This window comes from Lissotriton vulgaris, chromosome 5 (assembly GCF_964263255.1).
Source record: "Lissotriton vulgaris chromosome 5, aLisVul1.2, whole genome shotgun sequence".
NCBI classification, from domain to species: Eukaryota; Metazoa; Chordata; class Amphibia; order Caudata; family Salamandridae; genus Lissotriton; species Lissotriton vulgaris.
In genome coordinates, this window is record NC_141693.1 from 791,505,302 (window position 1) to 791,793,659 (window position 288,358).

Here is a 288,358-nt window from a genome sequence, read left to right on the forward strand (position 1 = left end):
GACGATAACAAAAGAGAACGGGAAGTTGTCAACGGTCACTCACTATAAGCCTACCGCTAAAAACAATCTACTGCGGTTTGAAAGTTTTCATCCCAGACCACTACGTGAAAACCTGCCCTACGGCCAATATCTGCGCATCCGCAGAAACTGCAGCAAACTTGACGACTACAAGAGACAGGCCCAAGATCTCACCACTAAACTACAGAATCGGGGATACCCGAAGAAGATTCTACACAAAAGCCAAAAACGAGCTCGAAACCAGCCGAGAGCCGTACTTTTGGAGATTCAAACCAAAGAAACGGAAGAGACCCCGTTGACCTGTGTCACTACATATAACACCATCTCCAATGAGGTAACCAGAATAATAGGGAAACATTGGAGCATACTGAACACAGGGAACCTGAGATGGGACAAACCCCTGTTCTCGTACAGAAAGGCGCGAAGTATCAAAGACACAGTAGTCAACACCAGACCTAAGAAAGAGACGAGAGAGCAAGAAACAGTACTCAACACATGGGGTCTACCAAAAGTGACAGGCCACTATAAATGTGGTAGCTGCAGCGTATGCCCCTTCACCTACAACACCAAGACCCTACAGCTGGAACCCAACAAGACCTGGACCATCAGAGGGCAAACGAACTGTAACAGCGAGAACGTTGTTTATAGAGTGACATTTCCCTGTAACCTACATTATGTAGGCATGACCAGCAGAAAGGTCAAAATACGCATTGGAGAGCACAGGAGTAACATCTGTTGCAAGAAAGCCAACACCAAACTCACTGAGCACTACTTGTCGAGTGGGCATACACCGGACGATCTGCAGTGGACCGTTATCAAACAGGTTAAACCAGGAGCTAATCTGAACCAACGCCTGTTCGAGAAGGAACAGAGGTGGGTGTACAGGCTTTCAACTCACAAAACTGGTTTGAATGACAATATCCCTTGGAACACAGTGATGGGATGATCGTTCTCACGAGCAAACCTAACGTCCAATGACAGTACCATATGTTTCTAACACTTTGAACCATGCAGATCTTTTTACCGCAGTACCAGCCAAGCGGTCATGCAGCTTTATCCCATTCCACAAGCTGTACCAATCGACATGATTGATTACTAAATATCGGCGTCCCTTGTAAACACCTGACATTCCGCCATTCCTGTTCTGTCAAAATGACCTCTTTTTGTACCCACTTGCATGAATTTGCAATCTCAATCTTAACATTATTTCCTTCCACGTTTCTGAGTCCGAAAGCGTGGCCACCATGGTTACTATACCGCTACACGTCACGCCCTTGCAGTCACATGATCGGAACTAAAAGCTGGTTCCACCCCTCCAGTGCATTCTGATTGGCTCCTTCGGGGGTCACAAATTGCGCCACGCCCAACCAGGAAATACCAATCAGTTTACTTATCGGCATCACCTATGCAACAGATCATTCCACGGGGCATCCCGAGCAGTAACCAAGTAGGTTTACCACCAGACGATCGAAAGCCGCAAGCAAGTACAAACTTCGCGGACTTGGGTACAACGCGGTTTGTCCGCACCGCACCCAAGTATTACTTCCCTGTGTATTCCACACGGGCATAATTCTGATCTGCGTCTGCCTGTGTTCCTAAACGTTCCCAGGTGACGGACTCTTGCCGTCTTGGAAGTTCCGATGCCCATGAAGCGATAGTTACCGCCTCAAGTGTAAGCATTGCATGCATTAGGATTTCTTACTAAACCACCTGAGCGATGTTAGTATCACACGCCTACCAACTTGCGATTCGAATGCTTACCGGCCATTTAGAATCCCAGTGTTAAATGCTCACTAGCATTCCGCTTCGCAGCACAATAGCGATCACTCCTCATCCCCTTTCCCACTTGCTTAAACAAACCCTGTGCCTCGCTGGACCTACACCTTACCACGGCGCTAGGATTTTACTTACTTAAGCACGCTCCGGTAACCAACACTGGAGCACTTTCCCAATCGGATTAGATGATATTCTAATACGATCTTAGAATATAGGTAGTCACCTTACGGGGGTGACGTCACTCAGCACTGTAAATGTTAAGTGTATGCCCTTGTTTTGTCTTCCCTAGTACGTAATCCCAACCCCGTTTCCCTTTTCTTTCTTACAGGTTTTTTCCTGAATGAGGAAAAGACACACCCTTTTACACTAGATCACAAATTTGTGGTCTTTAAATTGAACGAGGGCCGGACGCACCTTAGCGTGTGCGTACCACCCCGTCCAATCCTCACGGTCCTGACGAAAACCATAGAATCTTTTTAATGGTTGAAACATGTAGACCGTATTATTATTTTCATTGTAATATTCCCATAGCACACTTCGCTATTTTTAAACGTATTACACTTTTTGAGACACCAAAGCCTTCCTAATTAGGCACGGTTGACACACTGGTTTTATAGGGGTTCATGCACTCAGGAATAAAGTCTTGAAGTGAGTAGTACTGGCCCCTTTTTAACACACTCCACTGTAATTTTATGCACATATAAAAGAAAAAAGAAACCCGCTCTACTGTAGTCAGGTGTCGCAGAACACCCTATGGGCACTCGGCCTATAGGGTGAGACCCCGATGATGAAGCATGTCACCAACTAGGTTGGTGAGTGAGGGGTCTTCTCAAAGGACATGCACTGTCCGGTAACGGGTCGGGGCACACTGTGCTAACCTCAGCTTTCAGCTGTATAAGCAGAGATTTTTCTGCTTTCTTTCCCATAGGGGGTACTCCTCCTTTGTTGTTATCATTAATCCCGTGGACCAGGAGTTCCCACCTCACATAGCTTGTGTAACTTCCCTAACTCTCTATTTTGTTATATATGTCCTGTGGAACCCCCTGAGCAGGTCTAGAGGAGAAAAATATTTCTTACCTGCCCCCTTTATACATTTTGAACAGTTGCTCCATTAATTTCTAGATCCTCGCTTCTACGAGGCACAAAATGGCTGCCAACACTTCCTGGTTTCTAATGTTGACAACCACATTACAGCCAATCAGCATTCAGCGCGTGACAGGACGGTGCACTTAATATCAGCGAAAGATGGGTGGATCCACTGAGGCCATAGATATATATGTACTTTTAATTGTCATTTTCTCAGGAACTACTGAACAAATTTACACCATATAAGCAAAAGGCACGAGTTTGAACCAAGGACTACAACTTTGCCAAATTTGTTGTAATTCCGTTCAGCCGCGATGAACAGTACCTATGGAAAATTGCATGGGGAAAACATGTTTTGGGACCCCATTTTTTCTCAGCCCCCACTTCACGAATTACCCCAAGACTTTCAGGATAGGAGCGGACTGGAGAGCCCCACCAGTTTGGAAAATTTGGCAAAGATTCGTCAACCGGCACCAAAGTTATTCCAAATAGAATGTTGCAGATTTCCTATGGAAAATAGGTCCTAACTATAACTACAGTAGGTATATATATATATATATATATATATATATATAAATATAAATATATGGTTTGTTTATTTTCCTGCAGGTTTCCCCACCTACTCATTTCGGACTGCTAGGAGTCCCTGTTCATGGTTTACAAATATATATATATGTGTGAAGAAGATTTGTCAAACAATGGCAAAGAAATTGGTAAAAGAAAAAACTCTTTTTTAATAGAAATTAGGTCGTAACGATAACTACCTACTGCCAACTGCCAGTAGGTAATGCGTATATATATATATATATATATATATATATATATTACCTACTGGCGGTCGCCAGTAGGTAGTTATAGTTAGGATTTTTTTCAATGTTAAATCTCAAAATTCTATTTGGAATAACTTTGGCACCGGTTGACGAATCTGCCTGAAAATGGCCTCGTCGAGCTCCGGTCCTTCCTTGAAAGTTTGGGGGGGATTCGTCAAGCAGGGGCCGAGATAAAAGGGGGGTCCCAAAACGCGTTTTCCCCATGTTAATTTCCATAGGGCGGTCGATTTCACTTTTAGCCCGAACGGCTGAATGGATTTACACCAAACTTGGCAAAATTGTAGGGACTGGTAGCCCGATGTGCCTTTGCTATGTCTCAAGATATGTGCTCCAGTGGATTTTGAGTAATTTAGGTTCAAAAAAATATATATATCTATAGCAGCGCACCGGTGCGCGCACCGGAGAGCGCTCCAGGCGCGACACGGGAGGTGCGCATGAAAAGCTGATTGGCTCTCGGGTGTCTGTAAACATTCCAAACAGTCCAGAGCGGTCGCCATCTTGTGTCTCGGTAAAATCGAGACATAAGAGGCGGCTAAAACAAAGTGGGAACTGACCATAAGGCGTCAGGGATAGACCCCTTTGACCCCTAGGTTTGATGTGGGGGCTATAAAAGGGCCCCGCGGGGCATTTAAAATATTTTTTTTTTTTTTTCGTTTTGCGCGGGGGAAGCGCACGGTGCGCGCACCAGGTAGCGCACCGGGGAGCGTAAAATGAGGGAAAAAGATGACAGAGTTTTCAAAAAAATGAAGTTTTTATTTAGAAATTGGAGGTAGTTCTAAAAAGAACTTTTTTTTTTTCTTCTTTTTGTTGTTTTATATTTTTTTTGTGTTTTTTGAACTTTTTGAACTTTTTTTGGCTTTTCAAAACAGTTTTATATTTTTTTTTGTATTTTTTAGGGGGAGAAACAAAAAAAGGGAATTGAAACTGGCTCAACTGGAGCAAAAAAACAAAAAACCCAAAAAATTATTTCTTTTTGGGGCACTTGTGATTATCACCTGCAAGGACGATGAGCTTAATACTTTGTTCCCCATAGGAGATAAGCTTGCCACAAGCAGTACAAGTAATTTTAAAATCAGCAAATCTCGGCTGAATGCAAGGCATCACCTCAGATGTTTCTGGTTGCGAGGAAGTGGGTTGGTTTCTTTGGGAGGGGGTCCTTGATGACTGGGGGAGGTTACTGGCCAGTTCCCGGAACTCTGCTCGAGAGTAGTTGTTTGGATGCTTTCTTGTCATGTGCCGAATCATGGTATAGTTACCAAAAGAATATTTCTTGTTTGGGTTGCCCCGTGAAAGTTCATCATTGCAGATGAGGCAAGTCACCTTGGGAGCATTCACCTTTTTTTTCCCCTCTGGAATTGAAAAAAACTGCCAAATAATGTGTGGTTTGGGTTTATAAGGTGTATTTTCTTCTGGCAGCCATCTTCTTCTCCCCTCCTCCTCTTCCTCTTCCTCCTCCTCCTGTTCTTGACCACCAATATAATTTGGAGCTGGTCCTCTTGGTGGTGGTGGTGGTGGTGGTGGGGCAGATGCACCAGCTGATGCTACTAATGAAGCCATTATTTAGAGCAAAAAAGTAGAGAGAGCAACAAACAGGTCTTCCTCAGTCAAAGGACAAAGTCAGAATAAGGAAAAAAGGTGGGGTCTTTCATCATTTAGAAAAAAAAACTGTCCTGAACCAATGAGAAGTGTTATTTTCAGGTCACAAGACCAGGGGCTTCATCATTATGAAACTAAAACTGTTATGAACCAATGAAAAGTGTTATTTTCTGCTCACATGACCCGACGCGCTTACGCTACGCACCCGGGGGCGCGGCCCGGGTCGCGCAGCGTAAGCGCGCCGGAAGTTTACGTTGTGCGATCGTATTCGCTCGAGTACTTCCGGGTGCGCTTACGCCGTGCGTATCACGCGGTCGCGGCTACGCGATACGTCACGATCATGTTTTCGTTTGCGATGTTGACGCTTACGAGACGCTCCCCGGAGCGCGCCCGGGGGCGCTTTTCAGAAATACGCTTTTCGGGGCGCACTCCGGGGCGCGCTCCGGGAGCGCTCCCCCCAAAAATTAAAAAATGGGATAATTGTAGAGACAGATAGCCCTATTCTGAAGTGGTTTGTAAAAAAATTAACTTTATAAAAATATGTATTGTGCTACATTGGGCTTAATATATGTTAGAGCCAAAATGTAGCCCAAATGTAGCCCAAAGTAGCCCAATGTAGCCCAAAGATGGCCACCAGAGATCAAAAATTGTAAATGTAGCCCAAATTTCAACTAGATGTAGCCCAACTGTAGCCCAATGACAGAATGTACCAGAGTGTTAAAAAGAACAACTAGAGTGCTAACAGTCTTATTTATAAAGTGAAACTTATAGTTAGGAATTAGCATTAAAAAAACCTTTGAAATTCACTGAAAAAAACCATAGGTTTCACACCAGTTATAGTTAGGAATTAGCATTTAAAAAACCTATTAAATTCACTGAAAAAACCATAGGTTTCACACCAGTTATAGTTAGCTGGAAATTTTACTGATATAAAACCATTGAAATTCCCACGTTATAGTTAGTCGGACTCACTATAACTTGCGCGTGCAATGCACTGCTGATGACATCACATATTACATCACTCATGACATGGTCAGTGACATCACTCATGACATCACTGATGACACCATCCTTGTGACACAGTGACAGACCTCCTCTCAGTGTAAAGTAACCCTTGAGACACATATTCAAAAATAGAAACTGAAATTTTTAAAAAATGGACATACCTATACCAGTCACAACAAGCACTTCCACTATCTATATACACATCCACTCATTCACCAACAGTTCTATATAGTCACTCATACATATACTCACTCATCATATGAAGAGATACACCTATACATCCTGTTACACACCGACATTCATCCAAAAGTTACTCACACACATAATCACACGTGCAAATAAACTATTGAACAACCATTTATTTGAATATAGAGTTATACACACACTTCCACCTTACTTCTATTGAAAATTACACATATTTATTCTCTTAAACAATCACTTATAGAAACACATACTTATTTAAACAGGAAATCTTACAATCTCTTACTCTCACATATACTCACTTATATACATCAATATTCATATATACTAGATTAAAACATATGTAGTTACTGATAAAGACACTAGTGAGACAGTCATTCACTCACTAACAAACACATATAGACACTCATCCACCCATACAGTCCTGTACATATGCTGTCTTCAAAACACATACAAACAAAGAGTCAGTCACTCATGCATCTATGTGCTAAGTAATACCTCCACCAAACCATATAGACACTCATACTGATACTAATAAAAATATCAAATAACCCATATACATACGCATGTAGCTACTTATCAACACATGTAGCCACTTATACACAAAGTGAAACACTAATATATGTATTTAAATATTTAAACATAACTCACTAATATTTATTTTTCAGAAAGACACATATTCACTGGATGGTGTCATCAGTGATGTCATGAGTGATGTCACTGACCATGTCATGAGTGATGTAATATGTGATGTCATCAGCAGTGCATTGCACGCGCAAGTTATAGTGAGTCCGACTAACTATAACGTGGGAATTTCAATGGTTTTATATCAGTAAAATTTCCAGCTAACTATAACTGGTGTGAAACCTATGGTTTTTTCAGTGAATATATATATATATATATATATGTAGGTAATGCGTATATATATATATATATATATATATATATATATATATATATATATATATATATATATATATATATATATATATATATATATATATATATATATATTACCTACTGGCGGTCGCCAGTAGGTAGTTATAGTTAGGATAATTTTCAATGTTAAATCTCAACATTCTATTTTGAATAACTTTGGCGCCGGTTGACGAATCTGCCTGAAATTTTCAGGAAAATGGTCTCATGGCGGTCCGGTCCTTCCCTGAAAGTTTGGGGGGGATTCGTCAAGCGGGGGCCGAGATAAAAGGGGGGTCCCAAAACGCGTTTTCCCCATGTTAATTTCCATAGGGCGGTCGATTTCACTTTTAGCCCGAACGGCTGAATGGATTTCCACCAAACTTGGCAAAATTGTAGGGACTGGTAGCCCGATGTGCCTTTGCTATGTCTCAAGATATGTGCTCCAGTGGATTTTGAGTAATTTAGGTTCAAAAAAATATATATATCTATAGGCGCTCTCCCGTGCGCGCACCCGTGAGCGCTCCCGGCGCGACACGCGACTTGCGCGCAGGAAGCTGATTGGCTCTCAGTTGTCTGTAAACATTCTAAACAGTCCGGAGCGGCCGCCATCTTGTGTCTCGGTAAAATCGAGACACAAGGGGTTTGAAAAAAAAAGGGGCAAATGACCATAAGGGGGAAGAGTAGACCCCCTCTGACCCCCTAGGTTTGATGTAGGGACTAAAATAGGGTCCTGCAGGGCATTAAAATTTTTTTTTCGTTTTGCGCGGGGGAAGCGCATGGTACGCGCACCGGCGAAGCACGGGGAAAATCCAGGATTATATTTATGAAGGCCTTGCGCTGTTAGTTTTGCGCTTCCTGTGCGTCAATTTTTGTGACGCACCAGCGGTGTAAAAAAATGCGCATTGTTATGCAATATTTAAAAAGTGACGCATCTATCTAGATGCGTCACTTTTTAAATATAGTGCAACGAGGTACATTTTATTACACTGCTGGTGTTATGCGTCACTTTTCTGTGCGCACTCCTTATGACATTCCAGATGTGTCATATTTAATGTATGACGAATCATGTTGCAGATACAATATGGCGCAGAGTTTTAAAAAGTGACCCATGTACCTAGATGCGTCACTTTTTAAAAATAGCGTCAGGTATAATGCATGCAGAGGGGGTGTTCTCCCGCAAAAAGCTTTGTAATAGCGACGCAGTGAAATCTTTCAGATTTCACTGCGTCAGTTTTAGGATGCTGTTGCGTCAAAATCTTGTGCCTGCTTTACAGCAGGTGTTAGACTGAGGCAAGACCTTTCATATGCTGCTTTCCCCATTTGAAAGGACACATTACTGGAGTTGCGTCACTTTTGTGACGCACTCCAGCAATGCGTTACTTGGAATGTCATAAGGAGTGCGCACAGAAAAGTGACGCATTGCACCAGTAGTGTAAAAAAATGTGCCGCGTTGCGTTATATTTAAAAAGTGAGGTATCTAGGTAGATGGGTCACTTTTTAAAATCAAGCGCCACATTATATCTGCGTGAGGTATAATGCATGCAGAGGGGGTGTTCTCCCACTAAAAGCTTTGTAATAGCGACGCAGTGAAATGTTTGAGATTTCACTGCGTCACTTTTAGGATGCTGTTGCATCCTTTAAATATAGTGCAACGAGGCACATTTTATTACACTGCTGGTGTGATGCGTCACTTTTCTGTCCACAGTCCTTATGACATTCCAGATGTGTCATATTTAATGTATGACGAATCATGTTGCAAGGAGCTACAGATACGTCAGTATTTCTGACATATGTGTAAACATAAAAGTGATGCGAGGCCGGCGCAAAATTTTGACGCAATAGCATCCTAAAAGTGACGCAGGGAAATCTCATAGATTTCAGTACGTTGTTATTACCAAGCTTTTTGCGCGGGATTGCCCCTCTGCATACAATATACCTGATGCAGATACAATATGGCGCAGAGTTTTAAAAAGTGACCCATGTACCTAGATGCGTCACTTTTTAAAAAATAGTGTCAGGTATAATGCATGCAGAGGGGGTGTTCCTTGCAAAAAGCTTGGTAATAATGACGCAGTGCGTCACTTTTAGGATGCAGTTGCGCCAAAATCTTGCGCCTGCTTCACAGCAAACCTTTCACATGGTGCTTTTTCCATGTGAAAGGACACATTACTGGAGTTGCGTCACTTTTGTGACGCACTCCTGCAATGCGTTACTTTTGTGTTTACAGATATGTCAGAAATACTCCAGTTTATTCACTGTGTCATAACTTTCTTTTCTAACACTCACCTTCTTTCATTCCTCCTACTTCACTTCCTTTCACCTCTCATACCTTTCTGTTCTTTCTTACTCATTCTCCTTTCAATTATCAATGCACTATATTTCACTTACTCTTCATTTTTTAAGATTATAGCTCTTTGATGAGAATTGGAGGTAGTTCTGAAAAGAACTTTTGGTTTTCTTCTTTTAACTGAAGAGGAACAAAAACAGGGAATAGAAACTGCTCAACAGGAGCAAAAAGAAAAGAAAAAAATTAGGGGTGGGAAGGGCAGTGATGGTTCTCTAATGCCCGAACCATGAGCTGGACACTTTGCTCCCCATAGGTGAGGAGTTGATTGCAGTATCTGCATCTGACGAGCCCATGGTTGAATGCAGGTTGGATGTTGGCTACCTGCCCCTGAGATTGGTCTCTTCCAGAAGAAGTTGCTCCTCCTGTTGATGTAGAGGCCCCATCTCTGGGAACCTCCTGTGCCAGAGCCCTGACACTTTCCCGGGCAAAATTCTGGGGGTGCCTCCTCTCCACATGTCGGATCATCGTAAAGTTCCCAAAAGAGTATTTTTTTTGGGGGTTACCCCGTGACAGGACCTGTTTGCAGATCCTGCACTCTACTTTTGGTGCATTCACCTTCTTCTGGCCTTCTGGAAACTTAAAAAATTTCCAAATGAAATGTTCCTTCACCTTTGGGGTAGGAGGCTCTTCATCAATGAAGTCATCTTCACTGCTGGATGGTCTGGCAGCCATGATGAATCCAGGAATATGGAGCAGCAAAAAAGGCAGGTCTTTCAGTCACAAAAGTGAAAGAAGAAGTGAAGGAAATGGGTGGGGATTTCATTCATTGTAAAAAAAAACTGTTAGCAACCAATGAAAAGTGTTATTTGAGGGTCACATGACCCGACGCGTTTACGCTGCGCGCTCCGGAGCACTTCCGGGTGCGTTTACGCAGCGCGATCGTAGGCGCTTCCGGGGCGCAAACGTGGCGCGATCGTAGGCGCTTTTCCGTGCGTTTATGCGCCGCGCACGTATGCGCTTCCGAGGGCACTTACGTTGCGCGCCGAAGTGACGTCATCAATCTTTTATAGAAATGCATAATCATTTTCCATATTAAAAAAAACTAATTTTATTTGTATGGTACGAAATGTTTTGCATTATTATTAACTTTTCATTCATATTTTTTTTTCACGAACGACAGTTGCGCTCTGGGTGCGCTTTCAGATGAGCTCTCGGAGAAGCTTACAGGAGAGCTTAGCTGAAAGCTTCCCGGAGCGCGCACCCAGAGCGCAAAAGAAAAAAATTATAAGAAAAAATGAATACTTAAAAAAAAACAGCAAATTGTAAAAAAAAAAAAGGTTAGAAACTCGATATACAAAGGAATTAGCATTTAAAAAACCTATGAAATTCACTGAAAAAACCATAGGTTTCACACCAGTTATAGTTAGGAATTAGCATTTAAAAAACCTATGAAATTCACTGAAAAAACCATAGGTTTCACACCAGTTATAGTTAGGAATTAGCATTTAAAAAACCTATTAAATTCACTGAAAAAACCATAGGTTTCACACCAGTTATAGTTAGCTGGAAATTTTACTGATATAAAACCATTGAAATTCCCACGTTATAGTTAGTCGGACTCACTATAACTTGCGCGTGCAATGCACTGCTGATGACATCACATATTACATCACTCATGACATGGTCAGTGACATCACTCATGACATCACTGATGACACCATCCTTGTGACACAGTGACAGACCTCCTTTCAGTGTAATGTAACCCATGAAACACATATTCAAAAATAGAAACTAATATTTTCAAAAAAGTGGATATACCCATACCAGTTACAACAACCAATTCAGTAATATCACCATCTAATACACATCCACTCATGTGTATGTATATGGGTTATTAGATATTTTTATTAGTATCAGTATGAGTGTCTATATGGTTTGGTGGGGGTATTACTTAGCACATAGATGCATGAGTGACTGACTCTTTGTTTGTATGTGTTTTGAAGACAACATATGTACAGGACTGTATGGGTGGATGAGTGTCTATATGTGTTTGTTAGTGAGTGAATGACTGTCTCACTAGTGTCTTTATCAGTAACTACATATGTTTTAATCTAGTATATATGAATATTGATGTATATAAGTGAGTATATGTGAGAGTAAGAGATTGTAAGAGTTCCTGTTTAAATAAGTATGTGTTTCTATAAGTGATTGTTTAAGAGAATAAATATGTGTAATTTTAAATAGAAGTAAGGTGGAAGTGTGTGTATAACTCTATATTCAAATAAATGGATGTCCAATAGTTTATTTGCACGTGTGAATATGTGTGTGAGTAACTTTTGGATGAATGTCGGTGTGTAACAGGATGTATAGGTGTATCACTTCATATGATGAGTGAGTATATGTATGAGTGACTATATAGAACTATTGGTGAATGAGTGGATGTGTATATAGATAGTGGAATTACTGAATTGCTTGTTGTAACTGATATAGGTATCTCCATTTTTTAAAAATTTCAGTTTCTATTTTTGAATATGTGTCTCAAGGGTTACATTATAGTGAAAGGAGGTCTGTCACTATGTCACAAGGATGGTGTCATTAGTGATGTCACTGACCATGTCATGAGTGATGTAATATGTGATGTCATCAGCAGTGCATTGCACGCGCAAGTTATAGTGAGTCCGACTAACTATAACGTGGGAATTTCAATGGTTTTATATCAGTAAAATTTCCAGCTAACTATAACTGGTGTGAAACCTATGGTTTTTTCAGTGAATTTAATAGGTTTTTTAAATGCTAATTCCTAACTATAACTCAACGTCTGTTTGCACCCGACATCGCCTGGTTCCAATCTGGTTCCATGGTAGTCACTGGCTAGTGACTTTGAACATTGTCCCCTCTGCTTTCAGGTCTTCACATCTTCAGATCCACCCTTGGATCCACCGGAACTCTTCACATCAAGCCGCCTGCAGCATCTTCAGCTCCAAGCACCATCGACCAGCGTGACGAAACCCAACACTACTTCGACCCTGTGCACCCGCTTCCTGTGGGTGAGGTAACTCAGCTCCGCTGGTGTTCCTACACTGGTACACATCTCAAGGGCCTGTGTCTTAAGTTTCAGCGTTCTAGGTCTCTCGGAAGGTTCCGAACTATCTAACTTTGTACTTTTTATGCACCATAGACTTTACATTGGAAAGTGCGTGCACTTTAGACACTGCACCTGAGTCCCGCGGGCCTTTCCCGACTTAATCATTGTTAGTCTTGAATAGCTCCAGCGATTCCCAAGGCCCTAGGCCTGTTCCCTTTCTGATTGGTATCTCTTATACCACTTTCTTAGTATATGGTTTAGGTGGCCCCTAGGGCTCATCCATATTGTGCAACTTTTGTGTATTTTAAACTGTCTTGTGATTTAACGCTTGTGCTTCTGTGCTCATAAAGAGTCCAGGGGATTTTATAGTTAGTAAATCAATATATATTTTCAATATATATCTGTGTGGTGTCCTTTCATTTGGTATTCAAGGGGGTTGTGTATGGTAATACAGCTGGCTTCACATGCCTTTCAGAGTTTAGCCTAAGACTGCTTTGTCCACGTTACCACTAGGATAACTGGTCTACAAGGTTGAATTACAACCAATCATCATAAGGGTTGCTTGGCATGGTACAAAGTGATCACTAGAATTAGTGAGCATTATATACCAGGCCAACTTCTCACACAGTGAAATCTACAAGATTTCACTGCGCCACTTCTAAGACGCCACTGCATCAAAACCTTACGCCTGCTTGACGCAGGCATAAAAAGCAACACAGCACAATAGGAATAGGCATTCCTGAGCATTGCTGGAGTTGCATCGTGCTTGCAACACGACTCCAGCAATGCGTTACCTTTACAGCAACTGATGCATGATGCATCTGTCAATCCTTGCGCCATGGTGCACCACATTGTAAATACAACGCACCCATGGTGGCACAAGGTTTTTTTTTGAGTGACGCAAGTAAACTAACGCATCTCTGCTATAACGCAGAAATGCGTCAGTTTCTTGTAAATCTGCCCCCATGTGTTTATTCACTTCCTCATTGTTAGGTCACCAAGCTGCTTCCAAATGCGACTTTGATGATTTACAATTACCAAATAGCAATTCTTTATTAACGGACTAGCTATTTGTTATTTGCAAAATAAAGAATTTTGGGCCCGATGTAGGTAATAGTGAAATACCGAATTCTAAATGCTGAATTTTACCGATTTGGTATTTAGAAATCGGTATTTCAGATGTAGGTAAGAATTCGGAAAAAAATACAGAATTCTTAATATTCGTTATTACCGAATCGGTAATTGAGATTCGGTTATAACGAATACCTACCCATTCATTCCTATGGGCTTGGAGGCCCATAGGAATGAATGTGAAGACATCCGGTATTTCCGATTCGGTATTACTGAATCGGTAATACCAGGAGGTATTTCAAGGGTGTAAGGGTGTCTGAAGGACACCCTGTTGCACCCCTGAAATGTGTGCACATTTTGCACACATGTATGCCCTAAGGGCATGGATGTGTGCCACATGGCACATAAAAAAGCAAGAAAGTGCTTTTTTAAGGGAATTCAGTAATTACCACCAAATTGAAGTTGGTGGTAATTACCGATTCCTGAAGGCCCAAAAGCACTCTTTTATCTGCTTTCTACATTGCATTTAAGGAATCGGTATTACCGATTCCTTAAATGCAAGGCCAATTAGGAATCGGTATTAAGGAATCGGTATTTACCAATTCCTTAATACCGACTCCTTCCCTACATCACAAATGCCTAAAAAGCGGTCGGTAACAGTGAAATTTACCGAATTTCACCGTTACCGACCGGTATTTGGGCCAACTACAACGGGCCCTATAATCCTAGTGAAGAGCTAAAAGAGGAGCCATTTGCTAATTACCATTCGGGTACAATCGTAGTTTGTAAATTTTGATTTGAAATCTTAGTGCTTCTGGCCCTAGATGTTTTCAGGCATGTCTTCCAGTGACAACATGGCAAATTTCTGGTCATCCATTGATTTCAGAACATGAATCAGGTGTATAAATAATCCAGAAAAGCACTGAAATATGATATAAAATGTATTCTTAAGTTTGCCTTTTCAAAGCATTTTTGTTCTTGTATTTGAAACTCATTTGAAAATGAAATTGTACGAGGCAGGGGGATTGCTGGGTGTTTTGAATATGAGGGTTCGTTTATAATATAAAGCTGCCCCCTCCATTTCATCTTTTCTATCTCTTGATATCTTTATGTAGTCCTTTCCTGTATTTCCAATTGCCTAAAATGAATATTCTTCACTTAAGCCATGAATTAGACTATTTTAGTTTGTCTAATTTTTAGGTGCTCTTTTGAGATATTGGGCCTAATTATGATGTTGGGCAGATCGGCACCAACAGGCCGTCAGTGGCGATCTGTCTGACATCCGAAGCTGCGGTCTGACCACTGCATAATGAAGCGGTGTGTCAGAGGGTAGCAACCTGAGGTACCGCCTGACACCTCAGACAGGCTCAAGGAGCCTGTTGGGGTGTTCATCGAACCGTAATCCTTACAATGGAGATGGTGCCTGCAGAAGCACCGCTATAGGGATTACGACGTATCTTTCCCTCTGCTTTTACATGGTGGGCTGACTGCCATGTAAAGGAAGATGGAAAGAGATTTTGGACCCCAGCAGGACCTCCGTCTTCGGTGGGCCTCCACTATGGGACCAGGGTTGCCCCATGTGGTGCCCGCCCAAACTTTCGTGCACCATATGCCATGCACCACATGTGACTTGTGGAGGGTAGAACTGCCTACTACATGCGGGGCAGTTCCATTCCTTGGGCTATGGTGGTCGGTTGCTCCTATGACCGCCATTGTAATCAGACCCTATGATAACCTTTATTCACAAATAAGTCAAATTCCAAGTTAGTAGATGAATGAAATGAACTGATTTTTGCCAAGGTAAGATTATTTCTTATTACATTTAATATAGACAATGTCCAAATTCATGTCACATAGTACTCCTCATAATTTAAAAATAGTATGGGGTTTGAATATTAGATTGTTGTGCAAATAACATATCACCCCTTAGGTGTCCACAAGACTCACATATTTACATTCATTGCAGAGAACCTTCATAGAACACCTTTTCATTTTGATTTATGTGGATTCCAAATTAAATTGCTGTTAATGTATGCTCATCCATCATCATTGGCTAGTGATAGCAGATAATAAAGCATGCCATTTTGTTTGTGTGCTGTACATGTTCAAAGACAAGTATAAAGTCAATGAGTAATAGGAGATGGAGCTGAACTGTAGGTGGTTAGTAAATTGTAATGTAGTAATCTTTAAAGAAGTGGGTCTTCAACTCTTTTCTGAGTTGGATCAGCATTGGGGCTGTGGTGGTGGATACAGGGATGTTATTACAGATCCTAGGTGTATAGATGTAAAAGGCCTGCTGTCTTATTTTTTTTATTTTTTCACTTTTAATGTCGAGTCTGATGGTGTAATGACTACAGGTATGCCGCGATTCACCAGTGACAGTGAGCTTGTTTGCAAGAGAAGCGGGATGATGGTTGTGATAGCTTTGTAAATGAAGCAGTTGTTTTTGAAGATGGTGTGGGGTAGTAAGGGGAGCTAATGGAGTTACATCAGGGTTTGACTGGTGCGATTACATTTTTTCAGACTTTGAATGAGAAGTGCTGCAGCTTGTAGGAGTGCATCAAAGGAGTGGCAACTTGAAGTCTGAGAGGCCACAGAGGAGGGCATTACCACAATTCAGATGCACGAGTATGAGAGCTTGAACAGCAGTTCTGAAAGTGCTTTCTGGAATAAATAGTTTGACTTTCTTTAAAAGAAAGAGCAGGCACCAGGTCTTTGTTTCTTTCGCAGTGTGTTCCTTGAGTGTGAGATTGGTGTTCATGGTAAATCCAATTGACTGTGTTTTCAGTGAAAGTTGTGGTTTGAAGCTATCAAGGTTAATGGCATTGAGAAAGGTTTATACTTTGTCTTCAATATTGTTTGTGTCAATTAATAGGAATTCAGTTTGGGTTTGGCTGAACTTTATCATGTTGGTGGACATCCAGGTCTGAACGATTTGCAAGCAGTGGTCGAGGAGGTGGATTGCTGAAGCAGGAAAGACTTTCAAGTAGATCTGTGTATCATTGGCATATTAGTGAATATTGATGCTCTTATCTATGATGGAGCAACAAGTGGCTCTATGTATAGGTTGAAGATAACAGGAGACATCATGGGGACCTGAGAGGCTTGACCAGTGATAGGGATCTTTTATGAACTGGACATGCCCATGTGATAAAACTGGTTTTGGTTGGAAAGGTACTGCTTTTTATGTTTTTGCACTTCTTTGGTCTTCCACTTCAAATTTTGGATATTTTTTAATGTGGAAATGTGGTCAAATTCACAAAGTCTCAATGCCGGTCTTCTGTCTGGAGAATCCAGTTTCTGATTGTTCTGGTATACTTTGGAACTCCAGACTACATTCTAGAAGATAGGAACTTCAAAAATATAACATTTACTAAAATGAATTTGCCCCAAAGTACCACTACATGCAATTCAAACCTTGACCCTCACAAATGGAGCAGTGTTTATTAAGCCTTCTGCTGGCCTAAGAATGGTGGTACAAAAGGGGTTGGTGATGGACGGAACTTCTGAATCAATCAGACACTCACACCCAGTCAAGAGATCTGGGTTTAATCCATCACCATTCTTTAGCCCACTCTGCCACCCCAGTTCAGACATGGCTATATGCAAATAAGTCTGACCCTGTGCCTCATGGGAACAGTGCAGCCCGAACTGCCAAGCCATGTCTTCCCTGGACCGGAAAAAAGCTTCCGAGGACCGGTTTCTGGCATTCCAGCCTTCTTCAGCCCGGCTTGCTTCAATCCAGTGGCAAAGTGAGCAAGGGACTGCCACACTTATGGCGGTCAAAAGCGGTACAAAAGGGGTTGGTGATGGACGGAGCTTCTGAATCAATCAGACACTCACACCCAGTCAAGAGATCTGGGTTTAATCCATCACCGTTCTTTAGCCCACTCTGCCACCCTAGTTCAGACATGAGTCACAGGGTCAGACTGATTTGCATATAGCCATGTCAAAATGGTGGGGTGAGCAGCGGTTTGTCCATAGGACATATGTTTTCACTGTGATGAAAAATGACAAGTTAACAAGTGTATATGCACTTGAGCATTTTCTTCATATGAATCCACATGCATTTCAAATGCATTCACAAAACCTTTTCCAAAATACCCCTGAAAAACTGATACCGGTGCAGGATTCCAGGGCTAACCCAGAAAACCTTTGTGAAATTGAGAAATAGTTGTAACTCTGCATCCATGTGATGAAGTGAACCTGATTGTGCAGATTTTTTATTTGTTTCACAATGAACTCCCATGAGTTTAATGTGTTCTCTGAAGCCTTTTATTTTCTCTTACTACAGCTGTCACTGTCCCCAGTCAATCGATTAATAGTGCATGAAGTTCTCAAAATTACACGTCAGCACCTGCGTTTCACACCAACTGGACCTGAGCAGGTACCAGAATACAAGCATTCTATCGATTGCATAAAGCCATGTTAAGTGGATTAACGCTGCCTTGATAATTGGGCCCGGTCATGCTAATCTTTGCGGGAAAGGGGTGTGCAGTGGGTGTTGCGTTGGGAGTTCCACCGCAACACCCATTGAAGTCGACGCTGCCACCTATTATCAAGATTGGCGATAATTGGTGGCAGCGCAAAACTTAAGACCAGACAAATCCTGGACTTAAGGTGGCGAAACAATGAGAAATGCTTTATTTCTCTTAGTTTTTGCTTTTTCCATGTGTTCTACTTTGGGTAGCACACATGGAAAAAACAAAAAGGCATGGTTTGTTCATGTACAGGAAGGTGTCCCTTCCTGTGCATGAACAAACCGTTTTTCAAAATGGCATTTTGCAACTTCCATGTGTGCTGCACGAAGTACAAAAGGTCATTTTAGGTTTGTTTATGTGCAGGAAGGAACTCCTTCCTTCACATAAATAAACCTCCCTGCTCACAGACACCCTTGCATTCTGGTGCAAGGGTGCCTGCGCTGGTGCTAAGTTGTGTAACTTAGCGCCATCGCAGGGGAAAATGCCAGGCTGCAACATATCCTTGTTAATATGGTGCAGCCTCGCGTTTCCAAAGTGGCGGAGAGAGGCGTTAAGTTAAGACAGCTAACGCCTCTCTCCGCCACTTCTTTGGTAATATGCCCCAGTAATTGTAAAAAAAAAATCTTTTTACTGGATAGATTTTTTAATGAACTTGTAATAATAATTATGCTATTTATTAATAAAATAATTAATACAAATATTTCTGTATAGTTTTGTTATATTAAATGATATAAATGATGTTAGCACATTTAAAGAACATATATTTAATTTATTTGTGTTTAACAAATGAGTATTTTTTAAATCTGTTTGAACCATTGGTTACCAGAATACTCATCACTAATAATTCCACTTGAAATTCACAAGACTTTTGCCAGAAGTGAAATATACTTCTTCACATACATGTCAAAATCTATCATAGAAAGGACATTCGGTTTATTGAAGTCAAAATTATTTGTCTCAATCAGTCCGGTGTATGGCCGCTGTGCAGTCCACAAGTGGTCAGCAAGATGACTGTTGTGTGTACAGTGCTACACATTGTTCTTTGTGAAGCTTGATGAAGAGTGTGAAAAAGTCAATGATGAAGAATCACTATAAGTTTCATTGCATGTTCGGTCTGTTATACAGAAGGGACGTAGGAGGGATGCTTACATTGTAAATATTTGTTTTGTAAAAAATACCTAATTTTAAATTAAAATTTTACACCTTTCATTTTGCATTTTTCAAACACTTTTGCAAATATTTATCTATGATAATAAAGACTTGTTTAAAAACTAATAATGATTCAGTACTTTAATTGATATGAATAAAATGAATGCCCAAATGTCTGTATTTTTACTATGGCAAATGGTGTCCCCTTGATGATAGACTACATGTCTTTGTCTATGGCTGCCCGGCAAATCCTCTTCTTATATGAACTCTGCAGAGTTTAAAGGAAACGAATTGCGAGAGACCGTGCGTAATTTATTTTTTACATTTTTGGCGTGATTCAAAGACCCTACGTGACTCCCGCCGAAAATATTTTTAAAAAGTTTCTGGGGGCCCCGGGGGTCTCTGTGAGACCCCCTCAGCAGGCTCAGAGGGTCAGCGTATTTCTACCTTGCCCCCTTTTCTTAATTGTTAATGTTTTTCAACCTTTTTCCTTGTGACTCGGTTCAACCGAGTCATAAGATGGCTGCCAAGACCTCCTGGTTGGAACAGTTGGCAGCCAATCTGATTGCAGGCTCGAGATCGGGACTGTTCGCGGATCCTTCACATCGATATATGGATATCTGAGAAATGTTTACATTTCTCAGGAACCACTGAAAGGATTTACATAATTTAACAAAAAGAGTGCTTTCCGAACGAAGAGCTACCTTTTTGCCAAATTTGGTGTAATTCTGTTCAGCAGTTCAGGGTGTGCCGTGTCTGAAATGTTTCCTATGGAAATTAACATGAAGAAAACACATTTTCGGAGCCCCCTTTTTCTTGGATCCCACTTGACGAACCACCCCAAAACTTTAAACACAAAAGCTGAAATGGGGGGCCATTAGTTTTGGATTCTTTCACAAATATTCTGCAAATGGCACCAAAGATATTGGCAAAAGAAAAAACAATTTTGAATAGAAACAAGGTCCTAACTATAATTACCTACTGGCAACCGCCAGTAGGTAATATATATATAGATAGACAAATCCGTGCTACGTGCCTCTGATAAAGGAGGTAATATGGTGATTTGGCCAAGGGATGTGTATTTACAGGAATCTAACAGTCAACTAAATGACCAACAGGGGTACTGTAAGATCAGCAAAAGAGAATATGAGGGGTTGAGAGAAGCATTTTATAAAGATCTGAAAGGCTGGCGAGAGAATAACCTAATCAGTAAAGAAGAATTTTACTTTCTACACATCAAACATCAACGATTCCAAATTTTGTACCGTCTACCGAAGGTATACAAGGGCAATGTCTGTCCTCCTGGAAGACAAATCTTATCAGCTTTCGGGTGTTTTCTTGAAAATGTATCAAAATACGTAGATTACTTCGTACAATCCTATGTATGTGACCTACCCTCACATATACAGGATAGTACTGATTTCTTGAGACACATCTTCGATATACAGTGGGAACCAGCCTTTCAGATGGTTTTGACTGGATGTAAACTTATTGTACATCAGCATACGTCATAAAGATGGTTCCAATGCCAGACGTCATTTTTTTAAAACAAGACCTATCCAACATATGAAACATAATGAGATGCTTGTTGGTATGATTCTGGGGCATTTGAATAGCAATGAATTCTTATTCAACAGTGAGATCTTTTAACAGCTACAGGGGTCTCCAATGGGTACCTGCTTCACCCTCAGCTAAGTGAATTTACACATGGGATGGTGGGAGGAGCAGGTGCTCCATAACACAGAAAGACATGACTGGTCACCAAATATCGTTATTTGCCTGAGGTATATTGATGACCTCTTCATATTTTGGAGAGGAGACACAACATCAGTTGAGGAATTTGTGTAGGTAATTAATGTGAATGATCTCAATTTGTCTTATGTCTGTTGCATCAGCAACAAATGCATTGACTTTCTTGATATAAGGTTGGAAATGATTAGGGGCAGACTTACAAATAGAGTATATAGAAAAACTCAGGTAACCCAACCTTACACGCCACCGGCTCACACCCAGGTGCTCTTAAAAGGAGCGTTCCCTATGGGGCATTGCTAAGAGAATCTGCAGGACCAAAGAGACATTCACAGCAACTGAAAAAGAGAGGACTATGAGATTAAGAGCAAGGGGCTATGATGATATTACCCTGAACCAAGCTAAAGATAAGGTTAAAACTAAATCAAGGAATGACCTGCTATTCAACACGTAGTCCACTCCGAAGTCACAGAAGATAGGGAGACCTACAGCAGATACAGTTAGCAATCTGACCGAGCCATGTAGATTCATCAAAACTTTCAACATAGCACATAATCAAATAAGAAAAATCTTGCACAGACACTGTCACTTGTAAATAGGAGTGGAGATGGAAGATAGACCTGCTACAACCTATAGGAGAGCGACATCTATCAGAGACAGCATAGTTAAAAATCAGATGCTGGAGAGAACCATCTAGCTTAAACCAGTCAGAGGGTTAAAACAATGTAGTAAATGTAAGGCGTGTATGCAGGGTAATAATGCCACAATTGTGAACACAGATTTAGAAGAAAGGATAACCATGAACAAATCCTTAAATTGCAAATCTGCATTTGTAGTATATGTTTTAATTTGCCCCTGTGAAAAGAAGTATGTAGGCAGCACCATACTACAAGTGCATAAAAGAGTATTGCAACACCTTCGGGCAATCAAGAATGTAGATGAATATTCCCCTGTGGCTAGGTATTTCAAACAACACCATGATTGTAATCCCATTCATTTACGTTACACAGTGATTGATCTAATAGAGAAATCAAAAAGAGGTGGTGACAGAGAAAAGGCAAACAGACAGCTGGAGTGTAGATACATCCTCAGATTGAATACATGGAACCAGTTGATCTTAACGTTGATGAAGAGATGTATACCTACTTGTAAGGACAGTAATATTGCAACCTGCTTATATTTTCGTCATTTTATGTGTTTTTAATCTTAACAGTTACGAGGTCAGGGAGAGATTGTAATATAGATAGTAGAACACAATTTAACATGTGGTTAAACTCACATATATTTTATGTATCTTCTATTTTACTGGGCCTGGTCTGAAGTCATTGTCTTATATGATTCTGGATTCCAGTTCAATGAGTACCAAGCAAAAAACGTGGAGCTATCTTCCATTTTATATTTTGCTTATTTATTTTGTTATATTTCACTTTCATTATTAATATGTTTTCTGCTTTTTTGGATTTTGCAAAAATATGCGTATTCCTTTGTGGTAGAGCCATATTATTGAATTGTAGGTACATATTTTGTCTATGATATGTCTGGTACTATGTGTACAAAACAAACAGGAGTAGTATACCACTGTGACAGAATACTAATACACCCAATGGGGTAAGATAGATTCTACAGGTATTGGATGACAGTCATCCAGTTGCAGATGTATAATATCAAAGCCAAGGACCCTTAGTGCGCCCGGGTAACTGCCCAATGGGGCATAAGACACATCCTATGTTCCAGGTCACCTACTATTCCCAATGCCGAATGGAGTTTTGAAACTTAATAATGGCAGCTATTTTCACTGACATGTCATAATAATCACATTATCAGAACAATCTTAGAATTGTATGGCATCCTTAATTAGTATGACTAAGATAATAATGTTTAAGAAAAAAATTGCCTTTGTATTGTATGGCATTTGAGGGTGACTCAACACAATGTGTTTCAACTTTATTTGGAATTTTTCTGGTTTGCTCACTCGCTGTAAACATCTGTTTTTCCATTTTCTCTGACCTAGCAACTGATGTTATAAGATGGCCGCCACTGTAAGCTGAACAGTTAATGCATTTGTGCAGACATCCCCTTCTCTATGTTCACTTACTACCTGTTTATTAGTTACCCTCTAACTGTGCATCAACATCGTAACAAACGATTTGTGCCGAAATGCGTAGCCGCTTTTTATCGATTTGTTTACTTGATGGAATAAAACTACATTTTGAATATCGCAAGCCCTGTTGAGTGCCATTCCTCCCTGGTAGATTTTGTGGGTCAGAATTCTCCAGCATACACACACATATATATGTATGTGTGTGTTCCTTTGTGGATTGATATGACATATCTGAGACCCACATTTGCAGAAATTTGCACAGACTGCTTAATTTGCACAGATGGTTACATTTTGCACAAATGTCTGCTTACATATTAAGATTTTAGTATTTTATGTATTAGGGTCCTACTATTTTTTCCACAATGATTTTTGGAACTTGAATCACACATTATCTTAAATGTTGGTACATATTTATATATTTGTATTTATTTGCATTTAGCCACTCTCCAATGACAAGCATTTATGCTGTTTGAAAATATTAATGTTACAATTACTATGTAATCTCATGAAAGCTAAGTAATGATTCGGAGTACAAACAAAGTATTTCCTCTATGTTTATGGTGGTGGTCATGTGACCCACAGAGGGGGTGTGACACCTAGCATCTTAAAAACAATGGCAGACGCTGTATTTTTCATGTGATCAAAGGCACAGCTTGCTCGAAACGCGCCAACAGAGGGAAAGGTTGAAGAAATAAAACATCTACCTGCCTGAGCTGCTGGGTCCGTTTCTCTCATTTCACCAGTGTGGAAGTAGTGAGAATTTGAGAGTTTGCTTTTTCGAGATGTGTATATATATATATATTTATTATATATATTCATTGAAAAAAACAAAGGTTTCAGGGACGTTATAGTTAGAAATTAGCATTTAAAAAACCTTAGAGAATCACTGAAAAAAAAACCCAGGTTTCAGGGACGTTATAGTTAGTTGGACATTTCACTCGTACAAAACCAAAGAAATTGGGCCATTATAGTTAGTTGACTAACTATAAGTCGCGCCTCCACGATTCACTGCTGATGATGTCACATATTACATCACTCATGACATGGTCAGTGACATCACTGATGACATCTCAAATTACATCACTGATGTCAACATCCACATGATAATCTGATGCACCTTCCCACACCTTAAAATAGCTTTTGATATACCCACTCTAAAATACAGACTTCCATTTTCGAAACCATACACACACCAATACCAGTTAGTACATACCCGCCCAATGCTTCCAAGGTCTACACACACATCCACTCATTCACCCATACACTCAATCATATAGGCGGTCACTAATCAATACAGCACTATAATTTGCACTCATACACCTTTACAGACACTCACACACTGTTTCTCATCCATAGAGTTACCGGCACACCCATTTACTCAGTCATGCAATGAATCAATCACACACCCATTTACTCACCTATATAGTTATACACACACCGCCTCACTTATTCATACCGATACTAACACATACTTACTCTCTTATACAATCACTCATACAAGCACACACTCATCCAAACAGCCACTCTCACTGACTCTCACATATAGTCATTTATATGATCCAACTCTCACATACACTGCCTTTTTAAATTACTCGAACATGTACCATTCACTCACCAAGGCACACAATCACACACTCACCCACCCATACAGCCCTTTCCAGATACACTCTTGAGCCCATACACCCAGTGAATCAATCATTAACACATCTATGCACAGTCACACAACCCCACCCCTCCACACAGACACTCAGGCACCCATTCAGATTCTCAGACAGCAAATCAATAACCCATATAGACACTTATGTAGCTACTCACCAACCAATGAAGCCACTTACACACCAACTGACAGAATGATACAGACATTCACACAGTTTAGTCACTAACCCATGCATTCAGTAACACACGTTTCATCACTCACTTATATAGTCAGTTACGCATCTACTAAATCATCCATTCGGACACTTATACACCCACTCATTCTTCAACACACCTTTGCATATATAGGTATGCAGCGTTTAGAACGCATGCATTACAACGGAATACCTTTACAACGCGGTCGTAACAACGAAAGTTGTTACCACGCATTGCACTGGGGGGCGCTCAAGGATCGTAAATGATTTAATTTACTATCCCAACACCTTCCCTACTATCCACGGGGACTGGTGTTGGAATAGTAAATTAAATTGTTCAATTTTGCGCCCCCCCAGCGCAATGCGTGGTAACAACTTTCGTTGTTACGAACGCGTTGTAAAGGTACGCGTTGTAAATGTATGCGTTCTAACGTCATACATCCGCATATATATATATATATATATATATATATATATATATATATATATTACCTACTGGCGGTCGCCAGTAGGTAGTTATAGTTAGGATAATTTTCAATGTTAAATCTCAACATTCTATTTTGAATAACTTTGGCGCCGGTTGACGAATCTGCCTGAAATTTTCAGGAAAATGGTCTCATGGCGGTCCGGTCCTTCCCTGAAAGTTTGGGGGGGATTCGTCAAGCGGGGGCCGAGATAAAAGGGGGGTCCCAAAACGCGTTTTCCCCATGTTAATTTCCATAGGGCGGTCGATTTCACTTTTAGCTCGAACGGCTGAATGGATTTCCACCAAACTTGGCAAAATTGTAGGGACTGGTAGCCCGATGTGCCTTTGCTATGTCTCAAGATATGTGCTTCAGTGGATTTTGAGAAATTAACGTTCAAAAAAATATATATATCTATAGGCGCTCTCCGGTGCGCGCACCGGTGAGCGCTCCCGGCGCGACACGCGACTTGCGCGCAGAAAGCTGATTGGCTCTCAGTTGTCTGTAAACATTCTAAACAGTCCGGAGCGGCCGCCATCTTGTCTATCGGTAAAATCTAGTCATAAGAGGTGGCAAAAACAAAGGGTGGAATTGACCATAAGGGGGCAGGGTAGACCCCCCCTGACCCCCTAGGTTTGATATGGGGGCCATTAAAGGGCCCCGCGGGGCCTCAAATTTTTTTTTTTTTTTTTCGATTTTCGCGGGGGAAGCGCCTGGTGCGCGCACCGGGGAGCGTATCGAGGAGGGTACTATGGAAAAATAATCACTTCAAAAATTGTATGTTTATGAATTGTTTTTTTTTTTATTTTTTTATTTTATGTAAGTACCTACATGTAGGTACTAATGAAGAGACTTAAATTTAATGTTCACCATCTTCTTTGTAGACATCTTGCATGTTGTTATTGTATTTTTTGTGGTATATGGAATTCATAATATAGTCTGTCTGGAAAGGAGAAACAGATCTTTTAAGCACTCCCTGAGAATTTCTAGGGGATCATGAGTAGTCTATCCTGTTCACTTATGAAAATGAGGTGTAAAATATTCATATGAGATAATATAGTGGGAGAAAGGTAGTAACTATGAGTAAACTTACTATGTAACAGAAAAATAGTTGAACAGTATACTATAAGTCTCACTTTATATTTTAAACATTTTTGGTAATACTTCATGAATTACATATAAAAAAGAATATTGTCTGAAACAATTGAAATTATTAAAGATAAATTTATTCCTCTGATTCTTTTTCATAATTTAATAAAATTTCTAACATAATATTGTCCGGAATTTCCTCATAATTATATGTACATGATTCAATTTCTTCCAAACATTCTATAAACTGTTCATCCAAAGAGTCATCCATGAAATCAACTTCTTTTTTTTCATCTTCTGGTTTTTCCACCTTTACTTTGATAGAAGTATCATTTGCCTTATTTTCTCCTTCCATTTTCTTTCTGAAAATTGCATATAAATTAACTATATTAGTAGAGCTAGTATACCAGAGAAGCCTAACTCAATCCATAACTATTACAGAGAAGTCTATCTCTATCTCTAACTATTAAAGAGGGATAGCATATCACTAACAGAATATTTTTTAAGAAATAAACTTAACGTGTACAATATACTTCCATAATTAGAAGTTACCTTAGAGAAATTAGTTGAAGTTGTCAGTGAAATTTGTTTTCAAGTGTACTTCAGGAAGCAGTAGTCAAAATGGCTGTGTTTCCCTCTCTTCTTTTATATATATTGTTGTACTTAACCAATCAAACGTCAGGAAATAATCGTAGAAAATGAGAGATACTTTTTAATTGGTTGTAAATTCTAACATTACAAGTGTGTTTTTGTCATGTAATTTACCTCAGGATATTTAGACAGGCCTGTAGCCTAAATGTCTCAATGGAATTTCACCAAATTTGGGCAAATGGTAGGGACTGCTATGTAGTAGGGCGTATTCTATATTTGATGAAAGTGTCTCCATTGGGTTTTCCGTAAATTACTTTCCCACCTTTTTTTAACGAGCGCTTAGGGGTGCGCGCTCCTTTACGCGCACTGGCAGCGTTACGGGAGTCCTCCATTTTGTGTTTCGGAACAATCGAGACACAAGATGGAGGGTAAACAATGTTCGGAATGGATAGAAGGGGGAACTGTAGAGACTTCTTGACCCTCTAGGTTTTCTGAGGGGGGCTTAGGAGGCTCATAAACGTTAAAAAAAAAAAAAAAATTCTTTAATTTTTCGCGGGGGTAGCGCCTGGTGCGCGCACCTTTAAGCGTACCCGAAAGCGTACTTTGGTGAAAAATAGTGAAAAAAGTTAGAAAAAAATAAACGCTTTGAATGATCAGAGTTAGGGTAGCTCTGAAAAGAGCTTTTGGGTTCTGTGGTTGATTTAGGTACCTACAAGTAGGTTCCAATACACATTCTTAAATTCAGGAGGAATATTCTATTCCCCTCATCTGAGAAGTGCACTCCATCTCCTCTGTAGATGTCTTGCATGTTGTAACGCAAGTTATTATTGTATAATGAACCCATTCCATAGTCTCTCATGTAAGCAGAAACAGATTTATTTACATGTTTCCGTGCTTTCTCAAATTGTGGACCAAATTGGTTGGACCAGTTCCATTTCTGTCTTTGGCATATATTGGAATATACCAAGGCAGTGTGGGGAAAAAGTATCATCAATTGATGAAAGGTGTCCTTTAATAGCATTTCCAGACCTACCCCAGTTAATGTGCCTAGATCGTTTCCACCACAGTGCACAATTATAAGGTCAGGTTCTGGCAGATGCAAAAAGGTTTTCACCAATGGTATCAATTGGTGACATTTTAATCCTCTGTGGCCAATCCACTTGATTTCCACATTTGATAAATCAAGGTTATGAAAATTTCTGCTAGCTGCATACCTTTGAGCCCAGTGGATGTAGCTATGTCCAATAACCCAAACAGAGTACATGATGTGAGAAGGTTCTGGTCCAGTCAGATGAAGTGTGGGAATGAAATGGCAGTTGGAACAGTAGGAGTTCACAAAAAAATAATTGTGGAGTTTCTGTGCTCTTGAATCACTAGCAATGATTGGTGGATTCAGATAGTTGAAAACTGAAAGTTAGGGTGTATGGTTATGTTGTGTGAAAGAAGCAATTTGAATGGTTTAAAAAAAGTCACCAAAAGCAAAAATACCCTGTATAGGCTGCTGTATTGACAGGTCAAACATCCTTGCTGAGTTAATTTGCAACATTGTAAGATAAACTTTTGAACCTTAGAGTTCAGTTAGGAGGGAGTTGCTATGGTAACAGATAGAAAGGTTTGAGAGGGGGATGGGTGTTGGTTTGAAAATAGTGAGGGAAGAGTTTTCATTGGTTGAATTAAGGCATATGTGTACAAAGATAGAGATTTTCTATGCCAGTCTTGGTTTCAGTGTATTGAGAGCACACCTTCTCCTCTGCTAAAGAAAAATTGGTGTGTGTGTCTGACACTGTTTTCAATCTCCAAAAGCATTTCTAAAGGTAAGTAATGATTCATTTAATTTAGATAGAGATTTATTTTCTCTATGGAGAATATTTGGAAGCAGATAGTTATGTTTTAGAAGTGAAATTGTATGTTAGTATATAAGTCCTGCGCAGTGTTTTTTACATGTTATTTAAAAATCGATTTTGGGTGCAAATGAATGGTATTTTTATTTGGCCTTTTTTATGATTGCCATGTGCAGTTGATGCATGACTTTAAACATGGGTAATAAGTGATGCACTGGTGGCGCCAGGCTTTTATAAATGAGGCCCTGACTTTGTTTGATGATATTGAGTGGTTGTAGTTAGGTTCTGTGCAGTGTTTCTTACATGTTATTGAAAAATCGATTTTTGGGTGCAATTGATTGGTATATGTATTTGGCCCTTATTTATGAATGCCATGTGCAGCTGATGCATGACTTTAAACATGGGTAATAAGTGACGCACTGGTGGCGCAAGGCTTTCATAAATAAGGCCCTGACTTTGTTTGATGATATTGAGTGGTTGTACTTAGGTTCTGTGCAGTGTTCCTTACATGTTATTCAAAAATCGATTTTTGGGTGCAATTGATTGGTATATGTATTTGGCCCTTATTTATGATTGCCATGTGAAACTGATGCATGATTTTAAACATGGGTAATAAGTGACGCACTGGTGGCGCAAGGCTTTCATAAATAAGGCCCTGACTTTGTTTGATGATATTGATTGGTTGTACTTAGGTTCTGCGCCGTGTTTCTTACATGTTATTGAAAAATCGATTTTTGGGTGCAATTGATTAGTATATGTATTTTGCCCTAATTTATGATTGCCATGTGCAACTGATGCATGACTTTAAACATGGGTAATAAGTGACGCACTGGTGGCGCAAGGCTTTCATAAATAAGGCCTGACTTTGTTTGATGATATTGAGTGGTTGTACTTAGGTTCTGTGCAGTGTTCCTTACATGTTATTCAAAAATCGATTTTTGGGTGCAATTGATTGGTATATGTATTTGGCCCTTATTTATGATTGCCATGTGCAGCTGATGCATGACTTTAAACATGGGTAATAAGTGACGCACTGGTGGCGCAAGGCTTTCATAAATAAGGCTCTGACTTTGTTTGATGATATTGATTGGTTGTACATAGGTTCTGTGCAGTGTTCCTTACATGTTATTCAAAAATCGATTTTTGGGTGCAATTGATTGGTATATGTATTTGGCCCTTATTTATGATTGCCATGTGCAACTGATGCATGACTTTAAACATGGGTAATAAGTGACGCACTGGTGGCGCAAGGCTTTCATAAATAAGGCCTGACTTTGTTTGATGATATTGAGTGGTTGTACTTAGGTTCTGTGCAGTGTTCCTTACATGTTATTCAAAAATCGATTTTTGGGTGCAATTGATTGGTATATGTATTTGGCCCTTATTTATGATTGCCATGTGCAGCTGATGCATGACTTTAAACATGGGTAATAAGTGACGCACTGGTGGCGCAAGGCTTTCATAAATAAGGCTCTGACTTTGTTTGATGATATTGATTGGTTGTACATAGGTTCTGTGCAGTGTTCCTTACATGTTATTCAAAAATCGATTTTTGGGTGCAATTGATTGGTATATGTATTTGGCCCTTATTTATGATTGCCATGTGCAACTGATGCATGACTTTAAACATGGGTAATAAGTGACGCACTGGTGGCGCAAGGCTTTCATAAATAAGGCCTGACTTTGTTTGATGATATTGAGTGGTTGTACTTAGGTTCTGTGCAGTGTTCCTTACATGTTATTCAAAAATCGATTTTTGGGTGCAATTGATTGGTATATGTATTTGGCCCTTATTTATGATTGCCATGTGAAACTGATGCATGATTTTAAACATGGGTAATAAGTGACGCACTGGTGGCGCAAGGCTTTCATAAATAAGGCCTGACTTTGTTTGATGATATTGAGTGGTTGTACTTAGGTTCTGCGCAGTGTTTCTTACATGTTATTCAAAAATCGATTTTTGGGTGCAATTGATTGGTATATGTATTTGGCCCTTATTTATGATTGCCATGTGCAACTGATGCATGACTTTAAACATGGGTAATAAGTGACGCACTGGTGGCGCAAGGCTTTCATAAATAAGGCCTGACTTTGTTTGATGATATTGAGTGGTTGTACTTAGGTTCTGTGCAGTGTTCCTTACATGTTATTCAAAAATCGATTTTTGGGTGCAATTGATTGGTATATGTATTTGGCCCTTATTTATGATTGCCATGTGCAGCTGATGCATGACTTTAAACATGGGTAATAAGTGACGCACTGGTGGCGCAAGGCTTTCATAAATAAGGCTCTGACTTTGTTTGATGATATTGAGTGGTTGTACTTAGGTTCTGTGCAGTGTTCCTTACATGTTATTCAAAAATCGATTTTTGGGTGCAATTGATTGGTATATGTATTTGGCCCTTATTTATGATTGCCATGTGCAACTGATGCATGACTTTAAACATGGGTAATAAGTGACGCACTGGTGGCGCAAGGCTTTCATAAATAAGGCTCTGACTTTGTTTGATGATATTGATTGGTTGTACATAGGTTCTGCACAGTGTTTCTTACATGTTATTCAAAAATCGATTTTTGGGTGCAATTGATTGGTATATGTATTTGGCCCTTATTTATGATTGCCATGTGCAGCTGATGCATGACTTTAAACATGGGTAATAAGTGACGCACTGGTGGCGCAAGGCTTTCATAAATAAGGCCTGACTTTGTTTGATGATATTGAGTGGTTGTACTTAGGTTCTGTGCAGTGTTCCTTACATGTTATTCAAAAATCGATTTTTGGGTGCAATTGATTGGTATATGTATTTGGCCCTTATTTATGATTGCCATGTGAAACTGATGCATGATTTTAAACATGGGTAATAAGTGACGCACTGGTGGCGCAAGGCTTTCATAAATAAGGCCCTGACTTTGTTTGATGATATTGATTGGTTGTACTTAGGTTCTGCGCCGTGTTTCTTACATGTTATTGAAAAATCGATTTTTGGGTGCAATTGATTGGTATATGTATTTTGCCCTAATTTATGATTGCCATGTGCAACTGATGCATGACTTTAAACATGGGTAATAAGTGACGCACTGGTGGCGCAAGGCTTTCATAAATAAGGCCCTGACTTTGTTTGATGATATTGAGTGGTTGTACTTAGGTTCAGCGCCGTGTTTCTTACATGTTATTGAAAAATCGATTTTTGGGTGCAATTGATTGGTATATGTATTTGGCCCTTATTTATGATTGCCATGTGCAACTGATGCATGATTTTAAACATGGGTAATAAGTGACCCACTGGTGGCGCAAGGCTTTCATAAATAAGGCCCTGACTTTGTTTGATGATATTGAGTGGTTGTACTTAGGTTCTGCGCCGTGTTTCTTACATGTTATTGAAAAATCGATTTTTGGGTGCAATTGATTGGTATATGTATTTGGCCCTTATTTATGATTGCCATGTGCAGCTGATGCATGACTTTAAACATGGGTAATAAGTGACGCACTGGTGGCGCAAGGCTTTCATAAATAAGGCCCTGACTTTGTTTGATGATATTGATTGGTTGTACATAGGTTCTGCGCCGTGTTTCTTACATGTTATTGAAAAATCGATTTTTGGGTGCAATTGATTGGTATATGTATTTGGCCCTTATTTATGATTGCCATGTGCAACTGATGCATGACTTTAAACATGGGTAATAAGTGACACACTGGTGGCGCAAGGCTTTCATAAATAAGGCCCTGACTTTGTTTGATGATATTGATTGGTTGTACATAGGTTCTGCACAGTGTTTCTTACATGTTATTCAAAAATCGATTTTTGGGTGCAATTGATTGGTATATGTATTTGGCCCTTATTTATGATTGCCATGTGCAGCCGATGCAAAACTTTAAACATGGGTAATAAGTGACGCACTGGTGGCGCAAGGCCTTTATAAATCAGACCCTGACTTTGTTTGATGATATTGAGTGGTTGTACTTAGGTTTTGCGCAGTGTTTCTTACATGTTATTGAAAAATCGATTTTTGGGTGCAATTGATTGGTATTTGCATTTGGCCCTTATTTATGAATGCCATGTGCAGCTGATGCTTGACTTTAAACATGGGTAATAAGTGACGCACTGGTGGCGCAAGGCCTTTAAAAATAAAGCCATGTGTTGCTATTGTATAAACTTAAATATGTTGCAATTTATTGTTTATATTGTTTGCTTTTTAACATTACTTTGTTGTTTGCTAATAGTGGTCTTTCATGTGTTTTTTTAACAGAACAACAGATTCAAATCAACTTCTGAAAAGGAAGCAAAAATGCCTTCAAGGCAAAGAAATATCAAAAATACCATACGGAAAAGGAGAACATCAACAACAGAGTTTATGGAATCCTCTTCAACAACTACTTCAAAAAACACCAGAAAAGCTTCTGGTAAGCCAATTAAGTCTTTTCTTCGCAACATATGTCGTAGGAAAAAAAATGAAATTGCTAATGTGAATATACAGAAAAAGTCAACAAATCTAAAAAGGAAAGAGAAGCCCACAAAAAATGTTTCCATTGGACCAGGAGAGAAGAGAATGGTTAGCAATAGAAGGGTAAATGTTTTTAGGGACATTCGTAGGCGAATGTTTCGCAATAGGGTAGTTTTAAATTTGCTAAAAAATGAAAAGAAAAGTAAACTAAAAGCTGCTTTTTACAAGAAAAAGAAAAGTGTAGAAAAGATTGTTGATCAGGCTTTTGAAGTTAAGAAAAAATTATTTATTTTAATAATCAATAGAATTAGGATACTTAATAAGGCAATGGATGTTTTCAAATCGAACAGTAGATGGAAAAGAATTATTAATCGGAGTAATTTTTGTGAAGTATTTTCTGGTGAATGGATGCATAGTTCAAGTTCTGAGCCTTTTTTTAATGAGGAGAGTTACTTTCAGGAAAATGATTTGGTGCATGCAGTTGACACCAGTGGTCGTGCATATGAGGTGAAAGATAGTTGTGTGATGGAAAAAGAGAAACTTGTATCTAGAGATGCAGAAGAGGTCTTAGCTGATGAAGTTTTAGGGAGACGTACTAAGGGTCCAGTGTACACATGGAAATGCAGTAGTATTTGTAGTGTGCGACAGGAATCAATTGATTTGCTTCGAAATTTCTTACGTACATATAGTAAAAAAAGTCTCAAACAAAAAATGAAGATCCTGCAAGAGTTAGATCCTTGCAGAGTGAGAGAAAGCACAGGTTTGCAAGGGCATTCACTAGCATGTCTTTCTAGAAAAGTTTGTCGGAGTGTTTTTCATCATTTTAGGATGTTAGCAGTGCATCATAATAACGTAAGGAAATTAGTGAGGAAGTTGTATTATGCAAAAAGTCCTGCACTTAAGCTTAAACAGTTAAATAGTGCTCTTTTGCATGGATCTGAAGTGGATGTGAAGACTATTTGTGAAGAAATTGAGTTTTGTTATTTTGGGAACAAAGAGGACAGTGTAGAAATAGATATAGTAATGGATGGTAATGCAGAAGATAATGGACAAATTTCAAGTATTGAAAAGTTTGATGAGGAAATTATCAAGTTTAAGGTGAAATCAAGTGAGAGGCCTAATGTAACTTGTGTGTGTTGTCGACGGACTCATTATAAAATTCAGACTAGGTTAGTTGATTTATATGCAAAAAGTGAATTGGAAAATAATAGTGAATGGGAGGATTTTGTAAGTTATTTGTTGGTGGAGAATTCTTTTGATTTGAGTTTGGATCAGCGTATTTGCACTTATTGTTTGAAAAAATTAAATGAAAATAGAATGCCTGCAAGAGCAGTTTATAATAATCTTCAGTTGATAGATATTCCTTCTGAATTGATGGATCTAAATACTTATGAATCTATTTTGATTCAATGTGTCCATCCTTTTCAGGCTATTGTTCGCATGGAGCCTAAGACAGGGAAATTGCCTCCATCAGATTTACTGAGAGGATTAAAGGGAAGAGTTGTTTATTTGCCTCTAGATGTAAAGAAAAATATTAATACAATTGGTGTAGAAAGAGTAGAAGAAGATCCTTTAGTTATTCTAGTTAATGGGGTTCCAACAAAGAGTAAGAAAATTTGGCAAGATTTAGTGGATGTTAAAAAAGTCAAGAAGGCAACGTTGTATTTAGTTAAAAACAATGAGTACTACAAACATGTAAGTGTTGGAGTAGAGGAAACAGCTACAGAAGAAGATAGTGATTCTTCAGTTGGTCAAATTGAAAAAGTTGATGTGTCTAGAACTGAAGAAATATATGAACATTATACTGTTCATCCTTTGCATTCCAAAGAAGTAATGGGAAATGCAATTGACTTGTTTCAAATGAAGGCAGCAAAAGGAAGTCCCATTAGTGTATGGGAAGAAAGTTTGGAAGCTCGTTGTTTTCCACAATTATTTCCAACAGGTTGTGGTGGACGATATGATGATCGACCAGTTCAAATTCCTGCAGCTGAATACCGGACTCTAAGATTATATGCAGAAGATCCAAGGTTTCGTCAATGCATTCCATATTTATTTCATCTACTGTTTGAAAGTGATTTGTCTGGGCTTTCTTATGCAGTTAATCATATATTAAAAAGTGGACCTCATTTGCAAAATGTATGTGCAAGGGACTTTATGGAGAAAGTTAATCTGCAAGACAGTATTTTGGAATCTCAGCTAATCAATCTCATGGCATGTCAACGTGGAACCAACGAGTATTGGTTTCGTCGTCATGGAGAATTGAAATGTATGCTAAGAAACTTAGGAACTCCTACATGGTTCCTCACTCTTAGCTGTGCTGAGTATGCCTGGGACGATTTACTTCAATTTCTACGAGAGGCAAATGAAAACATACCAAATATAGAATTGAAAACACCAGGAGAACTGTGTTCTTTAGATCCAGTGAATGTTTGCAGATATTTTAATCATAGATTTGAAGCTATGATGTCTTTTATTACCAACAAAAAAAATCCTCCCCTTGGAGAGGTTTTGGATTTCTTTTGGAGGAAGGAATATCAAGCGAGAGGTGCTCCTCATATACATATGTTGTTGTGGATTAAAGATGCACCCAAATTTGGATCAGATTCAGATGAAACAGTGATGAGTTTCATTGAAGAGTATTCAACATGTGCTGTTCCAAAATCTACTGAAGAAAACAATTTAAGGCAACAAGTTTTACGTTTTCAATCTCATCGTTGTGGAAAGTACTGTCGTCGAAAATTTAAAAACAAGGAAAAGTACTACACGAAATGTCGTTTTGCATTTCCTCGACCAGTGATTTCTAAAGGAAGAGTAAATAATTTGATGTCATCTCTACGACATACTGTGACGAGAAAATCTCCCAAAAACACATATAATTTGAAAAGAAATGAAGAATCTAAGTACATCAACGATTACAACCCAGTGATTTTGTCCATGTGGAATGCTAACATGGATATTCAGTTCGTTGCTGACAACTCTATTGCTGTGGCTCGATATGTGACATCTTACATCACCAAAAAAGAAAAGACAGAACTGAAGGAAATGTGGGAGGACATTTCACATGAAAAGAGTCTAAGCAAGAAATTATACAGTTTCAGTCTGAAGATGTTGTCGCATCGAGAAATTGGAGCATATGAATGTTCTGATCGGTTATCATCAGCAAGTCTCTATGCCAAATCAAGAACAATCATTTGGGTGAGTCTTGGTCTTGCTGCAACACGAAACCGAGTTTTGAAATCTGTACAAGAAATTGAATATTTGGCGGAAAAAGAACCAAACAGTACAGATATTTTGAAGACAAATATGTTGGATACATACTATCCAAATAGAAGTACTCACCTTGAGAACACATGTTTGTATGAAGTTCTTCAAAACTACAGTTATAAGAGGAACATCACAGAAGATATCAATAATGGAAAATATGCACTCATTGGCTATGAAGGATGTCTAGTGAAGCAGAAAAAAGGCCATTTGATTAATCATCGAAAATTGAGTTGTGAAGTTCCAGACAAAAGAGAATTTTACTATTTAGCTCTTTTGCAACTCTTTAAGCCATGGCGTACAGAAGAGGAACTACTTGGAGATTTTCTCTGTTATGAAGACTCTTTTAATGCAACTAAGGATACCATAGAATGTCCTATTTTTCTAAATTATCTGCAAATGTTGAATGAAGAAATGGAGCAAGAAACCACAATTGCTGAAGAGATAGCTAGAAACAGTTCTCAAGATAGTCAGAGTTCTACTTCATTGAGCCAGGATCCACTAGGAGGACCAATTATCCAAAATGAAGCTGCCACTGCCATGGATGAGGTGGAAAGAGCTATGGAACAAGCTCAAGAGGATGGAGTTAACTTAGAAGATTTGGTAACGCAACTAAACATTGAGCAGAAAAAGATATATGATGAAGTCACAGAGCAGATTGAACATGGATTCAGACATGAGAAAAAAGAGTGCTCATGTATATTATTTGACCCTGTCCGACTGTATGTAAGTGGAGAAGCGGGGACAGGAAAAAGTTTTCTAATTAAAGCCGTTGCAAGTTATCTGCAGAAAAGGACTGATTCACCACTGTCTTGTGTTGTAACTGCTCCAACTGGTCTGGCAGCACATAACATTAAAGGGATTACTCTACATCGTTTATTGATGCTGCCAGTTGAACATGATAATAAATTGCATTACAACAAGCTATCTGGAGATGCGTGTTCTGAAGTTTCAAGAGTCTTGAAGAAAATGAAACTTCTTATCATAGATGAAGTAAGCATGGTCTCAAATCTAATGCTTGCTTTTGTGCATTTGAGAATGCAAGAAATTCTTAAAACAGACTATGATGTGTTATTTGGAGGAAAACACATTATTGTTTTTGGAGATCTATTGCAGTTGACTCCAGTAAAAGGACAACCAGTGTTTAAAATGCTCACGCATGAAGATACCAGGAAGTCCCTTGGAAGCATTGGAAATGTTAATATATGGCTAAATTTTAAATATGCTGAACTGCTTCAAAATATGCGACAGGCCAAGGATGAAGATTATAAAAATATTCTACAAGATGTAAGAATTGGAAAAATGACTGAGAAAGGGAAAAAAGCTTTGCATAGTCGATTAATTTCAAATTTGTATGCAAATGAAAACATTCTTCCAGAGAATATTTTTAAAAAAATGACTGAGAAGAAATCTGGGATATGTTTGATGCCAACTCTGCAAGAATGTTCCATCTTCAATCAAAAAATGTTAGACTTAGAAAATGAAGAGATTGTGAAACTGGAAGCAATAGATAAAATAGAGCATATGGGTGCAACAATTGTTTTGTCAGAAAATTTGAAAACTAAATTGCATTCATTGGAGAAAAGTATTTCAAAAACAGCTGGTTTTGAAAAGACTCTGAATGTGTGTTTAAATTGTCGTATCATTTTGAGAAGGAATTTAAATGTTGAAAGCGGTCTGGTAAATGGAGCAATGGGTTATGTTGTTGATTTTGTGAATTACAGAAATAGAGATGGAATTGAATTTTTAAAAATAAAATTTGATGGCATTGAACAAGTACAACAAATAAGTCGTTGTTCTGCTAGATTTTTACTTGTAAAAGACTTATATGTTCGCCGAAAACAGTTTCCTGTTTGTTTGGCGTATGCGGTGACAATTCATAAATCTCAAGGTTTAAGTGTAGATAGTGCATTGGTGAACATTGGAAGATCTGTGTTTAAAGAGGGTATGGCATATGTGGCATTATCTCGAGTCAGAACTTTATCAGGATTGTACTTGATTGCGTGTGATGAGACAAAGATTTCTGCCGATCTAGATTGTGTTAAAGAATACAATAGGTTAAGAAGAGAGTATGCTCCACATTTGCCTCAATATCCTCTGTTTGAAAAACGTGTGGTAGGCCGAAAAAGAAGAAATGAGGATAATTGTAGTGAGGTAGTTGCAAAAAGACAAAAAGTAGAGAAAACTGTAATTGAAAACAGGAAGAAAAAGAATTGTGGAGAAAATGTTGTTGGATTTCAGTTTGAAAACAGTTCTGGTGTCAACTGCTATGCTAATGTAGTGGTTAATGTTGTTTTTTTTCTTAAAAGTTTACAAGAACAGATTGTTGAAAATCGGGATCAAAGATTGTGTGGTTTATTGAATTCTGTGTTTCAGAAATGTAGCAGTGTTACAGCACAAATAGAAAGTGTAACAGAAATTCGAAATATTTTAGATTTGTGTTCTGGTCAAGATAAATTTTCACAGAACATTCAGCAGGATTGTCAGGAATTTTTAATGTATATGTTTGGTGTTTTGGAAGATGAAGGTGTAGATGTAGATAATCTTTTCAGTCTTTCTTATCAATGGCAGCATGACTGCCACAATTGTAGTTTATCAAGTACTACTACAATAGACACTGAAAGATTTATATATTTGACTTTACCAGACTGTAAATCAGTGTCTTTTAAAAATCTAGTTAAAGCAGCAGATCATAATATGGTGTGTACCCAATGTAACTGTACAATGCTGTCCACATTATTTATACAAAGGTATGGGCAGTATATTATTTTAGTTTTCCAACGATGTAGACCTGATGGAACTAAATTGACAACTTCTATCAAAAATTTTGTGGCTTCTCAGTTATCAATTTCTGGAAGGACCTTTACAACTGAAGCTATTATTTATCATGATGGATCTTCGACCACCTCAGGACATTATACATGCTACTTAAAATCTGAAAATGGATGGAGTTACTGCAATGATTCTCATTTAACTTATAAACAACGTTTGCCTTATGACTCTACAAATTCTTATCTAGTGTTTTTAAAACCAAAGTTTTAGTAAAGGGAATTGGCCTTTGAAGACGGGAATAGTTAATAAAAGTTAGTTAGTTAGTTAGTTAATCTAATATTTGAAATTATTTATCTCATGTAGATACTTTAAGTGGATCTCAAAGTAAAAAATACTGATATATCTGACACAAATTGGCTGTGAGGAAAATGTAAGATATGATGTTGTTAGAAGTTGATGAAATCGAAGTTATAGAGCACAGCAGACTTTTTTTCACCAAAAGGACCTTCACTATCTGCAATCTCATGTAGATACTTTAAGTGGATCTCAAAGTAAAAAATACTGATATATCTGACACAAATTGGCCGTGAGGAAAGTGTAACATATGATGTTGTTAGATCTTTTTTCATAGGAAGTCGATGAAATGGAAGTTATAGAGCACAGCAGACTTTTTTCCACCAAAAGGACCTTCACTATCTGCAATTTGGTCTCACGGAAAAGTAAGTGAATCAAAGATTAGTGTACTTATATGAGATGTATGTTTGAATGGGTTTTTTTAAACACAATCTTTTAGATTGTGTTTTTTTTTTCCCGCTGTTATATGATGAAGACTTTGATCTCACTAATTTAAGTGAAATTCAATATATTCTGAGAACAGCAAAAATAAATAATGTAACATATTGTAGAAGTTATTGTGTAGTTTGCATTGTGTAATTTATATTGTGTTCACATTGTCTTATACTCATTTTCTTTTTCACCCTTATTTACCTCTCTTTACTAATTTACACTCTTTTTTCATCGCTGTTTCTTTAGTGCACTTCATTCACAACTTCTTAATCTAATAGGAACTGTCTGCATTTCCTCTGTTCCTTCCACCACTTTTTATCTTTTTCATATTCTCACAGTACCACTGCTTTAGTTTCCTAACCCTCTCTTTCTTTTTCTCCTTTTTTTTTCTTTCGCATCCATTGTACTGTAGTTCACTTAGTTCTTCCTTTTGTCTTTCTGTGTACTTACTCTCTCACTCCTGTTTTATCCATCGTTCTATACTAACTTCATTCCTTTCATCCCTTCACTCTGTTACTTTACTTCACTCACTCTCAATCATCTTCTATTCCTCTTTTTTATTTATAGTTTCTCAATCAGACTTCTCTCCTTTTCACTCATTTTTCTTTTATTTTCTTATCTTTACTGATTTTGATTTGATATCTTACATTCTTTTAGTATCTTATTTACCTTTAGGAATTTGTTCTCTTTCTATTTCTTTTTCCTTTTTTTTTCTCTTTCTACATTACTTTCTTTCTGTTTTTGTATCCTTCACTATTGCATCATTTCTTAGTAAACTTTTGTAGATTTTTAAACCTCATGAACTGTTGTTTCTATTTTATTATATATTTTTAAGAAATTATAACGTGTTTTTTCTTTTATCTTTCATAGATACAAGTTTGCATTGATTATATGGTAAGTGTGTTTACAAAATCTTTTTTGTTATCACCTTTTGTTTTATTTTCACTATTTTTCTGTCACCCTACCGCACCCCTATTTCCTTACTTTGCTTCCCTCACTTATTCTTTTGTTCCATGTTTACTTCCGACCACATTCAATTTCTTTCAGTACTTCTGCCTATGCACACTCCTTCACTTACCTTTTTTACTGGTTCACTTAGTCCCTTTGTGACAGTCCTTCTTTTACTCTCTCTCTTGTTTGTCTCTATTACTCCCCATGTGTTACCCTTATTCACTTACATGTACCCTCTTTCACCCCTTTTTACTTATATTCACTGATATTTACTTTCCCTCAATCACTGCTATTCTTTTCCTCTGATTCCGTCACTACCTGACATTCCCATACTTAACTGTCCTTCTTTTTACTTTCAACATCCATTTACAATCTCCCTTAACCTCTGCTTTAGTCTTCTTCCTATTTCTTCTTTCTTTTGCTCCCTTATTCATTTTTCTTTTCTCAGTTACTTCCTTTTACACTTTTTATCTGTCTTACTATCTATTACACAGTCCCTCCTTCATTTTTTTTTCTTTTTTTTTGTTAGTGCGCTGACGGTACGCGCACCGGTGCGCGCACCGAAAGCGAAATATAAAAAAAAATATTTTAAATTAAAAATATTATCTCAATATACATTATAGTGTTCATTTTTACAAAAACATACTTTAGCAATTCACTAAAAAACACATAGGTATGAGTCTATATAAAAAGTTAGGAATTAGCATTAAAAAAACCTATGAAATTCACTGAAAAAACCAAAGGTTTCACACCAGTTATAGTTAGGAATTAGCATTTAAAAAACCTATGAAATTCACTGAAAAAACCATAGGTTTCACACCAGTTATAGTTAGGAATTAGCATTTAAAAAACCTATTAAATTCACTGAAAAAACCATAGGTTTCACACCAGTTATAGTTAGCTGGAAATTTTACTGATATAAAACCATTGAAATTCCCACGTTATAGTTAGTCGGACTCACTATAACTTGCGCGTGCAATGCACTGCTGATGACATCACATATTACATCACTCATGACATGGTCAGTGACATCACTCATGACACCATCCTTGTGACATAGTGACAGACCTCCTTTCACTATAATGTAACCCTTGAGACACATATTCAAAAATAGAAACTGAAATTTTTAAAAAAATGGAGATACCTATATCAGTTACAACAAGCAATTCAGTAATTCCACTATCTATATACACATCCACTCATTCACCAATAGTTTTATATAGTCACTCATACATATACTCACTCATCATATGAAGTGATACACCTATACATCCTGTTACACACCGACATTCATCCAAAAGTTACTCACACACATATTCACACGTGCAGATAAACTATTGGACATCCATTTATTTGAATATAGAGTTATACACACACTTCCACCTTACTTCTATTTAAAATTACACATATTTATTCTCTTAAACAATCACTTATAGAAACACATACTTATTTAAACAGGAACTCTTACAATCTCTTACTCTCACATATACTCACTTATATACATCAATATTCATATATACTAGATTAAAACATATGTAGTTACTGATAAAGACACTAGTGAGACAGTCATTCACTCACTAACAAACACATATAGACACTCATCCACCCATACAGTCCTGTACATATGCTGTCTTCAAAACATAGAAACAGAGAGTCAGTCACTCATGCATCTATGTGCTAAGTAATACCCCCACCAAACCATATAGACACTCATACTGATACTAAGAGAAACATCTAATAACCCATATACATACGCATGTAGCTACTTACCAACACATGTAGCCACTTATACACAAAGTAAAACACTAATATATATATTTAAATATTTAAACATTACTCACTAATATTTACTTTTTCAGAAAGGCACATATTCACTGGATGGTGTCATCAGTGATGTCATGAGTGATGTCACTGACCATGTCATGAGTGATGTAATATGTGATGTCATCAGCAGTGCATTGCACGCGCAAGTTATAGTGAGTCCGACTAACTATAACGTGGGAATTTCAATGGTTTTATATCAGTAAAATTTCCAGCTAACTATAACTGGTGTGAAACCTATGGTTTTTTCAGTGAATTTAATAGGTTTTTTAAATGCTAATTCCTAACTATAACTGGTGTGAAACCTATGGTTTTTTCAGTGAATATATATATATATATATATATATATATATATATATGTATATATAGATATATATATATATATATATAAAAGAGTTGCCCCTAGCTGGGATGCACTTACAGGTAGGAATTAATGCCAACTTTTTGCATGTGAATGGCGGCAGCGACCCACTTGGGTTCTACTAAACCACCAGTCCCAGAAAGCTTTGGTTCAGGTGTTACACCTGTGTATAATTACTGTGGGTATTTACTGGTGCGTGCAGCTTGCCGTCAAGTCACATGGTCTGCCACTGAAGAGGGCATTGGCCCGAAACGTGTCTGGCAGGAAAAGTACTTTGTTCGCGGCTCGTGCCCTTGCATTGGCAATAATTCCTACCTGTAAGTGCCAACTCTTTCTTATATATATATATATAGCCTACTGGCGGTCGCCAGTAGGTAGTTATAGTTAGGATTTTTTTCAATGTTAAATCTCAAAATTCTATTTGGAATAACTTTGGCGCCGGTTGACGAATCTGCCTGAAAATTTCCTCAAAATGGCCTCTTCGAGCTCCGGTCCTTCTCTGAAAGTTTGGGGGGGATTCGTCAAGCGGGGGCCGAGATAAAAGGGGGGTCCCAAAACGCGTTTTCCCCATGTTAATTTCCATAGGGCGGTCGACCTCACTTTTAGCCCGAACGGCTGAATGGATTTCCACCAAACTTGGCAAAATTGCAGGGACTGGTAGCCCGATGTGCCTTTGCTATGTCTCAAGATATGTGCTCCAGTGGATTTTGAGTAATTTAGGTTCAAAAAAATATATATATCTATAGGCGTGCCCCGGTACACGCACCGGGGAGCGCATCGGGTGTGCAACGCGACTTGCGCACGGAAAGCTGATTGGCTCACGGGTGTCAGTAAACATTCGAAACAGTCCGGAGCGGCCGCCATCTTGTGTCTCGGTAGGATCGAGACAACAAGAGGTGACATAAAAAAAAGGGAGAAATGACTATAAGGGGGCAGGGTACACCCCCCGCCGACCCCCTAGGTTTGATGTGGGGGGTAAAATAGGGTCCCGCGGGGCATTTAAAAAAAAAAACGATTTATGCGGGGGGAGCGCCCGGTACGCGCACCGGGAAGCGCACCGGGGAGTGAAGCATGGGGAAAATCCAGGGCCTTATTTATGAAGGCCTTGCGACAGTTTTGCGCCGCCTGTGCGTCACTTTTTGTGACGCACCAGCGGTGTACAAAATGCGCCTCGTTGCGCTATATTTAAAAAGTGACGCATCTAGGTAGATGGGTCACTTTTTAAAACCCTGCGCCACATTATACCTGCGTCAGGTATAATGTATTCAGAGGGGGCGTTCCCCCGCAAAAAGCCTCGTAATAGTGACGCAGTGAAATCTATGAGATTTCACTGCGTCACTTTTAGGACGCTGTTGCATCAAAATCTTGCGCCTGCCTCACAGCAGGCATAAGACTGACGCAAGACCTTTCACATGGGGCTTTCCCCATGTGAAAGGACGCATTACTGGAGTTGCGTCACTTTTGTGACACACTCCAGCAAAGCGTCACTTTTGTGCTTACAGATACGTCAGAAATACTGACGTATCTGTAACTCCTTGCGACATGATTCGTCATACATTAAATATGACACATCTGTAATGTCATAAGGAGTGCGCACAGAAAAGTGACGCATCGCTGTTTTCACGCAGCGATGCGTCACTTTTCAGAAATGAGGCCCCCAGTTTATTCACTGTGTCACCTCTACGACCCTTTCTTGTGTCAATACGTCCCTTTTGCATACAGTACACCTGAGGTAGGAATAATATGGCGCAGGGGGTAACAAAGTGACGTAACTACCTAGATGCGTCACTTTGTAAATATGACTGAATAATGTGCATTTTTTACAGCACTGGTGCGTCACAAAAAGTGACGCATCAGTGGCGTTAAAGTGACGCATGGCCTCATAAACGAGTCCTTCAGTCTTCTACTCATGCGTCATTTTAAATTTATGACGTTTTTTTTGTTGGAAGTTCTTTTAGATACGTTAGTATTTCAGACGTATCTGTAAGCGCAAAAGTGATGCATTGCTGGAGTGTGTCCCAAAAATGAAGCTACTCCAGCAATGCATCCTTTCACATGGGGCCAAGCCCCATGTGAAAGGGCCTGCACGCCTGCTGTGAAACAGGCGTAATATTTGGAAGCAACAGCGTCATAAAAGGGACGCCGTGATATGTCATAGATTTCACTGCGTCACTTTTACGACCCTTTCTTGCGTCAATACATCCCTTTTGCTTACATTACACCTGACGTAGGAATAATGTGGCGCATGGGCTTACAAAGTGACGCATCTACCTAGATGCGCCACTTTGTAAATATGAATAAATAAGGTGCATTTTTGACTGGACTGATGCGTCACAAAAAGTGACGCTCTGGTGGTGTTAAGGTGACGCATGGCTTCATAAATGAGGCCTTCAGCCTTCAACTCCAGCAATGCATCTTTTCTTACCCTTCCACACCCCGTTCCTTTTCAACATTTTTTTTGAATATTAACATTCCCCATATTCACTCTTCTTCTCCTTACTTTCCTTCCCAACACTCACCTTCTTTCAGTCCCCCTACTTCACTTCCTTTCTCCTCTCATACCTTTCTGTTCTTTCTTACTCATTTTCTTTTCCATTATCAATGCACTCCACTTCACTTACTCTTTTTCATTTTTTAAAGAATATAGCTCTTTGATGAGAATTGGAGGTAGTTCTGAAAAGAACTTTTTGTTTTCTTCTTTTTTCAAAACAGGAACAAAAACAGGGAATGGAAACTGCTCAACAGGAGCAAAAAAACAAAAAAAATTAGGGGTGGAAAGGGCAGTGATGGTTCTCCAATGCTCGAACCATGAGCTGGACACTTTGCTCCCCAAAGGTAAGGAGTTGATTGCAGTATCTGCATCTCAGGACACCATGGTTAAAAGCAGGTTGAATATTTGGCACGAGCTCCTGCGATTGCACTGTCCCAGAAGTAGTTGCTCCTTCGGTGGATGTAGAGGCCCCATCACTGGGAACCTCTTGTGCCAGAGCCCTGACACTTTCCCGGGCAAAATTCTGGAGGTGCTTCCTCTCCTCATGCCGGATCATCGTAAAGTTCCCAAATGAGTATTTTTTTGGGGGGTCACCCCGTGACAGGACCTGTTTGCAGATCCTGCACTCCACTTTTGGAGCATTCACCTTTTTTTGGTTAGGTGGTATTTTAAAAAATTTCCAAATAAAATGTTCCTTCACCTTTGGTTGAGGAGGCTCTTCATTGATGAATTCAGGTTCTTCATCACTGCTGATTCTCTGGCAGCCATGGTAAACCAAGAAAGATCCAGGAGCAAAAAACAGGTCTTTCAGTCACAAAAGTGAAAGAAGAAGTGAAGGAAATGGGTGGGGATTTCATTCTTTGTAAAAAAAAATGTAAGCAACCAATGAAAAGTGTTATTTTAGGGTCACATGACTTGACGCGCTGACGCAGCACGCACTGGAGTGCTTCCGGGTGCGCACACGCGGTGCGAACGTAGGCGCTTCCGGGGTGCATACGCGGCGCAAACGTAGGCGCTTCCGGGGCGCATACGCGGCGCGAACGTAGGCGCTTCCGGGGCGCATACGCGGCGTGAACGTAGGCGCTTCCGGGGGCGCTTACGTTGCGCGCCGAAGTGACGTCTTCATAGTTTTACGGAAATGCAAAATCATTTTCATTTCCTTATTAGAAAAAACTGCTTTTATTTGTATGGTACGAAATGTTTTGCGTTATTATTAACTTTTCATTCATATTTTTTTCACGAACGAAAGTAGCGCTCTGGGTGCGCTTTACCGGAGAGCTTACCGGAGCGCGCACCCAGAGCGCCCCAGGAAAAAATGATTAAAAAAAAAAACTTACAAATTAATACTTACACAAAACAGCAAATTGTAAAAAAAAAAATAGGTTAGAAACTTGATATAGAAAGGAATTAGCATTTAAAAACCTATGAAATTCACTGAAAAAACCATAGGTTTCACACCAGTTATAGTTAGCTGGAAATTTTACTGACATAAAACCATTGAAATTCCCACGTTATAGTTAGTTGGACTCACTATAACTTGCGCGTCTGCAATGCACTGCTGATGACGTCACATATTACATCACTCATGACATGGTCAGTGACATCACTCATGACATCACTGATGACACCATCCTTGTGACAGAGTGAGAGACCTCCTTTAAGTGTAATGTAAGCCTTGAAACACATATTCAAAAATAGTATTTAACATTTTCAAAAAAATGGAGATACCCATACCAGTTACAACAAACAATTCAGTAATTCCACCATCTATATACACATCCACTCATTCACCAACAGTTCTATATAGTCACTCATACATATACTCACTCATTATATGTAGTATTACACCTATACATCCTGTTACACTTCGACAGTCATCCAAAAGTTACTCACACACATATTCACACATGCAAAAAACTATTGAACATCCATTTATTTGCATATACAGCAATACACACAATACCACTTTACTTCTAAGAAAACTTACACATATTTACTCTTTTAAACAATCACTTATAGAAACACATACTTATTTAAACAGGAACTCTTACAATCTCTCACTCTCACATATACTCACTTATAAAAATCAATACTCACATATACTAGATTAAAACATATGTCGTTACTGAAAAAGACAATAGTAAAACAGTTGTTTACTCACTAACATACACATATACACACTCATCCATCCATATAGTTTTGTACATATGCTGTCTTCAAAACACATACAAACAGTGAGTCAGTCACCAACCGATACAGCCACTTATACACAAAGTGAAACCCTGATACATACATTTCAATATTTAAAATGTACTTGCTAATATATGTATTCACTAAGATACACTTAATAAGGTAGTTAACCAATCAATTCTTATATTAACAAACATCCATTTACACACTTATTTAACCATTTATTCTTCCATCGTCCTTTACAAATACATATATAAAACATATATGTTTTTCAGAAAGACACACATTCACTTGATGGTGTCATCAGTGATGTCATGAGTGATGTCACTGACCATGTCATGAGTGATGTAATATGTGACGTCATCAGCAGTGCATTGCAGGCGCGCAAGTTATAGTGAGTCCAACTAACTATAACGCGGGAATTTCAATGGTTTTATGTCTGTAAAATTTCCAGCTAACTATAACTGGTGCGAAACCTATGGTTTTTTCAATGAATATATATATATATATATGAATAAACAAATTGTCCTGTCGCTGCGGGAGCGCCGTCCAGTGGGTACCAGCATTGCGACCAGGACAGTGTCTCAGATTAATTCCATACAAAGAAATGAAGTCGCTGCACACTTCTTGGTTTTCATGCAGTTATTTTATTCCAAACGTGACACAAAACTCCCTATATATATATAGTTAGGGTGACATGATGAAAGCACTCCCAAAGAAGTTACAGGATTACGAGGAAACTATCAAACAGAAAAAACAGCGGAAATTCCTCAGGGATAAACGTGACTACGCTGAGGGGCGCATACTGACATATGCCAAAAGATACAACTGGGCACAAAGAAATTTGAGAGCAAACTGGCCAGATAAGAGAACTGCAACTGTGTCTACTGGATCAAGCTCAGACGCCAGCACGGATTCCGAGGATCTAGGAGCCAGAATCCCTTTAGGGTCGCGACTTCTGACATTCTACCACAAATTTCAGAATTTCAGATATTGAAGCAGAACAAGGAGCAGACCTTACCCAACGGACCCCAGACAAGGGGACAAACAAAAGCGAAACGCCCAAAAATAGGAAAAGGAAAAAGGACGCGGGACAGTGGAAGACAACGACAATTAAAAAGACAACATAAACAAACAAATATGGGCAATTTTTCAAAACTGTTGTAAATCTTTCAAAGCGCATCTTATCTGAGGAAGAAATTTCCATACTTCAAATGGGATTGTCCTTTTGCCCAAGTACTGTTCTGAATTACACCGATACGAGAATCGATTTATTCTTGTTCATTCGTAAACTCAAGTTGATGAAAATATATGAGACACGATCAAAATCAAAACCGTCTGATACCAAAACTGCAGACACATGTGGCATGAACCTTCAAGTAAGTGATATGGAACTATTGAAAGAAATGTACGAACTGGAAATTGGAGATTCCAATGAAAGAAGCAACCATGTTGTTCTGAGAACTTGTGGCATCATGAACAAACAGGTGCAACACAGTGGTCTAAAGCTGAAAACAAAGTACAACCCCAATGTACCCTATGATAACATAGAAGCATATAACACAACGGTCATTTCTAACCTCAAGAAAGCCAGAAGCAAGTTTAAAAATTCGAAAAGGAAAAATCTTACAATTGAACAAAGAAATCCATTGAAAAGCCTGGAGGAGGATAATACAATTTTTATTAAGCCCTCCGATAAGGGGGGCAATGTTGTCCTAATGTATTATGAGAACTACAAACAGGAGGCAATGAGACAATTAATGGATCCAATTTGTTATGAATTAATAGATTGGGAAACATACAGGAAAACCATTAAAGACTATCATTCACTATTAGGGGGATGGCATCATGAAGGTTTATTGGATACTGATGAGTACAAATTCTTGAAAAAGGATCAACCACGCAACCCCTGTATTTATTTTCTTCCTAAGCTGCATAAGGACCCCACTACACCACCAGGGCGTCCCATAGTATCATCAAATGGGGGACTGTTAGAAAATACTTCTATTTTTCTGGACTTATATCTTGCTGAGTATGTTAGTAATTTAAACTCATATTGCAAAGATAGCTCTGATTTTTTGAAAATGCTGCATAGTGTACAATGGGAAAAAGGGTAGTTAATGATCAGTATGGACATATGTTCATTGTACACATGCATTGACCAAAGAAAAGGTATAGACACTACCTGAGGAGCAGACATTGATCACTGGAACCACAATCTGATGTTAGAAACCATGATGCTTTACTGTCTACAGGAGAACATTTTCCTTTTTGAGAAATCAGTGTACCGTCAGCAGTCTGGGACCGCGATGGGAACCTGTTTTGCCCCCAGCCTAGCGAATTTATTCCTAGTCTGGTGGGAGGAACAACAAGTGTGGTCACAGGAATCGGAGATGTACACTGACCACATTATAATGTGGGTCAGGTACATCGACGATTTATTCCTGATATGGAATGGTCCCAAACTACTGACCGGAGAATACATTAAACACCTGGGGGTCAATGACCTAAATCTACGTTTCACTCATACCATCAGTGATAACTATTGTGAATTCCTGGACATAGCGGTAGAGGTTAGAGACAATAACATCACAACTTGCCTGTTTCGCAAATCCACGGCAGGTAATGCCGTCCTGCACTCAGCTAGTCAGCATCCGATACCACTCATTAACAGCATACCATACGTCGAGCTCCTGAGGGCTCGCCGGAATTGTAGCACAGACATGGACTACCAAAAAGAGAAGGAAACAATGCTGAAAAGGTTCAAACAAAGGGGATACCCTGATAAGACAATTGAAATAGCCCAAAAAAAGATAAAAGATCTCACACGAAGACGCCCTTTTCAAGAAATCATCCAGTATGATGAGAAAAGAGGCATTGAGTAGGAATAAGGAATCCAATGCACCACGTATGATAACCCACTACAGTAGGGGGGCAAAGGCACTGGAGAGAATTATGAAAACACACTGGAACCTATTGGTAACTGATCGCATCATAGGAACCCAAGTAGGTCCAAGACCGAAAATAACTTACCGTAAGGCAAGATCTTTGAGAGACAAATTAGTGCACAGCTATCCCATTTATCCCAAACAGAGAAACTGGTTAAGCAAATCTAAGGGCTTTACCACTTGCGGGATGTGCAAAGCTGACCGTAATGGAAAAAACTGCAAGGAATACGTAACTGGCATTGGACAAAAAAGGCCAATAAAACGGGTTATGCATTGCAAGTGACTTCACTGTCTACGTACTGGAGTGCCCGTGTGGCCTCCGGTACGTAGGCAGTACTAAACACCAACTGAAGGTCAGAATATTCCAACACCTACGTGCCATAACTAACAAGGATTCAAATTATCCTATGGCGCGACACTATGCAGAAAATCACAACAGTAACAATGTGAGTTTAAGATTTTGGGGCATAGATAGGATCCCGAAACACATACGGGGTGGAGACCGCGTAGTAAGATTGAGAGTTCTCGAGTCCAGATATATCGTGGACCTAGAAACCAAAATCCCGAAGGGGCTGAACTGTGGGGAGGAATTATCCACACACATAGGTATCTGAACTACATCATGCAATCCGGCAGCCCCATGCTATGAATGAGTCAGTCAGGCTATTGCCAGAATTTTTTATTCACCCACATTTTTAAAGAGTCTAGCCAGGTTATTCACTGAAAGAGATATTGTTATTGATGAATAGGTGCCGACGAGTAATTGTCGTTATATTATCCAGTGGGAAGTGAGTTCCTCTCCCCACCGGAGATATCTCAGAAATTCCTGTGCTTATCTCACAATTTCATTTTATTTTAGACTAATTCACATATGTTAAAAATCAGTACAACAGCTAGACACTCACCTCACTTCCCTTGCACCATTCCCTCATCCATCACTACATGCACGTAAAACCCAAACTTGCCCCCCTTACATACAACGTTGACCTATACACAAAAGAGTGATGCACAAATGTGTTGGGAAGGAGTTCCGTACCAAATACAAAAGTTAAGTATTTGTGAAAGTGGTAGATCAGTAATCACAAAAGGTGGCAATGAAATGTTCTTTTTATAGAATACCGTTATTTTGATTATGTCAGGAATGTTGATTCAGTCCAATATGCAAATACGAGAGCACTCGATTATATCTCGATTATATCTGTTTAAGTATTCATGCGGAATTCTGCTACACAGAAACTAAAATAGAATTTGACTGTTAAGTGCGATGTAAATTGGAGAACTAGATTACCCATGACACACCACTGGGGTACGAATGCGATGACTCGTACAAACTAAGATTGCATCACAATATCAGCAAAAATGGCGTTGTATGAATACACGAAATTCCTTTATATGTATTGCGTATAAATTAAGTATGCAATGACATGAATTGTATACACAATAACTAATGACACAAATGTTAAATCATAGTATTTTCTTTATGTCTATGTAAATGAAAAAAGGAAGGACTTATATACTTGTGGAATCAAAATGGGGGCCACTTGATAAAGACTATACGCCAAAACGCATCGTCTTTGGTTGTTTAGTGCACAATAAAAAACTTTTTTGTGCTGGACTTACCTGGTGTGCCGTCTTTTTCTGGGAACCGGATCACGGAGGTGAACGGAAACAGCGAAATATATATATATATATAACTTCTCCTCTGCCCGTCCTCTATCCAGCTCGTTGCACGTGTAGACAATGTTGTGCATTTATTTTATAGGATGCTGCGATCTGAGTATTAAAACATCTTGTTGTTTGATTAATCTTGCACATTACAGATCTCATCCTAATGAAACGATGTTGTGCTCATTTCCATATTTATTATATTTGCAATATAAGGTCATGGTTTTAACATATATATATATTTATATATTTATGATATATATTTTTGTATTCATTAACTTATTGTGATGCTGTTCATGACCTTGTGTACAGAATGTATATTGTATATAGTACACTATTGTGAAGTCGTATCTTCATGGAGCACATTGCACTTTTTTAATCGTTTACATCATTTGCTATTTGCACAATTGGATTTATCCAGTCATCTTTGTTAACATTATGTGTAGCACATTGCACTTTTTACATCGTTTACATCGTTTGCAATTTGCACAATTGGATTTATCCAGGTATCTTTGTTTACATTACGTATATGTATATGAATTACATTATGCACTTTACTGATACATTTGTCACCGGAGCGACAGGTGATCAGCCAGGGATTATCCCGAGATGTGGTTGTAAATATGAAGTCTGTTGTCAGTATCCATTGTTAGGTGCAACATGTGACCACAGACTCACCAATTGGAATGTATCCCCACTTAACACTAGCACTTTAAATATTGCCTTTCCCTAGCGTGCGTCATGTGATCAAGGCCTCTGTGTAGGCCGAAACGTCATGCTGTGTGCCGCTTCCTTGAGGGTACATTAAAACGAAAATTGCTCACTGCACCTGAGGTCTCCGTCTTCTTTCCTGCGCAGCGGTTCCTGCACTGGGCTCCGGGCGAGAGGTTGCTGAGGATTGTTCTATATATATATATATATATATATAGTTAGTTAGGGTGACATTTCACTTGTACAAAACAAGGGAAATTCAGCCGTTATAACTCGTGCCCCCGCAATGCACTGCTGATGACGTTACATATTGCATCACTCATGACATGGTCAGTGACATCACTGATGACATCATCCAGTGACTGAGAGCTTCTAAAAAGTTAATGAATGATAAATATATATAAATATATACGCCACGGTGTATTCGAACAATGAGTGGGTGTATGAGTGTCTGTATGAATGAATTACTGGGTGTGTGACTAACTGCATAAGTGAGTGATTAAACGTGTCTAGGTGAATGAATGGTTGAGTGACTAATCTTTGTGAATGTGTGTATCAGTCTGTAAGTTGGTGTGTAAGTGTCTGTATGGATTAGTGAGTAGGTATATGAGTGTCTATAAGGGTTATTGATTAGTTATCGGAGTGCCTGTATGGGTGCCTGAGTGTCTGTAGGATGGGTGAAGGTGTGTGTGATTCCCTGCATGGATATATGAGTGGGTGAATCTCTGGGTGTATGGGTTCATGAGTGAATCTGTGAAGTACTGTATGGGCAAGTGAGTGTGTGTATTGCTTTGTCGATGAGTGAATGGATGCCTCAGTGGTATATGGGTGAGTAACTACATATGTGAAAGGCAGTATATGTGTGTTGGAGTATATAAGTGACTGTATATGTGAGGGAGTGATTGTAAGAGTAGCTGTATGGGTGAGTGTGTGCTTTTGTCAGCAACTTCAAGGAGAGTAAGTATTTTTTAGTATCTGTATGAGTAGTGAGTGTGTGTTTTACTGTATGGGTGAGTAAGTGGCTGTGTGATTGAGTGTTTGGGTGTGTGAGTAGGTGTGTGAGTAGCTCAATCGGTGACTGATGGTGTATGAGTGGCTGTATGGATATATGAGTAGATATATCTGAAACTATATTAGTGAGTGTATGGGTGCCTGTGGGGATGTGTATGTAGACCCATGAATCAGTAAGTGGCCATCTACATACTGTTATTGGTGTGTCAATGGTTTCAAGAATGGCAGTCTGAATTTTGGAGTGTGTGTATGATAGGTTATATTGGGGTGTGAGTAGGTACATCAGAGGCTATGTGGATGATGACATCAGTGATGTCATTTGAGATGTCATGAGTGATGTCATATGTGACCTCATCAGCAGTGCATTGCAGAGGAGCAAGTTATAGAATGGCTGAATTTCTCTGGTTTTGAAAGTGTGAAATGTCAGTCTAACTGTAACGTTCCTGAAACCTGTGTTTTTTTCAATGAATTTCTAAGGTTTTTAAAATGTTAATTTTTAACAATGTCTACATAGGTAAGATGTGCACAACGAGGAAGACAGAATAGGAAAGAAGGAAGAGAAGTGAAGAAAGAGGCAAGAGAAGTACAGAAATAGGAAGAAAGGTACAGAAAGAAGCAAGAGAAGTACAGAAAGAAGCAACAGAGGTGCAGAAAGAAGCCTACTTAGACCGTACCTTTCTACAGAATCATACAAATTAGCCTAATCACTAATCCTTCTCCCAAGGTGTCTTAAAACACACTTTCCTCTTAAAGGTTCACTATTCATCGACTGCTCAGAAGGTTAGGAGAACCAAATGTAAAACACCAATCCAAAACATATCACTGTTGTGAGTCTCACCAAATTTCTGAAGGTATGCATGCGTGCATCTGTGCTTTAACCTAGTGACATGTTACATAAAAAGAAACATACAAATTCTTGAATACCTTTGTTTCAAACAGCATACTCTGTAAATTTGGGTACAAAAAAGGTGTATGTACTTCTTTCTACTCATAATACAGGGCACATTGGTATTCAATTGTATATTTGAGGGGTTCTATACACCTACATACGTAAGACATGTCTGCCTGTCCAACCAAATGACAGAGCAGAACTGAGAAGATTTGAACACCTATAGGAGGAGCTATCTCTTTTTAAACTGCCATCTTCGGATGCATAACACATGTGAGAATACATGTACAAGTAGACATACCTCAGTCACGAGTGCACACAGACCTTTAAACTTGACAGCTTGCACTGGCCATTTGAGTACAGAAATAGGCAAGACAAGTACAGAAAGAGACAAGAGAGGCTTAGAGAGAGGGAAGAGGGGTGCAGAAAAAGGAAAAAGGGGTGGAGAAAGAAGTAAGGGAAGTGCAGAAAGAGGCACGAGAAGTGCAGATAGGGACAAGAGAGGTGCAGAAAGAAGAAGGAGAGGTGGAGAAAGAGAGAAGAGGTTTACAGAAAGAGGTAAGAGATGTACAGAAAAAGGCAAGAAAGGTGCAGCAAGAAACAAAAGAAGTACAGAAAGAAGGAGCAAAGGTATGGAAAGAGGCAAGAGGGGTGCAGAAAGAAGCAAGAGAGGTGCAGAAAGAAGCAAAAGAAGTGTAGAAAAAAGCAACAGAGGTGCAGAAAGAGGTATGAGGGGTAGAGAAAGAGGCAAGAGAAGTACAGAAAAAAGCAACAGAGATGCTTAAAGGGAGAAGAGGGGTGGAGCAAAAGACAAGATTGGTGCAGAAAGAAAATTAGTAAAGAAAGAAGAAAAGGGGGTGCAGAAAAAGGCAAGAGGGGTGCTGAAAGAGGCAAAAGGGGTGCAAAAAGAAGCAAGAGGTACAGAAAGAAACAAAATGAAGTACTAAATGAAGGAACAGAGGTGCAGAATGTGGCAAATGCAGTGCAGAGAAAGGCAGAAGGGGTGCAGAAAGACCGAAGAGTGGTGCCGAAAGAAGCAAGAGAGGTGCAGAAACCAGCAGCAGAGATGCAGAAAGAATCAAGAGGAGTGCAGAAAGAACAAACAGAGGTACAGAAAGAGGCAAGGGGGTGCAAAAAGAGGGAAGAGGGGTACAGAAAGAAGCACAAGGTGTGCAGAAAGAGGCAAGAGATTTGTGGAAGGAAATAAAAGAAGTGCAGACAGTAGGAACAGAGGTGCAGAAAGAGGCAAGGGGGGTGCAGAAATAGGAAAGAGAGGTGGAGAAAGAGGCAAGAGGGGTGCAGAAAGAGGCAAGAGGTGCATAAAGAAACAAAAGAAGTGCAGAAAGAAGGAATAGAGGTGCAGAAAGAAACAAAATAAGTGCAGAAAGAAGGAATAGAGGTGCAGAAAGTGGCAAGAGGGGTATTGAAAGAGGAGAGAGGGGTGCAAAAGAGGCACAAGGGATGCAAAAAAGGCAAGAGGTTACAGAAAGAAGCAAGGGAGATGCAGAAAGAAGCAACAGAGGTGCAGAAAGAGGGAAGAGGGATAGAGAAAGAGGCAGGAGTAGTGCAGAAAGAAGCAACAGTGATGCAGGAAGGGATAAGAGGGGTGGAAAAAGAGGTGAGAGGAGTGCAGAAAGAAGCAACAGTATAGAAAGAAACAAAAGAAGTGTGGAAAGAAACAAGAGAGGTACAGAAAGAAGCAAAAGAAGTGTAGAAAAAGCAACAGAGGTCCAGAAGGAGGTATGGGGTGGAGAAAGAGGCAAGAGAAGTGCAGAAAGAAGGAACAGAGACGCTTAAGGGGGAAGAGGGGTAGAGAAAGAGGGAAGAGGGGTATGAATGAGGCACAAGGCATGCAGACTGAAGCAAAAGAGGTGTAGAAAGAAGCAACAGAGGTACAGAAAGAGCAAAGAGGCGTGGGGATATGGCAAGAGAAGATCAGAAGGAAGCAACAGAGATGAAGAAAGGGGAAGGGGTGGAGAAAGAGGCAAGAGGGGTACAGAAAAAAGCAACAGAGATGAAGAAAAAATAAAAGAAGAGCAGAAAGAAGGAACAGAGGTGGAGAAAGAGGCTGGAGGGGTAAAGAAGAAGGGAAGATGATTGCAGAAAGAGGAACGAGCACGAGGGGTGCAAAATTAGCAAGAGAGGTGTAGAAAGAAGCAAGAGAAGTGCAGGAGAAGCAACAGAGGTGCCGAAAGAGTGCAGAGGTGTGGAGAAAGGGGCATGAGACATGCAGAAAGAATCAACAGAAATACAGAAAGGGTGAAGAGCTGTGGGGAAAGAGGCAAGAGTGGTACAGAAAGAAGCAAGAGGTGCAGAAAGAGGCATGAGAAGTGCAGAAAGAATCAATAGAAATGCAGAAAGGGTGAAGAGCTGTGGAGAAAGAGGCAAAAGTGGTACAGAAAGAAGCAAGAGAGTTGCAGGAAGAAATGAAAGAAGTGCAGAAAGAAGGAACAGAGGTGCAAAAAGAGGGAAGAGGGGTGCAGAAAGAGTGAAGAGGGGTAAAGAAATGGGTACGAGGGGTGCAAAAGAAGCAAGAGAGGTACAGAAAGAAGCAAGAGAAATGCAGAAAGAAGCAAAGAGGTACAGAGAGAGGGAAGAGGGGTTGAGATAGAGGCAAGAGAAGTGCTGAAAAAATCAACAAAGGCGTAGAAAGAAACAAAAGAAGTACAGAAAGATGGAACAGAGGTGCAGAAAGAGGCACAAGGGGTGCAGAAAGAAGCCATGAGTATAATATTACTTGCATACAGCCTTTGTCCATCCTCTCTACCCACTAATATATGCATACACAACTGTTTTCCCCTCTGCATAGCACTAACAAGTACAAAATGCCATTTTCCTTCCTACATAATAGAAAAATGCAGATAGCTATATTCTCTGAACTTTAAAAAGGATAATGAGTGTAAGATCAATATTTCTTCTCTGTGTTCACGTACATGTGCATAAGACCACTGTACTAGTCTGCATGGGATTAACGTGTGCATAAACACTCACCCATCCACATAAAAAAACACAAAATCTTCCTACATCAAACATATTAATTTCACACTAACACACATGCAAAGCACTTAGAAAGTTACTTAACACTAAACAATGTATTTTTCAACCACACAAATCAAACACAAAGAAAATAACACATACCATCAAATGATGGTTCCTGGTTGGTATGAATAGAAGTTCCTTTAATGTGGGAAGAGAGCCCCGAGATAGGAAATGTTCTCCAATGCCTTGGTAATAGTGATTGGAGCTATACAAATGCAAAATAACATAACTGAGTTCTTTTTGCATTAACATAGATTCTTGTCCTACTTCCTGGTCTTTGTGGAGAGGGGTCGTAAATAGCTGCTTCCGCCTTTTTGTACTTCTCTGGTAGGCATGCCACCTGGAGACTGTCTTGCTGGACAGAGTGGCATTGCAGACAAATGCAGGTCTAGAATGCGGCCTGGCCTGGAAATATGTAAGGAGAACTGACCTAAATAGGTTTCTAGGAAGGATACCTGGAATACATATCTTGCGTCTGTAAAATCAGTAGAAAGATGGGAGTGCAATATCTATTATTGTTGGTTGTTGTGGTCTCTCCTACAAAGGAGGGGTACTATGTGGAACACTCAGCATTTCAACACAGTCAGAGGTTGGTGTCACACTGACAGTCAGCTCCTCAGAGGCGAGGGAACATCACCTGGAGCCCGATCTGAAAGAGTAATTATTGGACTGGTCTTGGTGCCATGACATTTTGCCTGGGAGCAAGGGAAGGAGGCGCCAACACTGCAAGAGATGCTGTTCATGTAAGTGACTGCTGTAATTGACCATGGTGTTGGGTCCATCTGACAGAGGCTTAGTAAGCAAAAGCGCTAAAATAATTGCAGTACTTCTGGACCAGGCAGTGCGATCTCTGTCACTTATCCCAGTCATAGGTACCAAGGGTGCCTGTTGATGGCCCCTGTTCCCCACAATTAGACTGTGGGACTGCAGCACTGCAGCACTGCCAAAGTGTGCTATTGGTTCGGTACCAGTCCGGAACACCACGTGACCAGAAAGGTGCCTACTGGGTGCCTCGTGAAGAATCGAGGTATGCGCATTGAGGCACTGAGTGCCGAGTATCCCTCTTGGAACCATCATCTGCAGGCATGTGGCCATCGAGCTCAAGAAGTTCCCACTACTCACCAGTGTGTTGGAATGAGTCACACTATGAGTGAAATACACACTAAAGTCTTGGGGTGAGCTGCACCATGAGTCAGGTACCCACAGGAATGTTAGAGGGAGTCAGGACCCACAGCCAGCTGGTCGGAAGGGGGTGACTGACAAAAGCCTCTGCTCCTGCCATGACCCTCCAAGTGAGACATTTCACGGCCGGCCACCGCTAAAAGTCTCTGGAGGACTGACAGGTGCTGCCTAGTCTCTCCCTGTAACCGATGTTGCAGGAGTGGGCTGAATTGACTCCAGAGCCTGAATCTCTCCACTACCTCCTGAGAAGCCTGAGAATGGTCGCCTCAGTACCATTGAGAGTCAATTGAACCGCAGAAATGGTTTTGCTTGGCCCAGCCTGCAGAGCAATGGTAAGACAGGTCCTGGGACAGCAATGGCTACAGGATTCACGCCCACGGCCAATAGCCCCTATCTACCCTGTGGCCACCGGGGCAAGGTCTGGTAGTCAGTCTGCCAAAACTGATTTATTTGGAAAGATGTTGCATAACATCTCATGCAATCACATGACAAGGTCTATCTTTAAAATGATACCTTTAGTTATCTGGGTGGTGTGATGACAAGCACCCCCTCCGTAAGGCTAATTCCACACCACAATATCTCTTGTCTTTCTCTTTACAATTTGAAGGCTACCCATGGACAGAGCATTTCTCAGTAGAAAATGTCAGTGCACAATCCCTGTCGTATGCAGAGTGATATACCTGCTTGTGCCTGAGTCATACATTCAAGGAGTCAAAGCTATAGTACATTTTAGTAATAGCTCTGTCTTGGATGCCTTTCCCTACTTTTCATGCCGTAGTCATTGTCCTTTTCAAAGAATTCAGGGCCTCATTCATGAAAAGTGATGCATACCTGGAGGAAACTAGCTATGCAACACTTTTCAGTGCGCCCTCGCGAAACATGACACAACGGCGGTGCAAAAGTGTCACAAGGGGCTCATAAATAAACCCCTCAATGTGGTTCTCAAAGGAAGCTATGTACATCCTGTTAAAATTCCTAAGGCGTATCTGACTGCCTAGTTTAAAAACGTTCATATTGTCCTTCCCTATCCTCAATGTGACACTGAAGTGCACATAAGGCCTTTCTCTCTAAACAGTGTGGCACTGGCATGTGCCCAGAGCAACTCTCCCTCCTCAGAGTGGCACTGAAGTGTGCACAAGGCTCTTGTCCCTGCTCATTGTGGCACTGATATGTACACAGGGCACTTCTCCCTCCTCTATTTATCACTGATAAATGCACAAGGCCCTTGTCCCTGCTCAGTGTGGCACTGAGGCATGCACAATGCCGGTCCATCATCCTCAGTCGTTCTGGACCAGTAGAGGTTCTTTGGCCACAATGGCAAAAACTGTGTAAAGGTCAAAGAAAGACTTGAGGTAGAAAATGGAGAGCATAACACATATCCTACACTAAGGGTGACTGGAATAATGCAGCAGGAAAGGGCCAAATTATGTGGCACAGTTGAGTAACTTATGCAGCAAGAAAAGGCGAATAATGCATCATTATGCTGCACATTTTGTAATAATATTATTTCATGGTTTCATCTTTTTTTAACTTGCCAACATTATGTGGGCATTCATTGCAGCCCGTTAGAATACCAGTTTAACATCCACACAAAGCAATGTGCAACAGAAAGGTGATCAGTCCAGCTTTCCAAAGGGCCTTTCACTTTGCAGCAAAATGGTTAATCACTTTTCTTTAACTTTTGAAACATTTGAGCTAGAAACGTCTGGCCCTTACTCAAGCTATAAAACACCCCCAGACTTTCAAACACCCACACATGCCAACGGGCAATCTTTATTGTTATCAATATTATTAGCAACCTGTATTTCACTCAGCAACCCAGAAGGGTTTCCCGGCGCAAACTTGCAGGGCTACAGACACCCTGTTACTACACAGTGGAGAGAGGACATATCACCGGGATCTCCCGCCACTTTAGTATCAAGAGCCAGCATGTTCGTGTTTATCTCCTTAACAATATCAAGTTCAACTTGCGTACTCCTAGCGCGCCATCTTAAAGTCTCTTATATACAAACTCACGTTGGGCGCCATGTTTAAACAGGTTAGTAAATATTACAAACTTAAAAAAACACTGCTATCTGTCCCAAATCACCATCAAAAGGCAAGGAGCCTGTTCTTCCCAGGCACTGGATATACAGTACCAAATGTCTGAGTCTGAAAGGAGGGACACACATCTCTTGTATTTCAAAAGTAAATCTCTGCCCACCCTCCAGCCCGCCTGGTAATCAATAAGAATTTGGGGTGGCAAAAGATACACCCCTAATATACAGCTGGAGAAGTCCTTATCTCTTGGTAGGCCACATAAGAGTTCTGACTGCAACAAGGACCTAAAACAGTGTACACCCCTACAATGCAATGGTTCAGCCTCCACCCATGCTTGACCTGCTGGCTTACAACTGGAAATTAGATCTGAAGAGTGTTTACTATCTACAGCAGCCTGTGCCCCCAGAGTATTGCTTTCTGAGCAAAAGAACGGAAAGGTGCAGCTTGCTGGCAGCTAAACTGATAACACCCTCAATTACTTCACTATAATGCAAAATTTACAAAATCAAGTAGTTAAACAATTCGCTCGCTGCCTCTTCTGCAAATTAAGTACAGAAGAAATATCCAGAGAGAAGAAACAGACTTCTGTCACCCATTTTAGATTCCTTGCCCAGTTATCCCACACAGAAAACCAATATTCTTATATGGAGGCCTGAGTCAGTTCCTCAGTTCCCCACAAAGTTGTTCTGGGATATTCATCGTACTAATTACATTTACATTCAGAAATTCCCTGTGATTCATGTTTGCAACAAGCATTTCTCTGCTAGAAAAACACATCATTGTTTGTTAATATATATATTTTTTTTTTATTCAGCAAATATAGCCATAAAAAAGCTACAATACAGTGTATAGTTAAAATGCAAAATATACAAACAGTGCAACCATAAAAACTTTGTGAGACACAATAAATTCCTATCAAAATATACAATAGGTGCTGTACCACTCTATAAAATAGCTCTTAAATAAAAGCCAAATTAAGAAAAAGGTCACATATACGCTAAATATACATATCTACATGCATACAGAGCTCAAGATGTCCTCGAAAGGTGGGTAAACCCGTATTTATACCCCATGATCCATTTTAAATTATATTACCAATTAAATCAACGACTCCTGTGTTGCAATTCAAAATCTTCCTATTGCACATGTCACATTTAAAAATCTCATATTTATCAATAGACTAAGAGCTTGATCCCTGCTATCAATTTTATAGTTAATAAAAAAGGTTTTAAGAATGATTTCTGTTCTTCAAGGAATCACAAACAGTCCAATAAAATGTGTGGGCCACTGCATTTTACTTGTAAACCACATGTACGCAGACTCTTATTATGCGTCATTGCAATTGTTATCTTTCTATCTGTGTTGCATGGATCCAGGCCAACACTGAATCTAAATATTGTATTTTTAAGCTTAGGGTTAGGCATGGCCTTGCTATAGGGGAACATATGATTGTTGGTCCACTCGTTTATCAAAAACTTGGTGGACGATTTGCTCCCCAAGTATTGTAAATCTTCTTCTCGAGCCTTAGTATTGATAATAACACGTAGCACCTGCTTAGGAATCTGCTGCCCTTTTCCATTGATTTGGCTCTAAGGACAGTTTTACAGACAACTTATTTAACTTATGTCTAACTTGGGAAACCCAATTAAATTCACTTTCCTCCATTTGTCTTTTACAAAAGTTTGATATTTTGGGGGTCTCTTCTCTGTTCTGTCTCTGCCAGAAGTTCAATGTTGCTTGCATTTCCTTGCAATTCCAGGCTGTAATTTGACATTCTACTCTCACCGCCTATATCCACATTGATGGAGGGGGAGCAAGGAGCTGTTTCACACATTTACCCTCCTCTAAATTCCAATCTGATTTACCACTCAAGAGTAAAATCTCTGCACCATATTCGAATTGTGGGTGGACCATTGCATTAAAAGATGATAGAATATGCCACAAGGAAGGGCCTCCATACTTCTGTTTAAATTGTTTAAGGCCCCATACTGAGGAGAGAGCCTTTGATTTCAATGACTGTATGTGATCCCTCCAGTTTAACTTGCTATCAAACCACATCCCCAAGTATTTATATTTATCCACTACTTCGACTCTGTCCTCTCCCAGTTGCCAGTAAAAAGAGCTCTTTTTTCCCCACCACCATTATTTTAGTCTTTTCTAGATTGCCCGTGATGCGTTTCTTTGAACAATATTCGTGAAACATGTCTAATTTTTCTTGCAAAAACTGCTCTGTCATGTCTGTTATCACTAGATCGTCGGCGTATAGCAGACATGATATATGGTTCCTCCCATCTTAGGGCTTAACCCACTAGCCTTGCTCAATATGTTTGGTAAATCGGAAAGGAACAAAGAGAATACCAGTGGGGCCAAGACACAGCCCTGATGCAACCCATTCTTTATCTGAATTTTCTTAGATAAAGTTCCAAGGGTATCCAAAATTACCCTGGCCCAATTCAGTGAGTGCATTTCCTGAATTATTGAGCGTACTGTTTTATTGATTCCAAGCTTTGCCAGCATATCCCACAGTAGACTATAATCTACTAAATCTTTTTTTTTAAATTCTTTTTATTGAAGTTGTGTTCAGGTTTTATGCAGCATAGATCAAGGAATACTGACAATCGCAGCAAAATAAATATTTACATTTGATTTCAACTTAACAAAACGTCACACCAATTTACTCAAAATAACATCCCCAGATTTGATAGAATTTTCTAATGCCCCCAACTCTTTGAGCATATAACAGTTCGCTTTTCCTAACCCTTTTCATTTTTTTCCAGCCATTCCTGTAGCGTCGGGATATAGGTTGAACGCCAATTCTGCAATAATAAAGATCTAGCCACAGCCATTATAATATATATCAATTTTGCCAGGTGACTTGAAAATGTACAATCAGGATCATAACCAAATAATAACATTGTTGCATTGCATGGGACTGATAACATACAACAAGTTTTTAAAAAACCAATAATTTCTTCCCAGAAATGCTTAATTTTGGGACAAAATACTATAATGTGTGACCAATTGGCTTGTTCGCAATTACATTGTCTGAAACAGAACGCAGATGCATTATTATACATTTTAGCAATTATTACTGGTGTACGATATAATAGCCACTTGCTAAAATACAGCATCCGGCGCCAATTGGCACCACGTAGTACACAGAAATTAAACTGATTAATAGTTTTCCATATTTCCGGTGACAAAATTAAATTTTCCTGAGTGTACCATTTACGGATTGCTTTAGCAGTCAACTCTACCTCCCGACTTTGAATTAGACACTGTTTCCATGCTCCGAGTTTCTTCTCCGAATTATTAACAAACAGATCTAAAACAAGAGTGGAAGTATAATTCGAAATGATACCGGGATCTAATTGTGCCAACATAGGATGAATTAAATTAGAATAGGAGCCCATTAGCAAAAAATTGCCAACAATTTGACCTGACTTCTCGTTAACAGAGAGCCAAGTCCCGCTGACCAAAAAGTCTGCTAATGTTCTGAACCCGGCCCGGTCCCAATTTTCTATAACAATGGGATCGATTTTAATCTTTAAAAAGGAAAACACTCCAATTAAAGGAGTTAGTAAATGAAAGGGTGGAAGTGAATATCTCTTAATCAGTGCATTACGGCGTTTAAAAAACCAATTTTGAATTTTATACCGCACAAATTTGGGAAATTTCAGAACGAACAAAGGGGATGGAATTTGAATTTCTGAACATATCAGATCAAAGAAAAAATTTATAAAACAACTAGTAGCTGCATTCCTGTTTTTAAATCTCTCTAGATACTGTGCAAAATAAGCAAAGTAATAATCTTTCAAATTTGGAAAGGAAAGACCTCCATAATCAGTTTCTGCAGTTAATGTCCGTATATCTAGTCTGGGTGTTTTTTTTGCCCAAATGAATTTGGAAAACATAGATTCTATTTTGGAGAAAAAAGTACCTGGCAAATAGACTGGAATTGAAGCGAACAAAAAATTAAAAAGAGGAAGGATTGACATTTTAATTAAATTGATGCGGCAAAGAATAGTCAAAGGCAAAGGGTCCCATCGAGCAAACATAGATTGAACTTTTTTTATTAATGGTATGAAATTAAGTGTATATAAATCCAAGATATTGGAAGAGAACCAAATTCCCAGATATCTTTTCGGTTTTGAATTAATACAACCTTGTAAATCTTTGTGAAGAACTGGGTCTGCACCCCCACATACCAATATTTCTGTCTTTTTTTTATTAATCCGGTAACCTCCTAAAGATTCGAACTCTTCGAAAATTTGAAAAATATGGGTCTGTGATTCCAAATCCGGTTTAATAAGTAACATGATATCATCTGCGTAGAGTTTGATTTTGGCCATGGAGGTAACTGGAGATTTAATCTGAAAACAATTCCTGATAGCAATAGTTAATGGTTCGATAAAGAAAGCGAAAAGAATAGGTGATAAAGGGCAGCCTTGCCTAGTGCCACGTTGTACTGAAATTAGGCCTGCTAATGATTTATTAATAATTAAGTTTGCTCTAGCACCAACATATAAATTCTTTATCAAATTGATGATGCGTTGAGAGATGGCAAACTTAGATAAAATAAAGAAAAGAGTGTCCCATACCACCAAATCAAAAGCTTTTTCTGCATCTAAAAGTAATACCAAGGCCTGCATCCCAAGTGCTTCAAAATAAAAAGTGTGTGTTAGTAAATAATTGTCTATCTATTATAAAACCATTTTGATCTGGATGAATCAAGTCCGCCGCATGATCATTAAGGCGGAGTGAAAGCATCTTAGTAGTTATTTTATAATCGGAATTTAATAAAGTAATTGGCCTATATGAGTTTGGGTCTTTGGATTCTTTCCCTTTTTTTAAGAAACTAATGACTGTACCTTCATGGAAGGATTCTGGGACTTGCCCTCCTTCCAGCATTGAGTTCAACAATAACAAAAATAAATCGCTGAAGGAGTTAAAAAAAACTTTAAAGAATTCTGAGGGGAAGCCGTCGGGACCACAAGCCTTGCCTAGTGGAAGGTTTTTAACAACTTCTTCCAATTCTGTTTTAGAAAAAGGTCTTTGCATATGCCTCTGATCTTCGAAGGGTAGACTTGGAATTTCATGTTGGTCTAAAAACTCTGATAATCGAAAATATTATTTACAGAGTAAATACTCTCGTAATGTTTAAGCATGATATTATTTATTTCAGCCTGATCAAATATATCGGAATGAGTGAGAGGGTCTTTTAAGGAATGAATCAAATTTGAAGCCGCCTGTTCTTTTACTTGCCAGGCTAGAAATTTCCCTGTAAAGTTACTCTCTTTGTACACTTTTTGTGATTGTTTCTGAAACACCAATTCACTTTGCTCATAATAATGAGCGCTAAGTGCTTGTTTAGCTTCCGTCAATTGAAATAAAACTGCATAATTAAGTTGTTTTGAGATTAAAATTTTTGTACTTCTTCGTGCAATTAATTCTGCTTCATGTCGCTTAGGATGGGGTTGAAACTGATATCCTTTAATGTGAATGGTCTGAATAACGCTAGAAAAATGCGTGCAATAGAGTCCTGGATTAGAACTGAAAATCCTACAGTGATCATGTTACAGGAGACTCACATAGCTGTCGCCAAAAAAGAGGATTTTAAAATGTTTAAATCCTGGGCTTCTTTTCGGGGGTTTTCGTGCGCCACGGATTCACAACGAGGCGTTGCTTTACTTATAAATAAAAATTTAGAGATTGAAATAGTCCAGACTGAAAATGATTCTTCAGGTCGTTGGTGTTGGGTTTCATGTAAAGTTAAAAATCATAACTCCTTGATTACCTTTGTTTGCTTTTATGCCCCTATAGAGGATAATCCCCAGATTTACGATGCTCTGTTTCAATCTCTTCTATTGGTTGGTGGAGATATCATTATAGGTGGCGATTTTAATATACTCATGAACCCTAATATAGACTCCACATCATCTCTTAAGAGGCAGTCTAACCCTAGATCTCTTAAGACTATTCTAAATTACATATCTTTATTTGGTCTATGTGACCCGTGGCGTGTGAGAAACCCTCTGAAAATGGAGTATACCTGCTGGTCAGGAAGGTATAAATCCTCATCTCGTATAGACTTCTTTTTAACATCTAGACAGCTTAAATTCAGTTCACAGAGATTTTACCACAATGGCTTTTCAGACCATGCTATGATAGTGATTAATTTTGACTATGCGGAGACTACTAAGGTTTCGAAAAGATGGATGTTTAATAAAATGTATCTACAGGATTTGAACTGGATATCAGTAGTAAAGGTGGAGATAGCAGAGTACATTAACCGAAATATAGGCACAGCCCCTCTTCATATTATTTGGGACTCGTTAAAGGCTTTTTTACGGGGGGTTTTCATTAGCAAAGATGCGGCTGAGTGGTGTGTTGTGAAAAAGAAAAGGAACTCCTTGCTTCGAAAAATTCAGGATTTAACATTAAGCTATCAACATCAACCAAATTATAATCTACTAAATCGAAGGTGGCTCTGAAGTCAACAAAACAGTGGAACAGATTGCCTCGCACTTAAATAGGCTTTTTTGCCATTGACCATAGACTAAGGCAATGGTCTATTGATGAGTAGCCCTCTTTGAACCAGCCTTGCTCTAACGGTATCAAATTGTCGTCTCCTCTGCCCAGGTCTTCAATACACCTAACAATATATTGGAGAATACTTCCCTCCCACATCCAACAGACTTATAAGGCGATAATTCTGAGGTAGTGTGGCATCCTCCTTTTTATAAATTGGTCTGACAATGGCCTCCTTCCAACTTTCTGGGAAAATACCAGAAGTTAAAATATTTTGGAAGGTCACATTTAGAAAGCCTGCCCACCAGTCAATGCTATTTTTTAATATATTTGGTGGTAGGTTATGTGGCCCTGCAGCTTTGGTTAGTTTAAAAGATCAGATGGTTTCTTTTATATTTTGAAAGGAGAAGTACAGCTTTTTTTTCCACATTCTTTGACCTTATTTCAAAGGTCTGCTCTATCTTCTTACCATTGTACAAATTACTCAAATAGTTACCCAATCATCTTCTCCAACCAAGCAACTCATTTCTCCCTGTATGTTTCCCTCTCTTACATATCGCCAGAATAATCTTATATTATTCGTATTTATCACTTCTAACTTTGTTTGTCAATTTTTAGACATATATTCTATTTTCCTTTCCCTCAGCTTATTTTTATACACAAGTTGTGCTACTCAGAGGTTTTCCATTGTTTCCTTATCCTGTCTTTTTCCTACCTATCTTTCCCATTTTTGTACCCTCAATTTTAGGTTCCTACACTCATTATTAAAGTTTAAACCAAACATTTATTTCCTCTTTTTTCATGAGTGCGGGCAGTGATTTTACATGTATCCTTAAGCAATTTACCACCGGCTCAATTACCTGGTCATACCATATTAGGGTTTTCTCTCTTTTCTCCAGATTGCAAAAGGACGTATAATCGATCATCAGGTCATTGATCAATAACAGACTGTCTTCGGTTATACGGGTGGTTATGCGTCTAGGTTGATCTATCTGTAGAAGGACCACTCTTTCTCTTTCTGACTGTTGTCCTATTCCAATTAATAGTTGTAGGGGCCAGTGGTCACTGTCTTTACTCTGCAGTACCTCAAATCCTTCTACTTCCTTGAAAAAGTCCAAGCATTTATAAAACATAATCAATTGGGCCTATACGAAAGGTCCTCTTTGCAGGGCGGTCGGTGTTACCCAGTCCATTGGCACTAAATAGCCCTATGGAACTAAGAAACTTTGTATGAGATTTGTCTTGTACAAAGCTACCTGCTCCAGCAAAGATTGCTGGAGGTACCTGTACCATGTTTAATAGATCCTTAAACATTTTGTCGCTAGCGGAAGGGTCCAATTTATGATTAAAATCTCCTAGGGGCATTATCAGTTATGATGCTTTTGTTGTACAAATGAGTCCCAGGTCTTCTTCTTGCAATCCCAGTTGCTCTTCATAGTCTGTTGTTGCTCTTGGCTGAGTATATATATTTTGATTACTATTTTGTGTCTTCTTGCCCTGGGGCCACTATAGAGCTCTACTTTGCTAGCTAATGTCCACCTACATTTCACTTTTAACTTGGTTCGGGGACCTCACACAACCAGGACTCCTGAAAACACATTATTTCATAATTACCCAGCATTTCTCTACAGGTGTCTCGGGTTAGCTGTCTCTTATATCCCCTTATATTCCATGACAATATCCGTAGGCTGTGCGAGAACCCCATTATCTAATCCAGGTCACTCAACCCTTCCATCCCATTATCATCCCAACTTATTAAAGAGTCAAATAGTGGTTCAAATCAATTAGTCGACTCTGGGCCCTTTACGGTATTTGCTATTGTTACTTTTATCCTTTCGGTATTTTTATTAGTACAAATTCTTCTATGCTGGGCTCCTAGTATATCATAATGTATTTGCTCCGGGTGTAGTCCTGTGTGGCAGGTGGGGGCCTCAGAATTCCTGGGGTTACTCCCTTCTATATCCAACTCACCATTATGTACTAGTCTTATCCCCTCCTTTTCCAATTCTCCCTCTGCCCTTACCACCATCTGCTTTACACATACGGAATAGAAGAGGACCTTATCACCTCATTTCCTACCAAATTAGTTACAAAGACTATTTGCCTTATATCATCAGGTGCAACCTCACCCAATGTAGGACATTTACCCAATATTTATAATAGGTTTGAGCGATTTAGGGGTTTCATTTTCCTGCCCCCCTACCCTTCGCTCCCATGGTTCCATAAACACCCATAGGCTATCTCTGTTATAACACTTCCTTTTGTTCCTGCCGACTGTAGGTGCTATCTCCGGCCATGGGCAGACTCTCATCCGAGATTGATCTGAAGAGCGCTCTCCCCTTATTCTTATGCCGGACGACTCCCACCCTTCTGCTACCTATTACTTCCTTTTTTCTCTGTACTAAAAGCCCTTGGGGTTGCACACTTCCAGATGAGGTATTCATCCCCTTCAGGGTTCTTATATCTTTCCTATTTAAATTCCCCCTAGTTCCCTCTTAACTTCTAGTTCCGTCTATCAATCGCCTCTCTAAATCTAGTGCCACCATGTACTGCCCTTGCCTCCGACTTTGTTTTAAACCCCTTTTCTTTTTCAATGTTTCTGCGGATTCCTTCCAATCTTATGCTCAGGTATATATCTCTTAATTCTCCCAAAGGGCCTCCTCTTTATTACAAGCATTGGGCATTTTGAGATATATATACCGTCTGGGGATTTTCATAATTTTTATAAGCAAATTTATGGCTTGCAAGCATTCAGAGATGTACCTGAGCATCTGGTATAGAAAATGCATGCACACATCATCACAGGACAGAGATGGGTAAAATGCTGGCAAAAAAACGTAACTCATACAGCCAAAGAATGCAAGAGGCTTTGAGAAAAGGTGTTAACTTGCACATATCCTTACTCTCTAATATGCCAATCACCTTAATTTAGAAGTGTTCAGTTTCCACACAGCCTGCACTAAACATGTTCCCAAGTTCATGGACACATAATCGATTAGACATTTTTTCTTTGGACTATAGTACAGTGCAGTAGTCAACAAATTATAATGTAAAATCGTCCACAAATACATGCTGCTATGCAACCTCTGAATACCTACAGATACTATAGCAAGAGAGTGGTCATAGCTAGGGGAGCCTGAGAGAGTGTTTAGTGTCAATACCCGAAATCGAAGTGGCGCACAACAGGAGTCCAGGAAGTAAAGCGTTGTCACCCCTGCATGATTTCGAAGAAAGTTCCTGCTGCAGGATAGATCTTTCAGGATGTGGGTCGATCAATACAGGCCCGTAGGAGCGAAAATATCAGCCTTCATGGAGTAATTCTCACCCCTGAACACTGGCTGTCATTCCTTTCCGGAGCAAGGCCTGTTGCTGGGCAAAATATTGAAGCCACGCCCTATATCTACGTAAGCCTCCCCAGGCTCTGGAACTTAGAAAAGTAGCAATTTGCAGATTTCAAGAGTACTGTCTGAAGCTAGTGCAGAGTTATCGAGATGAAATCATAAGACACTGCGCAGGTGCCAGATGGGAACTTTACAGGCTACAAATATATACTTCTTAGATACTTTCGTCTCGTGCAGATGCTATAAGAACTAATTTCCCATTGTTTTCCACAATAAATAAAATAAAAACACCACTCACGTTTATACAGGAAAAACTTTACACGTGTGAGCTCCTTGATTCTTGGGGGCTGGTGCACTATGCAATCATGTTGCTCAGCAGAGCCTGCATAACACAACGTAGAACAAACAGAAGACCTGCACAGCCTCTCATTACTTTTTTTCACACATTTTCCAAACTCAATGCAATAATTTATTTTGTAATTACATGCAGTCTGATTGACAACTTCCAAATCTTAGAGCCAAAATCGTGCTTGTCAGAGCTGATTAGACTGCCACTCAGATTGTTCCTACTTGACCAGTGAATAGTAGCGGCTATCTCAGGAAAGAATTAGGGAATAGTGTAACTCGGTACAGATCGGGCTATGTTGTGCAAACACCGTCGCGACTGAGATAGCTGCCTTTAGTCTCATTTTGCAAAACAGCTCCTACCTTTCTCCCGATCTCAGAAAAGTTCACTGGCTGTTCTTTTCACTTGACTTGGCAGTCTTATTGAACAGAAGCGCGAAGATGTCTGGTATGCAGGGCCGGACTGGGAACCAAAACCGGCCCTTGAAAAGTGCCCCCCCCCCCTCACTCGGGGGTTGGAGATTCCGCCAAGCTCTTTCCCGGGGCCGGTTTTCGGCCGATTTTGTTGCAGGGCCTACATTTTCAAAGCAAAAACTTTTCAAGGAAACAATTGTTTTATTTGTAAACTTAGTTCAAAATATTTGGGGGAGGGGGTCAGTGAAGGTGTTAAGAGCCCTGTGCTGGAGTAAATTGTAATATATGTGTGACACTGGGAAGAAAAGACAATGGCCACCAGAGGGCGGTGTTCAGGGTCAATCTGATCAGCCGGAGCACTTTCAGTTTCAGCATGAGTTGGATTAGATCAGCCAAGGCACTGCGAGAGTTAAATGCTTTTTGGGCCCTGGGGCTCCCACAGGGACCCCTTGAGCAGGCCTAGAGGGTCATGGTGTTTCTACCCTGCCCCCTTTTCTCCATTTTAATACTTTTTTCACCTTTTCTCTGGTTACTCAGTTCAACCAAGTCAAACGATTGCTGCCAACACTGCCTGGTTAGAATTGTTGACAGCCAATCAGATATCGGGCTCAATATCGGAGAGTTCAGCCAATCAGATCTCACAATCCTGAAATATCAATATCTGTAAATATTTGAATTTCTCATAAACTACTGTACAGATTTACACAATTTTAAAAAAGGTCGCTTTCGGAACCAAGAGCTACCTTTTTGCCAAAGTTGGTGGAATTCCGTTCAGCAGTTCGGGCTGTAGCCCGTCCCAAAACTTCATATGGAAATCAACATGGGGAAAACGTGTTTTGGGACTCCCCTTTTTTCTCGACCCCTGCTTGACGAATCACCTGAAACTTTTAAGACAGGAGCTGGCAGGAGCACCCCATTCGTTTTGAAACGTTTGTGGACATTCGTCGAACAGCGCAAAAGATATTGGCAAATAAAAAAATGCTATTCCTATGGAAACTAAATCCTAACTATAACTATCTACTGGGGACTGCCAGTAGGTAAAATATATATATATATATATATATTCAATGAAAAAACCATTGGTTGTAGGCCATATATAGTTAGGGATTTGCATTTAGAAAACCTTATTTTACTCGCATAAAACCATTGAAATTCCATATATAGTTATAAGCGCTAACTATATATCGCGCACCCGCAATCCACTGCTGATGATGTCACATATTACATCATTCATGACATGGTTAGTGACATCACTGATGACATCACTGATGACATCTCAAATGACATCACTGATGACATCACTGATTACAACATCCAGTGACTGTATGTTTCTGTAAAGTTAAAACATGTTTTACATATTGAAGAATGAGTGCATGTATAAGTGTCTGGATGAAGGATTTACTAGGTGCATGACTGACTGATTGAGTGAGTGATTAAATGTGTCTCACTGAGTGCATGGGTTAGTGACTAAACTGTTTTAATTTGTGCATCATTATATCTGTTGTTCTACAAACTGCTGCATATGTTGATCAGTAGCTATATGAGTAACTGTATGGGTTATTGATTGGTTCTCCAAGTATTTGTATGGGAAACTGAGTGTGTGTGTATGGGTGGCTGGGAGGTGTGTGACTCTGTACATAGATGTGTGAGTAGTTGATTCACTATATGTATAGATTCAAAACTGCATGTGGAAACAGCTGTATGGGCGGTTGACTGTGCATGAGTGTATTAGTGAGTGAATGGATATCTCAGTGCTACATGTCAAATTAAGTACATATGTAAAACACAGTACATGTGAGAGTTGACATCTATAAATAACTGTGCATAAGAGCTAGTGAATGTGTGAGTGGCTGTATGGATCATTGTGAACATGTATCAGAGATTGTATAAGAGAGTAAAGTAAATATGTGTTAGTATATGTTTGAATAAGTAAGGTGTGTATAACTGTATAGTTGAGAAAATGGAGGTGTGATTAATTTTTGGCATAACTGACTAGGTGTGTGAGTAACTCCATGGATGAGTGACTGTCTGTTTACACTGATTGTATCTAAGGTTATATTAGAGTCTGAAGAGGTTCATGGTATTATCACATGAATGATATCATCAGTGATGTGATCAGTCATGTCAAATGAGATGTTATCAGTGATGTCATCAGTGATGTCATTTGAGATGTCATCAGTGATGTCATCAGTGATGTCACTAACCATGTCATGAATGATGTAATATGTGACATCATCAGCAGTGGATTGCGGGTGCGCGATATATAGTTAGCGCTTATAACTATATATGGAATTTCAATGGTTTTATGCGAGTAAAATAAGGTTTTCTAAATGCAAATCCCTAACTATATATGGCCTACAACCAATGGTTTTTTCATTGAATTTTCAAGGTTTTGTAAATGCAAATTCCTAACTATATATGGAGTATAACCTATGGTTTTTTCTGTGAATTTCAATGGTTTTTTAATAGCAAATATCAAAAGCTGTCAAATGTCAAGTACGTGATAGGTAAAAACGTTTTCGTGTTTATGCACGCTGATGTGCTTTGAACGCTGCCCCCCCCCCACTCCCCTCTTTTCTCTTAGTAGTACTCTCTCTTTGCAGATAGTGAACGGTAGTTAACTCAGACCTTTACCCCTGTTGTAATCCGTCGTACCTGCTTGTCTCTCCATTTGATTGATTATTATCCAAGCATTTACTGTTTTACAATTGGTTCTCTTTGGATCATTCTCTATTTACAAACAAGCACAAAGTCGCAATACTCTGTTTAGTCTTTGCAGATAGTGAAAAATCGTGTAAAAAAATAAAAGTAATCGAGCAAAATCAGTAGACCACTAATTCGATCTCTTTTTGACCTCGGTAAAATACAAACATTAGGAATAACCCTTCATGAGAAATACGAAAATAGTGAAATGAACTGAGCTCCACACCATGAGGGCTGCAAAACAGCTCGACTCCGCCACCCACACCGCCCAAAATAACGGCAAACCCTATGCAAATATTATAAATATACACAACACACCAGCAAAGAAACAGAGTAAAACATTTTATAAAATAACTATTTACATAACTATTTTATACTTTTTATTGCCCGATCCGGCTAGCTCAATCGATCGAGCATGAAACTCATGCACTGATAACAAGCGTTGAGAGTTTGTAGAATGATGGCTTCAGATTTTCCACATACGGTGTAGTGGCGCGAACTGGCAGGGGGCGTTTGGATTCTACCCCTTCTCCAAATAAGATTTTCATACGTGAATGTTCGTTCATGCTTTTTGTCCCTGACTTGCTTCCATGTCACTGCCTTACATAAATGGCATAAGTCCTGGTTGTAGAGTGCCATACTTCAGAGTTCTAAGCAGCTCTTGTAACACTGTTTAAACCTTATTTGCACCTGCTGCAGCTTCACTATTCAAAGTAAGTGGGGTCCATTTGTGGACCTGACTGCATTGGAAAACAATGTGATACGGTGCCTCCCTAAACCGCTTGACGGAGGCCCCCGAGGGGCGGTGAGATGGCGCGGACTGAGAGGGGGCGCTTGGCTCCTGCCCCCTCCCCAAGTCGTGTTGCCCTGGTGAGGCCTGAGATCGCCCCCGGCATAGGCGGCCGGCTCCCGGGGTCCGGCGGAATTTTTTCCCTTTTGAAGAATCTTTCATTCTGGACCTTGTCCCACAATCCGTTTCACCTGAAGACACGCTGTCGTAGGGCGCCCCTTTACCGTTTTAGTTGCCATTCCGCCCGCTTTTGGTACTCTGTGCCTCTTCCGCCATTCAGCTGTTTACCGCTCGCTCTTGCGACTACAACGTCTCGCTCACCATGTAGTTGAGTTGCTCCCGCTCTTAAGATTTGACCGAACTTTTTGGACTGCTGAAAGCGGTTGTATTCCGACCGCTGGTTGGTGGAGACATTTTGACTATATTCTGCAACTGCATTGTCGCGTAATGCGTCATATGACACGACGCGTTAGCGCACCCGGAAGTGCTCCGGTGCGCAAGGCGCAGCTTCCCGGAAACGATCCAGAGCGCGCCGCGCAGCGCGTAACGTAAGCATAACAGGTCATGTGACTTGTTAATAAAACTTTTCATTGGTTCATTTTACTTTTCTTTTCCTAATTATGTAAGACTAGGTCATGTGACCTAAAAATAACACTTTTCATTGGATTAAAACATTTTTTTTCCCCAAACGATGAAAGCCCCACCTTGTTTCTGGATGTTTCAGACTGAAGCTGGCGTCACCATGAGAGCACCACCATCTCGTAGCTCCGTCGTGGCCATTCCGCAAGCAATCATGGCAGCCGCTCCCCACCGGAAGCCTGCGGGAGTCGAGGGCCCCCAAGACTTTTGTACAATCTTCAAGGCTGAGGGGACGCTTTCGAGAATGGAACCCAAGCCCTGGCAGACAAGCGTCCGAGTTCCAAGGTGTCCCAGGGCCATTTTACTGGACCAGGCCCAAATCCGAAGAGCCGGCCGCCATTTTAAGAGTCCTGTGGCAGCCGCCTATCGCTGCACCGCAAGAGTGGGAGCAACTCAACTACATGGTGAGCGAGACGCTGTAGCCGTAAGAGCGGGCGCTAAACAGCTGAACGGCGGAAAAGGCACAGTGTAGCAAAAGCGGGCGGAATGGCGACTGAAACGATAAAGGGGCGCCCCACTACAGCAGACAAGCCTCCGCCATGTGCTTCAAAACTGCATATGTATCTCGTGATATCAAGGTTGGGCAACCAGTACAGAACAAGCAGTTACGAGTCCCATTTACACCGGCGCCATTTTGGGCGCGGCCGGGCAGGTCCAGGATCTACTGAAACATAAAAAATTAGGCTGACGTCTCTGAAGCAGTTGACGAACAGCAGGACATAGCAAATAAACATGAACTCTCTAAAGCTGTTAACTCACTGCAGGACAAAACAAGTGAACCTGAAACCTCTGGAATAATTGTCGCTCAAAAGAACAACACACAAAACTCTGTAGAGCCTGAAGAAAAAAAAACAGAAGGGAACTGTAGTTTCAGACACACTTAACACTAATGACTAAACAAAGATATCGTCTGTTTATAAAGCAGTTATCATCTTGACAGAATTGACAAAGAAGTGTACAGACACCAATGCATCAGCATTCTCGGAGATAACATCTTAAGGAACAAAGAAAGACCTGTTCACTCTTGACACCCCAGGTGCTGTGTATATTGCACTATAGTGCTGCATCGAGAAAACGGACAACCCTATTGATGTGGATTTTTCATTATTGATTATTGTAAAGAAATTGCGACTCCCCCCTTTAGCAGATTAGCTAAATGTTTGCGTAATTTAGGCATAAAAGTTATATTATTGTTGATGTTGTTGTTATCGTTATAGTTCTGGTTAATTTCAAAAAATGGTTAAATATATTTACAGTTTTTGTTGCGTTCGTTATATTTAAATGTTAATAAAGTTTTAAAATGTAACTGTCTTGGAGTACTATATTTTTTTTAAAAATCGGGTGAATGGGGCCTTGAATCGGGTTATTGTCATGTGTGGGCTTTGCAAGTGTACTGCTACAAGATCGGACATTTCAAACTCAAATGCACATTCTTTTTCTTACCTTTCCGAAGCATGGAGCGCAATAGCAGGCAGAGAAAGGGTGATGCACGTGTTGAACACTGCCTGGCCTGCAAATTGCTGGCAGTGCCCCCCCGCCCGCTCCTGAAAGAGGGCACACACACACCGCCGCCCCGAGTACTTCACAAATCTTTAAAAGACCATGCGCTTGTTCAATGGGAAGTGGATAACATGGCTAAGAGCATTTGCTGGATAATGCATGAATATCGCTGACTTTTCAACGATATTCATGCATTGCGGCCGTTTTTTATCGCATTTGCGATAAACCTTGCTAATAGCAAGGTTTATGTGCGATAAAATTCGCCGATGTGCGGCGATAATTTTTGTCTCTAAACAAGTTAGAGACAAAAATTACCGCTAGTTGTTGGTAATATGCCCCCGGGTTTTTCCTTGCAGGAATCGGGAAGCGAAAGACTAGCACTGAAATCAGTAGTCTCACGCCTGAATCGGGAGGGTTGGCATGTCTGGATACTCTACAGCTGGGGCCATAAACTACATCCGCAGGGCTAGGTGATAGCCTAGGTCCGGCCTGGACAATCGGACGCAGAGGAAGAGGAGTGTCAGAGGGTGCGGTAGTGAATAGGGTGAAAGGGAGGTGTCGAGCGGGCACAGGGTGTGATTCTCAGAGAAGAGCAGCGCAGATGGGGAAGTATATGGCCCATGCATGAGAGAGAGAGCGGGGGTGACCATTGCGTGGGGGAGATGCGTGCGGGGGTGGGGAGCCATGCTGAGAATTGGCGGCGTGCAGAGAGTGGCCCTGGTCAAGGCATCTAAAATGGCTGCCGTGCACGACAAAATTGTGGCATTGGACAAAACGCAAGATGGCGCAGACAATGTTTATCAATAAGGATTCATTTATAACAAAATATTTACTCGCAGTGACAAAATGGTGGTCAACACTTCCTGATTTCCATCGAATCGAACGTTAACAAACGTCACGCAGCAAAAAAAAAAAAAAAAAAAAGCTCACGCACAGAGCAGTTTTTAACCGTATTATCCAATGGAAGGTGGATAACACGGCTAAGAGCATTTGCTGGATAATGCATGAATATCGCTGACTTTTCAACGATATTCATGCATTGTGGCCGATGTGCGGCGATAATTTTTGTCTCTAAACAATTAAAACGAAGCACAAAATGGCGAATTCCCGTTTCGCTACCAGTTTGCGGCCCAGTTCGCGGCCCGTGAAGCGCTTCTACCGTGAAAAATCATTTTTTTTTTCTTTTCCCCACGGGACCCTTTAATAACCCCAACAACATTCCTAGGGGGTCAAGAGGGGGATACCTTGCCCCCTTTCATTAAATTCCCCTTTCGTTTTTCACCTCTTCTTCTCTCTCGATCCTACCGAGAGACAAGATGGCGGCCGCTCCGGACTGTCACGCAGCAAAAAAAAAAAAAGCTCACGCACAGCCGCTGGAAGAGATGTATCAACATATATCAGCCTCCTCAGCCACCCTCAGGAAACATAGGGGATTAGGATACGTCTCCCGCACCCCCTTATACCTAGTAATTTAATTAACGAAGCACAAAATGGCGAATTCCCGTTTCGCTACCAGTTTGCGGCCCAGTTCGCGGCCCGTGAAGCGCTTCTACCGTGAAAAATCATTTTTTTTTCTTTTCCCCACGGGACCCTTTAATAACCCCAACAACATTCCTAGGGGGTCAAGAGGGGGATACCTTGCCCCCTTTCATTAAATTCCCCTTTCATTTTTCACCTCTTCTCTCTCGATCCTACCGAGAGACAAGATGGCGGCCGCTCCGGACTGTTTAGAATGTTGACAGACACCGGAGAGCCAATCAGCTTTCTGCGCGCAAAGTTCCGAAACGCGAAAAGTAAGCGGACCGGATCGCTGCCCGGAGCGCTGTTACAGATATATATCTTGATTTAAACGTTAATTTCTTAAAATCCACTGAAGCACATATATTGAGACCTAGCAAAGGCACATCGGGCTAACAGTCCCTACAATTTTGCCAAGTTTCGTGCAAATCCATTCAGCCGTTCGAGCTAAAAGTGAGTCCAACCGCCCTATGGAAAACTCAATGTAAAAAACGCGTTTTGGGACCCCCCTTTTTTCTCAGCCCCCCCTTGACGAAACCCCACCAAATTTTCAGGGGCTGCTCAGAAACAAAATGTGCCATTTTCCTGAAAATTTCAGCCGATTCCGTCCACAAACGCCAAAGTTATTAGACATAGAATTTTCAGAAATCCCATAGGGAATTAATCCTAACTATATATACCTACTGGCGATAGCCAGTAGGTAATATATATATATATATATATATATATATATATATATATATATATATATATATATATATATATATATATATATATATATATATATATATATATATATATATATATATATATATATATATATATGTATTCATATATACATATATATATATATAATATACACAGAAAACACCCACCGGAGGGTGAGAATAATAGGATGAAGAGACTACGAATTTCATAATGCTTAGAGTGCTTTTCACCAGAGGAAGTCACACCCACCAGAGGGCTTCACACCAGAGGAAGTTTAAAAGTGGTATGGACTTCTACCTTCACCCCTTTGCCTGTCAGCATGTAATGCCCGTGATCAAGGAACAAGAAGTTCCGAAACGCGTAGGGCTATGAAATGAAGTGAGATGCTGCCTGAAGATCAACGAAATAAAGGACGGTGTAAAGAATAAACTGAATCCTGCTGTCTCCTTTGGCGCGTTCTCCAGCAGGGGCAACTCTAAATGGTGTATAATTAACTACCGGTCCGGTCGTGAGAACTGCGACGCCACGGAAAACAATAAAGGTGGACTGCCTGTGCAAAGAGACCCAACTCACACACAATAAGCAGAAGGAACAGTTTGGCGATATGACAATCTGCGGCGGACACTTTACAGCTCACTGGAGAGCTTTTAATCAGCAGAAATGAAATGGATGCAAACACGGCAAACACCCACCGGAGGGTGAGAATAATAGGATGAAGAGACTACGAATTCCATAATGCTTAGAGTGCTTTCCACCAGAGGAAGTCACACCCACCAGAGGGATTCACACCAGAGGAAGTTTAAAAGCGGTATGGACTTCTACCTTCACCCCTTTGCCTGTCAGCATGTAATGCCCGTGATCAAGGAACAAGAAGTTCCAAAATGCGTAGGGCTATGAAATGAAGTAAGATGCTGCCTGCAGATCAGCGGAATAAAGGACGATGTAAAGAATAAAACTGAATCCTGCTGTCTCCTTTAGCGCGTTCTCGAGCAGGGGCAACTCTTAATGGTGTATTATTTAATGGCCAGTACGGTCGTGAGAACTCAGACGCCACGGAAAACAATAAAGGTGGACTGCCTGTGCAAAGCGACCCAACTCACACACAATAGGCAGAAGGAACAGTTTGGCGATATGACAATCTGCGGCAGACACCTTACAGCTCACTGGAGAACTTTTAATCGGCAGAAATTAAATGGATGCAAACACGTCAAACACCCACCAGAGGGTGAGAATAATAGGATGAAGAGACTACGAATGCCATAATGCTTAGAGTGCTTTCCACCAGAGGAAGTCACACACACCAGAGGGCTTCACACCAGGGGAAGTTTTAAAGCAGTATGGACTTCTGCCTTCACCCCTTTGCCTGTCAGCATGTAATGCCCGTGATCAAGGAACAAGAAGTTACGAAACGCATATGGCTATGAAATGAAGTAAGATGCTGCCTGCAGATCAGCAGAATAAAGGACAATGTAAAGAATAAAACTGAATCCTGCTGTCTCCTTTGGCGCGTTCTCGAGCAGGGGCAACTCTAAATGGTATAATATATATATATATGTGGGGGCCGTTAAGTGCCATATTCTTGATGCCTCAGGAAATTGTTTCTCAGCCCTCCAGCGCTGGTGCGTCGCAATTAAAGGACTGAATTGTGTGCCGGGAACCCACTGGAGGGCTGAGAAACAATTTCCAGAGGCATCAAGAATATGGCACTTAACGGACCCCACCGAAGGAGTATATTGGACTGCAGCCCCCAGCATGCCTCACCAGGGAGAGCATGCAGTTTGGTTTAAAAGTGCAGCTGCAGTCAATTCTGTCACGTGCTGCCCAGGACCCCATGAAGAAGAAGCAAGTCAGCTTCGAAACGCGTTGGGGGATGTATGAAAACCGGACCAAATTGGCAGTTCCTTGAAATAAATAGTGTTGTTACACTGCACCAGCGGAGTGGCGTCCTTGTGTTCAGGGGCATTTGAAATAATGTTGTACGCTGCGGCCTCAGCCGCGGAGGATGCACCACCCGGCAGGACCTCCTACAACGGGACTGAATGGCGGGGCTTTCCCTGCCTGTATTCAGCGCTGGTGCGTCGCAATTAAAGGACTGAATTTTGTGCCGGGAACCCACTGGAGGGCTGAGAAACAATTTCCAGAGGCATCAAGAATATGGCACTTAACGGACCCCACCGAAGGAGTATATCGGACTGCAGCCCCCAGTATGGCTCACCAGGGAGAGCATGCAGTTTGGTTTAAACGTGCAGCTGCAGTCAATTCCGTCACGTGCTGCCCAGGACCCCATGAAGAAGAAGCAAGTCAGCTTCGAAACGCGTCGGGGGATGTATGAAAACCGGACCAAATTGGCAGTTCCTTGAAATAAATAGTGTTGTTACACTGCACCAGTGGAGTGGCGTCCTTGTGTTCAGGGGCATTTGGAATAATATATATATATATATATATATATATATATATATATATATATATATATATATATATATATATATATATATATATATATATATATATATATATATATTACCTACTGGCAGTCGCCAGTAGGTATATATAGTTAGGATTTTTTCCCTATGGGATTTTTGAAAATTCTATGTCTAATAACTTTGGCGTTTATGGACGGAATCGGCTGAAATTTTCAGGAAAATGGCACATTTTGTTTCTGAGCGGCCTCTGAAAATTTGGGGGGGGTTTGGCAAGGGGGGGCCGAGAAAAAAGGGGGGTCCCAAAACGCGTTTTTCCCATGTTAATTTCCATAGGGCGGTTGGCCTCACTTTTAGCCCGAACGGCTGAATGGATTTGCACGAAACTTGGCAAAATTGTAGGGACTGGTAGCCCGATGTGCCTTTGCTAGGTCTCAATATATGTGCTCCAGTGGATTTTGAGAAATTAACGTTTAAAATAAGATATATATCTGTAACAGCGCTCCGGGTAGCGTTCCGGTTCGCGTACTTTTCGCGTAACGGAACTTTGCGATGCGAAGCTGATTGGCTCTTCGGTGTCTGTCAACATTCTAAACAGTCCGGTGCGGCCGCCATCTTGTCGCTCGGTAGGATCGAGAGACAAGAGGAGACCAAAACAAAGGGGGAAATTACCATAGGGGGCATAGTAGATCCTCGTTGACCCCCTAGGTTTTATGTGGAGGTTGTAAAAGGTCCCAGCAGGGCAAAAAAATAAAAAAAAAAAAATTTTTGCGTGGTGAGCGCCTATTACGGGAACCGGAAAGCGTTCTGGGCAGCGTACTATAAGGATAATAGAATGATAGACTTTTCTAATACTGTATGTTAATTGTTTGTTGTTTTTGTTGTTTTTTTTTGTTTTCTTTATTTTTAAAGTATTTTTTTTATTTTGATTGTGTTTCGTAATTCATTAAACTTTCTAACATTTCAGTGTCAGAAATTTCAAAATTGAATATAGGGTGTAACATGTTCTCATTTTGAAGCAGGTTATCCACTGCTTCAACACATTGTAGTAGTTCCTGGTCTCTACTTTGATCCATGAAATCATCAATTTTTTCTTGGCTGCTCTCCTCCAGTACAATTGTAAATTTAACTTGTTGCTCGCCTTCCATTTTGCCTGAAATTATGATTAAAAACATATATATTAGTAGAGATAGGGCACTGTTGGGATTAATTTTAGATAGGCAGTTTTTATCAGTGAATTTTTCTTTTGGCAGTGTATAGTATCAGAGTGGAAATAGGACTATAAAAAAACGTATGTAATTTAACCAAGAGAAGTCTAACTCCATTCATAACTATAACAGAGAAGTCTATCTAAATCCATAACTACTACAGAGGGATAGTATATATCTATGAGAAAAAGTCTACCATATTAAGTTATAGTGCACAATATACTTCAGTTTTAAAAATAACAACTTACCTTCACAAACAAGTTGAAGTGTTTGGTAGCTATTCAAATGTGATGGACAATAAGAAGTAGTAGTCAAAATTGCTGTGTTTTCTTCTCTTCCTTTATATATATTCAGGTATATAACCAATCAAATGTCAGGTAATATAAGTAGAAAATGAAAGTAAGATTTTCATTGGTTGTCAATTCCAACACTTCAGATGTGTTTTGTGAAGTAATTTACCGCACGGTATTTAGAGAGGTCTACAGGCTTAATGGCTAAATGGAATTTCAATCAAATTTGTGAAAATGAAAGGGATTGTTATGTAGTATAAGCTAATCTATATTTGGTGAGAGTGTCTCCAGTCGTTTTTCTGTTAATTACTTTCCCACCTTTTTTTTTGGACAGCTTCCCGGGAAGCGGTCCGGTCCGCGAACTAGGAGCGTAACGGGAGTCCACCATTTTGTGTTTCGGTCGAATTAAGATATAAAATGGAGGGTAAATAATGTTCAGAATGGGTAGAAGGGGGCACGGTACAAGTATTTTGATCCCCTAGGTTTTCTGAGGGTGGCTGAGGAGGACCATATGTGCGGAGAAAAAACATTTTATTTGAAATTTTGCGCGGTTAGCTTCCAGTTCGCGTACCGGGTAGCGCTCTTTGAGCGTAGTTTGTTGAAAATTACAGAAAAAAGTTAGAGAAAAATAATAATTGTGAGTGATCAGATGAAGGTTAGCTTAATGTTCTACTTTTTATACTTATGATATACATTTAGAAATGTGAGGTAGATATGGAGAAACTGAGGCTTCTATAAGTGTCAAGTTAATGCTTACAGTGCTGCATTTCTGGGTACTGTTTTTTTTTAAAAAACTGAATAGACCTCACCTTAAAGAAACCTCTTGAAAGGACATATCTTATTTGTATCCTGAAAGAATCATTTAAAATGTTAGACACAATTTTATGATGGCTTTACATCTTTTTTGCGCTGCTATTGCATCACTATTGTGAGACATCAGCAGTGCAAAAGATGCACCATGTTCCAAAATAGGCCTCACTTCATCAGCATCAAGATACTGTTTGTTTAAAATATATATCTTTAAGATTGTGTAGGGGACGTATAGCAGCAGAGGCTTCTGTAAATGTCAAAGTTATTGAAAAACTGTTTCTTCTTGAACCTTTTCCCTTGTCTTTTCACATTTTTAAATACATGTTTTAATATTTTTGAAATGTTTCATCTCTCTTTTACAGATTGAAAGTATGAAAAAATATTTGAAAAAATTAACAATAATTATAAGGTAAATGTTTTCTACTCTTTTAACCCGCAATCCACTCCTGATGATGTCACTGACTATGTCATGAATGATGTAATAAGTGGACATGACTTACTTCATTGGTAGGCCTTCACATGTATTAATGCATACACTGCTGCACTTCTGCGTACTGTTTCATATGCTGAACTACATCTGCACTATGAGATACCTAAGCAAAGGCAACACAGGTGATGTGATTGTGAAATGAGCAAAAGTAACTCCACGTTTTTCAAATTACATTACTTGTGTTTTCTAAGTTTACGAATGACATTGTGCAGATGAACTTTAGGTCTGTCTATGGACACAGAAGAGGTCTGGCCGTTGTTCAAGAGTGAAGTAGACATGTTTTACTTCAATGGTAGGCCTTCACATGTATTATCTCCTCTGTATTCTTCAACAAGCATAAATTTGATATGCAACCCTGAGTAGGCCTCACCGTAAACAAACTTTTGGAGAGGACACACCTTATCGTCATCCTGAATCAATCATTTAATCTATCACATTTAACATCTACTAGTTCTACTGCTTCATTTCTTTAATCCTTACTTTCCTGCGTTTGCTACTTTCCTTATTCCTTTCTCTATTACTTAATTATTCTACTCCTTCCAGTATTTTTCTCAGTCCCTCTCTTCTCATACTTCTTCATTATTATTCACTCATTCTGTCTCTATTAATGTTACTGTTTCTGAATGATCTCAAAAAAATTTGAAAACAAGAACAGTAGGTATAAGGATAGGAAACAGACATTTATGTTACAAGAAAGACAGCTATAGGAAGTAAACAAAACATACTGTTACTCGCAATCCACTGCTGATGATGTCACTGACCATGTCAAGAATGATGTAATATGTGACATGATCAGCAGTGGATTGCGAGTAACAGTATCTTTTCTTTACTCCCTATAGCTGTCTTTCTTGTAATATAACTGTCTGTTTCCTTTCCTTATACTTACTGTTCTTTTTTTTTAAAAAAATGTATGGGTTCGTTCCTGGTTCGCGTACCGGAGTGCGAACTGGGAGCGAACTAAAAGAAATAGAGGTTGGCAGAGTTTCAAAAATTCTACCAATTTTTTTTATAATGGGGAGGTAGTTCTGAAAAGAACTTTTTTTTTGGTTTTTGTTGTTTTAAATTTTTTTAATTATTTTTCTGAACATTTTTTATATTTTTTTGTTTTTTTCTGAACATTTTGTAATTTTTTTGTTTTTTGGGGGGGAGGGGGGAAACAAAAATGATTCATTGAAGAGGGCTCAACAGGAGCAACGAAAAAAAGAAGAATTTATTTCTTGGGGCGTTTCGGGCAAACATGATTTTTGATAGCTTTTATTATAAGTGTAATGCTACTTTCTCGGTAGCATATCAATTGGTTGCACCACACACACACTTGTTTTACTTCCCCCATGTCCATTTGAATATTCGGGATGACCTCCCTCGCCTCTGGTCCCGATACTTCTGGGACGACAGATCTTCTCGCCATTGCCGGGGGATTTTGCTGCTCATCACGAATTTGGGCAGCACTATAATTATTTGGGTGCCACCTACTCATGTGCCTGTGCATCGTATAATTTCCAAAACTATATTTTTTGTCCGTCCCCCTTGAAAGTCGATCGTTGCAAATACGGCAAAAGACATATCTAGCATTGACTTTCTTTTGCCCTGCTGGAAATTTAAAAAATTGCCAGATGAAGTTTTCCTTTCTGTTGTACCTCCTGGGCTCCTCTGGCAAATATTCAGGTTCTTCCTCCTCTTCTTCCTCTTCTTCAAAGATTGGTTGAGCAGGTGGTCCTTTCTTCCCATGAGGAGGTGGAGGTGGTGGTGGGGGAACACTAGCAGAAGCAACAATTGAAGCCATCTCTCTAGAATGTAAAAGGGTCTTTCTCTCACCAAGATGAAAGTCAGAGTGAGGAAAGAAGGAGGGGTTTTCATCATTTGGGAAAAGCAAAAGTTCTAAACCAATGAAAAGTGTTAATTTTAGATCACATGACCTAGTATTACATCATTAGGAAACCAAAAGTGAAATGAACCAATGAAAAGTGTTATTACCAAGTCACATGACCTGCTGTGTTTACGTTTCGCGCTTTGCTCCGCTTTCCGGTCCGCTTCCGGGTCCGCTAACTTGGCGCGTCCAATGACGTATTACGCGACAACGCAAAACGTCATGCTAACGTAACAGTTATGCTAAAGGAACGTTTACCGGTTCGCGGACCGAGCCGCGGCTTTAAATTGAGCTAACGGGAAGCTGACCGGTTCGCGGACTGGGAGCGAAACAAAAAAATATTTTTTAAAAAAATGTATAAAAAACATATAAAATATATTTTAAGATTTAAAGAATACATTTTACAGCTACAGATATTAGCTTTCAAAAAACCATTGAAATTTAATGAAAAAACCATAGGTTATAGAGAATATATAGTTAGGAATTAGCATTTACAAAACCTTGAAAATTCAGTGAAAAAACCATAGGTTATAGACCATATATAGTTAGGGATTAGCATTTACAAAACCTTATTTTACTCGCATTGAAATTCCATATATAGTTAGTTGCACTAACTATATATCGCGCACCCGCAATCCACTGCTGATGATGTCACATATTACATCATTCATGACATGGTCAGTGACATCACTGGTGACATCACTGATGACATCTCAAATGACATCACTGAGGACATCACTGATGACAACATCCAGTGACTGTATGTTTCTGTAAAGTTAAAATATGTCTTACATATTGAAGAATGAGTGGATGTATAAGTGTCTGGATGAAGGATTTAGTAGGTGCATGACTGATGTGTTGATCAGTAGCTATATGAGTAACTATATGGGTTATTGATTGGTTGCCCAAGTATTTGTATGGGAGACTGAGTGTGTGTGTGGGTGGCTGGGAGGTGTGTGACTGTGCATAGATGTGTGAGCAGTTGATTCACTAGATGTATGGGTTCAAAAGTGCATGTGGAAACAGCTGTATGGGCGGTTGATTGTGTGCATGAGTGTATTGGTGAGTGAATGGATATCTCAGTGCTACATGTCAAAGTAAGTACATATGTAAAACACAGTACATGTGAGAGTTGACATATATAAATAACTGTGCATAAGAGCCAGTGAATGTGTGAGTGGCTGTATGGATCATTGTGAACTTGTATCAGGGATTGTATAAGAGAGTAAATGTGTGTTAGTATATGTTTGAATAAGTAAGGTGTGTATAACTGTATAGTTGAGGAAATGGAGGTGTGATTGATTCTTTGCATGACTGACTAGGTGTGTGAGTAACTCCATGGATGAGTGACAGTCTGTGAGTGTCTGTTTACACTGATTGTATCTAAGGTTATATTAGAGTCTGAAGAGGTTCATCGTATTATCACATGAATGATATCATCAGTGATGTGATCAGTAATGTCAAATGAGATGTCATCAGTGATGTAATTTAAGATGTCATCAGTGATGTAATTTGAGATGCCATCAGTGATGTCATCAGTGATGTCACTGACAATGTCATGAATGATGTAATATGTGACATCATCAGCAGTGGATTGCGGGTGCGCGATATATAGTTAGTGCAACTAACTATATATGGAATTTCAATGGTTTTATGCGAGTAAAATAAGGTTTTGTAAATGCTAATCCCTAACTATATATGGTCTATAACCTATGGTTTTTTCACTGAATATATATATATATATATACTGATCACCCAATCCAAGAACCCTCGAACTCCAACATCCACCGGAGCGCTTCAAGGTGAGGAAAGAGGAGCTGACCCAAAGAATGCAGTGAGCAAATTACTTTTTATTCGCGGAAGCTCGCCCTGCCAGTATGATATATATATATATATATATATATATATATCTTGCTTCTCCACACGCCACAGGCGGGGCACTTCCTGGTCGGGTGCAGTAAACGCGGTGGCGTACCGCGATATAAATCCCAGCTCCAAACTTCCCTCAAATCCTTTAGGAAAGAAAAGCACTCGCGAGGATTCTTTAGCTCAACAGCAGTTTATTCAGGACAAACGCGTTTCGGATTTACATCCTTCGTCAGTGTCGTAAGTTCTAAACAAAAATACTGGCGGCCATATTTTATTAAAACATCACATGTCACGTGTCTAGGGGTAATAGAGGACGGACTTGGCGTCATCATAATAATATGAGCGCCATTTTAACACGGTAAAATGCCGGTCAACAACTGTTTCTTTACACAACAGAACCCACAAGATTTGTCGGTTAGAGAATTCATTTGTCATGCATTTCAACATATAACAAAATCATCAATAAAAAAGAATATTCATTTCACTCAATTAAGCCGTGGATCGGCAATGCAGCCTTAATTAAAAGACTGCTTGAGTCCTATATACCCCACATGTAATTATGCCGTGTATCGGCTAGAGCGACATGTTGACAAGTGACACATTTGCAGACAGTATCTCAAGGTCATTTTCAGATTTCATGATATTTCATTTATTCAAATGGATGGCCAATTCTTCCCCACTGTTTAACCCTTTTGGAATCTTGGTTCCCATGTCTATAATGTAGCGTGACTCCAGCCTCCTGAGTTTAAGTAGACGGTCTCCCCCTCTAATGTTAGTTGGTAGATAATCCAAACAATAATATTGCAACAGGTCCCTGTTGCTATTATGTTTGATGGAGAAGTGTCGTGCTACAGGATAGCTGAAATCTTTATTTTTTATGGCTCTCATGTGTTCCAATATCCGAAGTTTAACCATATTGATGGTGCTCCCCACGTACTTCAATCCGCAAGGACACACAAGACAATATACTGCATAGCTGGTTTGGCAGGTCATGAATTTGTTAATCTGTTTGTCTTGCCTCATGCCCTCTACCTTGTATGTTCTGACTCTTTTACTAGCTATGCAGGCCTTGCACTTCCCGCATGGAAAGAATCCTTTCATTTCCTTGAGGGTTTTTTGGGGTTTGGTTTGAGACTTCTCTAGGTGACTGGAAACCAGGGCATCTTTCAAGGAACGAGCCTTTCTAAAGGTTATGAGGGGATGGATAGGAATGTCTGGGGCAATAACGGCATCTGTTTTCAATATGTGCCAGTTTTTCCTCAGAATGTTCCTTATCGTGTTGGACTCCTTGGAGAAAGTGGTGATCATCCTAAATTTCCCTGTGTCTTTAGTAATCTTTTCTTTGGTATTTAACAAATCTTCTCTTTTTAAATCCTGAACTTTTCTGCGTGTGTTCTCTAGTAGTGTAGCGCTGTATCCTCTTGCCTGGAAGCGGTCTATACTTCCTTTCAAAGCTGTATTGTAGCTGACCTCGCTCGAACAATTCCTTTTTAACCTCAAAAATTCCCCATAGGGGATACTATCTTTTAGTTTCTGAGGATGACCGCTGTCCGCGTGTAGAACACTGTTCCCAGCGGTGGGTTTTCTATATAAGGAGGTATTCATCAACCCATCTTGGATATATACTTTTAGGTCAAGGTAGCTGACTTCAGTGGTACTGATCTCCCCCGAGAAGTGAAGATTAACATCATTGTTATTCAGAATTCCTATGTACTCCTCGGCCTCTGCTGTAGATCCCTCCCAGATTAAAAACAGATCATCAATGTATCTGTGCCAGACCACTATCTTGTTGGTCCATTCCTGATTCACCCTAGACCAGGCTACCTGCTCCTCCCACCAGCCCACGAACAAGTTCGCGTAGCTGGGGGCGAAGCAGGTACCCATCGCGGTCCCGGATGTCTGTCTAAACAGATCCCCATTGAATGTGAATATGTTGTTGCATAAACAGAATTCAATTAATTCCAACAACATGGAATTGTGGATGGCAAATCTCAAAGATTTCTTATCTAGGAAGTATTTAATGGCTGATAGACCTGCCATATGATTAATACTAGTGTACAGACTCGTGATATCAAGTACCATCATGCAATAGGTTGGTTGCCACTTGATTTTTTCGATATGACAGATAAAATCAGTGGTGTCTCTTATGTAGGACTTCAATTTAACTACCATGTCAAACAGAAAGTGGTCGAGGAATTTAGAGAGATTTTCAGTCAGGCTCCCCAAAGAGGACACTATGGGTCTGCCCGGTGGTTCTTTCTCATTTTTATGAATTTTAGGTAGATGGTAAAAGGTGGGTAAGGTGGGCTCAGGAGTGTTTAAAAACAGATATTCATCCCCATCTAGCATCTGTTTATCGTGCCACAATTTAATCAAAGCATGAAATTTCCGAATACTATCTTGATAGGTCGATAGTGTACACATTTCATAACAATCAGAGTTTTTTAATTGTTTGTATGCCTCCTCTTCATAGTACTTCCGAGTCATGAGGACTATATTTCCTCCCTTGTCTGAAGGTTTATATATAATGTTTTTATCCTCTTTCAGACTTTTCAATGCCTTTTTTTGTTCCTTATTCAGGTTTTCGTTTTTGTAGTTCTTGGTCATGCTAGATGTCATCCTCAATTTCATGAGGTCCTTCGTGACCGCCTCTGTAAAGGTGTCGATGGCATCATGTGGCATTATAGGATAAAACTGGGAGGGGGACTTGAGTCCACTAGTGGGTGCATCTTGATCTATACCCACGTTTCTAATCCTCTGACTTAGAGTTTGTTCAGTTTCAGGTGTTGAGGGGTCCTCATCTTTTCGTAGACTTTCCAACATTTCCAGGGTCGTTAATTCATTGATGGACAACAGATCCATGTCTTGTTTTTGTGTTTTTAGAAGTTTAACTTCTTTCATTGTTGGTCTCAATTTGAAGAATTTATGGAGTTTCAGTCCACGAGTAAATTTGAACAGATCTATCTTCGTTTGTGTGAACTCGAAACTCGTTTGTGGGCAGAAGGTCAACCCCAATTTCAATACTGACTCCTCAGCTTTGGTCAGTGATTTGTCTGTTAAGTTAACGATGGTTAGGTTTTCGTCGGTCTTTACCAACGTCTTCCTCTCCGGCTCCTCGTGACTCTGGTTGTTGGTTGGGGTGTTTTTCCTCGACCCCTTCCCTTTCCTGCCACCTCGTCTTGTTCTTCTGATTTTTCTGGGGGTCTGGTCTTCCCCCCTCGTAGCCATGTCTGTTGTAGTACTTGGTATTCCTGCTGAAAAGGAGTTTCCTCAGTGTTGGTTGAGGGTCCAGGAATCTCATCTCCTGACTGATCTGCATCCGTTAGCTCCGATTCAGAGGTTTCCACTCTTGTCGATCTTCCCTTCGCCGCATTTTTGTTCTTAGCCATGTCTTTTCGGGGTTGATCATATTTTTTGGAGAACGTGAGAATGCGACCCATGGCATAGTCTCTCTCATCACGGTCGAATTTTTCTTCTTTGCGTTGGCGAATTTTGGTTTCATATTTCGCTAGTCTGTTTTTCATCCCATCTCTTAGTTTGTCCATAGTTGCCACATCGGTGTTTTTCTTTAGTTGCTCCTCAATCTGTTCAACTTCTTTGATGGCTGCATCTCGATCGCTCCATGCAAACTGGACCAAAATTTCTAGCATCCCTTTACAGGACGCTGCTGTGTGCGCTGCCCACGCCTCTAAGAGTTTGGGGTCTGGATTTTGATACGCTGGGACCGTGTATATTCTCAACCCCCTCGGTACTCTTGAAACTTCTATGTAGTTTTGAAGGGATGTGGCCTCCCACCATTTTCGCACCTCTCGTTCACTCGCTTTCTCCAATTTATTGAATAATGTCACTAAATCCTTAGAGACACTGTCGGTCAAATTCGCTTGAGTATTAGTGCGGTCCGTTGTACCTTTTTTCTTTTTGAATATATTGGCAGCCGCCTCATTTCTTTCATTCACACTGTACATTGCTAGTGCGTTTGGGATTGCCGGCACGTACCCTCCGAGCCCGGAGGTCGTGGCCGAATTGCAAACAACTGCTGTGAGGTTAGAGCCTCTCGACCCACTCTGTCACAGGATTACGTCAGGGGTTAGTGTACACCGTTTGGCTTACCGTGTATTTGTACGGCTTGCCTGGGTCGTCACGGTGTTCTTCTCCGCCGAAAAGATTCAGTCCTCCCCTGGATCCGGATCAGAGCGGTGCCTCCGCTATTAACATCTTGCTTCTCCACACGCCACAGGCGGGGCACTTCCTGGTCGGGTGCAGTAAACGCGGTGGCGTACCGCGATATAAATCCCAGCTCCAAACTTCCCTCAAATCCTTTAGGAAAGAAAAGCACTCGCGAGGATTCTTTAGCTCAACAGCAGTTTATTCAGGACAAACGCGTTTCGGATTTACATCCTTCGTCAGTGTCGTAAGTTCTAAACAAAAATACTGGCGGCCATATTTTATTAAAACATCACATGTCACGTGTCTAGGGGTAATAGAGGACGGACTTGGCGTCATCATAATAATATGAGCGCCATTTTAACACGGTAAAATGCCGGTCAACAACTGTTTCTTTACACAACAGAACCCACAAGATTTGTCGGTTAGAGAATTCATTTGTCATGCATTTCAACATATAACAAAATCATCAATAAAAAAGAATATTCATTTCACTCAATTAAGCCGTGGATCGGCAATGCAGCCTTAATTAAAAGACTGCTTGAGTCCTATATACCCCACACAATTTTTGAGGTTAAAAAGGAATTGTTCGAGCGAGGTCAGCTACAATACAGCTTTGAAAGGAAGTATAGACCGCTTCCAGGCAAGAGGATACAGCGCTACACTACTAGAGAACACACGCAGAAAAGTTCAGGATTTAAAAAGAGAAGATTTGTTAAATACCAAAGAAAAGATTACTAAAGACACAGGGAAATTTAGGATGATCACCACTTTCTCCAAGGAGTCCAACACGATAAGGAACATTCTGAGGAAAAACTGGCACATATTGAAAACAGATGCCGTTATTGCCCCAGACATTCCTATCCATCCCCTCATAACCTTTAGAAAGGCTCGTTCCTTGAAAGATGCCCTGGTTTCCAGTCACCTAGAGAAGTCTCAAACCAAACCCCAAAAAACCCTCAAGGAAATGAAAGGATTCTTTCCATGCGGGAAGTGCAAGGCCTGCATAGCTAGTAAAAGAGTCAGAACATACAAGGTAGAGGGCATGAGGCAAGACAAACAGATTAACAAATTCATGACCTGCCAAACCAGCTATGCAGTATATTGTCTTGTGTGTCCTTGCGGATTGAAGTACGTGGGGAGCACCATCAATATGGTTAAACTTCGGATATTGGAACACATGAGAGCCATAAAAAATAAAGATTTCAGCTATCCTGTAGCACGACACTTCTCCATCAAACATAATAGCAACAGGGACCTGTTGCAATATTATTGTTTGGATTATCTACCAACTAACATTAGAGGGGGAGACCGTCTACTTAAACTCAGGAGGCTGGAGTCACGCTACATTATAGACATGGGAACCAAGATTCCAAAAGGGTTAAACAGTGGGGAAGAATTGGCCATCCATTTGAATAAATGAAATATCATGAAATCTGAAAATGACCTTGAGATACTGTCTGCAAATGTGTCACTTGTCAACATGTCGCTCTAGCCGATACACGGCATAATTACATGTGGGGTATATAGGACTCAAGCAGTCTTTTAATTAAGGCTGCATTGCCGATCCACGGCTTAATTGAGTGAAATGAATATTCTTTTTTATTGATGATTTTGTTATATGTTGAAATGCATGACAAATGAATTCTCTAACCGACAAATCTTGTGGGTTCTGTTGTGTAAAGAAACAGTTGTTGACCGGCATTTTACCGTGTTAAAATGGCGCTCATATTATTATGATGACGCCAAGTCCGTCCTCTATTACCCCTAGACACGTGACATGTGATGTTTTAATAAAATATGGCCGCCAGTATTTTTGTTTAGAACTTACGACACTGACGAAGGATGTAAATCCGAAACGCGTTTGTCCTGAATAAACTGCTGTTGAGCTAAAGAATCCTCGCGAGTGCTTTTCTTTCCTAAAGGATTTGAGGGAAGTTTGGAGCTGGGATATATATATATATATATATATATATATATATATATATATATATATATATATATATATATATATACACACACACATATACAGCAACACTCTGATTCTGACCAAGGACCTGTGAGAGATGATACGTGCGCCGGCAGAGCAACCAGCAAACAGATTCCAAATTGACTCCTGAATTCGCGAATTAAGGTACTCTCATGACCCAGCTGGATTTGAAATTCAGGCAACTTTAATTTGCTTCTTCATTATGCATTTCAGCTAAACAGCCTTGCTCACATGTGTGAGTAAGGCTGTTTAGCCAAAACGCTAAAAAATGTAACTGTTCGTTTGTTCGAATTCTCAAATTTCCAAAAGTTCTTCACCGATTGCTTTGAAATTTTGACACAAAGTTGAATTCGAATACGCGAGTGTTTTTGTATACACAACGTTGGATTCAAATACAAGCCTGTCGAATACGCGTGTGTTTTTAATCGAAAGCACAAACAGAAACATAAAAATGTCAATGTGCGTTTGATAAAAATCTTAAAATAATCGAAAGTTCTTCACCGATTGATTTGAAATTTTGACATAACGTTGAATTCGAATAAGCGCGTGTTTATATATACACAACGTTGGATTAGAATACGCATGTGTCAAATACGGACGTGTTTTTAATCTAAAGGATGAACAGACCCTATCGATTGGGTTGCTGTGCAACAACTTCAATAGACGCATAGAGGCAATAGTCTACATATATTAGGATGGACAGTTGGTGTCAGGATGGCAGACCAGGAAGTGGGTAGGGGGAGGGGGGAGGAGTTGGTTCACTTGGCAACATTAGAAAAGGACGCATAGAGACAATAGTCTACAATAGTCTACATGTATTAGGATGGTCAGTTGGTGTCAGGATGGCAGACCGGAAAGTGGGTGGAGGGAGGAGTTGGTTCACTTTGCAACATTAGCGCATGTTTATATATCCACAACCTTGGTTTCGAATATGTGTGTGTCCAATACACGTGTGTTTTTAATCGAAAGGCTGAAGAGACCCTATTGATTTGGTTGCTGCGCAGCAAATAAAAGGGACGCATATAGACAATAGTCTAAATATATTAGGATGGACAGTTGGTGTCAGGATGACAGCTCGGGAAGTGGGTGGAGGGAGGGGGGAGGAGTTGGTTCACTTTCCAACATTAGCACATGTTTATATATACACAGCGTTGGATTTGAATACGCATGTGTGCAATACGCGCGTGTTTTTAATCGAAAGGCCGAACAGACCCTATTGATTTGGTTGCTGCACAACAAATACAAGGGAACCATATAGACAATAGTGTACATATATTAGGATGGACAGTTGGTGTCAGGATGGCAGACAGGAGAGTGGGTGGAAGGAGGGGGGAGGAGTTGGTACACTTTGCAACCCGAACAGACCCTATCTATTTGGTTGCTGCGCAACAAATACAAGGGACGCATATAGACAATAGTCTACATATATTAGGATGGACAAAACATATTGTATACCCAAGAGCATTGTGAAATGAAACATATTAGAAATGTGCGCGTACTCTTTTCTTTCTCTTCCATTTAACCAGACTGAGCCACAGCAACCCGTGGCCGGGTACAGCTAATATATATCTATATATCTATATGTATATATATATATATATATATATATATATATATATATATATATATATATATATATATATATATATGTATATGTATATATAATATATATATATATATATATATATATATATATATATATATATATATATATATATTCTCAACCGATTAATATTGAGAAACAGGCACTCGTCATCGTGGGATTCTCCCGTTTATTGCCTTAGTCACAACAGGCACATGAACAATGGAGGTTTTAACGCGTTTCGGCAGTCTAGCTGCCTTTCTCAACCTAAAAAATGCGCCATATTGGTGCTCTTTTTAAAGCTAGTCTTCCATTTTAAAACAGATGATGCACTTACACAACTGATGGGTATACACAAGTGAGTGTTTTTTATATATAAATAGGTGTAGACTATCTATCTATAAAGGGGGAAAAAGTGTCTCTCTGCAAATGGCAGAAAGAGGGCACTATGTGTTATTAAAATACCCCTCACACACTATGAATCCCATAGTGTCATTCTCCCATCATTGGGGTCTTCCTGTCCCTTTACGGGATATGCAGGAGCACTTCACGTTGCTTATAACGTTCTGGAGGGTGATTCTATCATTGCCTCTACACTTCCTCAAGTGATTTTTGGAGCTAAATAAAGTTGTGCTGTTCAATTCGTTCTCCCATAACCCATCATACCACACTATGTTTTCTACAAAACCCGGACTGGATTATTTGTGAGTTCTCAGAAAACAAAGGCATCACAAAAGGTTTTTTTTTCCAATTAAAAAACTAACAGTCACGCATTGTTGCTTGATCAAAACAGGATTCCTTATAGTGCAGTTGCTCTGCGTACTGTCTTCATATGTCTCTTCCCAAACAAACTTACACGAGCAAGTCGTTCCCCCATTTGGAAACAGTTCGCTTCGAGACTTTAAATAGCCAAGTTTAAAGGAGAGAAACTCACGGAGATGACTGCATACTGTTCCGGATTCTTGTTCATGTGTCCAATGCAATCCATTGGCAATCCGTGAGAGGGATCCCATGACGCCACTGCTATTTCGGCCAGTGTATATACATATGCATATATATACATCATTTCATGTGTGCATGTTAGCGTGTGTTTAACTGATTGTGTTTTAATCCGATGGTAGGAAACACAAAAGTGTTGTTGTTTGTGAGAGCAATTGAGGGCAGGGGAAGCCGCCAGGGACCAGACCTTCGAAATTGGCCCTCATCGCCTCAAAAATAGGCAGCATGAGGCGAAGGTGAAAGGCAGAAAAGAACATGGTTTCCACGCATCGCCCCCCAACGGGGCACAAGTGAGGTTGGAGGGGCGGACTACCAAGACCAGCGTGCTTCATTTCATCCAGCCGATTGCGGTGCCCACCAGGGGGCAAACATCCCATCCAGTCATTCAGTGACGGCCATCGGGGGTTTTTAAACACACATTTAATGAATCATCAACATTTCATGCCTCCCCACCCTGCCGATGCAACTAGCCCCCTTGAGAATGGTCTGCATTCAGATCGAAATGCATTGGGAAACAGAGCGGCTAGAACACTTCCTTCGAACTCACCCTAAGGAGTGCACCTCATCCTTCTTTCTAGGAAAGAACTCCATTGTTATATATATATATATATATATATATATATATATATATATATATATATATATATATATATTACCTACTGGCGATAGCCAGTAGGTATATATAGTTAGGATTTTTTTCCTATGGGACTTTTGAAAATTCTATGTCTAATAACTTTGGCGTTTGTGGACGGAATCGGCTGAAATTTTCAGGAAAATGGCACATTTTGTTTCTGAGCAGCCCTTGAAAATTTGGGGGGGTTTCGTCAAGGGGGGGCCGAGAAAAAAGGGGGGTCCCAAAACGCGTTTTTCCCATGTTAATTTCCATAGGGCGTTTGGCCTCACTTTTAGCTCGAACTGCTGAATGGATTTGCACGAAACTTGGCAAAATTGTAGGGACTGTTAGCCCGATGTGCCTTTGCTGGGTCTCAATATATTTGCTCCAGTGGATTTTGAGAAATTAACGTTTAAAAAAATTTATATATCTGTGACAGCGTCCTGGATAGCGCACCAGATCGCGTACTTTTCGCGTCACGGAGCTTTGCGAAGCGATGCTGATTGGCTCTCCGGTGTCTGTCAACATTCTAAATAGTCCGGTGCGGCCGCCATCTTGTCTCTCGGTAGGATCGAGAGACAAGAAGAGGTGAAAAACGAAGGGGGAGTTTAATGAAAGGGGTCAAGGTAGACCCCTCTTGACCCCCTAGGAATGATGTTGGGGTTATTAAAGGTCCCGTGGGGAAAATAAAAAAAATTGATTTTTCACGGTAGAAGCGCTTCCCGGATCGCGAACCGGGCCGCAAACTGGTAGCGAAACGGGAATTCGCCATTTTGTGTTTCGATTTAATTAAATTACTAGGTATAAGGGGGTACGGGAGACGTATCCTGATCCCTTATGTTTTCTGAGGGTGGCTGAGGAGGCTCATATATGTTGATACATGTCTTCCAGCGGCTGTGCGTGAGCGTTTTATTTTTTTTGCTGCGTGACGTCTGTTAACGTTCGATTCGATGGAAATCAGGAAGTGTTGACCGCCAATTTGTCACTGCGATAAAATATTTTGTTATAAATTAATCCTTATTGATAAACATTGTCTGCGCCATCTTGCCTTTTTTCCAATGCCACAATTTTGTCGTGCACGGCAGCCATTTTAGATGCCTTGACCAGACCCACTCTCTGCACGCCGTCGATTCTCAGCACGGCTCCCCACCCTCGCAAGCATCTCCCCCACGCACTGGTCCCCCCGCTCTCTCTCTCATGCATGGGCCATAAACCTCCCCCCATCTGCGCTGCTCTTCCCTGAGAATCACACCCCGTGCCCGCCCGACACCTCCTTTTCACCCTATTCACTACCGCACCCTCTGACACTCCTCTTCCTCTGTGTCCGATTGTCCAGGCCGGTCCCAGGCTATCACCTAGCCCTGCGGATGTAGTTTATGGCCCCAGCTGTAGAAAATCCAGGCATGCCAACCCTCCCGATTCAGGCATGAGACTACCGATTTCAGTGCTAGTCTCCCGCCTCCCGATTCCTGCAAGCAAAAACCCGATTTCTCGGGGGTTTCAGCTGACAGGGCTTGGTATTGTGTTACGTGCTAATTCTTCCAGGAAACGTCAGAGGGCCGATGCAGGGGCTCTAGAAGGGGTGATAAACCATTTAAGCCTCATTAACAAGCGCATGGTCTTTTAAAGATGTGTGAAGTACTCGGGGCGGCGGTGTGTGTGCCCTGTTTCAAGAGCGGGCGGGGGGTGGGGGGGGGCACTGCCAGCAACTTGCCAGGCAGGCAGTGTTCAACACTTGCATCACCCTTTCTCTGCCTGCTATTGCGCTCCATGCTTCGGAAAGGTAAGAAAAAGAACGTGCATTTGAGTTTGAAATGTCCGATCCTGCAGCAGCACACTTCCAAAGCCCACACATGACAATAACCCGATTCAAGGCCCCATTCTCCCGATTTTTTTAAAAAAAATCTCCCACTTTGCTCTTCTGAAATGTTGGCATGTATGAGAATCATCCCTCTTCCAAGGAGTTACAGTAGATGAAGGCCCCCACCCCATGAGATCCGTCACACCATACGGGTTCCTACTATCTGATAACCATCCTGTATTGTGCTTGGGGAGGGGATTCTCACTGTGAGGGTGTGTGGGACCGAGCCTGAAGCGGAAGATTCCAGGGATGCCTCTTTGTACATCAAAGTTTTTACAATTATGTGTCACATTAAAAATATACTCCAACAAAGTAGCAGGATTATAACACTTTAATAACTTATAAATATATAGAACGCAACAAAAACAGTAAATACATTTAAACATTTAAAAAAAAAAATAAGCAACAATGGTCAGTAGCTGTGTTTTGTGCGAATAGTCCCAAGGCAGCACAACGTGCTGAGTTCTGGACGGCACCCAGGTGATGTTACCTGGGTGCCGCACTGGTTTTTGGTATCCTACAATGCAGCTCCGAAAAACGGCGTGGGGCGTCCCGGGGGGTGCGCGGGGAGGCCTCGTCAGTAGCGGTCTGTTGTGCGAATAGTCCCAAGGCAGCAGAACGCGCTGAGATGTGGATGGCACCCAGGTGATGTCCAGTAAGTTGCCGCACTGGTTTTGGCATTCTACAATGCTGCTCCGAAAAACGGCGTGGGGCGCCCCGGGGGGCGGGGGGGGGAGAGGCGGCGTGAACGGGCCTCCCCAGGTGGCGGCTCGTGTGCTGTAGTGGGGCGCCCCTTTACCGTTTCAGTTGCCATTCCGCCCGCTTTTGGTACACTGTGCCAAAATCCGCCATTCAGCTGAGTTGCGCCTACTCTTGCGGTTCAGTGATAGGCGGCTGCCACAGGACTCTCAAAATGGCGGCAGGCTCTTTCCCTTTTGGGCCTGGTCCACTAAAATGGCCCTGGGACACCTTGGAACTCGGACGCTTGTCTGCTAGGTCTTGGATCCCATTCTCGAAAGCGTCCCCTCAGCCGTGAAGATTCTACAAAAGTCTTGGGGGCCCTCGACTCCTGCAGGCTTCCGGTGGGGAGCGGCTGCCATGATTGCTCGTGGAATGACCACGACGGAGCCACGAGATGGTGGTGCTTTCATGCTGACGCCAGCTTCAGTCTGAAACATCCAGAAACAAGGTGGGGCTTTCATCGTTTGGGAAAAAAAAATGTTCTAACCCAATGAAAAGTGTTATTTTTAGGTCATATGACCAAGCCTTCCATCATTAGGAAACCAAAAGTAAAATGAACCAATGAAAAGTTTTATAAACAAGTCACATGACCTGTTATGCGGCATAGGGCTATAAAAAGCGTAGAAAATCCGTTGGCACGTGAGGCGGCGTCAGTAGCGGACCGATGTGCGAATAGGCCGAAGGCAGCACAACGCGCCGAGATCCGGATGGCACCGAGGTGGTGTCCAGCAAGTTGCTGCACTGGTATGGCTATCCTACAATGCTGCGCCGAAAGTCAGCGTGGGGCGCCCCGTTGGCCTGTGAGGTCGCGTCAGTCAGTGGGGGCTGTGCGTCTCCCCCAAGAAGGAGGCTCCTCGGCTGCAGTGGGGCGCCCCTTAGCGTTTCACTCGCCGTCCAACTGAGTTGCGTCCGCACTTGCGGCTACAGTAGGCCGAAGGCAGCACAGCGCGCCGAGATCTGGATGGCACCGAGGTGGTGTCCAGCAAGTTGCCGCACTGGTGTGGCCATCCTACAATGCTGCCCCGAAAGACGGCGTGTCCAGCTGAGTTGCGGTCACTCTTGTGGTACAGTGTCTCGAGGGCGCCGAGATCCGGATGGCACCGAGGTGGTGTCCAGCAAGTTGCCGCACTGGTGTGGCCATCCTACAATGCTGCGCCGAAAGTCGGCGTGGGGCGCCCCGTTGGCCTGTGAGGTTGCGTCAGTCAGTGGGGGCTGTTTGAGGATCTGACTGCATTGGTGATGCTGTGCGTCGCCCCCAAGATGGAGGCTCCTCGGCTGCAGTGGGGCGCCCCTTGGTGTTTCACTCGCTATCCTGTTGAGTTGCGTCCGCACTTGCGGCTACAGTAGGCCGAAGGCAGCACAACGCGCCGAGATCTGGATGGCACCGAGGTGGTGTTTAGCAAGTTGCTGCTCTGGTGTGGCCATCCTACAATGCTGCGCCAAAAGTCGGCGTGGGGTGCCCCGTTGGTCTGTGAGGTGGTGTCAGTAGCGGACCGATGTGTGAATAGGCCAGAACCAGCACAAGGCGCCAAGATCCGGATGGCACCGAGGTGGTGTCATAGTTGAGAGTTCTGAGCAGTGCTTGTAACACTGTCTGAAGCTTATTTGCACCTGCTGCAGCTTCACTATCGCCCTGGTGTGGCCAAAGATCGCCCATGACATAGGGGGCCGGCTCCCGGGGTCCGGCAGAACTTTTTTCCTTTTCCTTTCAGCATCTTGTCCCACAATCCGTTTGACCTGAAGACACGACCAGGTCCCTGAATGTGTGCAGGGGGACGTTATTGATTGAATCAAAATGGCGGCTTCACACAAAGCTGAGTCAAGCGTTGCTGTTGATGCTATACAGACAAAAATTGGTTTTCACTTTGTACATTCTTCAGGATTTTTTTTTCCATCCAAGGCTGGTTGAGAGTTTGTAGAACAATGGCTTCAGATTTTCAACATACTACTCTTCAACATTCTTCCTAAATGTAACAATGTGAGACTCACTAGGAGAACGGCTGTTTATCTTTCCTTTCAAAATGCTGCCAACAATATTTTCTGAATGGAAGACACCATCTTGTAGCATAAAGGGCCGAAAGGGGTTCTGGTCTGGCCGATGGTTGGTGGAGACATTTTGACTATATCCTGGACCTGCCCGGCCTCGCCCAAAATGGCGCCGGTATAAATGGGACTCGTAACTCCTTGTTGTGTACTGGTTGAACAACCTTGATATCACGAGATATGAATGCAGTTTTGATGCTCATGGCGGGCGTCGACGAGAATTGATTGAATATTTCGACATCCCTATTGATATTAAGTTCTGATGTGTTATTGATTACTGTACTATTGAAAGTTCGAATTAACGTACCCATGGTGCTTGCCCGCAAATGTATATCTAGATAATTTTATTGTAAGTGGCCCTGTCGTATTTTAATTGCAAAATGTACGTCCACCGATTCCGCAACTGTTAGACACCTTAGTTCTTGCAACCTAATGGCCCGCTCGTTACGTTCCTCTACAATGTAAATGTCTCCTCATCATATACGATTTCAGTTTGCTCCGTGGCCGGCCCACGTGGTTATAGGCCCGAATTTGTATACTGACATTTTCACAATAAAGGTTTTTAAAACAAAACATGGTAGTAGTATTTACATTGGTAAAGTTTTTAATTTTAGTCACTGTTTTCGAATCAGTAAAAGGCAAGTGAAATAAAGCAGTCCAATTACATGACGGATAAAAGGTATAATACGCAGGAACGCAGTAAAGATAAATGGTCAAGGGCAGTTGTGTTTTCCACTCCTGCAACATAAAGGGATCGATAAGAATCTGATAATCAGGCGTATCGGCGACTAAGACAGCAGGCCGAGCCTCTTTTACTCAACGGCTCCATCATGGGACGAAGAAACGCCCTTTTTCTCGAAAAAGGAATATATTTTACTTGCAGGACAGTTGTAAATTTTCCGGGAAAGTACATTAGCCTGGAACATTATAACATATATGTTTAAGAAAAAATAATGTTCGAAACCAATAAAAAGCGTAATTTTTAGGTCATATGACCAAGCTTTTCATCATTAAAATAACAAAAGTAAAATGAACCAATGAAAAGTTTTATTAACAAGTCACATGACCTGTTATGCTTACGTTACGCGCTGCGCGCCGCGCCCCGGATCGCTTCCGGGAAGCTGCGCTTCGCGCACCGGAGCACTTCCGGGTGCGCTAACGCGGCGTGTCATATAACGCATTACGCGACAACGTAGGTCCAGAATATAGTCAAAATGTCTCCACCAACCAGCGTTCGGAACACAACCCCTTTCAGCAGTCTAAAAAGTTCTGTTAAATGACAACAGAAGGGACAGGCAACAAGAACCATCAGTCAAAGAGGGGAGGGCAAGTTCTTCTTTACCGGGTCATGTTGGGGCGCTACCGGAACTGATCGAATTGGTAGTCTACAGTGTTTCTGGATGTTTCAGACTGAAGCTGGCGTCAGCATGAGAGCACCACCATCTCGTAGCTCAGTCGTGGCCATTCCACGAGCAATCATGGCAGCCGCTCCCCACCAGAAGCCTGCGGGAGTCGGGGGCCCCCAAGACTTTTGTAGAATCTTCAAGGCTGAGGGGACGCTTTCGAGAATGGGACCCAAGCCCTATCAGGCAAGCGTCCGAGTTCCAAGGTGTCCCAGGGCCATTTTAGTGGACCACGCCCAAATCTGAAGAGCCGGCCGCCATTTTGAGAGTCCTGTGGCAGCCGCCTATCGTTGCATCGCAAGAGCGGGAGCAACTCAACTACATGGTGAGCGAGACGCTGTAGTCGCAAGAGCGGGCGGTAAACAGCTGAATGGCGGAAGAGGCACAGTGTAGCAAAAGCGGGCGGAATGGCAACTGAAACGGTAAAGGGGCGCCCCACTACAGCGTGTCTTCAGGTCAAACGGATTGTGGGACAAGGTCCAGAATGGAAGAGTCATCAAAAGGCAAAAAGTTCCGCCGGACCCCGGGAGCCGGACGCCTATGTCGGGGGCGATCTCAGGCCACACCAGGGCAACACGACTTGGGGAGGGGGCAGGAGCTAAGTGCCATCTCACCGCCCCTCGGGGGCCTCCGTCAAGCGGTTCAGGGAGGCACCGCATCACATTGTTTAACAATGCAGTCAGGTCCACAAACGGCCCTCACTTACTTTGAGAATAGTGAAGCTGCAGTAGGTGCAAATAAGCCTCAGACAGTGTTACAAGCGCTGCTCAGAACTCTGAACTATGGCACCCAACATCCAGAACTTATGCCATTTGAGCATGGCAGTGACATCGAAGCAACTCAGGGACCAAAACCATGAACGTACACTCACGTATGAAAATCTTACTTGGGGAGGGGGCAGGAGCCAAGCGCCCCCTCCCAGTCCGCGCCACCACACCGTATGTTGAAAATCTGAAGCCATCGTTCTACAAACTCAACCACCCTTGGATGGAAAAATCTAGAAGAATGTACAAACTGAAAAACAGTTTTGGTCTGCATAGCATCAGCAGCAACGCTTGCTATCAGAGTGCATGAGTTTCATGCTCGATCGATTGAGCTAGCCGGATCGGGCAACAAAAAGTATAAAATAGGTATGTAACTAGTTATTTAATAAAATGTTTTACCCTGTTACTTTGCTGGTGTGTTGTATATATTTATAATATTTGCATAGGGTTTGTCGTTATTTTGGGTGGGGTGGGGTGGGCGGCGGAGTCGAGCTGTCTTGCAGCCATCATGGTGTGGAGCTAAGTTCATCTTACTAGTTTCGTATTTCTCATGAGGGGTTGTTCTTAATGTTTCTATTTTAGCGAGGTCAAAAACACATCCCATTAGTGGCCTACTGATTTTGCTCGATTCCTTTTGTTTTTTTTAAACTATTTTTCACTATCTGCAAAGACTAAACAGAGTATTGCGACTCTGTGCTTGTTTGTAAATACAGAATGAACCAAAGAGAACCAATTCTAAAACAGTAAATGCTTGGATAGCAATCAATCAAATAGAGAGAGAAGCAGGCACGACGGATTACAATGGGGGCAAAGGCCTGCGTTAACTACCCTTCACTATCTGCAAAGAGAGAGTACTGCTAAGAGAAAAGAGGGGGGGGAGGGGGGGGGCAGCGTTCAAAGCACATCAGCGTGCATAAACACGAAAATCTTTTTACCTATCATGTACTTGACATTTGACAGCATTTGATATTTGGTATTAAAAAACCATTGAAATTCACAGAAAAAACCATAGGTTTTAGGCCATATATAGTTAGGGATTTGCATTTACAAAACCTTATTTTACTCGCATAAAACCATTGAAATTCGCATATATAGTTAGATGCGCTAACTATATATCGCGCACCCGCAATCCACTGCTGATTATGTCACATATTACATCATTCATGACATGGTCAGTGACATCACTGATGACATCACTGATGACAACTCAAATGACATCACTGATGACAACTCAAATGACATCACTGACAACATCACTGATGACATCAATCATGTGATAATACGATCAACCTCTTCAGACTCTAATATAACCTTAGATACACTCAGAGTAAACAGACACTCACAGACTGTAACTCATCCATGGAGTTACTCACACACCTAGTCAGTCATGCACTGAATCAATCACACCTCCATATCCTCAACTATACAGTTATACACACCTTACTTATTCAAACATATACTAACACATATTTACTCTTTTATACAATCCCTGATACAAGTTCACAATGATCCATACAGCCACTCACACATTCACTGGCTCTTATACACAGTAATTTATATATGTGAACTTTCACATGTACTGTGTTTTACATATGTACTTACTTTGACATGTAGCACTGAGATATCCATTCACTCACCAATACACTTGTACACAGTCAACCACCCATACAGCTGTTTCCACATGCAGTTTTGAACCCATAGATCTAGTGAATAAACTGTTCACACATGTATGCACAGAGTCACACACCTCCCAGCCACCCCCACACACACACTCACTCTCCCATACAAATACTTGGGCAACCAATCAATAACCCATACAGTTACTCATATAGCTACTGATCAACACATGCAGCAGTTCATAGAACAACAGATATAATGATGCACAAATTAAGATAGTTTAGTCACTAACCCATGCACTCAGTGAGACACATTTAATCACTCTCTCATACAGTCAGTCATGCACCTACTAAATCCTTCATCCAGACACTTATACATCCTCTCATTCTTCAATATGTAAGACATATTTTAACTTTACAGAAACACACAGCCACTGGATGATGTCATCAGTGATGTCATCAGTGATGTCATCAGTGATGTCATTTGAGTTGTCATCAGTGTTGTCATCAGTGATATCACTGACCATGTCATGAATGATGTAATATGTGACATCATCAGCAGTGGATTGCGGGTGCGCAATATATAGTTAGCGCATCTAACTATATATGCGAATTTCAATGGTTTTATGCGAGTAAAATAAGGTTTTGTAAATGCAAATCCCTAACTATATATGGCCTAAAACCTATGGTTTTTTCTGTGAATATATATATATATATATATATATATATATATATATATATATATATATATATATATATATATATATATGTTTAAAGATCCAGGTTGCCCAACTGGTCGGGAGCACTCCAGCACCAACAATGCTTCATAGGCTTGGCAGCTCACAGGTCGCGGTCTGACGCGTTTCGCTATGCAGCTTTCTCAAAGGCCGTTTCTGTCTGTCACTCGACAATACGTGCCTCACTACGAATAGAAGATGCTGCCTTCTGATAGGCCACAGGTTCCCACAGGATTATGGTATCCGTAGTGAAGCACTAATTCACCCATGATGGGTGCCAAGGTCTGAAAGTCATTAATGCCTGCCCTGTATGGGCCTTATGAGCTGGAGAGTCATTATTCGGCGTTGTTCCTTGCGAAGTAAACTAGGCGGATTCCCAACTAATCGGCCCGCTTGAATTGTAGTAGTGGTGCCTGCCAGGTGGCAGGGCAGAATAAAGCTCCAGGTTGCCCAACGGTTTGGGAGCACTCCAGGACCAACAATGCCTCATAGGCTCGAAAGCTCTCAAGTAGCGGCCTGACGCGTTTCGCTATGCAGCTTTCTCAAAGGCCATTTCTGTCTGTCAGTCGGCAATACGCGCCTCACTAGAAATCGAAGATGCTGCCTTCTGTTAGGACACAGGTTCCCACAGGATTGTAGTGTCTATAGTGAAGCACTAATTCACCTATGATGGGTGCCAATTTCTGAAAGTCACTGATGCCTGCCCTGTATGGGCCTTATGAGCATATACATATGTATAGCTTTAGTCAAGACTTTGAGGGAGGAGTTCATTGATTTTAGGTCTGAGATTTGGTGTCTAGTTTCGCAGGTCAGAATTGTAGGTTCTGCAGGTGAGGAGGTCTGTGAGGGAAAGGCAGGTCGTTAGGAGTGTTGATTTTAGAGAACGTAGGGTTCACTTATGGCATGGGTGATAGCATTGCCATCCATTTGTAACAATGTATGTTAAAAAGTCAAAATAGCTATATCAAAAAGTTCATAGACTGTACCACATCATTTGCCTTTATTTGAATAATGTGCTGCAGAATTTTTTTTACTTGCTGCAAAGTTTTCTTATGCTTTGCCACATAATTTAGTCACTAGTGCCAGTATATTTGGTCCTCCAATGAAGCTTAATTCCATCTGCCTGTTTTTAAGTTATCCACTATTTTTCATCCCCAAACTAAGGGGCACACTTACTATTAGTTCAGGCAGGGCAGCAAGGGAACGTGCTGCGTTGCATTGTGGGAAAGGGAGATATCAGAAGGAAGTTCTCAATATTTACAAAATGTAGTGCATTTATGCACTCTCTTTGTGTTGGTGCACTGCGTGCTGCCTAACACTTGCACAGTCACCCTCAAACTATTGCGCAAGGGTGAATCCATTATCGGCTGGATTGTTTTTTGTGCAAGAAGGGTAAAACAATTTTTAGAGGCTTACTCCTCTTTCATTCATGTGAGCTTCAGAATACAGCAAACATGGAAATAGGGAGTATTGAGGAGAAATAAAGATATTTCTACTCGTTACTCCTTTGTAGCATAGGCGCATAATTTTACAAGTCTTTGTAAATCTTGGATTGAGTCACAAAACATAAGTGGCTGCAAGGGAACACCTGTGCTCCACCCATGTAACACCTACCCAAGGCAAAGTAACTCGATGCGCCGCGATGTGTTACTTTGTATTTTATTTTTTATTTTATTTGTGGCCTTGTAAGCCAGTTTGTTGTGGGCCTTTGAATTCTCCACACTTTTTGCGGACTAGTTGGATTTACAACATCCAACGATAGTCAAAGCACTCCAGAAAAAAAGTATAAAATGAGAGAAATCCAACTTCCCACTAGATCAGTAGTCTTCAAAGGTCCTATATTTGGTAAAACATCATTTGCCACCCTTAGATTGTATTAACAACGCACAACCCACGTCAAAACGAGTCCATAATTCAAAAGGCAAGATTTAGCCATAAAATATGACTTAGGTATTTTACATCTATAGTGAAAGGACATTATTCTTATGCCACATTCTATTGCAATGAAAAGATATGGTGCACCAAAATTGTTGTGCAAGCCCGCACCCCTTTAACAATCCATGAAATTACCATTAAGGCTGAATATACTTTAAAGTGCCCGGGAATTGCAGAGCAGAAGCATTCCCAAAATGACGGCCCGTCCTGATTTATAGATGCTTGAACAGTATCAAATGCATGACTTTTGCGGTTTCTGGCCTATAAATTGAAAGCTGTGAACTAATCATGTAATGGATGTACATTAAGGGCAAATCAACGCTTATCAAATTGAGGGCAACCCTCTATGCAAGTGGACAGCAAAAATAAATCACACCTTATTAGCAATGACATTGACAAACAACCCCCCATTTTTTTAAAATATCGAACGGTAAGCTTTTATCTCTCACGGGGGCTTTTTAGGAAAATATACCTTTCAGATTAAGGATGATGTCAAAATAAAAAATTAACAAAATGTTATACTACCAATGCCTCCTTTCACGCCCCGACGGTCTCGTTTCCCCTCTTTGAAAAGGCTTGCAGGCAGTGGGGGAAAAAATAAATTACAACAAACCTAACAGAAGAATTGAATGGAATGCTGTAGCTGAGTCAAAACTCGATACATAATGTAAAGTTCTGTGCCATTTATAACTTTTACATGAAACTGATTAAGGGCATCATTTTCACGTTTATCTAGCAAACCAGGATGCAAGGTGAGAAGTTTTCTGTCTGTCTTGTCACCATCTTTGAAAGAGAGAGCTGACTTTGCCCTGTCTTAAATAGTAATAGGATTTAAGAAAGGTTTTCTTCTGCTGTTCTATGGCTTCAAGCTCTTTGCAGCCCACAAACCTTCCTTGACAGTCTGCTCTTCAATTATTTTTAGTCTGGTTATCTGGAAGCAACTTCCACCATCTGTCAATTATTTGTATCTACGCTGTCTTCATGTCAGCATCTCCCTGCAGCCAGCTACCTGGTTTGACATCAGCTTTAGCTTATGAAATCCACTTTGATGGGAGTTCTCTCTCTCTCTCTTTGCTTGTGCTTACCTCGATAGGCCACAATATATGTAGCAGATGCTGGTCCATGGGAAGTTTTGACGCTCCTGCCAGGTACTGCACCAAGCTGTATTGTTCAGCGCTTGTCCAAACAGACTCAGAGAGTGGGACGGCAGCTAATCTCTGATCTCCTGGGGAAATTGTCAGTGAATGTGCTTCCGCTGACAAACCTGGAGCACGATAGGTGAAAATTTAATTTAGAGTTGGAGAGTCCCTGTTACTTTTTGAGTTTGTGACTGCCATGCTTCCATGATGTTCACAAACATGAAAAAACATTCACATTGAGCGGCCTACTGACTCTCTTTAGCCAGCAGCCCTGCAGCTCACCTGCAAGCAGTTTATGATTGTAGAGCTGGTTGTGCCTCTGCAATCAGAAACCAATCATTACCCTCACTTAAAATGAGGTAGGAGAAACCTATGGTTACTCAGTTGATGGTGGCTCTGCTGACTTGTGGTAGACGCCTTGCACCGACCAACCCATATATGACCTCCTCAGTCCCTTTTGCCGTCTTTAAGTGGTGTAGTGTCCACCTACAGACAATAGCCGTACAATAGATGACAATAGATAGTAATATTGACAATGAACTAATCATGTAGGACATATTTGTCAAACACTTTCGTACCCCGATTGTAAGTGGTCCTTGGGTGCCAAAGCTAGTGGAATAATCCCAGAGTGTGTTTAACACATCAGTGTTTTTTTGCTGTCTATAATAGTCTGTCCTACATTTCCCCATGCAGTCGCTGTCCTTATACTGTTGGAGTGGATCCCTGAGTGGAGAGAGTTCCACTTGGTGGGGTGAATAAATAATAATCACACTCCACTTTTTGCAATGATTAGGTCTTGTAAATCTGAAAAACAAAACAATTCAAAACCTAATAGCACTGTCACTTTAACTAGCATACAACAAAACAAACTTCAGCCTTAATCACCAAAATCCTAGCGTGAGTAGCTATTGGTGCAGCAGTCAAGTGAAAAACAATCTGTGCACCACAGTTGGAGAACCTTTTCCCCATTGCGCTTACCCTGTGATGAGGTCAAGTACGCCCCATAGGAGGGAGGGCAGGTGGACCCTTTAGGTCCTTGAACTACAAAAAGGAGACGGGGAGAAAAGCAGAATATTACAATATTGATGGCCCCTGGGGACCTGCTACAACATTCCACATAGGTGTCTCACTGTTGTAAAATAACGGTGTGACCTGTAAGGAAAAACCCATTCATCACCTCATTCATACTCTTACTGTCAAATGATGTGATCTCCGCCTCTAAGTCTAGGACTGCATGCCTCCGCTCCTCGATGGTAGAGTGAATTCGCTGGAGGTTCGTATTTATAGTCTGCATGGTAGGGGTTTAAGTGATAGATTGAATAAGAAGGGGGTGCTACTGCGAGGCAGCTGTGGGGGTTCCGGTGTCTTAGTTCTACCCATAGTATGAGTGCCTGGCTGCCCAAATATGTAAACCGGAACTGTCTCCATGTAACTCCTATTGCATCTTGATCGTGAATGGGCCACCGGGTGAACGGCCGTGACAGAAATGTCTCAGTTATGCACATGCGCGTATTAGGTATACAGGTTTAGCGCATGTCCATAAAATTAGTGCCGAGCGTTTATGATGAGCAAGCCTGGCTAGCGTGCAAATTTCTCATAGCTTCTGTGCAATGATTGTATCAGGGTAAATGCGTGCATTCGTGACTCCATGTTAAATAAGGGCTTTTAATCACAGAATCAGAACTATGGTGAAAATGCCATTAGTGATATTCACACACCCTTGTTGTATATCAATGTCGGCTGATGAAATTCTAATAGTGCACACATGGAATCAAGTGTCAACACATAATTCCCAATCCATAATTCACAATCCACACTCCGTACTCATTTATATTTCAATTTCGTACAGAGGATGTAAATATGGCTAAAACCCTGTTTTAGATGGAGTCAGCAATATACCAAGTATGTGTAGACTTAATGTAAGAGCATTTTTCGAAGATGTGTTTTTTTATTTTTGTGGATTGTTGTGGGCAGTCAGGTAGTATAAGAATGGTTAGTGTTACTGATTGAGCTGGAGCCACGGAATGTCATCATTTAGGCCTTCTTTCCAGGTGCGGAGGCGGTATACCCACTGTTGTTCCCGAATATATAGTGGCCTGCTAAGGTCAGTGGTATATTTTTTCATAACTTCTAGAACAATCCACCTAAGATCTGTATCTTTGTGGTTCTTTTCTAAGAAGTGTCTGGTCAATTTAGTGTTGTTTTTCCTGCAGCGGATGGTGCTGCGGTGCTCATTGATTCGTATCTTGATTTTTCTGGTCGTCATCCCCACGTACCTCAGAATGCATGGGCAGGTGAGGAGATAGACCACATTCTCCGTGTTGCAATTGCTAAAAGAGTTCAGTACCCATGGGCGTGTCGTTCCGATGTCAACAGTCTTAGAGGTAGTTGTGAGGGGGCAAGCCACGCACCCACCGCAGGGGTATTGTCCAGTGGGTCTTTGAGTGTTCCATAATGTCATTTGGTTATCCTCTCTAGGTTCTGGATCCTTGGCCCGTACTAACTCATCCCACAGGTTCTTGATTCTCTTGAATGCGAACAAGGGAGGTTCCTAATGTTTTTCGGCCCCCTGAAGGATGTGCCAATTCTTTCTGATGATGCTCTGTACTTTTTTAGATGCTGGAGTGAATGTTGTGACACATACCATTCTGTCTGGTTTCTCTTTGTTGTTTGTCTCAAGAAGGGCATCGCGGTTGACATTGCTTGCTCTTTTCTTTGCCCTTTTGATTAGTTTCCTGAGGTAGTGTCGGTCGACTAATTTGGAGTCCAGCTCATCTGCCTGTTGCAAAAAGGTGTTTATTTCAGAGCAATTTCTACGAATCCTAAGAAACTGGCCAATAGGAAGGTTGTCCCTCAGGGATTTGGGATGATAACTTTCGTAGAGTAATAGGCTGTTCTTGTCCATTGCTTTGTTGTGAACTTTGGTACTGATGCCTTCTGAATCCATTGTGATATCAAGGTCAAGGAACACTGCATGAATCTTGCTCATTGAGTGGGTGAATTTGATATGTCTGTCTTTCGTGTTGCCCCACTCTACAAAGGATTCAGCTGTAGTCTGGTGTCCTCACCAGATGTTGAACACGTCATCAATAAAGCATTTCCATGTCTTCAGGTTGGCAAAAAAATGGTTGCTTTCATGGAGGATGTAGTCTTCCTCAAACTGCTGTACATATAGGCTCGCTAGGCTGGGGGCAAATGTGCTGCCCATCGATGTGCCCCAATCTGATGGTATAGGGCACCCTCGAATTCAATTTTCTTTTTAATCAGGGATATTTCTGCACATTCCATAACAAATCTTTGTGGTGTAAGAAAATTCTACTCTGTGTTGTTGAGAATCTGTTCTACCACTTCCGAGGTGCGTTGTTGAGGGATGCTCGTATAAAGAGCCTCTATGTCCATTGTTATGAACATATCTTCCACGATGTTAGTCTCTAAGTCCCTCAGGAGGCATAGTACATCTTTAGTGTCCCTTAGGTAAGATTGTGATTTCTTAACTAATGGTTTGAGAAACCAATCACAAAATTGTGACAAAGGTTCTAGGACAGAACCTATGCCGGACACAATGGGTCTGCCCGGTGGTGGAAATTTTCTTTATGGATTTTTGGTAGAATATAAAATCTTGGTGTTCTCGGGTTGTCATTCACAAGGAAATCTGCTTCTTGCTTGGTGATCCAATCATTACAGACAGCTTCATTGACAATTGTCATAATTTTGATAGTTAGGTGTTCTGTCGGGTCGGTGGTGTGTCTCTTATAGCTGGTGTCATCTGCTAAAAGACGATTGCACTCATCTCTGTACATAGCTTTATTCATTAGAACAATCGCCCCACCTTTGTCAGCTGGTTTAACTGTTAACTCCATGTTGTTTCGGAGTTGCTCCAGGGCTTTTCGTTCTCGATTTGAGAGGTTCTGAAAGTTTTTTCTCCCTTGAAGTCGATCTGTTCCACCTCTTTTAAGGCTATCTGTTCAAATGCTAGAATGTGACAGGGGATCGTTTGGGTGGGGGGCACAAATGTTGATTTTTTCTTGAGTCTTGGGTATTTCTTCCTAGAAGATCCATCGTCATTCATTTCCCCAAAGTAATTGTGCAGTTTGATTTTTCTGAAGAATTATGCTAATTCTGTGTTGAACATAAAGGGGTCATTAACTGGCGTGGGGACAAAACCAAGGGCCAGATGTAGGTCGGTCGGTAACGGCCGAAAATCGGTATTTTCGGCCGTTACCGATCGGTAAATAGGTGATAGGTATGTAGGGGGCATTATTTTACCGAATCGTTAAAATTCGGTATTTAAAAATCAGTAAATCTATTTCACCTACATCTGGCCCCAAGTCCTTTGGAGAGAACCGACTCTTCATCCTCAGAAAGCTGATAGTCACTCAAGTTAACAATATTCGTTACTCTTTGCTTGTTGAGGGGCCGTTCCCTCTCCCTCTGCTCCGGGTTCCCATTGCAAATGGAGTTTGGTCCTCCCATTGGACCCTTGTGTTCTGTCGTTTTTGTCTTCCTTTTCCCGGCCGTGGCCCCGGTATAAAAAAGGCTGCGGTCCAGGTGGAAATCCGAATCCGGGTCCATAAAATGGTTGTTGCCTAAAGCCATATTGTGGTGGTGGTGGGTATATCATTTGTGGGGGCTGGTTCAGTTGTTTTCTACCCTGGTAGCTGTCAGTGCTTTCATCACTGCTACTATTCCCACTCGAGTTCCTCTCTTCCCCTGAGCTAAAGGTCCAGTTTTGTGGAGTTGCCCTAAATCGTTGCTGCCTTCTATTTTGTTGGGGCTGAGCTGTTTTTTTATAATATTCATCGGTGGTGTATGGGTAAATGGTCTCTTTACTGAATTTCTGAATATCTTTTTTCAGTTTGGTGAGTTTAGACTGGGTTAGATATTCCTGGTATTCGGAATGATCCTTGTTGATTTCTTCCAGTTTCTTACGGAAGATAGCTGTTGTCTGTACCATGGTTTTGAGTCTATCCTCACTTTGTTGGATCTCTACCAATAATGTATCTGCTAGTTCTCTAGCAGTGGTGATGATCAGGACTAGCCAATCCTTCGTGCACTTCGAGGCTATTCAAGACCAGTTTTTCGAAATTCTTTGTTGTTAAGAAAAAGTCTAGGTTCGTTGGTAACAATAAGTCCCCTTGGCGCACTGTTTTTTTGTAAATATTCCGCCATGAAAGCTCTGTGGAGCGTTGTCCGGATACAGTCTTTTTTCTTGTTGGAAAGTGCCTCCCATTCATCTATGTTCTGGACCGTTTGGGCTACTACTGTCGCTGCCAGTAGAGATGGTGTTCTAAAAATTTCTGCATAATTCTCCATTTTGCCTGGACGCCACACAACTTTTGTGTATCAAGAGTGTGTTCATTTGAGATTTCTGGTCACAAAGCCAGGTGCACTCAATTCTCTCCCCACACTGAGGAGGTTTTTTAAACCCCAACTGATGTTCCCACGGCTGTAAACCGTACTAAACATGTAACCACAATAGCCAGATAAATCTGGGCTGAGGGAACCAGAGGCACGGGGTACTGGTAAGGGGCAGCCTCCAACATGAACTGTGTACCACAATGAACCGCTACCAGTCTTAGGTTTGCTAGTGTAAGTGAAGTGTTATATTGTGAGTGCAGGCATCTCACAAAAAGTGAAGGACTTGTCTCACACACCACCAGGTGTCATGCTTCATCATTTTTTTAATTCGATGGTGCCCTATACCATCAGATTGGTGGTACATCGATGGGCAGCACATTTTCCCCCAGCCTAGTGTGCCTATATGTACAGCAGTTGGAGGAAGTATACATCTTCCATGAAAGCAACCCATTTTTTGCCAACTTGAAGACATGGAAACGCTTTATTGATGACGTGTTCATCTTCTGGCGAGGAGACCAGACTATAGCTGAATCCTCTGTAGAGTGGGTCAACACGAAATACAGACATCTCAAATTCACCCACTCAATGAGCAAGAATCATGCATTGTTCCTTGACCTTGATATCACAATGGATTCAGAAGGCATCAGTACCAAAGTTCACAACAAAGCAACGGACAAGAACAGCCTATTACTCTACGAAAGTTATCATCCCAAAGCCCTGAGGGACAACCTTCCTATTGGCCAGTTTCTTAGGATTCGTAGAAATTGCTCTGAAATAAACACCTTTTTGCAACAGGCAGATGAGCTGGACTCCAAATTAGTAGACCAATACTACCCCAGGAAACTATACAAAAGGGCAAAGAAAAGAGCAAGAAATGTCAACCGCGATGCCCTTCTTGAGACAAACAACAAAGAGAAACCAGACAGAATGGTATGTGTCACAACATTCACTCCAGCATCTAAAAAAGTACAGAGCATCATCAGAAAGAATTGGCACATCCTTCAGGGGGCCCAAAAACTTTGGGAACCTCCCTTGTTCGCATTTAAGAGAAGCAAGAACCTGCGGGATGATTTAGTACGGGCCAAGGATCCAGAACCTAGAGAGGATAACCAAATGACATTATGGAACACTCAAAGACCTACTGGACATTACCCCAGCGGTGGGTGCGTGGCATGCCCCCTCACAACTACCTCTAAGACTGTTGACATCGGAACGACACGCCCATGGGTACTGAACTCTTTTAGCAATTGCAACATGGAGAATGTGGTCTATCTCCTCAAGTGCCCATGCAACCTGAGCTACATGGGGATGACAACCAGAAAAATCAAGATACGAATCAATGAGCACCGCAGCACCATCCGCTGCAGGAAAAACAACACTAAATTGACCAGACACTTCTTAGAAAAGAACCACAAAGATACAGATCTTAGGTGGATTGTTCTAGAAGTTATGAAAAAATATACCACTGACATTAGCAGGCCACTATATATTCGGGAACAACGGTGGGTATACCGCCTCTGCACCTGGAAAGAAGGCCTTAATGATGACATTCCGTGGCTCCAACTCAATCAGTAACACTAACCATTCTTATACTACCTGACCGCCCACAGCAACCCACAAAAATAAAAAAACACATCTTCGAAAAATGCTCTAACATTAAGTTTACACATACTTGGTATATTGCTGACTCCCATCTAAAACAGGGTTTTAGCCATATTTACATCTTCTGTACGAAATTGAAATATGAATGAGTATTGAGTGTGGACTGTGAATTATAGATTGGGAGTTATGTGTTGACACTTGATTCCATGTGTGCACTATTAGAATTTCATCAGCGGATATTGATAACCAACACGGGTGTGTGAATACCACTACTGGCATTTTCACCATAGTTCCGATTCTGTGATTAAAAGCTGTTATTTAACACGTGTGCACGCATGCACCCTGATACAATCATTGCACAGAAGCTATGAGAAATGTGCACGCTAGCCAGGCTTGTTTCATCACAAACGCTCGGCACTAATTTTACGGACATGCGCTAAACCTGTATACCTAATACGCGCATGTGCATAACTGAGACATTTCTGTCACGGCCGTTCATCCGGTGGCGCATTCACGATCCGGACGCAATAGGAGTTACATGGAGACAGTTCTGGTTTCCATATTTGGGCACACAGGCACTCCGAATAACACATACTATGGGTAGAACTAAGACACCGGAACCCCCACAGCTGCCTCGCAGTAGCACTCCCTTATTATTTAATCTATCACTTAAACCCCGACCATGCAGACTATAAATACGAACCTCCAGCTAATTCACTCTACCATCGAGGAGCGGAGGCATGCAGTCCTAGGCTTAGAGGCGGATATCACATCATTTGACAGTAAGAGTATGAATCAGGAGATGAATGTGTTTTTCCTTACTGGTCAAACAGTTATTTTACAACAGTGAGGCGCCTATGTGGAATGTTGTAGCAGGTCCCCAGGGGCCATTAATATTGTAATATTCTGCTTTTCTTCTCGTCTCCTTTTTGTAGTTCCAGGACCTAAAGGGTCCACCTGCCCTCCCTCCTATGGGGCGTACTTGACCTCATCACAGGGTAAGCGCAATGGGGAAAAGGTTCTCCAACTGTGGTGCACAGATTGTTTTTCACTGGACTGCTGCACCAATAGCCACTCACACTAGGAATTTGGTGATTAAGGCTGAAGTTTGTTTTGTTGTATGCTAGTTAAAGTGACAGTGCTCTTAGGTTTTGAATTGTTTTGTTTTTCAGATTTACAATACTTAAACATTGCAAAAAGTGGAGTGTGATTATTATTTTTTTCACCCCACCAAGTGGAACTCTCTCACCGAAGTGTGGTAAGAGTGGAGCCCGTTATAATATGGTCCTGATGAATGCCGCGGACCCAGTTGGGCCTATTGGCAGAAACATGTTGACCTCACTTACAGCTGTGGGGGGACACTAATATCCCCATGACACCGATAACCTTAATTTAAATACCATATGGATTCCGGCACCATTAAAACTAAGCTGACACCCATAATGGCCTTTTAACTCACTATATATTTTCTTTGGGCCCCCACTTAGTTTAGAAGTGCATCCCTGTCGTCAGGTGTATGCCCGCCCTCTATCAAACCAAGTTTTAGAGGGCGAGGACTGGTCAATGATGAATCATGACACCAGGTGGTATGTGAGACCAGTCCTTCACTTTTTTTGAGATGCCTGCACTCACAATATAACACTTCACTTACATTAGCAATACTAAGACTGGTAGCGGTTCATCACTGTGGTACACAGTTCATGTTGGAGGCTGCCACCCACCAGTACCCCGTGCCTCCGGTTCCCTCAGCCCAGATTTATCTGGCTATTGTGGTTACACAGCCCTCCTCCCCGCCATAGCTGTTGAATTCATGGAGGAGACGATTGGAAGGCCTTGCTGACATCATAGGACTAGAGTTGAGGGAGGAGGAAGGATGGGGAATATGGGGGAGACATTGGCAGTATTGCCACGCATAAGAGAGGGATGCAACTAGTGTATAAATGACAAAAATACTAGGGCATTAAGGGACATGCCCCGGGCCACAATGGGCATGTGCGCCTGCTTTTCATGGCCCTGGGGTGCATTGGTGTTACAGAACTGGCCGCAGAAGCTTGTGCGGGTCCTATATTACATATAGGTAGGATGCCTGAAAAGGAGATCACAGATACATGCAGATGACCATGGCCCAAATTACCAGAAAGGTCAACCACTATCAATTAACTCAGCGGGGGTCAGATTAAAATGGGAAGGCCATCTTTAATTTTAGAGGATGCCATCGCATACATAATAGTTTCATGGTCCGGACGGACTCACGGCGGAGTTCTATAAGGAATATACAGATCTCTTAACGCTCTACCTCCTAGAGGTGTATGCGGAAGACCATGACACTGGCATATTACCACCATCTTTGCGACATGCTCTAATAATTACTTTACTAAAAAAAGATAAGGCCCCAACGCACTGCGATTCTTATCACCCTTTGTCGCTCATCAATCTGGAAGCTAAAATACTAGCCAAAATACTAGTTCAACATTTTAAATCCTGATCTCCCAGTGGCCCCAGTCATGTTAGATGCGGCTAAAGCCTTCAACTCCATCGAATGGCGCTATATGTTTTGTTATCCAGAGACATATGGGGTATCCGAACGTTTTCATACGCTGGGTACAGTTGCTGTATAGCGATCCAACAGCGAGGGTCTGGGTGGGGGGGTCTTACATGCGAGCCATTTTCCATTCATCAGGGAACACGGCAGGGCTGTACTCTCTCGCCGCTTTTATTTGCCTTCATGCTAGAACTTAGATACTTAGGCGTTATAATTACTCAAGACCCTGCCAAAATCCCTAAGATCAATCTAGATAAAGTCTCAAAGGAGGTTGATATTTTGCTAAAAAGATGGCAGAGTATCCCATTATCATTGTATGGGTGAGTTAATTTGATTAAGATGTGTGTCCTGGGGCGTAGCTTGGATGCCGAGGAGGGATGGCGGCTTCCATGTGAGCTCCGCTCTGCTGCGGACCTCCATTCGCTCATTACGGACCTCATCGGTCACCTCAAGGAGCCTAACCAACGTTTTCCTTCGTCGGATGGTGGCCTGAGCATTAGGTACGCTCGGTTTCCTGGACTGTGAGCATTTTTCTCAAGTTTTCACTGCCGGTAATTTTTTCTATTGCTGCGAACGCGGGCGGCCGCCATTTGGTGCCGCTGAGCCCGCGTTTCTGCCGACATTCATGCTAATTACCATTGTGACCTCTCCTCAGCATGTTAGCTTCTTGCGTGTCCACCAGAGCTTTTTTATCAGTTTGTGGGTGGTATAAAACGCGATAATCTCTCTCCAATTCATGCTGGCTCATACACCTAATGTTTTTACCTGTCTCCTCACATGGAAAACGGCCGCCATTTTACAGACTGTTCTAATGAGCTTTGGATGTCCTGCAATATATTGCCATGATATTTACTGGCTGATGCGTTACTATTTTTCATGAACGGCTATATTTTTGCTATGGAAATATAATATATCTTGACTGCACTTGACTTCATACCTCAGGGAATGCTCTCCTTTTCTCTTGTCAAAAACTATTTTTGAATTGTTGTTTGCTGAATAGTTTTGACCGCTTATATTGGCATTTCTTCGCATTCCTACACCCTCAATCATCATATCCAAGTGTGTTGTCAGTGTTTTCTGCCTAGCATTTCTTTTCACTAGCCATCAACTCAGTACCTATTTTGTATTTTTTCTCTTGTGTCCATTTTCAACATGGCTCATGATTTCAGTAATTCTGAAACTTCTGTGTCTGGAACAAAATCAAAAAGACTTAAAAATGACCCGCCTTCGCGTATTCTCTCATCTTCGAATCCTATTTTGGACTCCATCCTGGAAGAAGTGTGTCGTTTACAACTTTTTATGAATTTGAAGAAAGATGGGTTGTAATGGAAGGTAAAGTGTTACAGTTGGAACAACGTGTCAGTAATATTCAAGATGTCTCCTCGAAGATTCCCCTATTGGAACAAGAGATCCATAAGCTGAAGCTTCACGCCGAGGACCTTGAAAATCATAATCGAAGAAATAACCTACACCTTTACGGCCTTCCGGAAAATATTGAGGGGCCTGACATGTTAAAGTTTCTACAGAAATGTATTCCTGAACTCTTGAATCTTCAACCTGCGACACATCCTCTCAACATTCAAAGAGCTCATCGGTTAGGGTGGCTTAATCCCAACGCATCTAAATCCCGTGGCATCATTATGCCCTTTCTTCAATTTACTGAACTCATGTCTGTGTTGAAGGCTCCAAAGCTTAAACAACTTCTCATATGGTCTGGTCACAACATCTTTATTTCTCAGGACCTTTCTACTTCAACAAATGCCCGACGTAAAGAATTATGGAATCTCCGTCCACAGATGAGACAGTTGAATATCCAATATGGCATCCATCATCCATTTTTTTGTAAAATTACACACAATGGATGTACTCGCTCTTTTGATGATCCACAAAAGCTTCATTCCTATTTGCAGAATGTCTCTTCATTTGGCATGAACACTAATCCTTGATATTTATCTGTTCCTTGCTCAAATTGTTTCTTTATTTGTATTCTCTAAATCTCCCCTGTAATTTTTGATTAAGTGTTTTATTCTCTTCTTCTGAGGTTCTGTTTCATCATCTCCTCTTTTCCCACTCGCTTGAGTTTGTCTCCTTTCTGGCGTTATTGCGCTCCTGCTGCTTCGGTTTCTCCTCTCTTTTCAGACCTGGCTCTTATGCCTTGATCTGTCCACTTTTTTCTTCCTTTTCTTTCTCATTTTTTTTCTTCTATCATCTTTTCTTTTTCTCTTTCTTCTCTTCTGGTTCTGGTTTATTCCTCGTGTATCTTTCTTCTTCTTCCTTCCTGAACGATCTCTTTACTGTAACTTATGGTTTCCTTATTTCTCACTCTCCTCTATTATTATGTTCAATATAATGTACTCTCTTATGGTGCATGTTTTGGGTAATTCTCCGCATGTGGGACCTCTGTTTATTTTGTCCTCTTTTGTAATTGTCTCCTTACGGTGTCTCAACTCCAGTTGTCTCCCATCCTCCCTACCTTTCGTCATGTGTAATTTTGTAACTTGGAATGTTCGAGGTCTTGGACACCCTGTCAAGCGACAAAAGGTATTGTCTCATTTATGTAAGCTTAATTCTCAAATCGTTTTCCTCCAAGAAACTCATTGTACGGATGTTGAATCGCTTAAATTAAAAAGAGAATGGGTAGGTCAAGTTGTCTTTTCTCCCACTGCTAACAAAAAAGGGGGTGTTGCTATTTTTTTCCATAAAGCTCTTTCAGTTCAAATGTTATCACTCAAAATGATGATGATGGTCATTGGGTAATGGCTAAGATTGTAATTCAAAATAAGACATTTGTATTGTTGAATATTTATGGTCCTGTTCGGCCTGACCCTAAATTTTGGAATGACATTAAAATTCTTATCTCCTCAATTGACTGCCCCAATATTGTGGTTGCTGGTGACTTTAACCAATGATTAGACCCATTTTCTGATAGACTCTCCTCCTGTAAATTTCAACCAGATAAATCCCACAAATCTTTTCAGTCAGCCATTGCCTCTCGTCCGTTATTTGATGTTTGGAAAACCTGTAATCCTGATTCCCTTGAATATACTTTTTTTTCAAATGTACATTATACCCGCTCTAGGATCGACTACATTTTGGTTAGTAAATCTCTCCTCCCATCCATTCAGAAATTCGAAATTGGTTCTATCTTTATTTCTGACCATGCTCCTGTTTATGCTGTCCTGGACCTTTCCCAGTCTTCCTCTAAATTTAGCTGCTGTAAATTTAATACCTTTCTTTTATTTGACAAGGATTTTATAAAGGAAGTTACTGTTTTTATTAATTAATTTTTTACTTTCAATAACTTGTCTGACACCTCTATTCCTAACAACTGGGATGCTTTTAAGGCCGCTTTTCAAGCTTTTACTATTTCTTTTGTTTAAAAAAAAGAAATTTAATAGAACTAAATTTGGCAATCAATTGCAGAAAATTAACAATCTAGAACATATATATTTTACCTCCAAATCCACTGTCGCTCTGCAGGACCTAATTGTTGCAAAAACTGAGCTCAATATAATTGCCACCATTGAAGCATGTAATGCCCTTCTCAAGATAAAGTCTAAATACCATGGGGGTCAAAGTAAAGCAGGTAAAATGCTAGCAAACTATCTAAAAATTAAATCTGAGCGCAAAACTGTTGGCCCTATCCTCAATGACTCCATTCATAATCTAGTCTCATCAGATGAGGAAATTTCTGAGGTATTCCATGATTACTATCAATCTCTTTATACTGATGATACTCATCCCCCTTCCCAGTATTTATCTTCCATTTTCAATGGTCTCCCCCCACCGCCATCACTCCCTGACGAATTTGACCAATTGGAGAGGGATATTACTCTACAGGAGGTGCTCCAGGCCATACATTCCTTGAAAAAATCAAAAGCCCCAGGCCCTGATGGGATCCCTGTTGAGTTTTATTCTACTTTCCATTCCATTTTTGCTCCTAAATTACTGCAACTTTTTAATTCTTTTATTACTGACGCTAAGGCCTCTGGGTCCTTCATGGATGCACTAATTGTCATTATTCCAAAACCTGACAAAGACCATTCCCTTTGCAAAAATTATCGTCCCATATCATTAATTAATTATGATTGCAACATTTTTGCTAAAATTCTTGCTTCCCGCCTTGATTCCATTATCCCCTTATTGATTAAAACTGACCAAGTTGGATTTGTAAAAGGCAGATTAGCTTCAGATAATGCTCGCATGTTCTCTAATATTATTTCTCTTGGCAAACATTTCAAGGATCCACTTGCAGGCCTCTCTTTAGATGCCGAGAAAGCTTTTGACCGCATTAACTGGCAATTTATGTTTGAAACTCTCCAATGGTTTGGCTTTGGTCCCTCCTTTATTTCATTTGTTAAACTTTTATATTCCTCCTCTTGTGCAAGTATTATTGTTAATAACCATTTAGCAAGATTTTTCCCATTATCTAGAGGTACAAGCAAGGTTGTCCCCTTTACCCTTTATTATTTATTCTTTGCCTTGAACCTTTTTTAGAAACCTCTCTGTTGAAACTAAAATTTCAGCTTACGCAGATGGCTTATTGATTTATATGGCTAACCCGGTTGAATCATTACCCCACTTTTTGGATGAGGTCAGTTTATACTCTTCTATTTCTGGTTATAAGCTTAACTTATCCGAAACTAAAGTTCTACCTTTGAATTCTATTTGTTACCAATATATGTTTAACAATACTGATTTTTCCTGGTGTCCCTCCAAACTCAAATACCTTGGTATTTGGTTTTCCTTATCCATGTCTGATACGCTTAAGTTTACCTTTCATGCTCTTTTACAAAAACTTCAATCTCTTCTCCAAACTTGGTCCCCCATATATCTTTCCTGGTGGCGTAGGCTAGATTCTATTAAAATGATGATTGCTCCCCATGTATTATATACTGTCTCCATGCTCCCCATAAAAATTCCTACAGTATATTTCTCTTGTTTAAACTCTATTTGCACCAAATTCTTGTGGAATAATAAACACCCCCGTATTGCTCTGAGCAAACTTATTCGTCCCAAAAATGAGGGTGGTGTTCGCTTCCCTAACTTTAAAACCTATCATTCTGCCTTTCTGATTAAACAATCCTTTTCCTTAGCCTTTGACTTTTTGAAATCCCCTATTCCCCGATGGGTTCTTTTTGAACGCTCACTGTTAAAGGACTTTTCCTTCCATCATATTGTTTTTATGTAAAGCTGTTCCTTTTTGGTCAAAACCCTGTTTTAAAATACTCCCAAACGTTGCTTTATAACACATTTTCTAAAGACTTCACTCCTCTTCAATGCTTTTTATCCTTCATTGTGTGGTATAATACATTTCTTAAATACAAGGGCAAGTCTTTCTACTGCAAACACTGGAAAGAAAAGGATGTCCTATTTGTTCATCAGTTTCTTTCTAACTACTCTATCATTCCCTTTCATAATCTACAAACCACGTATCTGTTACCTGACTCCTTTTTAAGTGAATATATAATCATTACCACTTATATACAATCACATTTGTCTACATTTTCACTACCGTCTGCACCACTCTCTCTTGCTCCCACTTCCCTGCTTTACCCTTTACTTTCGTCTCAACGACCTAAAGCTGCACTTGTATATAAGTTATTGTGATGTAATGTTACTGCTCGTTCTGAGAATGTTTGGGAAAAGGACCTGTCCGTTTCCCTATCTGTTTTAACTTGGGATAGGTTATGGTCCAAACTGTTTAAGGTTTCTGCTGCTGCACGTATTACTCAATCTTTGTTTTTTATTTATCAGAGTTATTATTACTCCCATTAGTATTTGTAAGTTTTAACCCACCTCTTCCCCACTTAGTTGGTCATTTTCTAAAGAAATGGCACACTTAAACATAAATTATATGAATGCTCATCTGTTTAATCCTTCAGGAACTCGGTTTGGAATATTTGCATGAAAATTTTCAAATATACCACTCCGTTATCATTTTTGACTGTATTTTTAGGCTCTTTATCACCTGACTTAGATATTGTACCTTCTAATGCTAGATTGCTTGATCTCTCTATTGCTTTAGCTTTTAAAGTTATTTTATCCTCTTGGAAGGATAACTCAAAACTGTCTGTAATTACTTGGTGGAACTTTATTTGTGATGAACACAGGATTGCTGTTGCTTCCTCTACTTATATTCCTTTAAACATTAAATGTGATCTTCTTTGGCTTCCCTTCACTACCTACCTTTCTTCTACTTCTTCCTTCCAATGATTCTCTCTTTTCTTTTCTTGCAAATATTTCCTCCATACCTGATTTGAATTTCTTTCTCCTTTCTTTTCTGATTCTTCTTCCTTCTCTTTCTTCTTTTTCTTCTCTTTCTTTCTATCCTCTCCCTTCCTCTTTCTTATCATACAGTTTTCTTACGTTTTGCCTCATGTACTATGTTACTCAGTTCAACATATGTTATTATATGGCTTGTGTAATGTTATTCACAAAATCATAATAAAAATCTCTTAAACCAAAGATGTGTGTCCTCCCAAAATACACCTACCTTTTCAACAACATCCCTTTAGAATTCGGAAAACCTGATATTCTTAAAATCCAGGGCAAGATATCTTCCTTTATCTGGGCAAGTAAAGTAATCCGGCTATCCTGGAAAAAACTTAGGCGCAAACTTGAGCGAGGGGGGGTGGCCAAACCAGACTTCGAGCTGTACTGTTGGGCTTACCAACTAAAGAATTGTAGAATGTTATTCCTCTCCCCGGATAACTCATTGATAGGCTGCATGCTTAAAGCCATGTTAGTAGGGGAAGAGGAGTTAGGTTTCATGTTCAAGTTTGGCTCGCCTACATTTTTCAAGAAAATCCACTTAAAGACTCTGCGTTCGGGGGCCAGGTTGAGGTCTGGTCTGACTGCTGATATTGTTTAGGACTATCCTATTATAGCGAGTGGGTGCCAGTTTGGGATTCTCCCGGTATACCTGACTGTCTTTTGGACTCCCTTGCTCACCCACTGAAAGAGGCAGGGGTTGTGTACTGGAGAGACCTTGTACTGGGTGATTAATGCCATTCTTGGGAATATTGGAACCATATTACCAGCTGCAGTCTGTCCAGGTTCAAGTTCTATCAGCTCTCTTCCTGGTGTACAAGTCAATGCTTGCCAATCGTAGACAATAGTAGTATGGAAAGTGAACTACAGGATCTAGCTCCTAGGAAAAAAGAAGTGGCACAATGGCATAACCATCTCTTGGCAGCTACGGACAGCAAGATGGATCAACCATACAGAATATGGGAGAAGTACTTTCAGAGCGAGGAGCTGGAAACCTTACGGCAAGTATCTCTAGATACTCTTTACCCCTTGATTAAATCTGCTGCACTCAGAAAAAAACGCTTTTTTACACTCTATAGAATATATTGGTCTCCCCTCAAGTTATCCAAGATAAAGGGTGGCGGAGAAACCAGCTGTATGAGATGCGGCCATCAGAATGCAGTTGATGTCCACGTATTTGTTTCCTTCCCCAAGATACAAGAGTTTTGGATAAATGTGGGTAAAGACTATCTCTATAGCCCTGGGTCGCACTGTGGAGGTAAGCTCATCTCTTATATTATTTGGTTGTACTCCAGCATTGGGGGGAGTTTCAGATCCGATAGGGCCACAACAAAGACTGATATTTTACCTGATTTTGCTGGCTAGGAGGGAGATTTATAAATTGTGGCGTCAGATGACACCTCCCACTTGGAATGCTTGGCGGAGTTTGGTTAGATATTTCAGCGCGCTGGATCAAAAAGTAAATATTTATATGGGAAGATCAGATAAGGGGCAGTTTTGGGATCTTATGGATCTTCTGGATGATGTAGCATCTGGTTGAGTGTAGGCACAGGACAATGACCCAATGATTAAAATCTCTGGTCAGCTTAGGTTGTATGTTATTGGTATCCCCCGTAAAGAACATCAGCCGAGAATTGAACCACCAAGCTAACACGCATCAGAGGTGGTACAGATCGAATGGGTGCCACAGATATGGAGGTCATATGAGATGAGTAAAAAAAAAAAAAGAACCGCTAGCCTGTTTAATTCGTCAACGCCACAGGAAATTTTAACCATCATCCTGTCGACATATCCCTATATGCGGACGACATGGTGCTTTTCATTTGTGAACCACAAAAATATCTGTCCCCATTTTGTAGGAATATATTCATCATGGTTTATTTTCCGGGCTCCTGATGAATTGGGACAGATCGGTAATTGTCCCTGTGACATCAAACATTTCACCCCCACAGATGGAATACTGACCCTGTGAAATATTAAGGAGTGTATTTACATTGCGATCCGAAGATTGTGGTAAAGGAAAATTATAACACAGCTTGTGCTGCCATCGAACGTAAAGTTGACAGATGGGCCTTGTTGCCATTCTCCCTGGCCGACCGCATCTCCATTAATAAAATGAGCCTACTGCCACGGTTTTTATATCTGTTTAATAATATCCCGATCCGGTTGCCGACACAACTCTTTCACACTCTTCGTTCCCACCGCCTTAGAATTATCTGGAATGGTAAGCAAGCTAGAATAGGTTGGCATACACTCAACTAGGATAATGCTCAAGGAGGGTTCTGCACACCTGATTTATACCTTTACTACCTATGTGCACAGGCGCAGTATGCCTAGTACTGGTACCACCCACACACCTTCACACCACACATCGCTGTGGAGGATGGAGACGTGCATCCTGTTCCATTGCCTGGAACCCTCACACATACGCACAGGGGCATGCCCAAGACAGAGATAAATACAGTGGACACCACTACAGCTGCTTGGCAGTCAATTGGCAATCTAGCAAAGAAACTCCCGATTTATGCTTCCAGACATCTCCGAGGCTGACACAAGTCCCCAGTGAAGCTGAGACATGTAGCTATCACGAGAGACGTGAGACCAGAACTCCTGGACATCCTGCAATTTTGCAAGTGCACCTACTTCCCAAAGTTTCCTGAAGTTTTGCATTGGGCTATTTGTTGCCCTCTCCCCGAGCGTCTTATGACCATAGCAACTTAAACAAGATTGTCCCTCCCTATCAGAATGTGGATGACATCCACAAATGGATTACTGCACTGGAGAGGGCCTGCAAAGTACAGAAGGTACCCCAGGAGCAGTGGGCAGCAATCTGGTGGCTCTCCTTTGCAGACAAAGATAGAGATAAGCTCCTCACTGTAAGAGAAGAGGATCCTGATATTACAAGTTCCTGAAGAGTGCTCTGATAGATGTGTTTGGCTTAACCTCTGAACAGTACAGGATACAGTTCAGAGACAACCAGAAGGCACAGACTCAGTACTGGTTTAACTTTGTTAATTGTGCTACTAAGGCTCTGGATGGCTGGTTACTGGGCAGTAAAGTGTGTGACTATGCAGAATTGTAATATATGATCATGAGAGAACAAATTCTTAATAACTGCCAGAACCAGCTGTTGCATCACCACCTGGTTGACTCTGATCTGACCTCTCCCCAAGAATTGGGAAAGAAGGCAGACAAATGGGTCAGAACCAGGGCGAAGCGGAAGGTACAGAGCCAAGGTGGACGAAACTCCTGCAGGGGAGGCCTGAACAATAGGTTTCCTGCCCAGGGTGGCCCAGACAGGCTTTAGTGTATTGGGGCAGGGTGGGCTGCATTCAGTGAATGCTTTTCAGACACTGTCTGGGGCACACAAGGTGCTCCATTTATTTCCCAGTTCAAACCGGTTGCTGGGGCACTCAGCCCCAGTTCAGGCGCGAAGCTGGACAAAGGGGAAGGGGTGTAAGCACCCCTCCCCAGGTCCTCCCATAGGTGGACCCTAGAGTTAGTCCAACCCCTAAAAAGCTCGAATCCAGCTCCTGGCTGTCATCGACACTTCCTAGACCTCGTGGCTGAAGAGTTAAGCTTCACCTACTTCACCTTAAAGCACCCGACATCGGCTGGCATCTTCTTGTCGTCATTTTGGTCACTGGCTAGTGACCCAGACTCTGTCCCCTCTGCTTTCCGGTTCTTCTGATCTCCAAACCACTCTTGGATCCATCCAAACACTTTTCTCCCAGTCGCCTGCAGCCCCTCTTTGCAGCTCTCCATAGGAATCGGCATCAAAACCCGACACGAAAAGACACCTATGCACCCGACTTCCCTGGGTGAGATAACACAGGTTCTTCGGTGCTCCCGTGGGTCTTGACTCTCGAAGTGTCCCGTGCTGAAGGGGTTCCCTCGCGTTCCACTGCTAAGTGTCCTAAATCTTTAACTTTGTAACTTTAACTTTCGCCATAGAGGTGATTCGCGACTTGTTTAGACACTGCAAGCGTCACCGTGCGTCTCCTGTGTGCCTACCTTGGATGGTTCCTGGTTGCTCCAGCGGTTCTACAGGCCCTAGGTCTCACTTCTAACTCTCACATGGTTCTTATACCACTATTTTAGTATATGGTTTGTGAGGTACCTAGGGCAAAACGTATACTGTGCTTTTTACTGTGTGCTATTTAAGTTCTTGTATTGTACTTTTGACTCTAGCCTCATAAAGAGACTAGAGGGGTTGTCTTTAGAATAAATACATATATTTTATATATATACCTGATGTGGTACTCTTTCATTTGATCATTCAAGAGATTATAGACTGGTAAAACAAACTACTTTACATTCCTCCAAGACTTAGCCTGAAGACTGCTCTCCACAGCTACCACTAGGATGGCTTTCTATAAAGGTTGTCTTAAACCTACCATCAATAAGGGTCATTTGGACTGGGGCAAGGTGCCCACTAGAATAGTGGACATCATATGCCAGGCCAACTTCTCACTCTCAGGATAAATCATTTCAAATATATTCAGCAGATCTATCAGACACAGTCCAAGCTGCACAGGATAGGCCTCTGGGACACAAGTAATTGCAAATGATGTAGTACACCGGATACAGACTTTTGGCATTTGGCATGGCACTGTAACCTTGTCTCACAATACTGGACGGCAGTCATTAATTGCTTGCAGGTCATGTCCAATCAGGTTTTGCAGTGTAAGCCGGCGGTCTGTTTGCTGTGTTATGTACCTCAAGTTAGGGTCACTGTGTGGAAGTTTTTGAGGATTGCTCTGTTACTAGCAAAACGGCAGGTGGCTTTAACATGGGAAAGCACATTGGTCCCCCCGTGTTCATCACTGGCTGAAGGACATGGTGTACTGCAGAGAAACTCGTGACCTGTATGCTGAAGAACTGCCGACCTCCTCTAAGCCCAAAGAAATCTGGGAGCCGTTACGACAATATCTTCTAGCAAAGAATCAAAGTGACCAATCATCTGATGTTTAAATAGTATGATGTTGCACATGAAAATATTACTTTGTGATGCATAAGTGATAGGCGGCCTTTCATCTTTAACATGTGTCTACTAGGTAGTAGCAATCACACATAGTTTGCTGTTGTTCTTATTCTCATTGAATTATGCCGTCCTGCGTGAAGGGTTCTGTGTACTGTTGCTTCTTGAAAATCAATAAAGAGAATACAAAAAAAATGCATAGCAGTTTCATGCTTCATCATCTGCATCCTCTCGCCACCCCGGTAAGATGGTACTACCAGGGCAGACTCAACCTCCACGAAGATTTGTGGGTTGGAGGGAGTTCTTATATAAAGCTTGCTGGTAAAGGCAGGATCCAGACAGTCTAAAATACCTCAGAGTTAATTGGTTATCACCTTTATTTGTGGGGACTCTGTAAAAGTCTAGAAACACTTAGCTCGAGGGGTAGAGTGAGAGCAATGGCTCAAACCCATCTGTTAATCACCAATATGTTCCTGCCCTCAATAATTAGCCTACCTGGTCTGGGGCATTTATCAGGGCCACAAAACTAGCCAATTGGGTTAATTTGGACTAGCTTGTAATGCATGTGCATAACCAAACAACATAATCACACAGATGAGTCCTACCTGGGTTTCTTTCTAGAGGATTATCATAGAAGACCTATTAGAAGGAGATATTAGAGAAAAATAAAACATGTGTATAAATGGGATGCAGTATAACTCCTCTTACATAATCTCTATACAGGTGAGAAAATATCTCAAATGACTTCCCATGGTCATCTGTGGTAAGCAACAACCACCTCACTCGTGCAGAAGGGCACAATCATGTCATTTTAACTTGCCTTAGGTTAATAGATGTGAAGGATGAGAGGAAACCATGTCTCCACATGCAAACAAAAGTGTCAGGTCCCTGATCCATCTTTTACTTTAATCACCACTCTCAGTTGTGTCTATTCATTGGCCTTTATCAGTTAATAGTATTGTGTATCACAACTTAAATTCAAATTTAATATCCTACACCTTACTCTAGACTTTGGAGGATACCGGTAGGCTGGTCAGGGAGAGGGTAGTGTCCTTTGTGGTCACACTCTGATATTCAGTCCAAGAAAAGGAAGGAAAGAAGTTTTGTGAAAGTTGATAGGGGCTTACGTGGTGTGGCTACCAACTATTAGATATTTTTACAGATATGGAGAAGGTCCTACAGGAGCTTTTTTTTCAGTGGTACATCTCCGGCTTGAACAATCAATAGTAGGTCACAATATTGCATGTTATCCTTGACACTATAGAGATGTTTCATTAGTAAAACATGTCACAGTCATTCCAGTGCAAAAGCCCATCGCCAGCAGGTGTTACAATTCTCAGCATATTGCATCTATTGCGTCAGGCAAATCATGTTTCCAAGAGCAAAAACGCGAAACACAATAACGTGTGAGTAGAGGTATATGTTCTACTGGTATGATGTTCTATACCATTATAATAGTATCCCAACGTACATGGTGTTCTGGAAACACTTGAGCATTTTTGTGAGAGCAAGTAATCCCCAGTAATCATGGTTTTTCGCAGCGTACTGCATCCCTTGCCTAAAGACAAAATGTGTTTCTGCGAGGGAACATTTTTTTCTTTCTTCAGACACAAGGTATGTGCACAATTTATATCATGACGCGGGAGATTGGTCTGTGATGGGATGGTTTTGGGGATTACTGTCCACATGGGGATGGAAGAACTTTCCTCGGAATGGTCTTGGCCATCATTTTCTCTTGTTATCTCTGTGTACAGTGTGGACCTGCCATCTGTGGCCTTTGTCTCACTATGTGTGTCCCAAAGCCTGTGTCATCGAAAACAGAAAATACTAGAATGATGTTGCAGCAACAGCTTGATGACCTCATGGCCATTGACATCGACTCAGACTGACTTTAGTCCCTGATGTTTTGCCTGAGTAATGGCAAAAGGAGGGTCTGAGGTTCTTCGATTTCTGACTTCGTCCTGTATTCAGCCGCCATTTTGTGTCTCGTCGCCATTTTGTGTTGCCCTCACTCAGGCAGCACGGCGAACAGAGTGTTTTTGCTTTTCTCAGCTGCTGTGTGTCCTTTCTGTTAAAGAGTAACTCCATTGCCTTTGTTTACAAAACCGATGTCAGGGTCTGGCCGAGTTCGTTAATCCATGACAGGGTTGATTGATCCCTGTCTCGGCTGACTAGTTGCCATCTCCTATTATTTCCTTACATTATCTTATCCGACTGGCCTTCACTATTCTCTCCTTGTATTCTCTTGTTACACAGCTATCCTTTGAGGCACACAAATACGTCATGCCACCTGCAAATTGGATTGTTGGTACTAGTACTGATTAACTTGTTGGGAGGGGTAACACACGGGGTCTGAGAGAGGGGCATATTTGAGACACCTGATAGCTTGTTTTCCAACTTTTTCTATTGGTTCGTTTTGTATGTGAAAGGAGTAAGCTTTGTGAATGTGTTTCCTATAAAAGATTGCGCGCCACGGATTGAAGTGGCAGTCTCCTCAGAACCCACCTTGCGTGTAACTTCTGGGATAACTGTGCTTGGCTGCATCTAATAAATCTGGCTTTCCACGCTCAACAGAGTGTCTCGTGTCTCTGTTCGACAAGGCAGGTGAACTCGGGGATTTAAGGTGTGCCCTGCGCCGCCAGGCCCATAAGGCCCGGTTCTCCACATTCAACACTGCATGTCTACGAGCAGAGGAATCCCTCGACGACTTCTCAACAAGACTGCAAAAACTGGTCACATATTGCGAGTTCGAGAAGTTTGACAATGAACAAGCGATACGACTGAGCATCATTGAAGGCTGTTAGCCTGTGGACTTCCACGCATGAATTCTGAAAGAACCTACCTCACTAAAAAAAATACTGACCATGGCCTGAGCTGAATCAAGAGCAACAACACATGCAAAAGAGATGGAACTGGGAAAGGAAAGAAGAGCTGAGCAATCGATCCGATGAACTGGCAACAGCAAAAAGAAAGACAGAACACTGCAAAGAAAGAAGAAAGAAAGAAGGTGCTATAAATGCGCACTCGAGTTTCCACATGTCGGGGCGTGCCCAGAAATGGGCCAGAAATGCAGGAAATGCAACAGAGAAAATCATCTTGCAAGCGCCTGCATGAGTGGACAGTTTAAAAGTGAGCGAGGATGATCATTAAGACCACGGACGGTGACGAGCAGGTATGCCCAGCACATGGAAATGGCGATTGGCAGTTCCTCAGCTGAATCAGGAGCAGCTGCACCAGAGATGGTGGAATGACTATATCTGATGTCAGATGCTCCAGCAGAAGAACGAATGCCAGAACACATTCATCTTGGGAGAAACATCAGATCAAGAAAGCACCAACAGTGGACATTGAAGTAGGAGGACACCATACACTTTTCGTGCTAGTCACTGGGGCCACATGCAACATCATCTGCATGTCAGAGTATGAGAAGATGAAAGTGAGGCTGCCACTATCACCTTCTACTGTTGATGTATTCACCTGGGGCTCGAAGAAACCAGTAGTAAATATGGGGAAATTTACAGAGACATTATCTTACAAATAGAGGTCAAGCAAAGAGGAAATATATCTACTACAGGAAGACATTCCAGCACCATGTCTTCTAAGCAACGTCACAGTGCAGGTGATGGGTCTCCTCGCAATGCCTTACAACATGTCAGAGAGACTGAACATTTTGCGAGAACATCTAGCCATACTACAAGGCCTAGGCAAACAAAAAGATAAACAAATAGCACTGCTCATCAACGATGCAATAAAACCGGTGGCTCAACATCACTGATGAGTGCCCATACACCTGCAACCACAGTAAGTAAATAGTAAGGAAATTCTTTATTGCATGTTTAATAAAAATATTTGCAATTGGTCTAAAAATACATAATTGAGCACTTTTGCAAAGCACATAAATAGGTAATTTCATTACAATAACATTAATGTAAAAGCATTTCAAAATTTGTAATGTCAATAAATATGAAAGTGTAAGTATATACAAAAGGAATCTTATACTCTCCTTAGATTAAAAAAAGTTAAAAGCCCAGAGATTCCATTTGAGACACTCATCAGTTTATGATTTTTCTGCTTACAGTGACGTGCAAAAACTCTATAAAACTTGGCAGGAGGGATTTCTTTACAGGTAAGAATTTTTCGCAGATCAGAGTTTATCCAGTTCATGGACTAGCAGCTGGGTTTAGCGCAGTGTTTACTAGTTTCATAAAGCGAACCAGTCTACAGGCTAATTGAATGTCTTCCCCCATAAAGCTTGCCAACAATGCCTGTCGGCTGGTTCGCAGACGTTTTTGGTTCCAAAGCTGTGTTAGTTGTCGCCTTCTTTCACTATCTAGGGCTTTGCAGCTGCATAGCAAGTGCAAAATGTCCTCCTTTGGATCTTCGCAGAGTCTGCACTTTGTGTTGATTTCCGAACGTCTCCACAGGGGAAGGTGTTCTTTTGATGGTATTACCCCCATCCTCAACTGCAGAAAGGATTCCTTCGCCGTCCTTGAGAAACCGGTGCCTAGGTATACCTGTGGTAGGGGCCTGGTGTAGCTCTGGATCACGAACCACCCGTGAGTCCTCCTGGCTAGTGGTGCTTTATCTTTTTCCAGGGATTGTATCTTCACTGTTTTATTAACGAGCCGCTTAAAGCATTTGTGTGTACAACTCGCTTCCCAGAGGTCTTTTAGCATAACGGTGTTTATTGTTGCTTGGAGATAGAGCATTGCAGGGCTGTTCTTGTTTCTTTCCAGCTCTTTCCAAAGGTAAGTGTTCAGGGTGGCTGTCTCAGCACTCTTTACTTTGTGCCAGCATTTTACGTAGGCACCCTTACGTGCTATTTGTTGTTTCTGTAGGCCGAACTCAAGCCTTAATTGTGCTGGCGAGGTGTACGATGGGAGACTGAAAAGTATTCGCATTGCTTTGGATACTACTTTGTCTAAGATGGACTCATCTCCCCCTCTAATGCATTCGCTGCCATAAGTTATCAATGGCAATAGTCTTGCTTGTAGGAAGTCTAGCAGAGGGATTAGGGTGGGGCCCGCTATTTTGTTCTTAATGCACCTTAGTGCAATGGCCAATGTAATCCTCTGTTCCTAATTGCTGTTTTTTGTTGTTTGAATGAGCCTTTTGTATCGAAGATTATGCCCAAATATTTGTATTCTTTGACTATTTCCATCTTCTGGTCGCGTAGAAACCACTGGCGATGTTGCTTTTTGAATTTTTGATTTAATTTCATCACCTTCGATTTTTCTAAATTTACACTTAACCCGTTCTTTTCTGAGAAGTTTCTGGTTGTGTTAATGAGGTGTTGAAGACCTACAAGAGTTTGGCTTATTAATATTAAATCATCCGTGTACAGTAGGTTGGCCCCCTAGCTTTGGGGCATGATGATTGCAGTTATCAAGGTCTTCGGAGAGATCGGACATAAAGAGATTGAATAGGGTCGGTGCGAGAATGCACCCCTGCTTCAGTCCTTTTGTAGTTAATATTTCCCTTGATAAACAGTTGCCTGCCCCCAGTTTTATTTGAATCCAAGTTTCTGTGTGCAATAAAATCAATAGATTCAACAATTTGGGGTCAGCATCCCAGCCTGAGAGCGGGGCCCAGACTTTTCCCTTGTCTATACTGTAAAATGCAGCTGAATAGTCAATGAAGCGCACTTATAGCGGATTTTTTTGTGTAATTATGGAATCTATTAAAAGGGAGAGAGCTAGGATGTTTGTCATTGTCCCTGTATTTTTTTGGAAGCCGGTCTGATTAATAGGGATTAGGTTTTCTTTGACGCCCAATCTATTAGCTCTTCTAGTAGGAGCCCTGAAAAATATTTGGCATCTATGTCTGTAAGGACGATGAGTCTGTAGTTCTTTGATTTGCTCCTGTTGCCTTTTTTGTGGATCGGGGAAATAATTGATCCCTTCCAGGAGGTCGGGATTTTTTTCTGCCACCCAGATTTTCGAGAAGAGCGGGAGCAGTTGCTCGCCCCAATAATTTGGTTCCTGCTTGTAAAGAGCGGGGGAATTCCGTTTGGCCCTGAGGCTCCCTCTTTCCTGCCTTTCGCAATTCTTCCCTTGATCTGTAATATTGAGCCTGGGAAGTTGGTCTCCTCGGCTGGTGGCTTTGGGCCCTTCGGACTCTCCTCCCGGACCTCTAAGTCTTGATTTGCTTTGTCAGTTTCATTGTTGAAATAGTAAGTTAGGTGTTTTACCCAGGTCTCTTCCGTTATATGGGGATTTACTCCATGAGCTTGAGGATTCTCTATTTTGTTAACAGTATTCCAGAATCTCGAGCTGTTGTTATTTCTAGAGTCATAAAGCAATTTCGCCCATGTTTTTTCTGTGGTATCCTGTTTGATTCACCACAGGATCTTGTTCTTGTTGATCTTTAATGTCCTCAATTCGGTCTGTAGGTTGTTGTCGCCCCCGTTATTCCGCAGACCGCGGAGTGTTCTATTAATTGCGCTTTTTATTTGCGTTAATTTGCAGGTTTGGGGTGTCAGAGGAGGTTATCATACAATGGTTTAACACTTTCCCAGCAGATCTTGGCATCTTTTGCAAGTTTTTCTGGATCGCTTTTTTTACATTTCATTCTTTTACACTTTGACGTGATTGTTAAATTTTGCACGTCAATTGGAATTGTTAGTGCTGTCCCCTCTGCCATCAGGGTCAGTTCTTGCGGGAGATGATCGCTGCAGTCAAACATGCCAATTTTGAAGTTGTTTACTAATATGAAAAGTGAATAAGATAAAAAGGTGTAATCTATCGCTGTGCTAGAGTTGAAGTTGTGGAAGGTTGCTGCTTGAGGTCGATCCCCAGGTGATCGTCCATTTATTGATATCAGTCCCAGATTTGTTAGATCTTTTAATAGGTTTTTTGAGAGAGTTGTTTGTTTTCCCCATGGGCAATCTTCCAATAGAGGGATCCCCCGTTCAGGTAGTTGATCTTCTGTTGGGTAGTTGCTTCCTTGACTCTTTGAGAGAAACATGTAAAAATCACCCGATAAAATAAGGTTCGGGGTTTCTCCTTCCGTTGTTAATTTCGCCAGCTCTAACACCAGGAACTTTGTGCCATTTTTTTTCCTTTCCGCTGCAAGTAAGTATTTACCAGGATTAGCTGTTGTCTATTTTTTCCTGGGGTTCAGATTTCCAGCTGTACTGCATTAATTCCATTGTCCATTCCTGATGTGTTTTTATTCAGCAGTTCTTTTACTGTATTTATTGTTTTTATCGAGGTGTATGTAGTTAATCCTCCTTTCTGGTGTCCAAACTTTGAATTTTTACTGGCTGGGAGGTGGTATGTTTTGTAGCTGTGGAGGTGAAACGGCTCTACCAACCAGGTTTCTTGTAGTAAAATTAGGTTGCTTTGCTGGAAATATAACAATAGGTCTTTGTTTGTGGTTTTTGGGCCTAGACCTTTTATGTTCCAGGAACACAGTTTTAGCGATGGCTTTGTTTTTGGCACATTCCTGATTCGTTCTTCGATCTATCATGGACTGATCTATCTGATATTGATAGTTTTTGCTACCCAAACTCAGTCTTGTCTTTGGTCTCGTTCGCCTTTATTTCTGGGTGACGGGACTTCTCTGTCCTTTCTTTCGGCTGAGCCTCCTCGGGCTCCTCTTAGTATGGATTTTGTGGGAGCACCAGGCCAATATTTTTTTGTGTTGGGTTAATATATTCTTGAAAATTGTGGAGTAGTGGTTCGGGGTAGTCGGGATTGTAATACGGTTTTATTTGAATCCCCCATGCCTCTAATTGCCTTTCCTCCTTTAAGATTTTTTCCGCCAGTTCTCCTGTGACCCAGGTAGTTTTTGGTATTTCCTGTTCCGACAGGTGCTTATGACTGATGAATTCTACAGCCTCCAGATCTTGGGTATTTAATCTTCCCAGGTTTGTGATCGAATTTAATGCTCGAAGGATGTTGCATCTATTTAGAATGTCCTCTCGGCCCTTAAATCTATACTCTGGGATGAATAGTATTGATTTATGATTGGCGTAATTGGTGTTATCCAGAGATTGGTTCAGGTTTTATTTCATGTTCTGTTCTTTGGTGTGTTCTCGGGGCTTGAGGGACTTGCCCTCTCTGGATCAGTGGTTCCATGTTGAGAATTGGTTTATGGTTAGCATAATTGGTGTTATCCAGAGATTGTTCAGATTTTATTTCAAGTTCTGTTCTTTGGGGTGTTCTGGGGGCTTGAGGGACTTGCCCTCTCTGGTTCAGTGATTCTATATTGAGCTTTATCTTGGGTTCTTTTTTCCTTATTATTGGGGCCGAGGTGATGGTAAGTCCCCGGAACTCTGACCCTCCTGTTTTTTGTGAAGCTGTATTTCCAGCATTTTTTTTCCCGCTTTTTGCACTCCTAAGGAATTTATTGCACTCTTATTTTTTGTCCCCGGACCTTCTTGCTTGTTCACTTCCGCCTCCGATCCTGTAATCTTGTTGGCTTGGGAAAATTTGGTCTGTGGGGACGTTATTTCTGGTCCCTTTAGTCCATGATCCGTAAAGGGACTCAGCTTGTCATATGAATTCTGTTCGCCGCTAGTGTTTCCTGGTTTCGTCTCGGGGTCTGTTGCCATTTTATTTGCCTGTTGGAAGAAGGATTTTATGGTGCATGTTTTATTTCTCCCTTTTCTCTTCATTTTCCGTCGTTTTTTCGATGTTTGATTTCTTCCGAACCATTGGTCCCCTCCTTCTGAGTTGTTTGGGTGCTCTGTGGAGTTACTCTGCTGCTGTTGTTCTTGTTGGGGCAAATGTAAGGATCCCGCTTGCTCTGGTCTCATGCTTTTATTCCCTTGTTGTATTTGTCCGTCCAGAACACCCTCTAGAACTATGCTCAATTCGTACCTTTCCTTAGACTGGGCTTCTATGCTGTTTGATTCCTGGTTGTTTTGTGATGGTTCGGTGTCTCAGTTTTTCGCTTTGAGGCACGCTCCGCACTTTTTCTTTCTTCACATGCGATTGCGTTTGCTAATCCTTCTCTTTGAGAGTTGTTTGCATACTTTATGTCTGTTAGGAGATCGCTCATTACTGCCGGGAAGGTGGCTAGTTTGTCGATAATTGAGTAACAAGTGCAGCTTGGAGGGTTGATCGCAGTTTCTGATTTGGCTCTTTTAATCAGCTCATTCAGATCTAATAACTTGTTATCGATGTTGATGACATGTGTGGTTAGGCGGGTTAAAAGGGCTAGTTGGATATCCATCTTGTCTGAATGGTATTCCATGGCTTTTGTAGAGAGATTCATAGTGTTTAAAAGGGACGCCCATAGACGGCTCTCTTCTGTGGTTAGAGCCTTTGGTACTTCATGTATCCTGTTTTCTATGTCTTGCAGTGATATATCACACTTTCCCTGGTAATAGGTATCCACCATTTTTTCCCACTCTTTCGTTGTCAGGAAGGATGAATTAATTCCAGCTATACCCGAGGACTGATCCTGCAGGTTGTTGAAGTTCTTGTTTTCTGGGGATGGGATTTTAATTTGGTTCAGAATGCCATTTATTTTAGTTATTGAGGATTTGTCTGTGGATGAGCGTTGAGACCTTCCCTCTCCTTCTCTTTCCTGTTCGTCAATGTCGTTACATCCCTCCTGTGTTCCTATGTGGTGATGGGAGAATTGGAAAGGAGGCTGAGCCGTTTGTGGCAGTTGATACTGTATCTCGTGTTGTATTTGGCCCATGATGGCGAGTTTGAATTATGATGTTTGGTTCCAATGCCACTCTTGGGGATTCCAGGGGCCTTAAGGAGTGCTTGTTTATATGGTTTTGCATAATCTGGTTAAAGCCCTTCTCTTCCTCTTTTTCGTCTTTCTCGCCTGCCCATAATTGGGACTCTTCTTTGCTGCTTTCTACGCCACTCTTGGGGATTCCAGGGGCCTTAAGGAGTGCTTGTTTGTATGGTTTTGCATAATCTGGTTAAAGCCCTTCTCTTCCTCTTTTTCGTCTTTCTCACCTGCCCATAATTGGGACTCTTCTTTGCTGCTTTCTACGCTGTCTTTGTGCCGCCTGGGTTGATTCCTTTCTTTTTCATTTACTTGATCTCTGATTTCTTCTGTATTAGGCTCGGTCTTTGGCTTCAAGGGATGTTTTATTATTCTATCATTGTTCAGGGTGCTCGCCGTCACTGGATCTAGTTTGTCTGGACTTTTTATGAGAATTTTTTCCGGGCACAAGGGGGAGGGAAGGCCCTTTTGTGTGGTGCTGGTAAGATTCAACACTGCGCCGGCGTCACTTATGAAGGAAAATCTGGTGTAAATTTTTTATTGGAAGAGAGTTTTTTGTGATTTGGTCTGATTTGACACCGGTCCCTCTGCTTCTGTTTCCCTTTCCCTATCCAGTTTCACTAAGACTCCATCCTCCATGTTGCACAGTGCGTCAGTTCTCATTGATTTCTCCTGGGTGTTGGCAGGCACCTTGAGGATCCTATTTTTCTTTTTTCGATTACTAATCACTGTTGAAATGCTCCGCCTTTCTTTGCCCAATCTCATGCCTAGATAGCTATTTAGTTAGCTGCTTGAGGTATCTGTCTGTCTGTGTCGGAAAACAGACTGTTGTTCCTGTTATTCCTGATAGGCATTGTAATGCTCCTGCTACTGCGCCTCTTGATAGATTCCCGGTTGGCGTTTTGAACTTTGTACGCTGCTTGGCGATTCCATGTGCCAGGTAGCTTTACTTATTTTTGCCAGCCTTCTCCTTGTCTCCTTGTTTTTTTTTTTTTATCACTTTGTCACCTTGTTTACTTGTTTACTTAATTTTTCTTGGTTTTTACTTAACCACCCCCACTCCCATGATTAGCCACGTGTCTTCCCTTGTCCAGTCTGCTGCGGAACACTGTGCACGGCACCCCCAGCTGCCGGAAAGGCCAGGAATAGCCAGGAACAGACAGGTGGAGCGGCTGATGCGAGGTGATGAACGCGCAAGGCAGGAAGGCAAGGCAGGCAGGAAGGCAGGTATGGGTAGGTGAGGGCTAATGAAGGCAGGCAGGCGGGGGGCAGATGGGTTTGTCTCACTGGGGTTTTCGCTGAGGCAGACACAGGTGGACACAGCTGCAATCGATCACAGCTATCAGTCCCAGCATGGATGAGAGCCAAAGTCGGTACAGTTAGTGGTACTGCTCCCGCTGCAGTTACGGGGAGGCAGGGGACCCACGACGGGACCGGGAGGGTGAGGGGTGTGGGACCAGCTGTAGCGATCGGCTCCCCGATGCCCGCACAGCTACGGCTCACCTCCGGCTCCACTCCACTTGCCTCAGCTGGCGCAACCGCCGCCTCCACCGGCGTTCGCTCTCTCTTTTCTCCGTGGGGCTCGTTTTCTCACTCCGCTTGCTGTTTTCCGCCGAGCAAGCCTCTTTCTTTGCCTGCTTGTGGCAGCGGTGACGGCTGGAGATAGCCGGAGATAGCTGGTAGTGGGGGGGATGTTGCTCACTCACTCCCCTCTCACTCCGCTCCTCGCTCCTCGCAGCCCCTCGCAGCTCCTCTGGCTCACAGCTCGCTTCTGACTCCTCCTTCCCAAGCAACCACAGGTAGAAGAGGAAATACAAAGCCTGCTCGCCCAGGACATTATCGTGCCAGTAGACATGCCGACCCCCTGAGTGTCTCCAATAGTAGCAGTACCGAAAAAGAACACCCCAAAGATACGCATATGCATTGACATGAGGGTACCAAATACGTTAATTGAAAGGGAAAGACACCCTGGACCAAACCTTAATGACATGATCAGCTATCTCACTGGCACATGCCGATTCTAGAATCTCAACCTGTGCAAAGGATACCATCAACTGGAGCTTGACCAGCAATCACGCCGACTTCTTCCAGCCAAATGCGCATGCGCCCGCGCATGCGCATTTGGCTGGAAGACGTCGGCGCGTCAGCAGAAGAGAGAGCCCCGGGACGCCGCATATAAGGTAAGTGCTTTTAAATGACGCATGTAGAAGAGGGCGGGAGGTTGGCGGGCAGTGCGTAGTGGGGCTTTGCGAAGTGTGTGGGTGGGTGTAGCGTCCTTCCCACTTCACGAAGCTTCGCGTAGCCCTACTACACACACTACACCCACCCTTAGCCACAAGCGAATAACATGGTGGGGAACATATAGAAGGCAGCCCAAAGAGCAAAGCTAGCACAGATTTCCATAGGACAAGCCCTATGTCAGATACAAAGAGATTATTGAAACACTCCCCACAGCTCCACAGGATGATATTCAGCCAAATTAGTGCTGGGAAGGACGAGAAGGACGAGGTTACCGCAACTGGAAGCAAAAGCGCCACTAGAGCACAGCAGCATTGCTGTCAGAGACCAGGAGGCAAAATAGAAGATCAAATCATATGCAGACACGAGGAGACACACCACTCCGGCACACCTCAAACAAGGAGACTCAGTGTTGGTGCGTCTGGCCCCTACCAGATAACAAGGAACAGTTTGCACTTCGAGGGACTGACGACCATTGGATGAAGACGGAAAAGACACCGCAGCTGCGAGCAGTGACAGAAATGAAAGCGAAGACGTTGTGGACAACAAAGGAAGAAGGACATACAATGGCCAGAGACAAGAAGAGGGATCACAGAAAGAAAAGAAAATAATTTGTCCAAGAAGACGGAGCAAAAAATCCAGAAATACTGATTGAAGAAATGCACTGATGGGATGAGGAAATATCTCTGTTTCTCTCTCTCTTTTTCTTCTTCTATCTCTTTTTCTCCCTTTTTACTAATTGTTATTTTCGTTCGACAACGGGGGAGATGTAGTGACCTGGGTCAGAGGGCACTAGGACCCTGCTCCCGAACGCTGGGAGGGGACAGAAACCGGAAACCACTTCCGGTCAGGAAATGGGGAGCGCATTCCTGGACAGTGAGGGCACGTGCAAGTATGTGCCTGTGCGCAGCAATGATAACAAGGAGAATAAAGTAACGTGTTTAACAGACCTGTCTCTGCGTGGCTTTGTGGACGAAGAACACAACATGCTTGAAGGTAATTCACTGATTTTTCGATGACATGTTTTGCTCTCCCCATGGTGAGCATTGTGTTGTGATCTTTCAACTCATATGGGGACCCAAAAGAGGGAAAGAAGCACACATACCCTGTACCACAACCATTTTAAATATATATAGTAGTAATAAGCGTTATTCAATAAAAATGTTATCATAAAAGCGTACACATATAAATCCCAGTTGTATAAACATGGGCTACTTAAAAAACATCTTAATGTACATTAAATTCCAAACAATTGAAAACTACGAATATACAGAGTTAAAAAAAATAGGTAGTATAAAAAGGAGGGAAATCTATTTACACAGCGCTAGTAGAGTGAAATTACAACCATAAGGATATTTTTTAGCATATCTGTCACCCCTGCACATCTCCAGCTTTTGGACTTATCGCATTTTTCCCCTGGACCTTTGTCCTTATCAACCATGCGCATTTCAAAAAATTCGCTACTCCACAAATCAATGTGAAGGAGGAAGTATTTTTTTTTTAGGATGCGTAATCCAGCGCGATAGTCCGTTAGGCCTACCATTTTACAGACTGGCTTGAGCTATTTATCTCTTGTCATCCTGTAGGCCGGGCATGCAAAGAAGAGATGGGCAATGGACTCATTGGGATAGGCACAACTCGGGCAAGGAGAAGGTATTGAATTGGGCCCCTTCCAAGATGCTATCACATTGTTAAGCAGCAGGGTCCCTAATCGCATCTTCATATATAGAGCCCTGTCCATGGGAACCTGTATAAAATCGAGGTATGGTTCTAGTTTACAGATGTTTTTATGTTCAAAGAACACCTCGGTAACTTTCCCAGATTTTAAATTGGATTGCACAAGCGTCTGCACCCAATCCCAATAGGCACGCTTTAGATCCTGCTTGGGTGGTGGAGTCTGACTAGCCCAGGCCTCTCTGAATCCAATATCGATTAGGAGCTGCCGAAGGTCTACTATCCATTTGATTCTACTCCCTGTGTCAGCTGACACCAGTTCGTCAAGGGCAGCAGCGTAGTTGGACAGCTCAGCGGTTCTTCTTATGCATGCCCAAAAAAGTAAGGGGTGAAGGCGTGCAATATTCTGAATGGAGTGCCTTCCCATATCATAGAATAGGGGCTTTAAAGGGGTGGAGATGGGAAGGGAAATTAGGTCTCTTAAAAACTTATTTTCCGACTTGGCTAGCTCACTAGTATTCTCGCAGCCCCAGAGTTCGGCCCCATATAGGGCTGAAGGTAATGCTTTGCCGTCATAGACCGCAAGCGCCGGGGCAACTGGCCTACTCACAGACAGATGTTGTTCTCTGATGATGGCCCCAGACACCCGCTTGTGGTTTAATAGCATCTTGGATAGATGGGAACTTCATTTCATATTTTTAGAAACCCATATTCCCAAGTAATCAAAAGACTCAACTACATTCAAGGGGGCATCGTTCAGAGTAATGCCATTTCTAAACCGTTTTGAAGGGTTGATAGTCATTAATTTAGTTTTGCTTGTGTTAATTATCAACCCCGAGAATCTCAAAAGGAGCTAAATCTATTTAGATGCTTTTGGAGGCCACCCAGTGACTTGGAGATCAGGAGGGTATTGTCGGCGAACATGAGGGTTGGTGTATTCTCCCTGCCAAGGTGGGAGCATCAGTTGGTTCCTCGTTGACGTGGTCCACCACGCCATTGATGAATAACGAAAACAGGGTGGGGGTCAACACGCATCCCTGGCGTACACCCCTGTTCACCACAATTCTCTCTGTCAACTGCCCTTGGTATCCCCACCTAATTTTGGCATAGTTGTCATTTTGCTGACCTTTTAAAAAGTTAAGAATGTGGGGGGAAATACCCAGTTGTTGTAGGACCTGCCAAAGCTTCTACCGGGGCACCAGGTCGAATGCAATCTTCAGATCTATGAAGGCCAGGTATAAACTACCTTTCCCTATGGTTACTATTTTCCAATAGATCATGAAGAATCTGAATGCCTGGTCCATTGTTCCCACCTTCTGCCTAAACCCCTCTTGGCAATGGGACAGGATGTTTCCGTCCTCGATCCACGTTCTGTTCCTCATAAGGAGCACCTTAACAACCACCTTCTGGATCACGTTGATTAAACTAATCGGTCTGAAGTTGGCAGGGTCCTCCCTATTTCCTTTCCTAAATATTGGAACAACCTCCGCACCTTTCCAGGAATCCGGAACAGAAATCCCCTTGCTATCAAATTCATTATAAGTAAAATAAATTGGGCCAATGGCTTAGGATCGTACAAGAGCAGGTCCCCGGGAAGACCGTCGGGGCCCGCTGCCCTTCCCGGAGCAATACTATTTATTGCTAGCTCCACCTCTTGGAGCTCAAAACTGCCCAGTGACTCAGAGGCACCTGTGCTAATTGGGGAGGTCTCAATGCTTGGGGACGCAGGACATTCTTCTCCCGAGTAGAGATTGGAGAAGTGTTCTTGCCATTGCTGGCTTGTAATATAATTAGGGATTTGGTCTGAACCTTTCCTATTCCCTTCGTTGATTAAGTCCCAGAATAGTGTTGCGTCCCTCTGGATCGATGCCTGTTTGAGTTTCTGCCAATGGGCCTCATCCCAATTGCGTTTTGCTTCCACCAAAGCCTTGGAGTAATCTTTCCTTGCTGTTTTAATTGCTGGTAAATCCTTCTTTCTGACGGCAAGAGATAATACTGTCCTCTTTTCCCTACAGCTCGGAGAATACCATGGGTTATTTGGCCTTGCTCGATCAGGCTTTGGGGCCGATTTCCCATATATGGGAAAAAAAGAGCTTAGCTTATTAATTGACTCTTGGTAAAAATTATGAAAATTAAATTGCTTTCCCATATCACTAGGGAGCACCATTAGTTCCGTACTCTTAGATTCGACAACCTCCCTAATACTTTGCAGTTTGTCTTCTTGCTGGGAGACTTTGTGCCATTTGAGGCGTTGATTACAGTTGGAGGGGATTACCTCTCTGGTTATCATTAAGGGACGATTGCATGCCTTTTGCCCAGAAGATCGCCAAATATTATTTACTTGTAGACAGAGAGGGTTATGGTCACTGTCTATTGAGGGAATAACTGCCATATCTTCTAAGTCCCCCCAGAGTCGAACATCAATAAGAATATAGTCTATTCTGGACGGGGAGCTTATCCTATTAAAGGTGTTAGCTCCACTTGGATCAGAGCGTGTTCTCCAATTCACAGCTCTTAGGCCATATTCCAGAGTGAGGGCATTGATTTGGATAGCTCTCTGGGACCACTTCTTAATGGGATCTAATCTGAGGGTCTGAATAGCCCATTTTGCATCCTCTTCAGCAGTTCTCAGAATGTCATCCGCACTCAGCGGTTCAAATGTAACATTGAAGTCCGCAGCTACTACAATGTTAGAGTGCGGCGAGATGGAAGATAACATGCTTTCCAAGGATGTTATAGTCGATGACATCTGGGCATCTGGAGAGCCTCTTGAATATATGTTAAATATTTCTAAGACTGTTCTATTAGGTGCACCTCTGGCAGTCAAGTGCAGAATGTCCCATGTCAGGCAAGTGTGTGTAGCAATCGTCCAGTTAAGGTAGATACTAATTCAGACTTGAAAAACCCCAGAGGGGCGTCCTTTACTTGAACTAGTTGCAGGGATAAAATAGGAGGTGTAGCCAGATTTATATAGAGGAGTTAGGCTCCATGTCTCCTGGAATAGACATATCTCAACCTTTTTGACAAATCTGTTCCATTCGGGGAGCAGTAGTTTCTTCTCTAGCCCCACTATATTCCACAAAAGAATATTGAGAATTGTTGAGTTAGTTGTAGTGGGTGGTAACTGGGGAATCATATTACACTCTTCAACACATTGCAGTTAATTAATATCCTCCAATGTGGAAAAGAGTTCAAATCTATTTAACATTGGCACTGCATAATCATAGGGAACTCAAACCTGGTCACTGTCTCTTACACTACCCCTAGCTATAATGGGCGGTGAAGAAGCCCGATAGAAAAAGCCCAGGGGCAAGATGTGAATATTTGCTTCACTCAGATCGCTTTTGCCTGCCCTTTCCAAAATTGTTTGTACAAGATATGGGGACCCAAAACTAAGCACCACGCAATCTCCTCTACATTGTTTCAGTTTATGCCCTACCCATGGAACTCTGCGAACCATTTTAAATTCACGAATAGGGAATCGCCCATCCCGGTTCTGATGTTTAACATGTGTAAAGCTTTGTTCTTTAACAATTTCCAATGTTCACCATTATTAGTCGCGAGTGCTGGTACATTAGAGAGAACAATGGTGTGTGGTGTGGCTTCAGGAGAAAGGTTGAGGGAGCTGCTAGGTGTGGTATTCCTCCCCCATGTGGTGCCTGGATCCCGACTCCTTTGCTGTTCCCTAGTACGTACGGAACCATTAGGTATGGTATGTTGGCTGCTCGCGATGGCATTAGGAACTAGACCCATCCTACCCTCACTACAGTTGCTGCGGCCTATCTCCTTAGGTTGGCTGTCACTATGCACTGTAATTTTGCTAGATAAAGTTGACTGGCCGCAAATTTAGCGTTGGTGATAGTAGGTGTTGCTCCAACTTACATAACCTTGTATCTATTTCTGACAGTTTGGATAGCAAGGGTTCTAGCAAGGCCACCATTTTCTCGCCCACTTTAGAAAGGAGAACCTCCTCAAAATCTCTGAACACATGTTTAATGTAGGCTCTATCCTCTTCCTTATCTCTAGTTCGACTATTATTGACTAATGGAGAAGCAACTGCCTAGCCCCCCACATTGTCTCCGCATTTACTCCCTGCTTTAGCCACCTTGCTAGCACAGGTTGAAATTTGTGGCTGTCCACGCGACTTCCATTCCTTATTGTCGTTTTGAACCTCTCTCCGTTGTCTGCTCCAGTCTCTGATGTCGTGTACGTATTTTAGGAGAAGGGGAAGGATCAAGAGATACTATGCTACCATTGAATTGAGGACTCATTACGTCGGAAGTATGAAACTGGGCAGTCAGCAAATGAGTGGGGTCCACAGTTGGGGCCTCAATGGAGGGAAGGCTGGGTGTATAGGTTCCTATTGAGACTCGATGGGTTTGGGGATCTAGGGAGAGTCTTTTTTCAGTGATCTTGATTTAATGCATAAGAATCGACTCAGCCCGTGAAAGGAAGGCGTCTAATGTACCCACAACCCCAGGACCACCCACTCCCCTGCGATTAACCTTAGACATGATAATTCTAAAATTGGGCTGCCAAATTAAACCAAATCACTAGCACCTAGTAGATGGTTATCTTTACTTCACAGGCAGTAACAGTCCCAAGACAGCAAGGGCAATGGATACGAATCCCAATAACAAAGTTAGTCAATAGTGAGTAATATGTTCTTACTAGTATGATCAAACTTCCTTCCAGATGCCAGGGCCAAGAGAGTAGGCCCAGCCCGGCGTCAGTCGGTCACAGACGGGCAAGGACGAGCCCGCCCTTGGTCCGGGCTTTGCCCGGGCGAGCCCATACGCGCCCCGCACCGCGGGGGCTCCCAGATGGTATTGAAGGCTGGCGCAGTCTCTCGCGGCCCCTCTCGCGAGACTGCACTGCCTTCTGGGGGATGTAGTGCCCCGGCAGTCAGCGGTCCGCGGGAGCAGCGAGGTATAGAGGCAAGGATAGAGGCAGGAGAGAGATTTGGCCCGGTCTCCTCAGGCAAGGCAGCAGCGGCGAAGGGCAGCAAAATGGTGCGTCCAAGGTTCAGAAAGAGCTCGTATATATATGTGAGGTAAGGGACTTAGTAAGGGCATCTCCTAATGCATCTTTGTCCAAATTTATGAATATGGTACAATACTCATGTGAGTAGCCGAGACAGAGATCCCGAGATTTTATCTCATATCTTTAAAATCCTCAGCTGCCTATTCAAGTTCAAAAACAACAATTGATGGACAGAATGCAGAACAATGTCATATATTCACCCCAGTACAGATATCTCGGCTTAAATCCATGTCTTTTTTTTCTCACAATGCCATTCCAGTTTGAACCCAGCCATATGCAAATCAGTCTTGACCCTGTGCCCAATGGGAACAGTCCAGCCTGAACTGCCAGGCCAGGTCCTCCCTGGACTGGAAACAAGCATCCTAGGACCGGTTTCGGGGTTTCCAGTGCCTCTCAGTCTCACTGTGCCACTGGATTCAAGCTATCCTGGCTAAAGGGGGTGAAACCCCGAAACCTGTCCTGGGATGCTTGTTTCCGGTGCAGGGAGGACCTGGCTTGGCAGTTCGATCTGGACTGTTCCCATGAGGTACAGGGTCAAGACTGATTTGCATATGGCCAGGTCTAAACTGGGGTGGCATGGTGAGCAAAAGAATGATGGATTTAACCTAGATCTCTTAACTGGGGGTGAATGTTTTGATTTGTTCTGCATTCCGTCCATCAACCATGTGTCTTTTGCTTTCTTGCCTATTCTAGTTGGCAGACTAACCTATGGTATATTATTGTTTAGCTCCAAGCAGTCAGTACTTAATCTATGTACCCATCTTTGTTCAAGGAAGAGTTAGGCTTTTGTCATATCTTGATAGAGTGGTTTGAGTTTTTCCAGCATGAACAACTCCCTTTTGTCTGCACGGTGGCCTTCCTCAGTATAGTGGGCAATGAGCTTAGTAGCATCCCTTATGCATCTGATGGTTCTGCGGTGCTCAGAAATGTGAAAGCCCACATTTCTATTTTCCATGCCAATATAAAACAAGTCACATGGGCCCTTTATTAAGTATACAATGTTCGTAGTGTTGCAATTATTATGTTCTTGTAATCTCCAGGGTGTCTACAAACCCACATCTAGTTCTTTTGCTCTTCTTGTGTAAGGGTTTATGCTGCAACTATCATAGGAAGAGTGTCCTACTGGGGTTTGGAAGTTCCACAATGTGGGTTTGTTATTTACAATTCCTATCTGTCTTGGTCTGGTGTGAACTACCAGATCTTTGATGTTCTTTGACCTTCTAAATGAGTGCATGGGCTTGGCCAAGTCTAGACCCCCGGAAAGGAGAATTCCCCAGTTCTCATTGATCATTTTAAAAAATGTGTTAAACAGGGTACCATATGTAGAAACGTGAATCAGTTTTTAGGAGGTCTTTTTTTCTTTGGGCATTAGAAGTTGATCTCTATTATTATTCAGTGCTATTTTATTCACTTTTCTGATGAGCTCTGGTGGATAGTTCTTCACAGTTAGTTTGTGTGTAAGCGTATTTGCATGTGCACAGTAATCTCTGGTGTCTGACAATTGTGTCTCAGTCACAAAAATTGACCCACTGGTAAGTTTTCTCAAAGGGCCTGTGAGTGGTAGCTCTTGAACCGCAGTAGGTTAATGTGATCAGTAGGTTTGTAAAACACTTCACTGGTCAGTTTGCCATTTTTCTCTTTGATTAACAGGTCTAGGAATGGCAGTTCATTTCCTCCAATCGTGAGGGTGAATCGTAGGAAGGGATTTTGTGCATTCACCCACTCTCCAAACTCTTGGGTATTGTTACTAGTCCCTGTCCAAATGAGTAGGACGTAGTCGATATGCAGTTTCCACAATTTTATTTCCTCACAATAGAGCTTTCATCATTCGGAAGTGCCACCGACTCAAAGGCATGCACATACAAACAGGCAAGGCAATGAGCGAAAGTACTGCCCTACTGTGCACTTGGAGGTCGTATTCCCCTTCAAACTCAAATAAGTTACGAGTTAGTGCTAGATGGGCCAGGTCCAGCACAAACTCCTTGGGTGTGATAGAATCCCCCCTTGGGTGGCTCCTTCTGTAATACTGAAAGCGCTGGTGTACATAAAGCACCAGCGCTTTCTCAAGAGGGCATTCCCTAATTTGCACAGGAGTGTGGCCCCACAAAAAATGAGGGAATCTCTTTGCCATTGCGCCTGCACCGTATTATAGATGCAGGCACAAATGCAATGAAACTGTCAGGAGGTGCACTGACAGTGCATTACCTAAAAGGTCAATCACTGTCAGTGTGCCACCTGATGGTAGCCCTCTGGAGGGGGAAAGGGGGATCTTACAGACCCCACAAACATCTCCTTGAATGCAGGTACAGTCACTAACTGCACCTGCCTACAAGGGGATCACAAATCCCTCCATAAAGTGCAGGCAGGTTGCTGCCTGCACAGAGAAACATGAAGCACATGTTAGGGTGCATTTTACCTGTTTGCACCTGGCACACCTGCTTAAAGGTGTGCCGTGGTGCAAACAGGAAAAGTGTGCCCTATTTGTAATACGGCCACAGGGGCTGTATTACAGAAAATGCCCCAGGTGCGCAACCAGAGCTTGTGCTAGCTTTGTGCACCCCTGGGGCACTTTGATATTGCATAAGGGTCTGCAGATGCTTGTGTGGCCCTTTTGTAATACTGAAAGCGCTGGCAAATATACAATACCAGCGCTTTCTAAAGAGGGCGTTCCCAATTTGCACGGGAGTCCGGCCCCATGCAAATGAAGCAATCCATCTGCCTCTGTGCCCGTGCCATATTGTAGACGTGGGCACAAAGGCAAAGGAGCTGTCGTGGTCGCACGGTCAGTGGTGTCGCACTGTCAGTGCTCCCCCTTATGGCAGCCATCTGGAGGGGAGAAAGGGAGTCTGCACCAGCCTGCAAGGTGATCTCTAATCCCCTTCAAAAGTACGTAGGGTAACATCTGCACGGTGAAACACAGAGTGGCTACTTTTCCGAAAGTTTGCGGCTGCCCTGGGGGCAGTGCATTCTATGTAATAGGGTGCACCTTTCCTGTTAGAGCCCAGCACACCTCTTTTAAGGCACGCTGGGCGCACACTGGGAAAGTTAGCCCTATACATAACAGGGCCCTGAAGCACTGTCAGTGATACTCTTTCCTTCCACATTCTCCACTCTCTCTCAGGCCTATACAGTGCATTGTCTGTGGTTCAACCGCACAGCATCTCCGCATCTCTATTTTTAGCCACTGTTCTTTCATTGAGCAGATGTATTTTTTACAGCGTTTTGATTTCAGGTACCTGCATACTTCATATATGTTAAGCTAGATATGTTTGTCTTTCCTTCTTCCAGGTATGAAGTGCATTCAGTACTTAAAAACAACTCTCAGAGATTTAACTAGTATCTAATTGAACATTTTAGCCCACTCTTGCATTACTGGTTTGAGCCGCAGGCAATGGAAAATAACTGTGTGACTGTAGTGGGTGGTGTGTCAGCAGAATATGGACTATCGTGGGGCCAGAATATCATGGCAAAAATATCAAGAACCAAAATAGTGCGAAAATACATTTAGATAGGTAAGCATAGGTTTGCTATACTTAACCCAACACATGTGCCCCAACGACATATATATATATATATATATATATATATATATATATATATATATATATTACCTACTGGCGATAGCCAGTAGGTATATATAGTTAGGATTTTTTTCCTATGGGATTTTTGAAAATTCTATGTCGAATAACTTTGGCTTATGAGGACAGAATTGGCTGACATTTTCAGGAAAATGGAACATTTTCTTTCTGAGCAGCCCCTGAAAATTTGGGGGGGTTTCGTCAAGGGGGGGTAGGTGTGGGCGGAAAATCCGTTCCGCTCGCGGATTTTGCGGATTTTCGGGAAATCCGCAATCCGCGAGATTTGCGAATTTCCCGCAAAATCCGCAAATCCGCGAGCAGCGGATTTTGCTCGCGCTGCTCGCACTGTTAGCATGAGTTCGCGCCCCGCGAATAAGTGCGAAATTGCAGAAATACGATCTTGGCAAAACTGAAAGTAACTACTTACCAGGTTCAAAAGTTCAGGCACATCATTAGTAGCCATTTCCTGTAGGGCTTCCTGAGGGGCCCCTCCAGAGTTCAGTTGCCAGTTGAAACTATTATGTGACCCTGCTCTGAACCTCAGAATAGTTACACATATGCCACAAAGGTCCTGAATTACAGCTAAGGGAGACAAGCAGGAGCCAGGCTGGAAGTTAAAATCCATTAATCAGCCCCTAATTCATTATTGTCAGTTGGGGCAGGGCAGGTGTTGTAACTAATTTTGCAACAATGAAAGCACTTAGCAAGTGCAAAAGATCACTAATCAGGGCGCACTAAGGAAGCAGGTGCCAGCTAAAAAAATATTCTGTGACACATTAATCAGCCCCAAATTAATTCAGGTCACTTGAGGCAGGGAAGGTGTGCTTTGCTTTGCCGAAAATAATGTACACTGGACAACCAGAGGGTGTAGTGATGAAACAGAGGGTGGCATGGGTGGGCCAGAGGGTGGCATGAGTAGTCAGAGAGTGGCAGTGGTGACAGAGAGTGGCAGTGATGAAGAAGAGTGTCCCAAACAGGCTGGACACGTAGAAACAACAAGTTCGCAAAACTTGCGACCCGACAGGTAAGTTCGCAAATTGCGAAATTGTAAAAACCCTCGCGAACTGGCAGAAACACGGGCGAACACAAAAAAAAAAAAAATCCGCAAATTCGCGGGAATTCGCGGATTTTGCGGATTGCGAATCCGCAAATCCGCAAAATTCGCGGATTGCCAATCCGCAAAATCCGCTCATGCTTAAGGGGGGGCCGAGTAAAAAGGGGGGTCCCAAAACGTGTTTTTCCCATGCAATTTTCCATAGGGCGGTTGGCCTCACTTTTAGCCTGAACGGCTGAATGGATTTACACCAAACTTGGCAAAATTGTAGGGACTGGTAGCCCGATGTGCCTTTGCTATGTCTCAAGATATAGGCTCCAGTGGTTTTTACGAAAATTAACTTTGAAAAATATATATTGGGCTACATTGGGCTATATATATGTTGGAGCCCAAATGTAGCCCAATGTAGCCCAATGTAGCCCAATGTAGCCCAAAGATGGCCACCAGAGACAAAAAAAACCAAATGTAGCCCAAATATCAGCCAGATGTAGCCCAACTATAGCCCAATGACAGATTGTCCCAGAGTGTTCTAAAGAACAACTAGAGTGCTAACAGTCCTACTTATTACAAAGGTATGGCACACCTGAAGCCATCTTGATTGGAATAAAGTGGTAACTCTTAAAACATTTAATTTAAAAAGGAACAAAATGAGGGGGTTCATTTTGCCATAGAAAGTATGATTAGCGAATATATGACGAAATCCCGCATACCATCAGTCCGCAAAAAAAATCCCGCATGTACTATTAGGCCGCAAATTAAAATAACGAAAACTTTTAGAACGAATATGCCTTTAGCATACACTAAACAACTAAACTACCCTAAACCCTAAAACACTACCCCCAGCATGACCCTACACTACACAAACAGTACAACACTACCCTAAACCCTAAAACACTACCCCCAGCATGACCCTACACTACACAAACACTACAACACTACCCTAAACCCTAAAACACTACCCCCAGCATGACCCTACACTACACAAACACTACAACACTACCCTAAACCCTAAAACACTACCCCCAGCATGACCTTACACTACACAAACACTACAACACTACCCTAAACCCTAAAACACTACCCCAGCATGACCCTACACTACGCAAACACTACAACACTACCCAAAACCCTAAAACACTACACCCCAGCATGACCCTACACTACGCAAACACTACAACACTACCCTAAACCCTAAAACACTACCCCCAGCATGACCCTACACTACACAAACACTACAACACAACCCTAAACCCTAAAACACTACCCCCAGCATGACCCTACACTACGCAAACACTACAACACAACCCTAAACCCTAAAACACTACCCCCAGCATGACCCTACACTACGCAAACACTACAACACTAACCTAAATCCTAAAACACTACCCCCAGCATGACCCTACACTACGCAAACACTACAACACTACCCAAAACCCTAAAACACTACACCCCAGCATGACCCTACACTACGCAAACACTACAACACTACCCTAAACCCTAAAACACTACCCCCAGCATGACCCTACACTACGCAAACACGACAACACTACCCAAAACCCTAAAACACTACACCCCAGCATGACCCTACACTACGCAAACACTACAACACTACCCTAAACCCTAAAACACTACCCCCAGCATGACCCTACACTACGCAAACACTACAACACTACCCTAAACCCTAAAACACTACCCCCAGCATGACCCTACACTACGCAAACACTACAACACTACCCTAAACCCTAAAACACTACCCTCAGCATGACCCTACACTACGCAAACACTACAACACTACCCAAAACCCTAAAACACTACCCCCAGCATGACCCTACACTACGCAAACACTACAACACTACCCAAAACCCTAAAACACTACCCCCCAGCATGACCCTACACTACGCAAACACTACAACACTACCCAAAACCCTAAAACACTACCCCCAGCATGACCCTACAATACGCAAACACTACAACACTACCCTAAATCCTAAAACACTACCCCCAGCATGACCCTACACTACGCAAACACTACAACACTACCCTAAACCCTAAAACACTACACCCCAGCATGACCCTACACTACGCAAACACTACAACACTAGCCAAAACCCTAAAACACTACACCCCAGCATGACCCTACACTACGCAAACACTACAACACTACCCAAAACCCTAAAACACTACCCCCAGCATGACCCTACACTACGCAAACACTACAACACTACCCAAAACCCTAAAACACTACCCCCAGCATGACCCTACACTACGCAAACACTACAACACCCCCAGCATGACCCTACACTACGCAAACACTACAACACTACCCAAAACCCTAAAACACTACCGCAAACACTACAACACTACCCAAAACCCTAAAACACTACCCCCAGCATGACCCTACACTACGCAAACACTACAACACTACCCAAAACCCTAAAACACTACCCCCAGCATGACCCTACACTACGCAAACACTACAACACTATCCTAAACCCTAAAATACTACACCCCAGCATGACCCTACACTACGCAAACACTACAACACTACCCAAAACCCTAAAACACTACCCCCAGCATGACCCTACACTACGCAAACACTACAACACTATCCTAAACCCTAAAACACTACGCCCAGCATGACCCTACACTACGCAAACACTACAACACTACCCTAAACCCTAAAACACTAGCCCCAGCATGACCCTACACTACGGAAACACTACAACACAACCCTAAACCCTAAAACACTACCCTCAGCATGACCCTACACTACGCAAACACTACAACACTACCCTGAACCCTAAAACACTACCCCCAGCATGACCCTACACTACGCAAACACTACAACACAACCCTAAACCCTAAAACACTACCCCCAGCATGACCCTACACTAAACAACCACCACAACTCTACACTACACTAACACAACACTACACTACACAACACTACACTACACTACACAATCACTAACCCACGAAAAAATTAACACAAACCCACTTACCTCTCTCGTCATCGTGGTTTTCACAACGCAAATGCATTTACCATACATGCCTTTAAAACGTAATTCTTTGTAAAGGCATGCGCGATAAATGCACATGCGTTTTGAAAAAATGCGGGATAATGGTATGCGAGCTCAATGACCTTGCGGGATAATGGTATGCGGACTGAAAGTCTGCGGGATAAAAAATGCGGGAAAATGGCTGCAAACCATGATTAGCAGCAGACTTCCCTGGTGAGCACTAGCTTTACTACAGTGATCTAATGAGCAACTAGAGTGCTAACATTCAGAATTCATGGCAAATGTGTGACACATCTGAATGCCTTCTTGATAGAACCAAAGTAAACAAGCATTGAAAATGCAATAGATCTCGCCCTCGTTTAAGTTAAAGCCATTCTGTTTGTAATGAGGTGGCTTTTTAGCTTTGCTTTTATTAGTGTTTTTAAAACTTTCATGTAAATAACATGCATATGTATGCATATATGTATATGTATGCATGCATTTATATTTATATAGATATGCAGATTACATATGTTTATATATGTATATTACCTACTGGCGATAGCCAGTGGGTATATATAGTTAGGATTTTTTCTCTATGGGATTTCTGAAAATTCTATGTCTAATAACTTTGGCGTTTGTGCACGGAATTGGCTGAAATTTTCAGGAAAATGGCACATTTCATTTCTGAGCAGCCCCCGAAAATTGGGTGAGGTTTCGTCAAGGGGGGGCCGAGAACAAAGGGGGGTCCCAAAACGCGTTTTTCCCATTCATTTTTCCATAGGGCGGTTGGACTCACTTTTAGCTCGAACGGCTGAAAAGATTTATATGAAACTTGGCAAAATTGTAGATATGGTTTGCCCGACGTGCCTTTGCTATGTCTCAATATATGTGCTCCAGTGGATTTTGAGAAATTAACGTTTAAAAAAATATATATATCTGTGACAGCGCTCCGGTTAGCGCCCCGGTTCGCATACCTGACGCGTAACGGAACTTCGCGAAGCGAATCTGATTGGCTCTCCGGTGTCTGTCAACATTCTAAACAAACCGGAGCGGCCGCCATCTTGTCTCTCGGTACGATCGAGAGACAAGATGTGGTGAAAAACGAAGGGGGAAATGAAGGAAAGGGGGCAAGGTAGACCACTCCTGACCCCCTAGGATTGATGAGGGGGATATTAAAGTGCCCCGCGGGGCAAAAAATTTTGCGATTTTACGCCGTAGAGGCGCGTCCCGGTACGCAAACCGGGCAGCTCACCGGGCAGCTAACCGGGCAGCTAACCGGCAGCGTAGCTGTCAACATTGTAAACAGTCCGGAGCGGCCGCCATCTTGTCTCTCGGTAGGTTCGAGAGACAAGATGTGGTGAAAAAAGAAGGGGGAAATGAAGGAAAGGGGGCAAGGTAAACCCCTCCTGACCCCCTAGGATTGATGAGGGGGATATTAAAGGCCCCCGCGATTTTTTGCGGTAGAGGCGCTTCCCGGTACGCGAACCGGGCAGCTAACCGGCAGCGTAACGGGAGTCCGCCATCTTGTGTTTTTGGAGCGTCCGGTTCGCGTACCGGGTAGCGTCCCGGTAAGCGTAACAAGGGGAAAACCAAGAGAAACAGTAAAAAAAAAATTAAGGGAATAGATTTCCAGCAAACTTGGCAAAATTGTAGGGACTGTTTGTTTGATGTGCCTTTGCAAGGCCTCAAGATATGTGCACGTGTGGATTTTGTCTAATTAAGGTTAAAAAAAATATATATATCTGTAAGCGTGCTCCGGCACGCTTACGTTACGGGTTTTGTTTGCGCTGCAGAACCGATACGTCACGGTTATGCGACGCGTCATGAGGCGTCTCACGTGGCTACGTGATACGTCACGTAATAAAGAATATATTTTACAGCTATAGATATTAGCTTTTAAAAAAACCAATGAAATTCACTGAAAAAACCATAGGTTATAGACCATATATAGTTAGGAATTTGCATTTACAAAACCTTGAAAATTCACTGAAAAAACCATAGGTTAGAGACCATATATAGTTAGCTGGACATTTTATTGACATAAAACCAATGAAATTCCATATATAGTTAGTTGCACTAACTATATATCGCGCACCCGCAATCCACTGCTGATGATGTCACATATTACATCATTCATGACATGGTCAGTGACATCACTGATGACATCACTGATGACATCTCAAATGACATCACTGATGACATCACTGATGACATCTCAAATGACATCAGTGATGACATCATGACACACCAATACCAGTTACTACATACGCACTCACTGATTCCTACGTCTACACACACATTCACTCATTCACCCATACAATCACTCATACATACAGTCACTCATTATTACAACACTATCATATGCACTCATACACCTATGCAGACACTCACACACTGCCACTCATCCATGGAGTTACTCACACACCTAGTCAGTCCTGTAAAGAATCAATCACACTTCCATTTCCTCATCTATACAGTTAAACACAGAACACCATACTTCAGTGACATCACTGATGACATCACTGATGACATCTCAAATGACATCACAGATGACATCTCAAATGACATCACTGATGACATCATGACACACCAATACCAGTTACTACATACGCACTCACTGATTCCTACGTCTACACACACATTCACTCATTCACCCATACAATCACTCATACATACAGTCACTCATTATTACAACACTATCATATGCACTCATACACCTAGTCAGTCCTGTGAAGAATCAATCACACTTCGATTTCCTCATCTATACAGTTAAACACAGAACACCATACTTTTCACACATATACTAACACATACTTACTCTCTTATACAATCACTGATACAAGTACACATTGATATGCACAGAGTCACACACCTCCCAGCCAGCCACACACACACTCAGTCTTCCATACATCCACTCATTCTTCAATATGTAAAACATATTTAAACTTTACAAAAACACACAGACACTAGATGATGTCATCAGTGATGTCATTTGAGATGTCATCAGTGATGTCATCAGTGATGTCATTTGAGATGTCATCAGTGATGTCATCAGTGATGTCACTGACCATGTCATGAATGATGTAATATGTGACATCATCAGCAGTGGATTGCGGGTGCGCGATATATAGTTAGTGCAACTAACTATATATGGAATTTCATTGGTTTTATGTCAATAAAATGTCCAGCTAACTATATATGGTCTCTAACCTATGGTTTTTTCAGTGAATATATATATATATATATATATATATATATATATATATATATATATATATTCAATGAAAAAACCATTGGTTTTAGGCCATATATAGTTAGGGATTTGCATTTAGAAAACCTTATTTTACTCGCATAAAACCATTGAAATTCCATATATAGTTATAAGCGCTAACTATATATCGCGCACCCGCAATCCACTGCTGATGATGTCACATATTACATCATTCATGACATGGTTAGTGACATCACTGATGACATCACTGATGACATCTCAAATGACATCACTGATGACATCACTGATGACAACATCCAGTGACTGTATGTTTCTGTAAAGTTAAAATATGTCTTACATATTGAAGAATGAGTGGATGTATAAGTGTCTGGATGAAGGATTTACTAGGTGCATGACTGACTGATTGAGTGAGTGATTAAATGTGTCTCACTGAGTGCATGGGTTAGTGACTAAACTGTTTTAATTTGTGCATCATTATATCTGTTGTTCTACAAACTGCTGCATGTGTTGTTCAGTAGCTATATGAGTAACTGTATGGGTTATCGATTGGTTGTCCAAGTATTTGTATGGGAAACTGAGTGTGTGTGTATGGGTGGCTGGGAGGTGTGTGACTCTGTACATAGATGTGTGAGTAGTTGATTCACTATATGTATAGATTCACAACTGCATGTGGAAACAGCTGTATGGGCGGTTGACTGTGCATGAGTGTATTAGTGAGTGAATGGATATCTCAGTGCTACATGTCAAATTAAGTACATATGTAAAACACAGTACATGTGAGAGTTGACATCTATAAATAACTGTGCATAAGAGCTAGTGAATGTGTGAGTGGCTGTATGGATCATTGTGAACATGTATCAGAGATTGTATAAGAGAGTAAAGTAAATATGTGTTAGTATATGTTTGAATAAGTAAGGTGTGTATAACTGTATAGTTCAGAAAATGGAGGTGTGATTGATTTTTGGCATAACTGACTAGGTGTGTGAGTAACTCCATGGATGAGTGACTGTCTGTTTACACTGATTGTATCTAAGGTTATATTAGAGTCTGAAGAGGTTCATGGTATTATCACATGAATGATATCATCAGTGATGTGATCAGTCATGTCAAATGAGATGTTATCAGTGATGTCATCAGTGATGTCATTTGAGATGTCATCAGTGATGTCATCAGTGATGTCACTAACCATGTCATGAATGATGTAATATGTGACATCATCAGCAGTGGATTGCGGGTGCGCGATATATAGTTAGCGCTTATAACTATATATGGAATTTCAATGGTTTTATGCGAGTAAAATAAGGTTTTCTAAATGCAAATCCCTAACTATATATGGCCTAAAACCAATGGTTTTTTCATTGAATTTTCAAGGTTTTGTAAATGCAAATTCCTAACTATATATGGAGTATAACCTATGGTTTTTTCTGTGAATTTCAATGGTTTTTTAATAGCAAGTATCAAAAGCTGTCAAATGTCAAGTACGTGATAGGTAAAAACGTTTTCGTGTTTATGCACGCTGATGTGCTTTGAACGCTGCCCCCCCCCCCACTCCCCTCTTTTCTCTTAGTAGTACTCTCTCTTTGCAGATAGTGAACGGTAGTTAACTCAGACCTTTACCCCTGTTGTAATCCGTCGTACCTGCTTGTCTCTCCATTTGATTGATTATTATCCAAGCATTTACTGTTTTACAATTGGTTCTCTTTGGATCATTCTCTATTTACAAACAAGCACAAAGTCGCAATACTCTGTTTAGTCTTTGCAGATATTGAAAAATCGTGTAAAAAAATAAAAGTAATCGAGCAAAATCAGTAGACCACTAATTCGATCTCTTTTTGACCTCGGTAAAATACAAACATTAGGAATAACCCTTCATGAGAAATACGAAAATAGTGAAATGAACTGAGCTCCACACCATGAGGGCTGCAAAACAGCTCGACTCCGCCACCCACACCGCCCAAAATAACGGCAAACCCTATGCAAATATTATAAATATACACAACACACCACCAAAGAAACAGAGTAAAACATTTTATTAAATAACTATTTACATAACTATTTTATACTTTTTATTGCCCGATCCGGCTAGCTCAATCGATCGAGCATGAAACTCATGCACTGATAACAAGCGTTGAGAGTTTGTAGAATGATGGCTTCAGATTTTCCACATACGGTATAGTGGCGCGAACTGGCAGGGGGCGTTTAGATTCTACCCCTTCTCCAAATAAGATTTTCATACGTGAATGTTCGTTCATGCTTTTTGTCCCTGAGTTGCTTCCATGTCACTGCCTTACATAAATGGCATAAGTCCTGGTTGTTGAGTGCCATACTTCAGAGTTCTAAGCAGCTCTTGTAAAACTGTTTAAACCTTATTTGCACCTGCTGCAGCTTCACTATTCAAAGTAAGTGGGGTCCATTTGTGGACCTGACTGCATTGGAAAACAATGTGATACGGTGCCTCCCTAAACCGCTTGACGGAGGCCCCCGAGGGGCGGTGAGATGGCGCGGACTGAGAGGGGGCGCTTGGCTCCTGCCCCCTCCCCAAGTCGTGTTGCCCTGGTGAGGCCTGAGATCGCCCCCGGCATAGGCGGCCGGCTCCCGGGGTCCCGCGGAATTTTTTCCCTTTTGAAGAATCTTTCATTCTGGACCTTGTCCCACAATCCGTTTCACCTGAAGACACGCTGTCGTAGGACGCCCCTTTACCGTTTTAGTTGCCATTCCGCCCGCTTTTGGTACTCTGTGCCTCTTCCGCCATTCAGCTGTTTACCGCTCGCTCTTGCGACTACAACGTCTCGCTCACCATGTAGTTGAGTTGCTCCCGCTCTTAAGATTTTACCGAACTTTTTGGACTGCTGAAAGCGGTTGTATTCCGACCGCTGGTTGGTGGAGACATTTTGACTATATTCTGCACCTGCATTGTCGCGTAATGCGTCATATGACGCGACGCGTTAGCGCACCCGGAAGTGCTCCGGTGCGCAAGGCGCAGCTTCCCGGAAACGATCCAGAGCGCGCCGCGCAGCGCGTAACGTAAGCATAACAGGTCATGTGACTTCTTAATAAAACTTTTCATTGGTTCATTTTACTTTTCTTTTCCTAATTATGTAAGACTAGGTCATGTGACCTAAAAATAACACTTTTCATTGGATTAAAACATTTTTTTTCCCCAAACGATGAAAGCCCCACCTTGTTTCTGGATGTTTCAGACTGAAGCTGGCGTCACCATGAGAGCACCACCATCTCGTAGCTCCGTCGTGGCCATTCCGCAAGCAATCATGGCAGCCGCTCCCCACCGGAAGCCTGCGGGAGTCGTGGGCCCCCAAGACTTTTGTACAATCTTCAAGGCTGAGGGGACGCTTTCGAGAATGGAACCCAAGCCCTGGCAGACAAGCGTCCGAGTTCCAAGGTGTCCCAGGGCCATTTTACTGGACCAGGCCCAAATCCGAAGAGCCGGCCGCCATTTTAAGAGTCCTGTGGCAGCCGCCTATCGCTGCACCGCAAGAGTGGGAACAACTCAACTACATGGTGAGCGAGACGCTGTAGCCGTAAGAGCGGGCGCTAAACAGCTGAATGGCGGAAAAGGCACAGTGTAGCAAAAGCGGGCGGAATGGCGACTGAAACGATAAAGGGGCGCCCCACTACAGCAGACAAGCCTCCGCCATGTGCTTCAAAACTGCATATGTATCTCGTGATATCAAGGTTGGGCAACCAGTACAGAACAAGCAGTTACGAGTCCCATTTACACCGGCGCCATTTTGGGCGCGGCCGGGCAGGTCCAGGATCTACTGAAACATAAAAAATGAGGCTGACGTCTCTGAAGCAGTTGACGAACAGCAGGACATAGTAAATAAACATGAACTCTCTAAAGCTGTTAACTCACTGCAGGACAAAACAAGTGAACCTGAAACCTCTGGAATAATTGTCGCTCAAAAGAACAACACACAAAACTCTGTAGAGCCTGAAGAAAAAAAAACAGAAGGGCACTGTAGTTTCAGACACACTTAACACTAATGACTAAACAAAGATATCGTCTGTTTATAAAGCAGTTATCATCTTGACAGAATTGACAAAGAAGTGTACAGACACCAATGCATCAGCATTCTCGGAGATAACATCTTAAGGAACAAAGAAAGACCTGTTCACTCTTGACACCCCAGGTGCTGTGTATATTGCACTATAGTGCTGCATCGAGAAAACGGGCAACCCTATTGATGTGGATTTTTCATTATTGATTATTGTAAAGAAATGGCGACTCCCCCCTTTAGCAGATTAGCTAAATGTTTGCGTAATTTAGGCATAAAAGTTATATTATTGTTGTTGTTGTTGTTATCGTTATAGTTCTGGTTAATTTCAAAAAATGGTTAAATATATTTACAGTTTTTGTTGCGTTCGTTATAATTAAATGTTAATAAAATTTTAAAATGTAACTGTCTTGGAGTACTATATTTTTTAAAAAAATCGGGTGAATGGGGCCTTGAATCGGGTTATTGTCATGTGTGGGCTTTGCAAGTGTACTGCTACAAGATCGGACATTTCAAACTCAAATGCACGTTCTTTTTCTTACCTTTCCGAAGCATGGAGCGCAATAGCAGGCAGAGAAAGGGTGATGCACGTGTTGAACACTGCCTGGCCTGCAAATTGCTGGCAGTGCCCCCCCGCCCGCTCCTGAAAGAGGGCACACACACACCGCCGCCCCGAGTACTTCACAAATCTTTAAAAGACCATGCGCTTGTTCAATGGGAAGTGGATAACATGGCTAAGAGCATTTGCTGGATAATGCATGAATATCGCTGACTTTTCAACGATATTCATGCATTGCGGCCGTTTTTTATCGCATTTGCGATAAACCTTGCTAATAGCAAGGTTTATGTGCGATAAAATTCGCCGAAGTGCGGCGATAATTTTTGTCTCTAAACAAGTTAGAGACAAAAATTACCGCTAGTTTTTGGTAATATGCCCCCGGGTTTTTCCTTGCAGGAAACGGGAAGCGAAAGACTACCACTGAAATAAGTAGTCTCACGCCTGAATCGGGAGGGTTGGCATGTCTGGATACTCTACAGCTGGGGCCATAAACTACATCCGCAGGGCTAGGTGATAGCCTAGGTCCGGCCTGGACAATCGGACACAGAGGAAGAGGAGTGTCAGAGGGTGCGGTAGTGAATAGGGTGAAAGGGAGGTGTCGAGCGGGCACAGGGTGTGATTCTCAGAGAAGAGCAGCGCAGATGGGGGAAGTATATGTCCCATGCATGAGAGAGAGAGCGGGGGTGACCATTGCGTGGGGGAGATGCGTGCAAGGGTGGGGAGCCATGCTGAGAATCGGCGGCGTGCAGAGAGTGGCCCTGGTCAAGGCATCTAAAATGGCTGCCGTGCACGACAAAATTGTGGCATTGGACAAAAACGCAAGATGGCGCAGACAATGTTTATCAATAAGGATTCATTTATAACAAAATATTTACTCGCAGTGACAAAATGGTGTTCAACACTTCCTGATTTCCATCGAATCGAACGATAACAAACGTCACGCACAGAGCAGTTTTTAGCCATGTTATCCAATGGAAGGTGGATAACATGGCTAAGAGCATTTGCTGGATAATGCATGAATATCGCTGACTTTTCAACGATATTCAGCGGGGCTAGGTGATAGCCTAGGTCCGGCCTGGACAATCGGACACAGAGGAAGAGGAGTGTCAGAGGGTGCGGTAGTGAATAGGGTGAAAGGGAGGTGTCGAGCGGGCACAGGGTGTGATTCTCAGAGAAGAGCAGCGCAGATGGGGGAAGTATATGTCCCATGCATGAGAGAGAGAGCGGGGGTGACCATTGCATGGGGGAGATGCGTGCGAGGGTGGGGAGCCATGCTGAGAATCGGCGGCGTGCAGAGAGTGGCCCTGGTCAAGCCATCTAAAATGGCTGCCGTGCACGACAAAATTGTGGCATTGGACAAAAACGCAAGATGGCGCAGACAATGTTTATCAATAAGGATTCATTTATAACAAAATATTTACTCGCAGTGACAAAATGGTGTTCAACACTTCCTGATTTCCATCGAATCGAACGTTAACAAACGTCACGCACAGAGCAGTTTTTAGCCATGTTATCCAATGGAAGGTGGATAACATGGCTAAGAGCATTTGCTGGATAATGCATGAATATCGCTGACTTTTCAACGATATTCATGCATTGTGGCCGATGTGCGGCGATAATTTTTGTCTCAAAACAATTAAAACGAAGCACAAAATGGCGAATTCCCGTTTCGCTACCAGTTTGCGGCCCAGTTCGCGGCCCGAGAAACGCTTCTACCGTGAAAAATCATTTTTTTTTTCTTTTCCCCACGGGACCCTTTAATAACCCCAACAACATTCCTAGGGGGTCAAGAGGGGGATACCTTGCCCCCTTTCATTAAATTCCCCTTTCGTTTTTCACCTCTTCTTCTCTCTCGATCCTACCGAGAGACAAGATGGCGGCCGCTCCGGACTGTTTAGAATGTTGACAGACACCGGAGAGCCAATCAGCTTTCTGCACGCAAAGTTCCGAAACGCGAAAAGTAAGCGGACCGGATTGCTGCCCGGAGCGCTGTTACAGATATATATCTTGATTTAAACGTTAATTTCTCAAAATCCACTGAAGCACATATATTGAGACCTAGCAAAGGCACATCGGGCTAACAGTCCCTACAATTTTGCCAAGTTTCGTGCAAATCCATTCAGCCGTTCGAGCTAAAAGTGAGTCCAACCGCCCTATAGAAAACTCAATGCAAAAAACACGTTTTGGCACCCCCCTTTTTTCTCAGCCCCCCCTTGACAAAACCCCACCAAATTTTCAGGGGCTGCTCAGAAACAAAATGTGCCATTTTCCTGAAAATTTCAGCCGATTCCGTCCACAAACGCCAAAGTTATTAGACATAGAATTTTCAGAAATCCCATAGGGAATTAATCCTAACTATATATACCTACTGGCGATAGCCAGTAGGTAATATATATATATATATATATATATATATTCACCGAAAAAAACACAGGTTTCAGGGTTTCAGGGCCGTTATAGTTAGTTGGACATTTTACTCATACAAAACCAGAGAAATGTGGTCGTTATAGTTAGTTGAGCTAACTATAACCGTGCCCTTGCAATGCACTGCTGATGACGTCACATATTACACCATTCATGATATGGTCAGTGACATCACTGATGAAATCACTGATGGCATCTCAAGTGACATCACTGGTGATATCATCCACGTGATAACCTTATGCACCTCCTCATACTCTAATATAACCTTTGATACAACCAATCTAAAATACAGACTACCATTTTTGAAACCCTAGACACACCAGTACCAGTTACTAAATGCCCACTCGCTGATTCCTAGGTCTATATACACATCCACACATCACTCATTTACCCATACAGTCACTCATCAATACAGTTGAAGTTGAAGTTGAAGTTGGGGAAATGTATAGAGCCGTGTATACCAAAAGGTTTCAGAGTGCTAAGCAGACGGCAACAATGCGGGGTGACAATTAGACAGCAAAAGATCTAGTAAACAACCAGGTCTTCAGACCCTTGCGGAACTCCAAATAAGATTGAGAAGATCGGAGATGATCAGGGAGGGAGTTCCAAAAACGGGGAGCCTGGAAGCAAAATCTCGACCCCCCATGTTTCTTTCTAACAAAACGAGGAATGACCAGGAGGTTCTTGGAAGAGGACCGTAAATGCCTAGAGGGATTGTAGGTTGATAGCCTAGAAGCTACATAAAAGGAAGCTTAACCAATGAATGATTTAAAAATAAGACAACCTAGTTTAAAAAGGCATCTGTGAGCAACCGGTAACCAGTGTAGTTGCCTCAGCAACGGAAGGGCATGATGGAATCTGGGCGGATATATGACGTTACCACGCATACTTTTACAACGCATACTTTTACAACGCAAATACTATTACAACGCATGTTTTTACAACGAATACTATTACAACACAATATAGTACTATTAATAGAAAAATGCTATTACAACGAAAACATTTACTACGCATACCATTACAACGCAAATATAGTATATATATATATTTTTTTGTACTCTAAAACCTGGAACGGGATGCAGGGAAACTAGGGGTTTTGGGTGGGGAAGTGTATTAAAAATGATAAGATAAACTAAAACGTAATAAATATAAATGCTATCAATTTTATAAAGTAATACTCAAGTATTAAAATTAATACTCGAGTATTAAAAAATAATACTCATGATTTCCATTTTGTAGTACATTTTACACACGCAACGATTTAACAAACAAATATACTAAACATATATAGGAATGAATGAAATTAATTATTTATACCAAACAAATTCATACATACACATGGTCACAAACAGTCGCCATTTTCAATATGTAGTTCATACGTTAGTCCTACTACTATTTCCATGAAATAATACCACAACACTACTATCAAAATGGATGCCAAAACGGCACGAAAAACGCAAATAACATATCTTTTAACTAAGTTTTAAATTATATCTTTACACAGAAATAAAACGTATATAATACAATCATACCAACGCTATGTTTTAAAAAAAAAACAGTGACACTAACCAAAACTTATAAATATGAGTCAGATACCATTTTTAAAACAGTTGAACCTCAACTACCAGAGTGACCAGACGCCAAACCTGACCCTCTGACCTCTTCACCTAAACGAAATCCTTATCGAATCTCAGGAGAATTATTTTTCAGAATACAAGTGAGTTACTGAAATTCATTTCAAAATAATAATCTTAATCATTTATAATGCTGCACCTAATATGTTGAACTTTAATATTTAAAGACAATATTAAACCATACACATATTACTACAAATATTTATACATATATACAAAACCCGACATTTTTTAAACAGGGAAATACATATAATAAAATGCGTTTAATATTATAAAATGAAATCAAATAAATAAATATTAATTGTTTTTCTAACATGTCAAAATGTTTTTTTTTATTAGTCGAACTACTAAAAACAACGCCGCTAAAGACCAGTATCAAAAAATTGTATTTTATAACAAAGCCAACACTGCTCTTCAAAAATAATTTGAAGGTACTTTTGAATATTTTATTCGACAATTCTAAAAACACGAAACGTAAATAAATTTATTAATACACATATATTTTTTCTATTTTTTACAGAGAAAATCATTTTGGAGAAAATTAATTAATTTTTTCTACTTAGAAATTTGAAACGTCTACTAATTAAAAAGGTAAATATGTTATTATTTAAAATACACCTGTAAGAAAAGTACAGAATAATGTAGTGGTCAGAATTTCTAAACACATTTCCTAATGTGGCAGCAATGTATTAAGTGTAGGATGTTAAAAGGGTATTATTTTCAATTCTTACTCCCGAAAAATACTGGAGGATAGTGTAGAAGTATGAATTTATAATCTACTCCAGTTAAATGCAGCATAAAGGAAATTGTAAGATGGTAAAAGAGTAATAATTTCTATCCATAATCCATAATCCAGATATTGGTACTCAAAATATGTACTGCTAAACAGAAAGTGTGGAATAGTATTAAGGTATCAATATAAATTCAAAACAACTGTATATACAGCAAAATAGATATTGTAACATATGAAAAGGCTAATAAAAACAGATTTGCTAACATTATTATCTACAGCAGAAACATTTCACAATAAATTAACATTGCCATTTCCTGTGTCCTTTTTAAAAAAATCTCAGTAATCTCCGGATCATCAACAACCCAACATCCTTACAACCAACACACCATCAAATCACATTTCTTATTTCCTTCTTTTCGAAACTCAGAGCCATCTTTGAGGAAGACCAAGCAAACACCAGCAATAAAAAGAAGACCAGAAATTAAAACATCAATCTTAAAGGTAAATAAAGACCATTGCGTGAAAAACACATTTTCAAAATTGCTTGATAAATTGCTGCAGTAGGGAAAGAACTGAATAGTTCAAAGTTCAAAGTTTTTTATTTTTGTTACGGTACTCTTACGAGGACCACAAATAAAATATACATTTATACATTCCATATTAATACATTTTCAATGAAATTTTCAAAAACTTAAAAATTCTGTAACAAACGAATTCATTAGGGGGGCTTTTACATAGTGATAAAAAGTTTTGGGAGCTAGTGATCCTGCAGGACCGGTAGATGGGCTTAAGACATGCTGACCTTGCATTTACAATTTCTGCATTAGGGCATATAAAAAATAAGTGTTCCAAATTTTGGTTGCCTCCTTGACAAAGGGTACAAAGGGCAGAGCTGTCGGGCCTCCAAGAGGAAGTAAAGGTTTGTACAGGAAGTGTTCCAAGGCACAACATCATAATTGCACGCCTTGCGCCATGTTGAAGAGTATACTCTAGGTAAGGCTGACGTTGTTTGTATTCCTGCGAGGCTACATAAAGTTTATATGATGATAGTCTATTACAATGAGAGTGATCAATCTCGTAGCTCAATTTGGGAGTGAAGTTTTTTAGAAAAAGTTTGAGTTGAGCTGGTGACCACGTAGACAGAATTTCCACATTGACTTTTGCAAGCTGTAGAGCCTCTCGCATATTTTTAGTAAAGGTAGTAGGAGTGGAGCTACTCTCGAATGTCTCTACTTTTAGCAATCTTCTTAAAGTACCTTCTTTTGAAAGAAGAAGATTATGGGCCCACCTTATGATGCTCGCTATAGCTGTAGCATATGCGCTCGTGATGGTACATTCCAGTCTCAATGCCTGTACTGGGGTAGATGTTGAAATCTTCAGTAGTTTTTTCAATATTTTTCCTTCTGTTAAATCCATATATGACCATTGATTTAGAGGAATATATTCCGATGCATAGGACAGGACCGGTGTGATTTTAGCTCGATAGACTTGAATCAGTGCAGAGAAATGTCTATGTCCAGTGGCCGAATATAAGCGTGACAAGGCCCCAGCATGCAGATCACTTTTCCTTTTCAGGTGGTTGATTTGATTGATGTTGCTCATGTTTTGTGAGAAAATTCTACCCAGATATGTATACTCCTTTACTTGTTCTAGTTTCTCACCTCCCAGCTTCCATTCGTACCGGACCCTTTTCTTCTGATATGAAAAGGCAACCACTTTTGTTTTGTTCGTATTTGGGATTAGGTAATTTTTCCTTGAGTACTTATATAAAATATCTAAAAGATTTTGTAGTCCGAAAGGTGTTAGGTCAAACATGACTATATCGTCTGCTTACAGCAGGGAATGGATATATTCAGTAGCTATCTTAGGAGGAGTACATATCCCTTGCTGCAGTTGGGAAGGTAGGTCACTTAAATACAGTGAAAATAAAATTGGAGCCAAGAGGCACCCTTGTTTCAGGCCATTTGATGTTCGTATTACCTTCGATAGGCCCTTGTCACTTCCCATTTGGACGCGGCACCAGGTGTCACTGTGTAGATTTACTATCAGATGTAATAGCTGCTCCGGGATCCCCATTATTCTCAATTTTGACCACAGGGTCGGTCTATCCACTCGATCGAAGGCTGTCGAGTAATCAATGAACGCTGCGTAAATAGTTTGTTTTTTCCCTGTTGCGTACTTATCTAAAATAGTTTGGAAGATTGCTACATTGTCAGTGACAGAATGGTTTGGGCGAAATCCGGACTGAAATTTAGGAATTAGACCTAATGAGAAAGCCCAATTTTTCAGCCTATCCAGGATTTCTGCTGCAAAAATCTTCCCAGCAGCGTCCATGAGGGCAATTTGCCTATAATTTCCCGGTGTGTTTCTTTTTCCTTTTTTGAAAATCGGGATTATGATACTTCCTTTCCAGGAATTTGGCATTTGACCACTGTCGAATACATAGTTAAATAGCGGCGAGAGCACCGTTCCCCACTCTTTATGGTCAATTTGGTAGACTTTGACAGGTATCTGATCGGGGCCAGATGCACCTGTGCTCCTTGCCTTCCTGATATTCATAGAGACTGACACTGCCGACGTTTTATTGATCTTAATATTTTTAGTTTCCACGTTTTCTCCTCCTGCTTCTTCATTTTTAATATATTGATTCTGTTTGTATAGCTCACCTAGGTATATGTCCCAGTTTTCTTCTGATACAGGTGTAGCCTCCAGCTTTTTTTTGGATCCTGTCATTGTTGCGATCAGTGACCAATATTTACGTTGATTATTATGTTTAGCTGCCAGCTGGATTTCAGTCCAATTAAAGTCCTGCTTCAGTTTTTTCTGTTTAGTTTTTTCTCGTCGTATTTGATTCTTTAATCTATTGATTTCCTTTTTGTTTACTGACGAGAATTCCAGAAACTGGGCGCGTATCAGTCTATTGATTTGTTTTACGACTGGTTGATTCCAGTTTTTATTCTTGTTTTTCCATTTTCTTTTTGCTGGTCTGTGGTATTCTAGCTTACTTTTCAGAGCTTGTTTGAGATTATTCGTTAGATGTTCAAAGTTCTTTACAGGGTCATCTGAATATATGTTGGTCAATATATTGGTTTCAGTAATTAGTTGCCGCACATATTCCAGATTTTCTGTCCCCCAGTAAATGCGACGCCTTGTTGTGTTTACTCCCGTTTTTTCTGTAAGAAATAATGGCTGGTTATAAAAAGAGGACGGTGCAATCCAGTGGGTTGAAAGGTTTAAAAGAGCGTGATCACTTTCTGCAGTGAATATTATCGAAAGTTGACTCATATGGCTGAGATACCCGCCACCCTCTCTCAACACAATCCCCAAGGATGGGAAACCGGAAACAGTTCTGAAGTTTTTGGAGACGGGAGGGAGTGACCCTCCCGGGCCGTATTTATTAAAATATGAAACAAAATTAAAACATTAAAATAAACAGTTTCATATTATGTACAATTTCATTACCACATTGCGATGTTTGGCTAACCTTAACATATCCTCTAGTACAAAGGTTCTCCTAGCCGAACTAACATCCTACCAAACATTTACTTAACTTTTGAAATTGTACATCCTAACGTTTAAGGGCCAACGGCAAGGTCGTAACCGGTGTCAAGATCCCTAACCCAGACATATCCCCCTCACTTGTGAGGGGCGGCACGGAGGCTTACCTCAAGTGCAACTACCAATTTCCCTTGACTTGACGGGGGCCCCAATAAAACTCGACGCCACTTAAAGGTCGTACGAGGACTCGTGTGAGGTATCTAGAAGGTAGCGTAGACCCCCCCCAAACCCCACACAACTTACCACATCTGCCGTCGCAGACGTACTGGCCCCGGGAAATTCCCCAGGAGGGGGCTGTAACCCCTCCTACCCATGAAGGGGCCTTGACCGCCTTCCCTTTCCTTTCGGCGACCCATCCTTAGAAGGGACCGCCTCCCCGTTGAGGGGCCAATGGCCACCTCCCCCGAGCGCCCCCATCCGTAATGGGTGACACCCACTCATAGGGATCTTCCAATTAGTGCTCACCGATCATGACCTTACCGCCCGACCAAAATAAATACGACAATGATAACTAAATAACTAAAGACTAAATATAACAAACAGTAGCAACAACAACTTTATTCAAAGCATGCCTACTGATGAACACTAAAGCAGAATTACTTTATTTGCAAAACATAACACAAAACGATCATCCTTTATTGCATACTCAAAATCTTCACGATAATACCGCAACCTGTAAACGAAAATCAGAATTATCAATCAAACTTTATTTAAAACCACTCGCTGTCTTCAGGGGCTGGTGGGTGGGTCAAAAATGGCTCTTCGTTCCGTCTCGAGCTCACGTGCAGCGAGGAGGTGCAGCTTCAGAGCACAGGAACAAGAGGATGCTTTCCGGTCTTGTTCCTCCTTTTATCCGTCTTCAGGGCGGGCGTAAACCCGCCCCTGCCTGCCCCAAGGGCGTGGCCAGCCGCGTCAGTGTCTAGGCCAACCCACTCTAGGGCGGGAAAAGGCGCGCCCCGGCTACGCCGCTTCGGGCATACCAGCCGAGACTCGCCTCCCGCCCAAGATGGCTTCCCGGGGGGATCGTGGTACTCTGCCATACGTTCGGGGGGACCGATTGGTCGCCCCTTGCCATTTGTTCCTTTCCTTCGACCCCGCATATAAAGTAATCAATAGTTGAAGGAGATCCATTTCCTTGCCGTGTGTATGTTGCTGGTATATCACCATTGATGTTACCGTTTAATATAATCCCATTAATGCCAGAGAGAAAAGCTAGTAGTGCGCGTCCCCTCTTATCCGATTTAGTTCCTTTTGGGAATTCAGGGAGTGATGATTCCAGAGATTCCTCTTTGAGGAGACGAGCCCATTTCTTTATCTCGCAGTTAGAAATTTTAGCATTCAAGTCCCCCATTATGAGGTATGGCAAGTGAGATTGATCATCAATTATATGATCGATAATTTCCATTAGGCGGTCAAACAGCAAATCATTATTATTACTGCTTGGAGGTGCGTAAATATTGAAAAGTAATTTTTTTTCTAGTTTGGCTGAGGCATGGGTTCTAAGGGATACTTTTAAACATTGTAGATTGTCTGTGTTTGTGTTAATTATTTCCTGTGACCAAGAGTGATCTTCTTTTAATAATATTGCCAGACCACCCTTGGCATGTCCCCTTCTTGATCTATTTGCCAATGTTTCGTATACATAGTATCCTCTTTGAGTAAAGGTATTGATTAACCATGTTTCCTGGAGGGCGATGATATCAGGGGAATTTTTAATTGCTTGTTTCATTTTTATATCAGTTTTCCCTGCGAGGTTCCAGGACAATAACGTCAGACCTTTGCTAAACTTCGCGTTGTTGTGAATTTACCACTTTTTTGCTGTTTAAGGTTTCTGATAACCATGCCCATGATTTTATTAAGTTTTCAGTGTTGCTAAAGGTGGGATTCCGAGACCAGACTGACCTCTCTCCTTGAATTACTTGTATTTTAAGTAGATCTTTCCTCATAGTACTTGATGCTAGGTCTCCCCAATTAGAACTGTTGTTTTCTTTTCTTCTGTGGGTTTGTCCTATTATACCATTATTTGAGTTGTTGGTTTTGAAATCTTCCACCGAGATTACATCATAGCCATTTTTGTGAAGAATTTCCTTCTCTCTGATTATTATTCCAGGCAAAACCGGTGAATAAAAGGATACCTGTACTAGTTTGTTATTTTCTTTTATTGGAAACAGAACTAAGTCAATTTCTTTGCTGGTCAGAGAATTCAAGGATGGAATTTCTTGTAATAGATTGATGATTTTACCGCGATTAAACGGCTCCTTATCTGAAGGAAATAGCTCTTCAATAGTTATGTGTTTGGATGGATTTATTTCCCATGATTGGAAATTACTGTCATATGGTTCTTTTATGTCCATATTATTTTGCGATGTAGGTCTATTTTCTATCGGAGGACAAAATTCATCTGCTTCAGGATTTAAGGGTTTTTCTGATGATGTTTTTTGAATTACTGGAGTGTTCACCAGGTTTACAGGATTAAATTTTTGGAATTTGAGCCTATTCCCTTTTTTCCTCTGTATTCTCCTCATAGGTTTTCTCTTCTTCTTCCCCTTTACTTTTTCCCTAGTATTACTTTTTTCAGACTGTTCTCTTTGGTTGAAATCCTGTTCAGCGGTAACTCCTGATAGCTCAGTTTTATTTTTTCCGATGATCTGATCGCGATTGTTATCGGATACTTTATTCGAAAAAATCGGATAGTGTTTGGTATTGTTCTCAGCTTTGATTTCCAGTTCTTCTTTGAACAGTTTTTTAAGTGAATATGTGATAGGAGGTTTTTCTTTGTTTTTTGATCTGTTAGTTTTATTGTTGATTATTAGTACGTCGTTCGTTTGTGTGCTTGCTTCCTGTTGTTTTGGGGTGGCACTTCCATTTTTATGAAATTCATCTGTTTGTTGTGATTCGATTTCTCCGGTTTGTTTTGATGAGACTTTAGTTAGATCTTTTTTCTTTTTTTCTTCAACCAGGAATTTAAGTATTCCTATTTGTACGTCTAAAGTATCGTCTGAGTTAGCTAAAATGTGTCCAAGATGTATTAGTACTGAATCCAGAATTTCTTGCAGTGAGAAGAGTGCTTTTGATATGGGAGAGGCAGTATTTCCAGAGTTTAGGTTTATAAAATGTGGGTCTGATAGATTGGTCAGATTAGAAAAAAGGTTAGGTGATTTTTCTGGCGAACTGGTTTGGGGATGTCTTTGACTTAGCAATATTTCTTTATTTTCTTTATTTTCTTCTTCGGTCTTTGAGTTGTGATTTGCAGATACGTCGAAAAATAAGTCGTTGTCCTGATTTTTTATAGGTGTTATAGTTGTTATTTGAGACACAACTAGACGAGATTTTTGACATTCTTCCGAAGGAGAGTAATTTGCCAAATTACTCTCTATTGTGATTTGACCTTGTTTGTTGGATTTCTGGTCAGAAAAATGTAACGGGTCAGGTTCAACCAACTTATTTTGATCATCATTAGAGTTTGGGGAAAGAAACTTTTTCTTGGAGAGGGTAGAGAAGTATTCACTTATAGCAGGGGTGCTTGATATTTGTCCTGGTTTTAGTGACTTGTCTACAGATTTTCTTACAGCTGCGTCCGTCCCCATTCGCCTCATGTAGATTGTCCGTGAGCGTAGTTTTTTTAGCGCCCTCATACTTGGGGACAGAAATCTGTTTTATAGATGTAATGTATAGTATTAATAATATGCTGTGGCTTGTCTTAATCACACTATCTCAGTTGATCAGAAAAGGAATGAGGGTTTTTTACACGTATGAATCAATAGTTTAGTTGAAGAGTTTCCTCTTGTAGTGAGCGTTAGTGGGGTGGCCCGTCCCGTCCTCGGTCGTCCCCGGACGGCCACAGACGGCCCGCCCTTTTGCCCGGGCTTATCCCCGCGCTTGGTCCCGCGCGCGTCCCGCGTCGCGGGATGCGAGATGTTATCTATATACGTTTCGTTGGGGGCGTGTCCGTGGGCGGTTCGCCTGGGGGAAGAGGAACCAGGTGATCTCCGCTAAGGATTCTGGTCCTCGCAGTCCCCCAGGCTAGGTGCTCTCGCTGTTTGCACCCTGGCCTCAACCCCTCTGACTCCAGCTGGGAGCGACAGGCAGAGCGTGCCGAGTGCAGCTCACGCTCACACCAGCGAGTCAGGGGGAGGCAGCACCACGACACAGTGAGGAATCAGCGTCAGCTTCAGACAGCCAGCACAGGCTGCAGATGGTAAAACGAGTTCTCTTGCTCAGCAGAAGTTGAAACAGTAGATCAGCAGCAGTTTTGAGCTCCTGTGAGTGGCGCCCGCGAAGCGGGTGTCACGAATCTTTATCCAGGTCGTTGGGGGCGTGTCCGTGGGCGGTTCGCCTGGGGGAAGAGGAACCAGGTGATCTCCGCTAAGGATTCTGGTCCTCGCAGTCCCCCAGGCTAGGTGCTCTCGCTGTTTGCACCCTGGCCTCAACCCCTCTGACTCCAGCTGGGAGCGACAGGCAGAGCGTGCCGAGTGCAGCTCACGCTCACACCAGCGAGTCAGGGGGAGGCAGCACCACGACACAGTGAGGAATCAGCGTCAGCTTCAGACAGCCAGCACAGGCTGCAGATGGTAAAACGAGTTCTCTTGCTCAGCAGAAGTTGAAACAGTAGATCCGCAGCAGTTTTGAGCTCCTGTGAGTGGCGCCCGCGAAGCGGGTGTCACAAATCTTTATCCAGGTCGTTGGGGGCGTGTCCGTGGGCGGTTCGCCTGGGGGAAGAGGAACCAGGTGATCTCCGCTAAGGATTCTGGTCCTCGCAGTCCCCCAGGCTAGGTGCTCTCGCTGTTTGCACCCTGGCCTCAACCCCTCTGACTCCAGCTGGGAGCGACAGGCAGAGCGTGCCGAGTGCAGCTCACGCTCACACCAGCGAGTCAGGGGGAGGCAGCACCACGACACAGTGAGGAATCAGCGTCAGCTTCAGACAGCCAGCACAGGCTGCAGATGGTAAAACGAGTTCTCTTGCTCAGCAGAAGTTGAAACAGTAGATCAGCAGCAGTTTTGAGCTCCTGTGAGTGGCGCCCGCGAAGCGGGTGTCACGAATCTTTATCCAGGTCGTTGGGGGCGTGTCCGTGGGCGGTTTGCCTGGGGGAAGAGGAACCAGGTGATCTCCGCTAAGGATTCTGGTCCTCGCAGTCCCCCAGGCTAGGTGCTCTCGCTGTTTGCACCCTGGCCTCAACCCCTCTGACTCCAGCTGGGAGCGACAGGCAGAGCGTGCCGAGTGCAGCTCACGCTCACACCAGCGAGTCAGGGGGAGGCAGCACCACGACACAGTGAGGAATCAGCGTCAGCTTCAGACAGCCAGCACAGGCTGCAGATGGTAAAACGAGTTCTCTTGCTCAGCAGAAGTTGAAACAGGAGATCAGCAGCAGTTTTGAGCTCCTGTGAAAGAACTGAATAGTGTGAGGGTACCAATTACTATTCTAACTCCAGGTAAGTGCTGCAGTAGGGAAAGTGCTGGATAGTGTGGGGGTATCAATTACTATTCTAACTCCAGGTAAGTGCTGCAGTAGGGAAAGTGCTGAATAGTGTGTGGGTATCAATTACTATTCTAACTCCAGGTAAGTGCTGCAGTAGGGAAAGTGCTGGATAGTGTGGGGGTATCAATTACTATTCTAACTCCGGGTAAGTGCTGCAGTAGGGAAAGTGCTAGATAGTATGGGGGTGTCAAATACAATTCTAACTCCAGGTAAGTGCTGCAGTAGGGAAAGTGCTGGATAGTGTGGAGGTAACAATTACTATTGTAACTGCTGGAAAGTGTTGCAGTAAGGAAAGTGATAAAGAAATATAATGAATAATTTTCTAATCACAATCCAACTACATTCAAAAGAAAACAAATTAATCATTCACATTTCTTATTTCCTACCTTTAGAAACTCCAATCAATCTTTGCAGAAGACCAAGCAAACACCAGCAATAAAAGGAAGACCACAAATTAAAACATCAATCTTAAAGGTAAATAAAGAACATTGCACGAAAAACACATTTCCAAAAGTGCTTGAAAAAATGCTGCAGTAGCGAAAGAACTGAATAGTGCGTAGGTATCAATTACTATTCGAACTCCAGGTAAGTGCTGCAGTAGGAAAAGTGCTGGGTAGTGTGGGGGTATCAATTACTATTCTAACTCCAGGTAAGTGCTGCAGTAGGGAAAGTGCTGGATAGTATGGGGGTGTCAAATACTATTCTAACTCCTGGTAATTGCTGCAGTAGGGAATGTTCTGTATAGTGTGGAGGTAACAACTACTATTGTAACTGCTGGAAAGTGTTGCAGTAGGGAAAGTGCTGGATAGTGTGGGGGTATCAATTACTATTCTAACTCCAGGTAAGTGCTGCAGTAGATAAAGTGCAGGATAGTGTGGGGGAATCAATTACTAATCTAACTCCAGGTAAGTGCTGCACTAGAGAAAGTGCTGGATATTGTGGGGGTATAAATTACTATTGTAACTGCTGGAAAGTATTGCAGTAAGGAAAGTGATAAAGAAATATAATGAATAATTTTCTTATCACAATCCAACTACATTCAAAAGAAAACAAATTAATCATTCACATTTCTTATTTCCTTCCTGCAGTAGGAAAAGTGCTGGGTAGTGTGGGGGTATCAATTACTATTCTAACTCCAGGTAAGTGCTGCAGTAGGGAAAGTGCTGGATAGTATGGGGGTGTCAAATACTATTCTAACTCCAGGTAAGTGCTGCAGTAGGGAATGTTCTGGATAGTGTGGAGGTAACAACTACTATTGTAACTGCTGGAAAGTGTTGCAGTAGGGAAAGTGCTGGATAGTGTTGAGGTATCAATTACTATTGTAACTGCAGGCAAGTGCTGCAGTAGGGAAAGTGCTGGATAGTGTGGAGGAATCAATTACTATTCTAACTCCAGATAAGTGCTGCAGTAGAGAAAGTGCTGGATAATGTTGGGGTATCAATGACTATACTAACTCCAGGTAAGTTCTGCAGTAGGGAAAGTTCTGGATAGTGTAAGGGTATCAATTACTATTCTAACTCCAGGTAAGTGCTGCAGTAGGGAAAGTGCTGGATAGTATGGAGGTATCAATTACTATTGTAACTGCAGGCAAGTGCTGCAGTAGGGAAAATGCTGGATAGTGTGGAGGAATCAATTACTATTGTAACTCCAGGTAAGTGCTGCAGTTGTGAAAGTGCTGGATAGTGTAGGGGTTTCAATTAATGATCTAACTCCATGAAGGTGCTGCAGTAGGGAAAGTGCTGGACATTGTGGAAAAATCAATTACCATTCTAACTCCAGGAAAGTGCTGTAGTAGGGAAAAGTGCAGGATAGTGTGGGGGTATCAATCTCTATTCTCACTCCAGGAAATTGATGCAGTAAGAAAAGTACTCAATAGTGTAAAGGTATCAATTACTATTCAAACTCATAAAAAGTGCTGCAGTAAAGAAAGTGTTGGATATCGTAAAGATATCAATTACTAATCTAACTCCAATAAAGTGTTGCAGTCGGGAAAGTGTTTATTTATGTTTAAAAAGTTAAAGTAAACATATGCACAAACTTAATAACATAATTTTTTTACTTGCAGATAATGTCTACTCATCCAACTGCGAAATACATTAATTCCAGAAAAGGAAACCGACTGTTAAATCATGCAGGTTACATTTATTGTAAGGAAAGGATACGTTTTCCTAGAAATCATTGGAGGTGCGTGCAATACTTTTCAACCAGTTGTAGCGGCAGAGCGGTTACGGTTGATAATATCATTATAAAAACAACTGACCATAACCACTCTGCCTCTGCAATGGAGGTTGATGTCAGAGAAACGGTAAACGAAATAAAAGTACTTGCAAGCACCTCCAATGATTCTACAGGATCCATTTTAGGAGAGGTTGCTCAGCATGTCCCTAGTCATTTAGCTAGTAATATGCCTACCATCCATAATTTGAGAAGAATTATTCAATGTCAAAAGCAGGCAAGTAATACACAAACAAATACACCTCATACTTTTTCTGACATAGTTATTCCTCACGAACTTACTATTTCTTTTGCTGATGAACCTTTCCTTCTGCATGATAATGAAAACCCTCAAAAATGTATATTAATTTTTAGTACACCCCGCAACCTTCTAAAACTTGAAACTAGTGAAATTTGGATGATGGATGGGACGTTTAAAAGTACACCACATCCATTCACCCAAATTTATACTATACATGCTAAAATTAACAATAGTGTGATCCCCCTAGTATATATTTTGCTGCCTGATAAGACTTCTGCAACGTACACTGAACTTTTATCAGTTATAAAATCAAAAATAAACCAAAGCCCTAGGAAAATTATTATTGATTTTGAATTGAGCATGATCAATGTGATCACCAAAACGTACACGGATACCCAAATTCAGGGGTGTTTCTTCCATTTTTCCCAGGCATTCTGGCGTAAGTTACAAAAAACACCCAGAGTTACAGAATACTCCTCAGACAGCAAACTACAAGTTGAATTAAAAAAACTGACTGCTCTTTGTTTTGTCCCTCCCGAAAGTGTAGACGAGTACTACACTGCCATTACAGAATCAGATTATTACATTGCAAATGAGGAAAAATTGGGACCCATTCTAAATTATATGGAAAACACATGGATTGGACACCTAAGCAGATCGGGTCGCAGGAGGAAGCCACGTTTCCATGTGGAGTGGTGGAACTGTTATTCGAGTTGCTTACAGGGAGAGGCAAAAACAAATAATGCCATTGAGGGGTGGCATAACTCCTTCAACCATCTAATTGGAAAACCCCACCCTAATTTCTACTCTTTTTTGGAAACTTTGAAGAAGGAGCAAAGTTTTCAGGAAATGAGAATTTCCCAAACTCTTACAGGTAGTCTAAACTCACGAATAACTGAAAAAACAAAGGAAATGTCAGAGAGACTATTGGCACTTTTACAACAGTTTACGTTGTGTGTGACTCTATATTACCTGGAAAATCTTGCTAGCATTCTTAGTTTTTAATTATCTCCTACACATTACTTTCCTGCTTTGCTCCAAATTTTAATCCTCTCTAAATTTAATTGGCTATTACATTTTTCTAAATTTTTAATTATCAAAAAATACAGTCGGGTCTCGTTACCTTAAGTTGTCTTCTATTTTCTGTTTTTTGTCCTTTATGCAACTTAAAAAAACCCTTAGTTGCAAATCAATCCAAAAATACAAATAATCCAAGACATTTCTTCTTTCCATTTAGTAAGAAAAATTATTCAGTGTTTTTCTAAATATTTTTCCAATTTTTGAATCATAAAAAAATGCATTTTTGAAATATAGGAAAACCCTTCTGTTCTTCTCTTTTCACAAAATATTTTCTATACTGAAAATATTAATTTTCCAAATTTATTTTCATAAAAAAAAAAAAGCAATCCATCATTTTTCAGATTGGATTTTTGGAAATTCAACCATCTCCATTGGCATATGCTATAAGGTCACATCATATTTTTTATTCCAAATTTTTAAAGCAATCCATCATTTTTCAGATTGGATTTTTTTAAATTCACCCATCTCCATTGGCATATTCTAGAAGGTCACAACATATTTTTTAATCCAAAAATAAAAAAAATTTAAAAGAGAGATTTAAAAAAAAAAACATTCTTCAACCAAAAAAATCTCAAAGCATTTTCATACTCCACTTGTACAAGTTTTTTTTTCTGAAAGCACTCAATGTGTAATAAAAAATGTTCTTGTTTCTTCAATGAATCTTTTATCAAAATTCAACGTTATAACAAAATTATAATGGAAACAATCTTTACTTCAAATAATTACAGTTTCAATCTGAACTCTCCCTATACAAATAAACTATTTTCAACAAAAGACAAAAAGAATAACTCTCCAAAATATTTCCAACAAAATACGAAAACATTTTTTTATTTAACCTTAAATCGGAAAAACCGACAAATCCCTTTCATACTACGTAATCTCTCTGTTCTGTGTTCAACAACACAACAATTCCAAAAAAACAATCCTTAACCAAAAACATTTATAATACAACTGTTTACTTTCAAAGAAGCTTTTTTCAACAATTATCTAACCTAATTTTTCTCTTTCTTTACTGAAACAAAACCAATCGATAAATTCAAAAATGCATTTTTAAACATTACTTCCGTAGCGATAACAAAAGTCATAAACATAAATATCTTTCCACAATTTTTCAAATAAACACAACTTTTTCAAAACAGGATAAAGTTATCGAACTTTTTTTCCCACAGACCCGACATAGTCATACTCTAGATATACGACTAGCGACATGCTTTTTTACGTACATAACATCATTTACAAATATAGCAACCTCTCCTTATCCTTCCCTTACAATAAATGTATACCTTTTTAAAATTATTTCTTAAAATAAAGTTTAAAATGTTTCCTACCTGGACGCAGATCAGCTTCCAGCTGCTTCCTCCTTGGATACTCTTCAAAATGGCCGCTTATGCTCACGTTTACGTGGTTACGTAATGGAATGCTGCTACGATAAAAAAGGGACTACTTTATTTATTAATATTTAATAAATTGAATTTGATTATTTTCACAATGTTTTCCTTATGTAAAATTTTTTGAAAAATATATAATAAATTGTAAATATTACCAACAAATTTACTATGTATTTAAAATAAATAATAAAATTATTATAAAAATGTATCGTCTTTTTTTTGTATTCAATTAAATATGCATTACTTATTTATATTATTCTATAATTTGTAAATTAATATATTTGTCTCCTTACCTGTTTTCTGTTTTCTTCTCCCTTCTTTATATCTTCTTTCTTCTACTTTTCAACATTCTTTTTCTGTTCCGCAGGACTCATATGAAATATCCTGAAAATAAAAGAAGGAGAATATTACCCATTGAAATCAATGTTAAAACGTGGGAACCAAAACTTTCATGAATTATATCTCTTACATTCTTATTTCTAAAAAATTGATTATATTTTTTTTCATACTTAAAAGAGACATTTCCATTAATATGTTAAGTTTATAAATTTTTAAACCAAAATCTTCTTTTGAAAAATTATTAAATTGATAAAAATTTAGAAAATTATTAATTAATGTCTTAAAATATATAGTCTAAAAACAAATTTAATTAACTCTTCTTTAATTTTGCACATAGGCTATAATAATTAATATTTTAAAAAAATATAATATATGTATTATTAAAAAAATAATATTTAAAGTTATAATTTATTATAATACATACATTTCATGAAGCTATAAATTTATTGATCTTCAAAACATTAGTAATAATATAATAAATTACTATAATAAATACTGTAGTATAAAACCTGATACTCAATTTAAAAAAAAAATGTATTATAAAATTATCTAAATGTATAATAAAATATCACATATTTTTTTCAGATTGCTTTACATTACTTTTAAATTTTCACATTTTTTTGAATTAATTTTTTTCTTATAAATAAACATACATCCAAAAATAATACAATAATTTCATTTAAACAATAGAATCAAGTAAAAATGAATTTCATTATTATCTTTAAAAATATAATTAATTGCAATATTAATGTAAAAAAATAGATACAATTCTCAAGTATATATTTTATACTTTTACAAATTTTATTTTAGACATCAAAAAATACTCCAGTAATAATATAAGAAATTATAATTAAGATAATAAAACTTAAAAAAACTCTAGTAATAATAATGCAACTTAAAAAAATACTCTAGTAATAATAATGATTCAAAATTGAATGTAATAAAAATTATTTACAAATAATACTCAAAATTTTAATTTCCAAAAAAATGCGTTGTAAATGTACCTGCGTTGTAAAGGTACTTGCATTGTAATAGTATGCGTTGTAAATGTATGCGTGGTAAAAGTCTTTGCGTTGTAAAAGATGCGTGGAAATAGTATTGCGTGGTAAAAGATGCGTTGTAACAGTTGTATACCGGCCAGGACCAACCAATCGGCATAACGGAGTTGTACATTTTTTCCTCAGAGATATGTAGTATGGACAAAGAAATAGTAAATGCACAATAGATTCTGGACTTGCTTTGCATAAAGGGCAATGATCCTCATTAAAAGTATTTGAGCACCACTTAGTACAAAAAAATGTGGTGGGTAGAGTCTTGTAATGGAACTGTAAAAATAGTTTACGTGCCAGAGTGGGAACAATTTCATTGATAGCATCCTCAAAACGAGCAAGAAATTGAAAATGAAGGAACTCCTGGGTCAAAACTACCCTCTGGTTTTACCAACTCCTTTTCAGATATTGATTCTCAAAAGATCACATTGAGCCTAGCCCGTGGAATAAGAGCCAGACTTTCTGATTGGACCAGAATGCCTCCAACCCTAGCATCCACAATAAATCCTTCAAAGAGCTGAACCATGGATTCTAGGATACCTGGCAGAATTTTAGAAGACTAGACAGAGACTCACAATAAGCGGAAAGCTCTTCAATGGACCACAGCCGATACCAAAACATGAGTAGTTTATAGTCTAACTTGTGACCCAGCTGACTATGGGCAAAATCCAAATAAAGAGGAGTCAGAGAGTTACTGGGAGGTAGGTCTAACAAAGATCTAAGAAAACGATTTTCAATACTATGCAAACAATTTGTGTTACCAATTTGTATTTTGTATTTATTTATTTACTTTAAAATTAATTCAGATTCAGATTCAGAAAATGCTTTATTTGTTTTTAACCCCTTCCATGCTCATGACGAGCTCAGCTCGTCAGCTCGTCATGCAGTACAGTGCTCCTGTGCTCATGACGAGCTGAGCTCATCATGAACAATGGGATTTAAGGGACACCCAGCACCGGGGGAGAATTGCTATAGCATTCAAGGTGTTAAGTACTAGATAAAATCATAAAAGCTGAAATACCACAAACAATTGATTTATACATATCTTTTAAAAATGCATTACAATAACAGCTACCCCCATAAAGCACAGATTATTGCAATTATTAAAACTGTTAAAAATGTATGCTTCTTCTTTTTCTTAACATATATTTTAAGAAACCAGTCATGATTCTAATAACATACACATTTTCCAATATTTGTAAGAATAGAAAAGCCAGAAGGCATTGTGGTAATTCTCCTTGCTTTAAAAAAGGGATAATCCATTTTGCATGTTTATTAGCATAAAATTTCCAAAAAAGAATCACATGCATTATGGTTTGAGAAGATATATTATCGCACGGACATGGACAGAGCTACCTAGACCAATCATTTGTGGCTAGAAAAGATATTAGGCGATGAAAACCGTTGAACCTGAACCTGGTCAGGACGTATCTGTCGTATCCACCTAGGCACCACACTAAGGGGTCGATTAGGATGGCGGACGGAAGAGCCACCGCGGCCCGTGAGTAGGTGGAAAAAGCCTTTTCCGTGTCCGCCTGCCGCGGATACTCCGTCCGCCATATCAGGATAGGAAAACTTGTCAAATTTCCGTCTGCGACGGAAAAGCACGCTCCGCCGGCCAACTACACACGACCACGCGGCGGACGTAACAGAACCGGACGCACCGCCGTACGTACTGACGACTAAGACCGTCCCCCCAATCAAGATGGCGGAAAACACACATAAAACCGCAGCGGAAAAACAACCTGTCTGAACACGTCGGAATCCCCACAGCGAACACAGGTGACATAGCCGAGATACCCACCGCAAGCTGACCACCACCATGGACCCTGCGCTACACGCTTTCCCGATGCTCTTCGCGATCCACCACGTCCTAGTCATGGCCTACTATGGACGACGCAGGTAAGGCACAAACCATTGGCTGTCTGGAGGTGAATACCAGCAAGGGACGTGACGTAGGGAGGGGGAGTGTCATGTCACCGTAACCACTGATGAGAAGCAAATACGAATACACAATTGTAGTACGCAAGCAGGAATGACAACGAAAAACCACAAGATTTGATAGACCACCTTTATTTCACAAAATTGGGGTTTAATCACAGTGTATGCGTGAGCATGGGCAAAGTGGGCACCAGAGCAGGCACATCATAGCAGGTAACGAGAGGGCAGTATGCAGTATCAGAGCATCAACAGGGCACAGTGCAGTACACAGCAGGTACATCATAGCAGGTAACGAGAGGGCAGTATGCAGTATCAGAGCATCAACAGGGCATTGTGCAGTACACAGCAGGTACATCATAGCAGGTAACGAGAGGGCAGTATGCAGTATCAGAGCATCAACAGGGCACAGTGCAGTACACAGCAGGTACATCATAGCAGGTAACGAGAGGGCAGTATGCAGTATCAGAGCATCAACAGGGCACAGTGCAGTACACAGCAGGTACATCATAGCAGGTAACGAGAGGGCAGTATGCAGCATCAGAGCATCAACAGGGCACAGTGCAGTACACAGCAGGTACATCATAGCAGGTAACGAGAGGGCAGTATGCAGTATCAGAGCATCAAAAGGGCACAGTGCAGTACACAGCAGGTACATCATAGCAGGTAACGAGAGGGCAGTATGCAGTATCAGAGCATCAACAGTCCATTGCAAAGAACAGGTCCATCAGAGGCAGCACATGAGAGGGGCACAGAGAATCAACAGTCCATTGCACAGAACAGGTCCATCAGAGGCAGCACATGAGAGGGGCACAGAGAATCAACAGTCCATTGCACAGAACAGGTCCATCAGAGGCAGCACATGAGAGTGGCCAAGTGCATGAACAGTCCATTGCACAGAACAGGTCCATCAGAGGCAGCACATGAGAGGGGCACAGAGAATCAACAGTCCATTGCACAGAACAGGTCCATCAGAGGCAGCACATGAGAGTGGCCAAGTGCATGAACAGTCCATTGCACAGAACAGGTCCATCAGAGGCAGCACATGAGAGGGGCACAGAGAATCAACAGTCCATTGCACAGAACAGGTCCATCAGAGGCAGCACATGAGAGGGGCACAGAGAATCAACAGTCCATTGCACAGAACAGGTCCATCAGAGGCAGCACATGAGAGGGGCAGTATGCAGTATCAGAGCATCAACAGGGCACAGTGCAGTACAGAGCAGGTACATCATAGCAGGTAACGAGAGGGCAGTATGCAGTATCAGAGCATCAACAGGGCATTGTGCAGTACAGAGCAGGTACATCATGGCAGGAAACGAGAGGGCAGTATGCAGTATCAGAGCATCAACAGGGCACAGTGCAGTACAGAGCAGGTACATCATGGCAGGAAACGAGAGGGCAGTATGCAGTATCAGAGCATCAACAGGGCATAGTGCAGTACACAGCAGGTACATCAGAGGCTGCACAACTACGTGTCCCTACCAACCCGTCACAGGAACCACAAGAGTGCCACGCAGTTCCCAATGGACACACCATGTGAAGTAACATTTCAGTGAAGTGTACAGCACCTCACATCACAGACTCAGGGGGACTGCGTGAACTACCTGCCTCGGACACACTGGCAGCACCAGCAACAGGAGTGTGAGACACAGTCACAGCCCGAGTCACACACACATGGGCCACGGACCCAGACACACTGGCAGCACCAGCAACAGGAGTGTGAGACACAGTCACAGCCCGAGTCACACACACATGGGCCACGGACCCAGACACACTGGCAGCACCAGCAACAGGAGTGTGAGACACAGCCACAGATGTAGTCACTGACACGTGAGCCACTGACCCAGACACACTGGCAGCACCAGAAACAGGAGTGTGCAACACAGCCACAGATCTCCTAACTGACACGTGAGCCATAGACCCAGATACACTGCCAGGACGTGCAACAGGAGAGGGCACAACTGACACTGTGCCACCATCTGATACATGAGAGTCAACTGCACCAGCGCCACTGGGACAACTGAAATGATGAGCCAAGGGCTGTATGGGCCAGGAGGCAGGGTGGGCCTGGGAGCTGGTGATAGGTCATCTAGAGCCAAATCGGGTTTGGCAGGTGTCAATGGTGTGTGTCTGCGTTTCTTATGGAGGTGTGAGTGCACCCTGGACAGGACTGGACTGCCAAGTGGCGGGGACTCCAAAGAATCACCACCCAGCATAGGTGGAGCAACTGCTGCCGGGGATCTGGTTTCTGGGGACGTGCTGGAGCCTGCTTGTCGTTTGCTCTGTGCCTGCCGCCTGGACTCGGAATGATGTGTAATGGGGGATGCTACAACAGGGGACACCCACCTCTGCTTCTGACTGGCCTGGATGGGAGTGGAGGTATGGGGGGACTCCGCCGCGGAGACATTAGTTTTGCGTCCAGTAGTAAACATCAGCCTCAGTGCAGCCAGGGGTGGAGTATGCCTGTCCTTGATAGCGCCATTGTCCATGCTAGATGCCTTGTCCGTAGGAGGTGCCTTATCCTTAGGTTGAGTGTTGTCTCTGGATGTAGCCTGTGCCCTGCTCGCCGCCCTGTTCCTGCCAGCAGACTTGTCGTCTGTGGTGCACCTGTCTCCAGTAGACACCTGCTCTCTGTGTGTGTCCATGCCCTTGGGAGTGTCCCTTACCTCTGCTGTGGGCCTGCTCTTGGGAGTCTCCCTGCTCTTAGTAGGTGCCTTAGTCTTCTCACTGTCCTTGGGAGTGTTCCTATCGACCGCTGTGGGCCTGCTCTTGGGAGTCTCCCTGCTCTTAGTAGGTGCCTGATTCTTCTCACTGTCCTTGGGAGTGTCCCTTACCTCTGCTGTGGGCCTGCTCTTGGGAGTCTTCCTGCTCTTAGTAGGTGCCTTAGTCTTCTCACTGTCCTTGGGAGTGTTCCTATCGACCGCTGTGGGCCTGCTCTTGGGAGTCTCCCTGCTCTTAGTAGGTGCCTGATTCTTCTCACTGTCCTTGGGAGTGTCCCTTACCTCTGCTGTGGGCCTGCTCTTGGGAGTCTCCCTGCTCTTAGTAGGTGCCTTAGTCTTCTCACTGTCCTTGGGAGTGTTCCTATCGACCGCTGTGGGCCTGCTCTTGGGAGTCTCCCTGCTCTTAGTAGGTGCCTGATTCTTCTCACTGTCCTTGGGAGTGTCCCTTACCTCTGCTGTGGGCCTGCTCTTGGGAGTCTCCCTGCTCTTAGTAGGTGCCTGATTCCTCTCACTGTCCTTGGGAGTGTCCCTTACCTCTGCTGTGGGCCTGCTCTTGGGAGTCTCCCTGCTCTTAGTAGGTGCCTTAGTCTTCTCACTGTCCTTGGGAGTGTCCCTTACCTCTGCTGTGGGCCTGCTCTTGGGAGTCTCCCTGCTCCTAGTAGGTGCCTTAGTCTTCTGACTGGCCTTGTCCAAGGAACAGTCCATGGACATGTGAGTATCCCATGCCTTGGGAGTACCTTTTGTGTTGAATGCCTGTGTAGCTCCTGAAGGCATGTCCTCCAACAACACTTGTGGATCCTGTGTGTGTACTCCAGTGCATCTGACGTCGTCTACGTGAACAGATGTAGGTGATCTAGGGGATGTGGTCTGTGCCCTGCGTGCCCTGACGTGCTGTCTGACGCTGCTTCTAGTGCAATAACCTTTATTTGAGTCTTGCTCACAATAATCCCTACCCCCTGAGACATCCAGCGGTGTAGATGGGGAAACAGAAGTAGCACCCTGTTCATTCGACTGAACTATTGCAGACGACACACTGCTTGCCAATGACTGCACTGTCCTGTGTAGACCTGAAAGATCGCCATGCATCCCTTCCATGAATGCCACCACCTGCCCCAACTTCCTATCATGGTCCTGGAAAGCATTCGTCATATTGGTCTGCCCCACACACAGCTGTCGCAGCAGATCAACTGCCTCAGCACACAGTGCATTTTGGCTCACCGTGGCAGGGGCAGCGGTGCCTGCACCGAACGCCACTCTGCTCCCCCTACTCCTCCGGCCACGAACAGTACATTGTGCAGTTGGTGGAAGTGTGGGCCCTGTGTGCTGTCTTCCGACAGAAGGTGATGAGTGCCCACTCCCAGTCTGTGACAACAGTGCAGGCTCACCAAGACTGTCCGACGAGGAGGACGATGGTGTCTCCACATGCGAGTCCTCAGGGACGGTCCTGTCCCCCTCTCCGGCGCTGGCCTCCTCCGTGTCAGTCTGCGTGTGTGCGAAGTCTGAGCCGGACTCATTTCCTCGGCTACTCTCCACCGTCTGTGGCAGAGTGTCCTCTGTCAAAGCTGAAATGCACAGAAAAGATGTGTGAGTCATGGGCAGACTGACGTACAGAAGGAACAGGATAGCCAAATTACATAGCAGACAAAGGTTTAGGAGCCCACATCCTGCACATGGCCCACCCCTACCAGTCATCCTCACATTTCCTGGCATGGGGCCATGGACCACTAGGGGATGTGCATTAACACTCAAGTACTAAGCAAGTGGCGTGTCAACATGGCGGACCTGGCTGTCAAATGAGTACCACCCAATGGGACAAAAATGGCAGCACAGGCATACGTACGCAACACGGAACTCAATAGTGTGTCTGGGCACCAATACATGCATAGCACTCACAAGTTTCCTACACAGACAGTATGCTCACCGCTAGTTTGCTGTTGATCGGCACTCTAACGTTCGGCCAGTTCAGGATGCGTCACTGCAATTATACGGTGCATGAGAGGGGTCATGGAGCGTCGGGCCAGACGGGGCGTCCTTGGAATCAGGCCCAGTGTTACTTCAGCTACATTCTTGCTCAGCCTGGAAATGTCGTCCCAGCGTTTGTGGCAGTGTGTATGTCGTCTGTTGCACACCCCCAATGCCCGTACTTCCCGTGCTATGCTCCTCCACAGGTCCTTGCGAAGGTGCAGCTTGACCTACCATGATGAAAGACAAAAGGGTTAAAGTCAGTGGACAGGTGGCCTGTGACACACATAGGGGCAAGACGTAACTGTCAGCAGCCATGCACAATCGGCAACATATGTGTAGCCCACACTACACAGCTAAGATAGAAATTGGCAAGATCATTTTGCCCCCTCATGCACACCAACATGTCCCACACTGCACTTACCACCCGTCCTGGTGCGCCGTAGAGGCGTCCATAGTTGCGGAGTACACCGTCCACGAGGACATCAAGCTCCGCGGCGGTGAAGGGTCGAGACCGGATCTCATTGCCTCTCGACATGGCAAGATCACGGAGTATGGCACTAGAGCAGCAGTCGGTGGTCAGCTCAGCAGCAGCAGTAGGTCGAGGTGATGGTCACAGGCAGCAGTCGGTGGTCAGCTCAGCAGCAGCAGTAGGTCGAGGTGATGGTCACAGGCAGCAGTCGGTGGTCAGCTCAGCAGCAGCAGTAGGTCGAGGTGATGGTCACAGGCAGCACTGGTCCCCAGGGTAGGAAGCGTCGTTTTGGCCAATACACATATATAGGGCCCTCAGCACGTGTCAGTGGCATACGTCGCCAGCAATTGGTCAGCCCTGGAAGCGTGATCGTGAAATGGGCCAATGACTGGCCCATAGTTGCGGTGCACACCTTCCGCTACTTGCGATTGGCCATATGCGGCCAGCGTCCCTCTCCCCATTGGCTGCATGTGCATGGACCGTCACGGGCAGACATCGGCGACCGCACGTGCAAGCCTCAGGCACGGATGCTTCAGTTGCAACAATGTACTATCACTGGTGCCTCCATGGCGGTGCACGTACTCAGCGGGGGAGGTGCAGCCCCATACACCCTGTAGATGTAGTCAATGGACATGCCATTTCATGACCCCCCTTACAGTCACCTTGCATCATCCACCGTACACCGGCCGGAGCGGCCGGGCCTAGGACGACCGCCGTGCCCGGCCATGAACACAACCGCCATGGCCGGCCACCGCGGTTGTTCATGGCCGGGCACGGCGGTTGAACATGGCCGGGCACGGCGGTTGTTCATGGCCGGGCACGGCGGTTGAACATGGCCGGGCACGGCGGTTGTTCATGGCCGGGCACGGCGGTTGTTCATGGCCGGGCACGGCGGTTGAACATGGCCGGGCACGGCGGTTGTTCATGGCCGGGCACGGCGGTTGTTCATGGCCGGGCACGGCGGTTGAACATGGCCGGGCACGGCGGTTGTTCATGGCCGGGCACGGCGGTTGTTCATGGCCGGGCACGGCGGTTGAACATGGCCGGGCACGGCGGTCGTCCTAGGCCCGGCCGCTCCGGCCGGTGTACGGTGGATGATGCAAGGTGACTGTAAGGGGGGTCATGAAATGGCATGTCCATTGACTACATCTACAGGGTGTATGGGGCTGCACCTCCCCCGCTGAGTACGTGCACCGCCATGGAGGCGCCAGTGATAGTACATTGTTGCAACTGAAGCATCCGTGCCTGAGGCTTGCACGTGCGGTCGCCGATGTCTGCCCGTGACGGTCCATGCACATGCAGCCAATGGGGAGAGGGACGCTGGCCGCATATGGCCTTTGGGAAGTAGCGGAAGTTGAGCACCGCCATGGCGGCGCCAATAATGTGATCTTGTCAGACGCTGCACCGTGATGTGTTGTGTGCAGTTGTGTCATGAGGGATATGAGCGTGATTGAGAAAGGTCATATGTCATACAATATAGCATGTGTGTCCATACAATGGCAATCGGTCGGCACATAATGGGCAACAGATGTGCATTTGTACTTGTTGACGTCGGGTGTGACCCTACAGACGTTGTTACATCTTCACAACTACACAGTACATCACGGCTGTGTGGCCAATTAATGCATCTGTTGTCAGTTTCTTGTTGTGTCGAGGTGACTACAGTGGTGGTGGTACACATGCATTCCGTGTATGTGTTTTGTACGTTGTGTCACCATGCATGTCATTTCCGTATGCACATCATTATTGGTGGTGGCATTTGTGCTTGATGACATGGCGTGTGTACACTTATCGTTTGTGTGCATGCAGTAGCATGTGTGTCTGTGATGTGTCTACGAAACATTAGGGTGATGACAGAAGTTTTGTCAGTAAGGTACACATGTGATGGAGTTCTACACGTATGCGTCGTTTGTAAGTTGACCAAAGTTACATCTCTGTCCCACACAGGAGGGCTCCAAATGTGCATCGGCCATACACTGTGCTGGAGGATATGGTAGACGAGGAGGTGATTCGGAAATTCAGGCTGGATCGACGTCGGTTGCTGGACCTTGTGGCACTATTGTCTCCTCATCTGCAGCCACGTAGAACGTATCCTGGGTCGATTACACCCACTGCAAAGGTCATGGCGGTACTACATTTCTTCGCTACTGGCACTTTTCAGTTCACTGTTGCAGTTTCCGGGGGGATGTCGCAGGCCATGTTTAGCACGGTTCTTCGGGATGTGTTAACAGCTATGATGCTCTACAAGGATGAGTACATACATTTTCCACGGCCGGAAGAGTTGCCAGCTGTCAAAGCTGCTTTCTATGCACTGGGCCACATGCCTCACGTTGTGGGCTCAATTGATGGCACACACATCGCTCTGATTCCACCACGGGCACGCGAACAAGTGTTCAGGAATCGCAAACACTTTCATTCGCTGAACGTGCAGGTGGTGTGCCTGGCGAACAACATCATCTCCCATGTGTGTGCCAGATTTCCTGGATCCGCACATGACGCCCACATCATGCGGAGCAGCAATGTCCCACGACTCATGGCAAATCTGCGACCCGGTCAAGCGTGGCTTGTTGGTGAGTGTGCAGTGGGTACTCTTGTGATCTCTGTGTTGCATGGGGTACCCACCATATATTTTTCGGATGTTTGTCTCTGTCATCCCCCTACATAGGCGACTCGGCTTACCCAAACCGGCCCTGGCTCCTCAGTCCCCTACGTAATCCGAGGACGGCGGGTGACATGCGGTACAATGAGGCACATGGAAGGACACGGAGAGTCATCGAACGTACCTTTGGACTGCTAAAGTCCAGGTTTCGGTGCCTCGATAAGACCGGAGGGGCCCTGCCTTACACACCAGGAAAAGTATGCAAGATCGTGATAGCCTGCTGCATGCTCCACAACCTGGCAGTACGCAATGGCATTGAACTGCTGTTGGACCCTGAAGACGAAGGAGTGCCTCGGCCTCCCATCCCACCCATGTCCACTGATGAGGATAGTGGTGAGGAGGAAGGTGTGGACCAGAGGCGCCAGCTCATAGATCGCTACTTCCCTTGAATGTGAGTATCTACTTCTAGTGGCGGTTGACAATGCCTCATGTATGTTTGCTGGTGTTGTGTGGATATGGGGTTAATCAGCTGGGTGTTGTTTGTGATGGTTGCACATGTGTGTCTTCATGTCTTTGGACATGGAAGTGTCCATGATGTGTGTGCTCTCATCCCATGCTTGTGTGATGGTTGTCGTTTGTGTAATGTAGCTGTGCATTGTGTTGTGATGTGTGTGAATCTCTTTACTGACGTGTGTTTGCTGTCTCTGGTTTTCTCTAGGTCACTCCCGCAGCGCCATGATCATGTACGACTATGATCCCTGTACCTGTTTACGTCTGTATCTGATGGCAATCATGTGAATAAACATGGAGGCAAAACATCATTGTGTGAGTTAATGCTATTTATTTACAGGTTGTGCTTCTGTGCTGGTGAATATTTACAAGTCAGTGGGGTGGAGGGAGTTGGAGTTGAAGGTATTGGCTGATGAAATGTCCGTGCTGACGCCACATTGGGGGGTGTCAGGGTAGTCCAGCAGACCTGTGGGAATGATTGTCTGTGGGACAGGCTACTTAGCTGGGTGAATGTCTGGCACAGGCAGTGACATTGTCATGGTCGTCCCCTCTTGGCAACACTGCTCTCAGCCTCTTTCTTACTCGGACGGCCCCTCCGTCTCTGACCTGGAACAGAGTCAGCTGGGAGGGCAGGTTGTTGATGGGCCACATCCGTCGCCAGGGGCTCAGGTGGTGGTGGCGCTACCACACTTGGTGGAGGGGGGGGGGTTGTTCCGGTCAACCCATTCACTCCACATTGTTGCCTGCTGCCCCATGATCAGCAACATCTGGCCAAGGATGCCAGCGATTTGGCGCTGGGTGTTGGTGTTGTCCACAGAGTCCTGGTGTGCACGATCAGCGTTTGCCTGGGACCGGTCGTATGACGCCTGGCACCTGGCAAGAGCTTGTAGGGACTGTGCCACTGGCTGGGGTAGCTGTTCCTCCTCTGCACGGCGGTGTGTGGCTCGCCTGATTGGATGTTGTCCCGTTGCCTGTGTTTGTGGCCCACTCACCCTGCTTGTGTGTGGGGCCGTTGGACCAGCGTTGCGCGGTGGGTTCTGCTGGGTGGCAGCGGCAGGAGTCGTGGTGCTGGTGGTAGTGGTGGTACTGGTGGTACTGGTGGTACTGGTGGTACTGGTGGTGGTGGGGACTGTGCATATCACAGAGACAGGTGCCGCTGGAGTCACACATGCGACGTTGGTCGGTCCCGGGAGTCCCTGTGAGCCAGATGGCCCTGGCTGCGTGCTTGGTCCCGCTCCATCCTCTGCCCCGGAGCTGACTGTGTCCTCGTCACCAGAGAGTCCTGTAGATGTGAGAGGCGAGGCTGGCGGCCGGGTACTGGTTTCCGCAGTCAGTTGACGATCACCTGAGGGACAAGATCGAGCTGGTCAGTAATTTGGACATTACATGGGTATATGGATTTGTAGACATTTCGGTTTCCTGTCGCACACACCCCACCCTCCACCACCACCACCCTCCCCGTGAACATGGGGGCCTGTTGGGAGTTGTAGTTTGGGCCTCTCACACACCCCACCCTCCACCACCACCACCACCACCCTCCCCGTGAACATGGGGGCCTGTTGGGAGTTGTAGTTTGGGCCTCTCACACACCCCACCCTCCACCACCACCACCACCACCCTCCCCGTGAACATGGGGGCCTGTTGGGAGTTGTAGTTTGGGCCTCTCACACACCCCACCCTCCACCACCACCACCACCACCCTCCCCGTGAACATGGGGGCCTGTTGGGAGTTGTAGTTTGGGCCTCTCACACACCCCACCCTCCACCACCACCACCACCACCCTCCCCGTGAACATGGGGGCCTGTTGGGAGCCATGGACATGTTAGTGAGTTGGTGTCGAACGTGCATGGTTTGGGGCGTAGGGGATGTTTCTTCTCAGTTGTGTGAGCCTGACCATGTCGTGCTGATCGTGGTGTTGGTTTGTACTCACCAGTCTCTTCTCCTTCGTCAAGTCCGTCTAGGCTCTCTCGGTGTAGTATCCCCAGCACCTTCTCCTCCCAATCTGTGTAGGGTAATGGCTCCGGGGGTGTGCCACCGCCAGTATGATTGGCTCTAGCGACGTTTTTCGCTCGAATGCCCTTGATCCTGGTCTTCAGGTCATGCCACCGCCTCTGAATGTCATGCTTCGTCCTCGGCACAGTCCCCGACGCATTCAGCCGAGTGACGATCCTGTCCCACATGTGGTTCTTTTGCGCCACGCTCGTCTGCTGGACTTGGGCCCAGAAGATGTGGGGCTCAACACGGATTATTTCGTCTACCATTACCCTCAACTCTGTCTCTGAGAATTTTGGATTTTTTTTGGGTGCCATGGTGTGTGGTGCTCAGTGTGTGAGTTGTGTGAGTTGGGAGGTGCAGGTGTGTGGTGTGTGATGTGTCGGATTTGTGTGGCGGGTGTTTGTGTGGTGGGTGTGGTAGGGTGGTGGGTGGGTGTCTTCTATGTGATTTTATGTGAGTTAGCAGTTTCTCGATTTGCCCTCTTGCTGGCAGCAATGCTGTGGTGCAAAGGATTGTGGTTGTGTGTGGGTGTCATTTTGTAGTCGTGTCTCAATGGTTGTTGCGAGTCAGGTGGTAGGTGGGCGTGTTGACGTGTGTGCATTGTTGGATGATTGGGACTTGTCATGGTGGCTTGTGATTGGTGTTGGGGCGGGGGGGGCTTGTCAATGTTCGTATGTTTGCTTAGGACTTGCGGTGCAGTTTCTGACATTTGTTCGGCGCTAGGGATGTTGTGCGTGTTGGCCTTCCGCGGTGATGCTGTGGTTCTCGTGGCATTGTTTCCGCCGCGGACGTGGATGGCTGTGCGTTCCGTGGTACGGGCGGATTTATCCTAATTGCGGCCACGGAGTATTCTCAGGTATGGCGGTACATGTTTTATTTTCCGCGGTCATTTCCGTCCGCGGCAGTGGTTGTTCATTGAACTCCGTCCGCCGCGGACGGACTTGGTTGTGTTCCGTCCGCCGCGGTCGGAGTTTCGTCACATGAATATCCTAATCCCAAACGCGGTATCTCCGCGGCGCAGCCGGGAGTAAAATTTCCCCCACCATGACGGACAGTACCCATTTCCGTCCGCCATCCTGATCGGCCCCTATGTATGGTTGAATAGAGCTGCAGGCCAATGCCATCTGATGACGAAGCACTGTACTTTTATTAATTTCCAGGCCAATTCTTTGAGACTCAAAGTGATTTAGACAAAGAGCTTTGAGCTCTTTTCTAGATAATGTTCACATTGAATCCAGGTTAGTATAAAAGTCAGATCTACCTAGATCATTAGACAGCTTTCTAATATAGATTAACCAGGGAATTTTTACAGATTGTTCTACTCCCAAGGAGTCTTTTATATTGTCGCTATTTAACCCTAAATAGGGTGACACCAATACTCTATGCCACAGTAACATGGGCTGCATTTTAATCACACCGGCAATATGGGATATCCCCAGATTGCTGTGACAATTAAAAACCGTCGAGCTTTGAGGGACAGCTAATAAAAATCTTAAAAAAGCATTTCTATTACTTGTATAGAGGAAACATCGTAAAACCCCCAGATTCCTGCCCCATAAGTAGCAATGCTTAAACATTTAGCTTGGTAGATTTTCTATAGGATCCTCCGGGGCATTCTACCCATTTTCTTTGGAATAACATCACAGCCGCGGTTGATCTCTTAAAAAGGAGGCTCCTATTTTTAATCGCAGATCTCCAAGTCCCCGTATCCTCTAACAGGATACCCAGATGAGAGAAATTTTTAGTAGATTCAATTTGACCATTTTTTACTATCAGGCTACACTGTTTATTCTTTCCCTTACCACAGGGCATTACACAAGTCTTCTTAGCGTTAAGCTTCAAACCCCTGTTATCCAAAAAATCAATGTTAGTGGTAAGGGCCCTTTGTAAACCACGTTGGGTTCTTGACATCAGAAACGCGTTTTCCACGTAGAGAAGGGAGACAATACGTTTGTTATTAACTTGTGGAGAATCTCTCGTCCTGGCCACCAGTTCGTCCTCCAAAGTGTTGGTATATAATGAGAAGAGGAACGGGGCCAGTACACAACCTTGTGTAATACCCCTCTCCACATCGATCGACTTGGTACATTCAACCCTTAGACCATACCTCACCCTGGCTGTGGCTCCTGCATATAATTGCCTTAAAAATAACACCAAGGAGGACTCAACCTTCAGGCCCTCTAAAATTTGCCACAACCTGCTATGGACAACACAATCAAAAGCTGCGGTAAGATCAACAAATACCACGAATAATTTCCCCTCCTTTGCTTGAGTATATTTCCCCTGTAATAAAGAAAAGTTTAAAACCTGTTCAACGGTTACCCTACCCTCCCTAAAACCACATTCGACCGGACTTAAGATGTTGCTGTCTTTGGCTCACTGTTGGAGTCTATTGAGAATGACCCTTCCAACGACTTTCATGAATGAGTCTAGGAGGGATATAGGCCAGTAACAAGCAGGGTTTTCCCTGTCCCCCGTTTTAAAAATAGGTATAATTACGGACTCCGACCATGTTTTGATAAAACCCTCTACACAACAAGCTGCGAGCACTCGGGTTAACAATGGAGACCAGACATCCGTCATAAATTTATACAGGTCTATTGGAGTCCCATCAGAGCCCAGGGCCTATCTACCTTTGCTCTCATTTATGGCCATCAAAACTTCATCATGAGTGAAGTGAATATCAATCGGCAGAAAGGAGGTAAGAATATCCGGGGATAATGGATCTTGTGAGATTATATCGTTTTTACCCACTTTATCATAAACCTGGGAGAAAAATTCTACCCAAGAGTTCTCACTAATTGCAACCTCTGCTCTAGCTCCCTCATTATTAGAAAAGAACAGTGCCTTTACTACCTGCCAGAAATAAGAGCAATCCCTGCTAAGAGAGGCTTTGTAGAGATTCTGCCATGCCTGATCTTTAATTTCCTTCTTTCATTTGTTCCTGGCACAATTAAATGCCTTCTTATACCCCCTGATTTCCTCATAGTCCCTATCTGTTTTATGTAATGGAGCCTTTAGTGCAGAATAAGCGTTTGTACATGCTGTATTAAACCAACCGTTCTTATTATTGGATAACGCCTTATGGGGACGACTCAACGTTTCTTGTATCACCAATACAATCTGAGAATACGCAGTCAGTATATCCTTGTACGCGATCCTTTCACGTAGACACTCTAAAATGGGGTCTCTAGCCTTAGACATAATCTTTAGGTTCAAGGCCTCAGGATCTTTTCCACCCCATCTCAAGGAATATCCATTTTGGCGATCCACTACGCTATAGTGTCCATATCAGACTTTCAACTACCAAAACTGTGCTCTTAATGGGGAGCGCAATCTTAATACTCAGCGGGAGGTGATTGCTCAGCCCGTTGGGGAGGATAATAAATTCATTAATCCAAGTTGCGTAACGATTTGGACTAATGATAAAATCTATTGTTGAGCTAAGTCCTCGGCCAATAAACATAGGACCAAACTCTACTGGAAGGGAACTGAGCTTATTGGCAAAACTGAGATCATGAGTTGCCATAACCTCATTATAACTTTCACCCCTATCGGAATGGACAAAGTGGGGTGTAAAGGTGTTATAATCTACGTCATTGTCCCCTAACCCACAGTGAGCCTGGGAACAAATGCCAGTGTTAATGTCCCCTCCCCAGATTATAATTAAGTCCTTCCCCATAGGTGCAAATAGATTACTCAGGTCGTCATTAAGATTTTTTAGGACATTGGTAAAGTTTCCTTTATCTATATTATTGTAGAAAATAATAACCACTACCACAATTTGCTTAGAAAAATGAATGTTAACAATTAAAAAATGTTTTCTTCCTAACCCTCAACATGTTTGAAATATAGACGCAAATCCCCCCTTTATTCCTGCCATGAGCTGATCCCAATGCTGGTATGTGGAAGGTCTTAAAGCCATCTATGTGTAGTTTGTTCAACAGCCACGTTTCCGGGAGGCAGAGAATGTCGAAGTTCCTTATAAAGTCTACCCATATCTGGTTGCTAACCTTAGATTGGAGCCCAGAAATATTCCAGGAACTTACTCTGACCATCCCTTGAGCTGAATCCGTTTGGCATTTTAATACCTGTTCCCTCTCACCCTGACTTGAGCTCATCCCTACCTCTGTTTCTGCAACAGGGTGACCAATAACAGTTACAGTTGTAATTTTGACAATGGGTACTACCTCCCTTAACACGACATTAAAAGCTTCACTCTCAGTTCCATTTGGGGAGGATAGTTCCTTTCTTTGTAAGCCCTTACAGACATTATGGTTAGCACGTTTACAAAATTTAGCGGGCAGAACAACTATTTTGCCCCTCTCTCAAAGTGTCATTGTAAACATCGATAGCTGGTTAATTCAAATCATTACTGTAAAAAGACATTAAAAGAGAAAAGAAAAAAGAATAGACACAGTAAAAGTAGTGAAGTTTCAGATGGAATATAGTTGATGTGCCGCCGCCCCCTACCTCGGCGCCCACGTGGTCAGCCTGCCCCTATGGTCATTGTCTGTGTCCTTGCTCAAGTTTTTGGGCCCCCCCAATATGCCATGGGAATTGTCTGCTTTCTACTGTCTGTAAGCCATTCTCCTTGGCCTTCAGTTGAAAACCATGGTACAGTCTCAATGGGAAGGGTAAGGGGCACAAGGACTCAGTATTTGTTACCAGTGCCCCAAAGTTCTGCTCCATATCGGGCTCCCCCTAGAACCTTTATATTGTAGAGTCCCAGAGCTGGTGCCACTTGCCTAGGCAGCATTTTTCTTTGCTGTTGGATTAGTGACAGTTTCACTTGCTTAATGTGGGGAGCCCAGTGTATAGTTGGGGTTGGGTGGATACCTAAATAATGAAAGACATCAACTTGCTCCAATTGACTGCTTCCAACAAGCACAGGTCTTATGGATTGGTGTGGCAGTTCCTCTAGTAAAAATCATATTTAGTTTTGGAGTCATTTAGCTCCAGGCCCCCCTCATCACAGAAACTAGTAAAATCATTCAAGAGTTGTTGAAGACCCTGTGGGAATTTAGAAATTAATAGGGTGACGTTGGTGAAAAGATGGGCAGGTGCTCTTCTTATCCCAAATTTGAGAGCATCACAACCATCTCTGTCTAAAAGTTCGACCAACCCATTGATGAAAAGAGTAAAGAGTGTGGGAGCTAACACACATCCCTGTCTCACTCGTCATTGGATTCGAAAAGTCTCCATTACTTGAATGTTCTCCCCCACCTATCTTGAGCTGTGATTGATGAGTGTAATCTAATTAAAATATCTAAAAGATTTCCTGGCATACCTATTTCTTTTAGGACACTCCATAAACGGGATCGGGGAACTAAGTAAAAAAAAGACCGTAAATCGACAAAAGCCACAAAGACCTTCCCTCCCTTTAAAGCTACTTCCTTCCAATAAATACAAAGAAGGTGAAAAGCCTGATCCAAAGTACTGGCTTTTGTGCAAAAGCCCTCTTGGTAGTCACTCAGGATTCGGGACTCGGGGATCCAATCCTGGATCCTAACCAATATCTGTTTACAAAATATGTCTGCATGGAGTCAATGAGGCTTATGGGCCTATAAATAGCTGGCTTGGCTCTATCCCCCTTCTTGAAGATGGGGATTATTTCTGCTAGTTTCCATGAAGGGGAGAAAGTGGCTCCGGATGTAATGATGTTTGTCAGCAGATGATAAATTTAGGAGCCCCAGAGCTTTACATCCTCTTTGTGTAGGTCATTTGGAATTCTATCAGGGCACAGGGTGCAGGCTGGAACACACAAGCACAAGGACAATATGGTCACTATCAGTTCTTTTGACCACTGCCATGTCATGGACTAGGGACCAGGGTTTGAGGGCGACCAGACAATTGTAAATTCTGCTGGCATGGCCAGGTCTATTGAAAGTGGAAGTTCGAAAAAGTGGAGAGTGTGTACTCCATGAGGGATCACAAATATACTTGTCAGGATTAATATCTGTTCTTTCCAATCGTCATACAGAGGACAAAACTATTTCAGGTTGCAGTGTAACATCTTTATTGGTTTTAAGTAGAACATGGACAGCCAACACGTGTTTTGCCCCCTCTTGGCGAATTGCGACGGGGCTTTCTCAAGGCTATTTTCACATATATAGCGTATATTATTGCTGTTTCCAATTTAGGCAATATCCAAGATACAAGGAGTTCAATACTCGAGGAGCAAAAGTTCTTCTGTGAGTTCAGTCGCAGGTCTCCTCTGTAGTCTGCGTCGGCTTCGTAATCTTATTATCCAACCGATAGGGCAGAGGTTCTTGACGACGGGAAAGAACCTCTGCCCTATCGGTTGGATGTCCGAAGGCAAGAAGACTTTCAAGTACAGTTGTTTATCAACAGCGTACTGGTGACATGTGATGCTGTTATCCGTGAGTAGAATTAAGCGACTCCATTTAAATGTTAAAGATGACAGGGGAGTGTTTGGAACCATAGGGGACTCTGGAGGTGATGGGGATCTTTTGAGAGCTGGAGGAGCACATGTGAACAAACTGGTGTTGGTTGGAAATGTAGAAGGAGAACCAGCGAAGGAGATTACCGGTAAGTCCCTTCAAGACTCTAGGGTGCATACGAGGGTGGGGTGGTTGACACTGCCGAAGGCAGCTGTGAGATCCAGCAATATCAGGAGGCAGAGGTCATACCCATCCGTGGTCAAGACAGCATTGCCTATAATGTGTAAAATAGCAGTCTCCGTGCTGCAGCCTGATCGGAAGGCAGACTGTTAGTCGTGCATGAGATGGTTATCATTAATGCGACCTTGCAATCAAATATAGACTGTTTTGTCAATGATCCTACAGCTAAATGGTATGTTTCATGTTCTTCCACTGACGTTTCTAAAACTATCCATAAATTACTTCTTTTACAATTTCTTTTTTTTAGTTCAATAAGTTTATTAGAGTTTTAAAAGAGTAAAAATAATTAAAATACAATACATAATGATACAATTGAGGTAGGAAAAGAAAAGAAATACAGAAGTTCATTATAGTAATTGATCAAATAATAAATAGAACATCTCAATTAATATTCAGATCAAGTACGGAGTAAATAATAACAGATTCACAGGAATAAACCGTACAGACCCTCAAAGGTATAATTGTCAGAAAGGCGAGAAATATAGAAGGAAGAGAATGAAACCAGAAGAAGAGAGAAGAAGAAAGAGAGGGACAAGAAGAAGAAGAAAGAAAGGAAAGAAAAGAGAGGAAAAGAAAGGGATCTACTGTGGCGCCACATATACATAAAAAAGACAAACAGCAATCAGGTAGACGGCAGAAAGGGATACTGATCAACCAAGCCCTTTGAGGCCAAATCCATATATATGTCTAAAGCTCTCCATACATTACTAGAAATAGCAGGTGAGTGGTGAGCAAATCAACAGAAGTGTGTGCACTTCTTAAGAAGAAACCCATGCCCACCATGTATGATATGAAACCGAAGGGAAAGACTTCCATTCCATAAGAATCACCTTAACAGCAACCGTCAATAATAGATCTAGTAACTGCATATCTACAGCATCCAACGGTAAAGGATCATGGGAAGCCAATGGCCCCAACAAAATCATGGGCAAGGAAAGCTGGAAATTGATTTGAAAGATTAACATAAGATGTTTATGTATATGATCCCAAAAGGGTTGCAAAAGCGAGCAGTGGAAAAACATATGAGGAAAATCCCCAGCAGCCAAACCACAGCTCCAACAAAGATCATCATCTTTTAAGTGTAGAGTATGTAATCGCACAGGAGTCCAATGAAGAAGATTAACAGAAAAGAATTTAGATTGGAACAAAGAAGGAGCAATTTTATCATGAAGAGAGAGCTTACCAATCAGCTGCCATGTTTCCGGAGAAATATGGTCAATAGTTTTCTTATCAAAGTGACGTAGCCACTTCTGCTGTGCAACAGTATCCGAGCCAGAGGAAGTCGATAATAAAAATGTATAAATTCGTGAAGCAGTATGACCAGCCTTAAGCTACAAAGAGAATAATGCAATAGTGGGAGAAGTGGGCACCAAACGAACTTTGGCAAGGGCCACTTTAATTTTGAGGAAGGTGTAAAAATCTAAATTCGAGAGCGAAAACTGGCAAACCAAGAAGGAGAAGGGTAGTGGATCATTATGGTCGTCGTATAAATGACGAACCAACGTAATTCCTTTGCATGCCCAGTATTGTATTAGTGGAGGATCAATAATAAACTTTATTCTAGGGTTATGCCACAAGGAAGACCATCTTGATTTATGGATTGGGGTAATCACTTTCTTGTCTACAGCTCTAACAGCAGCAATAGTATCTAATACGATGGTACGAGAAAACGGAATAGCTAGTGTGGACGTGGTTGAAAAGGAAGAGACAGGTAGAGGAGAAGAAAGATGTTGTTCTAAGCACATCCAAGAAGGTATGTGACCAGGAAGTGAAGAAAACCACAAGGCTCCCTGAGAGGCTAAGAAAGCCACTTGGTATTTGTCCCAGTCTGGAAAATTACAACCACCCAACTCGTAAGGCTTCCGTAAAGACTTATATCCGATTCTGCCCCGTTTAATTTAGAAGTAATAGAATCAATCTCCCGAAAGAAGGAGGAAGACATCTTCACCGGGAGCACTAAAGAAACAAAATTAATGATAGGTGTGATCATTATTTTTAATGTTTGTACCCTACCCCACCAAGAAATATCTTTAGGGGACCAAGTATCTAAAAGACGCCGTACTTTAATTAGGGTCTGAGCCTCATTATAAGCTACAGTATCATAGAGGGTACCGCAGAACTAGATCCCCAAATATTTGAGGTGTTTTGATTGCCATTTAAAACCTGCTGATTCCATATGTGATGGGAAGCAATACGCATTGAGTGGAAACATCTCTGTCTTATCTCTGTTAAGAGTATACCCAGACCTTAGAAAAAAGAGCAATAGTAGCCGTAATCGCAGGGATAGCGGAAACGATTTCATCAGAACAAATTAGAACATTATCAGCATACGCCGTTGTTTTCAGGCAATGCGAACCAAAAGTAAAACCTTTGATGGCAGGGTGGGGATCAATTAATCTCAGGAGCGGATCAATAGCTAATAAAAACAAGAGCGGGGATAGCAGACACCCCTGGCGAGTACCCTGACGAAGACTAAAAAAGTCCGAAGTATCACCATTAACTCTAATATTCGCCCTAGGGTGGGCATAAAGGGACATAACCATGTTCACAAAAGAATCCCGAAGATTATGTGCACGAAGAACAGCATGAAGAAAAGGCCAAGTGACCTTATCAAAAGCCTTCTCGGTGTCTAAGGCTAATGCTGCAGCCGGAAGTGTGGAACGTTTGGCTTTACCTAGAATATTGGAAAAAGTATGGATATTATCTCTAGCAAGCCGGCCCTTAACAAAACCTGTCTGAGATGGATGAACCAGCATGGAAATATAGGATTCCAACCTCTTAGCAAGAATCTTAGCAAAGATTTTAGCCTCCATATTGAGGAGGGATATAGGATGAAAATTCTTAGGATCAGAAGGATCCTTCCCTTCTTTTGGGATTACCACAATAGTAGCATCCACCGCCATTCCAGAAACCACACTCTGTTGAATAAATAAGTCAAAAATACCTTTAAAACGGGGAACCATAGAAGGGAGAAAGGTTTTATAGAACAAAATGGGAAAACCATCCGGACCAGGGGCCTTGCCAGATCGAGTGGATTTAATTGCCTGGATAATCTCATCATGTGTAATCGGGGTACCCAATTTCTCCCCATCTTTCATTGATACAGATTTAAGAGGAATAGATTTTAAGAACTGCTGACAATCCTCAAAAGACGACTGATTAGTGGGGGTATATAAAGTATTATAGAAATCATGAAAGACCTCAAGAATCTCTTTAGATTGAAATTTCTTACTACCAGAACTATCAGTGATAGAAGAAATTTGAGAGGACCTAGAACTAGACTCCTGAAACTTTAATGTGGTCGCTAGGATCCTACCAGCCCGATTTTTCAAAAGAAGCTGTTTTGATTTCTGGACCTGAACCCCAATATGCACCTTCCTAGTAAGAATAGAATTATATGAATATTTCAAGTTTTTAATGGTTTGCAACAGTTGCTTATCTCTAGATTGACGGAAAAGAAGTTCATGTTGTTGAATTCTATCTGATAGAACAGCAAGTTCCTTCTTGAGATCAGCATTTCTCTTCACCATCATTTCAATGATTTGTCCCATAAGACCACTGGGGAGCTAACAGAACCTTCATTTTCAGAAAAGAAATGCTGAATTGCAGATTGTATGGCCTGAATTTGAGAAGCATCATGCAAAATCTCCGTATTCAATTTCCACGAAGAATATTTTTTCCTAGGAGCAAAACTTGACAAAGAGAAGGAAACCGCTGCATGATCTGAGACAAGAATAGGATGAATGATGGTGAAGACGAGGATTTACTAAGGACGAATGCACTAAGAGATAATCAATACGAGATAAGCTAGAATGAGGAGAGGAGAAAAATCAAAATTCACTACCCTTAGGGTTATGAAGACGCCAAATATCTTGAAGATTAGCAGAAAAGCACATATTTAACAATTGCTTGTGGGATCTAGGGGGGCGGGAGGAAAAAGCTGAGTTTCTATCCAAGATAGGGTCTAAAGGCAAGTTAAAATCACCCCCAACTATTAGATTGCCATTATGCTGTAAGTGAGCAAGAACTTTAATAATCTTTTGGCAAAAAGCAGGGTCATCATTGTTCGGCGCATAAATATCCATAACATAAAGATCCGAAATCCCATCAGATAACTTCCATAGAAGCCACCGGCACTCAGAATCCTGTTCAGTAGAAATAAACGATAACCTGGAATTCCTAGATATAAGTGTTATCACACCATTCTTTTTGCCAAGGGCGTCCGAACAAGCCACATCCAGAACCCAGTCCTTCTTTACCCACAAAGCCTCCGTACGGGAGACTTTCGTCTCCTGCAATAGAACCAGTCTGCAGATAAAGATTTACCATAATCTAGAATTTTTGCTCTGTTGACCGGATGATTCAGTCCCTTAACATTAAGGGAAACCACATTCAAAGCAGGCATCATTCAACCACAAAAGCAATTAAAATTAAACAAACACAACAGCAACAACAAGAATACATCACCGACCAATAACAAAACAGTAACGCACCAACAGAAGATCCAAAAGGCACAAGAAAGGAAGAGAAAAGAAAAGAAAAGAAAAGGAAAGGAAAAGTGAGATAGAAAGAAGAGAAAGAGGAAGAAAGAGAGCGAGAGAGAGAAAGATCCACAAGGGGAGGTCTAGATAAGACCAACATCATGCCAGGGGGGACATGGAGGCGGCAAACAGTGGAACCGCCAGGGAACTAACAGTAATAAAAGCAAGACCATCCAGCCCATATTCAGCCAGGGGAAAAGAGAAAAAGTACAGAAGCAGAGAAAATATGCACAATGATATCAAATACCTCATAAAATGGAGGACAGAAGCTAATGTGACATCACCAGGTGAGATAAATAAAGGCATAACAATTACATTACAGAATGAGATAGAAAACAGTATGAAGAAATGTGAGCAAGAGTATTAAGAAATGAAGAACTATCTACTGAGAAAAACAGTCTACAATTTGTAACAAGCATAGACATATCATATAAACTAAATATGCTTAATAGGTTAGGCAAACTAGAGTCACGCTAAATGTTGCAATAAGAACATCATAAATACCTAAGAAGAACGGATAGCAAGGGATAAGTAAAGGCATAAAAAGCACGTTATGTAATGAAATACAAAACAGTATGAAACAATACATGCAAGAAATATTAAGAAATGAAGAAAGTAACTGCTGAGAAAAACAGTCTACTATTCGTGACAAGCATAGATATATTAAAGAAACTAAATATGCGTCAAGGAGTTAGGCAAAATAGAACCATACTATATACTATAATAAAAACATCATCAACAACTATGAAGGGAGACTAGTAATAAATAGGACAATAGTCAAAAAGAAAAAGGTATACATCTATCCATATAATGAAAAAGGACCTCATAAAAAATCCCCCGTAAAAAAAAAAAAATATGGAAATAAAGAACATCAAAGAGACTCCCAACAACGGAGAGCAAAACATGCAATTAGCGTAGAGACTAAACTCAAGAACTACATGGAAGTCACATAATGTGAGGAGACAGAGCTAAGAACACGAGCAGGAAAAATATAATCAACAAGAAACAAAATATCCATGGTCTAAGAAAAACGGAAGAAACAACAAGCACCGAAAATACTCCAAAGAGAGAAGACATCAAGCCAACAACATCAACAGCATTACATTAGCAGAAATGCATGAGGAAAATAAACAACATAATAGATGCGAGAAAAAGAACGGACTAGACAAAAGCCAAGCCATGGAATGACCAATAAAAGAATAGATATACACAACAAATAACGAAAGAAGAAGGAGCGAAAAGAAGAATCACCTGCACAAACGGATTACTAAAAAATGGAACTACATGAAGCACGAAAGAATACGAAATGAGACAAACCAACAAACAGCGAGTAACAGTTATCCAGAAGAACTGGAAGGAATTTTACTAAAAAATGGAACTACATGAAGCACGAAAGAATACGAAATGAGACAAACCAACAAACAGCGAGTAACAGTTATCCAGAAGAACTGGAAGGAATATCATTTGAGAATTAAGAGTAACATAACAATCCAGAAGCATTAGAATCAAGTGCCTGAGGCACCAGGAGAAGAAGAGGAATCCATTTGAGTTTCAGACTGATTGTCTAGAAAGGCAGAGAGCTCAGTGGGATCATCAAAACTTCTTGTCTGGCCCTTGAAGGTAATACGAAATCTGGAGGGACCAGCAAAAGAAAAAGGGATATTCATCTCTGACAGGCGTTTCCGTAAATTGAGAAAACCTTTCTGACGAATCACTGCATCCCTAGCAAAATCCTGCGGGATAGAAATCCGATGGCCCTGCCAAGATACCGTCTTAATCTTCCTCATGTGGGCCAGGATTTGTTCCGAGTGTTGGTGACGCAGCGGCTTAAAAATTACTGCCCTCGTCTGTGTGGAAGACTTGGATATAAACGTTGGCACTCGATGAGCTCGTTCAATTTCAACGTCTCTCTGAATGGAAATTTGTAGCATAGAGGGAAGCCACTGGTGTAAGAAGTCAACCATTGAGGGAGCCGACTTCTCCGTCTCCTCAGGAAGACCAAAAATACATAAGTTACTTCTACGGTTGCAAACTTCCTTTTCCGTGAGATCTCTCCTCAACGCCGCCATTGAGCGTTCCATTCGCTGAAAATGTGTGGAATGCTGCCTTGCAGAGTCCTCTACATCGCTAATCCGTGTCTCCACAGTCGAAATATGTACAGACAGTGCCTTAAAATCATTCCTAAAAACCGCTACCTCAACCTGCAGCAAGTCAGTGTTAGTTTTAGTGGATTGCGCAATGTCATGAACAGCATTAAGACGTGACAAAATGGTGTCCAAACTAGTGGTTGCCTCCTTCTGAGAGGACTCTGGAGGAGGAGAAGTTTGCTTCAACCTCTTTAGCGCACCTTTAGCATCCTTAGTAGTATCGGGGGGACCCGTAATATCAGCATAAGAGATACCACCACTGTAACAAGGTAGCAGATAATACACAAAAGAGGTTAGGTATCTCAATATTAAAAGAGGAGCAAGTCACAGTAAGAACTCCAGAGGAGATAAGAAAAAACACGGCCAATAAATTAGGCGCAGACCCCAAGCAGGAAGAAAAATGATTATTAACCCCTTCCATGCTGATGACGGCCCCCATCCGTCATGCATTACGGTCTCGTGTGCTCATGACGGCTGGGGGCCGTCATAAAGCCATTGATTTTTTAAAAGCCTAGCAAACGAGCAAAATCGGCCCAGCATGGAAGGGGTTAAAGGAAGTAACGCCGAGGCAGTTGAAGTATGCAGGTCAAAAGCATAGCTGAAAAATCCAATGAGGAGCAGTTTATAATCTCAGAAACGTCAGAAGCAAGCAACAGCGCTCTAAAATGGTTATGCAGCAAACAGAAGTAATAGGGGCCATAGGCAACGATAAATAGCTGTAAAATGTCACCTTAATCGATTTGTGCCTGTGGAGAAAAGGAATGTTCACTGGCCCAAGAGGGAGAGAAAGCGAGCGTCGTCACACCACAAAATGGCTCCCAGCCTCCGAGACACAGAATCCCTCACAAAGCCAAAGACAGCTCTCCTGGTGCTCCGTATGTCGGACTGCGGCAATTTACATTCCCGGCAGTTTCACATCACCGAAAATCCACTTTTGGATGAGTAGGTAGCGCTGAAAGGGGACCTAAATCGTCCCGACAGCCACCGAAGCCCCGGAGCTACTCACGGACCGCCATCACGTTGCGGTGCTCAAGCCACGCCCACTTCTTTTACAATTTCTAAACAACTTTTTGCATGGAAAGACCCAAATAATAATACAACTGAGATCTTCTCAAGTTCTACATGTGTATACCTACCACCTGCAAGCTAAACTATTCAGACCAAATGTTGAGGATGTGGAAGAGCATGGACTCTCTTTTAGGTACTATTTATAATATTCACAGTGTCAGCAGGGGACAAGAAATGATTTTTTAAAGTTACCAATTTGTCAATAAGATTTGGAGGGCGAATGCAAAGTGATCATGTGTAGTTGTTTACGTATTGGCGTAGATGTAGGAGGGTCCTCAGAAACAGACTGCAAGGAGGTTGGATACTTGGCTTCAGCCATTGAGGAGCGATCTTTATAGTTTGAGGAAATGGTTATTTCACAATAGCTGTAAAGAAGTTGCATTTAATTTTTTTGACAAAGTATTATTTGTTATGTTGTATAATTCAATGTATTATCAGTGATTGGCAGTACACAGCTAGCTTCTTCCTATTTAATTGGCAACGTTCTTGCAGTCAAGAAGATTGTTATATTAGCATCGGTGGCTGAAGCAACAGAGAGAAAGTGGGCCTAATTAGTCACTTTACCTATGCACAGCATTGCTCATTTAAATAAATTACATGTTCCAGCTTTTCATTATCAGCATCCTGGCACAATGAAGTCAGCTCTGATAGCATAGTGAGTTGGCAAATAACAACGGATGAAATTTGACACAGATTATAAGGTGACATCATCTTATGTAGCCTAACAATTACCTCCAACAAGGTGCACAGTACCACTTCTTATGATGCTATCCATATTATTGCTCTCTCCTCTTTTCATCAATTTTCAGAGACAGGTAGCAACAGGTGGGTGCATATTAGGATAAATCTAACCACATCAAGTACGTTTATTGTATAAAAAATATTCAAACAAAAAAAAATCAAGTACGTTTATTGTGTAGATATTGCTAGCATTTAAGCATTTTTCTTTCCATTACGTTAGGGCTCCATTTTCATATTTGTATTCTCCGAGATTGTCAGTACCACATTTTCTGACTGTGCACTACAAGTGTTTTGACAGTGTATTGGATCAAGGTTTTGATGAGAGACCACCATCTGTGTTGCTAATTACCAAAGTTGCAGAAAACAAAGCTGCAGATTCTTGATTCCACAGTGTGTCTCCTTAAGTGGGGCAAGTATGCTCAGACGTCTGTCCCGTGTGCACTGTGTCACTGGAACCAAGCTAAAGTTGGCTGATGACCCCAAAGAAGGAGAAAAACCGTCCTGGGCTGCTTGAGTTCTGGTTCAGATAGGAACTGGCCTGGCAGTTCGGGGTGGATCGTTCTTGTTCGAGGTGGGTCAACACTGATTTGCATATGATTGGGTGTAAACTGAGGTGGAATTGTAATGCAAAATACCAGTGGACTGGGATGCGGCCTGAGTAGTTACCAGTGGCTCAGATTAATTCAAGCATTCAATTCATCACTTTTTCTCACCCAACAGTATGTCATTCTATAAGGGATGGATATGCCCAGACAGGGTCATGTACAGTGTGCCCCTGAAATCAAGCAATACCTGGCCGTGACATTCAACATCTTTATTCCACCAATTTACACTTCCTGCTCATTCCCCTTGCCCATTCAAACTTTTTCATCCTTTTTTGTTGATTTTAGATCATTTTCTTCTTCCTCCTGCTTCTTTTTTCTGCAATCTCTCTTTTGCTCCGTATCAAAGTCTGATGATAAAAAAGAAGTCATCATCTCAAAAAATGAGTGCCAGTGTCAACCACCTACAACCACCTTCGAATCTTAGGCTTTGGTCTTGCATGCTCTTAATTTTTTTTTTTTTTTTTTTTTTTTTTAGTTTTAACACACGTGCTCATATACACAGCTTTGCGCCCACAACCAGTCTTGGCCGGCAGCAAATCACTTTCGACAAGGCAATACATATCAGTACCGCCGGAACACACATAATAATGCTGCAAAGTACAATCAGCTCCTTTGGGACAGGCCGCGCAACAGTCCATTGTCTATTGTATCAGGTGCTATATAAACAGTCTCTTTAGGACAACGAGGGTAGTAATATATCGACAGGCAAGTAGTACATGGACCTTTGAATCATCATGAGACAGTAAGTGCCCTCCCACAATACATATATAACAAATGGACTCCAGTGCATTTCCACCAGAAGAAAGGGAGAACTCCACCACGTCCGACTACACCTCCCTTCTGCAGCCATGTACTACAGATAAACGGCATTGCTTGTGCAACATTGCAGGTCCCAAGTCCATATTGCACCCAACCCACAAACCAACTTTATCCTATTGGAATAAGCATGAGCCCATTATCCATCGCTTCCCTAGGAGCGTGGCACAATTGTCTATTCTGACATTGCCGTAGGAAGAGGATCCCCCGTGTCATCGAGCTCAGAGCGTGCCACCTCCTGTACTGCGGTTTGTATAAAGTATGACTGAAGTGGACCCCATATATCAGCTGGCCTAGTCGCTACGGGTTGCAGTTCAGAGAATATCCCGTATTGCTCCTGACAATGTACCATATCATGTATTCATTCCTTAAATTTGGGAGCCCAACCCCTCCCCCATCTACAGGCTAGTCTTCTCTTTGCTAACAATAGTGCTACATTGGTGAATTTCCGAACGCTTCTTGATATCTGCGCCGTAAATCCCAGTAGAAACAGCAGGGGATCCATGTCCAACGTGCACTCTATCATAAGTCCCAGTGCCCTACAGATCTGTGACCAACACTCCTGGACTCGTTGACACTCCCATGCCAAATGGAGGAAGTCTGCACCTCCCTGACCACAACGCTCACAACGGTCCGACTCAGCCAGCTTGAACCTAACCCTCCTAACTGGTGTGCAGTATAACCTGTGTAGGAACTTATAGTGTATCATTTTAAAGCGACAGCTAGGCATCAGTGTACCCGAGAGATCACAACAGTATTCCCACTGGTCATCCGTGACATCCCTGCCTAAATCCTGTGCCCAATGTCCTCTGGCCATGCCCACGACTATCGGCAAGGCCCTGCGGAGGCTTTTATAAATGCTAGATACTAGGTGCGAGCCATCCGTGCTGTTCATCACTATCGTGAGTGGAGCTAAGCTGGGGGGTTCATGAGGATAATCAGGCAACATGGCTTTCAATCCTTCTCGCAACCGTATAAAATAAAACAGTTCCAGAGGGTTAGGAGTATGCTCCCCAAAGAACAAGTCCCGTGAACGAAACATACCGCCATGAAATAAATCACCCCACGTGTGGATACGCAACCGCCAACACATATTACGGAAGCCCACCTCCAGGAGTATCACCATCTGTGGGTGATAGGACAGTGGCATAGGGGCGTATACAACAATGCGACCTGCAACCGCCTACCTATCTTTTGCCATGCGTCCATGGTACACGTCACTGTGTTAGCTTGCATATTCAGCACTTGAATAGGGGTGTGGACCACACCATCCAACGGTAGAGGATGAGCAATCCAGTCCTCAGGCGCTACCTGCGGCATGAAGCTGACAGGTTGCATCCAGTGGTACATATAGTGTGCCTGTGAACTCAGATAATAGATCTCAAAATCGGGTATGTCAAAGCGACCCATATCATAGGACTGTGCCATGACCGTCCATTTAAGCCGCGCCTGTCGTCCCCCCCAGACCCTTCGTACGAGTTCAGACCGCAATGTTTTAAAAAAATAGGCCCCTGGATGGAACGGAATGTTAAGGAAAAAGTAAAGAAAACGAGGCAGGACAACCATTTTAATAAGGGAGACTCTGGCAGCCATGGATAGTGGCAGCTTGATCCATCGAGTCACCGATTCAGTTAATTTGGTGACGGCGGTGCCATAGTTCAATCGTAAAGTCTCTTCCTTATCTCTTGAAATTTGTATCACCAGATTGCGCAAATCCGCATGACACCACTCTAAGGGGTAATCCAGTGGGAACTCAGAGACCGCCGTCGTTAAAGGGAACAATTGAGACTTCCCCTAATTTACCGAGACCCCAGACAAACCGCCAAATGCCACAAACTCCCGCAAAAGTGCGTTCAGAGTAGTCTGAGGGTCCTTAACATAAAGTGTAACATCATCTGCATACAATGATATAGAGAGCTGTCTCTGAAAGCCGTTAAAGGCACTATCCTTGTGCAGTTGCCGAATACGACAATCCAGTGGTTCTATCGCTATGGCGAACAGTAAGGGGGACAATGGGCACCCCTGATGAGTGCCCCTCGTTATTGCAAAAGCCTCCGTTAGACGCCCATTCGCCAGCACTCTCGCATTAGGAGCTGTGTAGAGCAGGCGTATCCATTCCACAAAGATCGGGGGGAAACCCATCTTGCGTAGTACTGTGAATAGGTATCCCCATTCCACAGAGTCAAAAGCTTTTGACTCATCAAGGAATACAGCGGCCAAAGGAACGTCTGGGGCTACTGTCTGAATGAGTGAGATCACCGTCCGAAGGTTGTGAGAAGTCGATCTCGTGGATACAAAACCTGATTGATCAGGCAATATGAGTTTAGTCATGAGTAGTGAGAGTCTCGTGACCAGAACTTTGGCGAGGATCTTGGCATCACAATTAAGGAGCGGCAAAGGGCGATATGAGTCACATATTGTGGCATTTTTACCCGGCTTAAGTAGAGACGTGATAACAACCTTCCTCATAGACCTAGGGAGTACCCCCACCTCCAGGGAGTCCTCAAACACCTCTTTCAGTACCGGGGACATGATGTCTATATAACATTTATAAAATTCCGCGGGAAGCCCATCCAGGCCAGACGCCTTCCCGTTGCTCAAAGACATAATGGCATCGCGGACCTCATCCACCTCAAACGGCGCCCCAAGAAACTGTCTGTGGACGTCGCTGAGCCAACACAATGTAAGATACCCTAAGAAGCCCTCTAGCTCGATATGTCCGGAGGTCTGCGACGTATAAAGGCGCTCGTAGTACGTCTGAAGTGTGGCCAATATGCGGTCAGAGTCTTTGCATATCTCTCCCTCTGAGGTAACCAATTCTAGAATGGTGTTAGCACCACGATCCGCGCGTATTGCTGCTGACAGTGCCCTGCCTGGTCTATCCCCTTCATTGTATACTCGAGCTTTTCAAAACTTATCTCGGAAGTGAACCTCCCGTTGGGCTTCCGCCTCAGATTCTGACAATTTAGTCCTGAACTCCTGCTGTAGAGTCCCTGTGTTCTCCCGTGACATGCTCTCCTCAAGGGCGTGCAAGTCACTTTCTAATCTGTATAGAGTGCGCTGTATATCCTTTAATACTCCAGTACTTTTGGCGATACACCACCCCCTAACGGTAACTTTGAAGGCCTCCCAGACTGTTTCTACACTATCCACTGTGTCCTTGTTACGGGGAAAAAAATCTTTTATATCTGCTCTTAGTTCTTCCCGAAATACCGCATCCACTAAAGCATTGGGCTGAAGTCACCAAGGTGGGCGAGGTCTATCGTAACCAGGCATATCTATAGTCAGCAACACAGGGCAATGATCCGAATGTGTCCTGGGGAGATGTTTTGCATCAACAATATGTGGCGCTAGGGTTCGAGACACAAAGCAGTAATCAATCCTCGCCCAGGTTCCTGTGTATGATGTATAGTGCGTACCTTCCCTGATATCAGGATGAAGATGTCTCCAGCCATCCACTAGCCCTTCATCTTCCACTATACCCCTGAGGACGTCCCTTGCCCTAGGATGATAGTTCATTTGGCTGTCTGCTCTATCCAACCGCGGAACCAAGGCCACATTGAAATCCCCACACCAGACTACATGACGTGAACCAACATCTGACACAATTCCCCACAACATAGCAAAGAAATCAGGCGCGTCCACATTCGGTGCGCAACGATTCGCAAGGGTAACGGTATCTCTGCCCAATTTTCCCCACAATACTACATATCTCCCCCCCTTGTCTATACGCTGACCCAGAAGCGTGAACTGAGTGGTGCGGTGTATAAGGATAGCCATACCCCTGGCATATGATGAATAATTCGAGAAAGTTCTAACTCCCGCCCATCTATTACCAATGGTGTGTGTAGTATGTGGGCGAATATGTGTTTCCTGAAACATAACCACCTGTACCTTATGTCTATCCCAGTAAGCTAACAGTTGTCTACATTTACGCGCATCTTTTAGTCCACGCACATTCCATGATAAAAAAGTACATTTGTTAACGTCTATTTCACCCATCGACATTGCCCTGCACAGTACCCAGAATCTTCCTTTTTTTAAAAAAAATTTATTGAGAGTTCATAAACATACAATGTAATACACAAAAGTTTTTCATTATAAATACATAAATACATATATACCATCATTGATAAAAAATGTCTCCCGTATTATGATAAAAGGGGGAGCTCGAACCAGCCTTCCCAACAATTCTTAAAAATGGTAGACATACAATATACCTACAATGGAATAGCAGCCATTAAACTCTTGCCGCCCTCCAGGCCGCAACTGGAGCCCAGAGTCGTAGACCCATTTCCCTTGTTTTAATGCCCTTTAACTCATACAGTGCTTCCTCAATATTGTGTATACCCAGCATCCTACAAATCCACATTTGAAAGGTTGGTGCTTCAATATCCTTCCATGCTGCACTAATTAAAATCCTCAATACTGCTGCAGCTATAAAAACTAGAGCTTCAGCCTCAATGCTCAAATTCAATTTCACATCGCACCCAATAATCAGCAAAGTTGGGGATAGATTAATTCTGACATCTAGCAGCCCCTCTAAAAACACCTCTATCTCAGCTTTGATAGTATTCAATTTGTCGCATCCAAAAAACATGTGTATAGTATCAGCTGGGCCTTTTCCACACCTCGGACAATTACTGTCCGCCTTCTTCCCCCAGGCGAATAGTTTTGCCGGCGTGTAATACAAATTAAATAAGGTTTTAAAATGTTGGGCCCTTAAGTTAGATGATCGTAGAAATCTTTTATCCATTGCAAGGGCCCTATCCAGATCTACTTCCAGGTCCCCCAGCTTTGTGGACCAGGCTGATTCCATCTTAACCATATCGTCCAATGACCCTTCTATGAATATTTTGTATATATCCCTAATTCTGTGGTCTCCCACCTTCAAATACTCCAATAATTCACAGCTCTTTGCCAGGACAATACGAGGCCTTATTGATTTGACTCCATTAACCAGCTGTAGATACTTGAGCTCTTGACAGCCCTGTAGCGAATAACGCAGCTTGAGATCTTTCAAGGGTCTACACTCGTCCTTTTCCATTTTTTGCCCCAGCGTAACAATACCCTGTCTCTCCCAGTGCCGCCAAGGTCCATCCCTACTCAGATTTGGGAAGAGTGTCGAATTCCAGAGTGGTGTAGGATGATGGTACCTGGGTTAGCTAGGATTTTCTGAACAGTTGACCACACCCGCCATACATCTTCCAATATTTTATAACCCAATTTCTTATAATAACTCTTCTGAGTTCTCCTCAATAGCACACCAATTGCTTCACTACCCAGTGCTAACTGGAAGATCGAGGGTATATCCTCCTGTCTGAAGGTTGGTCCCCCTGGATGGAATAGGATTGCCATATCAATAAGAAGACACGCCCAGTGATAACTCCTAAGATCTGGCAGCCCCAACCCTCCTCTTTCCTGTGGCAATGACATGTATCTGCTTGATCTCCTTATCTTACCATAATGCCACAGGAAATTCATAAATATGGCGTCAATTTCCTTGATGACCTTCTCTTCAATTTTGAAGGGGATTGCCCTGAATTTATATAGAACCTTAGGAAACATGGTCATTTTAATGACGTTAGCCCTGCCAATTATCGACAAATGGTGTGAGTTCATCCTTTTTAAATCTTTTTCCATTGAGCTCATAAGCGGTGAGAAGTTGTCCTTAATTATTTTTCCGGGTTCTGCATCTATTGTTATACCCAGGTAAACTACTGAATCCACATACCTGGCATCCTGCTTGACTACATTTTTAGAGCACAATACTTGTGTTTTCCCCACATTTAAACAATAGCCCGACAAACCACCAAACTGCCCAGTAATATTGACTAGTTCTCTCATAGCAGACTCTGAGTCATTAGTGATAACTGCTGGATGTATGTCGTTACAACGCATACTTTTACTCCGCATACCATTACAACGCGGTTTTTACAACGCATACCATTACAACGCATAGCGCTTTGAGGTGCTGGATAGTGGTAAGTATAATTTACTATTCTAACTCCAGTCCCCGTGGACCCTGGGGAAGGTGTTGGATAGTAAATTAAACTTACCTCTTATCCTAGAGCGCCCCCCAGCGCAATGCGTTGTAATGTCATGCGTTGTAATGCCCGCGTTGTAATGGTAGTGCGGAGTAAAAGTTGCGTTGTAACGGGTGTATACCATAACTGCTAGGTCGTCTGCATATGCAAGAAGTTTGGTCTGGAACCCATTGGTAACTACCGGATTAATAGCAACACTATTCATTATTTGGGTAATTAAAGGATCAATATATTGCACAAAAAGGATTGGTGAGCACGGGCACCCCTGTCTCGTACCCCTTGTTATATCTATCTTCCTGGATCTTTCACCCATCAACTGGATTCTTGCCGTTGGTGTGGAGTACATTGCCTGAATTGCCTGTCGAAATCTTGGGCCAAATCCCCTTTCCTCCAAAACCTTCCATAGGAAACTCCATCTAACGCAGTCAAATGCCTTCTCCGCGCCGAGGAGGATAATTGCGACCCCCCCCCCCCCCCCCCCTGGCAGCCCCAATGTCAAATAGAGTAATAGCTCTTATAATATGGTCAGTAGTACCCCTCCCTGGGATAAACCCATGCTGCCAGGGGGAAACCAAGGTTGCAATGATCCTCCCCATACGAGTAGCCATGATCTTTGCATAGAGTTTATTGTCACTGTTTTTCAGGGATATTGGTCCATAGGAGCCGGGATTAATCTTTGGTTTCCCTTTTTGGGGAAAAATCACTATATTAGTTTCTGTCCATGACTCATGTATTGCTCCGGTATTCATAACACCCTTAAACAGATCCAGAAGCATTGGAGTTGTTTCATCCCTTAGACTCATATAGATCTCAAGCGGTAGAGCATCGGGAACCGCAGCCTTGCCACTTGCCAGATCTTGCAGGGCCTCTAATACTTCAGCCATAGTAATATCTTGCTCCAAAGAATCTATGTGGGCCTGTTGTAACTTGGTGCCCATATCTAACCAACTTGTGTCTGGGACCCCTGCTTCCGCCTCCTCCTGGTACAATGCTTGATAATATTTCCTAAAGGCATCTAGAATTTCAATCGATTTGTCATACATTTGACCCTCATATTCTATTTGTGTGACTGTATTCTTGGAAGCCACCTGCCTAATTCGTAATGCCAGCGCTCATCCTGCTTGTTCCCCCGTTTCATATAATCTGGTCTTCTGCGACTGATATTCTGCTGCCGCTTTTTTAGCCAGTTGTTTCTGAATCTCTGCTTTTATAGAGTTTACCCTTTCTAGGCTTGCAGTGGATTGTCCCCCTAGAGTTATATCTCATCTATGTTGTGCCTCAGCTTCAATCAGCTTGCCCATCAAAAGTTCTCTTTCTTGATTAGCCCTTTTCCAAATCCGAGTAGTATAGCTGATGGTCTCCCCTCTTAGTCCTGCCTTGAAACTATCCCAAACTGCACCCCTGGATGCGCTATACCTATTAGCATCAAAAAAGGCCTGGGACCAACACTTCATATGTCTAACGTACTCCGCATCTGCTAATAGTTTCCTATCGAAGGTCCAGGGCAAAGGGGTTTTTCGTGGTTTATTGATATCCATAGTTAGAACTAGAGGGTTGTGGTCTGACACAATTTTTGGGAGTTTGATAATTTTAACCCTACTTAATTGCGTAGACGAGATCCTAAAATAGTCAAGTTTTGTATATTTACTGAAAGGGTGCGAAAAGTATGTATACCCTGAGTCACCTGCCTCTAGATTCCCCCACACATCAGTTAATCCAAGTGATCATTGAGGTTACCGCTCTATATACCCTCGGCTTCCTACCTGTATAGGGACTACCATCCGAAAAATTCGCTGAGATGTTGAAGTCCCCACATAATACTATAGGAGTTGGCCAGTCTGTCAATTCATTCTCTATACGACTAAAGACCTCCGAATCATCTATATTAGACCCATATAGCGAGCATATAGTAAATCCCAAGTTCATTTCACAGATAGACCACCTACCCATTGCATCTGCCTTACACCGTTTGGCCCCCCCTAGACCAACCTTACTGATAATTGCCACCCCTCTTATCATAGAGGTCTGGGACGAGCAAGACAGGATTTCATATCCTTTTAGATTCAGCCAATGTTTTTTCTTCCAGGGTAGGTGGGTCTCCTGTAAGCATATGATATCTAGACCCACTACATGAAGATATTGCTCGAACCTACCCCTCTTCTTCCAGTCATTTAGTCCTCCTATATTAAGAGATCCAATCCTGAGCTTAGGCATACCTATATATCAAACATTGCCATCTCATCAACCGATCTAGATAAATACTAGGCAAGTGATAGAAATACAACTATTGTTTCAGAATTACTCTTACGTTTATGGATACATTGACAATACAAACTCTCTTCATTTTTATGTTTTCACCCCCCTCAACCACCTCCCTCCATCCAGCCCCCACCCCTTAACTTTATCCCCCCCCTTAGACCCCACCCCACACACCCTCCCTGGTGAGGCGCGCAGACAAAGTCTGTGCATGTGATGGATGCAACATAGCAGTGGACTCCATTAAACCTACTTAATAGTGTAAACCTCAAAAACCAAACTAAATCAATACATATCTATTAAACAAAGATCAGTACATAATTGATAGCTATTGACCACAGCACTACCCCCAATGTATATGACCCCTAGTGCAAAATTATGCATTATTAAGTGATTAGATTATTTCTATTACTATTTCTATATAGAGTCAAGGAACTCTTGAGCTTTGATTTCCGAAGAAAAGTACATTGTTTTGCCCAGATAAATTACTTTAAGCTGAGCCAGATTTATGAGATAGACCTGGATTTTTTTATCCTGGAAGGGCTTGATTAATTGTCGTAGCCTCCACCGCCGCTCCACCGTAGTATGGCAAAAGTCCGGTCTAACGAAGAAGGTGACCCCCTCGCTGGTTTTCCTCACGTCCGGTCTTGTTTTCTCTACCACGGATTGTCTTAGGATGAAGTTCCCAAAGAATATCAGAATTTCCCTGGGCTTATCCCCTTCTTTCGTATTCCGGCGGATCTTAAATGGTGTCCGGTGTGCCCTCTGAATTTCTAGGGCCCAGTTCCAGCTGGCCAGCTCAGGAAAGGCTTTCTCAAATAGATTAACTATGAAGGCTTTAGCGTCGCCCCTTTCCCGACCTTCAGGGACACCAAGGTCTCTTAGATTGTTCCTCCTAAGCCTATTCTCCAAATCTTCCAGCTTCCACTGGACATCCTGTGCTTGAGCTCCAAATGATTCCACCTTAGTAGTGGCTGCAGCGGCCTCCTTTTCTGTAGCGACAACCCTTTCCTCAAGGTTCAACACTCTATCCCCCACATTCGCAGTGGCCTTGGATAGCTTTCTAACCACACTTTTCATTTTCCTCATGGCCGCTTGTGCTTTCAAGCTGTCCTACCTGGTTTCTTCCCGATGTGCAATTATTTCATGGTGAATTGCTTCCAGCATTGCTCGCTGGCTAGCTTCTTGGCTATCCTCATAGTTGTGTTCTCGAATCGAATTGCCTTGGAACAGTGTCGTCGGCGAATGGTCCCAGGCCAACTTTGTCTACTTTTTAGATGGGGCCATAGTTTTAACCGCCGTAGTAATCAGGTCCCCCTCTGGGCCACTCTCTGTCTCTGGGTTACTGCCATCTATGTCCGAACTTTGTTCCTCTTCATCCTCGGACCAGTCTGCCTCCTCCGGCACTGAGACAAAGCCCTCGCTTGGAGTCTTCTCCTCCTCCCTTTCTTGCACATGAACCATATTTGTCTGGGGGATAGCGCTGGGTTGCATAGTTCCTGATTGTACCTTATCATGATTTTTTGTACTGCTCATGACCTTCTTCAGAGTGGGGCAGGTGCCAGTGCTGGTATCGACCCCTATTAAACTCTTATTTTCACTTCCAGGGTCCTCACCCTGATCTTTCTCATTGCCTCCTGACACACAAAGTGTGCCCCAGTCTTGCGCAAAACCTGGGCCCTGGATCATGCCCCCAATCATGCCCTCAGAATTACCAGTCATTGTTTGGCTTACCATGGACTCCAGCGGTTCGATTACACCCAGTCTTTCAGCCTCTGTCTCCGGTTCCAAGTCTGCCTCGCCTCCTGGAGCTCTAGTCTCCTTCTCCTTACCAGCTCAGTTAAACATATCCACGATACTCAAATTGGCCGTGGCCAGCCTGGTCCTGCAACATAACCACCTGTACCTTATGTCTATCCCAGTTATTTAACAGTTGTCTACATTTACGTGCATCTTTTAGTCCACGCACATTCCATGATAAAAAAGTATATTTGTTAACGTCTATTTCACCCATCGACATTGCCCTGCACAGTACCCACAATCTTCCATTGCTCTTTTAGTTTCTGCATCTTGACACGACAATACAATCCCTGCCATATGTCCTGTCACGTCGCCTGCCCCAGACAAAAGCCATAATCAACATTTCACTGTGCATGAATGTCCAGCACGACATCATCCATACAGCATTAAGAAGTCCACAGCACGTTTGTGTATATCGCACTCACCCAACACATTCAACCCCCAAACATTCTCCCTCGTCCTCCCACCCTCCCACTGAAGCAACCTCAACCTGCCAGTTTCTCCACCCTCCCGATCCCACCCCAAGTTTCCCAGAAAACCAGGGCTGAAACGCACCCTGAACATTTGTGTACAGTTTGGGTAATTCCCGCTAGTTAGCATTCCAGGTGGCAGCACGATTACCCCTCACCTCCGCCAGAGCCACTCAATGGAGCAGATTCCGGCCATAGGAAAAGGGGTATGCCTAGCGATGAGGATTTTTATCAGCATCCCATGAGCTACATCCACCCCATCCTTGCAGAGAAAATAAAGGAGGGACAGGTATAACATCAACTCCAGTCTCTATGTCAAGTCAGTACTCACGTACAGGCACCAGCATAATGATAAGTTCTGAGTGTCAATGCAGTTACTGCTCTTCCGCATCAATCCTCTCATGTGGCGAGTCAGGAGCCCCCTCCTCATCCCCGCCGTGCCGTGCCGTGCGTTTATAATGTTTGATGAATTCCTCCACCTGCTGCGGTTTCGTAAAAAACTGTTGGCGCCCTTGGTACGTGACTCGCAGGTCGGCTGGATAAAGTAATGCGTAGACCACTTGTATATTGCGTAGCTTGGCTTTCACACCGAGGAACTTGCGATGCTCCTCCTGCACCATCAGAGTAAAATCAGGATACATGGTAAAAGCTGTTGCCGTCGAATGAAAGTGTATTGGAATTACGAGCCGCCCGGAAGGCCACATCCCTATCCCTATAGTTGAGGAGGCGGGCGATGATAGGTCTTGGAGTCATACCTGGTTTGGGCCTAGGCCCCAAAGATCTGTGCGCTTTCTCCACTATGAATTGCGGCGAGAAGGCCTCCGAGCCAACCGCCGCAAGCAGTAGTTTCTCCACATATTCCTTCATTCTCCCTGTATTGGTTGTCTCCAGAATGCCTACGAAGCGTATGTTATTACGTCGACTTCTCGCCTCCAAATCCTCATTCTTGGTCGCTATAACTCGCAGCAAGTTGTCCATCCTAGACAGGTGCGACGTATGTTGTGTCGTGGTATCCTCCGCCTCCAAGATACGCTGCCCCGCTTCCTTCAGCCGCCCCTCATGTGCGTCCAGTTTATGGACTACCGCATCCATGCGTGAAGACATCCTGTCCACTTTGTCAGCTATGGTCGCGAAACCCTGGCGCATCTCCCGAAGGACTGCCTTCAGATCCGAGGAGGCATCTGACTAGCCCCCTGCATCTCCACTAGCACCTGCCTGATGCTGCTGGTCCGAGCCAGCCCGGTTCGACTTTCTGGCGGGTTCAAACGTGATCTTGGGCTGATTTGCGTCCGGCCTTCCCATCTTTACCACAGTTAAGGCTGATAGCTATTGTCCCGGTGCGCCGATGCACCAGCGCGCACTCAATGAGCACAGTCGTACAAGCCAGCTGAGCACCAGCACTCTTATCTCCCACCAGGGATCGCCGGGGCTAAGAGACTGTTTACCCTTCGTCTTTGCAGCATCTCAGAGCCAAAGTATGGGCTATAGTCTCAGGCGGGCTATTTCATCCAAGCAGATCGTTAGCGCGAGGCTCTGCACGCAATGCACGCCGGTTTACAGCAGCGCAGTGTCACAGGGACACAAAGCAAGTTCTGTAGAAATCTGCGCTATGAACCTGTTCACATCGAGGGTCACGAGGCTATCTCTGCTTCAGGCTGGTGCACACCCAACAGAACTGGCGCCAAAGAGAGTTTGCATGCAATACGCGATGATGAGCTCAGCAAGGGCCCGGAGGCCAACAGGCTATCCGCCCTCAACCAGAGCCCCTGATCCGGGCCCCGCGAGGCCCAGGGCAGATTAGAATGTCAAAGGGTGCACTCCACGGGCCCGCTCCTACAGCTCATGTATTTGGCCCCCGCGGCCTGTGTTATCCGCCCCTCACCACTGCCAGCAGTCACTGTTTGAGCCCCGTATTCCGCTTTCAGTGCGCCACAGATGGGACACGCCAGGTGCTCAGGGAAGGTGGGTCGTCAGCACAGTACTATGCCTCAGACCGCTACCGGTCCGTTGCTCCCGCCAGACCCCAAGCAGCCTCTAGGACTCCAGAAGAATTCACCACTGCTGCAAGCTTGCCATCCTGCACCTCCGCTGCGCTACTGCAGACGGTTTACCAGTCTATAATGCAGGGCAATTGTCGTTACGCCAGGCCCGGTCCGAGGCCACAGTGGAAGCCGCGCTCTCCCATAATGTCACCAAACCGGGTCCTACGACGCCTCTACCTCTGGGCAGCCCCGCTGGGGTGCTTGCACAGTATCGATATGCAGTGCCAGTCTCCAGCAACAGTCAATACCCAGCAGATGCACAGCCAGAGCGCCGCCGGTAAGACGTGTATAAGGAGCTCCGTAGGCCGCCAGCCGTCGGCAAATACCCCAATGTCCACAGCAAACATCCACAGCGCTAGAAGGGCAAACGCTAGGCACAGATCTCACCGCTTATATCTCCGAGGCAGCAGGGACCCGGATAGTTGCAGCCCCTAGCAGTGTAGGCAGTTCCGGCAATTTTCGTGCTCACTGCGGCCCATATCCAGAGACACAAGCCACAGAGTGATATACCCGTACGAACCAGGAAGTCTCTTATGGTTTGTTCCCTCAAAAATAGAGGATTTAAGTAAGTGTGTGGCTGGCAATCTGTGTACTTAGTTATATTAATGGTCCTTAAATTTTATTTAACACAACAGAATAACGCAATCAATCCTTCTGCTGTTGAGCCTGGAGGAAAGGAAATGGAGAGAAGGCAGGCAGAACTTCCAATCACCTTTGAGTACAATATTAAGGCTATTCCAAAGAGTGAACTCCTCTGTTTCCTTTACCATAGAACTCAGTCTGGATTGAGGAAGTGTTTAACCTTGCTTTTGTTGCTTAATTAATTTTGTTTTGGCTAGGTTTGTTAGCTTACTCATCCAGACTTGTATTTACAGTTTGATTTGTGGTTGTTCCCCCAGGGACATCTTAAGGATTTGGGGGGCCCTGGGCAAGCCATAGTTTGGGGGCCCCTGGTCAGGACAGCTTTGGATTTATGATCTAATTTCAGCTTATTTGTTCCCTTTCTGTTCAGGTCACTGACAGTGCAAGGCACAAAGGTCCAAATTCTAAATATGTTTCTATTTAATATTTATATAGTGATGTGTGTTTTCAATATTGTAATAGCAGTAGCCCCACAGCCATTTCTCATATGTGAGGTCCTGTTTTGATCTAAAAGGAATTTTTATATGAAAGTTGCATGGTGTTGAAAAACAAACACAACATTCCTCTGCAGAATGCCTGTTATAGACTCCCACACATTATCTGTATTCAAAATGAATGAAATGGTATTTGAAATATTCTTATGTTTCAAAAATCATTCAAGGTCATCAGGACTGGACTGTGTGGAGAATAGAGCTGGATCTATCATGGGCCCTCTGAAAGACTGGAGCCATGGGCCAGAGCCCACTTTGCCCATGCCTTAAAACGTCTCTGTGTTCCCCAGCATTGGACCAAACACAAATGAGTAAATCTGTAACTGTAAAAGTACTCCTAAGAATAGGTACAGATTAACTACTTTTTGAGTTCAGTAAGTTCAGTAACATTGTCTGTAGTGCACCTGGAGTCGTGTTTATACTTCTCAAATGTAAGGATGTAAATGTACAAATGTAAATGTAAATGTACAGGAATTTATATAGTGCAAATCACCAACCGGTCTCTAAGCGCTTGCTTAGGGAACCCGTCCTGGTATTCCCCTGTGAGATAACCCCGGAAGGGTATCCGCAAGATGAAAGCCAGGCATCCCGCCGCGAGGGGCCGTTGTGGAGATTAAGCAAGCTATTGCCCAGAGTCGCAGAGTGTGAACCCGTGAATCAAGTAGGCACCGGAGCAAAAATTGTCAAGTCCATGGACATTTTAGGACTCAAGACCCCGCCAAGTCGGGAATTGAACCCTGGTCCCGGGCTGACCTCTGCTTCCAGGTCTGCCTCCTCTAACCAGTGAGCCACTTGTGTGCAATTTGCATAGTTTGTTTTCACGTAATTCTATGAAATTTCAGAAACATTAGAATAATTTATTAGTAATTATGCAAAAGGGATATTCCCTAGTTTGCATCAATATTTTGTGCGAGTATGCATTCAAATAAAAAATTGGCAAGCAATAGCTGCTCATGTTATGTTGTCTTCGTGTATTCATAGTAAACTTTTCCCACAAATGGTGCATTTCAACGTAAACTCTTATTGCGAATGGAGCGTAATAAAGGCAACTGGGGTAATGGCATAATTTTGGAAATTTCGATTAACAGACTTAACGCAAGTTTCACGAAATTACACAAATTACACTGGTGTACTTTCAGTCTTGCTGGGCCTATTTCTAATGCCCAATTGTAGAGTGAAGGCAACCCCACTGCACAATTGCCCATTTTTTCTCTTTCATTTATTTCCTCTCTGGAGAAAATGTTTTTCCCCTTGAAGACAATGCATGCAGATAAGCGGGAAAATGAGAGGAGTATTGGTGAGGCAGCATTTCAGACAGGAGGACGTTCTGACGCTCTCCCGCCATGTGGTCACGTGGGTGAGCACATCATTGGTGTATCACCAGATACAGTGACTGACTGGTTTCTTGACATTTTAAATGAACTGTCTATTGTTTAGGTGTTGTGTTCACCAAGCCCGCGCAGTGAGGACTGTCAATTCACCCGAAGTAGCCCCAGTCTCAAAGAGGGCATGTGCTGGCACAGGCAACGACTGACTCTAATCAAGCAGGGGTGGTGGATACTGTCAGTGATGATTATTTAACTTTGTTGTGAAGAATATTGTAATCAACAGTTCAACCTGGACACCATGTAACTTGGCCTTCCTGGCTAACGAGCTAAAATGTGCCTCTGTGTTTACTCCAAACACCTTGGACATATCACAAAAGACCCATTAAAATCATCTTCAATTCATGCACAGATTTGTGATTGATATTATTTGCCTGGAGTGCCCTAAAGAGCAACCATTTTCACCAAAGTCTCTCAAATGTCCTTAAAGAAACTTCAAATGCATTGGGCAATAAGCACATCCTCAGGCCACAAAATGATGAAAAAGGCCACTTTATTTGACAGGTAAGCAGTTGTTGTAATACATCTATGCAAATAAGGCCTCACTAATAAATATTCATATTCTATCACCCCCGACCCGTAAACAATTCCCCACCACAAACTTCCCCACCATTGTTCTGCCTAATCCTCCTTCCCAACCCCTATCTACATCCCCTGCCTACCTCTTGCCTCATTTCCCGCTCCCCTTTTTCCCTCTGACTGAAGCTATTCTGAATGCCCCCAACCCTTCCTGACTGTCTTGATCTCCTCTTATTCTGCCACAAGGAAAAACTCCGACATAGGTGTTTTTCCTGCTCCCCTTATGAAAAACTTTTTTGTTATAGAAACATACAGTGTCGCCAAACAGGTAAAAAACTCTTTATTAAAATATTTAGACAAATTAATCACAAATTTCAGATTAATACAAATAGCGGATAAGAAATCTGACGCCCAACAGCTTTTGTTAACACCAAGCTTTTACCTGCAGGGTCTTTGCAATCATCTCTTTTATATTCAGAATGTAAATGTTGTTACCTATAAAAGAAAGGTGCACCCTATCATGACGAAAAAATGGATAGTCTTCTTTTGTAATGTCACTCTGCGCTAACCAATAAACGCCATTGATGGAACAAAAGCGTTGTAATTCCCTGTTCGCTTTTTTCCTTGCTCTTTCAACCCCAGTGAATCTCTCTGCACCTCTCAAAACCCTTCTTGGCATCATCGCTGTCAATATCAGCTTTGTATTAGTCCATATTTTTGCTAACAATTCCAGATCAGCCTTTATTTCTTTAAGTAACCCAGGCCAGAAAGCTGACCAGAACATTTTCCCCAGGTCAGTCAATATAACCTTTTGTTGATTTTTGCTTACATTTCACTCATCAAAGGCATTAACTGACCCCACTTCATGCCACTTTTCCCCAACCAAACAACCGAAACCTCATCGAACAAACAACCAAATTTTTTCCCAAAATGTCTCTTTTCTGTTTCCTTTGCAGCCCATTTAACGAATGAATTTCCAAAAGACCAGTCCTCTGTGGGTACCCTGTGTCACTACCTTGGGTGGTTCCTTGGGGTCCCAATGATTCTACGTGCTCTAGGCACTGTGTCTAGTCAAGTCGTGGTTGCTATACCACTTTCTTAGTATATGGTTCGGCCTGCTGTGTATTTTGATATTTACTGTCCTTCTAGTGATTTAATATTGTGTGCTTTGTTCTTTAATCTCATAAAGAGATTAATAGAGAGTATTTAGAAATAAATACATATATTTTATATATTCCTTGAGTGGTTCTCATTTCATTTGGTCATTCAGGAGGTACTGGTCTGGTAAAACAAGCTGCTTTACATTCCTTTGAGACTTAGCCTGAAGGCTGCTCTCCATAGCTACCACTAGGATAGCTTTCAATAAAGGTTGTCTTTAACCTAATCATCAATAAGGTTTGTTTGGACTAGCACAAGGTGCCCACTATAATTAGTGGTGAGCATATACCAGGCCAACTTCTGACATTGGTGTGTAGCAGTTGGGATTCATGCTTGCTATTGTTTTTTGTACAGATAAATCTCATTGAGTGATTAACTGAAAACCACTAAAGGTATTAGGTACATATAAATCAAGACTAGAATAAGTGGGTACTACTGAACATACATTTGGGTAGTCAAGGGTCTAGCACACCCTTTCTCCAACTCAAGAGAGTTTAGGAGCTCCACTAGGTTAGGTAGGTGCCTCCACCACATAATACTAATATGTCTTCTAGGCCAGAAGCCAGTGGGCCTGTGCCAACTAAGTATGACCATCTCTCATTCCAAGAATTGAGAACTATGTGTACAGCTAGGAAACTGAAGACAGGGAGACATGCAGGCACTCAATGTCTCATAAAGGGTTTGCTTTTAGATGATCTCAGAAGGACTCCAGGGTCTGATGAGGCAGGCAAGTTGGGTGGGACAGCAGAGGAGGAAAGGCCAAGAAGTGAAAACTTCTATGACATGGACTCCAATACTGACCAGGAGGATCATGATTCTAACCTGGATAATCCAATGTTTCCTATGGATGGAGAAGGCCCCAGTGGTCTTCTCTTGACTCCACCAGGAAGAGTTAGCAGTATACCAAGAAGCTCAAGATCTCCTTCTCAGGAATCAGATCATTCTGGTACTTCTGTAGGAACCTCAGCTTCTCACAAGAGAGACTCCTCATATGATAAGAAGTGCAGTCTGCTTGAGTTTGGGAAAGCTACGCTTAGTATCAAGAGAGAGCAGTTGGCCTTAGACAGGGAATCCCTAGAGTGCCACAGAGCCTCCAGAAGATTGGGGCTAGAGCCCTATGGTGGCAGCAATAGTGTCCCTAGAGGTAGAGAACATACTCATGACCATAGGAACTTGATCAAGATTGACCCTCCCTAACAGAGTGGGGATGACATCCACAAATGGATAACAGCACTATAGAGGACCTGTAAAGTACAGAGGGTCCCTAAAGAGCAGTGGACAGCAATCTTGTGGCTCTCCTTTGCAGACAAAGGTAGAGACAGGTTCATCACTGTAAGATAAGAGGATGCTGATAATGACAAAGTCTTGAAGAGTGCTCTGATTGATGGGTTTGGCTAAACCACTGAACAATACAGGATTACGTTCAGAGATACCAAACAGGCACAAACTCACGACTGGGATGACTTTGTAGATTGTGCTACTAAGGCTCTGGAAGGCTGGTTACTTGGCAGTAAAGTGTGTGATTTTAAGGGATTGTACACTTTAATTATGAGGGAGCATATCCTTAATAATTGTCAAAATCAGTTGTTGCATCAGGACCTGGTGGACTCTAATCTGACCATTCCTCAAGAATTGGGTCAGAAGGCAGACAAATTGGTCAGAACCAGGGTGAGGCAGAAGGTTCAGACCCAAGGTGGTGACTCCAAAAGCAATATTCAAACCCTCAGACAAGGGTGGGGAGAAGGGTAACGACCAGAAGTCTTCTCAAGGTCCCCACAAATCTTCTACTGGTATGGAGTCACAATCCAACAAGGGCAAAGGCAAGAAGAAGCCATGATGTCAAATCTGTAACCAGAAGACCCATTGGACAAGTGATTGCAAAAAGTCTAAGGACTCAAATCAAACCACCACTGCCCCTAAGGCAACTGTTCCCCTTAGTTCAGCTCCAAGTGGTAGTAGTCAGAATAAGGGTGTAGTGTGGTTAACTATGGGATCTGAGATGGACTCTGGCCTAGTCAGAGTTCCAACTCAGGCTGTGTTAGTCTGTGATGGAGGCATGGATATTGCTTCCTTATTTGCCAGTCCCTGTAATCTGGGCAAATACAGACAGCAGCCTTTGATAAATGGAAAAGAGGCCTTGACATTGATGGACACAGGTGCCAGTGTCACAATAGTGACAAAAGAACGTGTGGGCCCTGAGCAAATCATACTTGGTGAGATGTACCAAGTGACCAATGCTAGCAATGTCAGGACAGACCATTCCTTGGCAGTTGTTAATTTCACCTGTGGAGGGGTAACTGGCCCTAAGAGGGTTGTAGTAAGTGCAGACTTCCCTACTGAATGCTTGTTGGTCAATGATTTAGAAACTTCAGCTTGGGATGAAGTGGAACTCAGGACTCATGCAGAAATGTTGGGTATCCCTGCAGATGTGTTTGCTATGACTAGGTCACAGGCAAAATTGTCTTCTACTGAACAGGCCCTGGATCCTGGAAAAAAGAACCAGTTGCCTTCCAAAAGAAGGAGCAGTAGGGGTAAGGCAGTGTCTTCCCCCGACTCAGAATGCATATCAATCTCTTGAGGGAGATGATCTTAGTCCTGAAGAAGGAACTGTCTCAAATAAAGTAAATAAATAAATAAATAGTCGTGCGGTGGGAAGGCAGCGGCCTGACTTACCTAGGAGTACAGATTTATCATGCACCCTCCAACCTATTAGAAGGTAATGTTGGAAGAGCAATACGAAGCACCAGGACCTCCTTTGAATTCTGGGGAACCCTTCCACTCTCAGTAGCAGGGAGAGTGGCATTGCTAAAGATGATCTTTACCTCAACTACTTTACTACTTTGGCTCACTGCCACTATGGATACTGTGAAAATACTTCACCCAACTCAGCACCATGATTACGGGATTTTCATGGGTCTCTGGGAGGCGCAGAATAGCGCTCACTACCATGCTGAGCCTAGGCAGGAGGGGGGGTTCACAGTCCCTGATTTTGAGGCCTATTACCATGCAGCCAATTCCAATAGTTCACAAAGTGGATGGCGAGGAGACTACGTACTGGAGAAGCCCATGGGGGCATGGACCCGGAGCTGTAACAGATTTCTCACGTACTACTCCGGCTCCCCTTAAGCGAAAGAGAGGCCCCTAGGGATCTGTGGGTGATGTGGCAATGCTGGAATCAGGCCACAGAAGAGCTAAAATGGGACCCCCATATGCACCTGAGATCCCTCTGCTGGTTTGGGAGGCATTGCCACATGGGGGAGATTGGCAGAGATTGTGAGATTGGGTAGAAGGGGGGATCTCCACCAGTGGAGACCTCTATGAGGACAGCACCCTCCTACCCTTCCAGGACTTCCTATTGCATGCTGCGTTGATGGCAACCATCCGTAAACACTGGAAGAGGGTGATGGCGGAACCGCCGACCTCTCTCCCATGCCAGTATGTGGGATCAGTGGCTGGGGCGATCAAAGCGGTTACCTGCTTGTATAGGCAATTTACCCAGGAGATCAGGCGCCACTTAGAGAGCCTGCGTGTCAAATGGGAAATGGACCTTGGGATCCCCAGAGAGGAGAAACCATGGGAGGCACTTATGGAACGGCAGTGGAAATGCTCTAGAAACTCGAGATTTCAATTAATCCAGTTTTATGTCTTCCACAGAGCACATCTCACCCCACACATGCACATAGTCTGGGGGTGTTCATTGTTGGATGGTTTCTGAAGGGAGTTAACGGCTAAACTGGGTGAAATAACGGATAATGAAAGCAACCTGACTCTGGGTTTTTGTCTACTATACTGGTTCCCTCATACTGCCCGTGATAAAGTTACCAGCAAAATCATAGATTTAGGGTTAGTCCTAGCTAAACAAGAAATTACCAGCCATTGGAAGGCAACCACTGCACTTAACACCTCACGATGACTGTGAGAATTCATAAAATGAGCTGACTGTGAAGGGATTTTTAGAATACAAATGGTCCGGAGAACCAATAATGAAAAAATGTTGGACACGGCTAGAGCATGGGTGGCAATGGTGGACTTACTCAAGAGCCCGACTGATGACACTGAACAACCCTCTGAGTGAGGGGACTTGTTAAAGTAAATGTCGCTAATTAATTCAATAATGCTTGGGCACTGTTTCATCCTTGGTATGGTACCTGTTTGATGAGCTGTAACTGAATAAAGTTTGTTTACAAAATAAAAATAAGGAACTGTTTAGAGGAACTTGAGCCTGATCAGGTTGAGTTCTGGGGGACAGGGGGGCTTCCAGTGCAGATCTGAGCCAGGAGCAGCTGAGCGGCCCCTCTCTTGAATCCCTCATACAGCAAGCTGTTGCTGAGGCTGCTCGGAGTACCAGTGGGTCCCATAGGATCTGCTGGGATGATGGGCTTCTATACTCAGAGTAGAGACCCCAAGCCTGTTGCTACCAGGATGTTGGTTATACCTCTGAAGTTTAACGGCTTCCAATTGACATTGGCACATGACATCCCATTAGCAGATCACTTAGGCCAAAACAAGACTTGGGACAGGCTAGTCCCTCACTTTCATTGGACTCACTTGTCTGAAGACACCAAAGAGTTTTGTCACTCCTGTGTCACCTGTCAAGCCAGTGGTAAGGCAGGTGATACTACAAAGGCCCCCTGATACCACTACCTGTGGTGGGGGTTTCCTTTGAGAGGGTTGAGATTGACATTGTTTGTCCCATGGATCCTAAAACTACATCTGGGCAGAGGTTAACAATAGTGGTGGTGGACCATGCCACTAGGTATCCTGAGGCAATTCCCCTTAGGACTACCAGAGCTCCTGTTGTGGCTACGGTCCTCCTGGGAATCTTTTCCAGGGTGGGCTTTCCTAAGGACTTAGTATCGGACAGAGGTGCAAAAGTCATGTCTAATTACTTGACAGCTATGTGGAAGGAGTATGGAGTAAATGACAAATTCACCACCCCTTATCACCTACTATGCAATGGATTAGTTGAAAGGTTCAACAAAATCCTCAAGGGTATGATTAAAGGTCTCCCAGAAAAGCTTAGGTGCAGATGGGACATACTTTTGCCCTGCCTTCTCTTTGCCTACAGAGAGGTTCCACAGAAGGAGGTTGGGTTGGTTGCAGCCCATTTGAACTTCTGTTTGGACATCCAGTTAGGGGTCTATTGTTTCTAGTGAAGGAGGGACACAATGGACCCCTACCTCTGAAACCCCCTAAACAGGATATTATGGACTATGTACTTGGTCTCTGCTCTAGGATGACTAGGTACATGAAGAAGGTAAGTAAAAACCTTGAGGCTAGCCAAGGAATTGTAAAAGGCCTTGCATGACCAAAATGCTGTGTTGACTGTTTATCAACCAGGACAGAAAGAATGGGTGTTGGAGCCTGTGGCCTCAGCAGCCCTCCAAGACAAGTGGAGTGTCCCTCATACAATAATTGAGCAGAAGGGAGAGGTTACCTACCTGGTGGACCTTGGAACTCCCATAGAGTGCTCCACTTCAACAAGCTCAAACAATATGTTGACAGGGCAGACATTGGCTTGCTCATTGCTACTGATGAGGGACAGGAGGAAGAGCATGATCCACTCCCTGACCTGCTCTTACAAAAGCCTGATGATGGTTCAGTTGATGGTGTAGCCTTGGCAGGCAGCCTCACTGTCCAGCAGCAAACGGATTGCAAAATAGTTCTCCATCAGTTTAGACATATGTTCTCACTGGCTCCAAGTCAGACTACCTGGTGCACTCATGAAGTGCACACAGGGGACAGTCTGCCTGTTAAAAATAAGATTTACAGGCAACCTGACCATGTCAGGGACTGTATCAGGACCGAAGTCTAGAAGATGTTGGATTTGGGAGTGATTGAGCCCTCAGATAGCCCTTGTGCTAGTCCAGTAGTCTTGGTACCCAAACCTCATACCCAGAATGGCAAGAGAGAGATGATGTTTTGTGTTGACAACAGGGTCTCAATGCAGTCACTAGGTCTGATGCCCATCCAATACCTAGGGCAGATGAGCTTATAGATACGTTGGCCTCAGCCAAGTTTCTGAGCACCTTTGAGGTTCCGTGACGATCGTAAGTGGTGTTTTGGACTCGCACGAATATGGTCGAGTCTGGTATCTATGAACCGCAAATGACGAGTTTAGTGGGTGTACGCGTTTTCGCTGTGCTAGCCTACACCATTCGTTTGTTTCGTGGGTTTCTACATCCGAGCCCACGGGTTCCATCTTAGATGCGGCATCCATTTTGTTTCTTGCCCTCAAGTAGCCAGCGAACGGACGCTGCCCGCTTCGCGACCCTGGGATTCCCAAGACTCTTGCGGAAGACACGTTTCCTTTGTAAGTGTCTTTATGATGAGGGGGATGACACTGTAAGGCAGATGGCCCCGCTCGAGGCACATCTTGCCGTGTCGCTCTATTGTCTCAACCGTGCATCTCATTAGGCACGTCCCTTTGATGCCTGTAGCTCGTGTTTCCCGATACCACCCCTTTTACACCCTTTCCGATCTCCCCACTGTTTCTGTCTTCCTCTGCACCTGTTTCTGTTCCTTCTTCGATCTGTTTACTACCGATTGGAATGTACTAATGGTGGGAAGATGGGTTTTTACAGTTGAGAACCACCAAACGTTTCCGTACTTATGTTCCGGGCCTTGAATACATGAAAGCAACCCCTTATGGTTTTTATGATGGGAACCAAGTTGTAAACCTTTGTGTACCATGTTAACCTATGAGGAAAAACTGTATAAAAGGAGCGACCCACAGTAGCAATTCGAATCAGGCTCCGTGAACTTACATGATTTGTACTTCTCGTGACTTCTGTGTTCCCTGCAGTAATAAACCTCGAATCTTTGACGCCGAAGGAAGTGTCCCGTGTCTCTGTCATTTGTACGCCGGAACAGGTTACCCACGAAGGTTTTAGGTGTTATCCCTGGCACCGCTGGGTCTTAGCAGAACCCAGTCCTTCAGGTGGCGCCCAAAGTGGGGCTGCATCAGTGGTACCGGTCCAAGCCCGACGATAGTGAGGAACTTCGTGTGAAATCTCCGAGGGAAGGTGCACCCCGCTTCATCGATCCTGTTGTCGAAACAAGTGGCCAGACGACTTTTCCCGCAACGATTTCCGCCTCCTGACGGCTGCGACGGACTGCTGCCCTGACTGTAGACCTGTTTTGGCGCCTGGCGTAGACCTTGGTACAGCGAGACGATAGACGGGCCTTCCTGGTGACGCCATCGATCTTTGAGTTAAGTATTTGTGGGTCGCTCCCAGAGTCCTTAGTTGTGGGTGCTTAGTTGTTGCATGGTACCATTGCATTTGTGGTTCTTAGTACTTGGTTCTATGTTGTGATATTTGACGTCTGCAGTCGCCAAAAACCGAGGGTTTTTGCTCTTTGCAGAGACTTTGTTAATCCTATAACCCTTGAAGTTTGTGAAACTCGGTTAGTGTGCAAGATGCCTGGCCGTAGTACTCTGTTCAGTTGTTTTAGACGTTGTGGTGCGGATTCCCAATTGGAGGACTCGCGTCTGATACCTCCGATTGGAACTCCAAATTATAAGCTGTATAGCAAGCACGGGTTAGGTCCGATTACATTCAATGAGTGTTGGGTTCGCTATACTAAAAATGATGGTGCCCTTAGTTGGCCACCTCATGGTAGTTTTGAGACCCCGAATCTAGATAATCTTGAAGCCAAATTGTTTAAAAGAAAATCAAGGCCGGCCATGTTTGATTCCTTTCGGTTGTGGCGTAAAGAAGCCAAACAGAAAGAAATCAGACAGATTAAACGTAATCAGAGAGATGGAGTTGTTACCACGGTAAGAAAAGCAGAGCAGTTTCAGCGAGATAAGGAGGAAAAGGAAAAGGAAGTTTTCGATAGATTGCAGCGTATGTCTATAGATAAGTGCTATCCTGATTTACCAGCGGATACGGATAAAAAGGAGGAAGGTACAGAGGACCCTTTAATGTCTTATCTCATGAAGTCACCACCTCCGTATGTACAGGGTACCACCGCTCCTGTGGTCCCCCCTGTTCCTGTTCCCCAACCAGCTCCTGTTCCTGTACTTCCAGCTGTTCCTGCTCCTCTACCTGCTTCCGTCCCTACTGCTCCTCCGCTCGTACTTCCTCATACTCCTGCTCCCGCTGCCTCTACTGTTCTGGTTTCTCCTGCTGTTCCCTCTGTTTCTGGTACTTCTCTTGTCACCCCATTAGGTTACTCTACTACCCCGTCTACTGGACGACGTGTCCCTTCTGTTGCTGCTAACTTCTTCAATTCTCTTGGTCCGATTCTTGAGACCGCTGGTACCGATGGTCCTCAGAGACGAAGTCAGCTTCCCGGTAGTCGGGAACGTGACTGTCTATATGATATGGCAATGGCTTGGATGAAATATCCCCTTAGGAATCCACCACGTGTGGTGCTTGACACGTTCTCTCAGTTCAATATACCGACACAGAGGTTCGTATTTGAGGAAATGTGCAAGGTTTTGCGAGATCAAATATCAGTTGATGCATCTGAAGAAACGATGTCTGCTCTAACTAACCTTCAGCTTCAGTTTTCGAGCGGAATGGTAGTGGGTAGCAATGTTCGACGTGCTGTTGAGCAGTTGCTGTCTTTTCGTCCTTCTATAATGCCTCGAGCATTGTTCGTTGAAGACATTGAGGGACCGCTAGAAGCGCCTGGTCAGTACCCCATGCGCGAAGTTCCACCAGTGTGGATGCCAGGTAACCCTGGCGCTGCTCCGCCGATCCTGCCACACTTTCAGAGAGTGTGGATACATCTCCCGTGGAAACGATCGGAAGTTTTGCAGGTAAAACAATCTTTGCCTGATCCTCGCAAAAATCCTGCAGGGTACTATAAAGAATTATCGCAGCTCGTGGATGCTACGATAATGAATCTTGCCGATATCGATATGCTGTTTGGTAATGTCGTACCGCAACCGGTATGGGCAAAGATTCATCAGGAAAACCATGCAAATGAATTAGGTGGTGATTGGGCTGCTCTTATAGCGGCGGACACCCGTCAAATTGGTGGGGCTAAGCCTGAACAGTTGATTACGGATCTTCCTCAGAGAATTATCACTCTTATGAAAACGCTTATGCCAGCCATGAAGGTGAATTGTCTCTGATTTCTTTACGAGATTTGAGGAGGCATTCATCGATCATAGTGGTCAAGATATGGGTACTGAGGGAGGTCAGCGATTGTTTGTGGATAAGTTTGTCTCAAATTTGCTGCCTGACTTAAGCAACAAATTGCGTAATTCAGAAAGTGCTTGGGCTGTTTCTACTTCTGCTCAAATATTGGCCACAGCGCAATATTATGAGAACAGAGAGAAAGAAGAGAATGATCGTGCTGATAAAAAGATGAAAGAGCTCAAAACAAAAGTGTTGTTGCAGCAAGCGTATCCTCCACGTTCGAATCAGAACGATTCGCAACAGCGAACTAGGCCGCAGTCTCAGTCGAACAGATCGCAATCTCGAAATGACTCCTCTTCTGACAGATCTTCATTGGGGTACAATCAGTGTGCCTATTGTCGGAACGAGGGTCATCTGAAATTCGATTGTCCGGTTCTGCGTGATCGAAACAGCGGTAATTCTTCTAGAGGAGGTCGTAGCGGCCCTCAACAAGCATCACGTGGTAGAGGTCGTGGTGTTCAAACTGATCGTTCCAATAATTCTTCCGATTCTAACAATTGCTTTGATCAGCGTGGATCATCGCAAAGCAGATCTGCTCAGTACAATGTAGACGATTATTACGTTGATCACAATATCGACGATAGTAATTACTAGGACAGCCATGAACAAAGAGAGGGAGTAGTATCAGTTCCGGTTGATCAGAGAGGGCCTTACGTCGCAGTTGCCACCTCAGGCGTCGTTGAGCCTTTTCTGTTGGACACTGGTGCAGCGAAAAGTTCTATCATGCATTCGAAACTCCCTGGCGCACCTTTGTCTGGCTTAACAAATGTTTCCGTTGGATTCTCTGGCGCCCCTGTTAGCAATCCGGTTTCGTGCCCTTTGCCCCTTACAATTGGGCCTCGTGAGCTGCAAGCTCCGCTGATTTTGACCACTGGTTGTGGTGAAAATCTTTTGGGCCTGGATTTGCTAAAACGTCTGTATGCGACTTTGTATTGTTCTCCTGCGGGAGTGAAGCTTACGTTGGGAGAGAGAGTTATCTCTCCCATGTACTTGTCTCTCGATAAGCTTCCACCGGAATTGAGTTCTCTTCCTGCATCTTTGTGGGCAACAGGTCCCAATGACGTGGGCCTGCTTGACATCTCCCCTTATGTTGTTCACTTGAAATCTAATGTGCTTTTGCCACGTATTCCCCAGTATCGTATCTCCCTTGATGGTGAACGGGCATTGTTAGCTATCATCTACGATTTGCTTGAGAAAGACGTTATCGAGGAGACTCGGGGAAACGTGTGCAATAGCCCTGTACTGCCCATTTTGAAGCGCACTGATCCATCAAAACCCCCTGTTTATCGTTTTGTTATCGATTTACAGGAGGTGAATAAAATTGTGGTTCCTCAGTTCCCTGTGGTGCCCGACATCACGGCGCTACTCATTCTGATTCCAGCCTCTGCAACTTGGTTCTCAGTGATCGATCTGAAAAATGCGTTTTTCAGCATACCGATTGCTGAGGAGAGTAGAGACCTTTTCGGGTTCTCTCTTGGTGGCCGCAGCTTCCGGTTTAAACGTGCTCCTCAGGGCTACTGTGAAAGTCCATCGATATACAGTCAAGCCTTGAAGGGTCAACTTGATGCGTTTGTGTTGCCGGCCGGTGCGGCCTTAATACAATATGTCGATGACTTATTGGTGGCTGCAGATACTCAGGACATTTGCAGGATTGCTACGGTATCGTTGTTGCAACATCTCTGTGACTTACATCACAAGGTGTCACCTTCTAAGCTACAATATTGTTGTCAAGAAGTAACCTATCTAGTTCACTTATTGTCAAAGGAGGGAAGAAGGTTGACCCCAGAGAGAATTGCAGCGATTGTCCGAATGACTGTGCCAACAACTCAGAGAGATGTGCGTGCCTTTTTAGGTATCACGTCATACTGCAGGCAATGGATTCCAAATTTTTCATTGCTAGCGAAACCATTGGTGGCTCTTACATGCAAGGATGTTCCAACTCCTTTGCCATGGACAGAAGAATGTCAGAAAAGTTTTTCTGAACTGCGTGACGCATTGTGTTCGGCTCCTGTGTTAGGTACCCCTGACTACAGTAAGCCGTTTACACTATACGTTCACGAGAGGGAAGGTTGTGCGTTGAGTGTTTTGACGCAACAATTCGGCGGTAAGCAGCGTCCATGTGCATATTTTTCCTCGACCTTGGACCCAGTAGCAAGAGCATTGCCGAGTTGTCTGAGGGCAACAGCGGCAGCTGCGGTGTCCATCCGCCAATCTGCAGGGTTGGTCATGGATAATATGCTTACGGTGATGGTTCCGCATGCAGTTGACACTCTCTTGAATCGTACGAAAACTCAGCACTTGACGAGTGCAAGGTTATCTGGGTATGAGTTGACGCTTTTGGCAAGTCACATTCAAATAAAACGCTGTAACGTCCTGAACCCGGCGACTTTGTTGCCAATCAGTATGGAATCAGATGAAGTAGCAGCTCATGACTGCTACTTAAGAACTGAGGAGGAAACAAAAGGTCGTGTGGACCTGAAAAATACTCCTTTGGAAAATCCCGATGGGACTTTGTATGTGGATGGGTCGTGTTTTAAGTTGCCGAATGGTGATGTAACGACCGCGTATGCTGTAGTGACATTGAGTACGGTTGTGGAAGCTGCAAGATTGAATCAGAATTCTGCCCAGGCGGCAGAGCTGATTGCCTTGACTAGAGCGTGTGTGTTGTCGAAAGGGAAACGGGTGAATGTGTTTACCGACAGCCAATACGCTTTTGGCGTCACACATAGTTTTGGATGATTGTGGTGAGAGAGAAGTTTTATGACGTCGCATGGCACTAAGATTCAGCATGGACAGCTTGTGAATGATCTTCTGGATGCACTTACATTGCCTGAGCAGGTGGCGATTGTTAAATGTAGTGCGCATCGTAAGGTGACGGATGATGTTGGTCGTGGGAATGCGTTTGCAGATGAGACTGCTAAGGAGACTGCCCGGAACCTTAGCACTAGAATGTATGTGACGAGTTCGGTAAGGTGGCCTACAGAGACTGGTATGTGTGAGGATACCATCGAGAGTGTGAAAGCGATACAGAATGAGGCCACCGAGACTGAAAAGACGAAGTGGAAAGAGAGTACGGGAAAGTTGGATGCGAATGGTTGTTGGATCGATTTGTCGGAGCATAAGAGATGCGTATGTACTAGCTGTTGTGATGATGGCACACGGTTTAGCACATATTAGTGCGAAAGGTATCTGTAAGTTGTTGTCCCCTGTATGGAAGAATGACGGTATCACCAAATGTGCTGAGAGATTGGTTAAGAATTGTATGATATGTATGATGTACAAGCCTGGAAAAGGAACCCCTACACCTCCTGGCCATTTTGCACCCCCTTCATGTCCCTTTGAAGTAATTCAGCTAGACTTCATCCATATGGAGCGATGCAATAACCTGAAATACGTTTTAGTTGTGGTTTGCGCATTCTCCCGATGGATTGAAGCCTACCCTCTCAAAGATAACACTGCTTTGTCCACTGCGAAAATCCTACTGAAGGAATACTTTCCTCGGTACGGAATGCCACGGATTGTATGGTCTGATAACGGAAGTGAGTTTGTGGGGAGTGTGATGAAGAATGTGTGTAAGGGCCTTGGAATTACTCAAAAGTTCCATAGCGCGAATCATCCTCAGTCAGCGGGTTTGGTTGAGGGTTACAATGGCACGCTCAAATTAAAGCTGGCGAAGATTCAGGCTACAACTGGTCTTTCATGGCCTGACGCTTTGCCTCTAGCTCTTTTGTCAACAAGGGCGACTGTACACTCCCGAGTAGGGCTCAGTCCCTATGAAATAGTGTTCGGCCGTCCTGCAAATGTTTGGGGGGTCCCTAGACCGAGTGTGTTCTCTGATCTTGAGTACCCAATGTTGATCGATTATCTTCATGATCTGACTGCTAAACTGAGGTTAATTCACCAACAGGTCTTTGAAGCACTGCCGACGCAGACGGAGGGTCCAGGCCACCAGCTCCAGCCCGGAGACTGGGTGGTGATTCGTAATTTTGGAAGAAAAAGAAATCTCGAACCCCGCTTTACTGGACCCTACCAAGTGTTACTCGCCACGAGGACTGCAGTTCGTTTGAAAGGTCGTAAACACTGGGTGCATGCCACCCACACCAAAAAGGTACCTATACCTTTATCAGCAGACTCGTGGGTGAGGAAAGGCATTGCTTCATCGGAAACAGAAGTTGCACAGACTTTCGTCCCTTTTAGCGACGCTCAACTTGTTGGAGAGCCCTCAGTGCAGCAGAAAGACATTGTTGAACCCTTACCATCGAAAAACTCAAGATCTGAACAATTGACTGATCAGCAGAACTTTGTCCCACCATCGGATCAGTTGTTTGACGAACAGACACGTCCCGGGAAAACCCGATACTTTCTGCGATCCAATACCAAGGACAAATAAAAAAGCCTTGGCTTTCCCCTTTTTGACATCCGCATTACCCCATTGATACCATTCAGTCTGAACACACTTGTATGATTTTGGCTTTTGTAAATATTGTGAGTTTGTTTCCATATGTGTTTTTGCTTCCACAGCTAAGAGATTTTGTATATACTTGTAAATAAAATACCTTGCATTCGGGTGAGCCGTAGGGCCGCGCGTGTACTTCCTTCTGGTTAGTAGGTCTTGACACTAGGTCAAGGCCGTCGGTTCCTGGGAACTCCTGGGGATTGACTACTGCTACACAGAACGAAGTGCGTCAAGAACCGTTTTGACGGTTTTAGAGGATGCCGTTCTCTAAGCTAGTGGATTTGGAAAAAGCTCAGGCCCAAAGATTCAAGTTGCAGCAAACTACTCGTACCAAATGCTTCATGTTTCAAGTGTTCCTTCTGTTCTTAACTGTTTCTTCGCTATTGGTGGGTGGGGTGTATTACCTGATATTGACGTTCTTGCCTTCTGCCTCACCTACCCCTTCTCCCGAGCCTAAAACTACCTCTACTGTTTCTCCTCATTCCTTCCATATCTTACCCCAACACGAGCAGGCTAGACGTGCGGAATTTATGAACAATTCCTTCATTCAGCTCCTTCATCAACATCAATTGGTGGTTAACACTACCAATTGTTGGGTGTGTGGGTTGATGCCACATACCACCGATAAGGGAATTCCGTACCTGGTCCTTCCTTATAGTTCCCAGGGTTCAGCTCGAGCATTCCAAACAATGTTTCGAAGCGCACTAGATTCCTACCCCAATCGAGAGCCACGTCCTCCGCACTTTGGTCCCGGTCCGTACCACAAGCCTTTGGCTATAGCGATCGCTGATTTAGATAGGGATATCTATGAGCCGTCGCTCATCCCAGAAGAAGAGGTGCGAGCCTATAGGGATCTGAGTGAGGCTGAGTATAGTGCGCTCGTGGGTGAAAGACAGCTTAGAAGCTCGTCTCCAATATGGATCGTACCCCACCTTGGTAATTTCTGTCTAAAAGGTCGTGGCCGAAGACCAAGAGCACATCTTGGAGAGAGTGCTTGCTCCGAGACGTATGTCTTACCGATGCTCTCTTCCCCTGTGTTTCTGACTGCCAAGGGTACGTACTTTGTTTGTCATGATCCTGCGTACACGTGGTTGCCCTCCGACTTTGCGGGCACATGTTACATTGCAAATTTGTTGCCACCGACTTTTACAGTCACCTCCGATTACCACAAGACTCGAATTGTGAGGGGCGTGATTAGTGAAGAGGACACTGCCGGTCAAGAGGCAGGAGACTTTTTCAAGGGTTTCTTTCCATTTTGGGGACCTATGGTCAATAGTAGGAACCTGAGACAGTTGACCTGAGTGGTGGAATCGACAGCTAATATCACTGCCAGTGCCCTTGGCAACATTACACAGAACTTCAGGCGGATAGGCTTATGACGTTACAAAACCGTATGGTTTTAGACGTTGTTTTAGCAGATCGAGGTGGAGTATGTAAGGTGATCCATTCGAGCTGCTGTATTTTCATTCCAGATAACGCTCCGATTGTCTATCAAGCCATTTCAAAGTTGCATAAGATCTCCGAGTCCATACACGTGGACGTAGGGGATTGGACGCTACTTGGGTGGTTTTGGGGCCTAATGTCGACTTGGGGTTGGAAGATTCTGATGATCATCGGGGTTGTTGTAGCATTCCTGTTCACGTGTTGCCTTTGTGTGCAGTGTGGTCCTGCCTTATGTGGCCTCTGTGCTACGACGTGTATAAGACAGCCGCCTGTTACCAAAGGAGCTCAGATGGATAGAATTATGTTGCAGCAGCATCTAGATGGTCTGATGAATATCGAGTATGATTCCGACTAGTGCTTGCCTACATGAGGGCAAAAGGAGCGTCTGAGGTTCCGTGACGATCGTAAGTGGTGTTTTGGACTCGCACGAATATGGTCGAGTCTGGTATCTATGAACCGCAAATGACGAGTTTAGTGGGTGTACGCGTTTTCGCTGTGCTAGCCTAAACCGTTCGTTTGTTTCGTGGGTTTCTACATCCGAGCCCACGGGTTCCATCTTAGATGCGGCATCCATTTTGTTTCTTGCCCTCAAGTAGCCAGCGAACGGACGCTGCCCGCTTCGCGACCCTGGGATTCCCAAGACTCTTGCGGAAGACACGTTTCCTTTGTAAGTGTCTTTATGATGAGGGGGATGACACTGTAAGGCAGATGGCCCCGCTCGAGGCACATCTTGCCGTGTCGCTCTATTGTCTCAACCGTGCATCTCATTAGGCACGTCCCTTTGATGCCTGTAGCTCGTGTTTCCCGAAACCACCCCTTTTACACCCTTTCCGATCTCCCCACTGTTTCTTTCTTCTTCTGCACCTGTTTCTGTTCCTTCTTCGATCTGTTTACTACTGATTGGAATGTACTAATGGTGGGAAGATGGGTTTTTACAGTTGAGAACCACCAAACGTTTCCGTACTTATGTTCCGGGCCTTGAATACATGAAAGCAACCCCTTATGGTTTTTATGATGGGAACCAAGTTGTAAACCTTTGTGTACCATGTTAACCTATGAGGAAAAACTGTATAAAAGGAGCGACCCACAGTAGCAATTCGAATCCGGCTCCGTGAACTTACATGATTGGTACTTCTCGTGACTTCTGTGTTCCCTGCAGTAATAAACCTCGAATCTTTGACGCCGAAGGAAGTGTCCCGTGTCTCTGTCATTTGTACGCTGGAACAGGTTACCCACAAAGGTTTTAGGTGTTATCCCTGGCACCGCTGGGTCTTAGCAGAACCCAGTCCTTCACCTTTGACCTAACTAACAGCTGGCAACTGGCAAATCAGACTAGCTGAGGATGCAAAGCCAAAAACACCATTCTCAACCCCCCTAGTGGGCACTACCAATTTATGTTGATGCCCTTTGGTTTGAAGAATGCACCTGCCACATTTCAAAGGTTGGTGAATAAAGTCCTTACAGGCCTGGAAGCCTATAGTGCAGCTTATCTTGATTATATTGCTGTCTTTAGCTCCACCTGGGAGGATCACCTGGTCCACCTGAGAAATGTTTTGGAGGCCCTGCAGAAAGCAAGCCTCACTATCAAGGCCACAAAGTGCCAGATAGGGCAGAGTCAAGCTGTATAACTGGGACACCTTGTTGGTGGAGGTCAGGTTCAACCATTGCAGAGGAACATCCAGACCATCATGGATTGGGTTGCTCCAACCACCCAGACTCAGGTCAGAACATTTTTCGGCCTGACTGGGTACTATAGGAGGTTTGTCAACGGTTAGCCAACGTGTGTTGGCTGCCAATGAATGGAACTCTCTCCCTATGAGCATCAGACTAGCGGACACGGAGACTAACTTTAGCAAAAACCTGAAAACTCACCTGTTTTCTCTATAATCTCCTTTCATTTGGCTCTGTCTTTCTCTCCACAGCGCGGGGACACGCCGGGAGGGCGTCACCATGCGCTTTATAAACCCCTTTATTATTATATTATGAATCCATAGTGACCCCTTTGAATGACTTAACTTCCAAGAGAATGCCAAATAAAGTTCAGTGGACAGTTAGCTGTCAAAAGGCATTTGATTACCTGAAGCAGGCCATGTGCACTGCTCCCATTCTAGAAAGTCCTGACTACTCAAAACACTTAATTACCCAAACAGATACATCTGAGTTGGGGGTAGGAGCTGTGTTATCACAATTGAATGATGAAGGTCAGGATCAGCCAACAGCTTTTATTAGTAGAAGGCTGACCCACCAGAGAGAAATCTTGGTCAGCTATTGAGACGGAGGTATTTGCTGTGGTTTGGGCTCTGAAGATGCTGAGGCCATACATGTTTGGCACTCACTTCATTTTTCAGACAGACCATAAGCCCCTCTTGTGGCTGAAACAGATGATGGGTGAAAACCCTAAACTTTTGCGGTGGTCCATTTCCCTACAGGGGATGGAGCATACAGTGGTACATAGGCCTGGGAGTAACCATGCCAATGCAGATGGACTCTCCAGATATTTCCACTTAGAACATGAAGACTCAACTGGTTAAGGTTAATTTAATGTCCTGACGTTTAGGGTGGTGGGCTGTCGAAGGAGAGTAGGATCTGCTTCTTATAGGACCCCCCACTTCTTGCTGATGCTTCACTGTTTTTGACTTAGTCTGGTTGGGATCCTGCTATCCAGGACCCCAGCCCAGCTGCTTTCTCTCTAAATTGATGCATGTACTTTAGGTACACAGCAGATTGGATTATGGGATACCCCTATAAGTGCCTAGTATATGGTATAATATGTACCTAGGTAGTAGGTACCCCAGGGGCCTCTCAGGGGATGCAGAATGTATTTTGCCACCACTGAGAGACCACTCAAACTGACACCACAGGTCTGCTTTTGCAGCCTGTGTAAAGTGGTACATGCACCCCTTACTTAGATATAGGTTGACTATATCTACCTTATATCACGGCACATATCAACCTATCAGTCACGCCTGTGGCAGGCCTTATCAATCCTGGAGGCAGGGTGCTGGGTTTTATGTGAGAAGGTGCCCATGCATGAGCAGAGCATCTCTGCAGCCTTCGGAACCTATTCTCCGGGGCTGTTCTGTGATGCAGCCAACCATATACTCTTAAGTGCATTATAAAGTTGCAGTAAATGCTAACTTTAAAACAGGTGCTTAGAAACATGTTGTGTTTGGTGTCAAACACCTTGTAATCAAACCTTCCCACCAGTAACTGGCTGGGGAGGTATGATACCACGCTCCTAAAGGGACATATGTGACACACCGATACACCCGGTACCTGCTTTCTCTACCTGGGCATCACAGACTGGATGCTGCCAGCCACAGACACAAGTCTGCTCTAGTGCTGCTGAGCCAAACTCCAGCAGGGGAAGGCTTGACATTAGGTTTCCTGTCACAGGGAGGTGTGACCACCTCCCAGATAGGCTTTAGTGTAATGGGGCAGGGTGGGTGCACTCTGAGAGTGCTTTGAAGTCTGCACTGAAGACACATTTGGTGTCCCTGTGCATAGTCCAGCTCAAACTGTTTGCAGGTGCCATTTGTTCCTTCTCTGGCGCGAAACTGGACAAAGGACATGGGTGTAGCCACCTCTCTGTCCAGACCCTTCGGTAGGTGGGTCCCCAGAGTTTGTCCCACCACTTCCATGGGTATAAAGTAGGAACCTCAGACTACAGGACTTTAGATTTTACCTGGACGAAACTCTGCTACAGAAAACAAGTGCTTTGATGATCTGCACAACACTGCACGGCTGAAGAATCTCCCTTGGAGTAAAGGAGTTACTCCCCTGCTAAGCAGGCACCTAAACGCTTCTGACCGCTTTGCATCTCCAAAGCTCCTGAGGACTCTGAAGATTTATGCAACACAGGAGATGGGTTCCTGAGGTCTCCGAGGTTTATCTGCGCTCTCAGCTATTCTGAGGTCCTTATCCCTCGTGAGAACTGTGCAACCTGAACCCCTGTGCACCGTGCTCTTTTGCAGCAGCATATGCTTTCCGGTGACCACTCGGCTGTGCTTTGGATTACTTGTAGTCCTGACCCCGAGCAGTGTTTCCACTGAGGATTTCTTGCCTACTCTCCACGAGTGTTCCGTGGGCTGGTATTTTGTGATTCCTCTTGAGGTCCCTTTGCTATCCCTGACCCATTGGCCTGTGGTTCCCTGTGAAAGTAACTTTGACTTTCTGTGGGATTTCCTGATTGCTCCAGGCGTGCCTTGGCCCTCCATTGCTTGGAGAGTCCCCAGGACCTTGCTGGTCCTCAACAAAGCTGATTTCCTCTGACCGCATGGGTTGCAGTTGCCAAGGTTTGTTAGTGTTCCATCTGAACACTGACCCCCCCAGCACTCGACATCCTTTGTGGGACAGCTCACCTCCAGACTTTGGTCATCCTTGACATCTCCTGGTCCCCATTGCTGCAGAGTCAAGCATCATGTCAACTCACCAGAAGCACACAGCATCGGTGGCCATTCGTCTACTGAGCCCCTGGTCACCCTGAAGTGACCCAGACTCTGTCCTTTCTGCTTTCAGGTTCCTCCCACCTCGAATGCAGGCATGGATTTCACCAAACACTTTTCCTCTTCATGGCAGCAGCACTTACCAGCATCACGCCATTGAACACGACGAAGATTCCCAACATCACTTGTCACCTATGCACCCGGCTTCCCTGGGTTAGGTAATACGAGTACTCCAGTGCTCACAAGGGTGCTGGCCTTAGAGCCTTCTATGTTTGAAAGGGTTTGCTCAAAGTCCTCTCCAAAGTATCCTTAATCTTTTAAATTCCAATTGCGACCTTCCTATAGAGTTGTACGGAGCTTGCGCCTGTATTCTCACACTGCACCCGTCCTCCCTGGGTCCCCTGTGTCACTACCTTAGGCAGTTCCTTGGGGTCCCAGCAATTCTACGTGCTCTAGGCACTGTGTCTTGTCAAGTCGTGGTTGTTAAACCACTTTCTTAGTATATGGTTTCGTCTCCCCCTGGATCCCGCTGTGTATTGTGCTATTTACTGTCATTCTAGTGAATCATTATTGTGTGCTTTGTTCTCTAATCTCATAAAGAGGTTAGTAGAGAGTGTTTAAAATAAATACATATATTTTATATATTCCTTGTGTGGTTTTCCTTTCATTCAGAAGGTTGCTGATCTGGTAAAACAAGCTTTACGTTTCTTCGAGACTTAGCCTGAAGGCTGCTCTCCTTGGCTACCACTAGGATAGCTTTCAATAAAGATTGTCTTTAACCTAATCATCAATAAGGTTTGTTTGGACTGGTACAAGGTGCCCACTATAATTAGTGGTCAGCATATACCAGGCCAACTTCTCACACCCCAAGCCCCCAAGACAACTCTCTTGTCATTTTAAAATGTTCCCCATCATCTTCAATTTCCCCTCCTTCCAAAGATTCAAAATCGTCTTCACCCCACACTTTTTCTACCACCTGTTTACCCTGCCCATCTCCCCCTTCCCACTACCCCCGGACGTTCCCCGTCCCCAACCCCCCCCCCCCCCCCCCATCATAAACTTTCCAATTTATGGCTTTAGCGGAGTACGCCGCTCTCTTTTAATCCATCGGTGTTGAGAAATGTGTTTGAAAATTCTCCCTTTCATTGTTGGTTTTGTTGCAGGATGTTAGAGACCTGTCAACAACTTCTTTACTGCCCTATATTTTGCTTGGCAGCATCTCTCCCCCAAAGGACTGCACGCCGCCGAACCTGCAGCCTTAGGAACTGCTCTATTCTTAAAACTAGCTAATCTTCCCTCATTATTAATTTCCTTAGGGACCTAAATCTAATACCCTTCTGATTCTGACTCACTCTCCATATTAACAGTAACAGAGCTTTTATTTTTGGGTTTCTTGACAAAAGTTTCTTTATCCATGTCTATTTATTTGCATAGTTTTATATAGCGCTGGCTAGACCAGGAGGTATCAGAGCGCTTTACATAATGATCAGCTAGGTACAGGTTACATAATTACATAGCCAAGAATAGACATAGGAGAGAAACATGAGATCACACAATAATATGAGTTATTAGAGCGTACACACGTCTTAAGGAGAGTGAAAGGTAGAGGGGGAATGGTAAATAGGGGTAAGGAATGCAGGTGGAAGACACAACGGGGAGACGAGGGAAACAATGTCCGATGTTCAGCTGGATAGGTGATGGCCGAGGGGTGAACCAGAGCCAAACTCCTCTACAACTACAAAGGACAGCTCCACCGACCATCAGCCAAAGTTGCTCGGGCACCGCAGTAAGTGCAGACAGTTATGGATTCCGCCCAGAGGGCATTGTCAAAGTTTCATCAAGAGTACCGGCCACGGAGTTACTGGAAAGCGCTATCCGCCTCATCTTCCAGCTCGCCCCCAGGTTCAGGTTTGATGCGCTTGTTGTTTGGCTTAAGCTCTCTATCTGCCATGGTTTTTGCAGTGGGTGGCTGGTAATGCAGCACTGGGTAGATAGATGCCAGTTTTAGAGAGAATCTGTGTTATAGATAGGGCTGGGATTATTGATAATGTGCACCCTCTAGTACATGTAGCATACATCAGATGAGTAAAATTGTTGTGGCAACCTGGAGGAATATGGTTATTTATGGACCAAGAGATGGGTCCGTAACGCATGAGTGCCGAGTTAAGGGGGGTTTTAGCAGATGCATAGTTGACCAGTGAGACTTCTGATTTTATATGAATCGATGGGAAGAGAAGGTAATTGTGCATTTGAGTCCCTGATTTCTCCTTCATCTGGAGTAGTTAAGAGTAAAGTGCATGGTTTATGGGGCAGCAAAGCCCGCAGGCTGTGGGGAAAGGGCAGTGATACAGATTCTCTGTGTCAGGTGGTGGAAGGATTTGCCTGTTTTTCACTAGCTGTCCCGGCGGATTTGAGGAAATTTAGCTCCTGTCTCGGTTTTTAGAAAGGGTCAACTGAAAAACAGTGGGAGGTGCTTTTTTATATTTTACAAAGCAGGGACAGATTGCTGTTGTTTCAAGAAAGAAAATCTGCTGTCTTGTGCTCTAATTGCATCCGGAGTTTACCAGCGCCGTTCAACCGGTCCCTAAGCATACGCGCCTCGTTGCAGAGTTTTGGGTGCGGGCGTCCCTTGTGACCCAGACCTCTGCTCTTGTGACAGGGGACCAGCTCCGACTCTTCCCCTGGGGCCCCCACACAGCAGCCGCCGTACAGTACCTCAGTGACCGCACAGATCTCTGCGGTCAGGCCTCAGGACACGGCTGCACTTAGAACTCCGTTGCGGTCACTATCTTTGGTAGGGTCAGGTCACTTCAGCAAGGGTTTGCGCTTCGTAGCCTCACAACCCACCGTTTCAGAGCCTCCTGATGTGCCCCAGCTTGTAATTGTGTAATGCTTCATTGATGTGGACTCTGTTACAGTTGTAGATGAAGGATTTATAATGGATTGCTCACTTGCATGATGTTTGATTGCACAATAGTGGTCTCCTTCGGCGGCAAATCAGCCCCAGAATTCAGTCAAGCAGGGGGGTGGGAGCCACCAGTAACCCTGTAGTCAACCCCACTGGGTTGGTGGTCATTGGGACTGTAAATGTGTACAGGATAGGCCTCTTTCTCTCATGTCAGGTGGGGGACAATCTGCTCCTCTCCCCCTCTTCAAACAAGATGGTGGTCTCCTTCCTCCAGTCGGAACAGATGGGCCCTAGAATACAGTCTGGGAGAGGGAGTCAGGAGCCACCAGTGACCATGCAGTCAACCCCAGCGGGCTGACGGTCACCGGGACTGCAGAAGTAGACTGGGTCGGGCTCTGGCTCTCACCTTGAGCTCGACTTGATTCGTGGTTGGGACGGGTATTGTGAAGGACGCTAGTCGTGAAGGAGTACAGACAGGGACCAGGTGCTGCACCCTCAGGCTTCTCAGAGGGTTCTGGAGAGGTACGCTGAGTTGGCGACGCTGCGATAGGGCATCTTAGGAAGAAATCCAAATTTAGAAAATCACACAAACCTCTAGATACTGAAACAACGGATCAGGGGAGGAACCAGGACCAAGCAAAGAAAAAACATAGACCCCTCACGAAAAGTCCGACTCCTACATTGAAAGGAGACACAGAACTTAAAAATCCTAAAAATGGGGCAGCTGAACTGAGTAAGGGAAAACAACAACACCATGATACCGATAAACTAGGAGGCTCTCTAGAACCATCATTGAGCGAGGTCCTGAAGACCATAAAGGATTTTCATTCGGACGTCAAAGTCGATAGTCAAAGGAATCATGGTGCAATTCAAAAACTCCAAGGCGCTATCCAGAAGGTAGATAATACCTGTACGGAGATAGTGGATAGGATGGCCTCGGTGGAGAGTCGCACTAAAAATCTAGAAGAAGATGTCATCAAACTCAAAGGTAAAGAAAAATCTCAATCTGCTATTATCAAAGACCTAATGATAAAGGTGGAGGACCTTGAGAATCGGGGAAGAAGAAACAACCTCCGCTTCTTGGGAATCGTAGAAGGGGCAGAAGGAAGTGATGCCAAGGGTTATATTGTAAATCTTTTGAAGTCTTCCATGCCCGAACTTTCAAAATGGGAATTAGAACGAGAAGTATATTGTGCTCACCGCTTCCCTCTGACACTCCCCAGAAGACCTATTAAAGAAAAACAGTACCCAAGAGCTATTCTGGTCTAGTTCGGAAACTTTCTTTTAAGAGAAGCAATCTACGACCTGGCTAGACCAACGAGCAGAAAAGAATTTCAAGGAAATAATTTCTTTGTCCGTCCAGACTTTGCACACGCAATGGTTGAACGCCGATGGAGGATGAGACAACTTTTTGCCTCCTTTGAGAAAATTGGAGCAACCGAGCAACCGTCTTTTTGCTGAATCCAGCGCGCTTAAGAGTACTCTACAAAGGAACGACAAAGAACTTCACAAGCGAGATCCAAGCTGAAGCTTACCTGCATGAACTCTCTGAAATAAGAAAATAGGAGGGGAAAAACTAAAGCTAACCAACTGAAGCGTTATATGGCTGAAAAAAAAACTTTTGCTATCTCAGGCGATCAAGCGGGCGGTGATACTCGGATCACTCGATCGCCCATACCTGGGACCCCTTGGTCCCAGGATGCCTCAGGGACTGGTTTTGGGGGGAGGTGCGAGAGGGGAGGAGGGGAGGGAGGAGAGGGAAAGGGAGGGGGAAGGGTGGGTGAGAAGAACACAAAAAATGGAAAAAGGAAGGAATGGTGCAGAATAGGTAAAGGTCAACGGAGGCCAGCAAGGAAAATGATTTCTGAAAGGATTTTTGATACAGGTTGTTACACTCAATTTGATGACACACATTAATATATGTACAATGAATGAGGGGGGATTAAACAATTGGAGGAAAAGACAGAAATTAGCATACATAGTCAAACATAACAGAATAGATCTTCTCTGTTTACAAGAGACCCACCTCCCTTGGTCTAAGAGAAATTTGCTTTCTATAAATGGATTTGAATTATTAGCCTGTGCAACTCCAACATCAACAATCAGAGGGGTTGCCATTCTAGGAAGGAAAAGTCAAGGGAAAGCGAGGAAAGTGAAAGTAGATAGTAATGGAAGATGGGTGATTATTGAGATGGATTTGGGTCTAACTATCCATACGGTGTATGGTTCTAATGAGGACAACCCCGAAATTTACGATTTCCTAGAAATAGAGCTTGCAAATTGGCCCTCTCCTCTGGTTTTCACAGGAGATTTAAATATCTCACCTGAATGGGGGACGGGCACATTGTATCAGGGAAGAAAACCTAGAGTCTTTAAGGCGGTTCAAGCTATGTTAGCTTCACATGGGCTTCAGGATCTATGGAGAGCTAAAAAACCCTCAAATGTAGGCTATACTTACTTTTCTTATCCAGCCCAGAGATATTCAAGATTGGATTACTTTTTTGTCTCTGCTTTAGAATCTGAAAAAGTTCAGATATGTAGACTCCCAAGGGTCATTTTGGATCACAACCCTTTGCTGCTAAACTACGATATGGGAGGGCTAGAACGGTCTAAAACAAACTGGACCTTTGAAAGAAGGCTGTTGGCAGATAGCAGATTTGTGGACCATTTGAATAAATGGGCTGGTGAATTTTTTGCGGCAAATAGATACAGCACATCTCGGAACGGGGTCTGGGAGGCTTTTAAAGCCGCTCTAAGAGGAGAAACAATCAGTTGTGCCGCCAGGCTTAGAAAAGAATATAGAAGCAAAGTAGAGAAATTAATGGTCAAATTAGCTGAGGCGGAAGAACAACATATAAAGGATATTGCTTCTGGCAGTAATACTGAGGCTAGCCAGGGAGTTCTGCTGGCAGTAAAAGTGGCACTGCAGAAGGAGGTTACACAGAAAGCAATAGGGGAGTACCAATCCTCAAGGGCAAAGAGGTACGAAACGGGTGAGCAAGCTGGCAGAGCGCTTGCTGTCCGGATCAGACAGGAAAAATCAAAGAATGTGATTGCATGTATAGAAGAGGAAGGGATAACATATACAGAGATAAAGGATATCCTATTGGTATTTAAAAAATACTATCAGAAATTATATGAGGAGGATCCTTTCAATAATGATCAGGAGGAGAGATGTATTGACAGTGGACCTTATTTGGATGATATAACAAAAATAGCACTTGATAAGGATATTACGTCTGAGGAAGTTTTATCTGCCCTGTGAGAGTTAGTGCAAGGGAAAGCATCTGGTCCTGATGGTCTCCCCTCGGAGGATTACAAAGCAATGGAAAAAGAGATCGCTCCCCTTTTAGTAGATCTATTTAAAGGGATACTGTACTCTGGGGTGGTCCCCGATTCGTGGAAAGAAACCAATGTTATAGTCTTTCATAAGAAAGGTAAACCAGCAGAGAAACAGGGGTCATATCGACCTATATCCTTAATAAATACCAATACCAAACTATATTCAAGGATCTGGGCGAAGAGGTTGGGCAGGATCATAGGGGGTCTCGTCTCTCCATGGCAACATGGTTTTGTTCCTGGGCGTGGTACGACAGATCACACTTGTAGAGAAATAACTTTGTTTGATGCCCAGGAAGCCATGGGGGGAGAGATCGCCATGATCCTGCTCAATGCAGAACAAGCTTTTGATCGGGTGGGGTAGAGCTTCCTCTAGAGCATTTTGGCTTGTAGTGTAGTTCCTAGTTTCCCACTAGGCCCTGCGCATTGGAATAACATAAACAGTAGTATCGACGTGGAACTGCGGATATTCCAGGCCTCCACTGACTATGCTAAACTTAATTGGGTTGTGTTACCAACTAGCTCAGAGGTCACTGGAAACTTTCTTCTCTGCATAGGAAGTGATCAGCTTCCCTGGCACAGACAAGAAGGGATTCAGTTTTCCAACAACCGTGCAACATGACAACTTTGCTCCTCAGATCAAGAGTCGATCTCTAGGGTCGTGTGAAACAATAGACATAGATTTCACTCAGTCAGTCTGGTGCAGTTTACTTTCACAGTATGTAGAGAATAGAGAGACGGGCGTGTATCAATAAAGGTTAACATTTATTGAACAGTCTTTCTTCTCATACAAGAGAAATGTATTGCCACAATTGCAATAACTGTTATTATAAAAAGTACGTACAGTAAGATAAGAATTGCGAAATAGAACTGTAAAAGCATTGATATGGTTTCTTAGCCATACAATGGTTTAAAAGTAATAAAACATATATACAGTCATATATACATTAGGCTAACATACTCAACTGGTGCTTCTAACTAAGCCTACCCCGGTGTGCCTGACCTAAGCCTAACACGTGAGAAGGGGGAGTAAGTAAGTAGCTTAAGTTAAGTTGGTTTTGCCAAGGTTTGTTTCAAGAATTCTCTTCTAAGGGTTTAGTCAACACCATACCTCTGAATAGAATGATGGAGGATTGGTATCTCCTTCAGGGGTCTCTCTCGATATCCCAGTCACCTGCGAGGGTAAACCGGAAGCGCCGGGACTGGATTTCTCTGCACGAGAAAGGCAGCGGCTTCTCTCAGCGCGTCGGGAGGAAGGAGGGGTGACAGCGTCCGCGGGCAGCTGGGCTGGATGTCTTCGCAGAGGACGGCTGTACGGCTCCTCAAGCGTACTGAACCACAGTTCGCGCTGTAGCGGCGATAATGGTAATCAGTAGCTTCACCACCACAGGATAGCAGGCTGCAGCGACAGAGTGCTAGTTTTTACCAACACGGGTCATGCAGGCAGCTGGCATCAGCAACAGGCAACGCTCATTGCTTAAGGCAACGTTGGTAATATTTATACCTGACAGGTGCCGGGTTTGACGCAAGTTTGCTGGACATAAGACGTCAATTAAAGATGTCACTAGGAAGTGGCAGCTATCAGTTGCTCATTAGAGTTCTATTACTAATCAAAACATAGCAAGCGGGGATTTCCAGGTTTGCTAAGTTTTTATCTTGTTGAAGAACTCGGAGTGTTATCTAGGAATATCAGATAGTGACTGCTGCTCTGTCATTGCACTAATTGGTCGCAAAGGAAGTAGCAGAGAGTCATGCTGGAATGTGGCTCTGTGGCTTTGCTCGTGTGAGGCCAGAGATGACTTTTCAGAAAATCGTACTTGAACGGTTATGCCAATATAGGGAATAAAAAGGGCTTTATAGCCGAATAGGGGCATAAGGTCACAGTATCGATCAGGAACCTAGATAAGCACATGACACCCACTCCACGAATTCATGTCCATCAAAATTACTAAAACTAAGCAATTAGATGCATGTGTAACATTGTGTAACATAGCCCACCCCAAAATACATAAATGCATTCGAAATAGGCGTACTTGTAATACATGGAATTTAGGTACTGTACGTAGTTTTAAAGCATAGTAATCATTCAAAATTATTGCATATGAAATCAATGAACGATTATGCAAAAAGATTTACACATGAAGTATCTCTGACAGAAGAAATGCGAGATAAATCATCACATAAAAATGCATTGTAATAACATGTGTGCTAGAGGCTGGTGTAATGTTGTTATGTCTCTAGATGTGTTTAGAAATAGAAGTGTGAAGCTTCTGTTCTCTAAGAATAGTTTTTACGTTAAGCAAAGAATTGTTCGTGCCAAAAAGAAAAAGGGTCAATATTTGAAAAATTGTCCAATTCAAAGAAAAATCAGTTTACCAAAGCTCCTGGCAGTTTTTTTGTTGAACAAAACTGAAGGCCGAATCCAGAGTTCATAGGAACGCTGTGTGTCGGAAAGCTTTTCAAAAGTTATTGTTTCTCTATGGGTGAGAACATCGTATCAGACAGGCTCGCAAAGAATTGGTCTACAAAATCAGGTGATAGTTCAACCAAATTAGATAGCGCTGAAACTTGGCAGGTGTGAGAATGATTGCTGTCATCGAAGGCAGGATCAGCAATGCTCACAGAACGTTGTACCTGGATGATGTTGCTTTTGTCACTCGCTCCACTGTTACCACTTGGCTGTAGTACAGGAGTCTCCACGAATGCCGTCATCAGGATTGGTAGCCGCTGGGGACAACACAATGCGTGAGCCGTTATTGGACTTAGCAAAGTATCGACGTCCATTGGTACTGCTGATGGAAGTGAAAGACAGATGTCCAACACGCATTCATCGCCGCAAAGCATACACCGTAGCACAGGTAAAATGCAATTTTGCCATATCGGTCTGAATGAAAGGAACCAGGTCATGTTTAGATCTCTCAGCCTGGCCAATCCGAGGACGTTAGTTATCCTGTCCCTGTAGCGCATTGCTAGGATTGTCTCTTCCATTCCCATGGGAGCTATGTCTGAGCCGAGGCTTGCCATAACGTAGCAGGATGGTCAAAAATAGAATCCCTGCGATGAGTCCAAAAAATAGTGGAATACCACCAAAAATGGAGTGCACAAAATTAGGAAAGATTCCCAAAATTGCCTGGAAGGGTGTTAGCAGTCCTGTAAAGACTGTCTTAAATATGCCTGGGATGCTTGTAGCACTAGACATGTTAAGGAGTTGGTCGAGCATTTGTACGAAATGCACGGGGCAATTTGTTGATAAAAGGTCATGGACCTCAGTAGCCGTCCTTGCGACTAGAAGATCATACGTCTCTTTGGATGACGTTATAGGCACTGTTGTCTGTAAAAGCACAGATTTCATTTTGCTTAATGTATCAATTCGTATAGAATAGAGATTCAGACGAGGCCAGAGGGGAGTCACTATGTCTGGAGGCCCGCTCGGGAACAATGCTTGCATACAGCATTTGACCATGGACGTTACTTCTACTAGATAACTTAGTCCGGGCGCGAGGCCACAGCACCTGTGATCCGTTCTTAGAATGTAACTCCCGTTTGCGAGTTGCATAAAGAAGGGCTCTATCTGAGTTGCAGGTGTGACTAGCTGGTGGCATGAAAGGTTGTTTGAATTTCCATCACATGCTCCGTGTAAATTAATACCCTGACACAAAAGTATACCGCTTAGTGAATGTTTACAGTTCTCACCACTAAGAAATACATTTTTGTCGCTGTCACTATAGCAAGAATGAGTGTATGGTAATTTCCATTCGGATTTTAAGTATCCTTTACCCAATTGTTCATATTGGCCAGCAGGTATGTACTCAAGGCACTTATGAAATCGGAAAGTTGTAATCGGAATTGTGATAATTCCGTGTATTATCCATTCAATGACAGGGCTCTCTGACATTGTCAATGGTAATCTCTCGAGTTTCTCGATGCTCAAGATTGTATAGTCTGCTCCTTTCTGTGCCAAACTGATCTGTTTATCAGTAAGGTTAAAAATGGAAAACAATGACGTTGTGTTGATTAAACGCCAAGGCACATAGCCTGAACGAAGATTTTGCAGCGTCCAGCCTAGTTCTATAATAGAGCGTAATTGAGACTGGCCATGTTGTAACATTAGCAAATCTCTGTCTATCACATCAAAGGCAGATGATACAATATTGTCCAAAGAATATATTCTGGAAGACAGAGTCATTAACCCATTGTCTACTACAGAAAGTGATTTCTCCAAATTAATACGATCAATTTCTCGTATCTTTTCAGCAGTTTCAATTTGCTTTACTTTCCAAGCCTCGTTGTAAGCAGCATAGATGCTGGTCGCTATGAAACGCTTTTGACGCTGTTTGCGTGGTCCCAGAATGAAATCGCGCAAATCAGCACCATCTTTTAATAAAGACAAGTGTTGCTTAATTTCAGCCAGTGTGGATGTAACTAGCCATTCTAGGCAGAGTTTACCTACACTGTATGTTGTTATTATTCCTGGATGTTGTCTCTGGGAATATCTAGAGTCTAATCTGGTCATTTTTAAACCCTGTGTTTTATTCAGGAACCTATCTTGACAGTTATTTGTGTCTGTAGGCCAGATTAACCACTTTTTCCAATCAGGATGTGTTCTGTTGAAATGTAAAATGTGTGACACGTCTAACTCATTATCTGCAGTTGCATTTTCATGTATTGGCTTTGGTATAGACGGTGTTTTCATTTCTTTGTTCTTAGCTAGGCCAAGACAGGATGTTTGGTGTACAGTGTCATTTAAAAATAACATTTGTTCTGGTATCATGCAGGTTCTAAATAGTGCTTCAATGCCTTGCACCTGCCAATCTTTTGTACCCCAAATTGTTTTCGTTTCAATATTATTTTTCCAATAATCAAAACCAAATGTCATCATTTTGTCATAAAATGCTTCTGAATATATCAATTTAGAATTTGTCAGCATCGTTTTCATTCCTGTTTTATCTAACAGTTTATAATAAAACGTTTCTGCATCACTGGTGTTAAACCCTGAAAAATATTTGAATTTCTCAAAAAATGCTCTAGAACTGCTTTTAGGTGGTGTAGCACAATGTTCCCATTGATTATACATAAAAACATTTCTAGGCTGTGCAGATTTATGCAAGTAATGATCCCCATAGTGGGTGTAACAGAATAACTGCTCATAACTAGATGAACCTTGTAAATAATCATGATCTGTGAATCTAGCTGACATAACTAAATCAGACATCATGTCATTAATACTGTTAAAGTCCCAATCATCAGAGAATGTACTAGGTGTAACAAAGTCACTTAAGGAAACCTTTAGTTGATGAGGATACTTCAGGATTTCGACCGGACCATAGATCTCATAGTCTGTTTTCTCCCATACTACCCCACCAGGTATTGGAATTGCTGTGACATTTACTGTTGACAGTTCTCTTTTCTTCACGTGGGATGATCTGTGTGGTTTCAGGACTAGGTTGATGTTCTGACTTGCTGTGTCCATTGTAATATATTTTCCTTCAATGAATTTTCCCAAACATAGTACCATGATGAGCCAAAGCAGGAGGAAAAATACACCTAGACCGAACCAGAACTCTAGCCAAGGGGAAATGAGGTAGATTTCCTTCAGTTGATGAAAGAGTTCCGTTGCTTTTTCTTTAAAAGACTTTTTTGTTTCTGGCATCACTTCGGGGTCGTTAAAATCTTCAGAGAAGTTGTCGAAGTTGATGAAATAACCAGAGGCAGTTCTGTCAATTGATGGGATTGTTCTTTCAATCTGTCTCTCGGTGGCACTTTCTGATGCCACATTAGTGTAGACTGGTGTTTCTTGACGAACTGTTTCAATTTGTGTTTCAAGAGGCACGAGTTCCATGGCATTATTGCATAGTCCTTCATTGTGCACTGCAGGCTGATCGAATGTGATGAGTCTTTCAGTTTGAACCTCTTGGATTGTTGCAAGTTTGGGTATTCTGTTGTTTCTTGGGAGTCCACTGGGCCTACTATTGATTATAGGCCACATGCTTGTGGTTTTACCAGATCGATGGACACGATTCTGTTCTCCTTTTTACCAGCAAGGGGCGGTAGCACAACTGATCTTGTTCCGGAGACTGCTAAGACAGGTACTGCTTTTCTGTAAGAAGGCCCAAATTCCTTCTTAACCGCGATCTTTTCTCTGACTAGATCCCCAATCTTTGGAATCCAGACAGGCCTTGCTGGGGCTGTTGCGGGTGGTGCCTCGTCAGTGGTACTTGGCTGTTGCTTTAACTTTATGTTGCTTAATGATTTTCTTGTTTCATTCAGTTCCTGTAAAACAGCCAAACGGTCTTTTACTTCAAACTGCTTTGTTTCTTTTTGTACCACTGACATCTGACTATCGAGGTCCTGAACGTTCATTCTAATTCCGAACAATAGTTCGTATGGGCTGAAACCTTTCAGAGAATTTCTTGGCATGTTGTTAAGACTAGTCTGGACACTTATTAAATGTTTGACCCACCCAGCGCCTGAACCTAATACCTTCGCTGTTATAGATTGCTTTATATCCCGGTTTTTTCTTTCTACCACACTTGTGCGACGGACAAGAATACCGCAACCCAATTCCCATGCTAGCCATGGCCCCCCCATAAGCTCGAGAGCTGAAAGCAGGACCCTGGTCAGAATGGAACGTGGTAATTGCGTATATGCCGATATGGACTCGCTAATCTTTTATAACAGTTCTAGGCGTCAGCCGAGTGCTGGTGGCCTCATTTTTTAAGGGCTTTTCGTCTTAACTATTAATAGGACGCAGGATGGGGTGTAGGCAGCGTTTCGCTCTTTCTGATTGGTAGCCGGTAGCAAGGTTCGCCACTGCGATCCCTATTACAGTCTTCACAGTTGTTTGCATATATTTGGTGTTCTACACTCATTCCCGGCCACCAGAATACTGATTGTAATTCAGTCAGTGATTCCTTAATCTTTCTGTGCCTAAGACCCAAACCCATATGTGCGTCTGCTATTAAAAATATTCTCCTGTTCGTGTTTGGAATTACTCTATCCCCCACTCCCGGGATTCGAGCAAACGGAACGGAGTTTGCATCGATTATGTATGCATAATTGGTGGATAGTTTACGGGTAGTGCTGCACAGTCGCCTTTTACGGTCGTTTTTACTGCCAGCATTGTTTCCCCGTCTATATACTTATCTGTACGCTTTTTTGTGGCTACGGAAGCCGGGTTAGTTGCTTCCGCTGTGGCTGTATTAGCCAATGAATTCCCTGCAACGTGAACGCCATCACGTTGAAGACTCTGTGCGTGAATCACGTGAGTCTTTTGTAGTTCTTTGTGTAAAAGAGCTACCTCGTTCCAGAGCTTTTTATGCTTTATTGTGGCACCTGTGTCATCTTTGTAGTCGTTTTCGATCCAACTCTGCAGTTTGTTGTTGAAAGAATTTACGCAAAAATGAGAATCGCACACTATAAGTGTGGGGAATTCGCGTTCTGCATTTTCGAGCGCCATCTTTAAAGATCTGATTTCAGTTCTTTGAACCGAACAGTTTCTTACAGATTCAGTTTTTGTTACTTTCGGTCTGAATTTACCGCACAGCCAACGACCTTTAATGATCGCACATGCTGCATTGTAGGATTTACTCTCTACATTAAAATGCTGTACAAAGCTATCTGTATAGATTATACAGGCGTATTGTGGGAGAGGCAGGATTTCGATTGGCAGAGGATATTCTTCTTCATAATCTAAATCATTCAGTTCTGTGTATTGCGGGGCGAAATAGTATTTCACATCTTCCGCTCCTAGAGAATCTATGCACTCTATCCATTTTGGATTCAGTGACACTGTAGGCAGGTTTACTGGGCTGAACAGCGCTTCGAAGGCGGATTCCGCTGTGAGGATATTAATCCGTTTGCCGTGTGCTAGTTCTCTTTCATTTGCTAATGTGATTTGCACTGCATTCACAGTTCTTTCTGTGCGACTGAATGTTTTTTCTGCTTGTGTGTACAAGTGAGATTTAATTGAAATAGGTACCTTTTCTCCCTCATTAGAGGTTAGGTACGTGAATCCGCATCTTCCTGGGATGACTCGGATTACCAGATCGCGTGTGTTGTCACGTGTATCTAATTTTGTTTTTGCTAACATGTCTGTTTGCAGTGATCTCAAAATTTCTGTGTGTTTTTGAGTCCAATTGATTTGTTTTAAATCAGGTTTAATTAGTTCGTAGAGAGGTTTAACCCTCTCCGCGTAATTTAGGATGTAAGTTCTTCCGAAATTCAGAAAACCTAGTACTGATTGTAAATTCTTCAGCGTTTTTGGAGCTTGGAGTACAGCGCACTTCTCTAAGAAGTTGTCCGCTAGGCTTTTCCCTTCACTTGATAATTCGTACCCTAAAAATAGTACTGTCAGATGGGCAATTCGGGACTTTTTAAAGTTGAATTTGTAACCCTCTGCTGCGAACCCAAGTATAATGGTGTTCACTCTTTTCAAGTGAGTATCCAAGTCATCATCTGTGAGATAAATATCATCTACGTAAGATAATGCTTCATCATCATAGATTTGTAGTAACTCTGTTACCCTAGCTGAGAATAGTCCTGGGCTGTTCTTGAACCCCTGTGGGAGTCGACAGAATTTTTTCTGCGACCCAAATGCGGAGAAAGCGGTCAAGTATCTGCTTTCTGGTGCAATGTTTTGACAAAAGAAACCATTAGAAATGTCTAATGTCGTTTTGTATTTTTTCCTAACTATATTATTCATTAGGGCTGCACTATGCGAGTTTTGTACTGCAAAAGTTTTGCAACATGTATTAAGGTGTCTGTAGTCCAAAACTAGACGATATGAATTGTCTGGCTTGGAGACAGGAAACAAAGGATTGTTCATTTGAGAGGTGCATGTTTCAATCACCCCCTGGTACTCAAGTTGATCTAAGATCTCCCTGACTTGTTTTTTAGCTTCTTGCTTTATGGGATACTGCCGTTGGGCAGTTGGTTCACTTTTTAATTGGATTTTGTGAGGCATTGAATCCTCATCCCATCCTACATGATTTTTATACAATGCAGGTGCCTGGGCTACTGCCCATTTCCTTGCATATGTGTATTTTTTATGAATCGGTATGTGATTCGAGAAGGCAGGCATAATCACCTCTTCGCCACGAGGGCACTCCCTGACAAACTCCGGGGGCCAATCTTTTTCAGCTAACAGAATATCATAGCCTTTTGAGAGCTTATCCCAAAATAGACCCTTAATTTTCCTAGTCTTATCACCCTCCATACGCAATGTTATTTCGTATATTTTATGGGGCTCGCTAAGTCTGGCGTCGGCAGTTTCAACCTGAATGTATTCATTCGTGTCCACTGTCTCCAGATGACTCATCAAGTTCTTGCGCGCTATACTGATTTCTGCTGCACTGTCCAACATTGTCAATGCCCACTCCCCGTTTTTCAACTGTGTCCTCAGTATTCTCGGCATGGTTGATTACTCTAATACTGGCTACCTTCTTTTTCTGAAATTGAGATTTCTTATTTTGAGCAGGTTCCTTGTCTTTGGACTTGGTGTGCTCTCCTGGGTCTGACCGTCCTCTTCTTTCCGAATTCTGTGGAAGAGATCGAGAGGGACGTGTATCAATACTTTGATATCTATCAGGTCTTTTTATATTATCCCTATTTCTAAGGTTATATCTTTTCTCAGAGGGCTCCCGTTGGGGAGACTGGCGTTCTCGAGTCGGAGTTCTTTCCCTCCGTCGAGGAGACCTTCCTCTGGACTGGAAAACTTTTCCTTGGGAGTGGATTGTTTATTTCCATCCCAGCTCTTTTTAGGAGTATTTAAATTATTTTTAATAAATAATTTTTCTGGATTTTCGAGCAGTTGGGGCTTAACTGGTTTTCCACCCAAGCTGTCTCTACCTAATTCTTCATAGCATTTTTCTATGATTTTTGCTAGCTCAACAGGATCTTTTATATCTGTTTCCCTCAACTTCTGGCGAATCGCCACAGATGCTGCTTCTCCCTTTACATTGGCTAATAATATAGCCGTGACCTGCTTGAAGTCTTTCAGTAATTTCATACCTAGATTTAAAGCGGGCTCTGGACCGAATTCATTTTGAATCTGTTTTAGCACTTCTGGTATTACCGCCATAGACGGAACACCGTGTGTTTTTGTGTAAATGGAAGCAAAGACTGTACCCCAAGTGTCGCAGTCCTCCACGTGTGGTGCGATTCCCATAGGAAGGCAGATGGTCAAGATTCTGTGTTTCTCAATAGGGGTAGTATCAGGAAATACTGCCTCTATTTGAGTGATTTTCTGGGCTAACCAGAAAGGAATTTGTTCCCGTTTGTAATGGCAGGGTTTTTGGCTTTATTTAGCAGTGATAAAGATCATTATTCTTGCTCGCATCTAGTATAGGTATTCTTAGCCTGTGTGGGCCCTTTTAAGCCCTTTTTCCAGACCTAGAAGAGGATAGCTGCTTAATATGCCTTTATTCTTGACTTTAACCTGTCTATTGCCTATTGGCTTTGACATATTAGACATATTGGTATGGTTTATGTAGGTATTCTGACAGAGCTAAGGAGCATTTCACCCCTTTCAGGCCTAAAGCTAGAGAGACTCCATCTTGATGGAAGCAGGGAGGCTTTTCAGGGCAAAGGCGAAGTTTATAGTTAAGGCTGTTTTCCACTTGGAGAGAACCGGTCTGGGCCAGCCCTTATCGGTAGGCTGTATTATTCTCTGTGTAGAAGACACAACAAAAGGCCGGCCGGCTGGTGTGTGTCCTTGATGCGAGGTGATGCAGAGACCTGGTAAGCGGAGGGCTGATGGATGGAACTTTCCATGAGGAAACAGCATTCTATATTTGTGAAGTGCAGAGGCGGAGTCAGTCAGTCAAGCAGAGGGGAGTCGAGGAGTCAGTCGAGGAGAGAGTCCAGCAGAGAGGAGAGCAGTGGAGTGGAGTTGGCAGAGAGAGAGAGAGAGGGTTCAATCTGGAGAAGAGCTGAGTTGAATAGTGAGCTGGAACTGAAGGAAGCAGTCAGAAGCAGTTGTTTATCAGGAGGAAGTGTGAATAGCTGGAGTCTGAAGTAATGCCTTTTAGAAGAGATAGAGGAGAGCTCGTGGATTAACCTATGGGAGCAGATGGGATTGGACATTGGCGCAGAGATAGAACGACTAAGATAGTAGAATGAACGGTGATCAGAGCGGCAGGAACCATTAAAGAGTGAAGACGCAAAGTGGAGAGACAGTCAGAGCGGGGGAGAGGAGTCCAGAGACAGAGCGATCAGCGCAGAGGTGTACCCAAGAGTGCAGGAGAGGAGAGAGAGCATGAGATGAGCCAAGGCACAGACGAGAGAGGAACCCAGATGACAGCTAGAACAAGACTTCACACTAATCAGGTGATATTGTTTTCATCACATTAGCTACACTTAATCTTTTCCCTTTCAGCGGAGTGTTCCTGTTATGTGTAATCCTTCTCTTTCAAGCGGTGTGTTCTACCTATAGCCTTTGTTAGATTTGTATTAATGTTTATATTACTGTAATAAATAACCCCCCAGTTTATAACTAACTGGTGTGTAGTCCCTATTCTTGTTCACTGAAGGTAAATGTACCTCCTAGGTAGTTGCTGCATGAATGGATGAGTAATCCCAATCAGGTAAGTGGTGATCACATAAATAGGGAGTGAGTGGACCTTTGATGCCAAGAGCAGGTAATACACAATAATCTGGACCCACAATCAAAGTTATTATTGTAGTTTCATCCCGAGTAGACAGCTGAGATAATATCCCAATATATATATATATGTATAGGTGTTCATAGGAATGTGGTCGTCGTTTGACATGCGGCGTTAATGAGAGCACTGGAGGGTCAAACCAGTGTCTAAAGCCACCGGATTGTGGCATAAGAATAATGAGAGCGGTGAGAGGGAGATCACCGTGTAAGTTTCGCAGGATCGCGAACGGTTTGGAAAAGGGAGCATTGGGTTCTGCAGGCCCGTGTGTAGACGCACCAGATTGTGTGTCAGATCTGCCCTAGGGTAGAACGGTCTGGGTCAGGGTGGCCGCGAGACCAACTGATGTGAATAAGTGTAGTGTAGGGTATGGATATCCCTAGTAATCAGTGAGTATTCTTAGTATCCCTATAGATTTAGTGGTGTTTTTGATAATATAAGCTTGTATATTGCGAGTTCCCTATCCTCAGGTAGGTACCAGGTGCCTGGATAGGTGGTCCTGAGGGCGGAAGGTGAGTACGTTTTGGCTGGGTCATAGGGGCCCCTGGGGGCTGATCCCATCTAAACAGAAAATCCAGCCATTACATTTTGGCGTAGTCGGACAGTTTACGAACTCTGTGTGCCTGGCCATGTGCTTAGGGAGGTTCCCATGTGTTGTTAGTGAGTGCCATGAACGCCAATTACATTTTGGCGTAGTCGTCATCTTACGAACTCTGTGTGCCTGGCCATGTGTTTAGATTGTCTCCCATGTGTTGTGTGGGAGTGCCCTGAACGCTAGTTCCATCTGGCGTAATGTTGCAGTTTCTGTAGCCTGTTAGACCTATTGGCTTGAACAGTTGCAGCGTGAGGAGATTGTATTTCATCATGGCATTTGGTTTATTCAGGGTGGAAGGAATGGTTTTCATCTTGGTGTTTAAACTGTCAGAGTTGAAGGATGACATAACATGAGGAAGCCAGTTACATCTTTGTGATGGTCCAATTGTATAAATGTGTGTAAAAAGTGCTTTTAAATTGCCCATTAAATTGCTTGCTGCATCTGCTTATGCTGTGCAATGTGAAATGTGTTCATTTTAATATGATCTGTGGAGTTTTTAGAATATAGCTCCTTGTAAATATGACTTGTAAATAGCGCCATTTTAATGTGCCTTGTGAGGTGCATGTTCTCATGTTGATCTGCTGTGTTGCTTGTGAATGGTGCTTTGAATATATTCCTTGTGAAAAGCGTGTCATTTTTTGAGTTTGTTTATTGTCTTGTAAATATGGCTTTAGAATAGCGCCATTTTAATGTGGTTTGTGAGGTGCATGTTCTTATGTTAATCAGTTGTGTTCCTTGTGCATTGCGCCTTGGAAATGTTGTTTGTGAAAGGCTTGTCTTGTAAATATGGCTTGTGAATAGCGCCATGTGGTCATGGCTTGGACAGGGCATGTTCTCATTACGTTTGGCAGGAGAGAGCTGGATCTTTCTCGGGTGCTTGGGGATAACGTTTTTGAAAATATGTACGTGTCATTTGTAAACGTGAAGAAATGTGCTAATGATTTTCCCATGTAAAAATGGACGTTGGGAAATGTTTCCATTTGAGCTGCCAAAGGGTTAATATCTTGAGTTGAGATGGCAGTCTTTATTTTTTACATGCTGTCAACATGCATGGTTATCTGACCTGACTATAAAAGTCAGTGAATTATTTTAAGGATTTTTGATGGTTTGATTTTGACTTTTTTTTTTGGTTCCTTGGTCAGCCTACGTGCTTTGTCAGTTTCTTGACGGAAAGGTAACATCTTGTGTTTTGAGGAGGGTTCTGTTTATTTCACATTCCTTTTGAAATGCGTCTACGAATTTGTGTGGGTTCACCTTGGAATTGATGTGGTTATAAATCAACCTTACGGAGAAAGCTGTGTTCTTTTAAAATGAGAGAAATGTTAAAAAGATAGCCCGTTAGAGTGCACGCTACGAGCTGTTTTCATTAATAATTTCTGTGAGGGGTTTCCATCTAGACAGGAATGTGATGGTTGCAATAATAATAGGTTTAGAATAATAAATCTTGCCCGACAGTGCGTGGTAACATGTGCTTTTAATTAGTGTGAGGCAACCATGTGCTTTTGAATAAAAAAGTTAAAATGTAACATTATTATTTTCCCCAATGTAAAATGAAAATGTATGCTTTTATAAATGTGAACTTAAATACAATGTTGAAATGTATCTGCATTATTATGTTGTTTTACAAATTATTTCTTTTTGACAAATGGGCCATGTTAATTCGTTTCTCAAATGCAGAATGTATATAATTTGGTGTGCAAAAGATAGTTGCCCCTTCCTAAATAAGTGCTCATATTTTTAAATGTCTTGCCTTTAGTTGAGTTAGTTGGACAAACGTCTTTTTAAAAAAAAATTGGATCTTTTTTAATTGGCAATACACTGTAACAGAATTGTTTTTTTATTAATATTAGCCTCCGTTAGTTTGAGAATCAGGCCATGAGAACAGGCATAAGGAATTTGTTTTTTGACCTTGGCAGACCAGCTGGTCTGCGCAGATGAATTTCCCTTCATTCTGCAAGTTTCGATCACGTCCCAGTGTGTTATGATTGGCTACAGTTCAATTTTCTTCCGCGCACGGCTTGTTTATTTAAGGGCGGGGTGGCCTGGCTCTTCAGACTCTGACCATAGAAAATGGGAGGCTTGCAGTGCCCTGCTGATGCTGTCATCATTTGGCAGTGTTACAATTTTTCTTTTCACACTGTAGCATGACTCTTGCCCAGAAGGGTGGGACTGGCTTAGTTAGGATTAGGGTATGTTAGGCCCCACTCAATGTTACTAAAAGTTAAATTTTGAATGTTTTTAATTAATTAGGATATTTTCTTTTCGATAATGAAAGGCACCCGGGGTGCTTTTTAAATGGAAAATTTTATTTTACAAGAATAATGATACTTCTTCTCTTGTTTCTAGGATGGCTGCAGTTGGGGTGCGTGCGTGTGTCTGCCCACTCCCTTTATTTGTTTTAGCTTTTTATTTTTCATGTTATTATTTTAGTTTATTGTTTTGGATGATGGAACCAGACCAGACCAGACCAGACCAGACCGGGTGATGGATGGCCACATTGGAGGAAGTGTCCATGATGCAGGGTGGTGGCCTACACTGAAGAATTTGGACATTAAATAATGCCTTGGACAATCAGGCCCCGCTTTTAAAGCAAAAAAACGTGTCACCTATTGTGACTAAGTTATTTAATTCCTTGGCCTGCAATTTTGACATCACTACAAGCAGGCCCCACTTTTAAAGAACAAGAAAAAAAAATGTTTTATTTGTAACAGTATTATAAAAGAATTTGGACATTGAATAATCCCTTGGACAAGCAGGCCCCACTTTTAAAAAGAAATGAAACCCAAACATGTTTTATTTTGTTACAGGATTATAAAAGGACTTGATCCATAATCCCTTGTACAAGCAGACCCCACTTTTAAAAGAAAAATATGTCACCTATTATAGTTTTTCCAAATGAAGGACTTTTTTCAATGATGGCGCACACATGTGCTCCACTGTGTGATTTAAGCTTGATGTTACACTAGTAATCTTGTAGACTGGGGTTGTAGTTTTTTACTGTTCTTGCATTTTCACCTTGATTAATCAAAGGGTGGTTACCTTACAATTTAGATGGTTCTGGGTGGTGTGTATGTGTTAATGTTTATCCAGACCTTGCAACAGTTTGTCATGTTCATTTCTCAGATTTCACCTTAAATTGACTAATGTCAGCAGGTAGGCCTCATTTAGGCCTATTGTTATTTTCATCTCACATATTAGCACCTACACCAATAGTTTCATGAGTCATCATTAGCTTAAGTTGCCTATAGTACGTAAGGCTCATTTAGGCCCTTTCTTGTTTTCTCATTAGAAGTTGAAACACATTTAGTTTTTAAGTTCACAACTGTAGGTAGGCCTCATTTAGCCTTAAGTTGTCCGAAGTAGGCCCATTTAGGCCCCTTGCTGTTTTCATTCAACACATAAGTCCCTACATCATTAGATTTCACCAATTATAATTAGAAGTTGAGGAACATTTAGTTTGAGGATGCTTTGGTTAGTTTCTGTTGTTATCAGATCCAATCTCAGATATGTTTCAGCATTCAAGTCAAGGGTGCTTTGATTTGTTTTTAGGTTTCTATTCCCTACAATTGAGTTTCAGGTGGAATTTTCTTGAGTTGTCATTGTTTTTAGGGAGTTTTTTAGGTTTTGATTTGTTGATAGATTGTGTTGATGTTTGTTTATTTAGATGTTATTGTTTGTCAGATGTTCGCAAGATAAGGATCTAAGGGTGGATGGCAGGGATATTTAGCAGTGATATAGATCTTAATCTTGCTCACATCTAGGATAGGTGTTTTTTAGCCTATGTTGGATAGATTATGTTGATGTTTGTTTAGATGGTTGTTGTTGTTTATAAGATGCTCGCAAGATAAGGATCTAGGGTGCAGTGTAATGGCAGGGTTTTTGGCTTTATTTAGCAGTGATAAAGATCATTATTCTTGCTCGCATCTAGTATAGGTATTCTTAGCCTGTGTGGGCCCTTTTAAGCCCTTTTTCCAGACCTAGAAGAGGATAGCTGCTTAATATGCCTTTATTCTTGACTTTAACCTGTCTATTGCCTATTGGCTTTGACATATTAGACATATTGGTATGGTTTATGTAGGTATTCTGACAGAGCTAAGGAGCATTTCACCCCTTTCAGGCCTAAAGCTAGAGAGACTCCATCTTGATGGAAGCAGGGAGGCTTTTCAGGGCAAAGGCGAAGTTTATAGTTAAGGCTGTTTTCCACTTGGAGAGAACCGGTCTGGGCCAGCCCTTATCGGTAGGCTGTATTATTCTCTGTGTAGAAGACACAACAAAAGGCCGGCCGGCTGGTGTGTGTCCTTGATGCGAGGTGATGCAGAGACCTGGTAAGCGGAGGGCTGATGGATGGAACTTTCCATGAGGAAACAGCATTCTATATTTGTGAAGTGCAGAGGCGGAGTCAGTCAGTCAAGCAGAGGGGAGTCGAGGAGTCAGTCGAGGAGAGAGTCCAGCAGAGAGGAGAGCAGTGGAGTGGAGTTGGCAGAGAGAGAGAGAGAGGGTTCAATCTGGAGAAGAGCTGAGTTGAATAGTGAGCTGGAACTGAAGGAAGCAGTCAGAAGCAGTTGTTTATCAGGAGGAAGTGTGAATAGCTGGAGTCTGAAGTAATGCCTTTTAGAAGAGATAGAGGAGAGCTCGTGGATTAACCTATGGGAGCAGATGGGATTGGACATTGGCGCAGAGATAGAACGACTAAGATAGTAGAATGAACGGTGATCAGAGCGGCAGGAACCATTAAAGAGTGAAGACGCAAAGTGGAGAGACAGTCAGAGCGGGGGAGAGGAGTCCAGAGACAGAGCGATCAGCGCAGAGGTGTACCCAAGAGTGCAGGAGAGGAGAGAGAGCATGAGATGAGCCAAGGCACAGACGAGAGAGGAACCCAGATGACAGCTAGAACAAGACTTCACACTAATCATGTGATATTGTTTTCATCACATTAGCTACACTTAATCTTTTCCCTTTCAGCGGAGTGTTCCTGTTATGTGTAATCCTTCTCTTTCAAGCGGTGTGTTCTACCTATAGCCTTTGTTAGATTTGTATTAATGTTTATATTACTGTAATAAATAACCCCCCAGTTTATAACTAACTGGTGTGTAGTCCCTATTCTTGTTCACTGAAGGTAAATGTACCTCCTAGGTAGTTGCTGCATGAATGGATGAGTAATCCCAATCAGGTAAGTGGTGATCACATAAATAGGGAGTGAGTGGACCTTTGATGCCAAGAGCAGGTAATACACAATAATCTGGACCCACAATCAAAGTTATTATTGTAGTTTCATCCCGAGTAGACAGCTGAGATAATATCCCAATATATATATATATGTATAGGTGTTCATAGGAATGTGGTCGTCGTTTGACATGCGGCGTTAATGAGAGCACTGGAGGGTCAAACCAGTGTCTAAAGCCACCGGATTGTGGCATAAGATTAATGAGAGCGGTGAGAGGGAGATCACCGTGTAAGTTTCGCAGGATCGCGAACGGTTTGGAAAAGGGAGCATTGGGTTCTGCAGGCCCGTGTGTAGACGCACCAGATTGTGTGTCAGATCTGCCCTAGGGTAGAACGGTCTGGGTCAGGGTGGCCGCGAGACCAACTGATGTGAATAAGTGTAGTGTAGGGTATGGATATCCCTAGTAATCAGTGAGTATTCTTAGTATCCCTATAGATTTAGTGGTGTTTTTGATAATATAAGCTTGTATATTGCGAGTTCCCTATCCTCAGGTAGGTACCAGGTGCCTGGATAGGTGGTCCTGAGGGCGGAAGGTGAGTACGTTTTGGCTGGGTCATAGGGGCCCCTGGGGGCTGATCCCATCTAAACAGAAAATCCAGCCATTACACCGTTTTACGGGTGTTTTACCAAGACATGACTGTATGTTCTGTGGTGTAATTTTATTTGTGTTCCCCTGATGAGGGGTCAGCTGTGGTGAATTAACAGCTGGCTGGACTGTTGCAGTCCGTATTACATATTGGACTAATTGCCTATGTATTTTTATTAATGTTTTTAGCTGTGCTAACAGCTCTTCCTTAGACATTCTTGCAATGTCAGGATGTGGTGTGTAGCTGGCTAGAACCGGCCACGTGGCTCCTGGTCTACCTAGTGGACCGAGCCTGGTAATGTGATCATTATGTTTTAGGGCGCCATTAAACCAGAGCAGGTGCTCTTGAAATTTAAGTGGGATTTCAATCTCCTCGAAAGGAGCGTACTCTCCCGGAGGTTCCTCTATTTTGTAATAGTGAAACTCTTGTGTTATAGCGTTTACCGCTGGAAAGTTTATCCATGAATAGAATACCTCTGTCTGCCGATACTCGTGAGCCTCTATCACGAAAATTACTGTACCACCTTGAGGTGTCAGTCCATTCTCTATAAGTTTTAACGTTATAGATCTTCTTAACTGGACCGGGATGATAATAGCATCCGGGTCTGCTTGTTCGGGACCTTGCTGAGTCGCATCTACTGCGGCCCCAGAGGTGCCGTTTTCTGGCATTGTAAAAAATGCGAGGTTTGCAGAGTAGGTCTCCAAGGAGACAAAGATTAGATGCACAATATTTTGGAACACTGTATCCTTCAACGTTGAATAAACCGGAGCTTTACATAGGAATCTCTTCCTACTAAGGTCGGGCGGATTTTAACCTTTCACCCACTCCAGACGTCTATTGGAGTATTTACGGGAGAAAGGGGTGTGAAATATGCACGACTGAGTTACTCTACAAGTCTTACGTTAGTTTATCGCCTTACCAAACGTTGGGCGCCATGTAGCGTAGTTCCTAGTTTCCCACTAGGCCCTGCGCATTGGAATAACATAAACAGTAGTATCGACGTGGAACTGCGGATATTCCAGGCCTCCACTGACTATGCTAAACTTAATTGGGTTGTGTTACCAACTAGCTCAGAGGTCACTGGAAACTTTCTTCTCTGCATAGGAAGTGATCAGCTTCCCTGGCACAGACAAGAAGGGATTCAGTTTTCCAACAACCGTGCAACATGACAACTTTGCTCCTCAGATCAAGAGTCGATCTCTAGGGTCGTGTGAAACAATAGACATAGATTTCACTCAGTCAGTCTGGTGCAGTTTACTTTCACAGTATGTAGAGAATAGAGAGACGGGCGTGTATCAATAAAGGTTAACATTTATTGAACAGTCTTTCTTCTCATACAAGAGAAATGTATTGCCACAATTGCAATAACTGTTATTATAAAAAGTACGTACAGTAAGATAAGAATTGCGAAATAGAACTGTAAAAGCATTGATATGGTTTCTTAGCCATACAATGGTTTAAAAGTAATAAAACATATATACAGTCATATATACATTAGGCTAACATACTCAACTGGTGCTTCTAACTAAGCCTACCCCGGTGTGCCTGACCTAAGCCTAACACGTGAGAAGGGGGAGTAAGTAAGTAGCTTAAGTTAAGTTGGTTTTGCCAAGGTTTGTTTCAAGAATTCTCTTCTAAGGGTTTAGTCAACACCATACCTCTGAATAGAATGATGGAGGATTGGTATCTCCTTCAGGGGTCTCTCTCGATATCCCAGTCACCTGCGAGGGTAAACCGGAAGCGCCGGGACTGGATTTCTCTGCACGAGAAAGGCAGCGGCTTCTCTCAGCGCGTCGGGAGGAAGGAGGGGTGACAGCGTCCGCGGGCAGCTGGGCTGGATGTCTTCGCAGAGGACGGCTGTACGGCTCCTCAAGCGTACTGAACCACAGTTCGCGCTGTAGCGGCGATAATGGTAATCAGTAGCTTCACCACCACAGGATAGCAGGCTGCAGCGACAGAGTGCTAGTTTTTACCAACACGGGTCATGCAGGCAGCTGGCATCAGCAACAGGCAACGCTCATTGCTTAAGGCAACGTTGGTAATATTTATACCTGACAGGTGCCGGGTTTGACGCAAGTTTGCTGGACATAAGACGTCAATTAAAGATGTCACTAGGAAGTGGCAGCTATCAGTTGCTCATTAGAGTTCTATTACTAATCAAAACATAGCAAGCGGGGATTTCCAGGTTTGCTAAGTTTTTATCTTGTTGAAGAACTCGGAGTGTTATCTAGGAATATCAGATAGTGACTGCTGCTCTGTCATTGCACTAATTGGTCGCAAAGGAAGTAGCAGAGAGTCATGCTGGAATGTGGCTCTGTGGCTTTGCTCGTGTGAGGCCAGAGATGACTTTTCAGAAAATCGTACTTGAACGGTTATGCCAATATAGGGAATAAAAAGGGCTTTATAGCCGAATAGGGGCATAAGGTCACAGTATCGATCAGGAACCTAGATAAGCACATGACAGGCTGGGAGGGGTTTTGGTCCAAATAATATTAGGGCTATCAAAGCTATGTATATAGACCCAGAAGCGACAATTACAGTTATGGGAGAGAAATCAGATAAGTTTAAGATAAGTAGAGGGACACGGCAGGGTTGTCCCTGCTCCCCCATACTATTCGCTCTGTACATTGATCCGCTTATTCAGAAGATTTTAGATGCCCTAGAATATCTCCAGTGATCTATAATGGCTACGAAAATAAGATCTTAGCTTGCGCTGATGACCTGGTGGTTATGAAACAAACCCGCAGCAGGCACTCCCAGAATTGGTACAGATGGCTAAAGTTTTCGGTCAAGGTTCTGGATATCTTCTGAATGAATCCAAAACCCAGATAATCTGCTCTAGGAACATACCAAGACCCGATATAAGGTATGTTGATTCTGCTATATATCTAGGGGTTAAGATAAATGCCACAGTGGGTAAGATGGTGGAAGAGAATGACCCCCCTTATTAAATCCATAGAGATAGAACTGAAAAGGATAGATGCTCTTCATCTTTCTCTGGTCTGGAGAGTAAACGTTTTAAAAATGGCGATGTTTCCAAGGGTGCTATATCTATTTTGGGCCATTCCCCTATATATCGAGGAGAAAATTCTGAAGCAATTAGAATCTGTCTTTATCAGGTTCATTTGGCAGTACGGTAAGGTTAGACGATCAACGACCCTTATGTCCCTTCCGTGGGAAAGGGGTGGGATGGCACTTCCGAACCTGAGATTGTATCACTGGACCTGTCTCCTAATCCAGATGTCAATTCTGTTTCAATGTGACACTGGTGCGACTATTACAGACAACCAGGGTCCCCTCCTATCTTCAAACTATGGATGGGGGGGAAAGCAACTGGTCTACTGCTGACGGAACTGGAATATAGGTTCTATAGGAAGGCACAATTTAAGATCTTGCTAGGTGCATGGCAAGTATGGAAATCAATCTTAAAATTCTTTCATGTCCCTAAAATCAACCCTTCTCTCCTTTTGGAAAATTCAAGCCTTTTTCCTCAGTTAAGTAATGATGGGAACCTACAAGTCTGGAAGGGCTTAGGGGTTAAGACTATTGGAGACCTAATGGTAGGAGATAAGATAAGCGGGTTTGAGGACATGCAAAGGAGATATGGCCTCCCTTCAAATCAATGGCTTATATATGGTCAAATCTCCGGTATCATACAGGCTTTTAGGCCAAAGCTTAAACCCCTTGCAGACTTTCCTGTGGTTGAGGGCATAGGAAGAAGGTGTAGAAAGATAAAAGATATTTATAACATGCTGGTGTCCAGATTACAGGCCGATGTAGGAAAAGTAGAAAGTGACTGGGCAATCAAATTGGGAAACCCGGGTGTAGATTTGGACCAAGCATTATGCTTAAATAATAAAATCTTTCGGGCGTCCAACTTACGAGCACAACATTTTAAAACAGTTTTTAATCTGTATCATACACCGGCTAAACTTTTTCTTTGGGGTGTTAGGAACGATGATTGCTGCCCGAGATGTAATAAGGGGCAAGCAGACTTATTACATATGTTTTTTACCTGTGAGCGACTGGCCCCCGCCCTGGATGGAATAACAAAATTTTGGAAGGGGCTGCTAGGTCATAAGATCGATCTATCCTCAACACTGATGTTATTTGGCTCAGATTCTAAATTGGTTTTAACAGAAGATGAGGCTGCTTTGGTTTTTACGTCGGTCGCTGTGCTCTGAATTTTAATCTCGGCCGGATGGAAGGATGTTACAGCCCCGTCTTTTCAGATGTGGATCTCCAGATTCTTGGGCATTTATAATATTGAGTCTGGCCTCTATGAATTTAAAGGTGTTAAAAAACGAGAAATGGGAAGACGATTATGGGCCCCGGTTAAGAAATGGCTGGACGATAGAATAAGAACTTGAAATGTACTGTATTGTTATATTTATTGACAGATCTTCTATATCATTTTTATCCCCTCATGAAATAATGTGTTTTTTTAGCTGCTTATATATGAGCGATCATATAATTGTATCAGATGTTCTTATACCTTGCTGGTGGCTATTTATGTATTTCCTTATTGCACCATGAACTCCAATAAAAAAATTTTTAAAAAAAGGCAAACAAAGAAAACAAAAAACAAAAAAAGAGTTGGCGACGCTGCGATAGGGCATCTTAGGCCGGCTTTTGCAGGGATTTCCACTGAAAGGTGATCCCAAGCCCAGGAGCCTCTTCCGTGTGCGACCTTCCGACGGCCATTTTAACCTCATTTCTACCTCTCCTGTCTCCAATTAACTGTCTAGGGGAAAATCACTATGTTTAACACTTTTCTTATCAGTTGCTAATTTAGTGGGTGTCAACCCTGGCTGCAATATTATGTCACCTGACTCACTAGACACCATTGGTGACAGGCTCCTTTCAGCTTAAACAAAGGGGCAGATTTACAAGCCCCTTGAAACACTTTTACGCCGTCGTTGCATCAGTTTTGTGACGCAGTTGCGGTGTAAACCATGCTCCACGTTGCTTCTTATTTACAATGTGACGCATCTAGACAGATGCGTCACGTTGTAAAGCCCTGGGCCACATGAAACCTGCATCAGGTTTCATGTGGGCGTTCTGTCGCAGGGTGGGCATTCCCTCGCAGGAAAGCCACATAAAACTGACGCAGTGAAATCTACAAGATTTCATTGAGTCAGTTTTACGACGCTGCAGCGTCAACTCCTTACGCCTGCTTGAAGCAGGCATAAGGAGTGAGGCACCATGTTGAGTATGGGCGGCCCCTGTGCATTGCAGGAGTTGTGTCACGCTTGCGACGCATTTCCAGCAATGCGCCGCCTGTGCGCCTCAAGATGCGTCACGCATCTGCTCCTCCTTACACCATGGTGCGCTGCATTGTGAATGCGACGTATCTGTGGTGGGGCAAAGGGGGAATTATGTGACGCATCTGTTCTGGCGCATCCCTGCTGATTTGCAGAGATGCTCCAGAAGATGTAAATATGCCCCAGAGACTTTTAAACTGCTTACCATTTTTTGTTTCCTGCCAAAAATATATATATGTCCTTCTTTGCTGCATACATTTCTTTGGCTTGACTGCCACGTGCACACTCCATTTTCCCCATTGTGCCACTAAATGGAGAAGTTCAGCTATATTTTAATACCCAACCTTTTCCTTTAAATGCTTTAGCCCCTTTAAGGAGCCTTTGCCTTGAAAGAGCAGAGCTCTGCACCACACGTGTGCAAACACTGTCCCCCTCCCTTTGAAGTAAAGCAGTGACCCACAGTGGCATAGGTACATGGAACCTACTGGCTCATATTTTTATAAAATTTATACCTAAAACCAGCAGCTCTCTGATATTCATTTGGTGAGCCTTCGCTCGACGCAAGCGCAGCAACAGCAGCTGACACGACGCTCGCTGCTGTTCGCTTTTTCTTTTCGAGCCCCACCCAAGCCTGTGAAAATACGCCGGGAAGGATAACATCATCCCTCCCAGCTTCGCATATTATGTGCAATGCTTCCTTTACCAAAGCTGCCACTTCCAACATTGCTCAAAAGTGCTAATTATTGTTGGCACGCAACTTACAATGCGCCTCAGGACAAACGGGGACCAACAGAATGTTGCCTACTTCACGCCTGGCTCTTGACTAACTGCGCACTTTGAAATTGCGCTCCTGGCAGCTCGCGCTAAGCGCCTGCCAATCAGAACAATCTACCTGTCCTGGATTATACTAATTGCCCGAAGATGCCCGGGGGTGAACATTGTGTGGATTCCCAAGCGATGTTCTAATCCTGCTCTGGTTTGATTAATGTTTTTGCACTTATGCGTTCAAAAGCACTACCATATTTATCAAAATACTTTTTAGAGGAACACCCAAAAGCCACTGCATGGGATTCCATACTATATAAAATAATAGTTTGTTTCCTTTATAGCACACTAGCAGCCCGTCCCGACGGTGTCCGGGTATGAATTGCTGCCGGCCAGTAGTATATTGTTTTGTAGGATTTCGTTTTGATAGCATTTCTTATCTGTGACAGGCCGGTGAAACGCTCCGATTCACAGCGCACTGCTGATGCACTTAAGAGTGCGCGTTCAGTAGTGTGTGAACTCGAGTTTCCTACTTCATTATTCCTTGCAATATTATATAGCGCAAACTCGACAACATGGCATGAGCAAAATTTACATTACAGAAGAACACATTCATTTGTGGTAGGCACGGGGTGACAAAGCGATTTGCCTGGAATCACAGGATGTTGAGCTGATGCCGAGATTCGAACGTAGCTCCCCAGCTCTAAAGTTCGCAATTCTAGAACTTGTGGCGGAAGGTGTGTGAAGGGGTCATCATCTAACGCTGCCACTTACCCGCGGGGGGCGCTGCTGCAGGATTCTCGTATTTTGCTGGCAGACTGCGGGGGACAGCTTTGCTCCGTGTTGGGCTCCGCGCAGCCAGTTCCCTGCATTTGGACCGGTCTCTCCCCGACGCCGTTATCCTCCTGACATCTGGCGCGGCCGCTGAGTGGGGGGGACTACAGGTCCCAGCAGCACTTGCGGCAGGAAGCCACCGACGCCCTGTCCGCTCCCGGAGGCGCTCATAACCAGCGGGGGCCCTTGACAGAGCGGGGATCATCATCTAATGCTGCCACTTACCCGCCGGGGCCGCTGCTGCAGGATTCTCGTATTTTGCTGGCAGACTGCGGGGGACAGCTTTGCTCCGTGTTGGGCTCCGCGCAGCCAGTTCCCTGCATTTGGACAGGTCTCTCCCCGCCGCCGTTATCCTCCTGACATCTGGCGCAGCCGCTGAGTGGGGGGGACTACAGGTCCCAGCAGCACTTGCGGCAGGAAGCCGCCGGCGCCCTGTCCGCGCCCAGAGGCGCTCATAACCAGCGGCGGCCCTTTACAGAGCGGGGGTCATCATCTAACGCTGCCACTTACCTGCGGGGGCCACTGCTGCAGGATTCTCGTATTTTGCTGGCAGACTGCGGGGGACAGCTTTGCTCCATGTTGGGCTCCGCGCAGCCAGTTCCCTGCATTTGGACCGGTCTCTCCCTGTGGCTGTTAGCCTCCTGACATCTGGCGCGGCCGCTGAGTGGGGGGGACTACAGGTACCAGCAGCACTTGCGGCAGGAAGTCGCCGACGCACTGTCCGCGCCCGGAGGCGCTCATAACCAGCGGGGGCCCTCGCATCGCGGGACACACGCGGGCTTCGCCGGGCTTAGCCCGGGCAAAGGGCGGGCCCTCTGTGGCCATCAGAGGCTGGGCTGGGCCGCCTCCCTAAGCTGCTGTAATAGGTGAGTCTGACCTATTAACTTCTACAATGGTGAAAAGAAATATCAATAATGTGGCACAAGCACCTGAAAGACCCTCAGTATCCCAACCTTCCCTGGAAAGCATGTTGGAAAATGCTTTCAACATGTTTACTACCGAAATTGCGAACACTGAGAGGAGGATGTCTATGGGTCTTGCAAGTACACTCCCTGAACCACCTTTGGCAAACCCTAATAACGCCCTCCCGCTTTCACCTGTGGTTATAGTCATGAAATCATCACTACCAGCTAGCTCTCTGGAACCACTGTCAGGTGTGAGTAACTCTATGATCATTAAGGAATCCTTACCAGACTCAGCTGTCCCTCTGACCCTGAGTAACAAACCTGGAGGGGAGAAAAGAAAAAGAGGTGCCACCAAACCAACTGGAAACGAGAGGAAGCAACCCCCTTTGCAACAAGAGCCAGCCAACTCCCCAGAGTATGTGGTCCAAACGGAATAAAGAACTATCGGGGAGTGGTGCGGACACGAACAAGCCAATACCACTTGATGACGTGGTTCTTGTTGCACCCCCAACAACTCCTGTAAATGATGGCTATACCTCTGTCTGTACACAGACTGAGTCATTACTTGACAGCCTCAGCCAACCAAAGACTAATGGGAATCGTATTGAGACTATTGTAGATACTATTTTTAAACAAATGGAAAGTCAAATGATCAAACAATTTAATACTATTTTTAAACAATTAGACATGCTGGAAAATCTTGTAAAAAAGGAAGATGTAAAAAGGAAGGGACAGATTAGCCTTGACCTACTGAGGGGAGATCGTCAAGTGAAAGACATAGAGTCTGCTTGTAAGGTTAACATGGGTAAAGGGCCCAAGACTCCCAGTAGTAGCACATCTGTACCTATTGCTGCCCCCAGGAGTAATACTGCAGGGAAAACCCCAACTGCCACGAAACCACAGCACACCCCGGTCATGGCAGCCGGACATCCCAGTTCTACCAGTAGTACCTGTTTGGTCAGCGGACTATTAAAGGATGTCCCTACTCCTGCTGTCCCCAAATCAGGGGCTTTAAACACATCTGCCCCTGATAAGGGGCCTGCTGTGAGAACAAGGCCTGTAAAATCTCAGGGACCCACCCTGAATTTACCACCAGGTGCATGTCCATATGTCTTAGTTCTAGCAGGTGTTTCAGCGCTTAAAGAAGGCCAATGGGAGACTTGGGTCCAGCTAAATAACAAATGTATAGATTGGCTGTGTAAACATAAAGGAGTAGGCCATGACATTTCCAATGAAATCTTGTCAGCCCGCCGAGTAAGTTGGATCGGCCCTTTATTTAGGAACATTAACGGCGACTGTATTGTGATTAATTTTCGCCACCCTGGGACAGCCAAATACATTCTTAACAACAATAACACCTATCCTAGCCCATCAACCATCATAACTCTACTCCCATTAGGCTATTTCTATAGGCCCCCCCCAGAGATCATTTAATCAAGCCCCATCACCTTTTCCCCTTTTTAACAGATTTAGTGCTTTAACGGAGTTGAGTAGTTTTGAATGACCACCACCATCATTCCCCCCCGGATATAACACACAATGACCAGCTACACATAATTGATTCCAAACTGAAATGCCGACTTGCCTTCCTATAATGGTGCCCAACGAACCAGGAATACCAGTATTACCAATCACACCTTTAACATCTCTTCAGAGCACCAATATCCCCACACCCACTGACGATCTGAGCATACTGAGCTGGCACATCGCTGGTCTTAATGCTAAAACACAGATTAAGGAGTGGATAAAGTGGGTTACTAATTTTGATGTCCTGATGTTCCAGGAGACGTGGTGCACTAGCCCCCTACTTCAGGAAGGGTACAGCTGCAATAATCAGATTGCACTCGTCCCGACCATGGGCCGCCCCAGTAGGGGACTATCTATTTGGGCTAAGATTACGGCAGGAGTCAAAACCGAAATATTACCTGTTAATGACAAGAGCTTTCAGGCGCTGATATACATCAGTAGGATCAAGCTATGTATAATCAATATTTATAACAATGACTTCACTACTCACCCTAATCCCAATTTTATAAGATTATTTGATTTTATTGATGAAATTGTGGAGGGTTACAAATATGGCAATTTTGATGGCATCTGTATAGGGGGGACTTTAATGCCCATATTTATCCAAAAACCCCTAGCTGTAAAAGAGGAGTGGAACTGCTTGACCATTTAGCCCCTCGTGATCTAGGTAACGCTATGGAAAAGGCAAATATTAAAGGGACTGAGGACCCTAAGGCCAATTACGTAGGGCGAGGGTGCTCAACCACAATAGATTATGTATTTCTATCCTCTCTCTTAGGAGATCTCCTCTTAAAGGCCAAGGTGGTTAACGTTCCCTATAGTGACCACTATCCGATTTTAATCAGCCTTAAATCCATCAAAAAACTGGGGAACAAGAGAGAAATTGGGGCCCAAAATTTAGCAGCTTCCACAGACAAACTCAGGGTGGTTTGGAGGGGGGTTGATAATAAGGGAGTTTTAACTCGCACCATTCAAAAGCACCCCCAATTAGTGTCAGCCTGTCTATCCACCGACAGTCCTTAACATGTCATTATCGAGGCCTTTACGGACCTTTGTAAGGCTATAAAAATGGAGATTTCTAAACCAGCTCGAACCACCAATTACATACAACCACAGTGGTTCAATTCCTTATGCTCTAAAGCCAACCGGGAATTAAGGGCTGCTCTCACAGCGGACCCACGAGATCAGTCTGCTGTGAGGAGATTGAGGGCTAGTTATAAACACGCACTCAAAACAAGAACAGAGGAGTTACTAAGAGAGCATTGGGACTCGCTCGTGCGCTTTGCGTCACTGAGGGATGTCTCTGGGTTCTGGACCGAAGTTAAGAGTTTAAGATCATTAGGAACTAATATCACACCCATAAATTGTAATATACCAGGGGATGTGTGGGTGGAGCTCTTCTCGAAAATTTATGAGGCCCCCCTTAATAAGCATGGGCGAATTTTGCGAATCTCGCGTTCGCAAATTTTGCGGATTTGCGAACTCGCAATCCGCAAAATCCGCGAATTCTCCCGAATTTGCGGATTTTTTTTTTTGTGTTCGCGCGGGTTTCTGCCAGTTCGCGAGGGTTTTTGTACAATTTCGCAAACGCGAACTTACCTGTCGGGTCGCAAGTTTTGCGAACTTGTTGTTTCTACGTGTCCAGCCTGTTTGGGACACTCTTCTTCATCACTGCCACCCTCTGTCACCACTGCCACTCTCTGACTACTCATGCCACCCTCTGGCCCACCCATGCCACCCTCTGTTTCATCACAGCACCCTCTGGTTGTCCAGTGTACATTATTGTGGCAAAGCAAAGCACACCTTCCCTGCCTCAAGTGACCTGAATTAATTTGGGGCTGATTAATGTGTCACAGAATATTTTTTTAGCTGGCACCTGCTTCCTTAGTGCTTCCTGATTAGTGATCTTTTGCACTTGCTAAGTGCTTTCATTGTTGCAAAATTAGTTACAACACCTGCCCTGCCCCAACTGACAATAATGAATTAGGGCTGATTAATGTGTCACTGGATTTGAACTTCCAGCCTGGCTCCTGCTTGTCTCCCTTAGCTGTAATTCAGGACCTTTGTGGCATATGTGTAACTATTCTGAGGGTCAGAGCAGGGTCACATAATAGTTGCAAGTAGGCAACTGAACTCTGGAGGGGCCCCTCAGGAAGCACTACAGGAAATGGCTACTAATGATGAGCTTGAACTTTTGAACCTGGTAAGTAGTTTCAGTTTTGCTAAGATCGTATTTCTGCAATTTAGCGCTTATTCGCGGGGCGCGAAGTTGAACTGGGAAGCCGCGAACTCACGCGAACAGTGCGAGCAAGCCATAAAATCCGCTGCTCGCGGATTTTGCGGGAAATTCGCGAATCTCGCGGATTGCGAATTTACCGAAAATCCGCAAAATCCGCGAGCGGAACGGATTTTCCGCCCATACTTACCCCTTAACCCCACGGGCGTTGTCCCTCCATTAACCTCATTGAACATCACCCTAATGGAGGTAGAAGATGCCATCTCAGAAAGCGCGGGGAACAAAGCTCCTGGGCCCGATGGTCTATCCATCGACCAAATTAAATCAGAACCAGACTTTTAAGCGCCATTACTGTGTAACATCTTTAATCATTTATCTCATACCCCACCCCCAGCAACTTGGTCAAATAGTACCATTGTGCCTATTTTCAAAAAAGGAAATAGATCGGACCCTGCCGGTTGTCGTCCGATATCTTTAATCGATAACACTTTGAAGAACTTAGGCAGGGTCCTTTTTAACAGGATCAGTTTGGGCGGAAGATAACTCCATCCTACACCCATGCCAGCTAGGCTTTAGAAGCAATGTGGGCACTGTGGAACAATGCCTAAATGTAAATCTATTAATGGCAAAGTATACTATCGCAAAAAAAATCCCCTCTTCATTTAGGTTTTATGGACTTAAGGTCTGCTTTTGATTTTGTCAACCGGTCCCGTTTATGGTCAGTTTTGTTGAATTTTGGTTTAGATGAATCCTTAGTTTATTTCCTGGCTCACTTGCATAGTAATTTGAGAGCTCGCGTCCATATAAACACCCTTGGTGAAGTCTCCAGTGACATTTTATTCGGCAGGGGAGTCAGACAAGGGTGCGTCCTGGCCCCCCTGCTTTTTATTTTGCACATAAATGAATTAAGTAATTCTGTGTGTAAATTAACATCTGATGTCCCGCAAGTCAATGGTAGACCACTCCCCGCCATACTTTATGCAGATGACGCGGTACTTATCGCTCATACACCTGTTGCTCTGCGAATTTTAATTTCAGGCTTTGTTATGTATATGGCTGATCCTGGCCTCTGTACTAATTTTAACAAATCTTTTATAATGTGCTGTGGTCCTAAAAACATAAGATCAATCATATTTTAGTAGGGAATAATGTTTTAAAATGCACAAGCACTTTTCCATATTTAGGCCTGTTGTTCGCTGATTCTGGCTCATGGCAACCGCATGTCCCCCATGGTAGAAACAAACTGAACAAAGCTATAAATTCTGTTACCTCACTTCGCCAACCCCAAAATGCTGAGGTTATTATATCAATGTTACAAATTTATAAGACTCAATGTTTACCAACAGGAACCTATGGCGCTGAGGTATTGGGTTACACAAACTGTTCCAATATACAGACGGTGGAGAACAGGTTTTGCAGGAAGATTTTTTCTGCCACCAAGACTTGAGCCTTAAGTACACAGAGGACTTTATAAGATCTAGACCTTCTCTGTTTTGGCTGAAAATATGGATGAACCCAGCCGTGTCACTGACCCGTGACATCATTATGGATTGTCTAAAATGTGATCGGGCCAGCCACATACCATGGCTCGGGCGGTGGAAAAAAGTCTAGTGAGTGTGTAGCTGGGGCATTTATTTACATCTCCCCACATAATAGAC